We start from the raw sequence: 288,358 nt of genomic DNA on the forward strand, positions 1-288,358 counted from the left end.
CTTCCTGGGAGAATGCATCGAATTTCCTACGCTGTGTTCCTGCAACGAAGAAGCAACTTTGGGATCAGGGAAAGAGAAGGAGGGGGAGGGGAGGGCAGGGGGAGGGGAGGATGGGGTAGGGGTAGGGGTAGGGGAGGGGAGGGGAGGGGAGGGTAAGGTAATCTCCAAAACAGAAAATCTCATTCATTCATTCCCCATTCATTTAACGAAAAAGAAAAGGGTAATTTGAGCTCAATTTGTCTTGAAATGAATGGAAGGTAAGTCTGATACCGGCACTAGCAGCTAGCCCTTGCATACAAAAGTTCCCCATGTGTCAGTCTTGGAACCCTGCACACCCCCAGCGCAGGTATGATTCCGGGAGCCCCTTCAGCGCCTGGCCCAGAACAAGCGCCCGATTTCAGGTGAGCCTAGCCGAAGGGTTCCACAGCGCTCAGCGAGCCGGCTGGGAGGAAGCAAACTCTCTAAGTGCAGAAAAAACAAATCTTGATTCCGCTTTAAGGGTTACTTAGACACCTTAGAGGACCCTCCCTAGCCTCACGCACGTGGATTTTATGAGGAACTCGGCCGCTGCCTTCTCCTGTCCTGCGCAATGCCGCCCCCTGCTGGCTACCTTCCGGCTCCGCCGCTTCCTGGACATGCGAATTCGCCGCCTTTGCCCTACCTGAGTTCTCTTCCTATCTAGAGGAAGGTGGAGATGGAGCGGGGCTGTGGGCAGCTGTGTAGGAAAATGGGTCCTCCCAGGAAGGAAGGCTCCCCGGCCTGGGAAGTGAGCTAGACTGACAACAGTTTCCTTACGCGAGTCCAAAGTGTCCCATTTAATTTCCCTCCGTTCTTCCCTTCATTAATGCAAATCACTGCTAATAATATCACTTGACATTTCTGGAAGCCCTTTGTGTATCGCAAAATTCTTTATCCTCTTTATCACCTGATCTTCACAACAACCCCGGGGGTCTCATAAACACAGCAAAGACTCGCTTCCACAATCTTCCAAACGGAGTCAAGTGCTATCAAGTTTATGCAGGAGGAATGCTGATCAGTTTTCCTCCATCTCCATGAAAGGCCGGGCGGAGACGGATTTCCACCCAGACAAACGGTATTGGGCGCTACGCAAGAAGATTGGTTGGCCTAGCAGGAAACAGAGTGGAGAATGATGGAGAGGGACTGTACGGTCTGTATCCAAGGAAGTCCTTAGGAAGAGACCAGACAAGCTCCTGTTCCAGGCAGAGCGTGGACTCACCCAGGGTCAGGGACCTGAGGCCCAGTCTGGGTGTACACACACCTGGGGGTGGGGCAAGATAATGCACTGGAATACAAAAAGAAAAAAAATAGAAATCCTTTTTGTATTTTTCCTCTTCCTTTAAAAGTTCTATTTTGCGGGGGGGGGGGAGGGGGGAGGGACTGCACTGGGAGTTATACCTGATGTAAATGACGAGTTGATGGGTGCTGACGAGTTGATGGGTGCAGCACACCAACATGGCACAAGTATACATATGTAACAAACCTGCACGTTATGCACATGTACCCTAGAACTTAAAGTATAATAAAAAAATAAATAAATAAAAGTTCTATTTTGGCTGGGTGCAGTGGCTCAGGCCTATAATCCCAACACTGGGGGGCCGAGGCAGGCGGATCACTTGAGCCCAGGCATTCAAGACAAGCCTCGGCAACATGGCGAAACCCCATCTCTACTGAAAATACAAAAATTAGCTGGGCGTGGTGGCATGTGTCTGTAGTCCTAGCTACTTGGGAGGCTAAGGTGGGAGTATCACCTGAGCCTAGGAAGTCAAGGCTGCAGTAAGCTATGATCATGCCACTGCATTCAGGCCTGGAAAATGAGAGTGAGACCCTGTCTTAAAAAAAAAAAAAAAAAAAAACCTCTATTTTGTATACAAAATAGTGTACATAAAATTGTGTACAGTGATATACATGTGTAGGGGAGAAAAAGTGTGATACTTTTCCTCACCACTCATATGGGTCGTGGCTGACACTCTTGTAACAAAAGGCAGACTAACAAAAGGAAAGCATAACCATTTTATTTCATCAAAGTTTACCATGACATGTGAGTCTTCAGAAATGAATACCGAAAGGCTCAGGGAGAACCGTCCATTTTTATGCTTAGATTCAATGAGGAATTGACAGTGGTATAGAAATGTGATTGGACAGAAAGTTCTGATCGACTCTAATGGACCGAGGTGGTAGGATGGGGACCCAGCAGGGCCTGTCTGTGCAGATTCTTCTTGGCCTCTCTGTGCAGCATTCCTTCTTTCTAGGTATGGGGCACGACCCCTCTGGAATGAGGGTCTTAGGACCTACTCTCAAAGTTGGTCAGAGAATTTCTTTACGGCCAGTTCCTGTGCAGAAGGGTGGGGGAAGGTTTGAGTCATATTTTTAGGTTTTATGGGTGGCTTTGGGGGAAGAATTTCTACGACTCACCTTGGGGAAGGGGAACTCTGGTTTCTATGACTCATCTCAGGGGAGAAAGAGGGGCACAAGGGGTACCGGAGGGCAGGAGAAGGTCAGAGAGAACTTGCTTCTGAGGTCATCCAAACTCCATCAGTTCAAAGTACTCAGCCTGCCAAAGTGCTATACTTTGGGGTATTGTTGTCCGAGCCCCAACACATGTCCATGCTGCACATCCCTTGTAAATAACTGTGCATGCATAAGTCAGGAGTCTGCGTGCTCGAACACCTGCAGTGGTGCTCTGTGGCAAGGGAAAACCGGTGTTCAATGGGAAGGGAATTTTCCCAGCTCTGAGGTTCTGCGGGGTCTCTATTCCAAGTGAAGTTCTGGCCGGGCATGGTGCCTTACGCCTGTAATCCCTGCACTTTGGGAGGTTTGGGCGGGCAGTCCACCTAAGGCCAGGAGTTCAAGACCAACCTGGCCAACATGGTTGAAATTGCATCTCTACTAAAAATACAAAAATTAGCCCGGCATGGTGATGCATGTAGTTCCCAGCTACTCGGGAGGCTGAGGCAGGAGAATTGCTTGAACCCTGGAGGCAGAAGTTGCAGTGAACCGAGATTGCGTCACTGCATTCCAGCCTGGGCGACAGAGCAGGACTCCGTCTTAACAACAACAACAAAAAAGTGAGGTTCTGTCTGAAAAAAGAAAAAATTAGAGAGGAGTGGGGAGACAAAGACAGAAAGAGACAGATAAGAGAGTCAGAGCAGAAAGACTTGGCCCAAAGGCCCCAAGAAGTGCTCAGAAATCAGTGTGTGCAGTTACATAGAATCAATAGCTTATAGTGGCTAAGAGTAGAAACTGTGGAATGAGATCTGTCCTCAAAATCTCTAAATTTCAATGTCATCAACTACAAAATGAAAACACTATCCTAAAAGCATTGTAAACTAACCGAGGATTCAAGTGGATCATGCAAGTGAAGCGCTTAAACACAGTGCCTTAAACAGAGTAAACACTCAATAAATGGTAGCTATTGTTTGTGAATAATAATTTTAAAACGAGCAGGATCTCGCTAGAAGTAAGAATTCTACCTCCTGGGTTGCTGTCAGAATCTGTCTAGTAGAAATACACTGAAGTCTCTGCTAAAAGAAGGGGTTTGTGTTTTTCACTTTATTTGCCTAATGAACTAAGGAGAGAGAGATAAAAGGACTATCAAACAAAGCTGATGTCAAGTGATTCTGGAAAGCAATTTGGAATTTGCATGGACTTTTAAAACAGTAAGTGGAAGAAATAAATGTAAGTAAAGCAATAATAGGATTCGTGAGCCAGAAATACATGCATGCAACAGTCAGAGAACAAGCCCTCTAATAAAGAACAAAAATATTTCACAGCCAGAAAATGTGGGTGCTGGCCTCAGCTCCACCACTTACAGCTTAAAGACCTGAGCAAGCCCCTTGGCTCAGAGAGCTAAGCCTAGGAATTAAAACCTGCCCCCAACACGAGAAAGAATTCTCAGAGAATCCATTCTCAGAATCAGGAAAACTATGCTAATTGCAAACAACTAAATTTTCCATTTAAATGGTTGGGTCACAAAAATCTTGTAATAAACCTATTTCTTTCTTTGCATGGGCTGTTAAGGAGCTTAGAGCAAAAACTCAGCCATCTGTAGTAACTGTACACAATCCTATGGCATACATTTATATGCAATTATATGCCAGGAAGTGCTCTGTTAAGTCTAAATCATGAACACACCCCAGATCAGTGAAGGATACTGATGTGTGAGGGGAGAAGGAGGTGGGGAGCATTTCAGTGAATGCCACCGAGAGGAACGGAGACCCTCATATCAGAACAGAAGTTTCCAAATCAGTACGGTTCTCTCTAGAGTACAATGCCAACCATGAAGTATCTGGGAACCAAGGATTGGCAAGGAACACGGTTATCGAGTCAGCAAAGTGTACTCCTCTTTGCTCTGATGAAACGTAGTTTTGCACTAATGCTACTCAAATATGCTGCACTGGATGGCAAGCTCTGCATGAGGGGCCATCAGGCACTAGAAATAGAACTTCTGTGAAGGGGCAGCCTCTCTGTCCCCCTGCTCTAAGCAGGCCATGCTGGCTGGTTTGGGGGTGAGGCCTGTATCCCCAGCCCTTACTACTTGCTTTGTCCTTCTCGTTTTCTTCCCTCTCCTGTTTTATTTTATTATTTTATTTTATTTTTGAGATGGAGTTTTTCTCATTGCCCAGGCTGGAGTGCAATGGCTCAATCTTGGCTCACTGCAACCTCCACCTCCCAGGTTCAAGCAATTCTCCTGCCTCAGCCTCCCTAGTAGCTGTGATTACAGGCACATGCCACCATACCTGGCTGATTTTTGTATTTTTAGTGGGGACGGGGTTTCACCATGTTGGCCAGGCTGGTCTCAAACTCCTGACCTCAGGTGATCCACCCGCCTTGGCCTCCCAAAGTGCTGGGATTACACGCATGAGCCACCAGGCCCAGCCCCATCTCCTGTTTTAGATTCGAGTTCTAAACCAGCCTATTAAAAGCCAGTGGTGTGGTTGTGGGCAAGGTATCTCCTCTGCCTGGGACATGAGTTTCCTCTAGAAAATCAAAGAGCTGAGTTAAATGCAGGTTCTTAAATTGTTTGTGTGCCATGGACCTCTTTGGCATTCTAGTATATTCTCAGAAAAAGTATTTCTATGCATGAGATGAAGTACATAGGATTGCAAAGATAACCAATTATACAGAATGCGCTTACCATAATATGTATAAAACACAGCTGAATATTGTAAGATATATGCTTCTATATTGATGCACTAAGTAATGTGATCTAGCAGAAGGCCTAATGACTATTATAATTTCAAAACATTGATGCATATAAGTGATATTCTGAGACATCTGAAACAATTGAAATGAGATTTGAGAATATCGTTGATTTCTATTGGTAACAAGGTCACAGATATTGCTAATAGTATCTATTTGTTGCCCCATCAAGGAAAATACCAAATTTCAATTTGTACAAATAAAGATGTCATTTTTTTTTCCCATCCAAATTCATAGGTGCCCTGAATCTAGCTAAGAGGTCCATGGACCACAGGCTAAGAGCAGCTGGACTGACGACTTCTAAAATTGCTTTTGACTCTGAAGCGGTTGCATTCCATAGAATTTTCTAAATGATACCAGGGGACAGATTAGGGGACATTTAGGATAATGGGGTGAAATTTTACAATCTTAACAGCTGGCACCAGAGTGAATCAGAGGGTGGGAACCATTTCTGTTTAGCGACTGCCTTGATCTGTCTCTTGGGGCAGTCAGAGACACCCTAATGACTTGCTTGGCAGGAAAGGGCATCAGAAGGAAGAACTAAACTGCTCTGCGTAAAACGTGTTCAAGAATTGGGAGGTGGGGGCAGGGAGAACACAGAGGGTAATCAGAGAACCAGAGAGGAAACCAGAGCCAGAGCAGGCAGAATGGTGAGGGACTCCTTAAGAAAGCAGATGGTTGATATTCAGTTGGAAGTTGTTGACTTGCTGTCAACAACTCTTCTGACCCCGCACTTCATTAAAGTGGTCTACACATACAAAGGAAATAAGGAAAAGTGTTGAATTCTCCTGCTAGGTCAATGCAGTGCAGCAAAGGAGAGGATGGATGGCCTAGTGGGATGCTCAGGAAGGCAGAGTTAAAAGAGGGCATGCAAATCAAAGTGCCCGGATGCACAGAAACTTTGGGAAGCACATTCGCATGGGGGCCTGGACCCTTCCTGTCTAGATCATATGGGACAGGTGCCCTCAGCTAACCTCTGTGTTCTCAGAGTGTGGGCCAGAGACCAGCAATATCAGCAACATCTGAGCCTTGTTAGAAGGGCAAATTCTTTTTTTTTTTTTTTTTTTTTTTTTGAGACGGAGTCTCGCTCTGTCGCCCAGGCTGGAGTGCAGTGGCCGGATCTCAGCTCACTGCAAGCTCCGCCTCCCGGGTTCACGCCATTCTCCTGCCTCAGCCTCCCGGGTAGCTGGGACTACAGGCACCCGCCACTACGCCCGGCTAATTTTTTTTGTATTTTTAGTAGAGACAGGGTTTCACCGTGTTAGCCAGGATGGTCCCGATCTACTGACCTCGTGATCCGCCTGTCTCAGCCTCCCAAAGTGCTGGGATTACAGGCGTGAGCCACCGCGCCCGGCCTAGAAGGGCAAATTCTTAAGCCCAACCCCAGACCTACTGGATGGAACCATATGAGGTTGGGGTCCAGCAATCTGTGTCTTGCCCTCCAGAAAATTTGGATACTCAAGTTCAAGTTTGAGAACTTCTGCTGTCAGGCGTTATTATTTCCATCATTGCATTCCAGTGTTCCAGTCCCCAGAGAGGTGTATGCAGAATTTCTCCCAGCACTCAGCCTGCTCCCAGCCTGGGGATAAGAATACTGCCCCTCACCTTGCACTGGAGGGAGCTTTCAGTGCCAGGAGAAGCTCCCAGCCATGAGGAGCTCCCTACCCCTCCAGGCAGCCACTCCCTCCTGGGACCTTTCCAGCGACCCAAACGTCCACGCCTTCTAGGCTGGGGGTGCCCTCTGGAGTCACTTTTCTGAAAGAAGCCCTTCCGGACCGGAAAGACTGAAGTCTGAGTCTTCCCCTCTTCCTGTTGGTGACTTGCACAGCATAGTGCTCTGGCCACCATGGAAGTTGGTCTCTGAAGACTGCTTATTTACCAGTTTCTCTTAGAAAATCGTCCAGGGCTGCAGACAGAGGGCAGGGCAGGAAGGGCCAGCGTGACTGTGGCCTCCTTTGCTCTGCACATCGGCTGCTGTCACTGTGGACCACACTGTTACAGGAAAGGAGCCCCAATCCAGACCCCAAGAGGGGGCTCTCGGATCTCGCGCAAGAACGAATTCAGGGTGAATCCATAGGGTAAAGTGAAAGGAAGTTTATTAAGCAAGTAAAGGGGCTGGGCACGGTGGCTCACGCCTGTAATCCCAGCACTTTGGGAGGTCGAAGTGGGGGGATCACGAGGTCAGGAGAGCAAGGCCATCCTGGCCAGCACGGTGAAACCGCCTCTCTACTATAATACAAAAAATTAACTGGGCGTGGTGGTGGGCGCCTGTAGTCCCAGCTGCTCGGGAGGCTGGGCAGGGGAATCACTTAAACCCGGGGGGTGGGGAGGAGGGGGTCAGGGGTGGCGCGGAGGTTGCAATGAGCTGAGACCACGCCACTGCACTCCAGCCTGGCAACAGAGCAAGACTCCATCTCAAAACAAAACAAAAAAAACAAGTAAAGAAATAAAAGAATGGCTACTCCATAGATAGAGCAGCTATTCCATAGACAGAAGAGTCCCGAGAGCTGCTGGTTGTTCACTTTTATGGTTATTTCTTGATGATATGCTAAACAAGGGGTGGATTATTCATGCCTCCCCTTTTTAGACCATATAGGATAACTTCCTGACATTGCCATGGCATTTGTAAACTGTCATGGCGCTGGTGGGAGTGGAGCAGTGAAGACAACCGAGGTCACTCTTGTCACCATCTTGGTTTTGGTGGGTTTTGGCCGGCTTCTTTACTGCATCCTGTTTTATCAGCAAGGTCTTTATGACCTGTATCTTGTGCCAACCTCCTATCTCATCCTGTGGCTTAGAATGCCTTACCATCTGGGAATGCAGCCCAGTAGGTCCCAGCCTTATTCTACCCAGCCCCTATTCAAGATGGAGTTGCTCTGGTTCAAATGCCTCTGACAACATCACCCCAACTCATGTACAGATTAAGGCCTCTAGAACCTCTAAGTACTAAAGAAACCATGACCTCCTCTCCACCAGTATGGATTTGAAAATAAAAATAATAAACCATCAAATAAATACAACAAGGCACAATGAAGCCCTGCATTCTCTCATTACAATTATTTTAGTATTATTTTTGAAAGACCAAATACCAATTTTTAAATGTTTATCTTAAAACATTTCTGAAACCTGAAAAGGTGAAAAGAATTATTAAAAACCAAAGCCTCATACACTCACCACTCAGCTTAAGGAATAAAATATTACAATATTGGCTGGGTGCAGTGGCTCACACCTATAATCCCAACACTTTGGGAGACCGAGGCAGGCAGAGCACCTGAGGTTACGAGTTCAAGACCAGCCTGGCCAACTTGGCAAAACCCCATCTCTACTAAAAATACAAAAATTAGCCAGGTGTGGTGGCAGGCACCTGTAATTCCAGCTACTCAGGAGGCTGAGGCAGGAGAATCGCTGGAACCAGCAGGCAGTGAGCAGAGAGCACGCCACTGCACTCCAGCCTTCACAACAAGAGTGAAACTCCGTCTCTCTCTCTCTCTCTCTCTATATATATATATACACACACACACACACACACACACACATCTATGTGTATATGTGCATACATAGATATGCATATATACGTGTGTGTATACATATGTAAAACCAATTTGATTTAAAAAACTAACGGTATTTTTTCAAAAAATTCTGCTTTATTGCTGCTCGGAGCCAATGGTTCTCCCATTTTGCTGCTGGAGGTGGGGAGGGGGGCAGATGGGATGGGGCCCTGCACACTGAGTGGAAATGGGCTCTATTTCCTGTCCTCTGACTCCGGGGGTCAACACTTTTCTGGCTAATTCTATCCGTGGATCCGCCCAGCTCTGAAGCCCAGTGTGGCCTTCACCGCATTTTTGGGACGAGGCTGCCATCTGCTGGCCGCTCAAGGAAAAGGCAGTAGCTGCATGTGGCCTGGGGAGGGACCTTGCCTGGAGTGTGATGGAGACATCCCAGCGTGTAGAGAGTTCCCTCACCTGTGACGTGGGCAGTGTCCCACAGCAGCTCTAGGAAGAGGCAAGCTGGGGAAAGAGAGTCACCCTTAATGGGCAGATGACCAGCTGAGCTATGACGGGATGGTAGCACATGGGGTTTCCAAGGACACTTCAGGACCCAAAAAAAGAAAAAAGCCAGGACTGGGGAGAAGGGAATAACAGACAAAAGGTTTTTTAAGAAAGATAAACCCCCTAGAAGGAGAAGCAGGTGCCACTAGAGAGTCCAGAATGGGGAACAGAAGGTTCAAGCTCCAGGGCACTGGACTTTGTTCCGTCCAGAGATTGCATCAGCCCCTGTAGTAGCTCATTCCCACAGGGATTTGTCGGCTGTTCTCTCTGCCTTGAACATTCTTTCTTGCCCCAGTCCCCTTCCTCGGAGTAAATGTTTTTGTTCAGTGCTCAGGTCTCAGTAAACTATGCCCACACTGCCTCCAGGAAGTCCCCAGGGGCTGCCTTTTCCTCCACACCCTGTTCCTGCCTATAACCTCAGGTAGCCCTGTTCTGGATCAGCCTGCTTACTTGTTTACAGTTTTACTGTTTACTTACCCTCAGGAGATTCCAAATTCCCTGAGGGCAGGGACGACATTTCATCCCCAGCACCAGTGCAAGCAAGACAGTGAGAAACATTGGTTTACTAAATTGATTTTTTATGGCATTTTTGGAAAATCAGACATCATAATCTGGAAGAAAAAGGAAAATACTTTGAAACATATTTTCCCCAACAACAAGGTCTCCCCAGAAGTAAGGTGAAAATGATTGCCTTTTCTATTTATCTATAACCACATGTGGAGGGTGGGGGCGTGAGAACAAGAAAGAGAGAAAACAAATTATTTTATTTTCAGTTGTCATACGTTATAAGTTATGCTGTCCTTCAGTAAACAATCATAGTAGACAGCTGCTATTTGGGGTCTGGCCAGCATCCACAGCCATTCTTCCTTCAGGTAGTAAGAGCATCTCAATTTTACTTTGGCAAAAAAACCTCTTCTATTCTCCATCTATATGATCCAGGGCAGCAAATCCCATCCCCAGGCCCAAGTATGGGCACGTGGCTCAGGCCTGGCAAATCACGGTATGCCAACAGCTTAGCACATGACTGGTCAGGAACAAGTACATGGCCCAAGTTGGCCCAGTGAGATTTCACCCTGGAATCATTGAGGCAAGAAGACCTGGGGGGTGCCGAGTGTGTAGGATGTGAACCTGGAGCTGCAGGCAACCATATTGCCACCATGAGGCAAGAGAAGCTCAGAAAGTGAAGCCAAACAAAGGAACGCAGAGCTAGGAGAAGAGAAACGGAGACCTCAAGATAAGCATCCTTTCATTCTGGCACCCAACCCTGAACTTTTTCTGTAAAGACCAACAAACTCTTTTTTTTTTTCTTTTTCTTTTTTTTTTTGCCAAAGTTAGTTTTAAGGAGTCTCTGTTCCTTGCAACTGAACAAGTACTAGCTAACATAAAAAGCAGAATGAAGATGGGCGGGCACAGTGGTTCATGCCCATAACCTCAGCACTTTGGGAGGCCAAGGCAGGCCGATCACTTGAGGTCAGGAGTTCGAGACTAGCCTGGCCAACATGGTGAAACCCTGCCTCTATTAAAAATACAAAAATTAGCCAGGCATAGTGGCACATGCCTGTAATCCTAGCTATTCAGGAGGCTGAGGCAGGAGAATTGCTTGAACCCAGGAGGCAGAGGCTGCAGTGAGCTGAGATTGTGCCACTGCACTCCAGCCGGGGCAACAGAGCAACACCTTGTCAGAAAATAAAAAAAAAAAAAAAGAAAGAGAAAGAACAAAGAAAGTGACTTTCCCTTAGTTTTATTTTTTACGAAGTCAGTACAGCATTTGCAACACTTCTAACACAGATCAGAAAACGATAAGCTTTTACCTTATTATAAAATTATTCAGCATATAAGTTAAAAGGAGAACCACACGATCACTGAATCCCATGTCTCCAATGGTGCTGGGGTTCTAAGGCTTTGACAGCCATCAAGTAGCCTGTTCCAGCGTTTCCATCCAGCAATCCCCGCCCCTCCTACATTTACCCCTGCTTCCAGGAGAACTTATCATCTCCGAACAAGAAGGTCGCAGACTGTGGGCCCCGAAGCTGCACCTGTGTGAACCTCTGAGCTCAGCCACCAGCCTCCATGAAGTCTCCACATCTCCTTATCTTGGTGAAGAAGTGGCTGTGGCCACGAGGGCTGCGAACAACGACCCAGGCTTCTTCCGCAGGACCTCCGGCCGATCAAACTCTACCACCTGGAGGGTAGAGAAAGGTGAGGGGAGGATCAGGGCACAGCTGAGCTTGTGTCCTTGGAGGACTCAAAGGCATCCGGGGTAGCAGTCTGAGCCCTCATCCTCCCACCAGCTGAGGGACGCAGCCTTCACCTTCCCATTGGCCATAACCAGGATGCGGTCACAGTTGAGCACGGTGGTGACACGGTGGGCAATGATAAGCACGGTGCAGCCCTGGAAGGCTTCACGGATTGTGCGCTGGATCAGGGTGTCCGTCTCCGTGTCAATGGAGGCTGTGGCTTCATCGATAAGGATGATCTGATGAATACAAAACAGGGGTGAGGGCATCTACTTCAGGCCCTAGAGACCTGGGTCTTGTCCTGGTTTACCACTAATTCACCAGGGCCCTTCCTCTCCAGGTCTCCATTTCTTTAGCTGGGAAATGCGAGAATTGTGCTGAGTGCAAAGTCCACTCTGACTGCTGATTATCCATTACCTTATGAAGAGAACATTAGATCTCAACCAGGAGCGAACTGCATTTTGGTGGCCAGAGGATTAAGTTCTTAGAAATGAAAATGGCCCAGTGGCAACTTCTTGTTTTATTAACTGCTTGCCCATTTACCTAAAGTAGAGCAGTGTTCTCCAAGAAGGGGCAGGCACACACCCCAGGAGGCACATGAGATGATTTCTCCAGCATATGGATCAACACTCTTTTTAGTTTAACATTTTTGTATTTATTTCATTAACGATATGCATGAGGAAACTGTAACTCACACTGAAAGTGTGATTTCACAAATGGCACTGCTTGGGATGAGGCTGTTTTTGAAAAGGGAATATCATTAGTAAATCACAGGGTAGGTGGTACCCAGAGATGATAAAAATCATAGAGTAATGACTCAAATTTGGGAAGCAATACAGAGGAAGCCATTGCTGCACCAAATGGTTATGTAATTGAAATAAGGAAGTGTGAAGTGAAGAAAGTACTACACGCACATTGCAAATTTGTTGTTCATCTCTCGGAAGAAGAAGGGGGAAAGTCCTACCTCCTCTGAAATTTTCCCAAGCTTTGGGTCCCACTGAGCTCTTTTCCCACAGCTCTGACAGTTTGCACCAACATTTTTTGCATTTATCATTAATTAACATGTGTGTTTATTTATTTATCATTAATATGTGTGTGTGCGCGTGCATACGTGTGTGAGTATGGAAGAGGTGTGTACATATGCATGCATAAGTATGTGTGTACGTGTGTGTTGCCTCACCTATGTAAGAGAAGGGTCGCCCCAGGCTATCCCACATACTCAAACACCTGAAATTATGGACAAAATATCCAGAAAGCTTCTAGAAGTTCCACCAAATTTTTAAAAATATGCAATTTTGCAGCCACAAAAAAGAATGAGTTCATGTCTTTGCAGGGACATGGATGAAGCTGGAAGTCATCATTCTCAGCAGACTAACACAAGAACAGAAAACCAAACACCGCATGTTCTCACTCACAAGTGGGAGTTGAACAATGAGAACACATGGACACAGGGAGAGGAACATCACACAACAGGGCCTGTCAGGTGGTTGGGGACAAGGAAAGGGAGAGCATTAGGACAAATACCTAATGCATGTGGGTCTTAAAACCTAAATGATGGGTTCATAGGTGCAGCAAACCACCATGGCACATGTATACCTATGTAACAAACCTGAACATTCTCCACGTGTATCCCAGAACTTAAAGTAAATTTTTTAAAAAATGCAATTTTGCCCTGGATCAGCATCTGTCATCCAATTCCCAATTCTAATAAAGATAAAAGGGATGTCCTGCATCCAAGTTTTTAAAGAGGACACAGTAGGCAATTTTAAAATCAACAAGTTCTAATGTGTTGTGTTTTTCTGAGAAAAGAGAATCATCATTCGGTCTAGTTGGAGACCATTTCAGCTCAGATGTAAGGAATCCGGCTATCAGGCAGCCCAGGCTGTGAATCTCATCTACCATGCCTCACCCACACCACAAATATGTGTGGAATGGCACTCAGTGAAATGAATAAGCCCATCTTGAATTAATTTTTGTATAAGGTGTAAGGAAGGGATCCAGTTTCAGCTTTCTACATATGGCTAGCCAGTTTTCCCAGCACCATTTATTAAACAGGGAATCCTTTCCCCATTTCTTGTTTTTGTCAGGTTTGTCAAAGATCAGATGGTTGTAGATGTGTGGAAATAATTAAGAAAATGTGGCACATATACACCATGGAATACTATGCAGCCATAAAAAAGGATGAGTTCATGTCCTTTGTAGGGACACGGATGAAGCTAGAAACCATCATTCTCAGCAAACTATCACAAGGACAGAAAACCAAACACTGCATGTTCTCACTCATAGGTGGGAATTGAACAGTGAGAACACTTGGACACAGGGTGGGGAACACCACACACTGGGGCCTGTCATGAGGTGGGGGGAGGGGGGAGGGATAGCATTAGGAGATATACTTAATGTAAATGACGAGTTAATGGGTGCAGCACACCAACATGGCACATGTATACATAGGTAACAAACCTGTACATTGTGCACATGTACCCTAGAACTTAAAGTATAATTTAAAAAAAAAAAAAGAGGAAAAAAGAAATGAATAAGCCTTTGGATTCCGTTGTTGTTGTTGTTGTTGTTGTTAAGACATAGAGTACAGAGCCCAGTGTCCCATGGCAGTGAAGGGAGAAGGAACCAGTGTGACTTCCCTCATCATGTGTAGTCTGTGGCTTCCCCTGGCCACGCAGCAGTGGTGGCCTCACCTTGGAGTTGCGAAGCACAGCCCGAGCAATGCAGAGCAGCTGCCTCTCCCCCACAGAGAAGTTTCCACCATTGTCCACCACATCCGTATGCAGCTTTTTGGGGAGCTTTGAAATCTGTGATATGGGAAGAAGAGACAACATAACCTGGAAGCCACTGTGGGGTGAGACCCATCCTGACCTCATCAGTCTCCTGCTATTTTGGAAGCCACTGTGGGGTGAGACCCAACCTGACTCTGTCAGTCTCCCACTGTATTGGCAACACTCCCCTCCTCTCTCTATGCTCCAGCCTCTGTCTTCTTGCTCCTTAACTGTGCCTTGCTCGCTCTCATCTCTGGGCCTTTGCATACACTACCTCCTGTGCCCAGAATGTCCTCTCAAAAGATCTTTCACCAGCTGCCCCTCAGTTCTTGGCCTCAGCTCAGCTGTCACCTGTTTAAAGAGACCTTGCCTGCTCACCCAGTTGAAAGGAACTGCTCCTGCACTGAAGTTTCTATGCGTCTCATTACTCCCTATACAGCCCTCACCAGTATCTGAAAGTATCTCCTGCATTTACTTGTTGCCTTTATCTCTCATTGAATGTACGTACCAGGAGGACAAAGACCTCATCTGCCTTGTCTTTGCTGTGCCCCTGAGCCTAGAACAGTGTCTGGCACATGGTTGGTGTCTGAGTGCCATCAGCCTTGACTTAGGAATGCCAAGTCATCTCATCTCCATGAGATGACGCATCCATGACCCGAAGCAGCAGCAGCTGGCACACCACATGAGGGGACCCCACAGGAGCAGGCCCCCATGGGCGATGCAGACTTAGATCAAGACTTGGGTCTTGGAGCTACTTACAGCCTTGGTCAGTAATGTCCTCTCCAAGGCATCCCAGATCTGCTGGTCGGTGTGACGGTCAAAGGGATCTAGGTTGAATCTGCCATATGAGAGAAAGAGAAGTGTTCAACAACATCACCCAGCCTTTGAACACTCATTTATATGCCCAGTGAATGACCAAGAATATTTAGAACTGGATTATGGGGTTTAGGGAAATGCATGGAACCACCACAAATAGAGACTTCCTGTGCCTCCCAGCACCTGTTCCTTCTGCAGGCAGCAGCCCCGGGTTTTGTTTAGGGGCCACCTCCTCCCCAATCCCCCAGCCCATGTGTTCCAAGGCGGGCTCCGCCATCCACTGCAGATGGAGCGAAGGGCTCAAGGATAAGCCAATTGACATACAGCAATCGCTGGCCACAGTGCTTAGCTTGGGGTGGGAAAGTAACCAATCAGAGTGTATCTCAGGACTTTTCAGGCTACCACGGGAGAAGAGACGTGCGGAGAGATTGCAACCATCCTCCCACACGAGTGGGACACGTGGAGCTCCCCAGGGCCCTCATGTGGAGTTGAGAATGAAGCAAACAATGTTAGGGGAAAACCAGGCCCTGGAACTCAGCCTTGGCCTCCCCATTATCATGCATGAGTCATTAGAGGCCACTTTTGCTGAAGCCATTTGGGTTTTGTTTTATTTTGTGATAGAAAGTACATAATATTTATCATTTTAACCACTTATAAGTGTATGATTCAGCAGCATTAAATACATTAATAATGCCATGTAACTATTACCACTATTTATATCAAAACCTTTTTCATCATCATGCTGGGCACGGTGGCTCACAACCATAATCACAGCGCTTTGGGAGGCTGAGGTGGGCGGATCACTTGAGATCAGGAGTTTGAGACCAGCCTGGCCAACATGGTAAAACCCCACTCCACTAAAAATACAAAAATTAGCCAGGCATGGTGATGCGAGCCTGTAGTCCCAGTTACTTAGGAGGCTGAGATAGAAGAATCACTTAAACCCAGGAGGTGGAGGTTGCAGTGAGCTGAGACGGTGTCACTGCACTCTAGCCTGGGTGACAGAATGAGACTCGGTCTCAAAACAAAGCAAAACAAAACTTTTTCATTATCCCCAACAAAAATTCCACACCCATTAAACAATCTCTTCTCTCCCCTCCCCACCAGCCCCTGGTAACTTCTATTCTACTTTCCATCGATATGGATTTGCCTAGTCCAGCTACCTCATGTAAGTGGAATCACGTAGTATGTGTCCTTCTGTCCAGCATCTTTCACTTCGTGTCCATCCATGTTGTAGCATGTATCGTTTCCCTCCTTTTTACAGCTGCATAATATTCCATTGTATGGCTATACCACATTTTGTTTTTCCATTCATCTGTTTATAGATGTATGGCTGGTTTCCACCTTTTGGTTACTGTGAGTAGGGCTGCCCTAAACACTAGTGTATACATATGGGTTGAAGTCTCTGCTTTCAACACTTTGGGATATATAACTGGAAGTAAAATTCCGGGATAACATAGTAATTCTATGTTTAACATTTTTTGTTTCTTTGTTTTTGAGACGGGGTCTCACTCTGTCGATGAGGCTGGAGTGCAGTGGTGAAAACACAGCTCACTACAGCCTTGACCTCTTGGACTCAAGCAAGTCCCCTGCCTCAGTCTCCTGAGTAGCTGGAATCGCAAGCACAGACCACCATGCCCAGCTAATTTTTGTTTACCTTTTTGAGGAACTGCCAAATTGTTTTCCATGGTCTCTGCACAATTTTACATCCCCACTGGCAATGCACGAGAGTTTCCATTTTTCCACATCCTTGTTAACACTTGCTATTTACCTTTTATTACTGTTATAACCATTCTAGTGGGTGTGAAGTGGTAGCTCATTGTGGTGGGGCTGGAGTTTCTGTTTCTTGCAGTGAAAAGAATCCTAACATCCAGGTAACTGACAGGAGAGAGGGAATCTATTTGGACTTTACAGCCAGCAAGCTTTACACTTGCATCTGGAACAGGCGGCGCTATAGACACTTCCCTGCTATTCAGCCGCGCGGCCCTGAGTGAAACCTGTCAACCTCTGCTTTATCCTTCCCCAGTTGTGCCGGCCACACATATCTTGTGGGTAGGGCTAATGTGTACTGAAGAAGTGGCAGGTTTTATTTGCATTTATTTGCATGACATTTGATGTCTCCAAAGCACTTTCATAGATGGGTTATTTGACATTTTCTCCTCCATGAGATGAGTATACCCCTTTCTTATCATTTTTAAATGGCTTGTTCAAGGTCGTGCCACAGCCAGTATGAGAGCCAGGCTGACATCAAAGACACTCAGAGAGACGCGTAAGGGTAGAGCCTTAAGTTCTAAGGTGCGACTTCAAGTCCGCATTTCTTTCTGCAGCCAGAGGTGCGCAGAATATCGCAAGTTATGGGTTTAGAGCACCTAGGGATATCTCATCTTCACCATTTCTCTGTGTGTCCTTAAACAAGTCCCCTTCCTCTCTAAGTTCTGTGCCTTCATCTGTAAAATGGGGATAATGAAAGGGCCTCACAGGGTTGCTGGGAGAGTTAAATTAGACAGTATACTAAAGCATTCGGTTGGCACATATAAATGCTCAATAAATGTTAAGTTCATATTTTTACTACTCTTCATGCCAATGCACAGGAGATTTGGCCACATTCTACTGTAACATAGAAATCCATCACTAAATGTCTTATCATTCCCCTAACACGACCATTTTGTTGTTGTTGTTGTTGCTGCTGCTGTTTTTTAGGGGGGGTGGGTTTGAGACAGAGTTTCCTTCAGTTGCCTAGGCTGGAGTGCAGTAGCGTGATCTTGGCTCACTGTAACCTCCACCTCCAGGGCTCATGCAATTCTCGTGCCTCAGCCTCCCGAGTAGCTGGGATTAGAGACGTGCACCACCACATCTGGCTAAGTTTTGTATTTTTAGTAGAGACGGGGTTTTGCCATGTTGGCCAGGCTGGTCTCAAACTCCAGACCTCAAGTGATCCGCCTGCTTTGGCCTCCCAAAGTTCTGGGATTACAGGTATGAGCTACCATGCCCCGCCTCACGACCCAGTCATTTTGAAACTCTCTGTGCACATATTGTTCCCTCTCCTTGAAAAGAGTTTCTCTCTTATTTCTGCCTGGCAAGCTCCTACTTAGCTTTCAAGACCCTGATCAAATGTCCCCTCCTCTGGGAAGCCTTTCTGGATTCACTCAGGCAGTGACTCATCCCACTTGTAGCTCCCTCAGCATTTCGTACGTATCTCTGACTTAGCAATTACCTCTTCATACTGTGATTTATTGGGTCTTACCCCTGTACAAAACCATCTTCCCCACCCACACTGCGAGCTCCTGCTGCGGCAGCAGGGGAAATGCACATTCACTAAACTGGCTCCAGTCCCTAGCACAGTGTCCGGACCAGGCAGAAGCTCAGAAAAGGCAAGTTAAATGGGTGGAAGGATGAATGAAGGAATGAATGAATGAAGCTCTGGGGTCCAGTTTATCCTTCTGGCTCTAAGAATTCTCCTTAAATATCACAAAACATGGGGGACCTAGCCTGCTTTTTAGTGCATCTGTCTTCCTCAGTCCCCATGCCTTTATGTTTCCTCCCAGATAAAGTGCATTGTCAGTAGGAGCCTAATCTGGATAAAGCTTCATCCCTGAGTTGACTTCTGAGGACACAGAAAGTGTAGTGAAGAGGCTGGAAGATCTGGTTCTGTCTGCTTCACTGACTGGGCTGCCTGGATTTTTCTCACTTCGCCCCTGTCCAGAATGTGTACCATTGAAGAAGCACTTCCTAAAAACGTCCCCAGGGGCTTTGCCCAGTGCACGGAGAGAAAAGCCACATCTGGACAAGAAAGAATATGGTAGCCTGAGTCCAAATGCTTAATGGTGTAGTGAAATCTGACCAATCCCATCAGGGTTTTGTTTCTGTTGTTTGTTTGTTTGTTTGTTATTTGAGTCAGGGTCTTGCTGTGTTGCCCAGGTTGGAGCACAGTGGCTATTCACAGGCATAGTCATAGTGTACTATAGCCCTGAGCTCCTGGGCTCAAGCGATCCTCCTGCCTCAGCCTCCCAAATAGCTGGGACAACAACTGTGCACCACCATGCCCATCCAGTTTCTAAAAAATAAAAATAAGCTTTGTTTTTGTGTAGAACATTATGGTTTACAAAGTGCTCTTATATATATTGAGGCCTCATTTAATCCTCAACAGTTCTTCAGTGAGGTAAGCCAGGTAGGCATGAGTGGCCCAGCAGGCCAAGGAGGCCTGGAAATCAGGGCATTGGTCACCAGCTCACTATAGGCAGCCCAGTGCTGGAATCCTGGTCCTGTGACCTCCCTCCCGCAGGCTGCCTGTTGGCCGAGCACTCACTTGATGGTTCCCGAGAGCAGCACCGGATCTTGAGGGATCACTGAGAGCTTGGATCGCAAGTCCTCCAGGCCGATGCTGCAAATGTCCACGCCGTCAATGAGAATCCGACCTGCCATGGGCTCCACCAGGCGGAAGAGAGCCATGCCCAAGGAGGACTTCCCTGTGGGGCAAGAAATGAGCAGGGCCTCAGTTTCCTGCATCTGCACTAGTGGAAGCACAGGTCACACCTGGCGATCGCACCTGACCCACTGCCCTCCATGGCCCATTCTTCATTGTTGTGAGTCCTGAAAGGGTAGGAGAGGGCTGGTGTCTCTGCTCCAGGCATACCTAATGCCATGAGCAGCTTCTTACAGCCTAGGTCAGAGGGCACGCGTGGGGCCCCTGGATCAAAGCCAGCCCACAGACATATTTTATTTCATACACACAATGTTAGGGTTAGTTTGTAAATCCTTGCCAGCATTTTGAAAAATCCTAGATATAAAAATTCAAATTGCATGTTTCTCTTGAAACTTAGAACTGGCAACACTGGACCCATATACCTCCCCAGGCAACAACTCAGCTGGAGCTGAGCATGGCCGCTTGGTTGAGACACAGTGGCGTTCTCCAGTCACCACCCGCCCTCCCCAGCCCCCGTATGTCACACCGAGACCCATGGCACCCAGCTATGTCACCTGCCAGGCTCCAAAGCATTGGAGATTTCAACCCTGTTCTCAAAGATAAGCTCTGTGAGGGTAGAAGCTGTGTGTGTTCTTTACCTGTAGGTTCCCGGGCACATAGTAGGTGCTCATAAATACCTATTGAATGAATATAGTCAGTAGGGTCAGAATCTACTGAGAGCTTCTCTCTGCCAGACCATGGCCCTCTCAGGGTTTCCACCAATCAGCAGGTGGAAAACAGCAAGAGAAGAACACCCAGAAGAACATATGTGGAAGCTCTTCACCCTGCAGTGCGCGAGTGCTGAGGAGACAGAGACCAGGAAGGCTCTCATCATCCATGGGACTGCCTGGAGGAGGCAGCTCTGGGGTGTCCAGGGGTGGGGGACAGGGGACAAGAACCAAGTCTGAACAGTAGCTTTCAAACAATGCAAAGAGGCAGAGGGAGGGGGACTTGGGCCAGATCTTCCAGAAGTGACAGGAGAGGAAGACAGGGAGAGAAACTGAAGAGGAGAAAGGAAACTGGGAGAGGAAAGAGGAGGAGACAGAGGCTGATGAGAGCAGTCCAGGAAGGGGGTGGGGAGGGAGGAAAAGGGGAGTCTGGATTTAACTCCTGTCCTGCTCTTCATCCTGGCAGTGCCCTGCACTGCCCCTCCAAAAGTGCTCCTGCCCAGACCCTACACACCTCGGCTTAAGCACTGGGCTCAGAGCCCAGGTAATCACAGCCTGGTACCACTGGCCCCATTATTCTGCATTCACCACCCTGTTTATTTTCTCCCTGGCAGCCACCGCAGCCTGCAGCTGTCATGTTTCTGTCTTTATTTGCTGGTCTGTTTAACATCTCTCTCCTCCACTGGACTCCCATGATCACAGGGACCTTGGGTTTTGCTCACCAGTGTTTGTCTAGCACAGGGACCAGCACAGCGTGAGGACCTAATACATATTTGGGGGATAACTGAGCAAACACATGCCCCCAAATAGGTCTAGTGCCGAAAGGGCAAAGGAGGAGCCGGGGATGCTCCCCCAGGAAGCTCAGCTCACCAGAGCCCGTCCTTCCCACGATGCCCACCACTTCGTTGCTGCGGATGGTCAGGTTGATGCCGTGAAGCACAGTGGGTGTGTTGTCTCTGTATTTCATGTGATAATCCTGAAATGTGATTTCCCCATGCTGTGGCCACCCCTGTGGACAACTTGTGCCTTCCATATGTAAAGGAGCTTCAGAGACACACATCTTGTTTTTGAAGAAAGAAAAGGAAATCAATAGTTATCATCCATCTCGGCCCATCCCCTGCAGGCCTGCCAGCCTCCCACTGTAGGGGGTGTGACCCACCCCAGCCTGCCCTGCGCCAAGGTCAAGCCCCTCGCTGTGTAATCAGAGGAACACCCCCCAACCCCCATGCCCTAAAACACACAAAATTTTCCCCAGAAGAGTGAGAAACCTGCATAGCTAATTCCCTTGTTATTAACATACAGCAATGTTCCTGATTGACTGTGTGACTCTAAAGAAATAGAATCCAAGATAAAGACAGTAAAGGCAGCAGAGACTCACGCCTTCGGGGGGTTTCATAGCTCAGAGCCCTTGCAGAGACTTAATGTCTCTCTATCCTCATCCTATGAGACAGGCCTTTTTAGACGCATTTACCAGGTGAGGAGATAGAGGATCCAACAACTTAAGATCAACAACTTACTTAAGATAAGTTCCACAACTTACTTAAGATCACACAGTTTCAGGTTGGAACTCAAACCCAGATCTGCAAGTGCAGTTGTGTGTGTTGAGAGGAAAGAACACTGGAGAAGTTGGGTCTGACCACCTGGCTGCAAGCCACAGCTCTCCACGCTGGTGCCGTGTCACGGCAGCATCCCTGGGCAGGAAATCAGGGCCCTACAATTCTTAAATTCCACTCATGCAAGGGGGCAGGAGACCTGGTTTGCAGAGGGCTCTGCCAGCCCCAGCCTGTGTGATCTTAAGCAAATATTCTGCCTGGGCCAACCTCGGTTTCCTTGTCTGAAAAATGTGGATAATCATTCAATCAACCTGATAAAATTGTTCCATGATCCCATGAGATAATCTAGGTAAAAAGCTTAGTGCCATGCCTGGCCCGTAGAAAGGTCTCAATCACAATAATAAAGAACATGATGGAGCCTCACTACGGGTCAGGCAGTGCGCTACGCGCTTTACGTGTTATATCATTTCAATTTTGTGATAATCTGGCAAAGCGATGCTATTGTCTTTCTCATTTCAGAGATGGGGAAAAGAGTTTGAATAAGTTGCCCAGGTTATTCCAATGATTCAAATGATAAAGCTTAGACTTGAATCCAGGAAATCTGGCTACAGAATCTGTGCTCTTAACCACCATGACATAAATGGAAGCAATAATAGGAACAAAGATTATTGTCATCATTATTATTGCACCAGGCAAACTTCTCATTTCTAAGAGGAGCAGATGATTTCCTCTTCCCCCTAGGAATGCTGTGAGGGATGTGGACAAAGTGAGCAGACAGGTGTGGAAGAGCTTCAGCAAGATGGTCAACAAAAGTCTGGGGAGGATGGGGAGGAAGGGCCAGGAGCCTGGTGTTTCCTGGGACGGTCTCAGGGCTCTGAGGTCACTGGGGCTTGTAGAGGTCACAGAAGTTATGCCCCAACTTGCATAGCTCCCCACACCAGACCCAGACCTGAATCACACCTTCATGTACTGCAGCATCCTCTCTGCAGCCATGAAGTGTGCCTCTGTCTCTGCGCCAGTCCGGGCAGCGGCCTGGAAGGTGGACGCCAGCTGGAAGGAAGGAGAAGTGTTGGGGGTCAAGAGGCTGCTGGGGTGTGCTCAGGCTCTTCAACGCTCCTGACAACCACTGATTGCCATTGCCCCTGAGTGACCTCTGAAACTAAGATAATTTTCCTAGCAAGAATGGAGCAGAGGCCCCTGGTGCCCCCTCAGCCCACTTCTGAGGTTAGCTGCAGCCGCGATGGGCAATTCTCAGGGAGAACCTCCCCAGACACTGTTCCAGTTCAAGTGCCCTCTGTATGTCTTTCTGCTCAAGACCTCTGCCCACATCACAGCAACCACCTAGCCTGTGCATGAGGGCATCCCAGAAACCCAGGAGACTTAAGGCTACTGAGAATGAACTTTGACTGATGGGGAACAAGAGCTAGCAGAGATAAATGCTCCCATCTCCCAGCCTTTGAGGGCATGGTCCTGGGAATATCCCATACGCTCCTCAGAAGATCCCAGGACAGTTGAGCCCTAGTGACATAGAACAGGGACCCCAATGTCACATGTCCATGATGACTTCCTCCTTCCCCGTCTCACTTTTCTGCTCCCTCAATCCTGGTTCCTGGTAGCACCTCCCAAATAAGCTGCCTGCACCCAAGTACCTGTCTCAGGTCCTGCCTTCAGGGAAACCCAGGCTAGAGGAGTGAGGGACTCTTGGGAATTGGGGGTACCAAAGATAAGGAAACTGAGGCTCCAAAAGAAGAAATTACATTCATAGAAACATCTAGAAGCTGGAGGCAGAGCTGGGGTTAGGGCCCCGGTCTATAACCTCCATTACCCTGGCCCAAGAAACGGGCAAACAGGACGTGCAGGGGGTGCTGGGTAACACATTTATCTACATTCATTCAACAAACTGGTGGATGGCTCTGTGCCAGAAGCTGGACCAGACTCCATGTCCCGAAGTGTGGCAGATGTAAGCCTGCCCTCAAGGAGCTCCCAGCCGGATGGAAAGGCAGACAAGGCAACAAAGAATAAAGTGCAGAGGGGTGCACTCCACAACGGAGAAGCCCTGGAGAGCCACTGGGATGCACAGGAGGGGCCCTGGATGAGGGCACAGGGAAGGATTCCAGGAAGAGTCAGTCCTAGAGTAACATTGTTAAGGTGAAGTAAGATGCAGTGGGCTAAAGATGTGTGGAGAAGAGCGTTCCAAACAGAACAGCCTATGTAAGCGCTGAAAGCAGCAAATTCACAGATTACATCCAGGCACCCACAAGCTGTTTGGCTATGGCTGAAACAAAAGGGTGTGGGAAGGAGGGGAAGCGCTCTGTAAGTCAGAGAAGGTGGGCACCATGATGAAATGGTGCTTAGTCTGGAAAGGAGGCCAGGGGTAGGTTGGAAGACCACTTTTCCTCCCATCCCCCAGTGTATCACACCCTGTGGGCTGCCTTGCCAGCATCATGTTCAGGTGTCTGATGGCCTTATGCTTCAGGGAAGCTTGGTTAATCCAAACCAATCACATTAATTCAACTCCTCTTGCCAGAGATTGGTTTATGTGTGGGCTCATGATGCCACTGCGGCCACTGAAGGATGAGAAGGCATCAGATGGGTGTGTTCTTGAAAACTTCTCTTTGCTTTTAAAAAAGGAACACATGGAAAAAGTTATCTCCTCTCCAGCCTTTGACTGTTATTGTGGGAGGATGTGTCACTTGGGGCTGCAGCAGCCATTTTGTGACCATGAATACAGACAGACTTGCAGACAAAGCCAGACTGTGGATGCCAGCACTAAAAGGTAGAATGATCAAGGGTTCTTGCTAGGCCACTAAATGGGCCAACTGAGCATAGCCCTACCCCAGCCTTCTGGTTACATGAGAGAATAAGTTCCCAGACGGACGAGGCCATTTTGGGTTGGTTCTTTGCCTCACAGCCAGATGCATCTCTGGCATTTCCTGAGAAGCCTCTTAGGGCTACAAAGCAATGTGATGTGTGATTCCTGCCTCCCAATGCTCGAATGTAATTTTCTCAAAAGTGCATGCAGAAGTCAGTGAGGTTCTGGCTTGACTGCAGCAGAGGGAGCACATTGAGGTCAGGACCCCATAGCTGAAGTTTGGTAGACAGGAGACAGAGTTTTCGAAGGCTTCTGAACAAAGCAGTGACAATGATGAAAACTATAATTAAAGATTACTCTGGTGAGAGTGTGGAAGGTGACTTGGAAAGTGCTGCAGGGCTGGGGATTAAGAAGTTATGACCAGGATGAAGATAAGATGCTTAAATCATACAGCAGACCTTGAAAAGAAAAAATGACCCTCAAGGGCCCTTTTGAAGCAGTCAGTCCCCCAGGCAGGGTTTCCCATTTGAGTCTCCAGTGGTGCAACCACCTTGGAGCAACCGCCTGCTGTGAATGGGGCACCCTGGGAGAGACGAGCCTCTGCCTCGCTCCTTACAGGGGCTGCGCTTAAGGCAATGCCAGCACTGGGCAAGCTTCGCCCTGAGCGTTGCCCTCCTGATCTATGTCCTGAAGCAGCAGCAGGAGGGATTTCTGGGCCTTAGTGATTCTGAATCCCCTAAGACCCTGGTGTAGTGCCTCTCCCTGAGAGTGCTGGAGGTCTGGGGGTCACTCTGCACTGGTGCATCTGTGTATATCAGAGAGAGAGAGAGAATGTGAGCCTGTGCACACACCTGCGTCTTATTGGCTATGGGAACATGGCCAAGTTACTTAAACTCTCTAAGCCCTAAGTTTTCTATTTGTAAGACCAGAACAATAATAGCTAATATTCATTGAGCATTTATTGCAGGCCAGGCACTACTCTAGGTTTTTACAGCATTAAGTCTCACATTTACACATAATCCCCACAAGGCTATTATTTTTGAAACCTTTATTATCTCCCTTTTACAGATGAAGAATCCCAGGCACAGAGAGGTTAAGCAATTTACCCAAAGCCACACAGCTAATAATGGGCAGAGCCTCTTTGAACCTGGATATTCCAAACCACATGTTTTTTTTTTTTTTTTTTTTTTTTTTTTTTTTTTTTTTTTTTTTTTTAGATGGAGTCTCACTCTGTCACCCAGACTGGAGTGCAGTGGCGTGATCTTGGCTCACCGCAAGCTCCGTCTTCCGGGTTCACGGCATTCTCCTGCCTCAGCCTCCCGAGTAGCTAGGACTACAGTCACCCGCCACCATGCCTGACTAATTTTTTTTTTTAATTTTTTTACTAGAGATGGGGTTTCACCGTGTTAGCCAGGATGGTCTCGATCTCCTGACCTTGTGATCCACCCACCTCAGCCTCCCAAAGTGCTGGGATTATAGGCGTGAGCCACCGTGCCCGGCCCCAAACCACATGTTCTTAACCACTTTGCTCATTTCATGCATTGGGGTAAGCACTGAATGCCTGGAAGAGAGCACGGCCAGTGCCTGGCATTGCACCAGCTCAGTGGAAGTCTGTTTCAAGTCTTAGGCACATTTAAGTTTGAGAAGCCCTGTTCTAGGGGCCGGGCTGCGAAACCCACCTTTTAAACCACCCTTCCAGGTGATTCAGAAAGGTTTGACAGCTCAATCAGGATAGGAACGGTTAGGTACAAAGATAGCAGCCAGGAAGCCAAGAGGTCAGGGTTCTCTTTCCAGCTCTGCTAACATGCATCTGTTTGGACAACTCCTTCCCTTGTCTGGGCCTCAGTTTCCCCAACTGCACAATATGAGCATTGGACTCTGTCGCCTGTGGGCTCCCCTTCATTCCCAGTGTCCTGTGATTCTATTAAATACTTTTGAATACAGACTTCCCAATTCAGAGCTGACCACGAGGAAACAGAGCAAAGTAGCCAATTTCAGAAGGCCAAGCATGTAACTCCTAAGATCACATGTGGCCAGAACTTAAGGTGTCACTGAATACCTGAGGACCCCCTGAGTCTGCCCAGAAGCCGCAGGCAAAGGATGAGCAAAGCTCAGAGAGGGCCCACACAGAGTCACCTCCTCACCTGCAGCACGATGCTGAGAGCCATGGCTTTAAAGGCGTAGGAGGTGGAGGAAATGCCAAAGGCCACGAACAGGGCAACAGCCAAGGTCACAAGGTTGGTCAAGATCTCCAGCCTCAATGCCACCCATCGCGTGGAAGACAGAAACAACAACAGGTAGTTATTCTGCGCATCAGTCAGCCTCTTAAACCTGAAAAGGAAAGTACAGACTAAGAACCACGTGTTTGTCTGACCCAGGGTCTCCCCGGGTCAGGGTAGATACCGGCTGCTTCCTCCAGCATCCAGTTCCCCACTCCCAGCAGCAGGGCCTGATTTTTCTTTGGGGAGTTCCTCCCTACCACTTTCTCAGCCATGAATTTGGGTGCAGTTGACCTGACTCCTAACCCGGATTGAGGAATAGGCTCTGCCAGTAAGGCCCATCCTTAGCACGCCCTCCTCGCCTAACCTCTGCGACTCACTCAGAGATGAGTGAGTTACCCTAAACTGGCCACAGAGAGTGAATAAATGCCAGGACGTGTGAATGAGTGTGGGAGTGGTTCCTTTCAGTGGGATGATGGGAGATCTGAAACTACCATTCTGCTACTAGGAGGGGAGCCTGGAGCCACCAGCGGGTCTCTGGAAGCTTAAAGGTAAAATAACACAGTGGCAGGCAGAGCAGTAAAGCCAAGACACTCCGGGAACATTAGCTGAGTCTCTGGATTAAGCCTCACTTTAAGCAAGTCCTCCTCCCCAGCCTTTTGTTATGAAAATTTTTATAAGTACCAAGAGATTAAAAGCTTGATTTAATGAACATCTGTATACCCACTAATGAAAAATTTTTGAAGTACCAAGAAATTAAAAAGTTGGTTCCAAGAACATCTGTATACCCTGTACCTAATTTAGCAATTGTTACTATTTTGCCATATTTAAGTCATACTTTTAAGCTAGTTTGAATTAGTTTTTTCCGTCACTTCCAACCAATAGAGACCTACCAATTTCCAATTTTCACATACCACCATCACAGTTTTCCGTATCGATCACAACCTATACTGTTAATTGATTAGTAGTCTTATTTTACTTGCTTTATTTGAGAATGTATATTAAAAGAAACTTTACTCACAACCTTAAATTATATAAATAATGGCTTTGATACGTTAGTTGCATTTTTTCTAAAGTACATTCGAATAAAACTTTGATTATTGAAATTAAATATTCATTTACACATCAACTAAAACCATCTTACCATCTGAGTGGGCTGTCACCCCAGCACGGTGGCCCTTCTGACTCACTCTGTCCATACCCTCTGAACTTTTGCATAAGATATTCCAAATTCTGTCCACCTTACCTTTCTATACTGATTGAGTCACCTCCACCTTGAGGCCTTCACAGATTAAACAAAACAGACTCTGGTCACTCTGTGGCCCTTGTGCTCAAGCCACCTTGCTATCCTTCAAACCTACTCCCTCATCTCACGGTCTTTGCGTTTACTGTCCCCTCTGCCTGCAGAGGTCCTGCCCACATAATTCCATAGCTCAACCCACACTTGATTTAGATCTCTGCTCAGGGTCCTTTTCTCTGAGACCTTCCCCAACAACAGCTCCAATCCCTCCAGTCTCTCTTTGTCTGCGTGTCTTGGTATATACCTTGGGGCAGGGTTCTCAGTGTGGGCTGAGCGAATGCATCACTCCAGGATCCCTTCAGTCCTAGAGTCTGCACAGACCTTGAGTGGTCTATAATGCCACTGAGAGAGCAGGTGCACAGTTCATCCGATATTCCAGCTAACTGAACACATACCATCTCCCAAATGTGTGCCCAAGTCTTACCCAGGCTTCAAGGCCAGCTCAGATGCTACCTCCTCCTGAAAGCCTTCTCTGATCCCCCCAGGCCACCTCCTTCCCCTCTGAATTCCCAAGTAGTTTATCTGCCCCTCTTTGATGCCATCTAGCTTCTTCAATCATGTATAATTACAAAAACATGTGCCTGTTTCTCCCTTTTCCACCAGACTATGAACTTCTTGTAGGTGAAGACCGTGCTTGATTATCCTCTACAAACAGATAAGTTCATGTTACACCATTAAACCTCAACAACAATCATAGGACTTGTTTGCTTGTTTGTTTCAACATTTAGGAGGCAAATCTATGGCATGAGTAGTGAAGGAAGTTCTGTTATTTAGAAAGCTATTGTTCCTTATTGTTTTGTTAAAGTTAGATATTTGTTTGGAAGTGAAAGAAATAACATAATGCAAGATGTGTTTGCACAGTAATGCACCCTATCATTAAATGTATGTATATATATGTCCATATATATACACACACAATATATACAAGGCCTTTAAAGTTTACAAATATTTTTCCTATTATTTACATTTTTCATTATTATAAATGAAAGAATGGCTCAGCAGGTTCTGGAGGCTCAGAGAAATAAGTCCATCGAACAATGTGCTCTGGTGCTTTTGAGGATGATGCCATTCCCAGATGCTCCATTCTTTCCCTGATCCCCACCATCCCTGTGGTTCCATCATTCTCAAATGGCAGCAGAAGGACTCACTGGCTGATGAAGTCTTCAGTTTTTCCATAGACATGGATGGAGCTCAGGCCTTGCAGAGAATTGAGGATATGGGAGAATAAAGGGGACCGGCTATAGTTCTCCAGTCTCTTGAACACACCGATGGCCTTCTTGAACATCCTGCATAGACAGTGGAAGTAAGGGACCTGGACCGTCCACCTCTGGGACCATCTAGTCTGGGTTGGTCCCAGCCTTGCTCCCCAAGTCACAAGCAAAAAGAACCTACTCACATATAATAAATGAAGCAAATAACCATGATTGTGGCTCCCATTAACAGGATATATGGAGACAGCATACTGATAACCAACAGGATGGCGATCACCAGCAAGGACAGGACCATGAACTGCTCTGAAAAGATGGGCAAGAGCTGGTCCAGCTCTTCCAAGTCCCCTGCGAAGCAGTTCAACAGCCGGCCTATTGGGATGGTGTCAAAGAAACTCATGGGGCAGCGGAAAACCTGCAGGGACAAAATCAGTGTGAACCCTGAGAGAAGCTGCAGGCCCTCCTCAAGATTGGATGAAGATGTCTATTACCCTTGACTCTAAAGAGCCATGGGATGTGATCCCAGGGGTCTCCAGGGCAGGCAATGTAGAGCAATGGTTTAAAAGCACGGATGGGCTCCATGGCTACCTGACTCCTCCACCTACTGCTGTCTGACCTCGGGCAAGTACTGAGCTCCTCTGAGTCTCAAGGTCCTTATTAGTGAAATGGGGATGAAAACGATGCTTCATAGAGTTGTAGTGAGGATCACACAGCTCCTCAAATATACCAAACACTGAAGTGTATAATTTAAAAGGGTGAATGTATGGTATATGAATTATATCCTATAAAGCTATTAGAGAGAATACATTGAAAATGCTCAAAGCAGTGCCTCCCCCGAGGTAGGAGGTGAGACTTGACTCTGGAGGCAGGGTTTGAACGTCAGACCAAATTGAGGACTAGCTAAAACAGGGGCAGGGTGGAAGCCACTTTCCATAAGACAGGCCTACCAGTGTGTCATGTCAGTTTACCACTGCCATGGCAACATCCAGGAGTTACCGCCCCTTTCTGGGTCATCAATGACTTGATGACTTGGAAGTTGCCACCCTTTTCCTAGAAACTTCTGTATAAACTGTCCCTTAATCTACATGTAATTAAAAGTAGGTATAAATACGACTGCAAACCTGCCCTGAGCTGCAGCTGTCAGCACACTGCCTACGGGGTAGCCCTGCTCTGCAGGGTCAGTCATAGAGCTGCAACACTGCCAGAGCTGCAACACTGACACTTCAGTAAAACTGTTTTCTTCTACCCTACCACTGGCTTGCCCTTGAATTCTTCCCCGGGCAAAGCCAAGAACCCTCATGGACTAAGCCCCATTCTGGGGTTTGCCTGCCCTGAATCACCCTCAGTAGGCATTCTATCCATACCAGCTCTTATTATTTTCTACAGATGGGACCATTTTCACTCAGGACTGCCAAAGATTAGCAGCAGCAATCCCACTGTGGTTGCACACGATTTGGACCCTTGGATCAAATTTAGCCATAACTGCCCCCTTCTTGAAGGTGGCACCTCCAAGTTGATCTCTAACAGCCAGTGGGCATGAGGCCTTTCAGAGATCAAAGGACATTTCAAACCACAAGGTAGGCTCTAACAAATGCATTTCGTTTGGTGTCCTTGTTTTGCAGATGAGGAAACTGAAGATTGCAGAAGAGGAAGTGGCTCTGTAACTTATTCGTTACCCAAGTGGTTAATGGCAAAACCATGATCCAATTAGGCCTTCTGAGGCTTTCCCAAGCCTGGCACAGTCACTCTTCACAGAAGGCAATTTCTTAAAGATTCATGGCACTGACAAAATGACCACCTACATTTCCCCATGTACTTCTCAAGCTATAATGCAAGAAGTAGAAATGAAGAGAAGTCAATGGCATCTATTAAAGTCAAACTCACGGAAAGAGGAGGGAAGGACATTTTGACTACTAAATGTAAGTATTTGAGCCATGAACTGTTCCCTATAGCTGCTCTCATTGCAAATGCATGGATACTGCTGACCAAGTGTAGTTCTCATGTATGTTTGCTTTCTAGCTGGTGGGGTAGTGAGGGTCGGAGGGGCAGATTTAGGGCCACCTTGCTTTTTCTGCCTCTAAAATGCCTTCAGTTTTATTTCCAGAATGTTTTGTTAAATACCTGAGCTAAAGCAACCAGAATTGTCATGATCACTCAGAGGAATCAAAGGGCAAAAGGGTCATCCCTTCAAGGACTCTGAGCATGCCTTGCGGGTGCGAGGCATGGCGGGGTTGTGGAGGAGACACAGGAGCGGACCTCAGTTCCACTGTGGGTGAGGAAGTGCATCTGTGGAAGCCCAGCATTACTCTGGATTAGGGACCAATGGTGGTGACAAAGGGAAAAGGGTTTCGGTTTCTGATTGTCTTCTGAGTATCAAAATGGTCTGGGGTTGTTCTTGTTTGTTCATTTTTGCTTCATTTTTTTCTGTTGTGCCTGCAGTTGAGTGAATTTTTTCAGATTTATCCTTTACTTGTGATTCTTTAAAACTACAAAGACAAATTTAAAGTTTAAAAAGCCACGAAAGGACTGGAAAAATGAAAATATCTTAAATACGAAACATATTTTCATGGAAAGAAACTTGAACATTTCTCAAAATTAAAATACAAAATGTCATGTAGAGGCATGGGCACTGGATATTTCTAGAATCTTGGAATGTGCCATCAAAAGAAACTCAGAGACCACCTGGAGGGCTGAGGGCCACCCCCAGAGGCCGGGTGGGAAAGTGTCAGGCCTCAGGTGGAATGTCCCCCTCCTGCTTTCTGGTTCTGCCAAGCTTTACCTGAGAGGTGGGGAAAAGCTTTGTCTCAACCTGCCAAAGTTGAAACACTTGATGGCAACACAATTTGCATTCAGTCTATAAGCAACGATGGGCCACTCCTCACCTCCCGTGTCTCCAAGTCAAAACCCCCACTCCCACCTCTGAGATCAGCCTTCCAGAACTCCATTCGCCTCCCAGAAGTGCTCTGCTTTTGTTTACCTTCAGTCTCCTGGTCTTGAGCTGGCTAAATCCGATTCCTCCTTCAAGGGGAGAAGCTCCCAAGAAGACTTTCTGGACTCTCCCCACTTTCTTCCCTTGCCCTCAAGCTAAGACAAGGTGCCTCTTACATTCTCATGGCCCTGTGTGCCCCATCCCATTTTCTTGTCCATCTTCCCCATTAGACTATACACCCACGATGGCCCAAACCCTACCTGCACCGTGCGTTCTCTAATGGGGAGAATCACCCCCATGGCCACTGCAGAAACTGGCACATAGTAACACTTAGTAAGTGAGAGAGAGGAATGACATTTCCAAGAAGCAGTGTGATACCACAGACAATTCGGTATATATATATACATATATACACACACACACACACACACACACACACACACACACATATATATATATATTTATGAGATAGGGTTTCACTGTCTCCCAGGCTGGAGTGTAGTGGCATGATCTTGGCTCACTGCAACCTCCACCTCCCTGACTCAAGCGATCCTCCTTGATCCTCAGTCCCCCGAGTACCTGGGACTACAGACACAAGCCCCCATGTCCGGCTAATTTTTATATTTTTGGTAGAGACAAGATTTTGCCATGTTGCCCAGGCTGGTCTTGAATTCCTGAGCTCAAGCAATCCACTCACCTCGGGCCTCCCAAAATGCTGGGATTCCAGGCGTGAGCCACCGTGCCCAGCTGACAATTGAGTATTCTAACCAAACACATATTCCAACTTTAACATATGTGAGATTTCAGTATCCTCATATGTAAAATGAGGATAATATCCACTTCAAAGAGAACTCAGGGCAATCAGAAGCAACTCTGTACGTGACCGTGCTCAGCCAGTGGAGGCCAGCGTTGCTGTGGCCCTCCATCAAGGGACACTAAGCTCTTACAACCAGACTTCCAGCAGCGGGAGAACTCCGCCACACCTTCGTCACTCCCTCCTCATCAAGCAGCCCAGTTCACCCAGCTGCAACGATGACATTTTAGAAAAGGCAAAGCTATGAAGAGAGTAAAAAGGATCAGTGGTTGCCAGGAGTTTGAGGGTAGGGAGGGAGGATGAATAGGTGGGGCACAGGGTTTTGTTTATGGCAGGGGAGCTATTCTGTACTGTGGATACATGTCATTATACATTTATCAAAACCCATAGAATGCACAGCACAAAGAATGCACCATAAGGTGAACCGTGGACATTTGTTAATAATAATAATTAATAATGTATCAATACTGACTCATCAATTGTAACAAACGTCCCATGTTAATGCAAGATGTTAAGAATAGGAGAAGTGGGCCAGGTGCAGTGACTCACAACTGTAATCCCAGCACTTTAGGAGGCTGAGATGGGCGGATGACTTGAGCCCAGGAGTTCAAGACCAGCCTGCGCAACATGGCAAGACCTGTCTCTACAAAAATACAAAAAATACAAAAATTAGCCAGGCGAGGTGGTGTGCGCCTGTGGTTCCAGCTACTCAGAGGTTAAGGTAGGGAGGACTTCTTCAGCCCAAGAGGTTGAGGCTGCAGTAAGCTGTGATCACACCACTGCACTCCAGCCTGGGTGACAGGCAGGTATATGAGAACTCTCTGTACTGTCATCTCAATTTTTCTGTAAATCAAAAGTGCTCAAAAAATAAAGTTGTCTGGGCATGGTGGCTCACACCTTAATCCCAGCTACTTAGAAGGCCAACGTGGGAGGATTGGTTTAGCCCAGGATTTTGAGACCAGCCTGGGCAACATAGCAAGACCCTATCTCTACAGATAAATAAATAATTAAAGTCTACTAATTTTTAAAAAATAGGCCAGGTATGGTCGCTCATGCCTGTAATCCCAGCACTTTGGGGGGCTGAGGTGGATGGATCACTGGAACCCAGGAGTTTGAGACCACCTTGGGCAATGTGGTGAAACCCAGTCTCTACAAAAAATACAAAACTTAGTCAGATCTGGTGGCATGCGCCCATACTCCCAGCTACTTGGGAGGCTGAGGCAGGAGGATTGCGGAGGTTGCCGTGAGTGTAGATTGTGCCACTCACTGCACGCCAGCCTGGGCTATAGAGCTCTAAAAAATAAAAAAATAAAAATGAAGCTGGGCAGGTTCAGAGCTTAGCCTTCAGCCCCGCCCAGCACCCAGGCCCATACCTTGTTGAAGAGCTTGTTGTGCAGAGCCGTGGATGCCTTCCTCGTGACCTTGGTAAAAATCCCTGAGGAGCAGACCCCCACACAGATGAGGAGCAGGGTGTTGAGCGCATACACCAGCTGGTAGAAGGACAGTTGAGGATTGTCTGCCACGTTGCCCGGGTCTGCCGTGGTTCCATTGCTCTCTCGGCTGCTATTGGTCTTCAAGAATGAACAGGGGATCAGACTGCAGGTGTCCAGGGGGAAATTCAGTGGCAGGGAAAGCCTTCTCCCTGGGGCCACGTGAGACTCCGTGGCTGGTAGAAGGTGAAGTTGTTTGCCCAAACCTCCCTGCTCAGCGCTTGGCTACTCTCTTTTGCCCTTCATTCCCACTGCCCTGCCCTGCACTAGGCCCTCAGAGTCTGCCCTGTGGACACTGCAGCAGCCGGGCCCTTGCACACCCTCTGCTGTGATGCAGCGAGAAGCTTGGGGATGTGATTTCCCGAAACCCCTCCTGGCATGGTTTCAGGCTAGATTCTGCCAAGGAGAGGCACCCACAGGGAAACAGAAAGGTGGAAGAGGAGAAGCCAGCACGCTCAGTGGCAACTGTGGGCAGGAGCGTGGGGTGTGGGGTTTTTCCAGAGGCTGGAAGGCATCCTGGGAATCACCCACTTCAGTTCAGCTGAGATCCCTGATGGCTGCTTCCCCTCCAATGGTTGACTGAGCCTCTAATTCCCCATATTAAATCCTCCGAAGCTCTAAATACTTAGAGTGGCTTCTGCTCTCCTGACCCAAACCTCCTGGTACACGATCCAGAAATTAACCACATGGAGCACTGTGGGGAAAGCATGGCTTCGATTAAGGGCACCAAGTTCAAGTCCCAGCCCTGTCCTATCCTAGGGCAGGTTCTTCATCCTCTCTAGGCACAGGGTCCCCTTGGGAAAATGGAGACAGTGGAACCTGCCTCAGAATGTGGGTGGGGAGATTAGTGAAATAACTTGACACAGTGTGGCCAGTCGTGGCTCCCAGCTCACAAGACCAGCAGTATATTTTAAATAAACCATAGTGTGGAGGCCAGCCTGGAGCTAAAGGAGACAGTTACTGCAGTGGAACGGAAAGATTCTTGGGGGACTGTCTGGGGATATAAATCTCTTGGTTTTCCAGTAAGACTGATCAGGTGACCACCCATTCTACAAAGTCAGGAGGCCTGTGAGGGAGAACCCCGGAGTCCTGGCTCCCCATGGTTCTCTCCGGAACACCAGCTCTGGGCTTGTCATGTGGGTCCCAAGCCATGATCTGGCTCTTGTGGTCTCAAGGAGCAAGAAGTCACCACACCTCACTCAAACCCATAGAAACACAGCCCACCCACCTCATGGCACTCACCCCTGAGCCCTGCTCCAACCAGTAGCTCAGCCACCAGAAGCTGAAGATTGTGAAGAAGATGATCAGCACCATGAAGAAGAAAACTATGCAAGAAACCATGTAACCTGGGAGGGAGACAGTGGTGATGTACAAGTGCAACAAACAGGTGCGAGGCAACTGCTGACTCAGCTGCTCGGCCATCCCTGTCTTTGAGTGCTTGGAAACCCTTGAGCCCCACCCACTGCGGACACCTTGGAGGAATGGGAAGAGCTGGGTTCCAAAGTCAGGGAGCCCTGGGTTCAAATCCTGGCTCCACCACTTCCAAACCATGTGACCTTGGACAAGGTACCAAATGTCAGCAACATGCCACTTCTTTACCTATGAAATAGTGATAACCTTACCAGCTTCAGAGCCATGCTGAAGATGATATGAAATAACATGTGTCAAACACTCAGCCCAGTGCCTGGCACAGGGCAGTGTTCTAGAGAAGTTCGTTCACCTTATGCAGGTCCTGCAGGTTCAGTTTTATAAGTAACAATAACAGCTACCTGTTATGTGGTACGCACTATGTACTATCATGTGCTACATGCCAGGAATAGTACTAAATGTATGCAGTATTTCTGAATTAGTAATCCCTATCCCCATTTTCAAGAGTGCTATTGTGTGAATGTATGTGTCTCCAAAATGTTGAAACCAAATTCCCAAGGTGATGGTATTAGAAAGTGAGGCCTCTAGGAGGTGACAACCATGAGGATGGAGCCCTCATGAATGGAATTAATGCCCTTAAGAGGCTTCAGAGAGCTGCCTCCCTGGTTTTTTGTTCCTTTCACCATGTGAGGATACAACATTTATCCCCTCCAGGGATGGAGGACGCAGCATTCAAGGCGCCATCTTGGAAATAGATACTGGGCCCTCACCAGACACCAAACTTGCCAGCACCTTGATCTTGGACTTCCCAGCCTCCAGAACAGTGAGAAATAAATGTCTGTTCTTTATAAACTACCCAGTCTAATATATGTTGTTACAGCAGCACAAATAGGCTAATAAAATGAGAAAACTGAATCTGAGAGGGGAACTACCTTGCCCAAACTCGCAGAGTTGGTGAGTGGCAGAGCTGGGATTTGAAGCAGTTAAGGGTGGCAAAAGGCAGGGTACACTCCTTCTTGGGGCACTGCTTCCTGCTCTAGCACTCCTCTCACCTATTTATGCTCACATGTCCCGTGCCTACAGTCTTTTCCCAAATTCTATCCTTCCTTCAAGGGTTGTCTCTTCTTTGATGAGATTTGAGATTCCCTGGCCACAGAGATCTCTATCACCATCTGATGGAAGCAATGTCTTAATTCTCCAGCTAGATTTCAGCGACGGTTCTTAGATGACTGTATGCCCCCTCCCCTCTAGAGCTTGGCACAGGGCCTGGAACATAGTAGGCACTTTGTAAATACAGATCAATGTATGCTGCTAGATCCATTCATGCATTTCACAAGCATTTGCTGTTCCCTGCTCTGTCTGGGCAGGCCCTGGGTTACTCCTTGCAGGATACCCATGGTGGACAGGGCGGGGACAGTGTCCTGTGTACGCAGCCTACCTCTTCCTCCCCCAGGCATGCAGACAGGAGACATCTTACACAACGGTCAGCTTCCAATGTCAATGATGCGTAAAAAGTTTCATGGAGTAAAAATAACTCTCAAAAATCTCTTAAATTACTTGATAAGTACCGCACCATATATTGAGTTTTGTGTTTACAACATTGTACAGTAAATATACATGATGATATACACCATTTAATAAGGCAGTAGCTTTGAACTTCTAATTGCCTTCTACCTGCCTTAAGAAATAAAAATTAAGAAATTCTAAATCACACCAAAATAAAAGTCCCACCACTGTCACCTTATGCGATGTGGCTGCTATTTTCTATCCAATTCTATTTCATGTCTTTCAGTGCTGCTCATGATAAACTCAGCTGATTGCAAAACCCACTCAGGGAGCAGAGCTCAGAGTTTGAAAAACACTGAAATAATGAGGCAGGATGCGGTGGCTCATGCCTGTAATCCCAGCCCTTTGGGAGGCTGAGATGGGAGGATTACGTGAGGCCAGAAGTTCAAGACCAGCCTGGTCAACATAGCCAGACCCCATCTTTATTCTTTTTTTAAAAAAATTTTTTAAACTAAAAAAATAGAAAAACACTGAAATAATGAGTATACATGAAAATATAACTTCCAACCTTGGCTTTGATGGTAGAGTTGCTATAACTGAGTAGAGTTTCGTTTTGCAAGTTAGGCCAATAAACACCATGGCTCCTCTGGACCTCTCTACTTCACATGACCTCACATGTTCTAATCTGACCCAGTTTCAGGGATAGGGCTGCTCCAAGAGACAGCCCTGGGCTGGCATGGGAACCATACCTCCAGCTGCCTGGATGTAGTGGTGGTAGACCCTCCAACTCAAGGAGCCTTCTTTCATCTCCTCCTCCTGTGTGAGCTGATGCTCCGGCACTGGGTCAGAGTAGAAGAAGAGAAAAATGGTATGCCTGCCAATCACATGATCTCCTTCCTTCTGTCTCTGGCTTCGATCCTGGGCCAGCTTTTCACCTTTGAGCTTCAGTGCCCCACCTGCGTCTAAGGATTTTCATGGAAGACCCTGCTGAAAGAAACCTTTGACCTGGGCTCCAGAGCCTGGAAAGGGATGCATCCCTAACCATTCAATAAACTCTGGAGGGACTGCAGGGTCTCCTGTGTATGATGGGCTGAGAGAAACGCAGGAAAGAATGAAGAAAACCACCTGGGACCAGAAAACCTGGGTTTCAGAACTGTCACTGTGACACTGTGCAACATCAGGCAAATCACTTAACCCTTCTGTTCACTTGTCCAAAAAAATGGAAAGCTGAGAGAATTGCTAAGTTGCCCTGCAGCCATGCACTTCTGAGATAATGCTTCACAAAACAGCCCTGACCAGCCCAGGTGGACTCTCGACCTTGAGCTTGGCCTGAAAACCAGTACCTGGAGATGCCCATAGATGTTTCTGATGATAATCATAGCCATCACGACAGTGACTGTCTGCTGCTGCTGCCTGCTATTCTCCCTTCTAGTAACAACGGCCCAATATTTCCTGGGGAAGAGCGCTCTTTCTCTGGAATTTTAATCCTGAGGGAAATTACACCAGGATGGAAATTTTTGGAGTAGGTTTTCTTCAAAAAGACTCAATTGGTGGCTGGGCACAGTGGCTCATGCCTATAATCCCAGCACTTTGGGAGGCCGAGGCGGGTGGATCACTTGAGGTCAGGAGTTCGAGACCAACCTAGGCAACATGGTGAAACCTGGTCTCTACTAAAAATACAAAAATTAGCCAGTGTGGTGGTGTGTGCCTGTGGTCCCAGCTACTTGGGAGGCTGAGGTACGAGAATTGCTTGAACCTGGGAGACAGAGGTTGAAGTGAGCCAAGATGGTGCCACTATATTCCTGCCTGGGCAACAGAGCAACACTCTGTCTAAAAAAAAAGACTCAGTTGGAGACGGGAGCCTACAATGTAACAGGCCCCGTGTGGGGGGCTTCTCTATATCTGACCTCATCTAATCTCGACTACAACCCTGTGGAGTTAAGTACCATCATCTCCACTTTTGCCGAGAGTTCAGAGAGGTTAAGTTAGATGGCCAAGGTCACACAGCTTTGTAAGCAGCAGAGCTGGGATTCAAATCCAGAACTGTCTTACTCGAAAAATGGAAGTCGCTCCCTTTTGCTACTCTGCCCCAGACAAGAGCAAGGCCATGAGCTTCCAGACATCAGGGGCTAAACCCAATTCATTTCTGATCCCTAATACCTTTGCTCTCAATATTTACTGTCTTCCAGTGTGTAATGAATGAATAGCTAGATGCCTGGCTAAGTCTTAAATCTGTGCCATTCAGAGCCAAAGCTACCTCCTATCCTGCCTCTGCTGTACACCCTCAGCTGTGCCCCCCGCAACACTCACTTCCTGGATCCTTCAGGCCTCCTGCCCACCAGTCTACACCCCATGGCCCCCAACTACTTGGATCTGAACCCTGTGTATGTAAATGCTTAGGGTCTCAGACACTGAGGGTCATGGCCCAATCTGGGGTCCAGGAGGAAACACTGGGACGTCTGGAGGACCCAGGCAGGCATGCAGACATTCTTGTCCTGTCTCCCGCACCATTACCAGCATTTCCGTTGAGAGACTCTTCCAAGGAGGTGGCCAGAGCCTGACTTTCTACCTGTGGCTTCTCTGCTATCTTTGCTGTGTCCTGCAACGTGACCTGGGGAGAGAGCACAGGCCCTGAGTGCACGTGCGTCCACGATGGGGAGTGAGGGCGGCGGGGCAGGACTCACCGATATGGCTTCTTTGTGCATCTTCTGGATAAGTTGGGCATATTTCCCCTTTTTCTGCATTAACTCACTGTGAGTTCCGTTTTCACAGATTTTTCCATTTTCCAACAAAATGATCTGGTCACAAAATTCTAAGTACTGGACAGTCAGAAGAAAGAAAGCCTTCAGTAAGCACAGGGAAAGATGTTTGATTTTACTATTCACCAGGAAAATGTAAATTTAAATCACGATAAAATATTATTTCATACCAACAGATGAGCAAACATTTCAAAGTTGCACAACTCAAGTGTTGGTGGTGATCTGAGGATCACCTTAACTATCTCCTTAACTATCAGGAGGATTGTAGTTAAGTTAAGGAGAGTTCCTTGGAGAACTACTTTGGAGAACAATTTGACCTATTCAGTAACATGGAAGATTTTTGAAGTTTATGAACCAATGATTTGACTCCTAAAACTCTACCCGAAAATACTCTCAAACATGTGTACAAAGATACATGTAGAAGGATGTACACGGAAGTATTTTTTTTTTTTTTTGTAAAAGCGAAAAATAAGAAACAATTGTTCATCCTGGAGAAATAAATTCTGGTATATTCAGATATTGGAATGCTATACCAATGAGAATTAAATAAAGTTATAAAGCTGGGTGGAGTGGCTTACGCCTGTAATTCCAGCACTTTGGGAGGCCAAGGTGGGCAGATCACAAGGTCAGGAGTTCGAGACCAGTCTGGCCAACATGGTGAAACCCTGTCTCTACTACAAATACAAAAATCAACCAGGTATGGTGGCGTGTGCCTGTAGTCCCAGCTACTCCGGAGGCTGAGGCAGGAGAATTGCTCGAACCTGGGAAGTAGAGGCTGCAGTGAGCTGAGACTGTACCGCTGCACTCCAGCCTGGGCAACAGAGTGAGACTCTGTCTCAAAATATATACATATATATCTTTATATAATATATATAAAATATAAATATATATTATATAAAGTTAAAAGTATCAGCATGGAAGATCTCAAAAAACATAATGTTGAGGGGAGAAAAGGAAACTACCAAAGGGCACAGAAAGTAAAAAATAAATTCTATAAAATTCTATAAAGTTAAAAAATATGCAAAAGGAATTTCTTCTTGTCTAGAGATTCATGCATATGCTGTAAAAGTATGAAGACATGCATGGAAACAACAAACAATAAAGTCAGGAGAGCAGAAAGGAGGAACTGCAACAGAATTGGAAAGTGGAATCAATGTTTTATTGTTTAATCTGGGTGGTAGATACATGGGTTTTATTAGTTATTTTCTAAACCTTGTTTAGGTTTTAAATATTTTATACCAAAAAAAATAGTAAAGCAAAAATAAGGAGCGAGAGAAAAAGAAACAGAAGAAGAAGGGGGAAAGAAAATAATAAGGCACTGTGGCCAATGCCATATGTGAAAATACTCAAGGGAAAATGACCCAGGAGAAGCAGCACCAAAAGCAGTCATTGCACTGCGCTCATCGTCGGTAAGAAAACACACTGAGGTAGCTCTCAATCTAAGAATGGGAGACTTGGGGGATTCTTTTCTGAGAGATTGGCTTCTTTTTCTTTTCTTTTTTATTGATTGATTGATTTTCTTTGAGACAGGGTCTTGTTCTGTTGCCCAGGCTGGAGTGCAGTGGCACTATCACAGCTCACTGCAGCCTTGACCTCCAGGGCTCTATCCTCCCGCCTCGGCCTCCGCAGTAGCTGGGACCACAGATGCACCACAACACCCGGCTAATTTTTTAAATTTTTGTAGAGATGGGAGGTCTCTCTAAGTTGCCCAGGCTGGTCTTGAACTCCTGGCCTCAAGCAGTCCTCCTGCCTTGGCCTTCCAAAGTGCTGGGATTACAGGCATGAGCTATCGTGCCGGGCCTGTTTTCATTTTTTATAACTTGAAAAGCAGGGGTCTACTCATAAAATTTTGAAGATAAAGGAGACCATAACATTTGTTCTTAATTTTTACCAGCACAAAAAACTTCTACCAGTCTGTTTGCTCTGTGTGGAAAGCAGAGGAAATCCAAGTTTTTTACAGCCCTCCCCAAATATGGAGTCTAGCCTGAGATGAGGACAGGTGCTGGGAGGCTGTCACTGAATCACACTCTGAAATGGCAGAGGCTTGAGGATCTACGTTATCCATCAATCACAGTCAGAGCCCTGGAGGGGTTCTCACCTGCAGCTGGTGGGTCACCAGGACGACCGTCTTCCCCCTAAGTGTCTTCTTAATGCACTCCTCAAAAATGTGCTTCCCCACGTGGGCGTCCACAGCAGACAGGGGGTCGTCCAGCAGGTAGAGTTGACGGTCGGAGTAGACGGCGCGGGCCAGGCTGATCCTCTGTTTCTGCCCCCCAGAGAGGTTGAGGCCCCGCTCCCCGATCTGCAGACAGGCAGTAAAAGGCACCATGTCCAGAGAGCAAGCACAGCCAGGTGCGCTCAAATGGGTGGGCAGATGTAGCAGACAGAACTCCCTCAGTACAGACCAAGATATGCACACACTCCAGGATACCTGATAATTTGGCATTCCGGACTTAAAAATACATAATGTATCTCACTCATATGTGGGAGCTTAAAAGCTGATCTCGTGGAGGTAGAGAGTAGAATGATGGACACCAGAGGCTGGAAAGGAATTTTGGGGGTAGGGAAAGGGGGTGAGAATGAAGAGAGGTTGGCTGATGGACACAAACATCAAGTTAGATAGAAGGAATAAGTTCTAATGTTTGATAGCAGAATAGGGTGACTATAGCCAACAACAAGGTATTGTATATTTCAGCAGAGCTAGTAGACAGGAGTCGAAAAGTTCTCAGCACAATAGAAGTGATAAATACTCAAGGTGCTGGGTACCCTAAATGCCCTGACCTGATCATTACATATTCTACAGATATAACAAAATAGCACAGGTACCAAAAAAAATGTACAAATATTATGCATCAATAAAAATATTTTTCAAAACGTGGTTAGTAGGAGATGAATAAATTGCTTCTCAATTAATTAAAAATCTTGTAACTCTCCATGTATCCCCTGAATCTAAATTTAAAGATATATAACTTTTAAAAACTTGTAACTCTCACTTAGATATAATTTTTCTAAACCTATCAACTTCTAGGAGGCAAACATTAAACTATTAAAAATTCAGATAATAAAATAAATCACTCATTCCCAAGTAAGAGCACTGTCTCACATATTATTCTTGTTTTATGTATTTGGTTTTTTGAGGCAGGGTCTCCTCTGTTGCCCAGGCTGGAGTGCAGTGGCACCAGCAATCATGGCTTACTGCGACCTCCGCCTCTCAGTCTCAAGCGATCCTCCCATCTCAGCCTCCTGAGTAGCTGGGACTACAGGTGGTGCCACCACACTCAGCTAATGTTTTTAAACTTTTTTTTTTTTTTTTTTTTTTTTTGTAGAGATGAGGTCTCACTATATTGCCTAGGTTGGTCTCAAACTCCTGGGCTCAAGCAAATCTCCCACCTTAGCCTTCCAAGGTGCTGAGGTTACACTGGACCTGGCCTTATTCAGGTTTTTAATCTCCATTGACAGCACCTGTCAACTTGTGGGACCATTGGCCTGGATTAGGGGTGTCATCAAAGACTATTTGCACTGTGTGCACCCACTCAACAGACCAGAGCTGCAATGGCTGCAAGGAGTTTTACTGATGCTGGAAGGACCATCTCACATGGCACCTGCTGTGATAGGAGTTGAGGGTGAAAACCCAAGTTACTGAGCATGTTTTGCAGATTAGCGCTCCAGGCAGCCGCCAGCTGGCCCATCCCTCCTTCAGGCTCTGAGGAAGTGGGAGCTGGAGTGTAAGTCCTATTTCCTGTTCTATCCTGACTACTTGAAGTCTCTGTAGAGAAGAATCAGAGTTGAAATGGTGGCAGAGAAACCTCCTGTCCCTGCCATGCTTCCAGGTCACCACTGTGTGATCTTGGACAACCTGCTTGATCTGGCCAAAGCCCAGTTTCCCCATTCATTCATTTACTTATTCATCAAACACTATTCAATGCCTATTGTGCTCTTACAATAGTAGTTATCACTTACTCTAGGCCGGGCACTAGTCAAAGCACTTTGTATTAACTCATTTGAACCGCAAAGCAATCCGATCAGGTCAGTACTCTTATTTATGCCATTTTACAGATGAGACCTTGTTCTTCCTATTGAAGAAACAACCTTGAATATGATCATTGAGCTCTCTGCCATCAAGGATTTATAGTCCCAGCTTTAAAAGAAGAAGAATAGGCCAAGCGCAGTAGTTCATGCCTATAATCCCAGCACTTTGGGAGGCCGAGTTGGATGGATCACATGAGGCCAGGAGTTTGAGACTAGCTTGGCTAACATGGCGAAACCCTGTCTCCACTAAAAATGCAAAAGTTAGCCGGGCCTGGAGGCACATGCCTGTAATCCCAGCTACTCAGGAGGCTGAGGTAGGAGAATCTCTTGAATCTGGGAGGTGGAGGTTGCAGTGAGTTGAGATCACCCCACTGTACTCCTGTCTGGGTGACAGAGAGAAAACGAGATTCCCCTTCAAAAAAAGAAGAAGAAAGAAGAAGAAGAGGAAGAGGAAGAGGAAGAAGAAGAAGAAGAAGAAGAAGAAGAAGAAGAAGAAGAAGAAGAAGAAGAAGAGGAGGAGGAGGAGGAGGAGGAGGAGGAGGAGGAGGAGGAGGAAGAGGAATTTTAAAACTACCCTCCTGAGGTTATTGAGATTATTGTGACTCTCACCTAAGACACTATATTCAAGTCACTAGAATAGCACCTTGCATGTAGTAAGTGTTCAACAGACTGAGCTATTATTAGACCATGAAAATCAAGAAGGCAATGCCACTTTTATCGTGGGTGAAGGTCGTATGTGTATTAAGGTGATTGCAGATGTGAAAGATTGTGAATTATCAGGGAAATGTTAAAGCCAGAAATTGCCCCTGTGGGTCATGGCTGATGTTGCACTGGCTGGAGTGGGGCAAGGGTGATGGGGGGTAGTTCTCATCTTCACGGGGTCTCCGCTCTTGCTCAGAAGAAGGAGCTTGAGGTCAGCTCTCCACCTCTGTGGGGTAAGGTACCCCCTTTCCTTTCCAGGTGCCTCTATAAGCTGAGCCCTAACCTCCCTCAGTGAGGGAAGCTTTGCTTCTTCTGCACCTGCTGCAGGAAAAACTCCAGCTGCTTTGGGAGGAAGAGCTGGGATCCTTCCCTTCCCTGCCTGGGGAGGCAGCGTGAACATAAGAGCACCAACATTACACAGAGCAAGCAGGCTTGCCTCCCTCTTACCTCTGTCATGTCTCCAAAGGGCAGAAGTTCCAGGTCCCGATTCAAGGAGCAGCAGTGGAGCACCTGGAGGTATCTGCGAAGGACAGGGAGCCGTAAGGCACAGGGGACCAGCCCTCCTGCCCATCTCCCTTCCCAGTGTCAAAAGGAGTGGTCTTGATTTTCATGCTAAGAAATTTAGACTTGATCTTGTGTTTAATGGTATACCACCGAAGGCTTTTTTCATTTCCTTCCCTCTTTCATTTCTTTTAAATTAATACACACTCTTAGTAAATATTTGACCAGAACAAAAAGATGCAATGAAAAGCAGTTCTCCTTCCCATCTTTGGCCTTCATTTGCTTTTCTCAAAAGCAGCCACTATTGGCTGGGTGTGGTGGCTCACACCTGTAATTCCAGCACATTGGGAGGCTGAGGAGGGCGGATCACCTGAAGTCAGGAGTTCGAGACCAACTTGGCCAACATGACAAAATCCCATCTCTACTAAAAATACAAAAATTAGCTGGGCGTGGTGGTGCGTGCCTATAGTCCCAGTTACTCAAAAGGCAGAGGCAGGAGAATCGCTTGAACTGGGGAGGTGGAGGCTGTAGTAAGCCAAGATCATGTCATTGTACTCCAGCCTGAGAGACAAAGTGACACTCCATCTCAAAAAAAAAAAAAAAAAAAAGCATCCACTATTACAGTGTCTTATGTATTTATTCAGAAGTAATCTATTCATATATGGATGTGTACTGCATGGTACTGCAGGTATAGGTTATTATTGCTTTAACGGCACTGTAGTATTCCATTACACGGTTGCACCATAAATTATCTAACCAGAGCCCTAGTGATGGAGATTGGAATTGTTTCTACTCTTGCTCCTGTGAGCAGTGCAGTGTGAACATTATTGTATATGGGTCTTTGCCTTCATGGATGAAAATATCTACACATTAAATACCTAACAGTGGATTTGCTGAGTCAAAGGGTTGGTGCGTTTTTATTTTAACAGATGTTTCAAAACTTCTGTATGAGTTCTATCAGTCTCGCAGAAGACCACAAAGAAGAGCAACCACAGGACGAGAGCTGGGACTTAGGCTGATTGCCCTGGAGACAATCTTACGCGGGGTGGAACAGAGCAGGAGATTAGAGACAGGGACCCAAGGGCAGGGGCAGTGGGAACTGTTCAAACAAGAGATCACAGGCTGAACGAACTAGAAGCAGAGATGGAGAAGACAGAAATACAAGAGATATGTAGGAGACAGGCTTATTCACAATTGGTGACCAATTAGATGTGGAAGCACTCAGAGGAGGAGACATCTGGCTTCCCGGGGTGCAAGGTTTGGGTGATGCCATTAAACTGAGTTGCACAATTTGGGAAAAGAAGCCAGGTGTATGGGGCTGAGCAGGCAGGGTGCTCATGAGTTGGCATTGGACATGATTGTGAGGTGTACACAGGACAACTAGAGAGAGACAGCCAGTTCCTACACCTCCATATCTATGTTGTTACTGGGGGCCAATTGCAAAACCAAGCAAACAGTCACAGGTCAGAGTCCACCATAGTTGGAAGTGTAGCTGTAGCATTCAGAGCAGTTTTCCTGGACCCTTCACTGAACAGGCTTCACTCATGATATCCAATCTCATGTCTCGGGCAGGGGAACCCGATAATTCTAGGGCAGGGAGAGGCCACAGAGGGAAAGGAGGGATATGGACAAGACTTGGGAGATCCACGGGGCCACAGATTCAAACCGGTTTCCTCTATGTCACAGAACCTCATCGTTCCCATTTGTTTTCCTTTTCACTTAGAGGCCAAGATTTAACGAATACAAATGAAGTTCTACTGTAGCAATTTTGGAGGGGGGAGAATGTATTGACTATTTTGAGCCAATACAGCATAATAGTTAAGCATGAAGTTTCTGAAAGCAACTGGGTTCAAATCCTGGCTCTATCACATCCCACCACCTGGGTGACTTTGGGCAAATTATTTAACCTCTTGGGGCCTCAGCTGATTCATCTGGAAAATTGATACGATGGTATTTCTTTCACAATGAGGGGTGAATATGATAATGAGTGTAAGTGGAGCACACAAGTGTTAGCAGTTGTCAGGTTACCATTCAAAGCTGGAAGTGCCCCCAGACCAGCCACATGCCCTGTGCTCTCCCCTTCCCCTCCAGGAGCTTACCGGGCCTTGTCATATGGATCTCCCATGAGGATGTTCTCCCTGATGCTCCCGCTGACGATCCAGGCCTGCTGGGGGACATAGGCCAGGCTTCCCTGCACCCCCACTGAGCCCTCAAGCAAGTTCATCTGCGGCAGAATGAGTCCAGCCTTAGGACCAAGTGGGCAAAGGGACAGAGCCTGCCTGGCTCAGCAGGCACAGTGCCCACGGCCCCATTGCCCTCCAGGATCTTGGGGGCTCTCCTAGGTAAAAGGGACTTTTAACATGGCCCTGCCAGGCCCACCAGCGAGTTGCAGGGACCGGCCATGAGAACATGTGGAAGCAACTGGAGATAAGCCCAGCCAGGTCCTGCTTGGACTGAATCCAAGGTCTGCACTAAAGACACCCCAAACGTTTTTTCCTCTTATTTGTCCCAGCCCCATTCTCTGGCAGCCAGTGCCTCCATGGTCTTCACCGTGCACACCAAAATTTCCAGGCTATCTCTGAGCATGCCTGGGTATTATGGAATTATTATTGTTAGGTAGGATAATGTTATCATGGTTAGGTAGAAAAACGTTCTTACTTTTGGACATCATGATGAAGTATTTAGAAGGGAAAGTGTTATAACCTGTGTAATTTAAAGCATTCTACAAAATATATGTCTGTATAGTAAGGTAAATATGCAAAAACTATCAATGGCTGCATCTAGATGGTGGGTATATGGATTCCTGCTGTAGTGTTCTTCCAGCTTTTCTGCATAAGTTCAAAACAATACGTTAAAAACAAATAGAGGTAGACATTCATCCCCAGCACCCCGACATGGGACCTCATCATTCTTAATCCTTTCTCTTTTATACCCTGACATGTTTACTTCTAGTTTGGAGGCAGACTTTAACAAATAAGAACTTTAAAATGGCATCTCTGTGTCTTCCTTTATTAGAAGGAAAGTGACAGGCTTATTTGCATAGGAAACTGACAAACCACTGGGCGCGTAGGGAGGTGGCCTTTCCTGGAGGCTGCCGGGTGATGCTCCTGTGATGTAGAACACAGCTCCGACCTCAGGTGGACCTGGGACTCAGCCCTGGCTCACCCCTTACCTGCTGCATGACCTTGGATGAGTCACCTCTCAGAATCTCACGTACTCATCTGTAAATGGGTCATCATGAGTGTGCCTTTGTCATGGGAGGTTACCAGCGTTAAAGGGGAAAATGGAAAGCTCTTTGCACAGGACTTGGCATGTAAGTACTGAAGCTAGTTTTACTGTTTTTTTTAATGGAGTCTTTCTTCCTTGCAGTTGCGAAGAAACTGGGGAAAGGCCATCCCATATGCAGCACGTGGCTGATGCGTTAAGAGAGAGCTGGCTTTGGTAACATAACCGCATTCCAAGGAAGGGATGAGTTTGGCAATGTTCATTTGGGAGAAGGAGCTGAGGGAAAAGCCGAAGAAAGGAAGGAAAACTTCTCCCAGTGATAGGGGAACAAGGGACAATGGGCAGAAGAAGAAGGGGGAAGAGATGGCAGCCCAGGAGGAGTGAGGTTGGGGCTCTGTGGGGAAGGGCTGGTGTAAGACTCCTGTGGGGAAGGTGAACAAAAATGCGTAGCAGGTGTCATAGGTGCTTTTAGTGTTCATTATAAGGTGTGCAGTGTGACCCCAAAGGATCTGGGGAATGGGCTTGGGGTTTTTTCAAACTGGAGAAATGGCCGGGCATGGTGGCTCACATCTATAATCCCAGCATTTTGGAAGGCCGAGGCGGGTGGATCACTTGAAGCCAGGAGTTCAAGACCAGCCCGGTCAACGTGGTGAAACCCGTCTCTACCAAAAAATACAAAAATTAGCTCGGTTTGCTGGTGCATGCCTGTAGTCCCAGCTACTCAGGAGGCTGAGGCATGAGAAACTTTTGAACCCTGGAGGCAGAGGTTGCAGTGAGCCGAGATCACGCCATTGCACTCCCAACTGGATGACAAAGCAAGACTCTGTGTGAAAAAAATGAAGAAAGAAAGACAGAAAGAAAGGGAAGGGAAGGGAAAGGAAGGGAAGAGAAAACGGAAAGAAAAGAAAGAAAAAAGAAACTGGAGAAAGGGTGTGTGAACCACAAGTCCACATGGCAGCAGACCTCAAACTTGTCCACAGGGGATGGAATGAGGGGTTCAAATCTCAAGGGCAAGTGCACCTAGCAGGCATATGTACCCCACTGCTGGAGTACGAGTAAGACTGCCCCATCCCATCCAGCAGGCCTCCTCTCCCCAGCCTTCCTTCCTTCTTTCTCCCTGTTTCTCCCCCAACATTTCTCTTCCGATCCCGTCCTAAAAGGCACAAACATCCCACTCTCAATGTTATGAGTTTGGCTTTATAAAATGATTTTATGCTCTTTTCTTAAAGGAACCATTGCAACAGGGTATTGCAGTGTGGAAGAGAGATTGGACTCAATTCCCTGTTAAATAATTTGTATGATCATATTAACTTCGAGTTAATATCCTGTATCCTCACAGAGCACAGCTGAGGACAGATCTCCAGGTGATGTAAGAGGCAGCCCGCACCAGGAGTGCTGCCACAAGGTGAAGAGAAAGGGCCACCTTGATCACACACCTCCCACACAGTGCAAGCACAACCATTTTTGATTTATAAAAACCCCACTTGCTCAAACCCCTGTGAGGAAGAAAGCAGTGGGGGACCCTGCCTGGGGCACTGGAGCTTGGGAGGGCCTGGACTGCCTGCGGACAGGCACGCATGTGGCCACAGATCACTTACCTCCCCAAGGATGGCTGACAACAGGCTGCTCTTACCACTCCCCGTGTTGCCGCAGACCCCTAACATCATCCCCTGCAAGCCAAGGAGGACACACAAGTGTTGGGACAGCACAGCCCTGGCATATCCACCTGCTCAGGGCAGCTCAACTGTTTAGAACCCAAAACAACACACAGAAAACAAAACAACCACACAGAGCCTAAGACTCCTCAGACAAGCAAAGCTCAAGAGGAGCTTTGTGTTCAGTCCCTGGAGGGAGGAGGGGTGGCCCGAGAGGAAGCAAATCACAGGGAAAAGGCAGAGGGGAACTCAGGGGTAGGTGGCAAGAACCCTGAATTCCAGATTGGTGTCTATTCTATGCAGCAATCCTGGGAAAGCCATTTAGCTTCTCTGGGCCTCAGTTTCTCCATCTGTGAAATGGGAATAAAGAAGCCAGTCTCAGAGAATTTCATGCATGCATGCATGCATTTATTCAAACATTCATTCATCCATCAAATAGTGATCTGAGTTTCCTCTATGGACCCAGTAATGAAGAGAAGACCTCACACTGAGCTTAGAACGTAAGCTGAGGGGATGGGAAGGCAGACAGACTACATAAATAAATAAATAACTATCAGATAGAGATAAGTGATATGAGTAAAATGAAGTCAGCTCTTGTGACAGACAGAGATTTGGGGTTGAGGCAATTTTAGATGAGTCAGCCAGGGAAGGCTTCTACAGAGCAGGCGTCATTGCTGCCCCAGAGCTGTGAGAACTCTAGTGGGGAAGAGGTCAGAGGTACAGGTGCCGATTTGGAGGAACCCGGGCTCTAAGGGCAGTGAAAAGTCACTGAAGGGTTTAAGGAGAGTGACTTGAATTGGTTTACGTTTCGGAAAGATCCTTCTGTCATAGTATAATACAGTAGTCCCCAACCTTTTTGGCACCCGGGACCAGTTTCATGGAAGACAATTTTTCCACAAACTGAGGGTTGGTGGAGGATTGATTTCAGGATGAAACTGTTCCACCTCAGATCATCAGGCAAGATTCTCATAAGGAGCAATCTGGATTCCTCGCATGCATACTTCACAATAAGGTTCGCGCTGCTCTGAGAATCTAATGCTGCCACTGATCTGACACAAGGTGGAGCTCAGGCGGTGATGCTCACTGGCCTGCCGCTCACCTCCTGCTGTGCGGCCTGGTTTCTAACAGGCTGTGGACCAGTGCAGGTCTACCACCCAGGTGTCAGGAACCCCTGGTATAATGGATTTTGGAGGCTCAGAGAGACAGAGAGTGGGAGTGGGGTGAGAGACACAAACTACCTATTGGGTACAATGCACACTATCGGGTCACAGGTGCACTAAAATCTCAACTTCACCACTATACAACTCCTCCGTCTAACCAAGACCCACTTGTACCCCAAAAGCTATTGAAAGAAAAAATACATATTAATTATTTAAAAAAGGAAAATCCCTCTGTCTGCTGCATGGTAAAAGGCTCATAAGAAGGCAAAAGTGGGAGCAGAGAGGGGGATAAGGAGGTTCTGGGAGCAGCATGACAGTGGCAGGGATAGGGCAGTGGAGGGGCTATGGTGAGGGCGGCAGGTTCAGGGCAGATGTGGAAGTCAAGCTGATGGCCTTGCTGGTGGATTGGATTCGAGGGAGGGAAGGAAAGGAATCAAGTGTGACTTCCAGGTCCTTGACCACTGGAAGGATGATGGTGCCATCTCCCAGGAGAAGGAAGATTTAGGGAACTCATTAAAGGGGGTGAATATCAAAACCTTATTTCATTTTAAATGCTTGATGGACATTTAAGAGAGCGATTATATATGCAATCGAGTCTGGAGTCCAGAAGAGACTTCAAAATTAGAGATAATAGCACAGAGATAGAATTTAAAACCATAGGGCTAGAGATGATCACCAAGGAAAGAAGCATAAATAGATAATAGACAGTAGATATTAGATATTAACACCTATTACTATTAGGTATTATCTAGTTTTTAGACATTTATCACTATATATGAATATCAATATCTATATCTATTCTATGTCAATTATTATTAGATATCAATATCTACATTAATAGATAACAGAGAAGAAAAGAGGAGGGGCAAAGAGGAGACAGCAGGAAGCTAATCTTTGTAAACATCAGGCAGAGAAAAAGCCAGATAAGGTGAGTTCACAGAATAACAGAATTCAAACACAGGATAGTGCTTGGCACATACAAGGAATGTAATAAATGTTAGCTGAGTCTCCTTTCCCTCTCCTTTCTGTGTCCTTGGTCCTTCCAAGGACCAGCACACAGTACTCTCATATTATTTTGGGTCTTACCTAAGCCAAAAAAATTTTACTTGATAGATTAATTCACACTAAAAAATGAAAGATACTCTGTATTTGCCCTCCATGAAAAATTTGAATTTTAAAGGGAGAGATCTTGGAAAGGGCAGTTTTTAACCAAGGAAATGGTGGGGCACCTGGCCAAGCTCCCAGTCTCAGGTCCTGAGCGCCTGGCAGGCAGCCTGCCTGCATGGCCTGAACAAGGCTACCTTGGACACCACCAGGTTGATCTTGCGCAACTCTGGGCCCAGGCTCTTCCCTTCTTCCTCTGGCTCGAGGGCATCTCCAGGCCTGGTCACCCCCTCAGAAGCGTGTCCATTGCTCTCCAGCTCCAATGCCCCATTGATGATCCCGGGACAGGTCTGTCGCCAAGACAAGGTGGCCTCCTCCAAGACCAGAGCTTTGCTGGGGTCTTGTAATGTCTGGACATAGAAAACAGGGCTCTCCTGGAGGAAAAACTTCTGAAAAGACAAAAGGAAATAGAGGGAGGAGGAATGCAGTTCTTTAGTTCAGCAGGAATGTGTTCCCAGTTTTACAAGCCTGCCAGTTGGTATGGTTTTCTGAATTTCGAATAAACAGTAAAAGTTTGCAGAAGTACCACCAGTTAGGAAAGGCCAGTTTCCACGGGTGACAATTCTAGGTCAGCGTTTTCCAAATTTCAGAGCACAGGGCTGCTCTTCCATATTTGCAAACACTGTGCTATCAACGGCAACTCTGCTCAGGAGGTTGACTAAGGACTAACCTACATTAGCCTCATCCCAAGTGAGGATAGCCATTGACTTATAAGACTGATGTTTTTCTAATTAAATTCTTTTAATATTCGGCTGGACATAATCGCTCATGTCTGTAATCCTAGCACTTTGGGAGGCCAAGTCGGGGGATTGTTTAAGCTCAGGAGTTTAAGACCAACCTGGGGAACATAGTGAGACCTCCATCTCTTTAAAAAAAAATTCTACATGTAGCTATTGAGAATAAAAACTCTGTCTGTGTCCCACACTGGGGAAAGGTCATTTGGGGTCATACATTTCAAAAGGTGACCATCAGCAGGTCACTTCTCTCTGCATCTCCAGCTCCCTGTCTATAAAGCACAAGGGTTGAACTACATAAATTCTAGCAATCAAAAGAATGGGAGGGGAGTATGATCCTACGGAAGTCAGGATTACATTCAAATAGGCCTACCTGGAGATATGCTTAAGAGATCTAGAAGGATGCTTCCTGACATTTTGGACTCTCTTACCCATCCTTCTGAGCTCAGATTGAGGCTTCCTCATCTCTGCCTCCTCCACAGGTGAAAACAGGCACAGAAGGGGAGAATGAATGGACAAACCCAGTGTCCCATGGGAAGGAAGGCAGCGGCAGGAGCCTTCTCACAGCTGCTGAGAAGTCAGGGAAGCGCGCTGGGCTGGTGATAAGCAAAGCACTGTTTGTGTTACTCAGAGCAGCCAAGTTCGTTCCAGCCTCAGGGCTTTCACACTTGCTGTTTCCTCTGGCTGGTCATCATCACTCAGTCACCTTGGCAGCGGCCTTTCCTAACCAGGCTCTTCCCAGGAGCCCCCAGCCCTCCCCAACATACTCCCTAGAACAGGCATGTCCAATCCCCTGGCTTCCCTAGGGCACATTGGAAGAAGAATTGTCTTGGGCCACACACAAAATACACCAACACCAGCGATAGCTAATTAACCAAAAAAAAAAAAAAAAAAAAAAAATCGCAAAAAAAAAATCTCCTAATGTTTTAAGAAAGTTTACAATTTTGTGTTGGGCCACATTCAAAGCCGTCCTGGGCCACATGCGACCCGTGAGCTGCAGGTTGGACACGCTTGCTCTAGGACATCACATTGTTTTATTGGCATCATGGCTCTTCATGTGATCTGATCGAATCCTCTTTGATCATTAATTTACTTATTAATTGTCTTTTTCCAATACCAAATCGGAACTCCCTGACAGCAGGGACCCCTGTTCAATGCAGTATTCTCAGTGCCTAGCTTGTGGTAGGAGCTCAATAAATATATATGTATATTTTTTTGCATTAATGAATGAATGAGTGAATGAGTGATAATAGGTCGTGGACTGCATGTACATAAAAGTCGGGTGACTACAAAATGACTTTTAAAAATTGGTTTAGATTAGGGTTTTCAAACTTAGATGCCAACTATATAAATAAGTGAAGTGGACCATTTCTAAGATGATACATGATAATTAAAATGCAGCTCCAGGCCTGGAGGTGTAATAGGGTATGGTAGAGACTGCAGCAAACTGCAGCTAAATGCCTCCATCTAAACAGGGCAGCTATCACCTCAACTCCAGTAGCTTGTGGCCATGGTAGATTGTGGTCCAGGGTCACTAGATCTTCTAATCATTCAAGAGAATTCAAAAATCTGGGTTTTCACATAAAATGTCCAAGTGTTTCAATGCAAGCAACATCTATGGTGTTTTTCTAAAACAAAACTATCTATTAGGGTAACTCTATGCAAACCTGGATAAAGTCTGCAGAGCATCTGTCTAAGACCTGGTTTAGACACACTATCCTAAGATCTCCTTGGAGACTGAGACCTGACCCAATTCATCTGTCTTCCCAGGCCCCACACCAGCCTTGGCACAGGAGGTCACTGAGTTAGCTAATCCCTCTCTCAACCTAGGCCTTGGCCAGGGGACATGTTCAGGAGGAACATCACGGGGGCTGAAGGCAGAGGAGCGTCCAAGCAGGGGGCCTACAGCCAGTCCCCTGACCACTTACCTTGAACCTCATCACCGCAGACTTGGAATTCGTGAGGCCTTTGACTGCTAAGGGCACAAACAACACTGACAGCCGAAGGAGAGTCAAGGAGCCCAGCATGCTGAAGGCCTGGATAAGAAGGGGAGGAGGCAGTAAGGGTCGTGGCCCTTCCTGCTTCCACCATTCCCTGGCACCCGCATCCCTGAGCCGCATCTTCAGCATCCAACAAGCAGTTGGTTCATCCAACAGAGGCTAAGTTAGTGTTTAGGGGGAGACTGGAAAAAGCTGGGGAAAGAGCACTCGTCTTGGAGTCTTAGAGTTAAAGGTCTAGTCCCTGTTGCAGCTTAGCCACTGACATCTCTAGCTTTAGGCAGGTTGCCCCTACCGCATCCCAGTTTCCCCACTGGCATAGTGAGAAAAATCATGAAGTACATACAGGAATAAAGTTGGGAAACACCAAAAAAATTCATGTGAGTGAGCATTGCTTCCTTTCAATGGAGCTTGGTGATATTCTTGCTGTCAAGGTCCTATTTCTTCTTCTTTGCCTTAGATGTTTGTTTTCTTTCTAACATTCAACATCTCCTTACCCTTCAGGCCTAACCCATGTTGCACTGTGACTATAGCAAAACACCTTAGGCTCTCAGGACCCCAGAAGGTGCCCTCCTGGAGGTGCTGAAAGAACCTTCCAATCCATGCCCATCTCTCCTCCTTTCTTCTCCTGGCTCCATCCAAAAATGAACTCCAATGGAGCAGGAATGCCTTGGTCTAGACCTGCCTTGTGTCATCTCAGTGTCAGCCTCAAGTGCCTCTGAAAGTATTCCTTCTATAGCGCCCCCAACACCCTCAGAGTTCTTGGGGTTGTTTCCCTGGTGCATGCCTGAGCCAAGTAGAGGGGCCAGCCATCTGGGGCACACACAACCCCTTGACTGCAGACTCTCAAATGTTTCCCTTCTTGCTCTGGGTGCTGCCTCCTGGCTTCCCCAGTTGGATTACCACCCCTCCAAGAGCGGCACCCTGTCTTATTCTGCTCAAAGAGCTGGGATTCCTAACCCTGTAAGGCAGCTGCCACTTCTCAGGGCCAGGTTCTGACCATGAAGGGAAAGACCGAAGAAGCTATACCTTTGTATTTGAAGTGCACTTCCAGGGCCCTTATTTAGGGATTAGAGGAACTGCTCAACCTCAATGTGTAATTCAAATTGTCAGAATTTTAACTACAGGGACGACCTCCCCCCAACCCCTGATGGGTCTGCTGTCCAGTCCGCCCACAGGGCTGTCCATGATGTCACTTTTTAAGATGGGTTGAGATGGAAGACAGCGCTGTACTTTTGTCTGGAAAATCAAAATGAACATATAGTGTTCATTTACAAAGCCTTCAGACCTTTGAGGGGTATGGCTAAAAGAGGACACATGAGAAAACTCCCAATCATGATGGGGAGAAAACAAAGCCCCCCAAACCCTTACCGTTGACGTTGTGAGTTTCAACTTCAAGGATGTGTGGACGAGAATCCAGACTGCTGTGGCCACTGTGGGGATGACAAACAAGGCTACAGTGGTCAGGCTCTGGACAAGCCCGCACTTCTCCAATAGTTTCCTTTCCTTCCTTCTTAGGTCTGGGAAATAAAAAAGAAATACACCAAAGATAACCACAAGAACATTCTCCAAAGAGCACAGCACCATCCCCAAAGCATCAAAAAAAAAAAAAAAAAAAAAAAAAAATCCCCAAGAGGTGAGAGGGACTTGGATCACCATGCCATCATCAGGTTTGGAGCAGAAAGCCAGACTTTCCATACCTTCAATGATTTTTGTAAATGGTTTCTCCCATGTGTACATTTTAATCAGCTTAATGCAAGTGAGAACTTCACTGGTCACACGAATGCGCTGGTCGCTGACCTCAGATGTGTCATGCTGAACCTTCACAGCCATTCTTGTCACGAATACCTGGAGTCAGGATACAGCAAGTTTGGAGCTGATCTGCAAGGGCTTCCTTTGACAAAGGCAGGAGGGTTCAGTCTGGCATAAGTAGGGCAACTGGGTGTATTTCCAAAGAGAGGTTTTCCAGTCGAAGCTCTCCAGGCCACCATGCCTTAGGGCATCCCAGGGGCCTTTCTTTCCTGAGTCCCAAGCCAGGCTGTGGCTACTGAGACAGAAACTAAACTGAAACGGTTCCTCTGTCTTCTGGAACCATAAATCCTCTAATAATTAAAATCACCTTTCAATCAGAGTGCCTGCACTCAGGAAAACACTCAATTTCAATAATTCAGAGCATACATAATCCAAGAGTCATTTCTGTTTTCTCAATTTTATTTCACCTGAATCTTTGGCAACAAATGTGCTTCCCTTTCCCCATTATACTGTGCTCAGACAAATGTTAAATGCTGGCTGTGTTATTACATCAGCACATTCTGGGTAGAAGAGATGGAACAAAAATCTTGCACAGAGATTATCTACAAAGGAAAGTTGTCGAAGCAGATAATCTCCCATAGAAAGCTATAAGGTAGACTTTGCACATCACATTCAGCTCTTATTTACTTATTAACCAAATGTTGTGACCAGAGAATAGTCTGAGGTAGGGAGTGGAGCTGAATTTTATCCACAATGGATTGAAAGGTCAACAAGAATCCACGTTCTCATTCAGAGCTATCCCAGATTCCAGAGCCCTGGGACTTCTGGGGCCCAGCATCAAATGGGTGACAAAGAGAGACATTACCTCCAGTGGGAAAACCAGGAGAAAGCATAAAATGGCAACAAATGCAGTGTATCCAATAATGAAGTAGGAAGAAATGCTGCAGATGACCAGTGATGCGCAGCTGACCAGTAATAGGGGTCCATAACACACCCCTTCAAACAGGTAGTTTACGTCACCGGTGAAGAAGCCGATGGCCTGCAAGACAGCAAGTCCACGGGCACAGGTGTCACCTCCCTGGATACCCAGAAGTGGTGGCAGGTGGCCTTCCCATGCCCTCTCCTAGCAGGAAGGCTTGAAAGGCAGGGTGGAAGAGTAGAGGCAGACACCCCAGGTTCACATCTTTCTTCTCTCTGTTTGTGTGACCCTCAACAAGTTACTTTACCACTCTGAGCCTCAGCTTCTCCATCTGTAAAGCTGGAATAATTATACATACTTTATATGGGTTTTGTGAGATTTCAATGACATAGAAAGTGTCTGCACACATAGAATGTGATCAATAAAAGGGATATTTTACTACGATTAATACTACCACTATTACTACTGCTACTGAAACCATGCCCCAAAGAGTTAAAGAAACCAGTAACTAACAGATATTCTTGAGTTTTTAGGACAGCAGTTACAGAAAGAAACAACTTGCTGAAAGTCCCTCTGCTTGTAAGATAACAGATCTGGCTAAAATCGGTAGAACCAGTATGGCTAACTAGAGTCTGTGCAGAACCAGCTTGCTAACGTCACAGCCTAAAAATTTCCACCACATGTTTCATACTAATTCCCCATGAATTTGCAAATGGGACCCAGGAAGAGACATGAAGAGATCACTGCATATATACAAGGGCTTTTCAGACCTCCCCTCTCATTCCACCAATCACTTACTAATCTCAGAATCCACTCCTTAAATCTTTCCTAATAAAATCACTGTCTTAAAGCAAGCACAAGGAGACAGATCTGGGCTGGACTCCTGTCTCCTTGTGAGCCAACTTGCAATAAAGAGCTTTTCTTTTCTCAAAAACCCAGTGTCAAAGTATTGGCTTCTAGCACATTAGGCAGTGAGCCCCTTTGCTTAATAACACCATTAATATCTATATTCCAGAGAATTGCTTCCATTCTTCACGTGATTCTATTCATTCTACTACTAATAATAATATTAATTAAATTTTCTCCTTTTTTTTTCTTTTTTGTTATAGATTCTTCTGCCTACTTCCCTCCTCCCACACGTACTGTGTGGGAGGTACTGTTATGGCTCAACGCTATATAAAAAGTAACATTTGGCCGGGCACAGGGAGGCCAAGGTGAGTGGATCGCTTGGGCCCAGGAGTTTGACACCGGCCTGAGCAACATGGTGAAACCCTGTCTCTACAAAAAGTAGGAAAATTAGCCGGGCATGGAGGCACATGCCTGTAGTCCCAGCTTCTCAGGAGGCTGAGGTGGGAGGATCACTTGAGCCCAGGAGATCAAGGCTGCAATGAGCTGTAATCATGCCACTGCACTTCAGCCTGAGCAAGAGAATGAGACCCAGTCTCAAAACAAAAACAAAAACACAAAAACTTACATTCCAAATCAGGAAATCTTTAAAGAACAATTCACTAATGTTTTCTAGAATTACAAGTCTGAATCCCTTATAAAGTGATTTGCTTTTAACTTTCACCTAAACTCCTTCTAGTTTCTAGGACGTGCCCTAGTGGGAGCCTTTAAAACTTTTAAAAGTACTTTAGGGAGCAAAAATTGGTATAGCCACTCTGAAGGGCAATTTTAAAGTATCTTTTAAAATTAAAAATTGCACAAAACTCTACGATCTGGCAATTTCATTTTTCTGTTGAGAAATATTCACACATGTTAGATGAAGCACATACAAGGATGTTCATTACAGCACTGCTTACACCAGCCAAATGCTGGAAACATCCTACAAGTTGGTGGAAAAGGATTTAAAAAGTCCACCCCAGGCCACAGCCTAAGTGGCTCACATCCATGATCCCAACACTCTGGGAGGCTGAGGCAGGAAGATTGTTTGAGGCCAGGAGTTCAAGATCAGCCTGGCAGCATAGCAAGACCCCATCTCTAAACAAAATTAAAAATTAGCCAAGCATGGTGATGTGTGCCTGTAGTCCTAGCTACTCAGGAGGCTGAGAGAGGATGATTGCTGGAGCCCGGGAGGTCAAGACTGCAGTGAGCTATGATGGCACCACTGCACTCCAGCCTGGGTGATAGAGTGAGAACCTGTCTGAGACAACAACAAAGTCACCCCAGAAGTAGTAGGTAATCTTGGGTCCTAGAGCTAAATTGTCAGAGCTCATGCCCCAGTCCTGTCATTTACTAGCTGTGCAACCATAGACAAGTTACTCCACGTCTCTGTGCCTCTGTCACCTCATCAGTGAAATGGAAATAATACTACAAGCTACTTTCTCATATTGATTTGAGAACGGTGCTAGATAACGCATATATAACACTTTATTTGGGTACATCGAAAGTACTGTAATTATGATTCAGCATCACTGAAAAAAATAATGATATGGTTTCGCTGGGTTCCCACCCAAATCTCATCTTGAATTGCAGCTCCCACAATTACCATATGTTGTGGGAGGAACCCAGTGGGAGGTAAGTCATGGGGGCAGGTCTTTCCCATACTATTCTCATGACATTGATTAAGTCTCACAAGATCTGACGGTTTTATAGGCGGGAGTTTCCCTTCACAAACTCTCTCATTCTCCCTTGTCTGCTGCCATGTAAGACGTGCCTTTCACCTTCTGCCACGATTGTGAGGCCTCCCCAGCCACGTGGAACTGTGAGTTCACTAAGCCTCTTTTTCTTTATAAATAACTCAGTCTTGGCCAGGCACGGTGGCTCACGGCTGTAATCCCAGCACTCTGGGAGGCCAAGACAGGTGGTTCATGAGGTCAGGAGATCGAGACCATCCTGGCTAATATGGTGAAACCCCATCTCTACTAAAAATACAAAAAATTAGTCGGGCGTGTTGGCAAGCGCCTGTAGTCCCAGCTACTCAGGAGGCTGAGGCAGGAGAATGGCGTGAACCTGGGAGGCGGAGCTTGCGGTGAGCCGAGATTGCGCCACTGCACTCCAGCCTGGGCGACAGAGCGAGACTCTGTCTCAAAAAAAAAAAAAAAAAAAAATCCCCCAAAAGCTATGTTCTACATTTTCTATTGGCAAAACCAACAGGAGGACACTATGTAAAACATAGTACCATTTACATAAAAATACACAAACACAAAATCCAATGCTTTTTATGGGTAACTTGCATGTGCACCTAAATGGACTTTTTTTGTTGTTTTTGAGATTGGGTCACACTATGTTGTCCAGGTTGGAGTGCAGTGGTACAATCTCGGCTCACTATGTTGTCCAGGTTGGAGTGCAGTGGTACAATCTCGGCTCACTGCAACCTATGCCTTCTGGGCTCAAGCCATCTTCCTTCCTCAGCCTCCCAAGTAGCTGGGACCACAGGCGCATGCCACCACGCCCAGCTAACATTTTGCATTTTTGGTAGAGATGGGGTTTCACTCTATTGCCAAAGCTGGTCATGAACTACTGAACTGAAGCGATTCATCCAACTTGGCCTCCCAAAGTGCTGAGATTACAGGTGTGAGCCACCGCGTCCAGTTAAATGTGCTTTAAAAGGTCTGAAGGACAAAAACCAAGTTGCCAATGGTGCTAACCTCTGGCATAGGGGAAGAAACTAGGCCTAAGGCAACTTCTATACTATTTTATTTTGTTTCCAAGGAGAATGTATTCAGATCTTTTTAAAAAATTAATTTTAGTGCAAGAGAAAGGACAAAGAAATGTTTTTAAGTAAAAAAAATTTTTTTTAATTAATTTAAAAATAAAACATAGGCTGGGAGCTGTGGCTCATGCCTATAATCCCAGCACTTTGGGAGGCCAAAGTAGGCAGGTCACCTAAGGTCAGGAGTTTGAGACCAGCCTGGCCAACATGGTGAAACCCCATCTCTACTAAAAATACAAAAATTAGCCAGGCATGGTGGCATACACCTGTAGTCCCAGCTACTTGGGAGGCTGAGGCAGGAAACCCAGAAGGCAGAGGTTGCAGTGAGCCAAGATTGCACTATTGCATTCCAGCCTATGCAACAATAGGGAAACTCCAGCTCAAAAATAAATAAATAAATTTAATTTAATTAAAATGTATAAGTAATTGCCTAGAAATCCTTACTTCAGAAATTATTTCCCTCTCCACTCTCAAATAGACCACTTTGTTTTACGCTTCTATGAAGATGTTTGAGGAAACTGGATTTTGCATACAGCAGGTGCTCAGAATACCCAGAAAGGAACCAAGCTAGGCCTTAGCACAGGGTTCCTTAGTGAGGCAGGTGATGGCAAGGGTTGAAGACCTGGACTCTGCAGCCAGGCACCATGTCCAAATTCAGGCCCCAGCACTTAGCAATCACATGACCTTGTACAAGTTACCCACCCTTTCCTTGCCTCAGTTTCCTCCTTTGTGACAATGGGGACAACAACAGAACCTGCCACACAAGAGGGATGTTAGAGAACTGATCAAGCCAATGTAAGTAATGACTTGGAGCAATGTATGGCTAAGAGTGAGTTAGGGGTTGTTACAATGACTTTCCTGAGATAAACAGGGAGATCTTTTAGCTGTCGGTCAAGTGCAGGAGGACAGTGGAGCTCAAGGCCTAATAGAAACTAATACTAATTGTACAGCTTACACGTGTCAACCACTACCCCTTGTCTACATGCTTTATATGTACAAATTCACTGAATCCTATGAGACAACAATCCTATGAGGTTGGTTCTATTATTATTCCACAGCTTCAGAGAGGCCGAACAAGTTACCTAAGGCCACAGAACCAATAAAATGGTGAACAATAATAACCATGATGATTCCAATAAATACGTAATGTTTGTTAGTGCTTGCATTTATGGAGCCCCTCTACTTGATGACAATGAATAATTCAGCAGATGTTTTTGGAACATCTGTTCTGTGTAATTCAGGTGTTGAGCCTTCTGAGAGACAGAGTGGTGAATCTGAAATGGTTTGTGTCTTTGAAGGGGGCTCATATTAGTAGGGCAGCCAGATTTGTGCAAAAAGAACTGCAAATGCTTAGCAGGGAATGCCAGTAGAGGGCTGGGTTTGGAGATCCTGTCATGGAGGAGAGGAAAACTAAACTGGGTCTTGAAGGATGAGTGGGATTTTTAAAGGGCTGGGAGTGGGAGTGACATGAGCAAAGTCACCAGGAGGTGGACGTGTCCAGTGTATTTGAGCACTGAAGGTTAGCCCAGCCTAGATGACAGGAGGAAGTCAAGCTAGGGCTAGAGGAGAGGACATGGAAAGAGATGAGACTGGGAAGGGGCTAATGCCAGATCACAAAGGGGTTTGGCTTAAAGGAAAGGAGCCAAAGCAGTGTTGCCTTTTCCAAAAATTAAGGTATCTGTTTCAATATCAAAGTAACCCACAACCCTCGAGGCAATTGGTAAACCACAGAAAAATAGAGATATCAAAATGAAATAGATGAAATCCCAGTATCCTCCATAACTATAGGTCATAAGTTGGAGTATCTTCCTCCATTTCTGTCAATGCTTGTGCGTGTTATGCTGTAAAAGAAAAGCAAGAGTAACAATGGACAGTAACAATAACCAGGCAGGTGAAAGGATTCCTTTTTTGCAGATAAGGAAATTAAAACTCTGAGATGTTACCAAAAATTGCTTTTCCCAAAAGATTTCCCTAAGCCATCAAGTCTTCCCATACTCTCACCCTCAGGTTGGCTTAGGGGATGCACTTTCCAACATGCTTCTACTTGGGATTTGTGTCATTTTGTTAAGGGGCCTATTCCCAGGGTCTAGAACATAATCTGGCTCAGAAGAGGCCTCAGTAACTATCTGGTGTGTGTGTGTGTGTGTGTGTGTGTGTGTTTGAGACAGGGTCTCGCTCTGTCACCTAGGCTGGAGTACAGCGGTGTGATCATAGCTCACTGCAGCCTTGAACTCTTGGGCTCAAGTGATCCTCCTGCATTAGCCTCTCAAGTAGATGGGACAACAGGTACATACCACCATGCCTGGCTACATTTTGTCTTTTTTTTTTTTTTTTTTTTTTTTTTTTGAGACAGGCTGTCACTCTGTTGCCGAGGCTGGAGTGCAGTGGTGTGATCATGGCTCACTGAAGCCTCAACCTCCCTGGGCTCAGATGATCCTCCCACCTCAGCCTCCTGAGTAGCTGGATCTACAGACATGCACCACTATGCCCAGCTAATTTTTTTATTTTTTTGCAGGGTTGGAAGTAGACATAGGGTCTTGCCATTTTGCTCAGGCTAGTCTCAAACTCCTGGATTCAAGCAATCTTCCCACCTTGGCCTTCCACAACTGGGATTACAAGACATGAGCCACCACAGATGGTTGATTTTTGTTTTTGTTTTGTTTTGTTTTTTGGTAGAGACAGAGTCTTTCCATGTTGCCCAGACTAGTCTTGAACTCCTGACTTAAACAACCCTCCTGCCTTGGCCTCCCAAAGCTCCTACTTGTTGAATGAATGGATAAATCCTCTCTAGTCTCTGAATGTAAGTGGCATTTCCTGCATTATTGTTGACCTGCTTTCATGACACAGAGGCAATTGTTGATGGTTATCCACACTCAACCTAGGAATTCTTTTCTTTCTCTTTCTCCTTCCTCTCCTAACCCCCTTTTCTTCTTCTCTTGGCCTCCAGGGCAGTGATGTCTGGAGGAAGCATAGGGAAGCATGGCCTGGAATAGGCGGTCCCAGCTGCTTACCTCTCCTGAGGTGATGTGTATTAGAGATTTAAACTGGATGAGCTTCTCAAAGGCAAAGGAGGAAACAGCTGCTCGGAACCTGATGGCTGTGCGCTGGTTGATGATCCAACTGCAGGAGAGACTCACAGACTTCAAACATTCGGAGAGAAAAAGGGCAAAGCAGAGTCCCACTCCATGGACAACATTCCCCGACTGCTCTTCTGAATATTCCAGGATTTTTGGTATAATCAATGTCTACAAGGAAATGGGAGTTTGGATCATTCAGACTGCCCCGCCAAACACATTTGATGTTTTGTTGCTGGAAGAAGGGTTGGGAGGTCTGATTCATGCTGGGGATTTGTTGAAGGATCAAAACTGACTAAGTACAATCCTGCCCTCAAGAAGCTTAAGGTCCAGTTGGAGGAGACTTAGGAGTTCAACTGACCCAGTTCTGAAATCTTAGGTGGTTGTCCTCATCCTAACAGGAGACAAGGGGCACACACAAAACAGTGATTTAGGAGTTAACAAAGTGGCTTTACAAAGGTGTGGGCAGAATATAGGAAATCCAACAAGGCCTGGTGGAGCACCATGGAGCTGGTGACAGCAGGGAACAGTGGCCTCCTTTGACCTAAGGGGCAAGAGCAGGAAGAGGTTCCAGGGCCCAAAAGGGGTGAGGCGCGCAGAGAGGGTCTGGACAGGAGCTCTGATCACCAGCCTCCAAGGACAAGGAGGGAGGCCGCCCAGGGAATACGTATCCTGACCTCATCTTCTCCCTCCTTCCAGTCTCCTTTTGGAATCTCCCACTGGTCAACCCTAACCAGAAGCCAAAGGGCAGTGGGGGCTCATTGATGTGATCCACACTAGGGGCACAGGGCAGGATGGAAAATGACGGAGAGTGGATCTAGAAGAGCCGGCACCTGTCACCCGACTCAGTTATCTCCATTCTGTCATCGACTGTTGTTTCTTCCTGACCTACATTCACCCCCCCTGAGCTGGTACCAGTGCCTCAGTTTTCTTCTGGGAAGATTCCCATCTCCCCTGTTGGTGCAGTCTAGGCTGGACTGTAAATCAAAGTGCCCCACTTCTTCTGGCCAACCAGTGATCATGTGACCCCAGTTGGCCAATCAGACTCTTTCTCTCATATGAGACTCTTGGGTTGAGGAACTGGAGAATGATGGGAGATAAAGCCCATTCATCCCAACCATGGTACCTGGAGAAGACCATTATTTCCTGCTACCTACATTCCCAGAGTTGCTCAGCCATTTCTCAGAGGAGCTAACATGTTCTGAGCCAGGCCATATTCTAAGTGCTTTATATACTTATCTCATTTGATGTTACCCTATGAGGCAGTTCTCCATTTTACATGCAAGGGTTTCCATAAGGTCTACACTTGAGGGTGCATGGGATTCCATGAGGAAACCAAGGCACAGAGAGCATGACTATACTGCCCAAAGTCACCCACCAGCTAAGTGGCAGGGACATGGTTTGAACCCAAGCAGTGGCTACAGGGCCACTCCTTGGTAGTTAGCCACTCCTAACCACCATGCTCTACTGTCCTCAAAAGGTCTTCACTTTCTAGACAGCAACTGAAAGACAAATGCATCTCTAACTCACGGCACGGACTTGAACATTTCACCAGTTCCATTTCTAAACCTCTGAAGCCTAGAGTCCCCCAAACCTCACCAACTCTGCCACTTACTGGCCCGAGTACACTGGCAATGCAGAAGCAGACACCCAGAAGTGCATCGAAAATCATCCTTGTTCTCTGGAACCTCAGCATCACCAGAAACACTGAAGCTTTTTCAATCCCTCGCCTTGAGACTTCTTCTTCCCAAAGGCGGTGAAGCCTTGAAAAGAGGATAATGGAACTAGTGGAATCTCTTTGCATGTGACATCCAAACATCCTAGTTCTTGCTAGCCAGTTTTGTTGCAGAAATTTTCAAACATAACAGAATAGAACAATGTAGGAATCTTCTGAGTACTCATCCCCCTTATTCCAGAATTAAAAATATTTGACATTTTTGTTTCATGTCTCCTCCCTTTGACTTTTGTTTCCTGGAGGATTTGAAGCAAATCTCAGTTAGCATATCATTTTATCTGTAAATGCTTCAGTATGTATCTCTTTCAGATAAAGTCCTTTAAAAAACCATAGCAACAGGGCCAGGTACAGTGGCTCATGCCTGTAATCCCAGCACTTTGGGAGGCCAAGGCGTGTGGATCACCTGAGGTCAGGAGTTCGAGACCAGTCTGGTCAACATGGTGAAAACCCCATCTCTGCCAAAAATGCAACAATTAGTTGGGTATGGTGGCATGAGCCTGTAATCCCAGGTACTCGGGAGGCTGAGGCAGGAGAATTGCTTGAACCCAGGAGGCAGAAGTTGCAGTAAGCTGAGATAATGCCTCTGCACTCCAGCCTGGGTGACAGAGTGAGACTCCATCTCAAAAAATACAAAAAACAAACCAACAACAACAACAAAAAAAACATAGTAACAATAAAAATAACACTACAGTCAGGCGCCTATAGTCCCAGCTACTTGGGAGGCTGAGGCAGGAGAATGGCTTGAACCTGGGAGGCGAGTTGAACCAGTGAGCCAAGATGGCGCCACTGCACTCCAGCCTGGGTGACAGAGCGAGACTCCATCTCAAAAAAATAAAATAACATAACAGCAGAGTAACAATAATTACTTAATGGCATTTAATGCCCAGTCTGTATTGCAATTTCTCTAATTATTTAAACATGTCTTTATAAAGTTAGTTTCTCTGAATCAAGATCCAAACAAGGTCCACACATTGCATCTAAAGGAGAAATCTGATAGAACTCTTGAGTTGCATTTTAATCTGTAAGCATTTCCCCTGGTCTGCATTTCTACGCCATTTATTTGTTGAAGAAACTGATTTTTATTCGTTCTGTAGGATCTTACACACTCTGAACTGGACTGATTGCATCTCCATGGTGTTGTCTAACACAATCGTTGTTCCCCTGTGCTTCCTAATAAACTGGTCATTAGACCTAAGGCTTAATGAAATCCAGAATTCAAGTCATTTGGAAAAAAAATTTAAGAGGTGATGTAGTGTACTTCCTGTTGCCTCACATCAGAAACCACATGATGTCTGGTGTCCCACTTTTAGGAATGTCGAGGGGGTCAGTGGGTTAGGGTGTGTCAGCCTGCCTCCCTCATTTTCAAGATCTCCAACACTGATGACCACTGCCTAGCGCCACCTCCACTAGTGCTGGAAAAATGATGAGTTTTCTAATTCTTCCATTCCTTCTGTATTTAGTAGTTTGGGTATATAGTGAGACCTCATCTTTAAACAAAAAACAAAAATGGAGTGATTGCAAAAGTGTTTGTGGACAGACATTGTGAGTAATGAAATTAAAAAGAGAATCAGTGAACTGGAAGAGAATGGAAGGAAGTCAGGAGATCTTGTACTCACAATGGTTAGAGAAGAACAAGCAAACTCACATTGACTTAGCTGGTTACCTATTAAGCATCAAGTGTTTTTCCAGGTACATTATTATTATTATTATTATTATTATTATTATTTGAGATGGAGTCTCACTCTGTCACCCAGGCTGGAGTGCAGTGGCGCAATCTTGGCTCACTGCAACCTCCACCTTCCGGGTTCAAGCAATTCTCTGTGTACTTTAAAAAATGAATTTATCACCTCTTTTGTTTCTTGCAACAATCCTATGAAGGACCATGAAATAAATTTATGATCCATTATTTATTAATTTTTTTTTGAGACGGAGTCTCGCTCTGTTGCCCAGGCTGGAGTGCAGTGACGTGATCTCAGCTCACTGTAAGCTCCGCCTCCTGGGTTCACGCCATTCTCTTGCCTCAGCCTCCTGAGTAGCTGGGACTACAGGTGCCCGCCACCACGCCCGGCTACTTTTTTTGTATTTTTAGTAGAGACGGGGTTTCACTGTGTTAGCCAGGATGGTCTCGATCTCTTGACCTCGTGATCTGCCTGCCTCCGCCTCCCAAAGTGCTGGGATTACAGGCGTGAGCCACTGTGGCTGGCCAATCCACTATTTTATACATAAAGACACAGGGCCCAGAAAGGGAAACTTGTCTGATATCATAGTCAGTAAGAGGTGAGATTCTGACCAATATCTGGCATTATCCAAAAAGTATTTCCTGGAACCATTTCTTTTTTTCTTACCAAATAAGTCTGAGAAGGAATGGGTCAAAGTTTACCCAGTTTCTGTACTCCATGTGAAAACATGTGCCTTCAATATGTTAAGTTGCTTTGTAAATCTCCAACATCTGGCTATAATACAACATTTCACAAACTCCTCTGACTACTGAATGCTCTTTATGGGGAGGCTCTTATGAGACTATAATTTCCAGAACACATTTGGGAACTCATTTTCCACCTGGTATCTCTCATGAAGCAGCTAGAGGTAGGAACATGAATACAGGACCTTTAAAATCACATATTCATGTTCTCCCACTTTTTGTCCTCATATTACCATGTGTGACAGCTGGTACAAGAAATTTAATCATACAACTAGTTAGCGGTGGCTTGAGCATTGGGAGACTGGGCCACTTACCCAAAGTAATACTCAGTGTCACTGTCGAATGCCTGATCCAGAAGAGAAAATCAAAACGAACTAGAAGTGGTCATTTCTAAGTTTCTTGGGACAGGCGTGGTGGCTCACACCTGTAATTCCAGATCTTTGGGAGGCCAAGGCAGGTGGATCACCTGAGGTCAGGAGTTCAAGACCAGCCTGACCAACGTAGTGAAACCCCGTCCCTACTAAAAATACAAAAATTAGCCAGACATGGTAGCAAGTGCCCGTAATTCCAGCTACTTGGGAGGCTGAGGCAGGAGAATCACTTGAACCCAGGAGGCGCAGGTTGCAGTGAGCCAAGATTGCATCACTGCACTCCAGCCTAGGTGACAGAGAAAGACTCCATCTCAAAAATAAAAATAGTGATAAAAATAAAATAAAAAATGATAAATAAATAACTTTCTTGGGTTCACAAACCTTTTGGTAAATCTGATAAGAGATGTGAATTCTTGCTCCAGAGAAAGATCTCCAGCCCGTATGTACAAAATATCCATACCATTATAGGAGATTCATGAACCCCAGGTTAAAAACCCTCACCTAGTATGAGGCCTCTTCCTACAGGAAGAGCCAAGTGGTCTGGGGTGGACCCTCCCTATCACCCTTAGGCATCTCTGGTCATCATCCCACCAAGAGATAGTCTTTAACTATTCCACTGGTTTGCCCAGCCCAGCTTCACCTTTGGACATTTTTGTCTGAGGCATCATGGACTGACAGTGGAGGGATGGTGTTCTCATCTAAGCGATTCCGAAAGCTTTGGATCATGAGCGGGGTGAGCCATGACATGGTGAGGTAGGAGAACAGACCAGCATCATCCAGGGGCTGGGGGGCAGGAAACCTAGTAGAGGGGCCACAGGGATAAGAATGAAGTCAGGATCAAGATTTTGCAAGGATGAATGATAACCATAGAGAAACACAACGAGGTCATCCAGATCTACACACAAACATGTTTTCATGACTCTTATTTGTAAGTGGAAAACCATAAACAACAAAAGTACCCATTAACTGGGGAATTATTTAAACAAAAAGAGAGAAACTATGATCTACCCATACTATAAAATGCAAATGCAAATTCAATGTAGATGTTTGGATTTTTTTTTTTTTCAATAAGGTTGTTTATATGTAGAACACAGGAAGAGTTCCAAGCAAGAGCCAAAAAAAGACCACTTGCAGATTAAAAACTCAGTAGTGGCCGGGCACAGTGGCTCACGCCTGTAATCCCAGGGCGCAGTGGCTCACGCCTGTAATCCCAGCACTTCCGGAGGCTGAGAAGGGTGGATCACCTGAGGTCAGGAGTTTGAGGCCAGCCAGGCCAACATCGTGAAACCCTGTTTCTACTAAAAATACAAAAATTAGCTTGGTGTGGTGGTGTGCATGCCTGTAATCCCAGCTACTTGGGAGGCTGAGTTGCGAGAATCGCTTGAACCCGGGAGGCGGAGGTTGCAGTGAGCCGAGATCACGCCACTGCCACTCTGGCCTGGGAGACCGAGCACGACTCGGTCTCAAAAGGAACAAAACAAAAACAAAAAAAAAGTGTATATATATATATTTTTACTTATATAAAAAAGGAAGAAAGGAGGGAAAGCAGACAAAACAGTGTAAACATTTATATCACATTGCTGATAGTGGTTGACATTGAAAAACGAGTTGGAGGCCGGGCGCGGTGGCTCAAGCCTGTAATCCCAGCACTTTGGGAAGCCGAGACGGGCGGATCACGAGGTCAGGAGATCGAGACCATCCTGGCTAACACGGTGAAACCCCGTCTCTACTAAAAAATACAAAAAACTAGCCGGGCGAGGTGGCGGGCGCCTGTAGTCCCAGCTACTCGGGAGGCTGAGGCAGGAGAATGGCGTAAACCCGGGAGGCGGAGCTTGCAGTGAGCTGAGATCCGGCCACTGCACTCCAGCCTGGGCGACAGAGCGAGACTCCGTCTCAAAAAAAAAAAAAAGAAAAAAGAAAAAAAGAAAAAGAAAAAGGAGTTGGAGTTGGCAAAGAAATAGGAAGAGAGGTTCTCATGGCTTTAATTCTTCTGTGAAACTTTTACAAACAATAAAATTGAATGCATACATAGTTAAAGATGATAAGGTATTATCTTTAAGAATGATTTACAGGCCGGGCGCGGTGGCTCAAGCCTGTAATCCCAGCACTTTGGGAGGCCGAGACGGGTGGATCACGAGGTCAGGAGATCGAGACCATCCTGGCTAACACGATGAAACCCCGTCTCTACTAAAAAATACAAAAAACTAGCCGGGCGATGTGGCGGACGCCTGTAGTCCCAGCTACTCGGGAGGCTGAGGCGGGAGAATGGCGCAAACCCGGGAGGCGGAGCTTGCAGTGAGCTGAGATCCGGCCACTGCACTCCAGTCTGGGCGACAGCGCGAGACTCCCTCTCAAAAAAAAAAAAAAAAAAAAAAAAGAATGATTTACAAATACCAAAAATGATTAAATTAGGGTGTTGGGATTATGTGTCATTTTTCCACTTTTTTTTTTTTTTCAAAATTGCCTCTAAGGTTATGTGTTTCAGTGGGAAGAAAATGCAATTTGAAAAGAGACTTGAGGAGAAAGATGGGAAGATGAACATGCCGAACTTATAAGATTTCTTTTGAGGGTAGGGGAGAGGGGCTATGACATCTTTTCTCCACCCTTTTATATCCTGTGTTCTCCACAAGGCTGGCCACATGCCCTTGCCAGGGATATTGGAGCAAGGAGCGGGTGAGGGGAGGGCAAGAAATTGTACTATTTGTGATCACAAAAGACAGGGCAAGACCTATGAACTAGTGCTAATATCTCAAAGCCCCAACAGAAACAATATATTTATCTAAGATGAGGTTACCCAGGTGAACAAAAGTACCAAGGTTCTTTTTTCTTGGTGGAGATAACATAATTCAGTATGGTAACAATGCAACCAGTATGGACAGAAGCTTAGAGTTTAAAAATGGGAAAACAAATGCAGTTTGTTGATAGATAAAAATCTTAGAAAACATGTTGAAGAGAAGGAGAAATTGTAAACACAAAATGAACTTTTGGTGATTAAACACTGAAGAGTCAGACTAACAGAGCGTTAAGATCTTGTCAATAAATAACAAATAGATGAGCGTGTGCATTCTTACCAGCGTGATTCTGTAGGGGCCCCTGAAAGCAAGGCGGTATTAAGTTAGAAAGCAACTTGGTCCTAAATTATAAAGTATTTCTATGTTGCTTTAGTATTTATTACAATAAAAACGGTTTGAAATATATTCTTTATGCATAAAATACCCTGCTAGAACCATTACTGCTAGGAAAAGAAAAAAACAACTCATATTAAATGGCTGTTTCTGCTATGGATGATATTTTAAATTGAAAAGTTCACTTTAAATTATTTTTACAGGGAAGACTGTTTTCAGCTATTTTTATATTGTACATAGTCTTTATGTAATCTACTAGCATACGTTTTGTTGACTGTTTAATGACTGGATATGTTCCACCAACTTTTGAAATAAAAACCAATGTTTTATACTTGTACATAGTTTTAAAGTCTATTAAAATTGGCCGGGTGCAGCAGCTCACATCTGTAATCCCGGCACTTTGAGAGGCTGAGGCAGGTGAATCACCTGAGGTCAGGGGTTCAAGACCAGCCTGGCCAACATGGTAAAAACTGTCTCTACTAAAAATATAAAAATTAGCCGGGCATGGTGGCAGGCACCTGTAATCTCAGCTACTTGGGAGGCTGAGGCAGAGAATCACTTGAACCTGGGAGATGGAGGTTGTAGTGAGCCCAGATCACACCACTACAATCCAGCCTGGGCAAGAGAGTGAGACTCCATCTCAAAAAAATAAAAATAAAAAATAAAACAAACACAATTTTCTTGTGACTGTTTTCTGTTAAAAAAAGAAAGCAATTTGGCGATGATTACATTAAACTATGATTGATTCAGGGGGTATACATTGAATTTCTTTCATTCTTAAATGTAAGGTTAACAGCCTAGGGTCTTCCTGTGGCTCCTGGTTACTCCTATAACCAAGGCCAGTATCCTTAATGTGACCTTTGAGAACCTGTCTGATCCGCCTTCCTCTGCAGCCTCACCTCATGCCACGCCCACATCACACAAGACTCTCCAGTGACACTGGCCTCCTTCTTTCTCAGTTCCTGGACACATCATGCTGTGTTCCTTGCCCCTCCAGGCAAGGCTGTCCCAGAGGCTGTTCCCTGAACATTCTTCTCCTACTCTTGCTTAGGAAATTCTTGTTCTCCCTTTAGGTGTCACTCAGCTTAAGCCACTCAGAACCTATCAAGCTGTCATGGTTGTCCCTCAACACTCGCATATTTCTTCACAGCACCTTCCTTGAACAGTTTGTAATCACGTCATGCACAAGTCTATTTGCTCATTGTCTTTGTCTCCCATGTGAGGTCCCTGATAGCAAAGATCACGTCTGTTTGCTCACTGTTCTTCCCGTGTGGTGTAGCGCAGTGCCTGGCACATGTAGGTGCTCAATGATCCTTTCTGAATGAATAAATAATGAATGAATGGCTATGACGATGTGCCTTCCTGATGTGCCTCAGGCTGCTCTGAAGGGTTTTGGTTGTGTAGGGACATAGTTATGCAACCTACACCAGAGGTCTATTTGGCAGGGTTAGGGATCATTGACCTGGTGGATACAGCTCTCCCCAACCACCCCCATCAGGACTCACCTTGGCTTGGGGCGGAAGGGAATCATGGTTCTCAAGGCAGCATCATACTTCCCCCACGGTGGGACAGTTGCCCTCCCCGAAGCCTCCGGATTTCTCTCTTGCTGACTCCAGGGGTCATCTTGGAGAGTGTAGGTTTTCTTGGAAAGGAAAAACAAAAGAGCATCAGTTTCAAAACTCATAAATTCTGTCCTGAGGGAATGTTGGACCAGATGCCCATGGAGAGATGGATTTTTCTATATCCTGCTTCCTAAAGAAAGGCTTCCACACTGGGAGTAAGCAGGGGGCCTAGAGTCAGAACAAGTAGGTCCCAGCACTTGCTCTGCCCCACATTTGCTGAGTGAGTCTGGCCAAGTTAAAGAGGTATCTTTGGATTTTTATCTGACAGTAAACAATTTAGACAGGAATAAAGGGTGTCATAGTTAGTTACCCGCAGAATGAGGGACCAAGCCACTCTTTGAGGGTAAATCTACTAAAAAGAAACCAACAAGTAGAAAAGCAAATCCTAAAATATTATATGTTTCCCTTTTGACAACTAAAATAAAAGGACAGGTAATTTTTAGGACTTCATATAGAATACATAATATATTCTATATAAAATAATACTATTTTAAAAGCACAGCAAGGATTGACAGAAAGAGGCTCAGAATAGTGGTTACATCAGGTAGGAAGGGTTGGGGAATGAGATGGGGGAAGACCAATTGCTGCGTCTGATTGTCAAGGTCCAAGTTGATATGTTGGTGATGAGTTTGCAGATGCTTATTATTATTATTATTATTACGAGTAAATGCATAGATAAGTAGGTAATAGGTGACAGATAGATATAGAGATAGATACAATCTAATCTCTATACAATCTTATGCATAGAGATATGCATAAACCATGAAGGTGTGCCATGATGACGGATTATAATTGATCTAATTGTGGAAGCCTGAGGTCCATTTGAAAAAAATCAAGAGTAGCTGGGTGGGGTGGCTCATGCTTGTAATCCCAGTGCTTTGGGAGGCCAAGACAGGAGGATTGAGGCCAGAAATTCAAGACAAGTCTGGGCAACATAGGGAGACCCCCGTTTCTGTGAAAAATTTAAAAATTAGATCAGTGTGGTGGTATGTGCCTATAGTCCCAGCTACTCAGGAGGCTGAGGTGGGAGGATCATTTGAACCCAGAGGCTTCAGTGAGCTATGATTGTGCCACTGTACTCTAGCCTGGGTGACAAAGCAAGACCCTGAGTCAAAAAAAAAAAAAAATAGAGAGAGAGAAAACAAAAAAAGAAAAGAAAAAAATTTACAAATTCAAGGGTAAATAAGTATGGGAAGAAATTGTTCGACGTAATTTATGACTATAGAGAATAATCTGCCAACTCAGTTTCCTGGGGTGCTGATGCTAAGAGATCTACTTACATAACTAAGTCCTGAAACCATGTCATCGCCTATGTCGATGCCAAGATTCACAAGGCCACCAGAAGAGTTGGGCACCCAGTATGTCCTCTTCCTAGTCATTTTCAGTTCCTGCCAATTCTTCGTTTCCCAGAATCAGAGAACATGAAAAGACAGCAGGAGTTAGAGGCAGCTTAGATCCCATCTTGAGCAGGCAGGAAAGGGGGCACTACCCTGCCGGGAGCATTTTGGGGTCATGCAGAGGTTTGGGTGCCTGCTCTTTCCTCTCCTTAGCATGTGCTTGATCCCTCTTTTTAAATATCTTCTCAGACCTCAGGCCCAAATCATTAGCGAAACTTTCTTTAACCACCCTCCCTAACCCACCCCTAACACCATACCCTTGATCCTGGGCAATCTCCTTTGGTCTATCAAAGCCCTGCTCGTAAAATCAGTCTTCTTGCTTTATCCCAGTCTGTAACTGTGTATTTGTTTGAATCATTATTTGTTCAGACTTCGTTTATGCACTACACAGAGAGCCTCATGAGCACAGAGATGTGTCTGCTTTCCTCGCTGTTGAATTTCCGGGGCCTGGAACGTGCTGGGAGGACAGCAGGTGCTCAACAAATGAAGAAGGAATGGACGCATACGTGAATGAAAGAAACATCATTTTGCCCTTCTTTCACTCTTGGTTTTCACAGATCCCAGAGGGAATCTGGGCACAAGTTAGGAAACTTAAATAATCAGGGTTGTTGTTGTTTTTTTTTTTGATGAGCCTTTCATATTTGTTTTCCTGAGTATGTGACTCACTCCCTGCTTGACTCAGAACATTCATGTGCCTGGGGCAGGAGAGAAGGTAAGTAATTAGGAATATTCTGAAAAGATGGAAAGAGAAAGCATGCAGCAGAGCCCGGGCCATGAGGGTATAGCCCGTGTCCCCAAGAGCCCCAGGCTTAGTTTAATGCTTTTCTGTTGCCATCTTGAAATTTTTAATACATTTGAACAAGAAGACCCACATTTTCATTTTCATTTACATTTTGCACTGGGACCCACAAATTATGTAGTTGGTCCTGGTGTTCAGATATAGCTTTTACCATTCAAATACTGAGGCTGGGCATGGTGGCATGCATCTGTAATTCCAGCACTTTGGGAGGCCAAGGCAGGAGGACTGCTTGAGCTCAGGAGTTTGAGACCAGCCTGGGCAACATGGTAAAACCCTGTCTCTACCAGAAATATAAAAAATTAGCTAGGTATGGTGGTGCACACTTGTGGTCTCAGCTACTTGAGAGGCTGAGGCAGAGGAGTAAGTTGATCCTGGAAGGTGGAAGTTGCAATGAAATGACATTGTGCCACTGAACTCCAGCCTGGGCAAAAGAGCAAGACCCCATCTCAAAAAACAAAACAAAACAAAACAAACATTCAAATACAGGATTGTACTTCAAGCACATAGACTGCAAACTAACCCATTACTCAGGAGTTTGAGACCAGCCTGGGCAACATGGTAAAACCCTGTCTCTACCAGAAATATAAAAAATTAGCTAGGTATGGTGGTGCACACTTGTGGTCTCAGCTACTTGAGAGGCTGAGGCAGAGGAGTAAGTTGATCCTGGAAGGTGGAAGTTGCAATGAAATGACATTGTGCCACTGAACTCCAGCCTGGGCAAAAGAGCAAGACCCCATCTCAAAAAACAAAACAAAACAAAACAAACATTCAAATACAGGATTGTACTTCAAGCACATAGACTGCAAACTAACCCATTACTTTGTGAGAAGTTACTCTAGATTTCTTTGTCCCATTCCCTCCCATCCCACTTCCTTTTACCAAATCACAACCAGATCTGGTAGAGTCAGTTGCTGGAATTTTCTTGCAGACCATATAAGATAGACTTCCCAGCCAGGGCACCAGGCCATAGGCTTACTTGCCATGTAGTGGTAGAATGTGGACACTTCAGGGATGATAGAAAAGAGAAGAGAGAGAGAGAAGAAGGTGTATTAGATATGAGAGAGTGACATACACTCTTTACAGCTCTGGGAAGAAGACTGGCTGCAAATGAACCAGCCTAGAATATAGCTGCATTAAAGTAAAACTGGCATGATTCCCTAGAATGAGGCCCTGTGGATGGGGCCATGGTGTATTGCTGTATGATTTATTCACACACAAACATCCCCAGTAAAGGGAATAGAGCAGGGGGTGGAGACAGCAAATTTCAGAGGCCAAGTCTCATATCCTTGCAAAGGGCTTCCTCAGTGCTGTGCTGATAAATGTTTGTATCTGTAACAAACCTGTGGTTGCAATTGGTGATTAAGTATAGTTCCAATGCTACTTGCCATTTTCCTCTATGTTAATGAGAGGAAAGTGCAATACCAGAGATGTATGTTGGTTGAATCTTCACTCATTTGTCAATGACCTGAGTAACTTTGCTGAATAGTTTTCAAATGCTGAAAGAATATTCCCTTATTTTATTTTACTACTCACAATATAATGGCTACAGGTCCCACACACTTGTAAATTTAATCTACAATATTAACATTTCCTACATTTCTTTCTTAAGACTAGACAATCAACAAAACAATAAATCCAGCCCCGATATATAGCCTTTGCCTATTTCTGTGGTGTAAACACACCCACCATGGCTGATTTCATGATGTGATACCAACATAACTCCACCGAATGCAGAGCTGGGAAGAGATGCACAGCACGACATCACCATATACTGTTTCTACCACAGATATATAATAGATGTAAGTAACCTCAGAAGTATAAATAACAGCAAAAGGTAGCAAAATAAGTAGGAAATGATACATTTTGAGTATTATCTTTGTTTTTGATACAATTTATTTAATTGTAAGTTTATATAACTTGATTTTTAATAATGTTTTTGTTTAGCAACTAGGCTCTCAAAGTTCATGAAAATTTGACCGCTGATTCTCATGAAGCAGTAAGAACAGGCTCCAGCAGACCACTGTGGCATTCATCTTGCAAGAGTGCTGCCTTTTCTTAAATCCTCGTCTTGCTGGGCACATCATTTTCCAATTCACTTCTAAGTGCTCTATGGGCTGTGGCTGGCTGTGCTGGTGGTAAGCTTTCTTGGCTTCCCTGTGGTATAGATGGGAAGAAGAAGTTGCTAAAAGTCTGGGTGAAGGACTTTCCAGAAGTGGCATACTGGACAACCCAGGCTGCAAACAGTTGAGAGTCATGGAGAGATCTTGGAGGGGATTATGGTGCCAACGGAAGTGGGACAGGGGAGTCCTAGCAACTCAGAGAACACCCCCAGGTGAGTGAGCCAAAAAAGCTTTACTTGAAGGCCTACCCAAGATCCAGTTGGCTTGCAAAGACAGCAGGACAGGCAGTGACCAAGCAGACAAAAGACCTCCCCTGGGAAAGCCTAGGAGCAGAGGTCACTATGCCCAGGTCCCTGATTCTTTCTCTGCCAGGTGACAACTCTGAGACAGAGCCTTTAGTGAGAATTATTTAATAAAATTATTTAAATTATTGGCTCAAACAAGATCTTAAACTGATAAGCCAGAACATTTATTTTTTCCTCATTAACCAGCAAGTGGGGGATCATGAGGAAGACCAGATTTGTAAAGACCAAGTAAAGAAATTAGATTTTCTCTCACCTCTCAGCTATAGTATGATTTGCCAACCTGGTTTATTCAAATACACCTGCAAAGAGAGGTAATGAAGGTTTCACAACTAGAGATGCAAAGAGATGCAACGAGGGTTACTCATCACATTCTGAAATTGCCATTTCTTTCCTTTATGGCTTATTTGTTTTCTGCATACCTCATTAAAATGTAAGCTCTTTGAAACCAGGGACCTTGTCTGTCTTGTTCACAGATGTGTCTTTGGATCTAGAAGAGTGCCAGCACATAATGTGACTCTTTCCTATTCAAGATTCATCCAGGAAACTAACAACATGGAAAATGAAACCCAATGAAAATTAAGAAAATGCAAACATGTAATAGTTATGCTTGCAGAACATCAGTCGCTCGTCCCAAGCAAACGAGCTTGAGCTTAGCCACATATTAGCTTGGGCCTCCTTCCAGTTCCATGAGGCCCATCTCCACTTCCTGGACTGACCGGGGAATTCCCTCCAGAACTTTCTTTGGCAGTCCCGGAAAAGTTCCCTGGCCTCCCAATTCTCTTTCTGGAAGAAAATGGAGTTGGAGTTTATTCACTCTAATTAGTGTAAGACCATCATTGTAGTAAGGATGGAAACCAGGACATGACTGGGAATAAAATAGAGAGGAAACAACAGATGCTTCCAGCCCTGTGTTTTCCCAATCCCCAGAGGCAAAGGTCAGGATGACAAATTTGATTTGGACGTGGGTTGCTTGCATATGGTGAAACAGACTGTGAACAGGAGGGAAGCCAATGGAGCAGGGCAACCTGTATCAAGGGCTTTCTGGAGGAGCTGATTTATTTCCTTATTCTTACACAGCAGGGTCTAGTGTCCAAGACCAGAAGGCACATCAGTGGCTAAGGAAGTGTCCAGGGCAAGGAGCCAGAAGCACCTGCCAGATGGGCCCTAAAGAAGTTTAAGTGATTAGATCTTACTCCTCCTGTACCTCACCCTGTGCTATTTAACTTTCTCTGCTCTTAGGTTTATATCCTTCTGTTAGTTCCAATAGCTTCAGGAGGGCATCTTGTTAACTGAAGAATCCCCACATCTCAGTACCTGGCCTTCTCCTCAATTTCAGAAGCTAGGATGATCCTCTTACCTTGATCTTTGCACAAGTCCTAATATCTGCCAAGAATATTCTCCTCCCACCTCCTTGCAGAGCTGGTTCATTCTTGACATTCAGGACTCTACTCAAATGCCACCTCCTCAGAGTAACCTTCCCAGATCCCCTCTCTCCACATCACCTTCTGCATATTCTCCTAATCTACTTCCTTTACTCATCACATTCTGAAATTGCCATTTCTTTCCTTGTTGGCTTATTTGTTTTCTGCATACCTCATTAGAATGTAAGCTCTTTGAAACCAGGGACCTTGTCTGTCTTGTTCACAGATGTGTTCTGAGATCTAGAAGAGTGCCCAGCACATAGTACATGCATAGCAAATATTCGATGGATAAATGAATGAAGTACATGCAGAGTCTGTCAAAAAAAGGAGCTAGGAAAGTCGCACAGTCACAAAAGATTTCACATTTAAATTCTTGGTGTTCTCCCAAGTGGGCTGACACATCCCATCACGGAGATATAGTGACAGGATTGAAAGAGGGTTTTCATCAAGCAGGCAGGTTAAACTTGGGCCTGTTTCCGCACACACCACATCTTCTATAGAGCAGCCTGAATTTGTATTTTAAAAACTAAATCCAGCCATTATTATGTGAACAGAACATTTATACAGTTTTGTTTATTGTGGTTGTTGGGGCACATGTATGTGTTAGGCCATTTATGCCTAGTGTTCCATTATGGGAATGCTAAGCATGTGAAAGTTATTTCTATCTGACTACTCAAGGTCATCACCAAGGTCTGATTGCAAAAATCCAAAAAAAATTGCAACCTCCAGCGTAAGTGGGTTAAAAGTATTAAACATTAGTGTTTCAAAAATATACCATAAAGTTTGTAAGCTGGTTTTAGAAGTTCTTTGTTAAAACTCTGGAAGTCTGAATGAATGCAGTCCCTCCCCTCTTACCCTTGGAGAGACCCTTGATGAAAAGGTAAGCACTTGGGAATCTGGGCCACATATGTTTTATCTCTGTATCACCCCCAGAGTCTGTCACAGGGTGGGTACATTGTATATATCCAGAGAAGTGATCGAGACCCTCATTATAGCTAGGATCTTCAGCTACTGGCTCAACCTCTCTCCAGGCCCTGGTGGCTTAGGCCCCAACCTAGGATAATCCTTGGCAACTGTTTTGCCTTAAATCTTCATGTCCAATCCATCAGCATATTCTCTTGAAGCTACAATCAAACATAGCTTGACAGCGCCTGCTCCTATTCTAAGTCATCACTTGTTGCCTGGACAGCTGCATCCACCTCCTGACTGCCCTCCCTGCTTTTGATCTTAAATCCTTATATTCCATTCTCCACATTGCAGCCAAAATGAACTTTTGAAAACATAAGCTAGATAATGTTATTCCTCAACTTAATCTCTCCCATGGTTTCCATCAGGTTTAGATTAAGACCCAAACTCTTTACCAGAGCCTACATAGCCCTCTATAATCGGACTCTGCCCACCTTATTGCAACTGGAACCACTAGGTCCCAAGCTCAGACATTCCAAGAACAGGTTCCTCAAACACCATAAATTCATTCTAGCCACAGGGTCTTTGCAAGTGCTGCTTTTTAACTGTGCCCTTGACCCTTACCCCCTAATCTTTGCATTGATCTATACTTTCTCATAGTGCAGGCCTCAGTTCAAATGTCATCTTTTCAGAGGCTTTCTCTGACCATCTAAAAGGCTTATTACTATCCAGAAATATTTTCCTTATTTCTTTCCTTGCTTATTGTTTGTTTTTCCCACTAGAATGTCAGCTTCATGAAAGCAGAAATCTGGTTTGTCTTATTCCCTGATCTATACCCCATTACCTAGAATAGTGTCCAGCATATTATAGGTGTTCAAAAAACATTTCCAGTGAATGTTTATTGAAATGAATATTAAGCAATGTGAAAATGATATTCAGTGAATGAATGAAAGAAGGTGGGATCCTGTCAGACAAAGAGCTTTAGGCAGGAGCTTCCAAGTTTCTATTTGTGTGTCTCTCCCACAGCACCTAGCAACCTGATTTCTCTTTCCCTTATCTGTTACACACATATAAACACACAGTTCTGTCTGCCCTACCTCATACTCGGATTTCTATGGGTCTGTTCCCCTGGCTGAGTGATCCTTGAAAGTAGGACCTTGTTTTGGGACCTGTCTACCCCTCTGCAGTTAGCTCAGGGCCTGGTACCGAGAAGTCCCTCAACGAATAACTCTTGATATGAATGGACTTTCAATTCCTTCTGGAATTCTGAAAGTACTGCTGGACTTCTTATTTCTTATTGGAGAAAATATTCCATCTGCAACCTAAGGCCAAACCCAAGTCAAATTTCAACATGCAGAAATGGTCAAATCCAAAACAATTCAAGCAAAAAAAAAAAAAAAAAACCCATAATATTATTGGATTAGAATCCATAAAAACTAGGCCAGGCGCCATGGCTCACGCCTGTAATCCTAGCACTTTGGGAGGCCGAGGCGGGTGGATCACAAGTACAGGAGATTGAGACCATCCTGGCTAACGTGGTGAAACCCCATCTCTACTAAAACTACAAAAAATTAGCCAGGCATGGTGGCAGGAGTCTGTAGTCCCAGCTACTCAGGAGGCTGAGGCAGAAGAATGGCACGAACCCGGGAGGCAGAGCTTGCAGTGAGCCAAGATTGCACCACTGCACTCCAGCCTGGGTGACAGAGTGAGACTCCATCTCAAAAAAAAAAAAAAAGGCCGGGCGCGGTGGCTCAACCCTGTAATCCCAGCACTTTGGGAGGCCGAGACGGGCGGATCACGAGGTCAGGAGATCGAGACCATCCTGGCTAACACGGTGAAACCCCGTCTCTACTAAAAAATACAAAAAACTAGCCGGGCGAGGTGGTGGACGCCTGTAGTCCCAGCTACTCGGGAGGCTGAGGCAGGAGAATGGCGCAAACCTGGGAGGCGGAGCTTGCAGTGAGCTGAGATCCGGCCACTGCACTCCAGCCTGGGCGACAGCATGAGACTCCGTCTCAAAAAAAAAAAAAAAAATTCGTAAAAACTAAATATCTATGAGACCATACTAACATTAAAAAGTAATTGAGTAAGTAAATAAATGGGGTAAATGGAACAGCCCTTTCTTACAGGAGAATTCTAAATAATAAATGTAAAATTACACCTACAATCACCTGATCTTCAACAAACTTGATAAAAACAAGCAATGGGGAAAGGATTCCCAATTTAATAAATGGTTCTGGGAGAACTGGCTAGCCATATGCAGAAAATTGAAACTGGACCCCTTCCTTACACCTTATACAAAAATTAACTCAAGATGGATTAAAGACTTAAATGTAAAACCCAAAACTATAAAACTCTAGAAGGTCCAGGCGAGGTGGCTCACGCCTGTAATTTCCAGGACTTTGGGAGGCTGAGGTGGGCGGATCACGAGGTCAGGAGATTGAGACCATCCTGGCTAACACGGTGAAACCCCCATTTCTACCAAAAATACAAAAAATTACCTGGGCGTGGTGGCAGGTGCGTGTAGTCCCAGCTACTCGGGAGGCTGAGGCAGGAGAACAGCATGAACCCAGGAGGCGGAGCTTGCAGTGAGCCGAGATCACGCCACTGCACTCCAGCCTGGGCGACACAGCGAGACTCTGTCTCTCTCTCACACACACACACACACACCCCTCTAGAAGAAAAGCTAGGTAATACCATTCAGGACATAGGCACAGGCAACCATTTCACGATGAAAACCACAAAAGCAATTGCAACAAAAGCAAAAATTGACAAATGGGATCTAGTTAAACTAAAGAGCTTCTGCACAGCAAAAGAAACTACTAGCAGAGTGAACAGACAACCTACAGACAACCTACAGAATGGAAGAAAAATTTTGCAATCTATCCATCTGACAAAGGTCTAATATCCAGAGTCTACAAGGAACTTAAACAAATTTACAAGAAAAAAAAACCAAACAACCCATTGGGCAAAGGACATGAACAGACACTTCTCAAAAGAAGATATTCATGTGGCCAAAAACATGAAAAAAAGCTCAACATCACTGATCATTAGAGAAATGCAAGTCAAAACCACAGTGAGATGCCATCTCACACCAGTCAGAATGGCAATTATTAAAAAGTCAAGAAACAACAGATGCTGGCAAAATTGCAGAGAAAAAGGAATGCTTTTACACTGTTAGTGACAATGTAAATTAGTTCAACCATTGCGGAAGACAGTGTGGCAATTCCTCAAAGATCTAGAAGCAGAAATACCATTTGACCCAGCAATCCCATTACTGGGTATATACCCAAAGGAATATAAATCACTTTATTTTAAAGATACATGCACACGTAAGTTCACTGCAGCACTATTCACAATAGTGAAGACATGGAATCAACCTAAATGCCCATCAACAATAGACTGGATAAAGAAAATATGGTACATACACACCATGGAATACTATGCAGCCATGAAAAGGAATGAGATTATGTCCTTTGCAGGGACATGGATGGAGCTGGAAGCTGTTACCTTCAGCAAACTAACACAGGATCAGAAACCCAAACACTGTATGTTCTCACTTAGAAGTGGAAGCTGAAGGATGAGAACACATGGTCACACGGTGGGGGAACAACATAATGGAGTCTGATTGGGGCAGGGGTAGGGGAAGACAGAGCATTGGGAAGAATAGCTAATGGATGTTGGGCTTAATACCTAGGTTATGGATTGATCTGTGCAGCACACCACCATGGCACATGTTTGCCTATGTAACAAACCTGCACATCTGCACATGTACCCCAGAACTTAAAATATTAGGTTGGTGCAAAAGTAATTGCCAAAATTTCTTGCCATTACTTTTGCACCAGCCTAATAAAAGTTGAAGGAAAAATAAATAAATAAATGTAAAATTATCTCCTTACGCAATACTTACTAATTACAAAGAGAAAAATAGTAACTTACAGTGAACAAATCTGGCAGATACCATCTTCACCAAGTAGTCAAGATTCAAACCATCATTAATAAGACATTTCACCATTGTATATCACATGGCCACAACAACACTTTTTTTTTGTTTTTTGAGACAGAGTTTCGCTCTTGATGCCCAAGCCAGAGTGCAATGGCCTGATCTCGGCTCACTGCAACCTCTGCCTCCTGGGTTCAAGCAATTCTCCTGCATCAGCCTCCCAAGTAGCTGGGATTACAGGCATGCACCACCACGCCTAGCTAATTTTTTGTATTTTTAGTAGAAACGGGATTTCACCATGTTAGCCAGGCTGGTCTCAAACTCCTGACCTCAGATGATCTGCCCACCTTGGCCTCCCAAAGTGCTGGGATTACAGGCTTGAGCCACTGCGCCCGGCCCACAATATCTCTTTCATGGTATTTGGTCCCAAAATGCATACCATTGATCTAATCATGAGAAACAGTGGATAAACTCGAATTGAATGAACTTCTACAAAATAACTGACTGGTATCCCTTAAAAGTATCAAGGTTTTGCCACTGCTCAACGAAATAAAAGAGGACACAAATGGAAGAACATTCCAAGCTCATGGATAGGAAGAATCAATATCGTGAAAATGGCCATACTGCCCAAGGTAATTTATAGATTCAGTGCCATCCCCATCAAGCTACCAATGGCTTTCTTCATAGAATTGGAAAAATCTACTTTAAAGTTCATATGGAACCAAAAAAGAGCCTGCATTGCCAAGACAATCCTAAGCCAAAAGAACAAAGCTGGAGGCATCACACTACCTGACTTCAAACTATACTACAAGGCTACGGTAACCAAAACAGCATGGTATGGGTACCAAAACAGAGACAAAGACCAATGGAACAGAACAGAGCCCTCAGAAATAACACCACACATTTACAGCATCTGATCTCTGACAAACCTGACAGAAACAAGAAATGGGGAAAGGACTCCCTACTTAATAAATGGTGCTGGGAAAACTGGCTAGCCATATGTAGAAAACTAAAACTGGATCCCTCCCTTACACCTTATACAAAAATTAATTCAAGATGGATTAAAGACTGAAATGTTAGACCTAAAACTATAAAAACCCTAGAAGAAAACCTAGGCAATACCAGTCAGTACATAGGCATGGGCAAGGACTTCATGACTAAAACACCAAAAGCAATGGCAACAAAAGCCAAAATTGACAAATGGGATCTAATTAAACTAAAGAGCACAGCAAAAGAAACTACCACCAGAGTGAACAGGCAACCTACAGAATGGGAGAAAATTTTTGCAATCTACCCATCTGACAAAGGGCTAATATCCAGAATCTACGAAGAACTTAAACAAATTTACAAGAAAAAATCAACCCCATCAAAAAGTGGGCAAAAGACATGAAAAGACACTTTTCAAAAGAAGACATTTATATAGCCAATAGACACATGAAAAACTGCTCATTATCACTGGCCATCAGAGAAAAGCAAATCAAAACCACAATGAGATACCATCTCACACCAGTGAGAATGGCAATCATTAAAAAGTCAGGAAACAACAGATGCTGGAGAGGTTGTGGAGAAATAGGAACACTTTTACACTGTTGGTGGGACTGCAAACCAGTTCAACCATTGTGGAAGACAGTGTGGTGATTCTTCAAGTGACTAGAACTAGAAATACCATTTGACCCAGCCATCCCACTACTGGGTATATACCCAAAGGATTATAAATCATGCTGCTATAAAGACACAAGCATATATATGTTTATTGTGGCACTATTCACAACAGCAAAGATTTGGAACCAACGCAAATGTCCATAAATGACAGACTGGATTAAGAAAATGTGGCACATATACACCATGGAATACTATGCAGCCATAAAAAAGGATGAGCTCATGTCCTTTGTAGGGACATGGATGAAGCTGGAAACCATCATTCTCAGCAAACTATCGCAAGGACAAAAAAACCAAACATCGCATGTTCTCACTCATAGGTGGGAAATGAACAATGAGAACACTTGGACACAGGGTTGGGGGAGGGGAGAGGGATAGCATTAGGAGATATACCTAATGTAAATGACCAGTTAATGGGTGCTGCACATGTATACATATGTAACAAACCTGCATGTTGTACACATGTACCCTAGAACTTAAAGTATAATAAAAATAAAGTAAAACAAAAAACAGAAAAAAAATACAATAAAAGTATCGAGGTTTTAAAGAAAAAAAAAAATTGAGGAATTGCCACAGATTAGAGAACACCCAGAAGATTTTACAACAAAATAAAGAGTGGGATCCTGAATATTGGATCCTGGACCAGATCCAATGAAGTACATTAGTGGGAAAACTGGCAAAATTTGGTTAAGATCTACCGGTTAAAAGATAGTAATGTTAATTTTCTGGTTTTGATAATTGAACTATGATTATGTAAGATGATAACAGACGAAACTGGGTGAAAGGTATATAGGAACTCTTTGCTACAGTTTTGTACATCTAAAATCAATTCGGGCCGGGCACGTTGGCTCACGCCTGTAATCCCAGCACTTTGGGAGGCTGAGGTGTACGGATCACTCGAGGTCAGGAATTAGAGACCAGCCTGGCCAACATGGTGAAATCCCCTCCCTACTAAAAACACAACATTAGCTGGGTGTGTTGGCGGGCATCTGTAATCCCAGCTACTCAGGAGGCTGAGGCAGGAGACACGCCTGAACCCGGGAGGCAGAGGCTGCAAGGCGCGGATATCGCGCCATTGCACTCAAGCCTCGGCGACAGAGCGAGAATCTGTCTCAAAATAAATAAATAAATAAATAAATAAATAACTCAAATCAAAAGTTAAAAACTCTTCAAGTATATATAAAAAAATTGAAAAAAGCTAAACACACTTCAAGTATACACAATTCAAATAAGATCATCCTTCTAAATATACTCTGTAAGTGAGGCGAAGGTCGCCGCACGCTTGAGTGCACCTCTTTTCGTAGAGGTCCCACGCACAAGTCTTATCGGCAGGCTCTGCAAGAGAGCAGCGCGAAGCGATGGCTTCTGGGCCCGGGGGCGGACCGTATCGCGTAGCCGGAAGCGGGGACGCGGAGGCGGGTCTGAGGTTTGGTCGCTGCGGAGCAGGTAGCAGGCAGCTGTCTGTCTTGCTCCTTTTGACAGCCCCCAGTGCGAACGGCTGCCACCATGTCATCAGTGAGCCCCATCCAGATCCCCAGCCGCCTCCCGCTGCTGCTCACCCACGAGGGCGTCCTGCTGCCCGGCTCCACCATGCGCACCAGCGTGGACTCGGCCCGCAACCTGCAGCTGGTGCGGAACCGCCTGCTGAAGGGCACGTCGCTGCAGAGCACCATCCTGGGCGTCATCCCCAACACGCCTGACCCCGCCAGCGACGCGCAGGACCTGCCGCCGCTGCACAGGTAGGCCTGGCTGCCCCCGCGGCGGCGGCGGGCGGCGCAGCCTCCTCCGGGGACCCGGGACCAGGCCACAGCCTGTCTTGAGCGCGAGTCTCGGTTCGGGGCGGCCTTCGCGGCTCGGTTCCGCCTCTCCGGTGCTATCAAATGCAAAATGGGGATGACAGATACCTGCCCCATGACCATGAATGAGATCGTTCATGAAGTAGTGCCTGATACCTGGTGAAACTACTGGGTTCCCTGCCGCTCTGAATGATTTAATTTGAATCCTCTTTCCGCCCCGCAATTCTTCGCCCTCGGTCTTCAGCCTCCTAGGCCAGTGCTTTTAACTCTTCAGGCCCTTTCTCCCCGGTGATCTCTGCCTTCACTTTCCTTCGCTTTCCGCCTTTCTCCCCACTGCCGTTTCCTCCTATCCGCCTCCCCTTTTCTGTCACCCATTATTTTTGTCCGCTGAGACATTCTCTGCTCCGTAAGTTTTAACTTTTTCTTGTTTCATTCCTAAACTGCACTATTTGTGGGTACCTTCTATACTCCTTGTCACCCTTTTCCTTCTCCCCCTAATACTTCTGTTTCCTTTTGTAAAGGGCCTTTCGTGCTCACGTTTTCGCTGGTTCCCCCTTTCTGGAACTTTCCTAGCTTCTCACCTCTGCTCCTTCACTCATAACATTTCTTAGGCCCCAGGCTTACTACTGTATTGCCCAGTACCGTCGCCTTGTTGGTGTGACTTTGGGTGAGAGCCTTAACCTCTGTTTCTTTAGTCTGTAGTTTGGAAACTGACAGCATCCATCTTTTAGGCAGGTTATGAAGAATAAATTGAATAATGTGTATATTCCGCTTTGCACCATGCTTGATGGATGACTGTGCTGTCCAGTACTGTGTAGTGCATGTGGCTTGTCAAATTGAGTTGCTACATTTGCCATTTGTACTGGTTTGCTGGGATTGTTTTAGCATTGAAAGTCCTATGTTTCAGCCCCTCCGTCCCAGGGAAACCAAGAGGTTGGTCACCCTAAATGTGCTGTTAGTGTACAGTACACACCAAATTTTGAAAAATCTTTTTGATTAATACATTTTATATAGATTAAATGTTGGAATGGTAATGTTTTGAGTACTTGGGGTTAATAAAATGTTAAGATTTCTGCTGTTTTTCCTTTATAATGTGGCCACTAAAATTTTATATGTGGCCCACATTATATTTTTATCGGACACTGCTGGTATGTAGTATACTGTCAACAAGTATCTTCAAACTCACCTCCCAAACACCCGCCTCCTATTCCTAACTCTAGTGGAGGTGTTGTGTTTTCAGTTTAGAGCTTCTCTTTTCCTGGCAGTTATCACTCATTTTTAAATTAGGGGTTCCTGACTCTGAATGGATTTCCAGAGGGTTAGACATGCCTTATTTTTCCTCAAAATCTTGTGACTATGTACATTTTTTTTTTAGGCAAATCCTTTGCTTTCTTCAGTTCTCAAAGGAGACGGGTACCTCCCCCGCACTCCCATTAAAAGAAAGCAAAACAAAGCAACAAAGACCGACACACCTTCCACAACAGCCCAGTATTCATTTATATTGTAAAAGCCTTGATTTTCTCAAGCATGGAAAATATTTTGGCTCCCATCTGACCTGCTTTGGTTATTGCCTGAGTGGAACTGGTCACATTCCAAGTTTCAGTACTCTTTGATAAATTGTATTGGATTCCAGTTTCCCAACATGTGACCCTGCTCCTTCTGCTTACTTTTCCCGAATTTTTTTGCCTTCTGTGCCCAGGCACTTAGTTCCCTGTCTAGGCAAGCGTGGTCATGATTAGACTTTGCGTTTTCTTTCTACTGTACATATGTATTGCTTAACCACGGGCACACTGTGAACTTGAAAAGTCGATTTAGTCACATTTTAAATTGCACTATTTGTTGGTATTCTTCTGGCAAGACTTTGGAGGATTTTTATTATTTATTCATTTATTTATTTTTTGAGACAGAGTCTCATTCTGTCTCCTCGGCCAAGGTGCAATGGCGTGATCATAGCCCGCTGCAACCTTGAACTCCTGGGCTCAGGTGATCCTCCTGCCTCAGCTTCTGGAGTGGCTGGGACTAAAGGTGTGCACCACTACACCCAGCTAAATTTTAAATTTTTTGTAGCGATGGGGTCTCACTGTGTTGCCTAGGCTGGTCTTGAACTCCTGGACTCAAGCTATCCCCTGCTTTGGCCTCTGGAGTAGCTGGGCACTATAGGCAAGCGCCACCATACCCTTCAGGTTTTTAATTTATTTTATGAAAATCCCTCCAAAACAGCAATCTTCAATTCTCCTGCTTGAAAGTAATCACTAATAATCAGATACTGTGTGATCTGATCCTTGATATTCATATTATTGCCTTTAACTGAGTAGCAATGTTAAAATTTAATCATTTAAATTAGAAAACATACATTGAAAAGGATTCATAGAAGTCCAGCATTGTAAGAACTCATCAGACCATCTAGTTATCCTAGAAGTATTGTTTGCTACTTAAAAAGCCTATGTGGAAAGATTGTACCATATTCCTTGGTAATAATTTCCAATGTCTTTTTTTCTCTAATATGGCCTTTAAACCACTCTACTTAAAAAAAAAAAAAAAAAAGCTTTAGTAATACCAATACTGAGTTATCCATAGCATTAGTCTGTTTCCATGCACAGATCTGTCCTTCCCCAGTTACCTGCTTTTCCGTATGGTAGCCCAGAGGCGAGAAGAGGGGCTCTGTTCCTGTCTCTTGTTTCCTTTACACCATCCAGGTGACACTGGCCACAACCTTCAAGGAACAGCAGAAGTGATTTGCTCCCAGCGTTCTTTGCCACACAGAGTGGCAGGGTTAGATGATTTAAAATTTAATCATTTAAATTAGAAAGCATAAACTGAAAAGTCTTCATAGACTTCCAGCATTATAAGAGCTCATCAGACCATCTAGTTATCCTAGAAGTATTGTTTGCTACTTAAAAAGCCTATGTGGAAAGATTGTACCACATTCCTTGGTAATGGTTTCCAATGTCTTTTTTCTCTTATATGGCCTTTAAACCACTCTACTTAAAAAAAAAAAAAGAAAAAAGAAAAACAAAGGCTTTAATAATACCAATACTGAGTTATCCGTAGCATTAGTCTGTTTCCATGCACAAATCTGTCCTTCCCCAGTTACCTGCTTTTCCGTATGGTAGCCCAGAGGCGAGATGAGGGGCTCTGTTCCTGTCTCTTGTTTCCTTTACACCATCCAGGTGACACTGGCCACAACCTTCAAGGAACAGCAGAAGTGATTTGCTCCCAGCGTTCTTTGCCACACAGAGTGGCAGGGTTAGATGTTGACTCACCTCTGCCGCTTCCTTGGTGGTTTTGAGTAGCACAGTCCCTTTCTGCACATTAGTGTGCAGGCATGTTACCTGTAGGAGTCTTTTTAAAGGAGGAGCTTTGAACTTGTCCTGCAGTATAGAACTTGGCTGGCATGCTGACCTAGGGCACCCTGCGTTTTTCTGCTTAGTTTAACTGCATTTTTAGTGCCTCCTGAGTGACCCATTGTTTTCTTAGTGAAAAGGGTCATAATTTAGCACTGCCTATACAATATCCTTTCAAGCATTTCAAGGTGGTCATCCAGCCTTCTTCCAGATGTACACTCTTCAGGGTACATGGCTTCATTTCCTCATAGTGCCGACTTCTCAGTCCCCCTCTTTGTTGGCTTGCTTCTTATCAGTAAGAACCCAGCTAAGTTTCATTGGCATTTATCTAACAAGCTATTAATGCCTTATTTATAACAGGTGCACAATTTCATAAGTTGGATCAGTTCTTCATCCATACATTATACCTATTTGTATTCTTAGAATTCTTAGACATTCAAGAAATATTACCTGGTAATGGTAAAATTTTAAAATTTAATCTATTATATTAGATTTTCCTAAATCTTCATTGACTCTTCTTAAGGAAGATATATGATACACTAGTGGTATTTCTTGAATTTAGAAATGAAGTTTTAAGAAAGAGTGAGAGGCTGGCTACAGTGGCTCATGCCTGTAATCTCAGCACTTTGGAAGGTCGAGGCAGGAAGATCACTTGAGGCCAGGAGTTCAAGACAGCCCGGCAACATAGGAAGACCCTGTCTCTACCAAAAAAAAAAAAAAAGAAAAAATTAGCCAGGCATGGTGGCACATGCCTGTAATCCTAGCTATTTGGGGATGCTGAGGTGGGAGGATTGCCTGAGCTGGAGAGGTCTAGGCTGCAGTGAGCCGTGATTGTCCCACTACACTCCAGCCTGGGTGACAGAATGAGACCCTGTTTCAAAAAACAAAAAATGAAGTACAGATGCAGTCTCCCTGTGTTGACCAGACTGGTGTCAAACTTGTGGGCTCAAGTGATCCTCCTGCCTCAGTCTCCCAAAGTGTTAGGATTACAGGCATGAGCCACCTTGCCTGGTCTATGTTTATAATTCTTGTAGGTACAAGTGGAACCTATTGTCCATTGTGATGGGAAAAAAGTAAAATTTGTCTTAAAATATAATTAAGGAACTCTTAGTTTATTAAATTTATCTTTTAAATTTTAAATTTAAATTGATTTCTTAAATTTATTTCTATTAAATTTTCTTGTAACCATGTATAACTAAGTTGTTCTACTTTTATTTTTTTGAGACAGGGTCTCATTCTGTTACCCATGCTGGTGTAGTGTGGTGCCATCTCGGCTCACTGCAACCTCTGCCTGCCAGGTTCAAGTGATCCTCCCACCTCAGCCTCCTGAGTGTCTGGGACTACAGGCATGTGCCACCATGTCCAGCTATTTTTTTTTTTGGTAGAAATGGGGTTTTGCCATGTTGCTCAAGCTGGTTTTGAACTCCTGAGCCCAAGCGATCCACTTGCCTTGGCCTCCCAAAGTGCTGGGATTATAGGCATGAGCCACCAGGACATGTTCTACCTTTTTGAATTTCATTTACTCACTTGTAATAAGGAAATAATACTACCTTCTTCATGGGGTGAAAGGAGGTATAAAATGAAGTATACATATGAAAGCCTTTTGAAACTGCAAAGCATTCTAAACCTATATCCCAATGGGTAGTTTTAAATGTAGATTTTCACAAAAGGGGATTAAAGAGAGTAGTGGGGAGGCCCCATATTATTCTAACATGGGCTGAACTGAACTAGCATTGTTGCCGGAAGGTCTTGGAAGATTAAAGATTCCAAGAAAAATGAAGGGCTTTGAGTAAAAAAAATTTTTTAAAGTGGCTGGGCCTGGTGGCATGTGCCTGTAGTCCCACCTACTCATGATGCTGAGGTGGGAGGATTACTTGAGCCCCGGTGATTGAAGCTGCAGTGAGCTATAATCACATCACTGCACTCCAGCTTGGGTGACAGAGCAAGATTCTGTCTATAGGAAAAAAAAAAAAAAGTAAGTGCTGGGCATATAGGCCAGAATTAAATATTTACATAATATCCTCATCTTGGAAAACTGCTTTTTCCAGTAGTGCTGCTTTTAGATTTTCCTACTACTGCAGTTGATGGTTCTTAAATGTTTGGACCTCTTATATTATTTAGGTCAGTTTCCAAATTATACAAATTATTAACCGTTGTGGTCAGACCTCATTTGAATTAAAACAATATTTTACAAACTCTGAGGGTAGATTTGAGTTAGGAGTTTCAAAACTTCTTTGAACAATATCATAGTTAGGATATAGATTTACGGAGCTACTAGCTAAAGGGAAGGACACCAGTCATTGGGATGTGTAAGTTTGGATCTGTTGCAAAATTAAAATGCTGCCTTTTGAGCATACCTAATAATGCACATACAATGGAAGAGCCAGAATTTTTAGAAAAATGACTGACTTGAGGCTGGGCACAGTGGCTCTTGCCTGTAATCCCAGCACTTTGGAAGGCCGAGGCAGGCGGATCACAAGGTCAGGAGATCAAGACCATCCTGGCTAACACGGTGAAACCCCATCTCCACTAAAAAATACAAAAAAAAAAAAAAAAAAAATTAGCCAGGCGTGGCAGGCGCCTGTAGTCCCAGCTACTCGGGAGGCTGAGACAGGAGAATGGCGTGAACCTGGGACGCAGAGCTTGCAGTGAGCTGAGATCGCACCACTGCACTCCAGCCTGGGCGATAGAGCGAGACTCCGTCTCAAAAAAAAAAAAAAAAAAAAAGACTGACTTGATGTACAACCTTTTGTATATCATAGAAGGAAAATATTAGTTGAATATTTTGTTTGTTTACCTGTTTGTATATATAAAACCCGGGGCCCAATATACAATAGATTCTTTTTCACTATGCTTTTCACCCAAAATGTCTCACCAGGTACTCTGTTTCTAGCCATCTATAATTTCACAGATGTTGTTCTGTAAAAGGGATATATTCTAGGCTGGGTGCGGTAGCTCATGTCTGTAATCCTAGCACTTTGGGAGGCCGAGATGGGAGGATTGCTTGAGGCCAGTAGTTCGAGTTCAGCCTGGTCAACATAATGAGACCCCATCTCTGTTTAAAAAAAAAAAAAAAAAGATTTTTTTAAAAAGGGATCATTTCTAGTCAACTATAAGTGATTTTAAGTAAAAAGCAGTTAAGACATGTATACATCTATACCTTTTGTAGACATAGTATAAATTCAGCTTAATCTCTTCAGTTTGGAACATCTTCCTTTCACAGCAAAAATATTGTATTTACTTTATAGGAAAACCCCTTTTGGCCAGGTTGGTGGCTCATGCCTGTAATCCTAGCACTTTGGGAGGCTGAGGTGGGTGGATCACCTGAGGTCAGGAGTTTAAGACCAGTCTGGCCGACATGGTGAAGCCCCGTCTCTACTAAAAATACAAAAATTAGTTGGGTGTGGTGGTATGTGCCTGTGATCCCAGCTACTTGGGAGGCTGAGGCACGAGAATCCCTTGAACACAGGAGGGAGGGTGCAGTTAGCCGAGATCACGCCATTGCGCTTCAGCCTGGGCGACAGGGCAAGACTTCCTCTAAAACAAACAAACAGAAAAACTGCAGTGACTCACACCTGTACTACCAGCACTTTGGGAGGCCGAGGTGGGTGGATCATGAGGTCAAGAGATCGAGACCATCCTGGCCAACATGGTGAAACCTTATCTCTACAAAAAATACAAAAAATTAGCTGCACGTGGTGGCGTGCGCCTATAGTCCCAGCTACTTGGGAGGCTGAGGCAGGAGAATCACTTGAACCTGGGAGACGGAGGTTGCAGTGAGCCAAGATTACGCTACGGCACTCCAGCCTGGTGACAAAGCGAGACTCTCTAAAAAAAAAAAAAAAACAAAAAAAAAACACCAAAAAAAACCTCTTTAGCATCACCTTTTAGCAATGACGTAGCCCAAATAATTAAATTTGTCTCCTGATCTAGAGGTTTGGATTTGTCTCATCTCTCTTTCTGGTTCCTCCTTGGTTTCTACTTTGTAAACCCTTTAGGCTGGGGATCCAGTTTCTTGTCTGTGGATGTTTTATATACAAACAGGACTGTGAGCTCTTTCAGCCTTGTGCAAACATTGATGAATATCATCTGCAATGAATTATGGTTTAAGTTATTCTCTAATCAGTTTAGATGTGGCTCACTTTCTCAGGCAATCTGAGTGGGCTTTCAGGAAGTGGGAAATAAGATCTACTATTGATTGAAGAAAAGCAACCACAACACGAATAAGTCAAAATAATAGCCAATTGCTAAATAATTTCAAGTTTTTATGTACGTGATTTTTTTTCCCTCACCAATTTATCTCCTCAGTTGTTTGGCTTAAGTTATTAGTTAAATCAGTTTTTATTGTAAATATGATAATGACTGAAAAGGTAAGAAAGGATAGACGTAGTTCAGAATAAGCTGAGTGGCAGAAAGAAGCCAAAGGCTATGTGTAATCCATGGAATGAGTAATTTATAAGGAAGTAATCAAGAATTCACTGTGTATAGAAGTAAGCAAGTTCACTCATATTCACATACTGTATTATATGATTTATTATCTTTGAGATGGGCAGGTGTGGTGTTCTCCTATTACCGCTTTCCCAGGGTGTTGAGAGTTCTAGTCCTTCTATTTTCTTTTCTGGAATTACCAGTTTTCCTATGGCTGAAGGGAGAAAATATTATTTATTTTGGGATCTGGAAGTATCTTCTCAATGTTGATTTTTATATTTTATATAATTGGCTTAGTTTGGATGAGGCTTCCTTTCTGTGAATTAAATTTATATGTGACTTGATCAGAGTTGTATTTGCTGGTGAGGAGCTGAGACTTAAAGCCTTTTCACCTATTGTTAGGAAAAGTGATTACCACTTAGAACTAGGTTGAGACCTTTTGAGATGTGGGTCTTTCTTTAGCTCTCCTCAGTCTATGGCAGAGTGTGGACTGTAATATTTAGCCCTCACACTTAGAAATTCAGTGTTAAGGGCATAATATGTAAGTTCCCAGTTCGTGATAAGGTGGGTATATGGAAGTTTCATAGATTATGTAAGAAAACTGACTCGATGTTAGTAGAACAACTGGTGTTGGAACAGAGATTTCTTAGATTGGTTAATGCTATTTATATTTAAATGTATTTAAATTGATATTTATCCTGGTATAAGATTGCCTTATTCTTAGTTGGCAACGTTAATTTAAGATATGTAATTCTGAACTACTTTCCTCTTACATTTTTATGCCTGATAATCCAGGTGTTTACAAATTCCTACCTAATTTTTTAAAAGAGGTGCGGATTATAGTGAGATGGCCCGCTTTGCCGTATAGCTGAGGGTAGTGGCGGAAGAGGCCACATGCTAGATGCTAGGTTAAATAGAGAAATAATTTATTTACACTTCAGTTTTTTTTTTTTGCTTAATGAATTTATTAGAAAAGCCAACACTTTCGGAAGTGAGTTTCTGTTCTACCATGTTGAATGTTTGTAATACCACTGTTTTGTGTGTTTTTCAGGATTGGCACAGCTGCATTGGCCGTTCAGGTTGTGGGCAGTAACTGGCCCAAGCCCCACTATACTCTGTTGATTACAGGCCTGTGCCGTTTCCAGATTGTACAGGTCTTAAAAGAGAAGCCATATCCCATTGCTGAAGTAGAGCAATTGGACCGACTTGAGGAGTTTCCCAGCACCTGTAAAATGAGGGAGGAGCTAGGAGAACTATCGGAGCAGTTTTACAAATATGCAGTACAAGTAAGTTGCTTTTGGTTTTTCTTAAAACCCATTTGTTTTTGGTTCCTTTGCTTTCCTAAGATACGACGAATCTGTTGGATGGTGAAGTTTTAGGACAGTATACATTTAAATGACTTAGTAACATAATATATTAATTCTGATTTACTCTTGTCTGGGGTTCTGCCTAAATCATTCCAGGACATATTGGCCTACCCTTTCTAAAGTTTTTCCAAATGTTATTTCTACAGTTTTCCTTCTAACTTCTACTGTCTCTAAACTAGATAATTATTAAACCTAAATATTTAAAGCTAAAAAATAAAATACTGCACAGAAGCTATTTGTCACTAAAATATCTAGGCACCATTTATATAAGTTATATTACTTCAGAAGTCAGGATCACATTGTCTAGCAGTAACTATGGCAGATCAAGCCTGTGGTAGGCTGGTTTCAAGTATGGTTAAACCTTCATTAACTAGAATGCTGGGAGGGAAGCACATTTTAGATATGCATTAAATATTTGACTCCTTAATTCTAGTTTTTTTGGTTAACTCTAGATAGAACAGAAAGCTCCTCTTCCCACCCCATTTTGTTTCAAACCTTAATGAAACATATAAAATTATATAGTCTACTTTTCTATTAATATAATCCAGTGACTATAACTAGATCTATGAGGATCAGATGTTTAAAAGTTTCAATTATAAATACTACTGATCATTGAAATATGTGTAGGGCAAGTGTTCATAGCCTGTGGTACTTGTATCTGATATGGCATTTGAAGAGCCTTACTTATAGTGTAATGAACAATAATAGAAAAATAGAAAATTTGAGGGCCGGCTGCAGTGGTACACGCCTGTCATCCCAGCACTTTGCGAGGCTGAAGTAGGCGGATTGCTAGAGCCCGGGAGTTTGAGATCAGCTTGGGCAGCATGGTGAGATCCCGTCTCTACAAAATGTACAAAAATTAGCCGGGTGTGATGGTGCGTGCCTGTAGTCCCAGCTACTGGGGAGGCTGAGGTGGGAGAATTACTTGAACCTAGGAGGTGGAGGTTGCAGTGAGCCAAGATTGCATCACTGCACTCCAGCCTGGGCAACAGAGTGAGACCCTGACTCAAAAAAAAAAAAAAAGAAAAATTGAAAATTTGAATCTGTAATTTCTATGAGAGCTGAAAAAAAGGACTTTGAGGAAAGAAACTTCAGTTTGAAAGCTGGAATAGTGAATATACTGCTTCGGAATAAAGGAGATTGAGAGAAATAGAATTTCTTTTTCTTTTCGGCAGTGATGTTCGCTGGGTCTTTGTGCTTCTGTTAGACATAGCCTCTTTCGCATTGCCTTTACTTCTTTGCACTTTGAATGTAGAAAAACCTTTTAAACTTTTAAAGATTTTACAGTGACATTAAAGGAATTTTTAGAGATAAATAGATCACCACACATCTTACTATCATCATGCATCAAATTTAATTTTTGTTAAATTTCATATTCAATTATATGTTTTGTTTTTTTATCCATGTCTAAGGTTCATATTAAGTACTTTTATTAATTTCATTGAGTTAATGTATACTAATTTTGTAATTTCCCTTTTTAGACATTAAGTTTATTTCCAATTAATTATTCTCTTTCATCACCTTCTGCATCTACTTCTACAGCCCTCTTCAATGGACTTCTCCAATAGCCTCTTGTCTCCTAGTTCTTCGTCTTAAACCTTTTCTCTTCACTGAGCCTTTCTAAAAGAAGTTTGGGGCATCCCTTTCCCTTGAATAAAAGACTTTAATGGCTATAGGATGAACACGAAATTTCTTAGTATAACATTAAGACCGTTTGCAACTTGTCTTGGGCCTGTCTTGCCTCAACTCTAGTTATCACCTCATTGACACCCTAGTTCTAGCTCTACTGAATGTAAAACAGCTTCACATTGAGTTATTTCATGTCTCTATGATTCTGCCTTTGGTTCTCTGCTGGGAGTGCTCTTCCATCTCTGATTTTTTTTTTTTTTTTTTTTTTGAAACGGTGTCTCGCCCTGTCGCCCAGGCTGGAGTGCAGTGGTGCAATTTCGGCTCGCTGCAGCCTCCGCCTTCCGGGTTCAAGTGATTTTCCTGCGTCAGCCTCCTGAGTAGCTGGTATTACAGGAACATGCTACCATGCCCGGCTAATTTTTTGTATCTTTAATAGAGACAAGGTTTACCCATGTTGGCCAGGCTGGTCTCGAACTCCTGACTTCATGATCCAACCACCACCACGCCTGGCCTCCATCTCTGAATTTTAAAATTGAATCTATGCTTTTCCAACGGCTCTAGGCTGTTACCACTCCTCTCTCTGTGCCTTCACAGTCTGTCATACATGTAATTTAACATAATGCTTATCACATTGTATTGAAATGTATCTTATAGGTATTTTTTCTCTACCAAATTTGAATTCGTTTTTCTCCTTTAGCCATCCTGTACTGAGCAGTGTATTGGGTCTGGCAGATAGTTTGTACTCAGTAAATGTTTGGAAAATGAGTTTTAACTGTTTTATTTATTTTCATAGGGTGAATTCCTAGTAGTAAGGGTATTCAAATTTTATTATCTACTTCTTCCACCTGAACAGCATCGTAATTATACTTTAATTCCCTTCATTCTAGGCAGGTAATGGATAGGTTCCAAAATTACAATGTTGTTGGAGGGGTTTGATTATTATTAGCACATGAAATCTTATTCGAATTGACTAAATGAGGATTTGGTACATCATTTATGAATTAGTGTGAACTAAGTTTTGCTGTGTTAACTTCTCTGAAATCTCAGTCACATGACATGAATGTCTTTCTGGCTCATGCTTCATGCCTGAGACTAGTGGGGGTTGTGTCTGCCTATTAGAGTCACTTGGACCCAGGTGGATTGGAGATTCATCTCAAGACATGCTTCCCTTATCTCTGAGGCAGGAAAAGGAAATGGGACGTATCTCTCATTGGCTTGTAATGCTTCTGCCCGGAAGGAACTGTCACTTCTACTATGTTTCATGGGTCAATTTAAAACTCTTAGACACACCTATTAATATATTTGAAGGAAGTTAGAAAGAGCAGTGCACGGAAGAAAAGGGGAGTTTGTCAGTAGCCCTAATGACTATCACAGTTACTGAAAGTGTGTCTTGGGCATAATCTGTCTTAACTCCCAGATACACCCTGACAGTTGTTTTTCTAAAAATCATTCACAGTCAGTGCTCAGATTCTAGTTAGTCCAAATTGATATGGTTTGGCTGTGTCCCCACCCAAATCTCACTTTGAGTTGTAATAATTCCCATGTGTCAGGGGCAGTGCCAGGTGTAGATAATTGAATTATGGGGGCGGTTTCCCCCTTACTGTTCTCTTGGTAGTGAATAAGTCTCACAAGATCTGATGGTTATATAAATGATAGCTCCCTTGCACATGCTGTCTTGCCTGCCGCCATGTAAGACTGGCCTTTGCTTTTCCTTTGCCTTCCTCCATGATTGTGAGGCCTCCTCAGCCAGTGGAACTGTAAGTCCATTAAACCTCTGTCTTTTATAAATTACCCAGTCTCTGGTATGTCTTTATTAGCAGTGTGAGAACAGACTAATACATACATGTTATACTAAATATTAATATTTCAGCTTCTGATTGGCCGTGATAATATCATCAACTATGCTAAATTTCTAATAATACACATATTTCTAATAATATGCATCTAATAGGGGTTATATTGTGATTATGTAAGAGAATATTCTTGTTCTTAAGAACAAGGGTCCTTAATCTGTCACAGGATTAGAGATTTAAAGAATAAGGATTTCGATTCTGCAGCTTATCCTCAAATGTTTATTAATTATGTGTGAGTATGGAGAGAGAGAAAGCAAACGTGGCAAAATGCCACTTTTCAGTTGGTGAATTCAATTCGTGAATCTGGAATAAGGATATACAGGAGTTACTGTATGATTCTTGCAACTTTTTTATACGTTTGAATTTTTTTCAATAGAAAGTTAAAAATAATCATGGCACAAGTTTACAAAGCCTTTGTAAACATTAGTATTAACTACTTTTGAGCCATTATTGCTTTTCATTCTGACTGACGTTTTGAAAGTACTTTTCTTTTCCTCTGAGGCCTGTAAAATACGTGGACTATATTAATCAGTGATCTTTCAAAAACAAAGACTGAGGCCCAAACATTAAACCTAGATGGAAATCTGATTTTTAAAAATTCACAAATAATGCCAGATTTCATTTAAAAGACTTTTTTTCCCCCTTCTAGTTGGTTGAAATGTTGGATATGTCTGTCCCTGCAGTTGCTAAATTGAGACGTCTTTTAGATAGTCTTCCAAGGGAAGCTTTACCAGACATCTTGACATCAATTATCCGAACAAGCAACAAAGAGAAACTCCAGGTACAGTGTTCCCTTCTTGAATGCCAGGTTGCTTTGTCACTTTTTATTGAGATCTAGATAGTGAGTAGTTAAGTTTTGACCTTCAAGAAAAAGATATTGGAGACCCAAAGTAGTTGAAATGCTTTTACATTTAAGCTGACTTTCAAATGTGATTGTTTTATATTTTTGTTTACACAAGCATCTCTTTTATTTGTATAATCAGTACTAATAGTCAATTTACAGAAAAAGTTAAAGCAAAGAATCATTAAAAGGTCAGTATTTGGCTGCGTGCTCACGCCTGTAGTCCCAGCACTTTGGGAGGCTGAGATGGGTGGATCAGTTGAGATCAGGAGTTCAAGACCAGCCTGGCCAACATGGCAAAACCCTATCTCTACTAAAAATACAAAATTAGCTGGGCGTGGTGGTGCATGCCTATAATCCTAGCTACTTGGGAGGCTGAGGCAGGAGAATCGCTTGAACCTGGGAGGCGGAGGCTGCAGTGAGCCAAGATTGTGCCACTGCACTCCAGGCTGGGCAACAGAGATTCTGTCTCAAAAAAAAAAAAAAAAAAAAAAAGGGTGAATATTTAATTTAACTTAAATATGTAGATATTCTTTGATTCACTATTTTTAAATGTGGAGCCATGGCCCTTCCCTTATATGTGGACCTGCTTTCTTAGAATCTTCATGATGTTTTTTATATAAATCACACCTATGATACATTACTTATAATTTTAAATTTATATTTATTTAAAGTGAAATGAATTTTAAAGACACTTGAAAAGTAATCCAAGTGTAGAATCCTACATTTACATGACTTAATCCCCAAACTGTAATACTTTAAGTTTTCTTGCACACTTATTTTTAAAGCAATCTTTTTTACTGAATCATCCTAGAACATTTGTTTGTTTTCAGTGAAACAGCTCTTTCATATGTTATCAGTTTATTTAACACTTAAATCCAACTGTTATAATAGCAAATGCAACTAACACAAACAGGTTGGTTATACGCAGGAATTCAATTAAACCGGTGGGAGTAGAAGAGTTACAGGACTGCCAGAGAGCCCCCTGGCTGTGGGCGGCAGCAGTGTGTTTTACTGCAGGAACGGAGAGCGGCCCGTGCTCCGACAAATCACTAGTGAGAGTTGGTTCAGTGCTTCTGTTGTCTTGTGTATGTAAACATTTAATATTTTGAACTTATAATTTGTTTAGATCTAATATGAAAGCACATGCTGGGCTTTAAGAGAATAATTCCCAGAAAGAGTTGACGTCAACTGTGAATCTGGTTTTTTTAATCTTAAAAACACACAGCTTCATTTTAAAGTGAAAAATCAAGATTCTGTTTTTTCTTTCTTTTTTGAGGATTCTGATACTCATCTCAAACAACCTTGCTGATTAATATAGTTCATTTGGGTTGTCTTAGCCGTAGTGTAGCTGTGAATACTGGTAAGAATTTTTTTTTTTAACTTGGCAATTCAAACCATGGCTCTGACTGCCTGTTTTTGGATTATGTGTTTCTGAGAGAGATCCTATTAATTGACTCGCATTTCCTTAGATTTTAGATGCTGTGAGCCTAGAGGAGCGCTTCAAGATGACTATACCACTGCTTGTCAGACAAATTGAAGGCCTAAAATTGCTTCAAAAAACCAGAAAACCCAAGCAAGATGATGATAAGAGGGTAAATATTTATTTTAATCCATTTAAGATTTGAAAAAAAGAGGAGAATAAAGAGAAGAACAAAAAAGAAAAGTTTATTGTCTCCTACCACTCGCATTACTGATAAAATTTAGATGTTTCCTTCTCATCCTTGTCTTTGCCTGGATTTATTTTTTAAAGCATGTAAGCATTTTTCTCACTTTGTTTTGGTTATCGTCCAAAAGGATAATTTACTGAGCCATTTCCCCTTTTGTTTCCAGTGTTTTGCATATTGTGAACACTAACAAATAATCGTGATGGATGTCTTTGAGTGTAACATTTTTTTACTGCATGTAGTATTAAGGAAGTAATACAAAACTGTTTCTTAAAGGGACTGTATGTTGTGTCCGAAATTTGGCTGTTTTCAACTTACAAGAGTTTCCATTTTTATTTAGTCAAACTCTTGATCTTTTTTTGTTTTCTGAGTTTAAGTCCTCTAACCTCCAGTGGCTTGATAAATATTCACTTTCCTTTCAGTTTAACTTTAGTTGATTTTTTTAAAAGTATTTAATTCTTTAGTCCATATATTATTGTGAAGACAGCAGTTGTATTTTTCCTTCAAATAGCTTTTTATTTGACTCAACACCACTAATTAAATAATCCTTCCCATCCCCATTATCATCCATTACATTTATATGTATGATGGGATCTGTTTGAAGTCTACCTTGATCTGTTGATTTTTCAATTTTTATGTCTGGACAGAGTTTAGATTAGGAAAATATATTTGATATGGACAGGATGTGAAAATGGCAGTTCTTTGAAGGCTGTTGGAGATGCAGAACTCTGACTTAAGTGAGGTGTTGAGAATTATGTTAGCAATTTGATGTTCATCAGTACAGAAGTCTTGTCATCAAAGAGAATACATTGTAGAGAAAGCAGAGCAGAAGGGAAGAACTCCTCCCTGGTGGTACTAGAGAAGGGGCAGTAAAGTAGGCCAAGGAGAGAGAGAGGAACAGTGATCATCATGCTGGGGTTTAGTACTCCAGAGCACCATGCTGTTTAAAACATGCAGAAAACTGGATTATTTCTGGCTTGAGATCAGATTAGGGATTCAATTACTCATTTTGTGTAGAAAGACAAATCCACTGGGAGTTGCAGAAAACTTCAACTTACTCTCAATAAAGGTTGCCATCACTTAAAATGAAAGGTTTTCAAAAGTGCTCCAGAAAATGATCAAACAAGAGATAGTTATTTAAAAAGTAGGAATCAGGATAATATTTGGAGTTAGCCTAAAACTCTGTCCTTTTCATTCCCCTAAGAGTTGAAAAGCACTGTTTTAGCAGTCAGGAAGGAAAAATGCATTAAAAAGTGCTTTTGTCTTAACAATGAAATCACTGATATGCTTTTAGAACTCTCACTTTTAAAAATATATATAATATGTTCAGTTTTTTATTTATAATATTTTATCTGCTGACGACATAAGAATAAAAGCGTATATTTAGTACTTATGTTTTTATAAAATTAAATTTTTATTTACTGCTTTATATTTTAAACATTTTTATATTTGAATGTATTAAATAGATAAATTTTCCAGGTTAAAAAATAAGTTCTGGGCTGAATGTGGTGGCTCACACCTGTAATCCCAGCACTTTGGGGGGCTAAGGAAGGAGAATTGCTTGAGGCCAGGAGTTCAGGACCAGGCTGAGCAACATAGTGAGACCTCTACAAAAAAAAAAATTTAAAAATTAGCCAACATGCTGGTGTGTGTCTGTAGTCCCAGCTACTTAGGAAGCTGAGGTGGAAGGATTGCTTGAGCCAGGGAGGTTGAGGCTGCAGTAAGCAGTGTTGATGCCATTGCACTTCAGCCTGGATGACAAAGCTTAACCCTGTCTCAAAAAATGAAATGTTCTGGGGGCTTTTAAATTAAATGCTAGTATATCATTTTGCTCCAGTAATGGTTGTTTATTCATGAATTTCAAGGAGCACATAAGGTAGTTTTAACATATGATAGAGAGATCATAGCGGAGAACACAAAGGCCATTTGACTTTGCACGGAATATGTTTTTTAGATTGGAAAGAACAATTTTGGCAGGATGGGAACAGATGCCAAAGGCTCACTGAAGTGATTGATGAGGTAGGGGATCTGGTGGTTATAGCCACTTGTCACAGAACCTCACAAGAAGGGAAGTAAATAGTGTGGTAGTTAACTAGAAGGAACTAGAGGTAAGAAAAAATATTTTGAAAGCAGGAAAGCTTTGAAGACAAAATAGAGCCAGTGGTGGAAAGGTTGAAGATGCTAGGAAGAAATTTTGTAATGTGAGAAATAAAATGGAATTTTTTTCAGTCACCAAATGGTAAGAAGTAATGTATTTCAAGAAAATAGTGGCTGCAATAGTAGCTGAAAGAAAGATAGTTCCTAGATGGTTTAATCATTTCTGGTATCCAGTTCCTTGAAATTTGTGTTCTCATGCACGTATTATTGTAAGCATATACCAAAGAATCATGTCTACCTTATGCTGGTCTGCTTTTGCAATTCTACTGCCTCTCTGTATACAACTGCCTGAAGTTCAGATTATCATTCTGAGCTTCACTTCCTAAAGCTATAGACTATAGTCATAAAAATGTTTATTCAGCACCAGTCATAATCTTATGTGTACCTGGGTACTGTTTCCAATTTATTTTGACATACGGTTTTACTCTTCTGCTTTCTACATTAGGTTATAGCAATACGCCCTATTAGGAGAATTACACATATCTCAGGTACTTTAGAAGATGAAGATGAAGATGAAGATAATGATGACATTGTCATGCTAGAGAAAAAAATACAAACATCTAGTATGCCAGAGCAGGCCCATAAAGTCTGTGTCAAAGAGATAAAGAGGTAAATTATAAAAGGCATTTGTTCATTATTGTTTTCATTCTCAGTACTCCTGATTAACATTCTTAGTACTCCTGATTAACACCACTTTCTTTTTTTTTTTTTTTTTTAAGTTCCACCAGCTTTTTATTGTCTGAATAGCAGAACACACAAAACCAGGCAGAGAAGTCCCCAAGGAGATGATGATCATATTTTACTGTTTTTTGGCCCTTTGGTCCTTCATCTTTCAAGCACTTATTGTATTTTCCTTTAGCGATTTAAACATTTATTTTGATCACAAATGTAATTCAAGTGTGAATAAATAAATGTATTATCTTTTAGCACCCCTCCCCCCTTGTTCCTTTAAATAGAAAAAAGTGCTAAATGTCTCTTTATAGCCTATTGGCCATAGCTGTCCCACCTATGGTTTTAAAAACAGACGGTACAACTTGATCTTCTGAAATCCTTCTCGAACTACAACTCGTTCTGTTAAAGAAATCCTAGGAAAGAAGTCCTACTGATATTGTCGATAGTCTCCAAAAGGTGAGGAAGGTAACTGAGTTGAAGACAACTGGGAGGGGTCTTCTGCAAATTGAGGACCATTGGGAAACTGTGCAGAGGCAAATCTTGTCAACAAGATACCAGCTCCTTCAATTAAAGCTAGGAGAATGCCACCCATTGCAGCTGACCCAACCATGGCCACTGGTCCATTTCTTGCTGCCAGTATGGCTCCCGTTAAGGCACCACTTGTGATGGAGTTCCAGGGATCTTCCTTTCCTCTGACTTGAACCATGCTACAGTCAATCATGGAAAACAGGCCTCCCCAAACTGCAAAGCTACCTCCTAACTGTGGAGCCCTGGTTTTAATAGCTGTCAAACTCCCTCGTAGTCTGTGGTTTACTCCCACTGGAGAATTGCGAAAACCTTTGATTGCTTGAAAGATACCACCACCAATGGTACCCATCGTAAAGGCCCCACCACAGTCATCCACAATTCGCCATGGGCAAGGCTCTCGCGCGTACTCCTCCATGTTGACTCCAACGCCGCCTAACACCACTTTCACTACTCTTTTCTCAAATACTGAGGATGCATGGTGCAGGTCTTCCACCTGCAGTGTGCTGTCAAGCATTATAACTCTTGCAGCTGCCTTTTTGTTGTCTGAAAGAACAGACCATGCTTCTTTGTTTATACGTAATGTTTGTTCAGTTAGCATCGTATTCTTCACATGTGACTTTTCTTCTCTAGATTATAAACTCTCAAGGGCAAGGACTGTCCATTTCTCTTCGTACAAGACAAAGTACAGGGAAACCTTGATAACAGAATAGGATATGTGGGTTGATTACATTTTCTGGATATCCCCAGTGTTAAACTGAAAGCCATTTTTCCTTTACATACTTTTAACTTTATAACTCTTATTCCATTTTCTTTTATTAGTGAATTGTAATGAGCCTGCTTGAATGCTTAGTGACTTCATATTTGACTTGCTGAGGCTCACAGTTAAGAACATTGGTAATTGCAGTTGATGGGTATTTTATATTGCCTCTGACATTAGTTAATATATATAGAACATTTATTATGTGCAGAACACTTTGCTCAGCACTGCATATATTATGAAAGTAGCATTTGTTATTAAGTATATGATATTAGCTTGCTTTTATGAGCAGACCTCACTCATCTCTGATACAAAAGAATAAAATTATTGTATTACGCATAGTTAGGCACTTACATCTTACTGTGTTAAGTAAACCGATGGATATGTATCACTTGACTATCCCTGTGAGCTTAAAAGGGACACACACTAGTGAGGCCATATTTCCAGGATAAAATTAGATATACTGTTTTCTCCTGCAGTTTGCAGGTATCTGCCTTATTTTGTTTTGTAAGTACATTAAGTACTTAGAAAATATGAGAATACATTGTAGAGAAAGCAGAGCAGAAGGGAAGAACCCCTCCCTGGTGGGACTACAGAAGGGGCAGTAAAGTAGGCTGGGGAGAGAGAGAGGAGTGGTGATCATTACATTACAAAACAAAATAAACGTTTTATTGTCTGGATACTTTCAAACTTTTTCAGATTTGTTTAACTAAACATGCATGATATATCTAACCAAGAAAGAGAGCTGTTTGATTTTTCTGTTACAGAATTTTTCTGTGTTCTTGAACAAGTTTGCTGTGTATTCTTTCTCCACAGACTCAAAAAAATGCCTCAGTCAATGCCAGAATATGCTCTGACTAGGAATTATTTGGAACTTATGGTAGAACTTCCTTGGAACAAAAGCACAACTGGTAAGCCAAAAAATTACACCTTTTTTTGCAGTCTAATTGTCACTCAGAAAGCTCATGCAGTTTTTCATTTCAGATTTACTCCACTGATTGTCTTACTGTTATTTTTGTTTTCAATTTTTTTGAAACTATTTTATTGAAGTGTGATTGGCATACAAAAAGGTGTATATATTTAGTGAATACATCTCAGTGAGTTTCGGAATAAGTATACACCCATGAAACCATCACAATCCTTATAGCCATAAACATATCCATCACCTCCAAAGTTTCCTCCTATGTCTTTTGTGATTATTATTATCATCATTATTATTGGCTTTTTTGTTTTGGTGCTGGTGGTAAGAACGTTGAACATAAGGTCTAATGTTAAATTAACAATATTGTTAGTGATAGGCACTTTTCTTTGTAGTAGATCTCTAGAACTTATTTATCTTGCATAACTGAAACTTTGTTCCCTTTAACCATCACCTCCCATTTTCTTCTCCTCTCATCCCCTGGCAACTACGAGTTTACTCTCCATTTCTATGAGTTTGACTATTTTAGATTCCACATGCATTAAATAGGTGAAATCATACAGTACTTGTCTTTCTGTGTCTGGCTTATTTCACTTAGCATGATGCCTTCTAGTTCCATCCATGTTGTCACAGATGGCAAGATTTCCTTCTGTTTTAAGGTGCATAATGTTCCATTGTATGTCTATACCACATTTTCTTTATTCACTTATGTATCAGTAGACATTTCAGTTGTTTCCGTATCTTGGCTATTGTAAGTAATACTGCAGTGAATACGGAAGTGCAGCTATCTCCTTGAGATCCTGATTTCAGTTCCTTTGGCTATTTACCCAGAGGTGGGATTGCTGGATCATATGGAAGTTGTTTTATTAACTTTTTTAGTAACTTCCATACTGTGTCCATAATGGCTATACCAATTTACATTCCGAACAACAGCGTACAATGGTGCCCTTTTCTCCATATCCTCACCTTCACTGGTTATGGTTGGTTTGTTTTTTTTAATAATGGCCATCCTAACAGGCATAAAGTGCTTTCTCATTGTGGTTTTGATTTGCATTTCCCTGATTATTAGTCATGATAAGCACTTATTTGATTTTTTGGTGTTAAGTTTTATGAGTTCTTTTTATATTTTGGATATTAACCCCTTATCAGATATATGGTTTGCACATATTTTCTCCCGTTACATAGGTTGCCTTCTCATTTTGCTGAACTTTTTTTTCTGTACAGAAGCTTTTTAGTTTGATATAATTTCACTTGTTCGTTTTGCTTTTGTTGACTTGACTTTGGTGTCATATCAAAAATACCATGCCCAGACCAATGTCAAGGAGCTTTTAAAATATATTTTCTTCTAGGACTTTTACAGTTTCAGGCCTTACATTTAAGTCTTTAGTCCATTTTGAATTAATGTTTGTACACAGTGTAATATAAGGGTTCAAGTGCGTTCTTCTGCATGTGGGTATCTGTTTTCCCAACAACATTTTTTTGAAGAGACTGGCCTTTCCCTGTTGTATATTCTTGGTGCCCTTGTTGAAAATTAGTTGACCTTCTAGCTAACCTTATAGGGTTTATTTCTGGGCTCTCCATTCTAGTCCATTGGTCCGTGTGTCTGTTTTTGTGCCAGAATCATGGTCTCTGATTACTGTAGCTTCGTAATATAATTTGAAGTCAGAAAGTCTGGTGTCTCCACGTTTGTTCTTCCTCCAGACTGGTTTGGCTATTCAGGGTCTTTTGTAATTTCTTATTAATTTTAGGATTTTTAAAAATCTATTTTTGTGAAAAATGTCATTGGAATTTTAATAGGGATTACATTGAACTAGTAGATTGCTTTGAGTGGTATAGATATTTTAACAGCATTTTTCTAGTCTGTGAACATGTAATATCTTTCCATTTGTTTGTGTCTAACTTCTTTCATCAGTGTTTTATGATGTTTAGCATACAGACCTTTCACCTCCTTGGTTAAGTTTGTAGTTAAGTATTTCATTCTTTCTGAAACTATTGTAAATGAGATTGTTTCCTTAATTTCTATTTATTTATTAATTTTTTTGACATGGAGTTTCACTCTTGTCGCCCAGGATGGAGTGCGGTGGCGTGATCTTGGCTCACTGCAACCTCCGCCTCCCAAGTTCAAGTGATTCTCCTGCTTCAGCCTCTCAAGTAGCCTTAATTATAGGTGCCCACCTTGATACCTGGCTAATTTTTTGTATTTTTAGCAGAGACGGGGTTTCACCGTTTTGGACAGGCTAGTCTTGAACTCCTGACCTCAAGTGATCCACCTGTCTCGGCCTCCCAAAGTGCTGGGATTACAAATGTGACCCACTGCGCCTGGCCCTTGATTTCTCTTTAGAGAAAGGTTTTTTTTCTTTTTTGAGCTTTACTGAAGTGTAATTGACATAGAGTAAACTTCACAAATGTAATATGTACATTTTGATGAGTTTTGACTTATGTATACATCTGTAATGTTATCACCATAATTAAGATAATGAGTACAACCATCACCTCCAGAAGTTTCTTCATGCTCTTTAATAATCCCTTCCTTCTTCCCTGCCCCTTTCCTCCTTGCCTCCTAATCCCCAAGCAACCACTAAAGATTAATCTGTATTTTCTAAAATTTCATATAAATGGAATCATAGAGTATGAGCCCTTTTTTCTGGCTTCTTCAATTCAGCATGATTATTTTGAGGTTCATCCATGTTGCTGTATATAACAGTAATTTGTTTCTTTTTATTGCTGGAGTTGTATTCTGTTGTATGGATATACCATCATTTGTTTATCACTTCATCTGTTGATAGACATTTGGGTTGTTTTCAGTTTTTTTGGCTATTAAAAATAAAGCTGGCTGGTCACAGTGACTCACACCTGTAATCCTAGCACTTTGAGAGACCAAAATGGACAGATCATTTGAACCCAGGAGTTTGAGACCAGCATGGGTAACATAGGAAGACCTTGACTCTGTTTTAAAAAGTAAAATAAAAATATTTAATAAAAATATCAAAAAATAAAGCTATGGTGAGCTGTGGTAGTAAATTTATTTTTTAATTTATTTAAAGTTTGCATAAATACTGCCTTTTAGTTGAAAGGAAACATTTCTTGGTACTCTGAGATGCCATATGTGTCAGCACTAGAGATGTATAGCAGCCATGTATCCATCATGAAAATAATTCCATTGTTTAGCATTTCAACGAAGAACTGAAGATGAGTAAATTATGGTACAAAAGGAGTTATGTTAAGCTCCTAAACCTTTGCTACATAGGATTATGTCTAGATAATTGTGAGTGTGGTTATAAAACCATGAAAATGCCATTCATATATATATTTTTGAGACGGAGTCTCACTCTGTCGCCCAATCTGGAGTGCAGTGGTGTGATCTTGACTCACTGCAACCTCCGCCTCCTGGGTTCAAGCAATTCTCCTGCCTCAGCCTCCCAAGTAGCTGGGATTATAGATGCTTGCAGCCACACCCGGCTCATTTTTGTATTTTTAGTAGAGACAAGGTTTCACCATGTTGGCCAGGCTGGTCTAGAACTCCTGGCCTCAAGTGATCTGCCCTCAAGTGATCTGCCTGCCTTGTCCTCCAAAAGTGCTGGGATTACAGACCTGAGCCACTGAGCCACTGTGTCCAGCCTAAATATCGTCATTTGTTTGTTTGTTTTTTGAGATGGTGTCTTGCCCTGTCACCCAGGCTGGAATGCAGTGGTGCGATCTCGGCTCACTGCAACCTCTGCTTCCTGGGTTCAAGCGATTCTCCTGCATATCAGGGATTACAGGCGCATGCCACCATGCCCAGCTAATTTTTGTATTTTTAGTAGAGATGGGGTTTCACCACGTTGGCCAGGCTGGTCTTGAACTCCTGACCTCAAGTGATCCTCCCACCTCGGCCTCCCAAAGTGCTGGGATTACAAGTGTGAGCCACCAAGCCCAGCCCCCCATTCGTAATTTCTGAAAGAGAAGTTTACCTACCAAGTGGAGATTTCAGATAGTAACTGAAAGCAGAAAGGAAAGCAGAGAGGAAAGAGCTGTAGGAAATATCTTTGCAGATTTTCCCATTTCCCATGAAATGGAGTCAGTAGATACCACTTCAATCTTCCAATTATAAATAGGGAAATTTATATTGAAATTTGAAAATTTTTTTCATGTAACCACATGTTATTCAAAGCAGGAAGCCTGCTTTCTGAATCGTTAAAGAGAATAACTAGAAAAATATGTCCTGTATGGAAAAGATAGAAAATAATGTATACAGCATGGAAATCACCTTTACTTAAAAGATTGAAAGAACTTTTAAAATTATGGTTACTTGGCATATTTCTTGGAAGAAATTTCTTCACAGTGTTGTGTCTTTTCTAAATTATCTTGACTTTTATTCTTACCTTACTGAATGTGTTAATCATGAATGGATAATGCATTATAACAAGTACCTTTTTAGGTACAAGATGATATTTTGATGGAAACTTACTCTTCTTGGACATGATGATATTGATGACCTAACATTGAACCATCTTTGCATAACTAAAATAAATCCCACTGGGATTTAGTAGATTATTCTTTATAGATTTGATTTACTAGCATTTTAATATTTACAGCTATATAAAAAGGGATGTCTGAGGTTTTCTTTTATGTTTACTGTGGTAGGTTTTAGTGTCAGGGCTAGCATTGTGAAACAATTGAGAAACTTTCTATCTTTCACTTCTTCATATATTCATTGGTTGGGTTCTGGCGCCAGGAAAGGGGGAAGAAATTTTAGTTTTTCTCCTCTTGCATCACTCACCTAGGACTCTGACTAAAATCAATAGTACTATAATTAAATTATATAGTTTACTGCTTAGCTAGGTTTTTGGGGGAACTAGCTTGGGAACCAAATTACCATCTCAGGCCATTTTTTTCCTTTATGAAAAATCCGTAGCAAATTCTAGATAAGTAAAAGAGTGTGTACTAATTAATTAAAAGATTTGTGTGTATTTCTCTCTCCCATCTTCTTCTTTCACTGCCAGCATGATCATGTGGCTGTGTATTATCCTCTGGCAGCCACCCATCTAGTGAATTTATTTTGGCTTCTGTTACCTGGTGTTTAATCTGAGTATTTTAAGTGCTGAAACATATTAGTAAACCTGTTGAAAGCCTGACTCTAGAAACAAAGCCTAACTCACACACTTCTGGTGAGACTTTGATACAACTTTCTGTGTGGCAGTTAGGCAATTCTTTACATCATCTCTTTTTTTTTTGACCCAGCACTTCTGTTCATAGAAGATAATCTGAAAGAAATCATTGCAGATATATGGGATGATTTAGTTACAGTGATGCACAGTTGAAGCATCTTTTATAAATGTAAAGATGTATAAACAACTTGAATGCTCAGCAGTAGGGAAGTAGTTAAATGAATATAGATAATTAAGTAATGGAGTATTAAGTAGCCATAGAATGTTACTGATAAATATATGTGTGACAGTGAAAGTTGTCTGTAATATATTAAGTGAAAAAAACATTTTACAAAACTTAAAGGCCCCATAAAATCCCATTTTGAAAAGTAGGTTTGTAAATGCACGCACATAGCCTGGAATAACACATACTGAAGTAAAGGTAGTGGTGATCTCTTGGAGGCATGAGATTATGGGTAACTGTTTTCTTCTTTTCTATTAGTGTATCAGCTTTTCTGGAACGAACATATATTACTACTGAAATAAGGAAAAAAATCACCCTTTTTTAAAGGGAACAAATGCCAGCACACACAGACTATGTAGAAATTATATCTCCATAAGAAGTAATGCATAACTAGAAAATCATTCCAAATAAAATGATATGAACATTGAGTTTTTAATTGTGTAGTCCCTGCTATCTCTGGAGACACTAAGTCTTAAGCAGAAAAACCAAACCAAGTGCAGATCTCCTAGAAGCCTCATTTAGAAGGATCCAAGTCTGTTCTTATCACATCTGTTTTCAGAAAAAAATATTTTGCTCTCGTTATGCTTGAAAGGAGTTCTTTAACTTAAAAATTTTATGTGTTCTAATTATTTCTGTTGGGTTATTTGACAGACCGCCTGGACATTAGGGCAGCCCGGATTCTTCTGGATAATGACCATTATGCCATGGAAAAGTTGAAGAAAAGAGTGCTGGAATACTTGGCTGTCAGACAGCTGAAAAATAACCTGAAGGGCCCAATCCTATGCTTTGTTGGCCCTCCTGGTGTTGGTAAAACAAGTGTGGGAAGATCAGTGGCCAAGACTCTAGGTCGAGAGTTCCATAGGATTGCACTTGGAGGAGTATGTGATCAGTCTGACATTCGAGGACACAGGTAGAACAGTTCTCTCAGTTTAATCTCTGATTCCTCTTTCTTTTTAATTGACTAGAGCTCCCTAAAAGCTTAGGTATAGCATACGTCTGTTTTCTTTAAAGGGCTATTTGTGGTACCTTCAATGGAAAGGACATTTACAAGACTTACCAGCTAGCCTAGAGCCTCTAAGCACCTAAACTGACCTTGATTTTGTTTGACAGTGGATACCTACTCTGTGCCTCAGCTTTCCTGGAATCTCATTTGAATGTAATTATAAGTTATTTATGATTGGATATTATTATGTCTTTTCACTCTTTTCAACCCAGTAGCGGTCCATAAATAACCTCTAACTCTTAGAGTTAAACAAAGTAACTGCAATAGGGAGGACCAATAGGAGGAGGTAGGAAGTCTTTGATAACAAGCTTGTTCTGATTGCAATCTAAGCTTCCTTTTATGAAGGTCGGTTTGTATTATGAATATGAGTAATAAGGATAAATGTTAGCATAATTATTAAGGCTTATTCTTGCATTTTGGACTCACTTTCTATCAAAAAAACAATAAACTGTAAGAACTGTCTCTAGGCTGGGTGCAGTGGCCCATGCCTGTAATCCTAACACTTTGGGAGGCAGAGATGGGTGGATTGTTTGAGCCCAACAGTTTGAGACCAGCTTGGGCAACATAGGGAAACACTTTTGTCTCTACAAAATTTATATTTAAATTTTAAATTTTGTTTTTTGTCTCTACAAAAATTAAAAAATTAGGCAGGCACAGTGGCATGCACCTGTGGTCTCAGCTACTCAGGAGGCTGAGGTGGGAGAATCATTTAGGCCTGGGAAGGTCCAGGCTGCAGTGAACCATGATTGTCCCACTGCTCGCCAGCCTGGAGACAGAGACATTATCTCAAAAAACAAACAAACAACAACGAGGAAACTGTTTCTGATTCATCTGACATTATTAGAATCAGATTTGCATGTTGCATTCATTGTTCTCCCTGATCTCTCTGTTGATCTGATGGAAGGTGCCTTGGGAAGGCATGAATTTACATTTCATGGTTTAAGGGATTCATAGCAATTTAAGTTGTGAGAAAACGTACCTATACTGTATGTGTTAAAGAACATGTTTAAATGTAGAAACCATAAACTGCTTATAAAAGAATATGATGCTTTTTAAATATCTTGTTCTCTATTTGCCTTATTCAAAGGGATCCCTATCCATAAACAGGGATGGGAAACTGTTTCAGAAACTTTTCTGTGAGAAATGGTTATTTTTATTCTCTTTTATTTGCTCACTTAAAATTCTTATGCATTTAAAAAAAATCATTACTGGCCTTGTGTGGTAGCTCACACCTATAATCCCAGCACTTTAGGAGGCTGAGGCAGGCAGATTACTTGAGCTCAGGAGTTCAAGACCAGCCTGGGCAACATGGTGAGACCCCATCTCTAAAAAAAAATAATAATAATAAATTTTGAAAAAGAATCATCACAAGATTTTAGTAAATAAACAATGAGGGGTGCAGATCAGAGTAGAGAATTGATTTGGGTGATTTCTTCTGGCAATTTCAAAAGATATTTTTGTTGCCTAGACTTCTTATTCTTGCATGTACAACTAGAGGCTGTAGTTTGCTTTTGTAAAGGAATTGGCATTTCTCTTGGACCAAACTTAAAGAAGCTGTGTTTAGGGCCTAAATCTTCTCATTTTAGCTACAGAGTAAGTATTTGATGGCATTTAGACAGTGAGTTTGTGGAATTTTATGAAATTGACATCATAAGCACATGACACGTAGGTAATTTGTTCTGTTTCTTTTCACATTGGTATTGATTATTTGATAAGGCTTGGAAAGCACTTATCCAATGTCTGACACACAGCATTCACTAAAAATTAGCTTTAACCATTTAAATTCTATTAATAAATTCTCAGGAGGACAAATTTAGATTTACAAGCTTCAGTATGAGTTTTTATAAATTTCAATCTGATTTTTAAATTGCCTTCTAAAATATTTATCCTATTCTCAGCATTATTGCTTAATTTATATGGCAGAATTATGGGAAAATGCATTTTTCTATTGCCTATTAATGGACAATGTATAGTGTCATGGTTCTCACCACTTATGAACATCGCTGGATTAAAATAAATCTGTTTTAAATCCTTACTGACATATAAAATTTGTTCTTTTTTTCAAGTGAATATGCTTTTGTGTGTGTGACTGTATTAAGAAAATTGAGCCTCAAGAAAATAAGACTTGACTTTATGAGTCTTGTAACAGGAGGTCATGTTACAATCACCATTGCCTAAAATATTTGTAAATATAACCTTTTTAGAAACATATATGGAGGCTGTGATGGTTGCCGAGTAAAAAGTATCAGGATTTGTTTTGTGAATCATTTTATTCAGCCTGATTTTAGATACACCTTGCTGGTAAGTGTTACTTAGCTATCAGTGTACCAGATGTTTGATTAACTACTATAGCAACCTGCCCTTGTGCTGTTGGGGACGTATTACCCATATACCCCGTAAATTATTAAAGCCTGTTGAAAAATTTTATTTCAAACCCTGTTTGGAAGCACGTGGAGAGTAGTGGGGTTCAGTTGTTGAGGAAAGGGTGAGGGCAGAGCATGCATTTAGGTCAGTTATGAATTGAAGGTGAATAGGAGGAGGAGAGAAAGAACAGTTGACGATTCCAGCACAACTGTGGGTGTGCCTGGGAGAACATGTGGTTCCATGTGACAGTTGAGGCATTTGGGAGACAACCCAGGTCTTGGCATTTGAGTACCGATCATGTGCTCACAGTTAGAGTTCATGAAAAGTTTTGTTTTTCCTTAGCCTCTGAGTAGGCACCACTGTTCCGCAGTCTTAGAATCGCCAAGGAAAAAGAAAGCTGCTTTGTTACTGCACTTGCTTATCCTCTCAATTTTGCCACTCACTCTCCCTGTTTTTCCATGTGTGGAACCCTGGCCTTTTGCTGAAAGTATCTGCGTATGAGAAGGAGGATGCTGATAAGTTGGGGATTTATTTTAAAAACAAGCAAAGATATATTTTTTAGGGTTAAACGATAATGAGGTGGGAGATGGGGAAGAAAAAGAAAGGCTTGCCTTAACATTTAATCCTACACTTGGAAGATAATAGTGATCTGACTAAACATTGGCTCATTTTTGTCTATATTGTTTTGAGTAGCTTAAAGGGAGAATAATGTTTATACTATGTATTAACTCATTCAGTTTTTCAGTCTTTTCGACATTTCTCATTTGGGTTTATCTCCACTGTGATTTTTCTGTCCACTTTATAAGCCACAAAATACCCGTTCTCTTCTATCAGTTTTAACAACTTAAATTTTTATATTTAAATATTACATTTAAGTAATGTAAATCAATTCACACAAATTAAATATAAAGTAACTTATTTTAAGATGAAGTTTTATGAAATCATGTTTGCATAATTGTTTTTCATTTGTTCTTTGGTAAAAAATAATATATTATTGTTATGATATATCTTAAATCACTGTTGATATTCACTCCTAGAAATAATTTACCAGCTGTTTATTTAGATAATAAAATTATATTATTGTGAGAAATCCTTGGCTCAACTTGCAAACAAAATGAGAAGAAAAATGACCTTGTGATTTCCACATTGATACATTTTCATATGTAACCTGAAATGGTAAAGTTATAAATAAACTGTTTCATTATTAGTTTCTACAAGGGAAAAATAACTGAAGCAGCAAGCTTCTAATATATTTTTTAGCATAGTGTACCAGATATATTATGGTTTGCACACTATCCTTTCAACTTGTATTTGCATGCAGCTCTTCTTTGCCTCTCCAAAACTTAGGTTTATTTTAAAGACTCAACCCAAGGCTTCCTCCATTAATGTAAGTGCAGTCAGTTATGATTTTACTCTTCTCTAAACTGACCACCTGTTGTGCTCCTTTATAGAATATGGGCCTCTGGCATTTCTACCATACAACTGTGGAGATGATACATAAATACGTTTATAAAAAGTACAAGCTTTCTCAGGCAGGGGATTTATTATATATCTTCTTTATGTACCCCATGATGCTTATTTAACATGGTGCTAAATGTGGTGAGTGCTCTCTAGGTGTTCGTGAATTCATATAAGATTAAAACATAGTATTTTGGAAGTTATGCAACCCTTTAGATGAGTACACCCATACAAGTTAGTCTATAAAAAGATTTAGTAATGACTACCAGAAGAAGAATTGCATTTGTTTAGACATGCTATTAAACATTAAAATCCCAGTTTCTTAAAGACTATTTTTCTTTTTGAGATCATTAGGATCTTTTTTAAACTGATTACTTTTTCGAGTTTGAGATACACACACACCCCCACACACCCACCCACACCTACACCCACACCCACACCTACACATCCACACACCCTTGGTAGAAAATGTGAAAAAGGAAAAATGAAAAAAAATTCTCGTGTTTTTCTACCATACAAAGATAATCACTGTTAACATTTGTTTTGTACTGCCAAACTTACCATTGGATTTTAAGTAACAGAATTGTAATCCTGTCATTTTCATTTAACATTGTAACACTTAAACTCTTTTATATTCCAAATTCTTTGTAAATTTTATTTTAATGGTTTGCATTATAGCCTGAGGGAGCCCTTTAATTGAATAGGTAGGAAGAGTGGATGGTGAAATGCCTATGTTTTTCTCTCTTGTCTGCTGTAAAAGACATTTGCAAAAGTTGCTTCCATGAGGCAGAAATTGAACTGGGACTCAGGTGTACAGATTTCTGCTCTTGTGCTTTTTCCAGGAAACCAGAAGTAAACTTTAAGTAGCTGTTGCTAGTAACGATGAGCATCTTTGGAAAGCTCACTGTATGCCAGGCACTGTGCTGTGTGCTTTACCTGTGTTCTCTCGTGATCTTTATATTAATATAACCCACCAAGTTGACACTATTATCCCCATCTTATAGGTGAGGAAACTGAGGCTTAGGTCAAGTAATTTGCCCAAAATAGTATTCAGAGGCTTGTACTATGTTACCTTTAGAGTGTTGACGGAAAGATGCTTTGAGTGCTGACATGGTGGATCTGGTGGGGAACAGTCTTACAGCTCTATATCTAGCCACTACTCTGTGGCGAGACCCCGTCTCTGTCATAAAAGTGCTCACTGGCTCTTTAGAGGAGGTTATTATACCCATGAATAAAAACTAGGTCATAAGTAACCATCAGATGAGTTATGGGGGCAGTAAATGCTGTAGACGTTGCATTATTGGAGCAGTCACTTTGTGAGAGGTAGTCAGAAAAAGTTTCTTAGAATTGTTGGGATTTACGTAAGCAGGAAGAGGAGTATTAAGGGCAGGAAGGCACCATATTTTTAACAAAGGTAAAAAGTTTAAGGAGCATAATAAGATCTTGATTGTGGATGAAGCAAGAAAGTAATGGCAGCAAGTTGGGGAAGATGAATGGGAGCTGGATTGTGAAGAACCTCGAACTCCAGACAAAGGAGTTTGAACCTTATTCCGTAGGCTCTGGGAAGCAATGGAAAATGTAAGAGGAATTGCTTATATACAGTGTGAGTAGAATCTAGGATTCCACTTTTTTTAGAAAAGGTACCTACCTAGAATATTATTTTCTCTCCGTAACTTTAGGTGTAGAATTGTCAGTACCTGTTTTTAAGGTTTACTCATCAAAAAAGGAAAGGCAAATAAATAACTGCAGCAAAAAATGACCTGTTAGAGGCTTTGAGATTCTTTTAAAACATTCCCTTCCCTACCACTCTTAAAAATCAGAGTAATGGCAAATCTGTAAGTTCTCTAGAAAAATAATTTGAAAGAGTTTGTTAATTCTGAGTCTTATCTTTCCTGTATCTGATTCTGAAATCTTGAATGTGCTGATTCCTTATATTAACAGGACAATGTTTATTGCATTTGCTTCCCGTGGTCACCTTTCCCAGATGAAAGGCATTCCCACGATGTTTTTAAGGCCTGCTTGTCTTTTCAAAGGTCACTCTGTTTATTCTGTCCTACTTTATACCAGTCATGTGGCAGAATTCAGGGCTGCTCTGTGAATCGGCTTTGTGCAGATCATGAGGTAACTGCGGCTGTTCCACTTCTCGTTGATCATTTTCTTCTCGGCAGTCAGGCTTTTATGCCTCTTCAGAGACAGCATTTGCTTTGCACAACGTAGACAGCAAGGTTATAATTAAAATTAGTAAATTGCTGCTTTCAGTTTTGCTGGCTTTGTAAAAAATGCACCTTTTTTGGTTTGATAAACATATGTGTTTTTATTTTCATGCCACAGTCTACATCTGTCATAATTGTATGGGTGATTCTGGTCCAAATACGATAAAGCACGCTCTCACATTTTAACGTTCAACAAAATACCTGGCTGGCTGAACGTGATTATTGCCAATTAGTGCATATGGGATGAATACAGTTTTGTTCAAAATGATAGAATAAGAATAATGGAATTCTGATATGAATACTGTTGACCCCAAATCCTCGTACTATAGTTAACAGATTATTGCCTCTGAAAATAAAAGAGATTGGAGTTTTTCTTTTTTGTTGGTGTTTTTTTTGTTTGTTTGTTTTGTTGGTGTCTACATTCCGAGTGGCCCTTTGAACCGATTTTAATCTCCTTCATGAACATGATGATGTTTTAGCTGGTCCTGGGGCAGCCATTTCAGTGTATATAAAGGTGGTTGCGTTGGGTAGGGGGATGCTCTGGAAAATCATGGAAAGCATGGGAATTCATAGGGTACTTTGGACATTTTGGAATCTTGAAGAGTAAGAACCGTAACTAGTGACTTAAGTGTCATGTTTCTTCATTTCACCAAATGGCAAATGTGATACAGTTCTTCCAATATCATGGACAACTTGTAACCAGAATTAAGTAGAAGATAAGGTTGGAATTGAATATAATAACTTTTGATTTTATCATAGTGCCTTTTAAATACATAGTACCTCTTTGCTATATTATGGTGATAGCTAAATGATCTTTTCACATTCGTAAGTTTCGATTTCTGTATGGCGTCGCTCCTGCCTCCTGGCATCTCACACTGTGAATGTGCTGCTTGCTTTCTCTAGGCGCACCTATGTTGGCAGCATGCCTGGTCGCATCATCAACGGCTTGAAGACTGTGGGAGTGAACAACCCAGTGTTCCTATTAGATGAGGTTGACAAACTGGGAAAAAGTCTACAGGGTGATCCCGCAGCAGCTCTGCTCGAGGTAAGATTTGGAAAATTCCCTGTCTGTCTTCATACTGGAAGAATATGGAGGAAGGTTGATAATCATACTCAAATGATATACACAGTGGTGTAGCTTTAGTTATGGGAAAAACAGTTTGATACCAGCTGAAGTCTGAGCAATTTGGCACTTCAATTAAAATGTTTTTGAGATATCTTTCACTAAGTCCCCTCTTTTTTTCTTTTCCTTTTCTATTTTAATCAAATAGTTTAACAAAATTTTGTGCACACTTGTTATCTAGAGACCAAGAATTCTACACAGTTATGGCAATAAAAACATCAAGCAAGTCTCCTCCCTGGGGTCCTCCATGCCCTCTTCTGCACCGTGACCTCTAACTTTTAGTTGATTAACCCTGCTTTCAAAATAGCATGGCTATCTTGCACTTCTTGTTTTTTGTTTGTTTGTTTGTTTTTTTAGTTTTTGTCATTTTCTATAGACTCCCCCCAACAGGAGGTGAAGATTTTACCTTTTTTCTTCCCTTGTCCCCGCTGTATCATTTTTATACCCTAGATCTCACAATAAGACGTTTTCCTTGTTTCTGTTACATCCATATTAGTATTTACATTATTCTGATTATGTAAATGCTTTTCACAGCAGGAGCCACGTGGTAAACTATGATCACTTTTCCTGTTCCTGTTTTTGTTTTTCTCTCTGTTTTAAAAATCTTTTCAGAGTTAATTGTCTTGTTTCTTTTGTTTGCTTTTTCATCAGTCGTCTAATTCTGTCAAGACATTCAGACACTTTGGATGTTCTATCCATTTTATCTTCTTAAGCGTCCAGTCTGAACTGGTTGTTTTTGACATCTGGTTTTATGGCTGCCTTCCTAGGTTCTCCCTTCACCTCTCACCATGTTGGATTTCCTGTCTCCCGTATTCCATTTCTTGCTCTTTCTTGGTCCATTCCCTCATTTTTGTGGTGTTAACTCCCTGCTAGTTTCCCGAGAAAGCTTGCATGAGTGGTAAATGTTTTAGACTTTGCGTATCTGAAAATGTCTTTATGTTTACCTCATACTTGATTGGTAATTTGAGTATAGAATTCTGGTTGAAAATAATTTTTCTAGGGCCGGGTGCGGTGGCTCAAGCCTGTAATCCCAGCACTTTGGGAGGCCGAGACGGGCGGATCACGAGGTCAGGAGATCGAGACCATCCTGGCTAACACAGTGAAACCCCGTCTCTACTAAAAAATACAAAAAATTAGCCGGGCGAGGTGGCGGGCGCCTGTAGTCCCAGCTACTCGGGAGGCTGAGGCAGGAGAATGGCATGAACCCGGGAGGCAGAGCTTGCAGTGAGCTGAGATCCGGCCACTGCACTCCAGCCTGGGCAAGAGAGCCAGACTCCGCCTCAAAAAAAAAAAAAAAAAAAAAAAATTTTCTACAGAATTGTACTTTGCCTCCATTTTACTTCACTTTCCCATTTCAGTGTTGCTGTTGGTAAGACTGATTCCATTCAATTTCTATCCTTTCAGACCTGCTTTACCCTGAAAACTTTCAGGTTCTTCCCTTTATCCTGGGATTTTGAAATTTCATAATAATCTGCCTTGGCATGGGTTTCTTTTCATGCATTTTTGCTCATTCTTTCTTTGAATTCTTCCTTTTCTTTGGATCTAAAATGTTTTCTTAAATTCTTTTTTTTTTTTTTTTTTTTTTTGAGACGGAGTCTTGCTCTGTCGCCCAGGCTGGAGTGCAGTGGCCGGATCTCAGCTCACTGCAAGCTCCGCCTCCCGGGTTTACGCCATTCTCCTGCCTCAGCCTCCCGAGTAGCTGGGACTACAGGCGCCCGCCATCTCGCCTGGCTAGTTTTTTTGTATTTTTTAGTAGAGACGGGGTTTCACCGTGTTAGCCAGGATGGTCTCGATCTCCTGACCTCGTGATCCGCCCGTCTCGGCCTCCCAAAGTGCTGGGATTACAGGCTTGAGCCACCGCGCCCGGCAAATTCTTTTATTGATGATTTTTCCCCTTTTTTTTTTGAAACTCCCATGACTTGGATATTATGTTTCTGACTTACCTTTCCTTTCCTGTTAGTCGCCACTGTTATGTTTTGCTCTGCTTTCTGTGCGGACTTTCTCAGATTTATCTTTTAAAACCCCTCTGAGTTTATTATTTTAAAAACTTTTTTTCTCTGCGTGTATCTATCTGTGTGAGAAAGATACTTATAGATATTTTTTGAAATTTTACTTATCTTACAACTCGGTATATTAAAAAGAAAAAGAAAAAAATTACTTCTCTTTAAGCTGCTTTAATCTGTTTATTATGTATTTCTTTTAATCTCTTTTATATTAGAGTCTTTCATTAGACATCTGGACATTTTTGTTTGTGTGTTTATATTTACTAGTAAGGAACAAAAAGGCTGATTGGAGGCTATGAGCATAGGAGTGGGGCTTATCAACAGTGAGTTCCACAATAGAGTGGCCTGGCTGGGCTGTTTGGTTGAGGAATCTTCTACTCAATAACTTTAAGTCTTCCTTCTTAGGATGGTCAGATTCCTCAGAGAAGACTCTTCATGTCTCTTGCCTTGAGAATGAAGGCCTGGCTGCCATCATTCTGGGAACCCAGCAGGGGAAGAATGATTGAGGTCAGGGGTATCACTGCATTCAGCATCTGTATATATGCATTCACCCGAGCTCTTGTTTTCAGCATAGTATATGTTCTTCTCAGCTGTGCCCAGGGTCCACTGTGCAGAGAACCACTGTTTGATGTTCTTAAGAAAATAAACTTCCAGTGTTTTGCTGGGGTCGGGGAGAAGATCTGGGATTGACTGCTTCCTAAATTTATTTCAGCCAGTCCTCCTTATTTTAGCACATCACAGCCCCTCCTCCCTTTTACCGTTGCTTAAAATATTATTAATGCAAATTGATTTGCAACCTTGAGGAAACCTTACTTTGTGAAAGCTTTTATTTTTTTCTTGTTTATTTCTGTGCTTTGAGCTCCCTCATGCTTTCTGGTTTTTTCTATTTTTATGATCTTAGAACAGGATGGCCTGGGACATGTGTCTTATTAAGCAGGAGACCATACATTCTGGTTTGTCTGGCACATTCCCAGTTTATGCCTAATATTAATTGCACTCTTTTTTAGTCTCGGAAGTGGGTTTTGTTTGGATGATAAAAAAGTACAGTTACCTTACTTAAAAGCCCCGGTGTTTGGAGGTAAGGGTTTGATTTGGTTTAGTTTTGCTATTTTTTATTGTAAGATCATTACCTTCTGGCTCCATAACTGGTTTACTCTGGTTCATTTTACTATGAAGAGTAAAATAGTGAACATTGTTTAAGATTTTAGTAGTTTCTTATATAGTATCTTTAGACTTTCAGTTTAATTTATATTGGGACATTTTTTCAGGTTATCTGACAGATTTTCCCATTAGACACTTATAGTTATCCTGTTGAAAAGAATTTTAGAGTACTCCCCTAACACTTAAATTTTTTCAACAACTGTTTTGAAGCAAGTTCACCAAAGACAGCTTTACAAGTAGTAGATGATTAAGTCCCCTGTTTATTTGTTCAGTTGATACACACTGTGTTTTAGGTCTTCACCTATATATACTTTGTAATGATTCAATAATATTTGTTAAATTAATCATTGATAACAAGCAGCTAGCATAATGATATTTTCTTGTCTGACGTAGATCTTGGTACTCACTTTTTTGGCAGTCGATTTATTAGCATTCAAAAAAAAAGGTATGAAAACTTCAAATGGTATCTCAAAGTAAATGCCCCTGGGCCCACGTACTAATCACTGTAGTTTAGTTATGAATAGCATCAATTCCTTACAGACTATAAATGCTATAAAATGAAGCAAGACATACATATGGAGGAACTGAGTATCTTGGTACCTGATATCCTCTTCCTCTCTGCTTGCCCAAGTCCTGGGTAAAAACCTCAGACCTCACAGATTGTTGAAACAGTTAAATAACAATACATGTTAAAGCACTCTATAAGTGGTAAAGTACTCTACAGGTGTTACTTTAATATCCACTGATATGTGTCCATTTTGAAAGCCACTTGCTGTTTCCATTGCTAGTAGGTTCACTTAAATTTAAAAAAAGAACAAATTCAATTACACAACACTTTACATTTAAAGTGAATATTCCTGAGAGTTTGAAGACCCAGGTATAGTTTTATTATCTTTCCACATAGAAAACCTACTTTAAAAAAATGATATCTAGATATTATTTGTAAAATGTATAAGATAATTTTATGTTTAAGCTAATTTATATTATTAAGGTAATATAGGCCAGATGTGAAGAATGTAATAGTAGTGTATATTTACACTAGAGTACTTACTCTGAATAAAGAATAAACTTTTTCTGCTGTATATTCTTCTTTTTATTTATGAAGGATATGCCCATTTCCTTGATCTAGCATGTAATTGTTGCTTATGTAAAACAATGTATTTCAAGTTATTACTTAATATTGTCCAAAAAAGGACTATTCAAAATTTAGATATTCTCTTTTGAAAATTTATTGGAAGAATATGAAAATAGGTCCAACTACTTAATAAATGGTGGTAGACAGTAGAATTTGGGCAAGTCTGTAACTGAGTAGCACTAAAATATTAGCCATAAGGAAAGTAAGGGCTTGTATGTAGTTAACAAACTTGAAAGAAAATTACAGAATTATTTTCTTACCAGATATATGTTATATTTATAACTGGCACATGTCCAGACTTTATTGTTAAATATGAATGCATTTCTCAAATACATTTTTTTGTGAATAGGCAAAAAAAAATGCATGGATACTATAATTAATTGTATAGGCAATAATATTTACAGTTCGTAAAACATATATTCCCCAAAATAGAGAAGTCACTAGTCTAGATATAGTAAACTTGCTTTAAAACTGAAGTTCTTACTTAATTGGAATTAGATCCAGTTAGTAATTAGATCAATAGTATATTTACTACTTAGATACAGTAGACATATGATCTTCTGATTTGTGCTATATAATTATTGTCAAAGAATGTCAGAAGAGAGGGACTTAGACATCATCTAATCCAGCTTCATCTTCTTGAGGATAAAAAGCTTGAGGCCTAAGATACTATTTTAATTTTTTATTTCACTACATGCTGTATTAATGATATAATTTCCAAAAATCAAATGGAGTAAAAAAATGCCTTAAATAAGGCATATCTTGTTTTGTTGTGTTGTGCTTCATTGTATTTCACAGACTGTGTTTTTTAACAAATTAAATGTTTATGGCAGCCCAGGCGCAGTGACTCACGCCTGTAATCCTAACACTTTGGGAGGCCAAGGCGGGTGGATTGCCTGAGCCTAGGAGTTCAAGACCAGCCTTGCTAACATGGTGAAACCCTGTCTCTACTGAAAACACAAAAAAATTAACTCAGTGTGGTGGTACATGCTGTAATCGCGGCCACTCAGGAGGCTGAGGCATGAGAATCACTTGAACCCGGGAGTCAGAGGTTGCAGTGAGCCGAGATCACACCACTGCACTTCAGCCTGAGTGACAAAGCAAGATTCTGTCTCAAAAAAAAAAAAAAAAAAAAAAAAAAACGTTTATGGCAACCCTGTGTCGAGCAAGTCTGTTGGCACCATTTTTCCAACAGCTTACTTTCATGTCTGTATGTCACCTTTTGGTAGTTATTGCAATATTTTAACTTTTTCATTATTATATCTATTATGATGATCTCTTATCAGTGATCTTTGATATTGCAATTGTAATTGTTTTGGGGCACCACACACTGCACCCATATAAGACAGCAAACTTAATCAATAAATGTTGAGTATATACTAACTATTCAACTGGTCAGGCATTCCCCTTTCTGTCTCCCTCTCCTCTGGCTCCTGTTCCCTGAGACACAACAATATTGAAATTAGGCCAAGTAATAGCCCTGCAGTGACTTCTAAGTGTTGAAGTGAAAGGAAAAGTCACACATCTTTCATTGTAAATCGAAAGCTAAAAATAATTAAGCTTAGTGAGGAAGGCATGTTGAAAGCTAGGCCTCTTGTACCAGATAGCCAAGTTGTGAGTTCAGAGGAAAAATTCTCGAAGGAAATTAGATATGCTATTCCAGTGAACACACCGATGGTAAGAAAGTGAAACGGCCTTATTGCTGATATGAAGAAAGTTTTAGGGGTCTGGATAAAAGATCAAGCCAACCACAGCATTCCCTTAAGCCAAAGCCTAGTCCAGAGCAAGGTCCTAAGGCTCTTCAGTTCTGTGAAAGCTCAGAGAGGTGAGAAAGCTGCAGAAGAAAAATTTGAAGCTAACAGAAGTTGGTTCAGGAGATTTAAGGAAAGAAGCCATTTCCACAACATAAAGTGCAAAGGGAAGCAGCAAGTACTGATGTATTGTAGAAGCTGCATCATGTTATCCAGAACATCTAGCTAACATCATTGATAAAGGTGGCTACACTAAACAACAGATTCCCTGTGTAGATGAAACAGCCTTGTCTTGTATTGGAAGAAGTGTCATCTAGGACTTTCATGGCTAGAGAAGTCAGTACCTGGCTTCAAAGCTTCAAAGGGCAGGCTAACTCTCTTGTTAGGGGCTAATGCAACTGTTGACTTTAAGATGAAGCCAGTGCTCATTGACCATTCTGAAAACCCTAAGGCCCTTAAGAATGATCCAGAATCTACTCTGCCTTTGTTCTGTAAATGGAGCAAGAAAGCCTAGGTGACAGCGCATCTGTTTATAGCGTGGTTTTACTGAATACTTAAGCCCACTGTTGAAACCTACTGTTAAAAAAAAAAAAATTGTTTTGAAAATATTACTGCTCATTGTCAATGATTCTGGTCACCCAAGAGCTGTGATGGAGATGTACAAGGAGATGAATATTGTTTTCATGCCTTATAAAACAACATCCATTCTACAGCCCATGGATCAAGGAGTTATTTTAACTTTCAAGTCTTATTATTTAAGAAACACATTTTTTAAGGCCATTGCTCCTATAGATTATCATTCCTCTCATGCATCAGGGCAAAGTACATTGAAAACCACTAGAAAAGATTCACCATTCTAGATGCCATTAAGAACATTCATGATTCATGGGAGGAGGTCAAAATATCAACATGAACAGGAGTTCAGGAAGAGTTGATTCCAGCCCTCATGGATGACTTTGAGGGGTTCAGGACTTCAGCGGAGGAAGTTACTGCAAATGTGGTAGAAATAGCGAGAGAACTAGAATTAGAACCCAAAGATGTGACTGAAATACTGCAATCTCGTGGTAAAACTTGAACAGATGAGGAGTTGCTTCTTATGAGCAAAGAAAGTGGGTTTTTTGTAATGGAATCTACTCCTGGTGAAGATGCTATGAACCTCATTGAAATGACAACCTTGATGCTGTGAACCTTGTTGAAATTCTAAACAATTTAGAATATTATGTAAACATAGTTGATAAAGGCAGCAACAGGGTTTGAGAGGATTGACTTCAATTTTGAAAGAAATTCTACTGTGGGTAAAATGCTATCAAACAGCAATGCAGGCTGTAAGGAATTCTTTCATGAAAGGAAGAGTCAATAGATGAAGCAAATTTTACTCTTGCCTTATTTTAAGAAATCACCCACAGCCACCCTAACTTTCAGCAGCCACTACCCTGATCAGTCATCAGCCATCAATATTGAGACAAGACACTCCACCAGCAAAATGGTAACAACTAACACTGAAGACTCAGGTGATTAGCATTTTATAGCAATAAAGTATTTGTTGATTAAGGCATCTACGTTTTTTTTTTTAGACATAATGCTATTGCACACTTAACAGACTATAGTATATAGTGTAAACATAACTTTTATATGCACTGGGAAACGAAAAAACAATACATATGTCTCACTCTGTTGCAAAATTTGCTTTATTGCAGTAGTCTGGAATTGAACCCACAATGTCTCTTAGGTATGCCTGTATTGATGAGGGGTTGCAAATAACTTTTAGCGAGTAGGCAAATTTGCAAATATGGAATAATAAGGATCAACTATAATTACTGCTTTATGCCATTATCTTTTAAATCAGATAAGAAAAAGTTACGTCCACAATATATTTACACTGTCTTTTATGTTTGCAATGTAATCGCTTCTGCCAGTGCTCTCTATTTCTTTGTGTGGATACCATCTAGTGTCCTTTAACTTCAGCCTTTCGTATTTCTTGTCTCATCTCCTGGTGATATATTCTCAGTTTTTATTTTTCTGGGAATGTCTTAATTTCTCCTTCATTTTTGGGTTGACAGTTGTTTGCTTTCAGCCCTTTCATATGTCCTCTCACCACTTTCTGGTCTTTGTGGTTTCTGCTGTGAAGCCAGCTGTTAACTTGTGGTGGATCTCTTATGCCTAGGCCTAATGAGGGCAGCATTTTTCTCTCATAGTTTTCAGGATTCTCTCTTTGTCTTTCATTTCAGACAGATTGACTGTGTTTATGTGTGATCATCTGAGTTTACTTAGATCTTTTTGAGCTTCTTGGGTGTGTAGGTAAATGTTTTTCATCAAATTTGAGACGTATGTGGCCAGTATTTCTTCAAATGTTCTTTATGCCCCTTTCTTTTTCCTCTCCTTCTGAAACTCATATTATGGTGTATTGGTAATCTTTGCAGAGTCCCTTAGGTCTCTAAAGTGCTATTCACTTTTTTAAAAACCTTTCGTCTTTCGATTCTTCAGACAGGATCATCTCAGTTGACCTGTCTTCCAGTTCATTGATTCTTTCTTCTGCCAGTTGAAATTGTCATTCAGCCCCTCTACTGAATTTTTCATTCAAATTACTGTAGTTTTCAACTCCAAAATTTCTATTTTAAAAATTTTTATTATTTATCTTTGTTTATATTCTCTATTTGTCAAGACATCATTCTCATACTTTCCTGTAATTCTTTAGACATGATTTCCTTTAGTTTTTAAAAATGTTAATAAATATATACAACAGAAAAAGTACCGTTTTTACCACTTTTATGTGCACAGTTCAGTAATGTTAAGCACATTCGCATTGTTGTGCAGCCAAACTCTAGAACTTTTTCATCTTGTTTAAGTGAAGGTGTATACCCATTACACAGCAGTTCCGTTTCTTTCTCCCTCCCTCAGTCCCTCCAGCTACCATTCTCTTTTGTGTTTCTATGAGTGACTGCTCTATATACCTCATATAAGTGGATCGTACAGTACTTATCTTTTTATAATTGACTGACTCCACTTAGCGTCCTCGAAGTTCATCCATGTTGTGGCATTAGTTTTTTAAGCATATTTATAATAGCTGATTTGTAATCTTTTTTTTTTTTTTTTTTTTTGAGACGGAATCTCGCTTTGTTGCCCAGGCTGGAGTGCAGTGGCATGATCTTGGCTCACTGAAAGCTCCGCCTCCTGTGTTCACACCATTCTCCTGCCTCAGCCTCCTGAGTAGCTGGGACTACAGGTGCCTGCTACCACGGCTAATTTTTTGTATTTTTAGTAGAGATGGGGTTTCACCATGTTAGCCAGGATGGTCTCAGTTTCCTGACCTTGTGATCCACCTGCTTCAGCCTTCCAAAATGCTGGGATTACAGGCGTGAACCACCGCGCCCAGCTGCTGATTTGTAATCTTTATCTAATAAATCCAACATGGTCTTCCTTAGGGATGGTTTCCATTGACTTCTCTTTTTCTTTTTTGAGGCAGGGTCTCGCTCTGTCACCCAGGCTGGAGTGCATTGGCTCAGTCTTGGCTCACTGCAACCTCTGCCTCCCGGATTCTAGTGATTCTCCTGCCTCAGTCTCCTGAGTAGCTGGGATTACAGGCGTGTGCCACCACGCCTGGCTAATTTTTTGTATCTTTAGTAGAGATGGACTTTCACCATGTTGGCCAGGCTGGTCTTGAACTCCTGACCTTGTGATCCACCTGCCTCGGCCTCCCAAAGTGCTGGTGTTACAGGTGTGAGCCACCGCGCCTGGTCAGAATGTATTAGAATGTATTTCTTAAGGCTGCGATAACAAAATACCACAGACTGTGTAGCTTTGAGGACCAAACAGAAATTTATTTCCTCATGGTTTTGGAGGCTAGCAGTGCAAGATCAGGGTGTCTATAGGTTTGCTTTCTCCTAAGGCCTCTCTCCTTGGCTTACAGACAACCGACTTGTGGCTGTGTCCTCGGGAGACCTTCTGTGTGCATGCATCTCTGGGTCTCCTCCTTCCTCTCATAAGGGTACCAGTTGTATTAGACTAGGGGCCCACTCTTACCTTCATTTAACCTTAATTACCTTCTTAAATGCCCTGTCTCCAAATGCAGTCTTCACCCTGACTGCCTTTGAGACAAAGCGAAGGGGGTTAAGGATTCTGTCCATTTTGAGGGGGCACAATTCAGTCCATAACAAAGGATCTATATAATAGATACATAATATATATGTACCAGTGTGCTCATATCATGTACTTTATGTAAAACGAAATCAGTTTTAAAAGGTAATTATATTTTTGATGAACGCATTGTGTTCTAATTAGATAATTGTTTTTACTTCATAATATGTCTGTCACAGCTTATTATACAAATAAAGGGTCAACTCTTGTTATTTTCTTGTGGTTCATACTTTTGCCTATACACTTTTTAATGATGTTTTGCAGGAGCCTTTTTAAACCACTCCACTCATTTGTAATATTAGGCTCTGTGAACCCAGAAAATTTGAGACAGGTCTCAGTTAATTTAGGAAGTTTATTTTGCCAGGGTTGAGGATGCATGCCCATGACACAGCCTCAGGAGATCCTGACGACATGTGCCCAAGGTGGTCAGAGCACCGCTTGATTTTATACATTTTAGGGAAACATGAGACGTCAGTCAGCACATGTGAGGTGAACATTGGTTTGGTCTGGAAAGGTGGGACAGCTCTCTGGAGAGGGCATCCAGGTCACAGGTAGATAAGAGACAAACCCTTGTGTTCTTTTGAGTTTCTGATTAGCCTTTCCAAAGGAGGCAATCAGATTTACCTCAGTGAGCAGAGGGGTGACTTGGAATAGAATGGGAGGCAGGTTTGCCCTAAGCAGTTCCCAGCTTGACTTTTCCCTTTAGTCTAGTGATTTGGGGGGCCAAACATATTTTCCTTTCACAGCACACATGGACAGCAATGTGCTGTAATTATAGTTAAGGCAGATAAGTGAGGGCACCACAGGCAGCCTTCGACATTATGGAACTTCTTCCAAGTGAAGACATCAATTCCATTTTGGATGTTAAATATTTACAAGCGAGGGGGGGCGGAGCAAGATGGCCGAATAGGAACAGCTCCAGTCTCCAACTCCCAGCGTGAGCGACACAGAAGACCGGTGATTTCTGCATTTTCAACTGAGGTACTGGGTTCATCTCACTGGGGAGTGCCAGACGATCGGTGCTGGTCAGCTGCTGCAGCCCGACCAGCGAGAGCTGAAGCAGGGCGAGGCATTGCCTCACCTGGAAAGCGCAAGGGGGAAGGGAATCCCTTTTCCTAGCCAGGGGAACTGAGACACACAACACCTGGAAAATCGGGTAACTCCCACCCCAAAACTGCGCTTTAAGCAAACAGGCACACCAGGAGATCATATCCCACACCTGGCCGGGAGGGTCCCACACCCACGGAGCCTCCCTCATTGCTAGCACAGCAGTCTGTGATCTACTGGCAAGGCAGCAGCGAGGCTGGGGGAGGGGCGCCCGCCATTGCTGAGGCTTAAGTAGGTAAACAAAGCTGCTGGGAAGCTCGAACTGGGTGGAGCTCACAGCAGCTCAAGGAAACCTGCCTGTCTCTGTAGACTCCACCTCTGGGGACAGGGCACAGTAAACAATAACAAACGCAGCAGCTCTGCAGACGCAAATGACTCTGTCTGACAGCTTTGAAGAGAGCACTGGATCTCCCAACACGGAGGTTGAGATCTGAGAAGGGACAGACTCCCTGCTCAAGTGGGTCCCTGACCCCTGAGTAGCCTAACTGGGAGACATCCCCCACTAGGGGCAGTCTGACACCCCACACCTCACAGGGTGGAGTACACCCCTGAGAGGAAGCTTCCAAAGCAAGAATCAGACAGGTACACTCGCTGTTCAGAAATATTCTATCTTCTGCAGCCTCTGCTGCTGATACCCAGGCAAACAGGGTCTGGAGTGGACCTCAAGCAATCTCCTACAGCTACAACCTACAGCTGAGGATCCTGACTGTTAGAAGGAAAGCTATCAAACAGGAAGGACACCTACACCAAAACCCCATCAGTACATCACCATCATCAAAGACCAGAGGCAGATAAAACCACAAAGATGGGGAAAAAGCAGGGCAGAAAAGCTGGAAATTCAAAAAATAAGAGCGCATCTCCCCTGGCAAAGGAGCGCAGCTCATCGCCAGCAACGGATCAAAGCTGGACGGAGAATGACTTTGATGACATAAGAGAAGAAGGCTTCAGTCCATCAAACTTCTCAGAGCTAAAGGAGGAATTACGTACCCAGCGCAAAGAAACTAAAAATCTTGAAAAAAAAGTGGAAGAATTGATGGCTAGAGTAATTAATGCAGAGAAGCTCACAAACGAAATGAAAGAGACGAAAACCATGGCACGAGAAATACGTGACAAATGCACAAGCTTCAGTAACCGACTCGATCAACTGGAAGAAAGAATGTCAGCGATGGAGGATCAAATGAATGAAATGAAGCGAGAAGAGAAACCAAAAGAAAAAAGAAGAAAAAGAAATGAACAAAGCCTGCAAGAAGTATGGGATTATGTAAAAAGACCAAATCTACGTCTGATTGGGGTGCCTGAAAGTGAGGGGGAAAATGGAACCAAGTTGGAAAACACTCTTCAGGATATCATCCAGGAGAACTTCCCCAACCTAGTAGGGCAGGCCAACATTCAAATCCAGGAAATACAGGGAACGCCACAAAGATACTCCTCGAGAAGAGCAACTCCAAGACACATAATTGCCAGATTCACCAAAGTTGAAATGAAGGAAAAAATCTTAAGGGCAGCCAGAGAGAAAGGTCGGGTTACCCACAAAGGGAAGCCCATCAGACTAACAGCAGATCTCTCGGCAGAAACTCTTCAAGCCAGAAGAGAGTGGGGGCCAATATTCAACATTCTTAAAGAAAAGAATTTTAAACCCAGAATTTTATATCCAGCCAAACTAAGTTTCATAAGTGAAGGAAAAATAAAATCCTTTACAGATAAGCAAATGCTTAGAGATTTTGTCACCACTAGGCCTGCCTTACAAGAGACCCTGAAGGAAGCACTAAACATGGAAAGGAACAACCGGTACCAGCCATTGCAAAAACATGCCAAAATGTAAAGACCATCAAGGCTAGGAAGAAACTGCATCAACTAACAAGCAAAATAACCAGTTAATATCATAATGGCAGGATCAAGTTCACACATAACAATCTTAACCTTAAATGTAAATGGACTAAATGCTCCAATTAAAAGACACAGACTGGCAAACTGGATAAAGAGTCAAGACCCATCAGTCTGCTGTATTCAGGAGATCCATCTCACACGCAGAGACATACATAGGCTCAAAATAAAGGGATGGAGGAAGATTTACCAAGCAAATGGAGAACAAAAAAAAGCAGGGGTTGCAATACTAGTCTCTGATAAAACAGACTTTAAACCATCAAAGATCAAAAGAGACAAAGAAGGCCATTACATAATGGTAAAGGGATCAATTCAACAGGAAGAGCTAACTATCCTAAATATATATGCACCCAATACAGGAGCACCCAGATTCATAAAGCAAGTCCTTAGAGACTTACAAAGAGACTTAGACTCCCATACAATAATAATGGGAGACTTCAACACTCCACTGTCAACATTAGACAGATCAACGAGACAGAAAGTTAACAAGGATATCCAGGAATTGAACTCATCTCTGCAGCAAGCAGACCTAATAGACATCTATAGAACTGTCCACCCCAAATCAACAGAATATACATTCTTCTCAGCACCACATCGTACTTACTCCAAAATTGACCACATAATTGGAAGTAAAGCACTCCTCAGCAAATGTACAAGAACAGAAATTATAACAAACTGTCTCTCAGACCACAGTGCAATCAAATTAGAACTCAGGACTAAGAAATTCAATCAAAACCGCTCAACTACATGGAAACTGAACAACCTGCTCCTGAATGACTACTGGGTAAATAACGAAATGAAGGCAGAAATAAAGATGTTCTTTGAAACCAATGAGAACAAAGATACAACATACCAGAATCTCTGGGACACATTTAAAGCAGTGTGTAGAGGGAAATTTATAGCACTAAATGCCCACAGGAGAAAGCAGGAAAGATCTAAAATTGACACTCTAACATCGCAATTAAAAGAACTAGAGAAGCAAGAGCAAACACATTCGAAAGCTAGCAGAAGGCAAGAAATAACTAAGATCAGAGCAGAACTGAAGGAGATAGAGACACAAAAAACCCTCCAAAAAATCAATGAATCCAGGAGTTGGTTTTTTGAAAAGATCAACAAAATTGACAGACCACTAGCAAGACTAATAAAAAAGAAAAGAGAGAAGAATCAAATCGACGCAATTAAAAATGATAAAGGGGATATCACCACCGACCCCACAGAAATACAAACTACCATCAGAGAATACTATAAACACCTCTACGCAAATAAACTGGAAAATCTAGAAGAAATGGATAATTTCCTGGACACTTACACTCTTCCAAGACTAAACCAGGAAGAAGTTGAATCCCTGAATAGACCAATAGTAGGCTCTGAAATTGAGGCAATAATTAATAGCCTACCAACCAAAAAAAGTCCAGGACCAGATGGATTCACAGCTGAATTCTACCAGAGGTACAAGGAGGAGCTGGTACCATTCCTTCTGAAACTATTCCAATCAATAGAAAAAGAGGGAATCCTCCCTAACTCATTTTATGAGGCCAACATCATCCTGATACCAAAGCCTGGCAGAGACACAACAAAAAAAGAGAATTTTAGACCAATATCCCTGATGAACATCGATGCAAAAATCCTCAATAAAATACTGGCAAACCGGATTCAGCAGCACATCAAAAAGCTTATCCACCATGATCAAGTGGGCTTCATCCCTGGGATGCAAGGCTGGTTCAACATTTGCAAATCAATAAACATAATCCACCATATAAACAGAACCAAAGACAAGAACCACATCATTATCTCAATAGATGCAGAAAAGGTTTTTGACAAAATTCAACAGCCCTTCATGCTAAAAACGCTCAATAAATTCGGTATTGATGGAACGTACCTCAAAATAATAAGAGCTATTTATGACAAACCCACAGCCAATATCATACTGAATGGGCAAAAACTGGAAAAATTCCCTTTGAAAACTGGCACAAGACAGGGATGCCCTCTCTCACCACTCCTATTCAACATAGTGTTGGAAGTTCTGGCTAGGGCAATCAGGCAAGAGAAAGAAATCAAGGGGATTCAGTTAGGAAAAGAAGAAGTCAAATTGTCCCTGTTTGCAGACGACATGATTGTATATTTAGGAAACCCCATTGTCTCAGCCCAAAATCTCCTTAAGCTGATAAGCAACTTCAGCAAAGTCTCAGGATACAAAATTAATGTGCAAAAATCACAAGCATTCTTATACACCAGTGACAGTCAAACAGAGAGCCAAATCAGGAATGAACTTCCATTCACAATTGCTTCAAAGAGAATAAAATACCTAGGAATCCAACTTCCAAGGGATGTAAAGGACCTCTTCAAGGAGAACTACAAACCACTGCTCAGTGAAATAAAAGAGGACACAAACAAATGGAAGAACATACCATGCTCATGGATAGGAAGAATCAATATCGTGAAAATGGCCATACTGCCCAAGGTAATTTATAGATTCAATGCCATCCCCATCAAGCTACCAATGAGCTTCTTCACAGAATTGGAAAAAACTGCTTTAAAGTTCATATGGAACCAAAAAAGAGCCCGCATCTCCAAGACAATCCTAAGTCAAAAGAACAAAGCTGGAGGCATCACGCTACCTGACTTCAAACTATACTACAAGGCTACAGTAACCAAAACAGCATGGTACTGGTACCAAAACAGAGATATAGACCAATGGAACAGAACAGAGTCCTCAGAAATAATACCACACATCTACAGCCATCTGATCTTTGACAAACCTGAGAGAAACAAGAAATGGGGAAAGGATTCCCTATTTAATAAATGGTGCTGGGAAAATTGGCTAGCCATAAGTAGAAAGCTGAAACTGGATCCTTTCCTTACTCCTTATACGAAAATTAATTCAAGATGGATTAGAGACTTAAATGTTAGACCTAATACCATAAAAATCCTAGAGGAAAACCTAGGTAGTACCATTCAGGACATAGGCATGGGCAAAGACTTCATGTCTAAAACACCAAAAGCAACGGCAGCAAAAGCCAAAATTGACAAATGGGATCTCATTAAACTAAAGAGCTTCTGCACAGCAAAAGAAACTACCATCAGAGTGAACAGGCAACCTACAGAATGGGAGAAAATTTTTGCAATCTACTCATCTGACAAAGGGCTAATATCCAGAACCTACAAAGAACTCAAACAAATTTACAAGAAAAAAACAAACAACCCCATCAAAAAGTGGGCAAAGGATATGAACAGACATTTCTCAAAAGAAGACATTCATACAGCCAACAGACACATGAAAAAATGCTCATCATCACTGGCCATCAGAGAAATGGAAATCAAAACCACAATGAGATACCATCTCAAACCAGTTAGAATGGCGATCATTAAAAAGTCAGGAAACAACAGGTGCTGGAGAGGATGTGGAGAAATAGGAACACTTTTACACTGTTGGTGGGATTGTAAACTAGTTCAACCATTATGGAAAACAGTATGGCGATTCCTCAAGGATCTAGAACTAGATGTACCATATGACCCAGCCATCCCATTACTGGGTATATACCCAAAGGATTATAAATTATGCTGCTATAAAGACACATGCACACGTATGTTTATTGCGGCACTATTCACAATAGCAAAGACTTGGAATCAACCCAAATGTCCATCAGTGACAGATTGGATTAAGAAAATGTGGCACATATACACCATGGAATACTATGCAGCCATAAAAAAGGATGAGTTTGTGTCCTTTGTAGGGACATGGATGCAGCTGGAAACCATCATTCTCAGCAAACTATCACAAGAATAGAAAACCAAACACCGCATGTTCTCACTCATAGGCGGGAACTGAACAATGAGATCACTTGGACTCGGGAAGGGGAACATCACACACTGGGGCCTATCATGGGGAGGGGGGAGGGGGGAGGGATTGCATTGGGAATTATACCTTATGTAAATGACGAGTTGATGGGTGCAGCACACCAACATGGCACAAGTATACATATGTAGCAAACCTGCACGTTGTGCACATGTACCCTACAACTTGAAGTTTAATAATAATAAATAAATTTAAAAAAAATATATATTTACAAGCTATTTTTTCTGGTATTTATAAATAAAAAAGATAAATACAAATACTAATATTTTTTACTTGCACTTTGGTGGGTCATTTTCCACTTTTGTGACCACTGGTCTAAATAGATAAACAAATGTCTTCACAAATGGGTAGTAGGTTCACAGGTGTTCATTTGGTTATTATGCATCATATCTTATATATGTCACATATATTTGATGTATTCAAGATTGTAGAATATTTTAAACTCGTGATAATTTTGCTTGAAAATTCTATAGGTGTTATTCTAATGACATTCTCATTTTTATTGCACAGGAGGAGGAATCTAAATCTTTTCAATCTATAGTGTCAGGGTCTTCTAGAATATTTTTGTTTCTTTAATTATTTCCTATTTTAATTTACTGAGACCTCTTCTTTAGTTATATTAACTAGATATGAATTGCATCTCTTAATTTTTCCTGTATTTATCCCCTACATGTCTCTAAAGCCCTTTTTCTTCTATGTCCTGAACACTTGTCTCAAGTTTGTCTTTCACAGATTTAATTTCCATAGTTGAGGATATAGAGGAAAAGTAAACTCAGTTTCTCCTACTGCGTTCTCACAACACAGAACACCTCTGACCAAATGCATGGGGTTTTTCTTCACATGCCAAGCAAGCAGTTCTTCAGCAGGGGACAACGCTGGGTGTCCTCTAATTCAATTCTGACGCTGTCTATGAGATCCTACGGGTTGAGCACTCAGTCCCACAAGACTGCCTCCCACTTCAGATGTCAGTTGTGACTTGGCTTCCAGAACATGTAACCAACCAGTTATATATTGGAGTTCCCACAAGTCCCTCCTCAGGTTTACTTAATTTGCTAGAGTAGCTTACAAAACTCAGAGAAACAATTTACTTACATTTACTGGTTTATTAAAAGAATATTTTAAAGAGTACAAACAAACAGCACAGGAGCTTCCATCCCAGCGGAGTCAGGGTCCACCAGCCTTCTTGCACCTGGGTGTGCTCATATTCACCTTCCTGGAAGCCTCCTGACCTCAGTCCTTTCGGGTTTTTTATGGAAGCCTCGTCACGTAGGCGCGATGGATTAAATCATTGGCCATTGGTGATCAACTCAACTCTTAGCCCTTCTCCCCTCCCCAGAGATTGGGGTGGGGAACTGACAAGTCCTCAGCCCTCTAATCATGCCTTGGTCTTTCCTGTGACCAGCCCCCATCCTGAAGCTATGGAGGGACTGCCAGCCACCAGTCAATCACTAACGTACAAAATGATACTTATCACTTTGGTGATTCCAAGGATTTTAGGAGTTGCATGTCAGGAAACAAAGGGATGAAGGCCAAATATATATTTCACAGTATCATAATAGTATTAATTGTGTGCAGCTTTCAGAGCTGATTTTAGTTATGTTATTTTATCTTTATTTTCTGTTGTGGAAAATTCCAGCCATAGCTAAAGCAGAGCAGATCGTATAATGAATTCTATGGACTCATCACCCAGCTTTCATATCTTGTTTCATCTATTGTTTCCCATTCGCCCCTACCCAACCTCTGATTATTTTGAAGCAGATTCCAGACATCATCATCTTTTCACAAATGTTTCAGTATCTATCTACAAAAGATATAACTTTTAAAAAGCATAATCATACTATATCACACCTAAAGATGACAGTTACCTAGTCATGTTTAATGAACTCTATGTCATCTATTCCTGGATTGCCTACAGACATCTGTAGTTCTTCTCTTGTCAGAAATTATTATTGAAGAACAATTCTCGGTGTACATTGCTCCCACGGTTCACCCCATTGTGACTTTACATTCCTAGGAATAATGTGTCATATCACAGCTATTTCAAGTACTTTCACAGTCATACATTGTGGGTAGGAATTATAGTCCTAGGATTGATACAGAAAATCTTTTAGTTGGGGAAAATAAATGAGAAACAGCCCTAATTATGTTTGAAAGCGGCCCTGGATATGGACAGTAGAATCCCCGCTCTGAAGTTAGGGTAAGAAGACGAGGTTTGATAGCTACAAAGCTCTTAATTATAATTTTCGTCCTTCCATGGACTCACCAGTTTGCCTTGGAGCTTCATCTGAGTAGTGATTACCAGAAATTATTTTCTGCCAGAATATTGATCGGTATTTCTGATGCTGTTTAAATTCTATATGTCCTTTTATGCTTTTGAAAACCAGAAAGTATCTGAGACAGGTCTCAACCAATTTAGAAGTTTATTTTGCCAACGTTCTCCAAAGATGATTTTGATGGCTTCAATATTTAAGGGGGAATGGGCGGATACTGGGGAAAGAGGAGGAAATTTTAAAAGGTATGGGTAGACAAGAGACAAACGGTTACATTCTTGTGAGTCTTTGATCAGCCATTCGCCTGTGAGAGGGGAGCAGAGGAATAGTCACTTATGCATTCATCTAGCTTAGTGAATCTGCATTTCTACATAAGATAAAATAAACAGTGTACAGGAAGCCATCAGATGTGTAGTTGTCTCAGGGGAGCAGAGGGATGACTTTGAGTTCTGTCCTTTGTCCTGTATGTGTAAAGAGTAAGCTGTCAATTTACATTGTTGGGGTGAAATTCAACCGAACTGTTCCAGGGTAAAGATCTTGGGGCTCATAAGGAATTTCTAAGTGGGGAATTGTGAAGGAGGTATGTAGCTTTTTTTGTCTTTGTAGCTATCTTATTCGGGAGCAAAATGGGAGGCAGGTTTGTGTGACGCAGTTCCCAGCTTGTCTTTTCCCTTTTGCTTAGTGATTTGGGGGTCCTGAGATTTACTTTCCTTCCACACTTTCCTCAGTAAAAGAGGAAGGCAGGCAAATTGGGCACAAATTTAGCCTAAGTCTGCCTCCTTACATATTAATATTTTAAGTTTGGCCTAAAAGTTTCCCCTTACAAGGTAAACTGCAGCCTAACTAGATGTGTAAATACACTATTATTAACACCAATCACAGATTTTCAGCAAGTCACAGGAAGTCAGCTGTTAACAAACTGTGTTTAAATAAAGCAAACATCAAGCTATAAGCAATCCCGCTGTTTCTGTACCTCACTCTGTTTTCTGCATATCACTTTCCTTTTTCTGTCCATAAATATTATCAAACCATATGCCAGAGTTTCTCTGAACCTATTCTGGTTCTGGGAGCTGCCCAATTTGAGACTCGTTATTTGTTCAATTAAACTGTTAAATTTAATTTATCTAGAGTTTTTCTTTTAACAGGCATCACTAATTTTTTTTCTTTATCATCTAGGTATTCTGTCATGCTGTTTTTAAAACCTCCATAATTAGAAACATTGCTTTATTAATTTTCCTACTTTTTAAAAACTCTAGTGTCTTAAAATTTTAAGAGAAAAAAATTACTTGTTCAGGTCTGACAGCCATTTCTAAAACATATCTACCATATATGAATTACATAGGATTAGAGCCATTAAAGAATAGATTTTTTCTGGCCAGGCGCAGTGGCTCACACCTGTAATCCCAGCACTTTGGGAGGCCGAGGCGGGTGGATCACGAGGTCAGGAGATTGAGACCATCCTGGCTAATATGGTGAAACCCCATCCCTACTAAAAATACAAAAAATTAGCCGGGTGTGGTGGCGGGCGCCTGTAGTCCCAGCTACTTGGGAGGCTGAGGCAGGAGAATGGTGTGAACCCAGGAGCAGAGCTTGCAGTGGGCCGAGATCACGCCACTGCACTCCAGCCTGGGCAAAAGAGCGAGACTCCGTCTTTCAAAAAAAAAAAAAAAAAGAATTGCTTTTTTCTTTAGCTAGTGTTAAAAAATTATTCATGATGCTTATTAGAGGTGGTAAGGATTACTTTTTTCAAGGTGGGAGGCTAGGTATAAGAAACACTGCAGTGGGGTTTTGCAGTGGTGGGAGAGTGAATGGGGAATCAGTAGAGGGAAAGATTCTAAGAGGAAACGTTGGGGTTATGAGGGATTCTCACTAGAAGGACACAACAGAACTCTTGCTGAAGGGAGGCCAGGGTGAAAAGACGCTGGGGGTTGGAAGTGAGAACAGATACATATGGGTATGGGCCATTTTCGCTAACCTGACTTAGCAAGATTCTTGCTCAAATTGGATTATACAAAGACAGAGGGAAGGCTGACATTGGCCTAGTTGAGCAGAGGACTCAGAGGAGCCTGACTCAAGTTTGGGTCAAAAGAAGAGCATTTTTGTCACTAGGTAATAGTTTTAACTATTTTCTATATATAAACATTTTCCATACCTAAACAGTTTGTTTGTTTGAGATGGATTTTTGCTTGTCACCCAAGCTGGAGTGCAGTGGCATGACCTGAGCCCACAGCAACTTCCGCCTCCAAGGTTCAAGCAATTCTCATGCCTCAGCCTCCTGAGTAGCTGGAACTACGGGCATGTGTCACCATACCAGGCTAATTTTTGTATTTTTTTAGTAGAGACAGCATTTCACCATGTTGGCTAGGCTGGTCTCAAACGCCTGACCTCAACTGATCTGCCTGCCTTGGCCTCCCAAAAAGCTGGGATTACAGGTGTGAGCCACCGTGCCTGGCCTGTAAACAGTTTTTAGGTAATTAGTAGATAGTAAGACCACTCTTAACCAATTCGATACTGAACATAATTAGTTTTCCTTGATTACTTGAAAGTACTTGTTTTTTAATGATATTAAACATTATTAAGTCTTGTGAAAATGTGAAATTAGAGCTTTCTGGGAACTCTAGATAAAGACTTTCCAGTAATAATTAATGTTTAACAAAATTCAAAATTATGTGTGAGGCCTAGAATTAAGACTAGCTTGGGGCTGGGCGTGGTGGCTCACGCCTGTAATCCCTGCACTTTGGGAGGCCATGGCAGGTGGATCGCTCGAAGTCAGAAGTTTGAGACCAATCTGGCCAACATGGTGAAACCCCATCTCTACTAAAAATACAAAAATTAGCCAGGTGTGGTAGTGCGCATCTGTAATCCCAGCTACTCAGGAGGCAAAGATTGCAGTGAGCTGAGATCGTGCCACTGCACCTCAACCTGGGTGACAAAATGAGACTCTGTCTCAAAAAAAAAAAAACAAAAAAACTAACTTTGGATAGTTTTGAAAATAAGTAAAACTTCAGAAACAATCAGAAGGTAGGAAAACCTGCTTATATAGTTAAATTGTAATTGGTGAATATGTTAGTCATTTTATTGCCTTTTTGAATATGCATGGCAACCCTATTTATAGTAATTGGGTGTCTAAGTGAAAGTGTTAATATGTTTAAGGTTTGGAACATGTAGAAGCTGTTAGTGCCTTATTAAAGTCCTACACCAGCCCCTTAGCAACAAATGCCTGTAACTTGAAGCTTGTTAATGTACAGTTGCACATTTTAAGAATCCAAGTTGACTGATAAATTATCTGATGTATCTAATTCAAATATTTGTGAGAGCTATTGCTGGGTGCAGTGGCTCAAGCTTGTAATCCCAGTACTTTGGGAGGCTGAGGCAGGCGGATCACTTGAGGTCAAGAATTCGAGACCAGCGTGGCCAACATGGTGAAACCCCATCTCTACTAAAAATACAAAAGTTAGCTGGACATGGTGGCACACACCTGTAGTCCCAGCCACTCAGGAGGCTGAGGCAGGAGAATCGCTGGAACCGGGGAGGCGGAGGTTGCAGTGAGCCAAGATTGTGCCACTGCACTCCAGCCTGAGCAACAGAGTGAGACTCTGTCTCAAAAAAAAAAAAAGAGCTATTGATATTTTGCTTATCATAGACAGCAGTGTTTTTGCAGTAAGCCATTTTTAAATAGTGAATTTTTTGCTGTATCAGAATACAGTAGCATAGTAATTTTTACTCTTATTTAACTCATAGTAAAGGTTTCTCTTATTCGGAATTCTCCTTTCCATTAAATAGTTTATACCAGACTTTCTGAAAATGTTCTAGGAGGATTATATGGGTTCTTATTTACCGGTTATTTGAGAATTTCAAAATACTTTACATATTTGCTTTATATTCCCATAGCAGTTTAGATAGGGTATGTTACCAAGATGGAAACTGGTTCTGCAGGACTAGTAACTTACGATGGCCAAACAATGAGTCATCAATAAATAGATGTTTGAACGAATCTTAAAAGTGTAATTTCTGCTGCTTTGTGCTATTACATTTGCAGAAATTTTAACACTGAACATATTTTATTTTTTAAAAAGTATGTAGAGTGTAGAGAATGCAAAGAATAATGCTTAGATGTTAGTTTTATCTGTTTCTTAAACTATTCTGAGCAGAAATACCAACCTTCCCAGTACATTATGTGTTTTTACTTATATACAGCCTTCTGTTGGAACTACTAAAGTTTTTTAAATGTTTTTTGTTCTCCCCTAGGTGTTGGATCCTGAACAAAACCATAACTTCACAGATCATTATCTAAATGTGGCCTTTGACCTTTCTCAAGTTCTTTTTATAGCTACCGCCAACACCACTGCCACCATTCCAGCTGCCTTGTTGGACAGAATGGAGATCATTCAGGTTCCAGGTACCTGACTCTTAAATGAAATCATTGTGATACATCTTGCCTTTCTGACCGTCACTTTAAAATTAGTTATGCTGTGGAGTTGTGACTGAAAGAGGTTCATTTGCCAGCATACAATCTTCAGAAGTTCTGAGGAATGTATATAAATCAGTTTCTATGTAGCTTCAAAGTCTGGAAGAGCAAAACAGCAAATGTTGACAACAACAATTTCAGATTTAATTTAGCATGAGTGATAATTTTGTGAAAAATAAGACATTCTTTCTTTAACATAATTTCTAAAAGTGCAGGCCATGTGTGGTGGCTCACGCCTGTAATCCCAGCACTCTGGGAGGCCGAGGCGGGTGGATCACTTGAGTTCAGGAATTCGAGACCAGCCTGGCCAATGTGGTGAAACCCCGTCTCTACTAAAAATACAAAAATTAGCCTGGCATGGTGGTGGGCGCCTGTAGTCCCACCTACTCAGGAGGCTGAGGCAGGAGAATCCCTTGAACCTGAGAAGGGAAGGTTGCAGTGAGCCTCATGCCACTGCACTCCAGCCTGGGTGACAGAGTGAAACTCCATCTCAAAAAAAAAAAAACAAAAAACTGAACGTTTTCATAAAATCTGGCCTCACTTTTATATTAAAATGCATGCCGCTTTTAAATTCCTCTTGAATCTATCAAATAGTTAAATTTTTTAACTGTCTTCTTCTTCACTGGAGCGTGCAAAATGTATTCCTTCACTTACTAACACTAGATAAATTATAACATTTTCACCTTATTTTGATTGCTCAGAATTGTTTTTCCCTGGAAGAGATCAAATATCAGTGAGGCTTTTTTTTAATGTAGAGTAGAATCTAAATGTCTTTATTTATTTAATTATTTAGAGACAGAGTCTAGCTCTGTTGCCCAGGCGAGTGCAGTGGCACAATCTTGGCTCACTGCAGCCTCTGCCGCCGAAGATCAAGTGAGTCTCGTGTGTCAGCCTCCCATGTAGCTGGGATTACAGGCACTCGCGACCACGCCCAGGTGATTTTTGTATTTTTAGTAGAGACAGGATTTCGCCATGTTGGCCAGTCTGGCCTCGAACTCCTGGCCTCAAGTGATCTGCCTGCCTTGGCCTCCAAAATTGTTGGGATTACAGACGTGAACCACCATGTCCAGCCTAAATGTCTTTTTTTTTTTTTTTTTTTTTTTTGAGACGGAGTCTTACTCTGTCACCCAGGCTGGAATGCAGGGGCACAATCCTGGCTCACTGCAACCTCTGCTTCCTGGTTCAGGCAATTCTCGTGCCTCAGCCTCCCAAGTTGTTGGGACTACGGGTGTGCACCATCATACCTGGCTAATTTTTGCATTTTTAGTAGGGATGGGGTTTCTCCATATTGGCCAGGCTGGTCTTGAACTCCTGACCTTAGGTGATTCACGTGCCTCAGCTTCCCAAAGTGCTGGGATTACAGGCATGAACTGCCACACCCGGCCCTAAATGTCTTTAGATTCTGAATGTAATCTAAATGTATTTTTCTAATTAATCTGAAATATATTTTTACTACCAAGTGAGTTATAATTGGATTTCTGTTTTTTTTTTTTTTTTTTTTTGAGATGGAGTCTCGCTCTGTTGCCAGGCTGGAGTGCAGTGGCGCGATCTCGGCTCACTGCAACCTCTACATCCCAGGTTCAAACAATTCTCTTGCCTCAGCCTCCTGAGTAGCTGACACTACAGGCGTGCACTACCATGCCCAGCTAATTTTTGTATTTTTAGTAGAGACAGGGTTTCACCATGTTGGCCAGGATGGTCTCGATGTCTTGACCTCGTGATCCACCCGCCTTGGCCTCCCAATATAATTGGATTTCTTAATTATCTGTGAGCATTGCAGGTTCCTATATTTAATTTTAAAATATGGTAGAGTAAAAACTTAATTGTGTATTTAAAGTCTAAAGTAAATAAGTAATGAGACTCAATTCCCTGGAAACTCCAAGTTATGGCAGAAAACCCATTAGATACACTAAATTAAAGTGAAAGAATCAGGACAGCTGCTGCAGAGGGGAACATATGATGCCACCTTATTCCTTTGGCAGATTTAGCTGTCCGATCTTCTAGCTTTCCTGGTGTTTACTAACCTCTTTCCATTCAAAAGGTGCCTTATCAATTCATATTTTTAATTTTTGCTTGTTAAATGGAAAGGGACGTTAGATGGAATTTTGTCTTACAGGATTTAGAGACAAAGAAAATCTGTATTTATTCAGGCTATTAAATAAGAACATAAAGTCTTTTAAATATACTGTATATATAAAATACATATATACATATATAAATACATATGCACACATATATAATTACATATACACACACGTTTATATGTACGATCATGTGGAGGAAAAAACCTTTTGTAGGGACATCTTAGGTTTCCTTTTGCTGCTACAATTTATTTTATAGTCATAGTTCTGGAAACAGTATCTTTAGAGCCCTTTTGGAACCCATTGCTTAGTTAATTGAGAGGTGTGTGTGTGTTTCAAGTATAGATCAAATTATGCTAAAAAGAAGCATTTATTTTTCTATTTGAAATTTCAAAGGATTTGAGGATAAAGAGATAATTGTCTCTAAGATTTGAGGTTTTTTCCTCTTTGGGAGATACATCATTTAATCAGAAGACTTTCAAACACTGTGCTTAGTAAATGCTTGTTTTGTTTGTGAAAACGTTGGAAATTTTAACAATTACTGATTTAGATCAAATTTCTTTTTTCTTTTTCCTTTTCTTTTTGGAGACAGAGTCTCGAGTCTCTGCTGACCTGGCTAGAGTGCAGTGGCGCAATCTCAGCTCATTGCAACCTCCCCCTCCCCAGCTGAAGCAATTCTCGTGCCTCAGCCTCCAGAGTAACTGGTACTACAGACACGTGCAACCACGCCCAGCTAATTTTTTGTATTTTTAGTAGAGACAGGGTTTCGCCATGTTGCCCAGGCTGGTCTCAAACTCCTAAGCTCAAGTGATCCACCTGCCTCAGCCTCCCAAAGTGCTAGGATTACAGATGTGAGCCAACGTGCCTGGCCAAAATAAATTTCTTTATTGTAATTATAGTCTCATTTGAAATAATACTTAAATGTGTTCTAAGTCTAAGATCCATTTAATCTAAATGGATTCATTAAAAAAGCATAGCACTGGCTGGGAGCAGTGGCTCATGCCTGTAATCACTTTGGGAGGCTGAGGCTGGTGGATCACTTGAGGCCAGGAGTTTGAGACCAGCCTGGCCAACATGGCAAAGCCCCGTCTCTACTGAAAATACAGAAATCAGCCAGGCATGGTTGCACATGCCTATAATCCCAACTACTTGGGAGACTGAGGCTGGAGAATCGCTTGAGCCTGAGAGGTGGAGGTTGTAGTGAGCTGAGATCATGCCACTGCACTCCAGCCTGGGCGACAGAGCGAGACTCTGTCTCTAAAAAGAAAAAAACGCATGGCATCATGGGAGCCATGTAAATAATTACGAAACAAGATCCCTTCTTTTCCAGGGTATACACAGGAGGAGAAGATAGAGATTGCCCATAGGCACTTGATCCCCAAACAACTGGAACAACATGGGCTGACTCCTCAGCAGATTCAGATCCCCCAGGTCACCACTCTTGACATCATCACCAGGTTAGTTAGCCATCCTGAGGCTTCATTAATGAACTCCAGGCACGTTTTGGGTATTTACCGAGTTACGAAACTTAGGACATAGAGTATCAATATTTGAGTTTTTCATCTTTTGAGATAAGCCACAGTCTCCTGAAAAGGAGATTATTTTATTGGCATCCCATAGCATCCATTTCTCTTTCTTCAACAACTTCCAGCAAGTGTTATCATAACTATTGATTTACACCATTCTCTGTACGAGGCAGAAGTTTACAGAGAAACCATTTGCAATATTGTTATAGCTAAAGCTGAAATTTATGCTTTGCCACAATAGCAATATAAGGGGTTAATCTGATCATTTAAAAACCAAATACGTGGCAAATATAGAGACACTTTTTATGCCCAGGATCTTGAAAGTTTTTGAATTCTAAGAGGTGATATGCTATTTTCAGATAATCTGATTTAAGTTACTCAGTTTTCTTTTCTTCTCTTTGGCTGAGAGATTTTTTAAATCCTTGGAATTTTGATCTTCAGAATTAACACTGGAACAATAGAGAAGGTGCCTTCCCCAGTTTACTACCAAATGCTTAAGCCTGTAGCAAGCAGTGTGTAAATTATCTGAATAGAGTATTGCTTAGTCTAATGTACAGATTCCCTGTTTGAATGGAAAATATACTCAGTTGAGAATTTATATCCACCACAGCCTCTTACAGTTTTCCTGGCTCAGTATTACAGATCCATTGCATCATCCAGCAAGTCATGTCAGGCTGCCAAGCTCTAGTCATGCGGCCCTTTTCTAGTAACTACTGTTTTTAAGAGATGTAAAGTATTTCTCTATTTTGAACTTTGACTTAGAGTTTGGCCAGACTGTCTTTTGATCTATGCGTTCTTATGGGTCTATTTAGATTTATATACAAAACAGTAAGACTGAATCTTACCTGGGGATTCCTTTTCTTAATTTGTTTTGTGATTTATGGTGTGGATAATGCCAGGAGAAATAAATTAAGTGACTTATATGCCTGAGTCTTCCAACAATATCATTATTCCAGATAACACTCATGATGCCTTTGGGTAACTTTCAATAAGTCATTAAGCTTTTTGATAGCTTCCCCATCTGTAAAATATGAGGGATGGAGAAAAACCCAGAGTTTATCTGAATAATAATGATTCTGAAGAGTGATCATTATTTATATTTCCCAATTGGTGCCTGGAGAACTATTTCTTTTTTTAAATATACTTGTTAACTCAAAATGTCAGATCTTAAAAGCTATGGACATAAGGAAATACTGAGCAGTTTTGTTAGTTTTATATTGTTTTTAAAAACAGCACAAGTATGTACTACTCCAGGCACATTTTGGGTATTTAGTGAGTTACCAAACTTAGGACATAGAGTATCAATATTTGAGTTTTTCATCTTTTGAGGTATGTCATAGTCATAGACCCTAATGTTCTAGTCTTTCTTGTCTCCAAGTATAACTCACCTACTTGAATACTTCCAGTCCCAGTATGCTTAATGCTAGCTAATCACTACCTCTTCATGGGTAATTCTAATTGTAACAAAGATAATTATTTTTATTATTTTTTTAAGACAGGTTCTCATGCTGTTACTCACGCTGGAGTGCAGTGGCGTGATCTTGGCTCACTGCAGCCTCTGCCTCCCAGGCTCAAGCCATCTTCCCGCCTAATCCCCCAAGTAGCTGGGACCACAGGCACATGCCGGGCATGATGGTGTGCACCTGTAATCCCAGCTACTCAGGAGGCTGAGGCAGGGGAATTGCTTGAACCAGGGAGGTGGAGGTTGCAGTGAGTCGAGATCGTGCCACTGCACTTCAGCCCGGGCAACAGAGTGAGACTCCGTCTCAAAAAAAAAAAAAAAATTAGAGATGGGGTCTCACCATCTTGGCGAGGCTGGCCTGGAACTCCTGAGCTCAAGTGATAATTGTTACAAAGATATTCTTTCTGTTCACTTTTCTATAATTTTCTTCTTCTGCCTTATATGAGCACCTGGAATCTAAGTGTAATTCCTCCTTGTACAGCCCTTCTGACATTAAAATAAAATACTATCAGGTGTGCAGGCTAAGCGTTCTCTTCTTCAAGCTAACCATTCCTCTCCTCTGTACTGTTCCTCTTGAGGTAGTTTCAAGACTTCCTAATTAGTCTTCTTCTGAAAGAATCCTGTATATCAATGTGTCTTAAAATTAAACACCCAGAGTTGAACACAGTGTTTCAGATAGAGTGGAAACAGTTCATGGTATAGGAAGATAATGCTTTTCTTATTCTGACTATATTGTTTTATGACTGTATCTCTAGATTCTTAGCTTTTTAAAGATTATTCTCTTCCCTTTTTCAGTGAATTTCACTAAGCTTGGCATATCCTATTTTGTATTTATAGAGCTGAATTTTTTAAAGCTCAAATGTAGAAGTTGTTAAGATGCCTCCCTGTTTTCTCCCTTATTGAAATTACGTGTAGTTGCATAATATAGACTTTATGTCCTTCTGTACCTTTGACTGAAATGAGTTTTAGAGTGTTTAGCTAAGAGCTTTTTATCTGTCTTTTCTCAGAACTTTTAAAATCTGCTTTCGTAAAGTCTACAGTGTATGTCTGACTTAATCAAATGTATGGCTTAGTCAAATCCAATTCTTCAGATAAAACTGCATTCTCCACCTGATCCTGTCCGTTCAGGTCCATCCAAAACTGAGTGGCCAAAAGTGGTTTCACTGTATAATGGTCTGTGGAATGTCTTAATGGAGTTTGATTCTAATGTACATGTGTTTAAAGCAGCTCTGCTTAACCACACGTAGAGTCTTTTTCACCGTGTCACAGTGCTTTCATCACTTAGCATACCTTCTTCCTTTAGAAATCTTCACAATTAAAATACACTGAAGAAAGGTGGTTAGCAAAGTGCCTAGTGAAAACCAGATTTCTGTCTCAGATTTGTTTTTGTTTTAGTTCCACAAAGAGCACAATTTGTCTTATTCTTTCAGCAATATTTCAAATACAATAAATTTATCTAGAATTTTCCTAAATTGACAAATTTTGTTTAAGAAAACTCTTCAACAAATTACCGAGGAGTAAATGGTTTTTTTATATGGTGCCAAGTTTACTTTGGCAATGTAAATTGAACTAGAACTAGGGTTCATTTTTAAGTGTAGGATTATAATTCAAAATAATCTGTATAACGGACATTGTTGTAGCTGAAAATACATCAGAGTACTGAAGAAATAACAATAATGAGGAGTTTTAAGTGTGGAAAAGCTAGTATTCAAGAAAGGGTAATGAACTTTTAAATGTACACCGTTTCTTTACTAAAAATGTTAATCACATTACTTCTATTTTTTTAGGTGGTGTATAGTCAAAAATAATATATTTTTCTTTGATGACAGGTATACCAGAGAGGCAGGGGTTCGTTCTCTGGATAGAAAACTTGGGGCCATTTGCCGAGCTGTGGCCGTGAAGGTGGCAGAAGGACAGCATAAGGAAGCCAAGTTGGATCGTTCTGATGTGACTGAGAGAGAAGGTTGGTGACCTTGTTCTGGCATTCTCAGGCCTGGTGGCTAGGAGTGAGTGACAGAAGAAGGTTGGGTATGGAGGGGAAGGTGTTGGGTAGTCCTTGGAGCAGTGACACACATGACTCCACAGTTAAATGCATCCAGTAAGTAATACCTTAATGTTTCAACATGTTTCATCAAGAGGATTGTCTTTTACAAATAGCACAGTTTTAACTGGAGTAATACTCAATATGAATGCTTTAAGGATACAGGAACTGTATTAGGGTTCGCTAGAGGGATAAGACTAATAGGATAGATGTGTATATGAAGAAGAGTTTAAGCAGTATTGACTCACACAATCACATGGTGAAGTCCCACAGTAGGCCATCTGCAGACTGAGGAGCAAGGAAGTCATTCCGAGTTCCAAAACCTCAAAAGTAGGGAAGCTGACAGTGCAGCCTTCAGTCTGTGGCTGAAGCCCCAAGAGCCCCTGGCAAACCACTGGTACATTCTAGAGTCCAAAAGTTGAAGAACTTCGAGTCCGATATTCGAGGGCAAGAAGCATCCAGCACGGGAGGAAGCTGAAGGCCAGAAGAATCAGCAAGTCTGATCCTTCCAACTTCTTTTGTCTGCTTTATTGTAGCCATGCTGGAAGCTGATTAGATGATGCCTACTCAGATTGAGGGTGGGTCTGCCTCTCTCAGTCCACTGACTCAAATGTTAATCTCCTTTGACAGTATCCTCACAGACACACTGGAACAATACTTTGCATCCTTCAGTCCAAACAAGTTGACACTCAATATTAACCATCACAGTAACTTTCTCCAGATGTATAATGATGGTGTATATTATGTATGGGTTCTGGTGTTATCTTATTTCTTTCTGACCCAGATAGTTAAGTCTTTGAATAAGTCATAACATAAAAAGTTTTTACAACGTTAGAAAATCCATGCTGTTCAAGTACTGCAAGGGCAGACCTTTGTACTCTGGAATAGCTCCATGTGTAATAATTTTTCACACATTTTCTTTTACAGATAAACAAATAAATGTAATTATTATTTTAAAAATTATTGTGGAGGTGTTCTATTACTGTAATCAATCAAATGTGGACGTTCCTTTGGTACCCACTTAAAATATTTTAACTGGCCGGGCACAGTGGCTCATGCCTTTGATCCCAGCACTTTGGAAGGTTGAAGTGGGCAGATCACTTGAGGTCAGGAGTTTGAAACCAGCCTAGCCAACATGGTGAAACCCCATCTCTACTAAAAATACAGAAATTAGCCGGTCGTAGTGGCAGGCATCTGTAGTCCCAGCTACTCCGGAGGTTGAGGCAGGAGAATCGCTTGAGCCCAAAAGTCAAGAGGTTGCAGTGAGCAAAGATCATGCAACTGCACTCCATCTAGGCAATAGAGTGAGACTCCATCTCAAAAAAATAAATAGGTAAATAAAATAAAATGTTTTAAATGCTGTTATGCAGTTTGCCAAAATTTGCTTTAACAAACAGGAGTTGGCCGGGCATGGTGGCTCAAGCCTGTAATCCCAGCACTTTGGGAGGCCGAGGCGGGTGGATCACGAGGTCAAGAGATCAAGACCATCCTGGCTAACATGGTGAAACCCCGTCAATACTAAAAATACAAAAAAATAGCCAGGCGTGGTGGCGGATGCCTGTAGTCCCAGCTACTCGGAGGCTGAGGCAGGAGAATGGCGTGAACCCGGGAGGCAGAGCTTGCAGCGAGCCGAGATCGCGCCACTGCACTCCAGCCTGGGTGACACAGCGAGACCCCGTCTCAAAAAAAAAAAAAAGTTGTAGGGAATTGACAGTTCCTTTCATAGTAAAGAGATTTATTAGATTTTTCTACCATTTTCATAGCTCTTTCAAGAAAGAAGTTGGATGACTATGATTAAAGAACCCTAATTTAGGGTGGGCCCAGTTGAACAGACACAGCCAAACGTCTTTCTTATTTTTCTATCAGTTGCTGAACACAGTGCATTTTACAGCAGTAGCATGAGTCAGCTTTCACAGAATCCTCCTGTGGTCAGTCCAGTGCTTCACCCCTGCACCCCCGTGCCTGGAACCTCACTGGTTCATTTTCTCCAGAGAGTAAAGCTCCTATCTTCTGTTGGATTGGAGGGAGGCAGTACCTTCATTATGTGGAGTAGGAATAGAGGTAGTGAGTTCTAATTGTTTTTTATCCAGACTTTAAAACTTTTGCTTTATTTTTATTATTTTTATTTTATTTTATTTTTCGAGATCGAGTCTCTGTCGTCCAGCCTGGAGTGCAGTGGCACAATCTTGGCTCACTGCAACCTCCACCTCCCAGGTTCAAGCGATTCTCCTGCCTCAGCCTCCCTGGTAGCTGGGACTATAGACGTACGCCACCATGCCCGGCTAATTTTTGTATTTTTAGTAGAGACAGGGTTTCACCATGTTGGCCAGGCTGGTCTTGAACTGCTGACCTCAGGTGATCTGCCCACCTCAGCCTCCCAAAGTGCTGGGATTACAGGTGTGAGCCACTGTACCTAGGTTTATTTTTATTTTTTATTTTGACTCTGCCTTGGGAGAATTTAGAAAACTTTTGCCTTTTGTCCCACTCTTCACCCATGCTTTCAGGGCTACCTTGAATTTCTTAGCTTTTGGAGACTTTTAAGACCCACATCAACTTGTTGTTCTCTACCTCTAGCCCCACAGACATTGAAGTTTCTGCTTTGTCTAGCCTGTTAAGTGTTTGTTACTTTTTGTCCATGTACTTTTTGTTTTCCAAAATTTTGTCAGTATCTCTTGTCAGCTGTTATCTTCTTTCTCATTTTTTTGTTCTTGTGAGTTTATATATTTTTTATTTCTTAATTGTCATTTTAATACGATTTGGACAGGAAGTATAAATGCATGCCCAGACTACCATTTATAGAAATTTGAATTAAAAAAAAAATGTCCTAGATGGAGGGAGTACCTATCAAGGGTGGAAATCACTGGTATAGATGACAGTGACAGTGGAGAACTGAGGTCTGTAAAAGTTAAGACCTAGATCTAGATGCTCCTGAATTTCCCCTTTTTATTCTTAACAACACTTCCTTTGTGCTGTGATCTCAAGCAGCTGAGCCTATGTCTTTTGGTTTTTGTCTGATATAACAGAAGGTAGAGGATGAAATAAATGAGTTTATTAGGTAACACATTTTGAAAATTGTGTTTAAGATTTAGACGATGTATTTTAGAATTAATACATTCAGAGGAATTCATTGTCAAGGGAAACTTTTGTATAGTTATACATTGCTTGATGTTTATACAGACATCCATTAGCATATTTCTAATAATATCTTTAATTATACTAGCTATTTTAAAATAACCCACAAATACTCAAGGAATTGTTCAGTTTGTGAACTGTGTGAGAACTGTAGTTTTTCATGGTAACATTTATTTGTGTGGTCTTTAAAATAGGCGATCACAGAACATCTTCTAAATGATAAGACAGTTAAGTAGATTTGCTTAGTTAAGATATCACCAAGAGCATCCAGATGAACAGAATAAATACTTGTCTCTTGGAGATGATTTTAGGTGTAGTCTTTACTAGAGGCACAGGTATGAACTCCAAGTTGGCTCTAATATTATGAGATACCCTTGAGTAAATAACAGCCATTCTCTAGACCTTAGTAGAATGATTATTAGGTGTCCTGAATTGGTGTTTATGACCTCAACCAAACCAAAAGAATAATTTCTACAAAAGAGTCTGTGTTAGGTTTTCATAGCACCAAGTTCAAATGGAGCTTAGTAATGAAAAGATTCTCATTAAGAAATGAATTATTTAAAATTAGAGTATAAAACAAGACAGTTGTTTTAGAAACTTCAAGTAATACAGTGTGGGAATTATTTTTAATGTTAAAAATAAAGCTTTCCTAATTCAAGCACGAGAGACTGAAAAAAAAAAAATAATAAGGCGAACTTGGAGTTACTGCCAGGAAGAAAAGTAATTTTAGGCCACAAGCTTCAAAACAGGCAGAAACCTCCAGTGTATCAAACTTTCTGGAATAGGCCCAGAAGCACTGATCTGTGAACAGTTGACTTTGTATTTGTGGGGTCTTAACTGGCAGTTAAAGAGACTAAATAATAGCAGGGAGTTTAAAAAGCAGGTGAGATTTAGAGTTGATCGATCTGTGTTAGAGAAGGAACATTTTTGGTTTCAGTCAGTTACCTATAAAGTATGAGAATTATTTCTTTGAAAGAATGCTGCCTCTGTTTTTCTGCATGTTGTTAGTATTTTCTGAATTGCCCTTTTCCTTTCTAGGGTATTTGTTGGATTACATGACTACAGTTTTATTCTGCTTTTTGCCTGCCTTTTGCCAAGAAAGACGCAAACCTTCCATGTACATAATTTTGCACACTTGGGTGTTTCTAAACACGGTAAATGTTCATTTAAGTACCCATGTATCATATATATTCACTTTATATCTAGCAAGATTTTTCCTCAAAAACTATCCTAAGCAAAGAAGGATTTATATTATAATCAGTCCTTATAAAGTTTCTCATAATACACTGCATTCTCAATTACTTAATTTTTGAAGAACATAGTATTTGAGGAAGTTACATTAAACAGAAAGAACCTTGGTAGATACCAGTTTCTGCTTATTCTCATAGAAGTCACCTGAAAACTTGGTTAGAAAAAAAAAGACAAAATGAATACAAATTTAACAGTTATTCATGAAATGTGTAAATGTTGTGTTATTCCATTTTGCTGTGCTATACACGAATACTTAAGGCTGGGTAATTTATAAAGAAAAGAGGTTTGTTTGAGTCAGAGTTCTGCAGCCTGTATAAGAGGCACAGTGCCAGCTTATAAGGTGAGGACTTAGGTAGCTTATGATGGAAGACAAAGGGAGAGCAGGCATGTCACATGGTGAGAGAGGGAGCAAGAGAAAAAGGTGAAAGAGCCAGGGACCTTTTAACAACCAGCTGTCATGTGAACTCATTACTATGGGGAAGGCACCAAGCCGTTTATCAAGGATGTGCCCCTGTGACCCAAACACCTCTCAGTAGTCCCCCCTCCAACAATGGGAAACAAAGCTATGGTAATCAAAACAGCATGGTACTGGTATAAAAATAGACACATAGATCCATGGAACAGAATGCAGAAACTAGAAATAAAGCCACAAATCTACAGCTGACTGATCTTTGGCAAAGTAGACAAAAACGTACACTGGGAAAGGACAACCTATTCAGTAAATGGTGCTGAGAAAATTGGATAGCCATATGCAGAAAGAATGAAACTGAACCACTCTCTCTCTTCTTTTATATAAAAATCAACTCAAGAGGCTGGGTGCAGTGGCTCACCTGTAATTCCAGAACTTTGGGAGGCTTAGGTGGGCAGATCACTTGAGGTCAGGAGTTCAAGACCAGCCTGGCCAAAATGGTGAAACCCCATCTCTACTGAAAATACAAAAATTAGCCGGACATGGTGGCACACGCCTATAGTCCCAGCTACTCAGGAGGCTGAGACAGGAGAATCACTTGAACCCAGGAGGTGGAAGTTGCAGTGAGCCAAGATTGCACCATTGCACTCCAGCCTGGGCATCGCAGCAAGACTCTGTCTCAAAAAAAAAAAAAAAAAAAAATCAACTCAAGACAGATTAAAGACTTAAATGTAAAATCCAAAACTAAAACATACTAGAAGAAAATCTAGAAAAAATTCTTCTGGACATTGCCCTAGACAAAGAATTCATGACTAAGACCTCAGAAGCAAAAGCAACAAAACCAAAAGTAGACAAATGAGACTTAATTAAACTAAAAAGCTTTTTGTACAGCAAAAGAAATAATCAACAGAGTAAACAGACAACTTGCAGAATAAGCAAAAATGTTTGCAAACTGCATATCCAAAAGACCAATACCCAGAATCTACAAGCAACTCAGGCAACTCAACAGCAGCAACAACCACCACCACCACCCAAATAACCCCATTTAAAAGTAGGCAAAGGACATGAAAGACATTTTTCAAAAGAAGACATACAAGTGGCCAAGAAGCATTTGAAAAAATGCTCAATATCACTAATCAGAAAAACGAAAACTCTACAAGATATCATCTTATACCAGTCAAAACAGCTATTTTTAGAAAGTCAAAAAATATGATGTTGGTGAGGATGTGGAGAAAAGGGAGTGCTTATATAGTGTTGGGAGAAATGTAAATTAGTACCACCTCTATGGAAAACATATGGAGAGTTCTCAAAGAACAAAAAATAGAACCGTCATTTGATCCAGCAATCCCACTACTAGGCATATACCCAGAGGAAAAGAATTCATTATGTCAAAAAGATAACCTGCGCACATATGTTTGTTTTATCCGATATAAAAAGTCTGTTTTATCTGGTATAAAAAGAATGGAATCATGCCTTTTGCAGCAATATGGATGAAATTGAAAGTCATGACAATAACTCAGAAATTCAAATACTGAATATTCTCATTTATAAGTGGAAGCCAAATAATGTGGACATGTGAACATAGAGTGTGGAATAATAGATACAAGCATGAGCTACCGTGCCCAGCCTCAGAAAATTTAATTTCCCTCTTACTTTTGTCATTGGCCCAAAGGTTGTCCAGGAGCATGTTGTTTAATTTACATGTGTTTGTATATTTTTGAGAGTTTCTCTTCAGATTGATTTTTAGTTTTATTCTGTTGTGTGAAGATACTTGATATGATTTTGATTTTTTTTAATTTGTTGAGACTTGTTTGTGGCCTGACGTTTGGCCTGTCTTGGAGAGTGTCCCATGTGCTAATGAGAAAAATGTATCTTTTGTGGTTGTTGGGTAGGATGTTCTGTAAATGTCTGTTAGGTCCATTTGGTTTTAAGTTCAGTGTTTCTTTGTTGACTTTCTGTCTGTCTCAGTGTTCTATTACTGCTCTCAGTGGGGTGTTGGAAGTCCCGCATTATTATTATTATTGCTATCTGTCTCTTTTCTTAGGCCTAGTAGTATTTGTTTTATTAATCTGGTACTCCAGTTTTGGCAGTATATACTTAGGATTATTATATCTTCTTGTTGAATTGATCCCTATGTCATTTTATATATATATATATATATATATATATATATATTTTTTTTTTTTTAACTATTGTTTATTTAAAGTCTGTTTTATCTAATGTAAGTATTGTTACTCCTGCTTGCTTTTGGCTTCCTTTTGCATGGAACATTTTTCCACCCCTTTACCTTCAGTCTATGTGTCTTAACAGTAAGGCAAATTTCTTGTAAGCAGCATATAGTTGTTGTTGTTGTTGTTGTTGTTTTTAATGACAATGAAAAATTTTATTACACTTTTTCTGGGAAATAACACAACTAGGCCAAAACCACAAAATTAATGATTTAAAATATTTGAAAAACATCGTTAAAAATATTGATCTTATTAATAATTAAAAAACAAGAAAATAACAATTATGTACTACCCATTTTTTAACTACATGTGGAACACCTACCAAAACTGACATTACTGTGGGGCATATTTCCTGATCTGTATTGAGGGAACAGGATGTATTCATTTTGCAATAATTTTTGAGCTATACACTTATAAGATGGACACTTAGTTGATGGGGGCAGCACGCCAACATGGCACAGGTATACATATGTAACAAACCTGCACGTTATCCACATGTACCCTAGAACTTAAAGTATAATAAAAAAAAAAAAAATAAAAATAAAAAGGCTAAATTAAAAAAATATGTAAAGCAGGTAAACTGAACACATGTATTTATGTAAGTATTAATATTAATACAACTGTTAACTCATGGTGAATAGTATAATGTGTGAGAAAGCAAAAGCGGGTGAGAAATTTTCAAAAAATGAAAATAGGAAGCACATGGATGTGTATGACAACTGATTTTGCAAAGCAAAGAGATATAGAACCCAACTGATTACAGAGGAAGAAGTGAACAAAAAACCATGCAATTCTGCTAAGTCAGAAAGTTTCATGTATTTAAGGCAGCTGAAACTCAGGAAGAGGGGATGATACCGTGTGGAACTCAAAACAGGAGATTTCTTGAAAGTCAATGTGCAGAGATTCACTCCTCATCACCACAAAGGCAGGTGATTATTATTATATACTTTGTTGTTGTTTTTTAATCCATTGCACCAATTTATATCTTTGAAGTGGTGCATTCAAGGTTAATACTGATGCATGAGGTTTTGTTCCAGTTATAATGTTAATTACTATCTAGTTGCTTTGTAGATTTTTTTTTTTTTTAAGGAGGAGTCTTGAGTCTTGCTCTGTCACCCAGGCTAGGGTGCAATGGCACGATCTTGGCTCACTACAACCTCCACCTCCCGAGTTCAAGTGATTCCCGTGCCTCAGCCTCCCAAGTAGCTGGAATTACAGGTGCATGCCACCATGCCTGGCTAATTTTTGTATTTTTAGTACAGGTGGGATTTTGCCATGTTGGCCAGGCTGGTCTCGAACTCCTGACCTCAGGTGATCCTCCCGCCTCGGCCCTGAAGTGCTGGGATTACAGGCATGAGCCAGCATGACCAGCCAGCTTTGTAGATTCTTTGTTTTTTATTCTTGCTTTGTGGTCTTCTGGAGTTCTGTCATGTTGCCCTTTGATTTCTTTCTTTTCCTTATTTGTATAATTGTTTCATAAAACTTGTGAGTTTCATGTGTTTTTATGATAGAGTATCAACCTTTTGTTCCCATGTTTAGAACTTCTTTAAGCATTTCTTATAGGACCAATCTAGTGGTGATGCATTCCCTAATTTGCTTGTCTGGGAAACACTTTATTTCTCCTTCATTTGTGAAGGTTACACTAGCAGGATACAAAATTTGAGTTTGACCATTTTCTTTAAGCACTTTGAAAATGGAATCCCGGTCTTTTCTAGCTTCTAAAGTTTCTGCTGAGAAGTCCACTGTTAGTTTGATGAAGTTTCCTGTATAAGTGACTAAACACTTTTATTGTATTTAGGGATTTTTCCTTCACATTGAACTTAGCCTGATGACTAGCTGCCATGGTGGGATCCTTCTCGCAATGTATTTGGCTGGAGTTCATTGAGCCTCTTGTGTCTGGATTTCTAGATCCTTTGCTAGACCAGGGAAGGTTTTCTCAATTTTGTTCTCAAATAGGTTTTCTGAAATTTTTGCTTTTTCTTCTCCCCTAGGAATACCTATGATTCATAGGTTCCAATGTCTTATGTAATTCCTTACTTCTCAGAGGTTCTACTCATTTTTTAAAATTCTTTTCTCTTTTTTTTTTTTTTTTTTTTTGTCTGACTGGATTAATTAAAAAAACCTACCTTAAAGTTCTGAGGTTCTTTCTTCTGCTTGGTCTAGTCTGTTGTTGAAGCTTTCAAATGTATTTTATAATTCCTTCAATGAATTTTTTATTTCTAGAAGTTCTGTTTGGTTTCCTTTTTAAAATATCTATCTCTTTGGTAAATTTCTCATTCATATCCTGAATTGATTTTCTGACTTCTTTGTATTAGTTTTCAGATTTCTCTTGTATCTCGTTGAGCCACTTTTTTTCTTTTAATTTAATTTTATTTTGAAACAGTGCCTCCCTCTGTTGCCTTGTCTGGAGTGCAGTGATGCAGTCATAGCTCACTGTAAACTCAAGCAGTCCTCTTGCCTCACTGTCCCAAGTAGCTACAAATTCAGGCACATACCACCACACCTAGCTTATTTTTTTATTTTTTGTAGAGATGGAGGGTCTTACTATGTTGCCCAGGCTAGTCTTGAGTTCCTGGTCTTAAGTGATCCTCCTTCCTCTTGCCTTGGCCTCCTAAAGTATTGAGATTGCAGGCATGAGTCACTGTACCCTGCCCCTGACTGCTGCTGCTGCTGCTGCTTCTGCTGCTGCTGCTGCTGCTTCTGCTGCTGCTGCTGCTGCTGCTGCTTCTCCTTCTCCTTCTTTCTTCTCCTTTCTTCTTCTTCTTCTTCTTCTTCTTCTTCTTCTTCTTCTTCTTCTTCTTCTTCTTCTTCTCCTTCTCCTTCTCCTTCTCCTTCTTCTCCCTCCTCCCTCCTCCCTCCTCCCTTCTTCTTCTTCTTTCTTCTTCTTCTTCTTCTTTTTTTTTTTTTTTTTCCTGAGACAGAGTTTTACCCTGTCACCCAGCCTAGAGTGCTGTGGCACAATCTCGGCTCACTGCAACCTCCACCTCCTGGGTTCAAGTGATTCTTGTGCCTCGGCCTCCTGAGTAGCTGGAATTACAAGGGTGCGTTGCCATGCCTGGCTAATTTTTGTATTTTTTTTAGTAGAGATAGGGTTTCACCCTGTTGGCCAGGCGGGTCTTGAACTCCTGGCCTCAAATGATCTGCCCACTTTGGCTTCCTAAAGTGCTAGGATTACATGTGTGAGCCACTGTATCCAGCCCCTGACAGCTTCTTTAAATCAGTGTTTTGAACTCTTTATCTGGCATTTTGAAGATTTGTTTTTTAGTTAGGATCCATTGCTAGAGAATTACTGTGTGTTTCTCTGGGGGTGTCATAGCACCTTTTTTTTTTCGTATTTCCAATATTACTGTGCTGATTCACTTGCATCTGGGATAACAGTTGCTGCTTATTATTTTTTAGTTTGCTTTTGTTGGGGCAGGACTTTTTTTCCCTTGAGGATGTATCTATGATGTATGTTGAGTAGGGTCATTTGGCTTTGCTTCAGGGTGCATTCAGTGACATAGACATTGTATCATAGTGTTGGTTATAAAGTAGTCTTAGTATGGTGACTTTCTCAAATGCCAGTGATAGTAGTAATGTACTGGGTGGGTGATTGGGCTCAAGGCCTCCTGCCTAGCTGGGGTGGGCAATGGTGGCAGCAGAGGTCATACAAAGCTTGTTTTCTTCCGAGGCACTATGCAGTTGTATTAATAGATATTGTGATGGGTGGTGCAGATTGACTTACTAGGAGGTGGTACTTGCAGATGAGCATCAGCTGCAATAGTGGCAGTAGGGTGATTAACCTTTGTAATTCAAGAATTATTCAGGTATCTCAGGTACCGAGCTGGGCCGTGAAACTTTCAGGGGTTCTGGTCTTGTGCTCTGCTTCCAGGGTAGATTGTGGGGTAAAACCAGGCAGGCTGGACTAGCCAAGCTCATGTTTGAGTCCCCGGAATGGGTACTTTGGGTCTGGGATAAAATTTCCAGTGGCTGCCTCATACATTGTTTCAAAAATTACTTTATCTTAGATAATCTTGGTATCTGGTAGTGTAAGTCTTCCAGCTTTGTTCTTCTTCAGAATTGGGTTGGCTATTGTAGGTCCTTCAGATATTGGTGTAAATTTTAAAGTCAGTTTGTCATTTTCTGCCAACAAGTAAGTAAATACATAAAACCTCCTGGGGTATTTTTATTATGATTCCATTGAATCTGTAAATCAAGTTGGGGAGAGTTGACAATTTGATATTATCAAGTCTTCTAACTCATGACTAGCTTCATTTATTTAAGTCTTCTTAAATAAGTTTTTTTCTTCAACTTTTATTTTAAGTTCCAGGATACACGTGCAGGATGTACAAGTTTATTACATAGGTAAACATGTGCCATGGTGGTTTGCTGCACAGATAATCCATCACCCAGGTATTAAGCCCAGCATCCATTGGCTATTCTTCCTGATGCTGTCACTCCCCTGACTCCCACCCACGACAGGCCCCAGTGTGTATTGTGCCCCGCCGTGTGTCCATGTGTTGTCATCGTTCAACTCCCACTTATAAGTAAGAACATGCAGTATTTAGTTTTCTGATCCTACATTAGTTTGCTGAGGATGATGGCTTCTAGTTTCATCCATGTCCCTGCAGAGGACATGTTCTCATTCCTTTTTATGGCTGCATAGTATTCCATGGTGTACGTGTACCACATTTTCTTTATCCAGTCTGTCATTGATGGGCATTTGGGTTGATTCCATGTTTTTGCTATTGTGAATAGTGCTGCAATGAATATATATAAGTCATTCTGTTCCTTTGGATATAAACCCAGTAATGGGATTGCTGGATCAAATGGTATTTCTGCTTCTAGATCTTTGAGGAATCACCACATTGTCTTCCACAATGGTTGAACTAATTAAACTCCCACCAACAGTGTAAAAACATTCCTTATTCTCCACAACCTCGCCAGCATCTGTTGTTTCTTGGCTTTTTAGTAATTGTCATTCTGACTGGCGTGAGATGGTATCTCATTGTGATTTTGATTTGCATTTCTCTAATGATCAGTGATCTTGAGCTCTTTGTCAATTGTTTGTTGGCGACATAATGTCTTCTTTTGAGAAGTGTCTGTTCATATCCCTTGCCCACTTTTTAATGGGTTTTTTTTTCCTTGTGAATTTATGTTCCTTGTAAACTCTAGATATTAGACCTTTGTCAGGTGGATAGATTGCAAAATTCTTTTCCCATTCGTTGTCTGTTCACTCTGATGATAGTTTCTTTTGCTGTGCAGAAGCTGTTTAGTTTAATTAGATCCCATTTGTCAATTTTTGCTTTTGTTGCTGTTGCTTTTGCCGTTTTCTTCATGAAATCTTTGCCCATGCCTATGTCCTGAATGGTATTGCCTAGATTTTCTTCTAAGGTTTTTATAGTTTTAGGTTTTACATTTAAGTCTTTAATTCATCTTGAGCTATTAAATAATTTTTGTATAAGGTGTAAGGAAGGGGTCTAGTTTCTGTTTTCTGCATATGGCTGACCAGTTTTCCCAGTGCCATTTATTAAATAGAGAATCCTTTCCTCATTGGTTACTAGTACAAAAACAGACACATAGACCAATGGAACAGAATGGAGAACTCAGAAATAGGATCACACATCTACAACCATCTGATCTTCTTAAATATGTTTTTTAAGAGTTCTGATCATTTTCAGTGGCACAATTTTATGTACTTTTTCTTTAGATATGTTCCTAGGTATTTGATCTTTATGTGTATATTATTGTAAATAATGTTTTTAAAATTTTGTTTTCTAATTTTTTGTTGCTAGTGTATGACAATGCAATATTGGCCTCCTGTTCAACAGACTTGCCACATTCACTTATTAATTATAATTGTTTGTGGAATCTTTTGGATTTTCTGCATCCACCATCCTCTAATCACAAATGCAGATGTCAGTTTTTACTTCTTCCTCTCCAGTCATTGTGACTTTTATTTCATTTCTTCCCTAATATGCTGTCTAAGACCTCCTGGAAAATGCTGAATAAAAATAATGATAATAGACAAAGTAAGCAGGATAAAAGCCTATGAAGAAATTACCAACTGACATAGTCTTTGCTTTGTAGTTTTAGGTCACCCCTCATCACCCAATATTATAAAATTGCAATTCAGTAGGATTCTCAGAAACTGTCCAGTTTGACCCTGATTTAATTCTCAACATTCTCCAGTAAACACTATGCCTTGCCTGTTTGACTTTGTTAACAGACGTGTCAGACAATCATGTGGTGAAGTGTAATTTTACTTGTTTATTCAGCCTGAGATTTACAGACAGTGTTAGTTCGTTTTGTGTTGCTGTAACAGAATACCACAGACTGGGTTATTTTAAATGAGCAGAAATGTATTGGTTCACAATTCTGGAGGCTGAAGAGTCCAGTGTCAAGGTGCCAGCTTCTGACAAGAACCTGTACATACATACATACATACATATATATATAGACTCCAATAGGTTCTCCATTTAAATTTTCTATCTTTTTATCTATTTAATCCCTCCTTTTCTCTATTTTCTTGGACATACTAGTCATTATTTTGAAAATCTCCACTTCAACACTCCATTATGTGATTCAGTTGTGTTTGTTTTGTTTCTATTGGCTTTTTTCCCCCCTTGATTTCTAGTTATTTGTTTTGTTTTTTAGCATTTCTTGTATTTTTTTACTGGATGCCAGACATTGTGGATGAAAAGTATAAGGCCTGTAACTGTTATCCTCTGAAAAGAGTTACATTTTCTTCTAATTGGTAGTCGCAGTACCAACAGGTCACTCTGTCCTGTCAAGGCTGAGTTTTAGGCTTTGTCAGGACTGGTCGATTTCAGTTTAGGTCTTATTACTGGGATACAGTCTTTATTTTTATTATGTGGTACTCCCAGGATGTGGTTCTTATTTCTTGGTGGGTGACCCTTACTTCTAGGGCATGATCTTTCTGACTTCTCACTTGAAAATCCAATCAGCTCTTTAGCATCACGGCTTCTCCTTTCTCCTGGGTTTCTAAAAGACTCACCCTGAATATACTCAACTTAGGAGTTAGTCAACAGCTTAAGGGGGATTTAAGTGCAGATTTTTGAGATCCTTCTTTTTGGTTTCTTCCTTTATTGGGATTGTGCCAATGAAGTCCCAGTTGCTTTGACAACCTCTAATTTTCAGAATTACTTTTGACTAAATATTTTATGATTCTAAAAATAGCATCTACTCTGTCAATTCTGAATTATGGTGATACTCAGTTCTACCCCAAATCCCACAGAAAAGACGGGGGAAAACAAACAAACAAAAAAAAACACTAAGAAGAAACATTGCTTTTGTTTTATAGCTTTAGGCTTCTACCTATATAATTGACTATTATAAAATCTCATTTGAGTAGGTTCTTTAGTAGCCACCTACTTTGACTCTGATTTAATTTATAAATCCCTTCACAACATTCCTCAGTAAACACTATGCTTTGCCTGTTTGACTTGGTTAACAGACATGTCTTTATAAACTTGGCTATACATTTTCCAGTCAGTAGGAAAAGAGAAGCTGTAAGTTGGAAAAAGGGCTGGTGGTTGGGTGGTGAGTCATAAGCAATAAGATTTGATGTCAGTGATGACAGGCCTGTCCTCTTATGATAGATCCTTGAGCCCCCTGCTGACCACAAAGCATTGGCTGGGTAGACCACAAATCTGTCTCCCTCAATGACAATTTTTGTAGCTCAATATGGATCCTATTTTGTGTGAGTTGCATTTGGAGATGTGTTGTTTATCTGCTATATTTGCCTTACGTGGGAAAGTGAAATCAACCTAATGTAGTGGAAGAAAGTAGATATCATATCCTTAATTCCTTGATATACATCCTTTTATTATGTGGTACTCACGGGATGTGGTTTTTCAGATTTGGAGAAGAATAGTTTAAAAAAAAAAAAAAAAGCTGAAAGGATCAAAAGCACTTGATTATCTTGCAGGGACAGCTTCCTGTTTTGGTTGAGGAAGGAGCTGCACTTAAAATAACTAGCATAAAGCATGCTTAGGGCTTACTTTCCAGGCAACCTCAATTTAAAATGCATCAAAAGCCAGGTGTGGTGGCTCACATCGATAATCTCAACACTTTGGGAGGCTGAAGTGGGCGGATCACTTGAGGTCAGGAGTTTAAGACCAGCCTGGCCAACATGGTGAAACCCCATCTCTTCTAAAAATACAAAAATTAGCTGGGTGTGGTGGTACACACCTGTAGTCCCAGCTATTTGGGAGGCTGAGATGGGAGGATCATTTGAACCTGGGAGGTGGAGATTACAGTGAGCCGAGATCACACCACTGCACTCTATCCTGGGCAACAGAGCAAGACTCTGCCTCAAAAAAAAGAAAGAAAATAAATAAAATGCTTCAAAATAAAATATTTGAATTTTACAGCACTAGTTCTGTTCATTCACTGACTTTCATTCTCCCACTTTACCACACCTTTAACTATTGGCAGGAATGTGGTGAGTGGGAGAAAGGCATCCCACCATGTAAGCAAGTATACCTAGAGCCAGGGGGTCAGAGTGTCACAGAGGAGAGCCACGTGCTGACGGGCTTGCGTTTGTTCCCACTCAATCACTGTGCAAGCGCCTCTTCCCTTAGCCTTTCTCAGGATCCAGTTCTCCAGGAGGAATCAGTCTTCTGTTGGGCTCCTTTCAGAGCTCTTTGTTGGGGCTTCCTGCCATTGACTTTGCAAACCCTAAGCATGCTTTATGCTAGTTATTTTAAGTGCAGCTCCTTCCTCAACCAAACAGGAAGCTGTCCCTGCAAGAGAATCAAGTGCTTTTGATCCTTTCAGCTTTTTTTTTTTTTTTTAACTATTCTTCTCCAAATCTGAAGCATATCCATTCTCTTGTCTACTGTCATGAGTGCATTTATGTTAACAGAAAATGCTAAATTTAATGTTCCTAGAAAGTAACCTCTGTGGCCAGACATGGTGGCTAATGGCTGTAATCCTGGCGCTTTGGGAGGCGGAGGCAGGTGGATCACTTGAGGCCAGCAGTTCGAGACCAGCCTGGCCAACACAGTGAAACACCATCTCTACTAAAAATAGAAAAAGTTAGTTGGGCATGGTGGTGGGCGCCTGTAATCTCAGCTACTTAGGAGGGTGAGGCAGGAGAGTCGCTTGAGCCCAAGAGGTGGAGGTCGCAGTGAGCCAAAATCAAGACACTGCACTCTATCCTGGGTAACAGAGCGAGACTCTCTCAAAAAAAATGAAAAGCAACCTCTGTGCTTTGTGTAACTTTTTGCTAAATTCCTGTCTTTGTCTTGAACAGTCTTCTACTTGTTACAGGATCTCCCTATCTTTTGGGTTTTGTATTAGTTTTAATATAAAACTAACATAGTTTTATATTATATGGCCTATTGATATGGCTGTTAGCTGACCTCAGTTCCTTGCTGACTTGGCCAGAGCCTTCAGTTTCTTACCTCTAGTAAGAGGTAATGTGCCTCTCCCTAGACTGAGGCTGTGGCAGCTGGCTTCTCCCAGAGGGAATGATGTGTGAGAGACGCAGGGAGAGTAAGAGTCAGACAAAACTGCAGTCTTATATACCCATCACTATTGCCGTATTCTGTTGGTCACACAGCCCAACCCTGGTATGATATGGGAGGCACTGACTCCATGGGGATGGGATATCTGGGCGCCATCTTTTTTCTTTTTTTTTGAGACAGAGTCTCGCTCTGTCGCCCAGGCTGGAGTGCAGTGGCTGGATCTCAGCTCACTGCAAGCTCCGCCTCCCGGGTTTACGCCATTTTCCTGCCTCAGCCTCCCGAGTAGTTGGGACTACAGGCACCCGCCACCTCGCGCAGCTAGTTTTTTGTTTGTTTGTTTGTTTGTTTGTTTTTAGTAGAGACGGGGTTTCACCGTGTTAGCCAGGATGGTCTCGATCTCCTGACCTCGTGATCCACCCGTCTCGGCCTCCCGAAGTGCTGGCATTACAGGCTTGAGCCACCGCGCCAGGCCCTGGGCGCCATCTTGAAGGCTAGCTGGGAGAGAGTATTTTTTGTGCGTGTGCCTACAAGAATTTTTTGGCTGGTCGCAGTGGCTCACGCCTGTAATCCCAACACTGGGAGGCCGAGGCAGGTGGATCACAAGGTCAAGAGTCTAAGACCAGCCTGGCCAAGATGGTGAAACCCCGTCTCTACTAAAATACAAAAATTAGCCAGGCACGGTGGCCGGTGCCTGTAATCCCAACTACTCCGGAGGCTGAGACAGGAGAATTGCTTGAACTTGAGGGGCAGAGGTTGCAGTGAGCCGAGATCAGGCCACTCACTGCACTCCAGCCTGGGCAGCAGAGTAAGACTCTGTCTTAAAAAAAAAAAAAAAAAAAAAGAATTTTTCTAAGCCAGCATTGAAGTTTATGCTGTAGAATATCCATCAAACCTTTTTTTTTTTTTGAGTTGATTTTTTTTGTTTGTTTGTTTTTATACTTTAAGTTCTAGGATACATGTGCACAACGTGCAGGTTTGTTACCTATGTATACATGTGCCATGTTGGTGTGCTGTACCCATTAACTCGTCATTTACATTATGTATGTCTCCTAATGCTATCCCTCCCCCACTTCCCCCACCCCACAACAGGCCCCGGTGTGTGATACTCCCCTTTCTGGGTCCAAGTGATCTCGTTGTTCAATTCCCACCTATGGGTGAGAACATGCAGTGTTTGGTTTTCTGTTCTTGCCGTAGTTTGCTGAGAATGATGGTTTTCAGCTACATCCATGTCCCTACAGAGGACTTGAACTCATCCTTTTTTATGTCTGCATAGTATTCCATGGTGTATATGTGCCACATTTTCTTTATCCAGTCTGTCATTTATGGACATTTGGGTTGGTTCCAAATCTTAGCTGTTGTGAATAGTGCCGCAGTAAACATACGTGTGCAAGTGTCTTTATAGTAGCGTGATTTATAATCCTTTGGGTATATACCCAGTAATGGGATGGCTGGGTCAAATGGTATTTCTAGTTCTAGATCCTTGAGGAATCGCCACACTGTCTTCCACAATGGTTGAACTAGTTTACAATCCCACCAACAGTGTAGAAGTGTTCCTATTTCTCCACATCCTCTCCAGCACCTGTTGTTTCCTGACTTTTGAATGATCGCCATTCTAACTGGTGTGAGATGGTATCTCATTGTGGTTTTGATCTGCATTTCTCTGATAACCAGTGAGGATGAGCATTTTTTCATGTGTCTGCATTTTTTTATTGGCTGCATAAATGTCTTCTTTTGAGAAGTATCCGTTCATATCCTTTGCCCACTTTTTGATGGGGTTGTTTTTTTCTTGTAAATTTGCTTCAGTTCTTTGTAGATTCTGGATATTAGCCCTTTGTCAGATGGGTAGATTGCAAAATTTTTCTCCCATTCTGTAGGTTGCCTGTTCATTCTGATGGTAGTTTCTTTTGCTGTGCAGAAGCTCTTTCGTTTAATTAGATCCCATTTGTCAATTTTGGCTTTTGCTGCCATTGCTTTTGGTGTTTTAGACATGAAGTCCTTGCCCATGCCTGTGTCCTGACTGGTATTGCCTAGGTTTTCTTTTAGGGTTTTTATGGTTTTAGGTCTAACATTTAAGTCTCTAATCCATCTTGAATTAATTTTTGTATAAGGTGTAAGGAAGGGATCCAGTTTCAGTTTTCTATGTATGGCTAGCCAGTTTTCCCAGCACCATTTATTAAACAGGGAATCCTTTCCCCATTTCTTGTTTTTGTCAGGTTTGTCAAAGATCAGATGGTTGTAGATGTGTGGTATTATTGCTGAGGGCTCTGTTCTGTTCCATTGGTCTATTTCTCTCTTTTGGTACCAGTACCATGCTGTTTTGGTTACTGTAGCCTTGTAGTGTAGTTTGAAGTCAGGTAGCATGATGCCTCCAGCTTTGTTCTTTTGACTTAAGACTGTCTTGGCAATGCGGGCTCTTTTTTGGTTCCATATGAACTTTAAAGTAGTTTTTTCCAATTCTGTGAAGAAAGTCATTGGTAGCTTAATGGGGATGGCATTAAATCTATAATTGGGCAGTATGGCCATTTTCACGATACTGATTCTTCCTATCCATGAGCATGGAATGTTCTTCCATTTGTTTGTGTCCTCTTTCATTTCATTGAGCAGTGGTTTGTAGTTTTCCTTGAAGAGGTCCTTCATCCCTTGTAAGTTGGATTCCTAGGTATTTTATTCTCTTTGAAACAATTGTGAATGGGAGTTCACTTGTGATTTGGCTCTCTGTTGGTCTGTTACTGGTGTATAAGAATGCTAGTGACTTTTGCACATTGATTTTGTATCCTGAGACTTTGCCGAAGTTGCTTATCAGCTTAAGGAGATTTTGGGCTGAGACGGTGGGGTTTTCTAAATATACAATCATGTCATCTGCAAACAGGGACAATTTGACTTCTTGTTTTCCTAACTGAATACCCTTGATTTCTTTCTCTTGCCTGATTGCCCTAGCCAGAACTTCCAACACTATGTTGAATAGGAGTGGTGAGAGAGGGCATCCGTCTTGTGCCAGCTTTCAAGGGGCATGCTTCCAGTTTTTGCCCATTCAGTATGATATTGGCTGTGTGTTTGTCATAAATAGCTCTTATTATTTTGAGATATGTTCCATCAATACCAAATTTATTGAGAGTTTTTATCATGAAGGGCTGTTGAATTTTGTCAAAGGCCTTTTCTGCATCTATTGAGATAATCATGTGGTTTTTGTCTTTGATTCTGTTTATATTCTGGATTACGTTTATTGATTTGTGTATGTTGAACCAGCCTTGCATCCCAGGGATGAAGCCCATTTGTTCGTGGTGGATAAGCTTTTTGATGTGCTGCTGGATTTGGTTTGCCAGTATTTTATTGAGAATTTTTGCATCGATGTTCATCAGGGATATTGGTCTAAAATTCTCTTTTTTTGTTGTGTTTCTGCCAGGCTTTGGTATCAGGATGATGCTGGCCTCATAAAATGAGTTAGGGAGGATTCCCTCTTTTTCTATTGATTGGAATAATTTCAGAAGGAATGGTACCAGCTCCTTCTTGTACCTCTGGTAGAATTCGTCTGGTCCTGGACTTTTTTTGGTTGGTAGGCTATTAATTATTGCCTCAATTTCAGAGCCTGTTACTGATCTATTCAGGGATTCAACTTCTTCCTGGTTTAGTCTTGGGAGAGTGCTGATTTCTTATTAAAGACCCAGACAGGGGTTAGAAGTTTGGATTCGGTTTTACATTTTCATTATTTAAAGTCTTTTTCATCCTGTTCATTCTTATATTTCCTTTGATTGTATTAGCAGCTCAGGACAAATGAGAATTTATAATTGTCCAGGGAACTAAGGTTACTGTTGAGGAATATGGGTTTCAGAGACAGGAGTTTAGTCCTGAAGGCACTGGCTTATTGGTACTAAACTTCAGGGGTTTGTTGTATTGTTAGAGCTAATTGGATTTTACAAATAAGCCAAGATTATTTAAAAAAAAAAAAATAGATCTAGAGAGTAACACTTTCTGTGCTAAATCCTTTGCATTTGGTAGGGATACGAGGCGGTATGCTATGTCCAAACTTCTAAAATCAGATGGTGGTCTAACATTGAGGTGAAAATATCATATTGGTATATACTGCCAATATCATGAAGAGATACGAAGTATTATTTTCTAAGTCTGACATTTACACTGATTTGCTGATTTATCCCTCATCAATATTGGCCTAGTTTAAGAGACACTTGTTTGCCTGTACAGACCGGAAGGAAGCTTCAGTGAAGGCAAAAATCTGTAATAGGAGCCAAACATTTGTTATTTAAATTCCATTTGGGGACAGGAAAATAAAGTATTATCAAATAATTATAAAGTCATCATTCTGTTAAATGAATCATATAGGAAAATGCAGTGACCTTTGAATATATATGTATATATTTTGAAACGGAGTCTGGCTCTGTCACCTGGACTGGAGTGGCCTGATTTCAGCTCGCTGCAGCCTCCACCTCACGGGCTTAAGCTATCCTCCCACCTCAGTCCCTAGAGTAGCTGGGACCACAGGTTTTGCCATGTTGCCCAGGCTGTTCTCAAACTCCTGAGCTCAAGCAATCCACGTGTCTCAGCCTCTTGAAGTGCTGGGATTACAGGCGCGAGCCACCATGCCCAGCCTGCAGTGACCTTTGGTTGTCATTGTTATACATTATCAAAACAAGCCCGAGTTACAAGACTATTAAAGCAATACTTACGGTTTTTTAAAAAATATTACAAATGATCTCTGCATTTTAACTACTCATCTAAATCATTGTCCAGGAATATTTTCTGAATCTCTAATACAGTAAATGAGATTTATTAATACATAAAACCCACTGAAAACGGGTGCAAACTTTCTTGTCTGGTACTAAAGATGGAATCTTATGTTTTGGGCCCTTGTTTATACCCAGTTTATTCAATCAGTGAGTCAGCTAGCATTTACTGAATACAGTCATATGCATTGTTTAATGATGGGGATATGTTCTGAGAAATGCATCTCTGGGAAATTTTGTCATTGTGGAAACATCATAGAGTGTACTTACACAAACCTAGATGGTATAGCTTTCTATACACCTAGGCTATGTGGTATAGCCTGTTACTCCTAGGCTATAAACTTCTACAGCATGTTACTATACTGGACACTGTAGGCAATTGTAACAGAGTGGTATTTGTGTATCTGAACAACAGATAAACAACAAATAAAAGCTGGTACTTCTGTATAAGGCACCTACCATGAATGGAGCTTGCAGGACTGGAAGTAGCTCTGGGTGAGTCAGCAAGTGAATGGTGAGTGAATGTGAAAGCCCAGGACATTACTGTATATATACTAGCATAGACTTACTAACTTATTAACACTGTACACTTAGCTATATTTTTTTAATTTTTCTCTTTTTTTTTTTTTTTTACTTTTTTTTTCTTTTTTTGAGACAGGCTGTGTTGCTCAGGCTGGTCTTGAACTCCTGGGCTCAAGTGATCCTTCAACCTCAACCTCCTAAGTAGCTGGGATTACAGGTGTGTGCCACCACATCCAGCTTTTTAAAACTTTTCAAATCTTTTATAACACTCAGCTTAAAACACAAACACACTGTATAGCTATACAAAAATACTTTTTTTTTTTTTTTTTTTGAGACAGTGTCTTGCTCTGTGGCCCAGGCTGGAGTGCAGTGGCCAGATCTCAGCTCACTGCAAGCTCCGCCTCCTGGGTTCACGCCATTCTCCTGCCTCAGCCTCCCAAGTAGCTGGGACTACAGGCACCCGCCACCTCGCCCGGCTAGTTTTTTTGTATTTTTTAGTAGAGACGGGGTTTCACCATGTCAGCCAGGATGGTCTCGATCTCCTGACCTCGTGATCCGCCCGTCTCGGCTTCCCAAAGTGCTGGGATTACAGGCTTGAGCCACCGCGCCCGGCCACAAAAATACATTTTTAACCCATTTATGCCTAGTGCTTTATTATTGGAATGCTAAGTTTGTGGGAGTTATTTATATCCTACTGCTCAAGGTCATTGCCAAGGTCTGATTTTTCACAAAAAAATTCACAACTTCTGGCATAAATGGGTTAATATCGTTACTGTATATAAGCTTTTTAAAAAATTGTTTTACTTTTTAAACTTCTTTATGAAAAGCGAAGACACAGACACACATTAGCCCAGTCCTGAACTGGATCAGGATCTTCAGTGTCACTGTCTTCCACCTCCACATCTTGGCCCACTGGAAGGGCTTCAGGGGCAGTAACATGCATGGATAACAATGCCTTCTTCTACCTACTGAAGCATCTGCTTGAGGCTGTTTTACAGTTAACTTCTTTTTTACAGAAGGGAGTGCACTCTAAAATAATAAGAAAAAGCATAGTATAGTCTAGGCATGATAGTGTGTGCCTGTAGTCCCAACTACTCGGGAGGCTGAGGCAGGAGGATTGCTTGAACTCACGAGTTCAAGACCAGTCTGGGCAACATAGCAAGACCCCCACCTCTAAAAATATATATAAGAATAAAATAATTTTTAAATGAAGCATAGTAAATTCATAAACCAATAACATAGTCACTCACTATCACTATGAAGTATTATGTACTGTATGTAATTGTACATGCTGTGCATTTGTACAGCTGGCAGCACAGTAGGTTTGTGTACACCAGCATCACCACAAACATTTGGGTAATGCATTCCATTGCCCTAAGGGGGCATCACTAGGCATTAGGACTCTTGCAACTCTATTGTTGTCTTCCGGTACTTCTGTCATATATGTGGTCTGCCTTTGACCAAAATGTTGTTATGCAGTGCATGACTGTACCTACTATATGCCAAGTTCTAAATTGGATTCTGGAAAGCTGATTAAAGAGAACTAAATGTGTAGTCTATTGGAAGAGGCAGAGAAACAATTTTTTAAGTGAAATAAATGCTGATTTTTAACCTCTGTGGAGGCACTGAATTGATCATTGAAAGCTCTATTTTACTTATTGAAGGTATGGTAGCTTATAAAAATTACTTATAGTAAATGGACATGAAAAGGTCATTTGCTTATGTCTCTAAATTCATTTCAATGGAAAAACAGTGGAAAAAATGTTTGCAGATACCCTTTTGTTTGTTTGTTTCATAATAATTGCCACTAAAATTGAAAAATGGCCAGGTCCGTTGGCTCACACCTGTAATCCCAGCACTTCGGGAGGCCAAGTCGGGTGGATTACTTGAGCTCAGGAATTCAAGATTAGCCTGGCCAACATGGCAAAACCCCATCTTAACTAAAAATACAAAAAATTAGCCAGATGTGGTGGTGCATACGCCTGTTGTCCCAGCTACTCTGGTGACTGAGGCATGAGAATCATAGGAGCCCGGGAGGTGGAGGTTGTAGTGAGCTGAGATTGTGCCACTGCACTCCAGCCTGGGCAACAGATGAGACTCTGTCTCCAAAAAAAAAAAAAAAACCTAAATTTTTTTTTTTTTTTTTTTTTAAATGATGGAAGTCATAGTCATAACTTCCATGTGTATCTCAGTGGTTACTATGTAGAAATGTTCCGTAGGTAAACTTGAAAGAAAATGTATTTGGTAATGGTAAGGTTGTATTGCCACCCCCAAAATAATGAAGAAAATACCAACAGAAAGAAAAAGGATTTATTGCAGGTCTGAAGGTTCTTCTGGGCATTTGATCTACAGATTTCTCCATTATAGCTAGTTCCTTTAAAAGAATAAAAAAGTTTGAAAATATGTAGACCCAAATGCCTTGGCAGCCCTGGCCAGTAACTTGAATCTCAGTTGTACTTAGCACACTTCCTCTGGCTGGGAAGATGTTGTTTTGGAAAAGATTAACCTGAAATGACAGCACAAATTATACAGTTGGAAATACTCAGGTTTTTCTGATTTTTTCAAAAGACACTTTGTTTTCCCTTTTCTGCCTTACCATTGGTAGGTCCTTAGATGCATTATATCCTTGTCAGTTTAGCCTTGTGACACATATTTCTGCTATTTTGTGCAATAAGAAAGCCACTCGAAATCTCAGCATTTCATGTCACTTTTTAAAGTAGGCTTGGTTAAAACAAAACAACTTGGTTGTTTGTGTAACCGCAACCATATGTGTCTTTCTGTCCATGCTTAAACATGGTCTGAAATCATGTGTGCCAGAGAGTTGAGATGTAAACATCTCCTCCTCACACATAACCCCTCTGCCATCTTGTTTTTATATCCCCAGTAACGCGTTTCTTGCCCCTGACACAAGTACAACCGTCTCCACTTTCCATTTTGCTCCTACTCCACAACTCAGGAAGCCAGTGTGATGGAATTCAACTTGCAAGAAAAAATTTTAATCATTCAGAAATAATTGTTACATAATTAATTTTCGCTGATAAAAATATTTGTTTACTTGACAAAATTAGCATTAAAAACAGTAATTCTTTGGCAAATTAAAGTAATAAGTATTTTGATGATATATCATTTTTCACAGATGTTGATAAAATTTAAGAATTACATAGCCGAAATTTGGTCTAATTCGACAAACCACAATTGACTATCTATTTTGATAAGGCTCTGTGACGAATGGTATGGGAGAGTAGAGTTCATCCAATCTGACTTTCATTTTATTGATAAGGAAACTGGAGCCCCATTTGTTCTTTTTTAAATTGCTACATAATATACATATTTATGGGGTATAGTGTGATGTTTCAGTACATGTATACATTGTGTAAAAATCAAATCAGGCTGTTTAGCATATCTGTCACCTCATATATTTATCATTTCTTTGTGGTAAGTATATTTAAAATTATTCTAGCTATTTTGAAATATACAATATTGTTAACCATAGTCACTGTGCAGTAGAACAGTGGTCCCCAACCTTTTTGGCACCAGGGACCAATTTCATGGGAGACAGTTTTTCCATGGACCTGTGGGGGAATGGTTTCGGGATAAAACTCTTCTACCTCAAATCATCAGCATTAGATTCTCATAAGGAGCATCCACCCTACATCCCTCACATGCACAGTTCATAATTCACAATAGAGTTCGAGCTCCTAGGACAATCTAATGCCGCCGCTGATCTGACAGGAGGCGGTGCTCAGGCCCTAATGCTCACCCACCCACTGCTCACCTCCTGCTGTGTGGCCCGATTCCTGACAGGCCATGGACTGGTACTGACTGGTCCACAGCCTAGGGTTTGGGGACCCCTGCAGTAGAACACCAGAACTTATTCCTCCTATTTATCTGCAATTTTGTACCCATTGACCAATCTCTCCCCATCCCCACTGTCTCTCCCCTTGCCAGCCTCTTGTAACCACTCTTCTACTCTCTGCTTCTATAAGATTCCACTTAACTCTAACTTCTTTAGATTCCACATATAAATGAGATCATACAGTATTTGTCTTTTGGTGCCTGGCTAATTTCACTTAATGTAATGTCCTCCAGGTTCAACCATGTTGCCACATGTGACAGGATCTCATTCTTTTTGTGGCTGAATAATATTCCATTGTTTATATATGTCACATTTTCTTTATCCATTCATCCATTGATGGACACTTAGGTTGATTCCATATATTAGCTATTGTGAATAGTGCTGCAGCAAACATGGAAGTGCAGATACCCCTTTGACATATTCATTTCCTTTGGATAAATGCCCATTTGTGGGGTTGCTGGATCATATGATAGTTCTACTTTTAAAATTTGAGAAATCACCATACTGTTTTCCATAATGGCTGTACTAATTTACATTCCAGCCACCAGTGTGTAAGAGTTCTCCTTTCTCCACATCCACACCAACTACAGGTGGCTTTTCTAGACTGGACTTTCGGTTGGGACAAAAAGTGTCTTTGAGAGTCAGTAGTCCTAATACTGTCTGTAAACGCTGTGGACTTAGGCAGTTTGTTTAAGCTTGTTTAAACTGGGTCTGTGTCTCCTTAGATATAAAATGGAGGGTTAGACTGGATCTTTAAGCTTCTGCCCAGCATTTAAAGTTCTGTTTATTGTGGTTGTATCCTGTGCTTCATGAATTCCTGATTCTTCCTGAATTCTGCTAAGCATCAGAATGCAGCTTACACATTCCCAACAGTCTCCCAAAGACATGATATTAGTATGACAGAAACAGTAGTAGTGCTTTCTTGGAAAATTATCCCCATTTCTGGAGCTTGTTTTATTGCTGGCTGCAATTAACAGGCTCTGGTATGTCCCATCCTTCCCTCCTCCATTCCCACCCCACAGGCATTAAAAACCTGCTGTTTGTGAAAATGAACACTTCTCTGATCATTTAGAAGAAGGGGTTCCTGTTACCACAAAATTTAGCTTTTGAACTCATGGGACTGGAGTTGAAAGCTTGGTACTATATATGCTTCAGATTAAGCAGGGTATAGAGAATAAGGAGTGATCACTAAAATTCTGCCTTGAATAAAGATGGTGATAGATATCCTAGGGCCCTCTGTGGTTAGATAGTCTCCATTTCTACCACATGCTGAGGAATTGTGGGTGTTGCGCTTTTTGTGTTTCTGGCCTCCCTGCTACTTGCCATTGGTTGGATCACTAGCCAAGAGCTACCGAGACCTCCCATTTTGCGTCAAGATTTTTTCAAACCGCAAGGAACTTTTTTATTTTTTAACAGAGAGCTACTATCCTGAGGTATTATAACCCCCCTTATCCTTCCTCCTTACTTCCCCTTTCAATAATTCCCTTTCCTCCCTCTTCCCACAGCAATTCTTTGGCTGTGGGTCCTGTTTTCATTGAAATCATGTTCCTGTGGCAGAGGGAAAATGAGTGGAAAACAGTTGACTGTGTCCAAGTGATAGCTGCTTAGGAAAAGCCCAGTCCTTCCCCAGAGGAGGCTGTCCCTGTAGGACTTCCCTCCGTAATAGCTGTGCTTCCATCAGCTCTAGAAGATGGCTTAGCCCCCTTTGGGGGTACACTGCATTTCACTCTCACTTTGTTCACTGCCATCACCACAGTCCATGCCATGAGTACATTGCTGGTTCTGTCCCTGTGCTGTGTGTATCTCTGCTGCTTTAATGCTGGGAAACTCCATGGTTATGCCCCGACTATCTTGGCAATGTTCTGAATCAGACATAGATAATGGTATTAATAGGTATTAATAGGCTGATAATACCCAGTAAAGAAGAGCTGAGGGATACCCCTGAGTAGATTAAATCAACTAAAAAACACTAGCCCCCTCCGATTTTCAGACTGATTTTATTTAAGTGGAAAAATAGTTGAAGTGGGATGAAGTAGAGCTAGCTTATTCTACTCATTTTATATTTCCATGTCCTTTATTTTCAACCTCTGTTTAACAGGGTTTTTATGTATTTTTAATTTATGTGATTCCCAACAGTTGTGTGATTGTGGTCAGAGTCCTGTCTGTGGGATGCTGGGTAGAATGAGATTGTAGAGAGCACTTTGTTTTCTTGTAATAGAAGGGTTTGGGGTAAGAATATGTGAGTCATAGAAATCTGTATAGTAAGTATTACTCTAAAAAGGGAGCCATCAGGATCTGGGAGAATTTGCTAAAGGAAAACTAAGAAAGAAAAAAAGGCCAGGTACAGTGGCTCATGCCTATAATGCCAACACTTTGAGAGGCCAAGGCAGGAGGACCTGAGGCCAGGAGTTCGAGACCAACCTGGCCAACATGGTGAAACCCCGTCTCTACTAAAAATACAAAAATTGGGCTGGGCGCGGTGGCTCACGCCTGTAATCCCAGCACTTTGGGAGGCCTTGGCAGGTGGATCACGATGTCAGGAGTTCGAGACTAGCCTGACCAACATGGTGAAACCCCGTGTCTACTAAAAATACAAAAATTAGCTGGGTGTGGTGGCGAGCGCCTGTAATTTCAGCTTCTCAGGAGGCTAAGGCAGGAGAATCGCTTGAACCCGGGAGGCGGAGGTTGTAGTGAGCCGAGATTGCACCATTGCACTTCAGCCTGGGTGACACAGGGAGACTCCGTCTCAAAAAAAAAAAAAAAAATTGGCCAGGTGTGGTGGTACACACCTGTAATCCCAGCTACTCAGGAGGCTGAGGCATGAGAATCGCATGAACACAGGAGGCAGAGGTTGCAGAGAGCTGAGATCTCACCACTACAGCCTCTGTCTCAAAAAAAAAAGGGGGGGATGGGGAGAGTGGAAGCTAGTATATAATTGAGTATCTCTCATCTATACATATTAAGGCTTTTGACCATTACTAAATTCTCCCAGCAACTCTCTGAGAATACTGTAATTCTGGTTTTGCTGATTAGAAAACCAGATACAAAGACGTAAAGTCACCTTGTTCTAGGCCACATAGGTGGGAATTCAGAGTCAGAACTGGAGGCAATGATTTATTTTTAATATCTCATGTAATGTTAATCTCATAACTCAGGGCATAACTCTTTTTTTTTTGGAATTAAATACATAGGTATTCTGGATTTATTTTTACACCAACTAGATGTTTTTAAAGGACATTTTTTTTCTTTTTTTTTTATTATTATACTTTAAGTTCTAGGGTACATGTGCATAACGTGCAGGTTTGTTACATATGTATACATGTGCCATGTTGGTGTGCTGCACCCATCAACTCGTCAGCACCCATCAACTCGTCATTTACATCAGGTATAACTCCCAAGGCAATCCCTCCCCTTTCCCCCCTCCCCATGATAGGCCCCGGTGTGTGATGTTCCCCTTCCCGAGTCCAAGTGATCTCATTGTTCAGTTCCCACCTGTGAGTGAGAACATGCGGTGTTTGGTTTTCTGTTCTTGTGATAGTTTGCTAAGAATGATGGTTTCCAGCTGCATCCATGTCCCTACAAAGGACACAAACTCATCCTTTTTTATGGCTGCGTAGTATTCCATAGTGTATATGTGCCACATTTTCTTAATCCAGTCTGTCACTGATGGACATTTGGGTTGATTCCAAGTCTTTGCTATTGTGAATAGTGCCGCAATAAACTTACGTGTGCATGTGTCTTTATAGCAGCATGATTTATAATCCTTTGGGTATATACCCAGTAATGGGATGGCTGGGTCATATGGTACATCTAGTTCTAGATCCTTGAGGAATCGCCATACTGTTTTCCATAATGGTTGAACTAGTTTACAATCCCACCAACAGTGTAAAAGTGTTCCTATTTCTCCACATCCTCTCCAGCACCTGTTGTTTCCTGACTTTTTAATGATTGCTCAGGGCATAACTCTTTTACCATTTTGGACTGTATCATTTCATTCATATGATAATGACACTGTAGCTCCCCCCTCACCTGCAGCTTCACTTTCTGCAGTTTTAGTTACCTGCGGTCAACCATCATCCAAAAATATTAAATGGAAAATTCTAGAAATAATCCACTCATAAGTTTTAAATTGTGCACTATTCTGGGCAGTGTGCTGAAATGTCGAGCCGTCCTGCTCTGTGTGACCCCGGACGGGAAGCCTCCCTTTGTCCAGCACATCCACGCAGTATGACTCCCGCCCGTTTAGCCGCGCAGCAGCCATCTCACTTACCAGATCAACTGTCTTGGTATCAGGGTGTTTGTGTTCAGGTAACCCTTCCCTTGCTTAATAATGGACCCAAAGCCAAGAGCAGTGATGCTGGCATTCTGGGTTTATTTTATTAGTATTGTAAGTCTCTTACTTTGCTTAATTTATAAATTAAACATGATCATAAGTACGTATCTATAGGGAAAAGATGGTATATATAGGGTTCTGAACTATCCTGTGTTTCAGGTATCCACCGTGGGTCTGGAAATGTATCCCCTGTGGAGAAGGGATGACTACTGTGTATGTAAAAATCACACTGTGTGAAATGTTATATCCTCCCCATTCCTCAGTTTAACGTTGTTTTGAAAGAATTCTCTCACATTACTTGAAAACTTAGGAAACCATTTTTAGTGACTGTAGTGTTTTACCAGATAGATACGCTATGGTTTACTTAACTATGTTCCTAATGATGGGTGCTTATATTGGATCTAAGTTTTGCTGTTATTTGTAGTGCTCCAATGGGTGACTCTGTGCACAAACACTTGCCTGTACTTTTGTGTATTTCTCTGAGGATAGATTGCTGCAAAAAAAGAACCACTGAGTGTGAGACTCTAAATATTTGGAAGGCTTTCAGTCTGTTTCCATATTGCTTTCCTGAAAGTTTGAACCAGTTTATACTTCCGTAAGCAACAGTGTTTGAGAAGATCTCTTTACTTTCCTTAACATTGGCCTTTGTCATTTCTTAAACTTTACTGGTTATTTTGGTAACCAGCTTGTTTTTATAATTTGAATTTCTTTGCTTCTCAGTGAAATAATAGTTTCTTTTATATGAGTATTAACCATTTGTTAAGAACCACTATTTGAGTCCGAAAGAAAGGTGTATAAGAAGAAAACTGCACAATTCCAGTAGGAAGGACTTGGGGTCAGGGTCCCTGATGTGTTGGAAGGTTGAACTTTTTGTTGGTGGTGTTTCCCCTTGCCTTAAAAAGTCCATATTGCTTGAATGTTGCAATCTCGGGCAAGGCCAGCAATTAATCTCAGGGATGATGCCACTTTCTTCTCCTGGTGCTGGTCCTTTCTGACAAGAGAGAACATGGTGTTAGGGCTGAGTGCTTGAATGCTTGCACATACGACCCAGAAGGTGCAGATATAACCGGGGGTTCATTCCTTGAGTGATATCTTTGTGAGATGACATTTTGCTTGTTGTTTGTGTGTTTTATAATGAGGAATCAAAGTGGGTATTCTAGGAAGATCCAGTGTTTCCCTACTCTCACTTTGCATTACACACAGTCCGGGGGGTGACTCAGAATCCAGTGCTGTCCTGCCTCTCCCAGTTAGCTGACACCATTTTCTTGACGAGAGCCTTAGTTTTCTAGGCATATATTCTAATGATGGAACATTTTGAAATGCAGTTTATTTTTGAGTTTATTGAATTTTTTTAATAACACATCTGCTGCCCCTAAATTGTCATCTTTTATATTATAAGGTCTAGTTGCATTAGAAATAGCTCTCCCAACCCCACTCCCCCAGTGCTCAGAACACTGAACCCCATACTACACTTGGAAAAGGATTGGATGTCCTAAAGCATTGGTTATGTAATTGTGGGTTGGCTTTCACCCACGGAGCTTTACTTCCTCCTGTGATAGTGAAATACAAGCTGGCAACAGTAATTAGATCTCAGAAAAGCTTGTCACAAAGCACCACAGACTGGAGAAACTTGTAAGCTCTTTTTGCACTGGCTGAAGTTTTTGAGTACCACTACCTTCCATCTGTAGAGTGTAGTAACCTTAGACAGGTAGTGCTTTTCTTCTGTGCATTAATTTTAATTAAGCAATGACACCTACTTTCTTTTCCACTCTGAGATCTGCATGTAGCTAAACTGATCAGGTGAGTGCTTTCCCACCTTTGATCATTGATACTGCTTGGAATATACTGGAAAAAGAGCAGCAAGCAGAAAATCTCCCATTTCCATAAGCTGCTGACTAACCCAGAATTGCTAGATTTTGTGAAGCAAATGAATGCTATAAAAGAAGTCAAAAAAGTCGGGGAAGATGTCCCTAGGACATGGTCAGGCCAAACCTTGAAAGATCAAGTGATGTTACAGAGGTACAATTATAAGAATATATATAACTCAAGACTTACATATGTGATAAACAGTGCATTGCTCTTTGCAGTCTACAAAGGATTTTCTTTTTAATTCTCACAACAATTCTGCAGAGAGAGGTAGTGAGAGGTTTAATGCTTTGTTTGACATAATTTGCTGTTAAATAACCATCCATTGGCAGAAAATTTGAACTGTTGTGTTTTCTTTCCTGTGTCATTCATGGTTTCAGTCCTGAAGAGAAGCCCACTGGAGCCCAGCAGGAGAGGAGAGTGGGAGAATCCCTCACCCAAAAGTTCTCATTGGCATCATTTAGTGACATTCAGGATGTCTCCAGTTATTGTTAGAATTTAAAGTTAGGTTCATCCCTGTGAGGTTCAAGAAAACATAAAAATAAAATAAGGGTCTACCAGTATTAAACATACTCAGTAATCATTTTTGAAAGGAAAAGAGTTAGTGGAAAAAATGGAAGAACCACAGCAAAACTAAAATAAGTATATAGGGATATATTGCCAGACACGGTGGCTCACACCTGTAATCCCAACACTTTGGGAAGCTGAGGCAGCCGGATCACTTGAGGTCAGGAGTTCAAGACCAGCCTGGCCAACATGGTAAAACCCCATCTCTACTAAAAATACAAACATTAGGCCGGGTGCCATGGCTCACACCTATAATCCCAGCAGTTTGGGAGGCCGAGGTGGGCAGATCACCTGAGGTCAGGAGTTTGAGACCAGCCTGGCCAACATAGTGAAACCCCATCTCTACTAAAACTACCAACATTAGGCTGGGTGCAGTGGCTCATGCCTGTAATGCCAGCAGTTTGGGAGGCCGAGGTGGGCAGATGACCTGAGATCAGGAGTTTGAGAACAACAGCCTGGCCAACATGGTGAAACCCCATCTCTACTAAAAATACAAAATTTAGCCGGGCATGGTGGCCCATGCCTGTAGTCCCAGCTACAGGGAGGTTGAGGCAGGAGAATCGCTTGAACCCAGAAGACGGAGGTTGCAGTGATCCATGGTTGTGCCACTACACGCCAGCCTGGGTGACACAGCAAGACTCCGTCTCAAAAAAAATATATATATATATAAAAAATATACATATACACACAAACATTAACCGGGCATGGTGTCGTGTGCCAGTAATCCCAGCTACTTGGGAGGCTGAGGCAGGAGAATCGCTTGAACCCAGGAGGCGGAGGTACTGCACTGCAGCCTGGGTGACGGAGCAAGATTCCATCTCAAACAATATAGATAGACAGACAATGTTAGATAACTGCATAATTATTATATGTGTGTATTAATATATAAAGCGATCACTTTCAGAAGGAATAGTATGTTAAGAAAAGGTAATGAAAGATTTTAAAACAAAACACTTCATAAGACAAGAAGTTAGAACAATTACGACAGACTAAAAGAAAAAGCTGGGAGTGAGATCGAATACAGCCAAGTATTTCCTGCAGTTTTAAAACCTCTACTCCCCATTTTTGGTTTCTGGCCACAGATTATGTAATATTTTTCATTACTTGAACTGGAATTACAAAGATTGATACAGAAGGTGGTCTGATAAGTCGACTGGGTCCTGCTCCTTGTATGTCTTAGGTCCAAACCAAAATGAGTCAATATTTGGACAAGATATCAGCCATGCAGGGCTTATAGGCAGGTAAAGGAGATGGCCCATTATTACAGGGATTTCAAACCAGGCTTAGTATTCTCTTACCCTGGCACTGCCAATTATATTTATTTATTGGAAAATGATAACCTTAGAGTTAAGCTATATGCTTACAAAACAGGCAGTGCTTATATGAGTTCTATCATGTCCAGGTTTACATTGCCCATTAGAAAACAACACCTGACCTGGTGCAGCAACTCATGTCTGTAATCCCAGCACTTTGGGAGGCCAAGGAGGGAGGATCGCTTGAGCCCAGGAGGTCGAGGCAGCATGAGCTGTGTTAACACCACTGCACTAGACTCTGTCTCAAAAAAAAAAAAAAAAAAAAAAAAATGTGGGGCGGGTATGGAGAGAGAGAGGAGGGGAGGGGAGAGGACACCTGATCAGACTCCTCTGAAGAGGGACTTGAAAAGTTTGTCACAAGCCCTGAGTTATTCTGATGGAATAGAGAATTGTTAGATCACAGAATGCAAAGTAACCTACTGCATTTAGCCCTTCAGTCTTTGGCCTAGCTGTAGGCCATTAAGTTGAATAGTGCTGGGAATCGTTAAGAATATAATGGTCAAAAAGGACAGGCAAAGTTGTTTCCCTTCTGGAACTTACACTTTAATGGGAGAGATAGACAATAAGCAAGTAAAAATAATTGAACAAGGCAATTGCAAATGCCACCTTCAGTGAGCTCTTGAAAGACAAATTATTTCACCTGCATGCCACAAATACACAGGTGAATGTCTGTGCCTTGAGAAATGCATAAAAGTGACTGAACTTTTGAGGTCCACTGACTGGGCTTTTGTTTGATATTCACTGCTAGTGAATTTTCCAGCCTGCAAATGTCTTAGAACTTCTAAATACATTTTTTTTTTCGTTTAGGTTGCAGAGAACACATCTTAGAAGATGAAAAACCTGAATCTATCAGTGACACTACTGACTTGGCTCTCCCACCTGAAATGCCGATTTTGATTGATTTCCATGCTCTGAAAGACATCCTTGGGCCCCCGATGTATGAAATGGAGGTGATCAATTTCTTTTTTTTTTCTTTGCTTTTTGCTCCAGTCAATGAAAGGAACACTTTATTGAGGCCCCAGGGCCATAGGGCCTGGGCAGAAGGCTGCCCTTTGGGGAGGGAAGAGCCTTATTTGACCTTTTTGGGACGTAGGTTGTTGGTGTGGCCACACTTCTTGCAATAGTTGACAGCATGGGGGCGCAGGCAAGCACAGCTCTTGTGGCAGATCATCTTGTCACAGTTGTATTTCTGGGCAAGGTGGCAGAGGGAACGCTCCGTAATGCCACCGCGCAGGCGCAGCATCAGGTGCAAGGTGGACTCTTTCTGGATGTTGTAGTCTGAGAGAGTGCGGCCATCCTCCAGCTATTTGCCTCAAATTATCAGACACTGCTGGTCAGGTAGGATGCCCTACTTGTCTTGAATTTTGGCTTTGGCATTCTCAGTGGCGTCACTCGGCTCGACCTCAAGGGCGATAGTCTTGCCTGTGAGGGTCTTCACAAAGATCCACATCTCAGCGTCTGCGGCTCGGCGAGTCTTGCTCCATTCTCCTTTTTTTCGTTGGTACTCACTGATTCTCTCAGGTGGTTGCTTAACAGAGAAGTAGAATTGGGTGTTTCCAGAGGCTGAATTTTGCCTTAAGATAGAAACTTTATTTCTGTATGGTATTGCGTTTTAGTGCTTAATGTGATAATATGACTGTTGCCAGGAGCCAGAGATCCCAGCCATATCCTCTTTTAGAACCCCAGTCTCATTTTATTCTCTACCATTCAGTTCCTTTTTAAGAACAATGCCTCTGACTCTTCTCCTTAGAAAAATTCCATATTCTTATGTGTACTTTAATGAGGGATTTCTTTGTGCTATCAAGGGCTTGGGGGAAGAGGCAGAGAATCAACCTGATACAGGTGTGGAAAGATGAGCATAGCTTAGCTTCAGACTGTGCTAGTGCAGACCCAGATGACATCTTTCAGGAACCTATTGTCCCATTGTTAGTAGTTCCTTTAGGGTTAAACCCACATGCAGGTCTAGCCCTGTTTTCATCTTTCTGTCCTAACTGTACCTCACAGCAGAAGGCCTGAGCGCCAAGACTGAGTTGAGGCAACTGATGGAAATAGATGTTAGATATAACTGCTAAGGGTGTTGTGAAATAATTTATAGGGTGCTTAGATGAGCCTTCATAGGTTGTTTACTATAAAAATGTTTGTATTATACTACTGAATTTAGCTTTATCATCACCTCCTTATCAGTTTAAGGAAAAAATATTTTCAGAAAATAAATAAATTATGCAGAAGATAATCTCTCCATCTAACATTTGTAATCATTACCAGTAGATAGGTTTTCCTCAAGTTCTTAAACTGAGTTGATGAGAAATAGCCCCCAAGCCTGTCTTGTTTATCCATTTAAACTTTAAGCTGGTCATTAAAGCTCATGAGCCTCTCTCAGAGCTCTCAGTTACAAGAATAGAACTTGTTTACTCTTGACAGTAAATCTGGACTCGAACAATAGAATCAGAAGCATTGTTTTGATTATTTGAATTCTTAAGATATCATGGATTTGAATTTTGAAGTGTTGAAAGAACTTGAGCAAAACATTGTTGATTGAGAAAGTGAACAAAACCAGCTTTCTCGTTCTGGGAGGATCCAGTGACTTTGAGAGTGAAGACACAAACAGGTTTTGAGTCCTGCATGGCCGATGGCCTTTTTCTCTAGGCTTCCAGAAAACTACATTCCAACAGTTCTTTGAGGATTTAAACTAGAGCAGCAAATAAAGACAAAAGATTAACGCATGTCTCTGTTGCATATACCCTTCTCGCCCAGCCATTTCTGCTGATGTTAAGTTTGGGAGCATTGCTGACATTCCTGGAGCATTAGCAAAGAAAGAGCCAAGAGAACAGAAATGAGAAACTTTATAAACATTGCTTACCAGCTCTCATTGTTAGCATCAGAGAACCTTATTTTCCTTGTAGCATGTGAGCTTTACGTAGTAGCACTTTTACCAACGAGAGTCTGCAGAAAGACTCCAGTAGCCATTTTGTCTTTTATTAATAGCATCTTAGAATGGAAGATGTGTGTCACATGCATCCATGTGAAGAGCCCACCAACCAGGCTTTGTGTGAGCAACAAGGCTGTTTATTTCACCTGGGTGCAGGCGGGCTGAGTCCGAAAAGAGGCAGCGAAGGAAGATAGGGGTGGGGTTGTTTTATAGGATTTGGGTGGGTAGTGGAAAATTACGTTCAAAGGGGGTTGTTCTCTTGCTGGCAAGGGCAGGGGTCACAATGTACTCAGTTGGGGAGCTTCTGAGCCAGGAGAAGGAATTTCACAAGGTTAATCGCTCAGTTAAGGTGGGGCAGGAACAGATCACAATGGTGGAATGTCATCAGTTAAGGCAGGAACCAACCATTTTCACACTTGCTCCAGGCCATCTGGATGTATACGTACAGATCACAGGGGATATGATGGCTTAACTTGGGCTCAGAGGCCTGACATGGTGTTTGAGTGTTGGGAACATTGTGTTCACTTTTTTCATGCTTGAAAGCGAGAACTCACCCTGTAGCCTGGGGTCTGTCTCTACCTGGGGTCTCATGACCACCAGCCCCAAATTACTTAACCACACAGTCTACCTCTGCTTTTGTGTCTATAAAATTAAGACTCATAGAACATTTCTTTCTTGCCCATGAGGGCTGTCACTGTGCTAGGAGTATAATTCCATTTTACATACAAGGGAAAAGTTTAAAGAGATTAAATGAGTTGTACAAATTCACATAAAGTGCAGTTGGTAGAGTTGGAATTCAGACTCAGATCAGCTTATTCCAAGTCCATTATTCTTTCTCCCCTTCTACAGCACCCTGTCAGGTCAAGATAATTCCTGCCCTTGACTGCTAGAAGAGAGTGGCAGTGATATATTAGAGTTTTTTAAAAAGGCATCTGCTCTACATCAGATTCTCATTCATATTCTTACCAACCCTAGTGCTCTGCTTTGGAATGGGAGAGGCTGGGCTCAACTTGTTGACCACTACCATTTTGGTATCTCTTGGCTGTCAGGCACTGTGCAAGGCCCTCCACAAGTGATCATTTAATCCTCGGTCATGGTTGTCTTTCCAGTAACAGTTGAGGAAACAGGCTTAGAGTATTTAAATAACTCGAGAGAAGACACAACTTATGCCAGAAATGAGACTTGGTTCTAGGCCTGACCAACTCCAAACCTAGTGCTCTATTACTCTAGAAAAACGTCACAGGCAACCTGAGCAGGGCCTCTGTTCTTTGCAGAGAGCTCACAGGTGGACCTGAGCAGGGCCTCTGTTCTTTGCAGAGAGCTCACAGGTGGATCTGAGCAGGGCCTCTGTTCTTTGCACTTCACAAGTGGCCAGTCTTATTTCTCTATTTCTTTGTGCTTTCCTAGGCAAAGAATCTGAAGAGAGAGGTTATACTAGGAATATTGGAATACATGTTGAGGTGTTCGCAAGATGTTACAAGATACCTTTCGTTTGTTTGTTTTTACTTTTTATTTTTTGAGATGAGGTCTCACTCTGTCACCTAGGCTGGAGTGCAGTGGCATGATCATAGCTCACTGCAACCTCCAACTCCTGGGCTGAAGCTATTCTCCCACCTCAGCCTCCTGAGTAGCTGGGACCACAGGCGTGTGCTACCATACCCAGCTAATTTTGTCTGTATTTTTTTGTAGAGATGGGGTTTCACCATGTTGTCCTATACTGGTGTCAAACTCCTGAGCTCAAGCCATCCACCTGCCTCAGCCTCCCAAAGTGCTGGAATTACAGGCATGAGCCACTAAACCCAGCCGATACCTTTTTTTGTCTAAATGCCTACATTCTCCCTTAGGGTAAATTACAGTCTAGGGTCTGTGGTTTCTTCTAGAAAGAGTTTCATTCATTTAACAAATACCTATTAAGGACCTAACATGTGCTTCTGGCAATACAGTAGTAAATAAGCAAAGTATGATGTCTGACTTCATGGATCCCACTTTAGTGCAGGGAAAAAAGTCGACAGGTAAACAAATAATCACAAATTGAAGTTGATGCTATAGAGAAAACAAACGGTGGTACTGAGATAGACAGTAACTACTCTATCTGAGGTCTGTTTTAGAGGTAGAAGTAGACATGCTGATGGGAAACAATTGGGGAATGAAGGAAAGTTATCAAAAGGGACTTACGGGTTTCTGGCCAGAGTGACAGGGTATGTGTGTAGTAGTGCCGTTTACTGAGATGGGGAAGACTGGGGGAGGGAGATGGGGAGGGAGTGTTGCAAAGAAAACTGGGGGCTCTTTTGAACACATTAAGGTTGAAATATCCCAGCACTTTGGGAGGCTGAGGCAGGTGGATTGCCTGAGTCCTGGAGTTCAAGACCAGCCTGGGCGACATGGCAAAATCCCTTCTCTACAAAAAATACAAAAATTAGCTGGGTGTGGTGGCTCACGCCTGTAGTCACAACTACTTGGGAGGCTGAGATGGGAGGATCACTTGAGCCTGGGAGACAGAGGATGCAGTGAGCCAAGATCACGCCACTGTACTCCAGCCTGAGCGACAGAACAAGACGCTGTCTCAAAAAAATAAAATAAAAGTTTGAAATATTGGCGAGGCATAGAAGTAGAGATATTTGGACATTCAGATCTATGGCTCCGAGGAAAAACCCAAGATGGAGATATAGATTATAGAGTTATCAGAAAGTAGAGGATATTTAGAGCCCCAGAAATTGAGGCTTTGACATCACCTAAGAAAAAAGGAGACATAAAAAAGCAGGTAGCCTAGAAGCAAGCCCTGAAGTACAGCATTATTTAGGGATCATATGGAGAGAAGAGGAGCCAACAAAGAAGTCAGGAAAAACAGAAAGGGACTGGGAAGGAACAAGCCTTCAGGGAAGAGGAAAACCAGGATGTTGTGCTGCCATAGAGACAGAAGAGAATATTTCAAGAAAGAAGGGACATCAGAATGTGTTTACTATTTGAGAGATCAAAGAAGATCAAGGTCAGAACTAATGTGTATTGGATTTGATGGCATGCAGGTTGTTGGTGACCTTGAAAGAGATTTCACAAGGAAGGAGCGGTGGGGATGGTAGAAATTGGAGTATGTTGAAGAATGGGAGGCGAGGAAGTAGAATTAGTGTGTAGGCAGCTCTTTAGAAGTTTGGCTGTAAACAATTGCAGAGAAATGAGGCAGCTAGAAGAGAATATGGATGTCAAAGGGAGAATGTTTTCGATATAGTAGCTGCTGCTAAGAGTGATCCAGGAGAGAGCAGTGGTACGATGGAAACAGTCTCCAGGAGTGAGAGGGGTGGGATCCAAAGCACCAGTGAGGAAATGGCTTTGGATGGGAGAAGGGATACTTTTTGCAAGGTATTATGTAGAAAGGGACAAAACTATTGAGTTATCTATAAGGAAAAGATTACAATGATGGGGCTAACGTGTGTGGGCTGCACAAGAGAGGAGTGAAGCTAGGGCAGAGCTGCTGTTTGATGGGAATGTGCTGGAGTTCATGGCTTGAGTACAGGCGAGCTAGAAGGATAAGAAATGATGGTCAGGGGGTTCAGAGGTCGTATGGTTTCTGTTGGTGATAAGTACCTGGAAGAGGGTGGCTGAGTTCAGGAGGCATTTAAAGAACTGAGAAGCCAGGTTTTGGGTGAGCATCATGCCTTCACTGAAGACACCCAGGGTGATAGCAGGGGCTGGGGTAGAAAGGAAGAAGCAGTGTTTAGACTCTTCCTGAATGTCAGAGACAGTGAGGAGAAAGTCAGGATGGTAAAGCCAACTGCCATAAGCAGGGGCTCAGAAGGGTAGAAGAATAAGGCCTGAAAGTAGCAAGGCGGCCTCTTACTCACTAAATCATAAACTCAGTCTCCTTGAGCTTGATGTCTTCCTCTGATAAATGGTGGTAAGCACGTGCACATTATCACAGAGTTCGAATTTGGGGAGTCAGTGTACCCACCATATTGCCCAGTAATACTAAAAAAGAATAAACAAATACTAATTTCTGCAACTACCATACTCCATAAAAAGAGACCTATCCCCAATCACCAAAAAATCCCCACTCTTTTTCTACTCCAAATTTTGTACATAGTTAATAACCTTATACCACCACTTACTATTTGTTTTACTTTCATCGAAGATGAATCTACAAAAATATATTAATGTCAAAAAATGTTACTGACCTAGCAAACTGACAGTTGGGAAGTAAGGTAAGAAGGCACACTTTTATTAATTAATAATATCCTTTAGTATTCCCTAAACAGATTGAAAAATGGTGGATTAGTTCATTCTTGCATTCCTATAAAAAAAAATACCTGAGACCAGGCACAGTGGCTCATGCCTGTAAATCCCAGCACTTTGGGAGGCCAAGGCGGGCGGATTGCTTGAGTTCAAGACCAACCTGGGCAGCAAAGTAAGACCCAGTCTCTACAAAAAACACAAAATATTACCCGGGAGGCTGAGGTGGGAGGATCACCTGAGCCCAGAAGGTTGAGGCTGCAGTGAGCTGTGATCACAGCATTGCACTGCAGCCTGGGTGACAGAATGAAAACTGTCTCAAAAAAAAAAAAAAAAAAAAAAAAAAAAAAAGAACTACCTGAGATTGGGTAATTTATAAAGAAAAGAGATTTAATTGGCTAACGGTTCTGAAGGCTCTGAAGGCTCTGAAGGCTTCTGTGGCTCTGATTCCTGTAGAGCTCCAGCATCAGGCCAGGTGCAGTGGCTCACGCCTGTAATCCCAGCACTTCAGGAGGCCGAGGCAGGCGGATCACGAGGTCAGGAGTTCGAGACCAGCCTCGCCAATACGGTGAAACCCTATCTCTACTAAAAATACAAAAATTAGCCAGGCGTGGTGGCGCACACCTGTAGTCTCAGTACTTGGGAGGCCAAGGCAGAAGAATCACTGGAACCCAAGAGGCGGAGGTTGCAACGAGCCAAGATCATGCCACTGCACTCCAGCTTGAGGCACAGAGTGAGACTCCATCTCAAAAATAAATAAATAAATAAATAGCTCCAGCATCAGCTTCTGGGGAGACCTCGGGAAACTTACAGTTCTTGGCGGAAAGTGAAGGGGGAGCAGGCATATCATGTGGCCAGAGCAGGAGCAAGAGTACAGGAGGAGAGGTGGCCACACACTTTTAAACAACCGCCTCCCGTGAGAACTCACTCACTATTGCGAGGACAGTACCAAGAGGATGAGGCTAAACCATTCATGAGAAATTTGCCTCCGTGATCCAGTCACCTCCCACCAGGCCCCACCTCCAACACTGAGGGTTATAGTTCAACATGAGATTTGGTGGAGACACAGATCCAAACCATATCAAATGGGTTCCAGGAACTTAGCCTAGATTTCAAATTTAGGAACAGTGTCATAGGTCACCTTTTCAAAATACATGAAGTTTCCTACAGAAACAAGATCAATTAAGTGCATGTTTTAAAAATAAAATAAAAATAAACGTTACTACAAAAAAAAGTGGGGAGGAGCAGGAGTGGGTGCAGGTGTCCCCAGGAAGCCTAGGCATCGCTCACACTGCATGTGCTATCACGGCAAGACTCAGAACTGCCCCGAATCCGAGGAGGGGCCACGCGAGTAGGTGGGCCTGGGCACCTCCTCAGTCCCTGGCTATGCCCTTTCACTCTCTCACTGGGAGACAGAATCCTGAGTTTTCTGCCTCAGGGAGCCTGTGTGGAAAGAGTAGGTCACTGCAGGAAATCAGGCTGGTTTTAGGAAAAGGAATGGACATTAGGCACCTCCAGAGGGACAAAGGATCAGTATACCTGGTTGGGGACAGGATTCTGTCATTTCATTATTCCTGACTCTCACGTTTTCAGGTGTCCCGCACCTCATATAAAAGCCTCAGTGTTGGCTTCTGACCATGGTGTATGAAAAGCCCTTGTCTAAAGGTTACTTGCTCTGAGAAAATAATGAAGAAGAGGATAGACACGAAGGCACTTTAAAGCCTCCTGAATAGAATGCATCCAGAAGCGAATTCCAGGAGATTCTATCATCATGCTTGCCTTTCAAGCAAACAAACTCAGCTGCTACAACTGAGAAAGAGTGTGAACACCAACTAAATGCCCCAAAGAATCATGGTAGTAAATTACTTCTCCGTGCTGCTCCATATAAACCTGCTGTGCCACCTGTTGAGGGCAGCACTGATGCTGCATGTTCAGTCTGGTCCCAGGCCCCGGCGGGAATCCGCCATTGTGCCAGCCTTACTGGAAGGATAGGAGAGCAGCTGGTTCTCAGCAATGCAAGTGTCAGGCCAGCCTGGGGCTGCATAATGCTGCTTAAGAGATGACAGTGGTGGACCCCAGCACCTCTCCGAGGGATGTAGAATCTGCTCTTCCCATTTCTGAATGCTACTGAAACAAATCTACAACTAGAAAAATCAAATATTCATGAATTCAAGACTTGGGATCTCAGTACTAAGACTTTAAAGAGGTTGCCAGATGGATCGCTTCTGTGGTGACAGCCCTGGCAGGAGCATTCAAAGTGCTCTGTGAGCTACAAAAGAAACCAGTTGATGGTGTGAACACCACTACAGGGCAACCTGCACAGCACAGCAATTTGACAGCTCAGGTTCTGTGTCTCACGTGACGCCAGGCTTGTCCTTGGAAAGAAGGCCTACAAAATTCTTCATATCTCCATTCCTTGGCATCTGCAGGCAAACTCCTACTCGTATTTTAAGACTCAGCCTCTCCTGTGACACCTGTGTCTTCTCTCCAGACAGGGAGGGACCCTTGCCTCTTCAGGGCTCCCCACACTGGAGTATAACTGCTCCTGTGTCTGATGCCTTTAGTCTGTCAGTGCCGGGAGGTATTCATGCTTCTGTCCCCATGGCCTGTAACAGAGCCTGCATCAGGATGCTTGGAAAGGACTGTTGAATGAATGTCAAATATGGGTCCCTCTGATGGGTCTATACATGTTGGTCTAGGCTTGAAAGGGAGGGTCACAAAGAGTTGTGCATACTTACGATTTCAATCAAATATCACTATTTTTAGTTAAGAGGGAAGAGTAGTGTGAAATTGTCAATGATTAGATACTCCAAATGTTCTTTAAAAACTAATAGCATTGATGTATTAAGAATGCAATCATACATTAGAAGACACATTCTATTTTTAGATTTTTACTTAGTTTAAATTCTTCCTTAATCTGCATATTTACCTTATTGATAGAATTATTTCAGAAGAAATTGATCATTTCATGGAACAAGATTTATTAGACACAAAAGGAAACTGAATCATAACAATTGTACAGGTGGGAAAATGAACAACAAAAATGGCCCTGAGATACCCACATTCTACTTTGGCATATAGTGGGAAAAACATTCTAGACTTCAAGTCTAGGCCTGTCTTGGCTAATGTAACTGATGACTTCACAAACCTGTCATGGGACTAGAAGCTGAAAGGAAAGTACTGGTGGATAAACACCATATTGAAATTATGTTGAGTCGCTTATTTGCTATAAAACACAAATTGTTTTGTGTAAAGGGGTTAAGATGGCTGGAAAACTGTCTCCATTCAAGAGCAAAAAAGCAGCATGGGTCTTATCCTATACCTCCATATTTACTTGTACTTCATCATTTCTGAGGGAGAAATACATGGAAACCAGATGCTTGATTGTTACAGTTTCAGAACAGGTCGTTAAAGAATATGACTCCAAGTCTAAGAATTGTAGGTCCTTTGCTTCTTAGATAACTACTGTTAGCCTTGATCATAGAGATTCCAGGTTTGATAATAACTTCAGTTCTCCCCCCTGTGTATGTAGATGTTAAGTTACACAAATTTGGCATTATTCTCATTTTCAGGTTAATATCAGAACACTTGTTATCAAGTCAGGATAGTAATTGTAAGCCTAGATGCCCTAGGTTTGGCTATACGTAGTTCTCTACACCACCTACCCTTCCAATTAACAATTTACCAGTTGCTTCTACCCAAAGTACCAAGACTCTCCAGCAAATGGGGAATACTGGAAACTGGCTTGGCTTCTTGAAGCAACATGGTAATCAGTAAGATCTTGGCCGGGCATGGTGGCTCATGCCTGCAATCCCAGCAATTTAGGAGGCCAAGATGGGAAGATTGCTCAAGCCCAGGAGTTCAAGACCAGCCTGGGCAACATTGTGAAACCCCATCTCTACAAAGAAATACAAAAATTAGCTGGGCATGGTTGTGGGTGCCTGTAGTCCCATCTACTCGGGACCTGAGGTGGGAGATCACCTGAGCCCGGGAGGCAGTTGCAGTGAGCCAAGATTGCACCACTGCACTCCAGCCTGGGTGACAGAGTGAGACTCTGTCTCAAAACAAAACAACAATGTGGCTGGGCGTGGTCACTAATGCTTGTAATCCCAACACTTTGGGAGGCCAAGGAGGCAGATCACTTGAGGTCAGGAGTTCGAGACCAGCCTGGCCAACATGGTGAAACCCGTCTTACTAAAAATACAAAAATTAGCCGGGCATGGTGGCACACGCCTGTAATCCCAGCTACTTGGGAGGCTGAGGCAACAGAATTGCTTGAACTGGGAGGCAGAGGTTGCAGTGAGCTGAGATCATGCCTCTGCACTTCCAGCCTGGGCTACAGAGCAAGACTCTGTCTCAAAAAAAAAAAAAAAAAAAAAAAAAAAATCTTACTACTGCTTCTTCGGAGATACTTTTGGTATTATTTTGACATGTGAATTTTGAGGATTCAAATATAAGAAAGGGATTATTCTTGGTAGAGGTAACAAAATTGTACCAAATGACCTTTTGTGTTAAACACGATTCAGTCACCCAACCCCAGAAAGGAGCCTGAATGAAGTCTAATTTGGGTGACAAATTCCCACCCAAATTAGATGTATGTCGTTCAGGTATAGAGAATTGATTTTATATTAGAAAAAACAAATCTTGTGAACAGTTTTATAAATAACTGTTTCATGATTTTCCGTAAGTAGTACTGATCTCTTACATACAGATCTTTTGTGTCTTTCTCCTCAAGTTAGTATACAACAGGGCAAGTGGCAAAGCTCGAGGAAAGTGTGACCTGAGGTGCATGCTGTCAGCTCAATGATGCTGGAGTTTGGCCTGTCAAATCTCTAACCTGTCAAATGAAGTTAATTAGGACTAATTTTTTTTAATGTATGTTTACTACTGAAAATAAGTGCTCAGCCAGGCACGGTGGCTCACGCCTGTAATCCCAGCACTTTGGGAGGCTGAGGCTGGCAGATCACCTGAAGTCAGGAGTTTGAGACCAGACTGGCCAACATGGCAAAACCCTATCTCTACTAAAAATACAAAAATTAGTTGGGTGTGGTGGCACATGCCTGTAATCCCAGCTACTCGGAGCCTGAGGCAGGAGAATCGCTTGAACCCAGGAGGCGGAGGTTTCGTTGAGCCGAGATTGCGCCATTGCACTCCAGCCCGGATGACAGACACTCATGTCTCAAAAAAAAAAAAAAAAAAAAAAAGGGAAAAGAAGTGCCCAGTAGCTTCAGTGGATGCCACACAATTCTGGAGTAATTTTTACAATCAGGATTTTCATTGTCCAAGCCCCTTAGAAAAAGAAGCAACCCAGCCCCGTACCCAGAAAGTCAGGCTGTATACTGCTGTTCCTTAGTGAGGTCAGCTCTCAGTAGAAACATCTCCTGTTTGGATTAGTGCTTAGTTGACCTATTGTGTTCAGTTCCTCTAACATGAGTAACTTCTAATGGGTAGGAAATTTTAAAGCTCAAAGGGTGCATTGAGAATTAACATTACTGATTTTCCACTGTTACTTTTTAGTGTTTTCATAACTTGGATGTGTTAACCTATGGCCCATCACCTATGCTCCTAATCTCAGGTGACAACATGTTCAATTTAAGATGGCAGGCAGTACAGTGGACCTCTCATCCCATGGGAAAGAACCCAGGATGTTTATTATGTAGCATTGTGTAGTCTCTGCAGCAATAACAGAGAAAGTTAAAGGTAAGCGGTGGAGAAGTAAAATCTAGAGTTTCTAATATAATCCTTCTCACTTTTCTTTCTAAAAAAAAAATAATAATAAGAGACAGGGTCTCACCATGTTGCCCAGGCTGGTCTCTATCGAACTCCTGGGACCAAGTGGTCCTCGCCTCAGCCTCCCAGAGTACTGGGATTATAGGCATGAGCCACTGTGCCTGGCCAAGCTCACTCTTCTTAAAGGTCTGCTAATAAGAGGGTTTCCACTTTTTGAAACAAATTCATGATTACCTAAAATGAAGCTAGGTTATGAAGTATATATAAATATGCAGCCCAATAGGCTGGGTGCGGTGGCTCACACCTGTAATCTCAGCACTTTGGGAGGTTGAGGCGGGCAGATCACTTGAGGTCAGGAGTTTCAGACCAGCCTGGCCAACACGGTGACACCACATCTCTACAAAAAATACAAAAATTAGCTGGGTGTGGTGGCCTGTATGCACCCATAGTACCAGCTACTTGGGAGGCAGAGGCAGGAGAATCACTTGAAGCCAGGAGGCAGAGGTTTCAGCGAGCTGAAATTATGTCACTGCACTTCAGCCTGGGCAGTGGAGTGAGACTGTCTCAAGATATATATACATATTTGCAGCCCAATAAAGACACTTAGATAAAACTATTGGGTTTATTCCTTGAAAACTAGGGCATGTTTACATATGTTTTAAGGTAAAATTGCTTCTGATAAATGTCAGAGAGGAAGTTTAGGTCTTTCTCCTGGCAGAAAGCCAGAGAGTAAGTGCTGAATGTGACTCAGAATGATGTTAGGTAACAAGGACTTTGAGGTAAGTGGCTGAAGTCCTCTGTGAAATCAGCCGACTCTTGCAGGATTGTGTGGTATCAATCATCTGCGAACACTTCGGCATTTGCCAGCCCAACTCTGATCATTCTTCTTCTTTCAAGGTATCTCAGCGTTTGAGTCAGCCAGGAGTAGCAATAGGTTTGGCTTGGACTCCCTTAGGTGGAGAAATCATGTTCGTGGAGGCGAGTCGAATGGATGGCGAGGGCCAGTTAACTCTGACCGGCCAGCTCGGGGACGTGATGAAGGAGTCCGCCCACCTCGCTATCAGCTGGCTGCGCAGCAACGCAAAGAAGTACCAGCTGACTAACGGTAGGAGCCTGCACCCGGCCAGGCAGGCATGACCCAGGAGGCGACACCATTCCATGGTGGAGACTGGCATGAGCTCGAGACTGCTAGTTACGCCTCTAGCGAAGTACACACTGTTGCTTTTGAACCCCTGTGGAAATTCTAGTTCCCATTTCAGGACTATTTGACTAGTGCCTGAACTAGAAACTAATTCAAAAGGTTTACTTTGTTTTAATCTGACTTAGAGTGGAACTGTTCTTCTAGACCCTCACTCAAATTGTACTCTCGACTAATATTTTGAAGAATTCATTTACCCTAAACATTCATTTTTGTTTGTGACTTTTTTTTTTTTAGGAGAAAAAGAAAACAGGTTTAATTTTTCTACATTAAAGTCCTTTTTTCCTTTTTAAAGCTTTTGGAAGTTTTGATCTTCTTGACAACACAGACATCCATCTGCACTTCCCAGCTGGAGCTGTCACAAAAGATGGACCATCTGCTGGAGTTACCATAGTAACCTGTCTCGCCTCACTTTTTAGTGGGCGGCTGGTACGTTCAGATGTAGCCATGACTGGGGAAATTACACTGAGAGGTCTTGTTCTTCCAGTAAGTATGAAAAAACCAATTTATATGGTTTTTATTTTTTATTTAATTTTTTTAATATTATTTTTAAATAGGGGTTTTGCCTTCTATGAAAACCTTGGTTTTAAGTATATATTAAATTTTTATACGTGTAACTAATTCATATTTTAAATTTCTGATCAAATAAAAACTGACAATTTTTCACATTTTCCCTTCTTTTTTTTTTGAAATAGGTTTCATTCTGTTGCTCAGGCTGGAGTGCAGTGGTGTGATTGTAGCTCACTGTAGCCTCCAACTCCTGGGCTCAAGCGATCCTCCTGTCTGTCTCCCAAATAGTTGGGACTATAGGAGCACGCCACCATGCTCAGCTAATTTATTTTATTTTGTGTAGAGACAGGGTCTCTCTGTGTTGTCCAGGCTTGTCTCAAACTCCAGGCCTCATGCAGTTCTCTCATCTCCACCTCCCAAAGTGCTGGGATTACAGGTGTGAGCCCCCGCATTCAGCCCATGTTTTCCATTCTAAGAAGATTTGCTAAGGGAGAAAATATTAGTGTGGTCATCAGAAATACCAGCAGTTCACATGAAAATTTGAGGCCTTGTTCTACTTGACAAATTGTTAAAGATACAGCACGTGTGCAAAATAGGATAGTAGCTTTTTTTAAATTTTAAGCCCATTTCTTAAATTTGAAGTTTCTTTGAGACCTCCTCTCCCCCTGCAGAAAACTTTGCTAGTATAGAATAGAAACCCTAATAAACATTAACCATATCTAATGACTGCATTTTGAAAAGGTTCTATACATGTGGGATCTTGAGGCTCCAGATCCTAAACTGCTTATAAAAATATTGTGATAAAATGTACAGAACTTAAGAGTATTTAGATTTTAAGTTATTAGTTGCCAGTATTAGTCTACAACAGACTAGACAACAATTTAGTCTACAACAAGATTTTGGCAGGTTCATAGCAAGATGAGGAAAAAAAAGGAAATAGTCTTTTTTTTTCCTGTTGAGATGGAGTCTGGCTCTGTTGCCCAGGCTGGAGTACAGTGGCACAATCTTGGCTCACTGCAACCTCTGCCTCCCAAGTTGAAGTGATTCTTCTGCCTCAGTCTCTCAACTAGCTGGGATTACAAGCGTACGCCACCACGCCCGGATACTTTTTTCTATTTTTAGAACCTCTGTAGAACAAATGGGTTTTCTATTTGGTCCCCTCTCAGAGCAAATCGTAGCCCAAGTAAAGGCTTCCACAGCCTCAGGAGAGGACAGCCACAGCGGCCTGGAGTACACCTTCAGCTCCAGACTATTACAAGAGGCAGGACGGAAAGCAGCAGCACTTGAAGGAAAGGCCTGCAAAGGCTGGAGAAAACCTCTTTCGAGAACAGAGGACAAGACGGGGCTTTGAGATTTAAAAGTGGTCAGAGAATTATTCAGGAAAAAACTATAGTGAAAAACAATTTGTTCTAACAATTGTTAGAACTCCAGCATCTAAAAGGAGTTCTAACAGGAAGATGAAATGGAACAAATTATCCAAGAAATAATTGAACATCTCCTAAAAGTTAGGCATCTTCAGATCGAAAGGACCATTACTAACCAGGAAAAACATTTCATCCTCTTGACTTTTCAGATCACTGAGGGTAAAGTGGCCTCAGCACTGACACTGGATGTGCAGTACCTTCAAAACTATGAGGGAAAATGGGCCGGGCGCGGCAAATGATGTCTGTAATCCCAGCACTTTGGGAGGCTAAACAGGAGGATAGCTTAAGTCCAGGAGTTAAGACCGGCCTGGGAAATATAGTGAGACTTCATCTCTACAAAAAATTGTTTTAAAAATAGTAATGAGGCTGGGTGTGGTGGCTCACGCCTGTAACTCCAACACTTTGGGAGGCCAGGGTGGGCGGATCACTTGAGGTCAGGAGTTTGAGACTAGTCTGGCCAACATAGTGAAACCCTGTCTCTACTAAAAATACAAAAATTTATCCAGATGTGGTGGCGCATGCCTGTAATCCCAACTACTTGGGAGGCTGAGGCAGGAGAATCGCTTGAACCTGGGAGGCGGAAGTTGCAGTGAGCCAAGATCGTGCCACTGCACTCTAGCTTGGGTGACAGAGTGAGACTGTCTCAAAAAAAAAAAAAAAAAAAAAAAAGTAACGAAAGCTGTGAGGGAAAATGTTTTAAATCTAGTCTTATATACATGGCCTTACTATCAATCAAGTGTGAAAGTAAAATATTTTCAAATATGCAAGGCATCAGTTCATCTTACACTCTTTTGAAGAGGGTATTTTGAAGGAGTACTTCAGCAGCATGAAGAAAACCTTGAAAGAAGATGCCGGTGGGGCAGGAAGGCCTGGAGCAACCAGTCTTAATTGGAACAGATGCTCAGAGGGCTCCCAGAGGGCTGTCTCCAGGGCTTGCATGTGCTGGGTGCTGTGACTGAGAGCAGTATTTGTGAGCAATTGCTGCGCAACACATTACCCCAAAGCAAGAATACTTCATACTTTCCATGTTTCTGTGGGCTAGGAATTAAGGAGAGGCTGAGCTGGGTTCCTGTGGCCCAGGGTCTCTGGGCTTACAGTTTAGGTTCCAGCCAGGCCACAGTCACGTGAGGGCTGACAGGCTGGAGAAGTTGCTTCCATGGTGGTTGACTCATGTAACTGGCAAATTGGTCTTGTTTGGTGGCAGGAGGCCCCAGTTCCTCACCTGATGGTCCTGCCCATAGGCTGCTTGAGTGACCTCAGACATGATGACTGGCCACCTCCAGGGCAGGTGATCAAGAGAGATCCAGGCAGCAGCTCTCATTTTGTGCGACTCAGCTGTGGCGCTCATACAGCATCACTCCCACCACACTCTGTTTCTTACCAAGTCACAAAGCCTGGCCCACATTCAAGCCGGGGGACCATTGTAGACATGTTTGAAAGCCACCATAGGAGCCTAGTTTGGGGATATGTTTTACCAGCACGGAAGTCCTGGCTTTAAACCTGTAGAGAGGGAAGTAACTCCAGCACACAGCTAAGCTCTGCAGGAGCGGCGCTCATGCATGGTCAGAATCACTTGCTGCTTTTTCAGATCAACCTAAAGACAAGACAGTTGTGATTACACCTGGAATGCCAATGTTTACTTTGACAGCATTTATAAAAAGAATCATTGACCGAAGGGGAACTCATATCTATGAACAATTTAAAATCCGCCCCCCCATCAGAGTCTTTAATACAACACCAATTGAAACATTTTAAAAAGGTTACTACTTGCCAACCTTTTTCCTGGCTTTCCTAGCTCGTACGGTAACAAAACAGAAGATGATTTGGATGTTTTAAAATAGTAGTAAATTCAGTGAAAGCAAGCTGGGTCAGGATTTCTTTCAGCTTGAGGGTGATCATTAACCCTAAAAACGTTTTTCTCTCCTTACAGGTGGGTGGAATTAAAGACAAAGTGCTGGCGGCACACAGAGCGGGACTGAAGCAAGTCATTATTCCTCGGAGAAATGAAAAAGACCTTGAGGGAATCCCAGGCAATGTACGACAGGATTTAAGTTTTGTCACAGCAAGCTGCCTGGATGAGGTTCTTAATGCAGCTTTTGATGGTGGCTTTACTGTCAAGACCAGACCTGGTCTGTTAAATAGCAAACTGTAGGCCCAAATCTCAACTTTTTAGAATTTTAAGTTATGAAGTGCTCAAAGGTACTGACACGGTTGATTTTATTCACACCATTAGGGGTATGCAAGATGTCCCTGTTTCGTAAACATAATCACAACAGTAATAAACCAAGTAGTGGCTAGTGTTTAGTATAGAAACATAAGATGTTGATTTAGTAAACTGATAAAAATCGAATTCTTGTCTTGTTTTTAGTGGGATCCTTACTGTCCCTGGAAAGATACAGCATAGTGGTTCTCAGCACAGTCTCCAGAACAGAAGCATCTGTAGTACCTGATAACTTGTTAGAAATGTACATTCTCAGGCTCCACAGCAGGCCGCCTGAATCAAATCCTGGGAGGTGGGGGCAGAAATCTGTTTTAAGAAGCCTTCCAGGTAATTCTGCACAGTCAAGGAACCACTGGTATAGACCATTACTTAATGGATTTACCTGTAGAGTTTATTGGATCCTGAAACCAATCACTTAGAACTGGGAAAAGATGAAAGTATAGCCAACTATTCTTGACTAATATATATATTCAAGTGGACTGGGTGTGATGGCTAACACCTGTAATTCCAGCAATGTGGGAGGTCGAGGCAGGCAGATCACTGAGCCCAAGAGTTCAAGACCATCCTGGCCAACGGCGAAAACTCTGTCTCTACAAAAAATAAATTATACAGGCGTGGTGGCATGTGCCTGTAATCCCAGCTACTCGGGAAGCTGAGGCGCAAGAATTGCCTGAACCCAGGAGGTGGAGATTGCATTAAGCTGGGATCACGCCACTGCACTTCAGCCTGGCTGACGGAGCGAGACTCTGCCTCTAAAAAAGAAAAAACTCAAGTGGACCCTACGAAGAAGCCTACACATCCCAACAGAAGCCCCTTCTTATGCTGAGGGAAGCGGCCCTCAGAACATGATAGCTTGTATCCAGCAGAGTGGCACATGCTGGCACACCTCACAGAAGCACCCTGGCCCTGGATGCCTGCAACCTCAGAAGAGTGCAGCTCCCAGAGGGAGGCAGCCATCCATCTGGGATGGTCCTAAGCATGGAATCATAACTCCTGATTCCGTCTCCTATTTCTTGCTTGGCTACACCAGTTTCCAAATCTGATAGATGTCCATGCCCATGTGCTCCTGCTGGGACTCAATCCAGGCTGTGTATGACTATGAAGTCAGGATCACCTGCTTACTGGCTGTGTGAACTTTTTGTATCTTGGTTTTCCTCATCCATGAATTCCAAGTAATGCTACCTAATTGTTACTGTGAAGATTAAGTTCAAATGCAATGTGAAATAATATTAAGCAATTTCTAGTTATTCTAGCCAGTAATGGACTTCAGAATCTTTTATTACACAATATAAGAATATATATGTAAAGACATTTTGGAATTTCCTGGATGAGAAGGAAGTCTGGGCTGGGCATGGTGGCCCACGCCTGTAACCCCAGCACTTTGGGAAATCGAGGCGAGTGGATCACTTAAGCTCAGGAGTTCCAGACCAGCCTGGGCAACATGGCAAAACCCCATTTCTACAAAAAATACAAAAATTAGCTGGGCATGGTGGCACCCGCCTGTAGTCTAGCTACTTGAGGCTGAGGTGGGAGGATCAGGGAGGTCGTGGCTAGAGTGAGCCAAGATCACGCCGCTGTACTCCAGCAGCCTGGGCGACAGAATGAGACCCTGTCTCAAAAAAAAAAAAAAAAAAAAAAAAAAAAAAGATTTGGCCAAAATACTGTGATAAAATAGCAGACCTGCTGATAAAGTTTATCTGAATGCATTCTGAGAGGAAAAGTCCAGACCTAGGACTAGTTACGGCAGTTGAAGAGAAAGAACATCAGGATGTTTGAAAATATGCCATTGACTCTTATCAACTACTGTAATTTTATCATTTCTAATGTCATCTAAAAGAGGACTAGAACAAACTGTGAATTCACTTTCAGCAACCAGAGGGAGCTAATCCACACTCACATCGCTCTGCCCTGTTCCACCCAGCAGGGACAACAAAGGACGTTTTTAGTATCACTTGGGGTTCTCAGTATTCTTCCTTTAGTCCTGACACAGGCAGCCTTGCACTTGTCTCTAGCAGCAGGAGGGCACTTGCTTTAAGCATGTCTTTTGAAAGGCGCCCATTGAGAGAATAATGCATTTTCCCCTTGCTGTATATGACATGGAACATGCTAGCTTTTTTTTTTTTTTCTTCCGGGGTGGGAGGTTAGTTGTTTGACGTCTAAGCTCTTCCTTTTTCACCTGTTTTATTTGGGGGGGGGGGATAGCCAAAATATAAAATCTACTATTTTAACCATTTTTAAGCATATAATTCAGGGGTATCAGTTACTGGGTGTGTCCACTGTCTACATGATTTTTTTTTTTTTTTTTTTGAGACGGAGTCTCATTTTGTCACCCAAGCTGGAGTGCAGTGGCATGATCTCGGCTCGCTACAACCTCTGCCTCTCCAGTTCAAGCGATTCTCGTGCCTTAGCCTTCCAAGTAGCTGGGACTACAGGTGTGTGCCACCATGCCCGGCTAATTTTTGTATTTTTTAGTAGAGACAGGGTTTCACCATGTTGGCCAGGCTGGTCTCAAACTCCGGACCTCAAGTGATCCGCCCACCTCGGCCTCCCAAAGTGCTGGGATTACAGGTGCGAGCCACCGCACCCGGCTTACATGCATTTTTTATCACCACAAATTGAAACTCTGTACCTAAAAAGAGTTCCAAATTCCACCCTCACCCCAGACCCTGGTAACCACTACTTCACTTTCTCTCTGAATTTGCCTTCATATGAATGAGATCAAACAAGAGTTGCCCTTTTGTGACTGGCATTCTTACTTAGCAAGCCATCAGCCGCTCAAATAGTCACTGGGGCAACTACTTTTCGCCCAGTGTCCTCCAGAAAAGAAAGATGTGGAGGGTCAGGCTACTGTTTTTCTTCAAAATAATGAGGAGGGGGCAGATGGGTAGGGATGAACCTCTTCCTCCTCTGCCACTTTAGCTCAAAGGAACTCCCATCTTTTTATTATTTGCAAGTTAGCTTTCTGTTTCACATCTCTGCCTTGTAGAACCATGACCTATCAAGGTGTTTTGTCAAAAAATAATACTTTCCCTGGGAAAAAGCCATGTGGTAGCAAATACCAAAACTTTTTATGGCCAAATAATATGCCATTATATCCATAGACCGCATTTGGTTTACCACTCATCTGCTGATTGTTTCCTCCTCTTGGCTGTTACGAATAATGCTGTGAACATGGGTGTACACCTCTCTCTCGAAGTCCCTTAGGTCCTTTAGGGATATATATCCAGGAGCGGAATTGCTAGATCACATATGCTAAGGTCTGAATGTCTCTCCACCAAATTCATATGTTGAAGCAACCACCAATGTGTTACTAAGAGGTGAGGCTTTAGGGGGTGATTATGTCATGAGAGCTCCACCCTCATTAATGGATTTAGTGCCTTTATAAAGGGGCTCAAGAGAACCAATTACCTCCTTTTTGCCCATCGATTCCCTTCCACCATACGATGACACAGCAACAGGCCCCATCCTAGAAGCTGAGACTGGGTCCTCAACAGATACCAGTCTGCCAGCACGTTGATCGTGGACTTCTCAGTCTTCAGAACTATGAGAAATAAATTTGTTCTTTTAAATTACCCAGTCTCAGGTATTCTGTTATGGTTAACACAGATGACTAAGACAACAGGATAATTGTTTAACTTTTTGAGAACTGCCAAACTTTTCCACTGCAGCTGCACCATTTGACATTCCCGCCAGCAATGCACAAATGTTCCAGTTTCTCCACATCCTTGCCAGCACTAATTTTCTGGGTTTTTTATAATAGCCCTCCAAATGGCTGTGACGTATTTTGATTCTATGTCCCTAATGACTAGTGATGTTGAGCATCTTTTTCTAGCATTCATTTTTAAGATGTTACCCAAAGACCCCTTGTATCACAATAATTATGCTGGATTTTTTATTGAAAATTATTAACTCTAGGAATTTTAGTTCACTAGACCTAGGGATATGTGTATTTTACCAGTATTCCACGTTTTATGCATGGGTTTTTAAAACTTTTCAAGTATTAAAACTAAAGCTTTAGGTGCTTTATCAAGAAATTCTACACTGTCCACTGGAGGCATCCATGTTTTTACTTAGCTCTGCCCCTTTAGTGGTCCCTCTCTGAACCTTACCTCAAACCATGCGTCAGGGGTAGATCCCTACTTGCTTGGTGGTTACAAATGCAAACACAGTGAAGAATATCATCTTTGTGATTGTTCCTAAAATAGTTCACGTCAGTTGAGAAATCCGTGACCGTAGTTAAAGTAATGTGATAGTGAAGTCTACCACCGTGAGCTTCCAGTACTAGGTGATTTGTCTGGATTTACAGTGACCAAAATCAACTATGTGGTCTGGTAATTCACTGCTGAGGGCTTTAGATTTTCCTTTATGAACTACTGAAATGAGGTCAACTTGACTATTATTACTAAGGGACATTTTGCTACAAAGAATGTTAGTTTTGCCAATTCCCTTTCCAAATCTAGAATTTATTTTAACCAGGATTTTAGATGTTAAACATCAAGTAGTTTTGGTTGTTTCAAAGAAGTAACACGTTTAAGCTCACATTATTTGAAGTACTTCAGTTCCTATCCCCATGAAAATTGTATCTAGCAGCTTAAAACAGACTAGTTAGTCATTATCCAATTTGATGATTTATAGTGCAACATTAATGCTCATTTTTTGTTTTACTAACATTTGGTGGATCCCACAATGAAAATTGCACTTTAAAAAAAAAAAAAAAAACGCTGAAAGAGGAAGGAAATATCAAAAGAGTGAATAGACAACAGGCAAATCTGGTGAGTGGTCATTGAGATGTTTTAAATGTTACCAACAAAAGGACTTCTAAAACAATTTTAGGAAAAGCTTTATTTGCCATAAAAATTCATTTCTTTGGAACATACTATAGTTTGTACTTAATGAACTAAAGAATATTCAATGTGTTTAACATTTTGGGATCTAATAAAATCTTTTGTATTAAGTTCAACTGTAACGTCAGCACATTTCTAGGCAATACAAACTCTTGAGGCTAAATTCTCATCCTGACATGACAGTGCAAGGCTGTCAAAATGTGACCCCAAAACCAGGTGTCCTTTCACTACATTATACCTGTAAACCTGTTATACTTTTCAGAATTTAGAAAGGCCTAAGAAAAGTACTTCTATGATAATAAAGTATATTTTCTTTGTCAAATTTCTAGAGCTTTGTAAGAATAGCGAAAATATTTGGTTCAGCAAGACATTGGGGTATCGTGCCAGGCATAATAAGCACTTTATAGCACATCTAGCCTTCCTCATTCCCTTACGCAGTGGACACCATACCCGTTTATGGAGGAGGGACCAGGCAGAGATGGTATGTAAATAAAAACCGGTAGATACAGGGTCAGAAGTCAACCCAGGCAGTTAGAATCTACAGCCTATACTGTTTGCCACCAAATCTTAGTAGATGCTTGATAAGGAATTTTGTTTGGATGGTGCCATTTTTAGATAAATGTACATTTCTTTTGGTAAATTCAGGTTAGGATCATAAGCAGTAAAATACCAAATAATCCTTTGTGTTTTGCACACTGGATGAGTGGGGAAGGGAATGACCAAGCTTCAAAATCCGAATCTCTGTAACACTCTATCTGTACCTTTCATGTTTAATCTATACAAATGACCACAGTCCTGCATGGTAGTTCATACGCACTATTCACCCTGTCGAATTCCGACATTACTTTTATGTCCATTCTAATGCAGCAGTCACAGACTGACACCCCAGGTATGCTGAATTTGATCCACTGTTTTCTTAATTTGGATTACTTACCAATTCTTCCAATCAGGAGTGTGAAATAGAATTCTACCATTAGTAGAATCACTGCAGATGTTCCTGAATATGAAGAGCTTTTGGGGGTTGGAGGCGGCACTATTATTTTCGTGAGCTAAGCTATCTACAGCCACTTATGTTTGAAGTTTGCAGAAATGTGGGTCTTAAAATCATACATATTATAATAAAAAATTGCTCACAAAGGAAAAACTGTTCCCCAACAATGAACATACCAAACTGGCCCATGATTAAATAGGACAATTTCAAGTTTAAGGGTGTAAAAGCAACAGAACAAAGTTAATGAGTATCTCCCATACCTACCCCATATACAGCCTCCTGAGAGAAGACATCAAAAGAAATGGAAGAAGTTTTCATTATAACAAGCAATTTCAGGACAAGAGTTATGCCTCATAAATCAAATGTGTAATGGACCACGAAATATGGCTATAGATTTTACCTCTATAGACTAAGAATATGAAGACCTAAATGAAAATTGTTAATACTAAAATGTCAAGCTTATTAACTGTCAAACAAAATGTACTACCTTAATTTGCTTAAATTAGCAAACCATGAGGTGAAAATGAAAATGGAAAACTTCACACTGCTACTGGTGTCCTCTGGAACCTCTCCAGAAAGCAATGATGAAGTATGTAAAAAATAATCCCAAGACTATACACAGAAAACATACAGATATGTTCATGTTTATAAATAACCAAAAATAAATTACCAAGTAAATATCCAACAAGAACCTAAAATTACAGTGAATCCTCATAAACAAAAATTGTTCTTCCAAGATTATTAAAGTGGTGAAACACTCAGATGAGCATGTTGTGTGATGAAAGGGCTACACAATAGTACATAAAAGGGCTCCCAATACCTTTGAAAATAAACATGTGGCTGGAGTCAGGGGCTCATGCCTGTAATTCCAGCACTCTAAGAGGCCAAGGCAGGAGAATCACTTGAGCCCAAGGGGTTTGAGACCAGCCTGGGCAACATAGCGAGACCCCATCTCTACAAAAAAATTTAATTAGCCAAGCATGATGCTATACACCTGTACTCTCAGCTCTCAAGAGGCTGAGGTGGGAAGATCACTTGAGCCCAGGAGTTTGAGGCTGCAGTGAGCTGATTGCACCATTATACTCCAGCCTGGGTGACAGAGGATGAGCACATGCACATACACATAAAAAACTGAAAAAATAACCTCTGAGTGGATAGCAAGACTATAGATCTCAATTGTATGTGCAGTTTTATAATTTCCAAAGTCTACATGATGGACACATACTTTATAATCAACACACTTTAAAATACTAAAACTACAAAATGATATACCTCCATGAATATACCCAATATGTTTTGTTTTGTTTTTTGAGCCAAGAGTCTCAGTCTGTCACCCAGGTTGGAGTGTAGTGATACAATCTTGGCTCACTGCAGCCTCTGCTTCCTGGATTCAAGGGGTTCTGCCTCGGCCTCCCTAATAGGGTGTGCCATCATGCTTGGCTTTTTCGTACTTTTAGTAGAGACAGGGTTTCACCATGTTGGCCAGGCTGGTCTCCAACTCCTGACCTTAAGTGATCTGCCCACCGTGGCCTCCCAAAGAGCTGGGATTACAGGTATGAGCCACAGTGCCCAGCCAATTTTATTTTGAAAGATATTGGGAGCCCTTTTACATATTGTTAAGTAATCCTTTTACCATACAACATTAAATATGGAATAAAAGTCGCTTTTTCCAAGCACATATGCTAATGAACAGACCTAAATATAAATCTGTGGTTGAACTGTTATTCTCTTTCACCATAAAAATGGCTACGCAAGGCCGGGCGCAGTGGCTAATGCCTATAATCCCAGCACTTGGGAGGCAGGCAGATCACAAGGTCAGGAGATCAAGAACATCTTGGCCAACATGGTGAAACCGTCTCTACTAAAAATACAAAAATTGGCCGGGCATGGTGGCACGCACCTATAGTCCCAGCTACTCTGGAGGCTGAGGAAGGAGAACCGCTTAAACCCGGGAGGCCGAGGTTGCAGTGAGCCGAGATCACACCACTGCACTCCAGCCTCCGTCTCAAAACAAAAAACAAAAGAACAAAGGCTCCACAAGCACATTATAACCAGTTCAAAAGATAATATTGACGTAAAGATGAGACTACACAATCATCTTTTCTGAAAATGAATAATAGAAATAAACTCTTATCCAAAATTATCCAGAATCAGTGGTGGGATAAGGGTGAAGTCCAAATTTTCATTAACTTTCTAGGCTTACAGTACCAATACAAACCACACAAAATTATCTTTCACCATTCAGAAGGCAATTTCAGAATCTTGCCATGTGCCTCAAAGTAATTAGCAACAGTTAACTACATGGTACTAAAGGCATAATGGTAGCTAACATTCACGGGATGCTGATATGAACAAAGCACTGTTTCAGGTAACATACCTGTACCCCTTTAAAACTTTTTAAGTATCTACCATAATTTAATCCCACTTTACACATTAGGAAACTGGGGCCCAAGGTCACACAGCTGGTTAGTGGGGTAGAAATGAGACTGGCACTTAGGTGCCTGAAGTCTGGCTGCAAAACCAAGGCTCTTAACCACTAGGCTATGAAATAGTAAATTTATTATTTCATTGTGCTTTTTTAAAGAGGTGAAAAGTGGTCAGCATTTTAGTCATTCTCCTGACAGTTGTAAGAATCAAAATGTGGGCAAGGGGGCAGGGCATGGGAAAGACTGTAATCCAGAAGCCATATACCCAGTTATTTGCTGTGATTTAGAGTATAACTCTACCACACTTAAAAATGACAACACACAGCTTTCTGCTATATAATTAAAGTATGGAATGAAACAGGAAAATAACTTTGGATTTTATCAAACTTAGAGCTAAAGCAGACACAGTAAGATTTTTTTAATTTGCCAGAAATTCTTTTAATGAGAATTATAAAAGACCAAAAACATTTTTTTGCAAACTGCCTTTTTAAACAAATGATTTGCTTTTAATTACAAATACTGTGCATGACGATGCCTTCTTTTGCAAAACCAATAAATACAAGAACAAATTTTAAACATGTGATTTATCCAAGATATTTGAAAAAGGAAACAAAAGCCTGATTTGCAGTACTTATAAAAATCAATTTATTCTCTAACCTTTCAAAGATTAAGCTCAAAGGTGTGACTCATCCATAGAAGAGAGAAAGAGAGAGACCATCTTACAGATGCTTTAAATAGCTTTTGATCATTTTTCCGATGTCACCTTTACTTTCTGGAACTCATAGCTTCACAAAGTAGCTGATTTTAAAATATTTCTAATGAACTGATTAATGGGGGAAAAGAAAATATTGAACACATGTTATAAACTTTTACCATAAACAAGTATGCATATCAAAAGACACTAACTTTAAAATGGTACAAAAAAAAGTGAAGAAAAACCTGAATTACAGAAAAGAAAGTCAAATTTATTTAATGAAAAACTAAAATTAATAAAAATTAGCAAATACACACACAAAAAAGCACACAGCAGCACTATGTATTGACTCACAAAGGGGAAAAGCAGTGGCCCATGACCACTCAAGATGGCTTGTCAGTTAAAGGGAAAAAACCCAAACACGCACACACCCACGCACGCACACACTCCCACGCAAAAAAACAAAACAAAAAAAAACTATTTTTCAACAATACAATCAATCTACAACAAACACAAAACTCAGAATTATTTTACAATGCTTCCTTTCTTAATACAAAAGATGCCCATCTTGGGTGTATATACATATATTTTTTCAGTGGTTTACTGTTGACTTATTTTTAAATATATTAGTGTTACTACATGCAACTGTTTCCTGTATTTAACAGCCTTTCCTTTCATTTACCTTCATGTGTCTAGCTTCCACCTACCAAAAGAATTTTAGGTTGGCAGGCAGATGGGTGCCTTATTTTCTGTGAAACTGAAGTTTTAAACACTGGCCAGAAAATGTTTGATTGCCATTTCAACACATGGAAATAGTTACATTGATGCCTAAATTGCCATTTTCTGCAAAAAGCTGTGCAATGCTGGTGTCAAAGACTAGGCAGTCGCTATTCATAATGGCTGTTGCAATTCCTTCATGAATAGATCGAGGAGTCGCTTCCCAAGTCAATCGTCGCCTGTGACCATTTAGCTCAAGTCGGTAAGCAAAATTTTCAGCTTGCTTGCGTGTTCCTATCAGCTGTACGATTGCAAAGAACTGCTGGTGACCATCGTATTTTTCCTGTTTCTCCAAGACTAACATGAAGTGAAAGCCAAAACAGGACTGCATCATCACCCAGTCAACAGCACCAGGAAGATTAATGTCTGTAGCAAGGAAAACTATATCCTCTCCCTGTAGGGTTGTAATGGACTTATGCTGATGCATCAGATGGGGCATTACAGCATCCAGAGAGCCTTGCCATTTACAGGAAGCACCAGGGCACGGACAGGAATAAGGCCTAAACTCACAGAGCTCTTCGTGGTCTGCTTTTTCTGTGTGTGGCAGAGTTATTTCACATCCAGAAGAGGCATATTTACAGGGGAAAAGTACTGAATTAGCCACTTTCTCCATAGCCAAGTTGCGAATGGATCCCAAAGGGCCCCGGCAAGTTGGACAACATGTGAGCTTTGGGCGACAGTTGCTACAAACAAGATGGCCACTCTGACATTGAAGAATGGGTGGTAACACATAGTCAAAGCAGACCGGACACTCAAAAAGACTCGCCAAGTCATTGTTGGATGCAGTTGTGCCAGTCAGAGCAGGCACCCTCTGGGATGGTGGACACTTCGAGGTACCGGTAGGTAATGCTGTAGCAGTCTGACGGCTCATTTCTGAAATAAATACATAAGGAGGCAGGAGAAAAATAATTATAACCATGACTTATTTTATAAATAATGTTTACATGCCAGAAGTACTTTTAAAGTTTCATGCAAAATTTACTGAGCAAAAGAGAAAGAAAAATAAATAGAATTTAAAAAGTAACATACTAAAAAATAAAATTACACTGAATGTGCACTTTATTAGGATCTGTACATTGGATAAGCTCTCTTTTCAAAATATTCCGTAAAACATTTGGAACTCCCTTAATCGTCTTCGGATAGACTACATGGAATAATAAATGCTAAAACAGAAGATGGACCATAAACAACTAGAGAAACTATACAAGGAACTGAAGTTTAATCGAATCTCTTTTGCTAGGACTCTCTCCCTGAGACTCCCTTACTCTATTTCTTTCTAATTTGGAGTCAGCTATTGATAGGTACAGGGAGTTACAGGTGAAGTCCTGGATAAAATCGGCACTCTGTATCCACACGGTCTGCATCTGAGGACTTCGCCACACCCATGGATTGAAAATATTCAGAAAAATTTACAAATAATACAAAATTTTTAAAATACAGTCTATAACAACTATTTACGTATTACTTACATTGTATTAAGTAATCCAGAGATAATTTAAATTATACAGGAGAATATGCACATACATATACGACACCATTTTCTATCAGGGACTTGAGCATCCTCAGGTTTTGGTATGGGGAAGGGGGTCCTAGAACTAATCTTCCGAGGATACCGCAGGATGAGTGTAGTTCCAATGCCAAAGAATCAGAGAACCTTCCATTAATTCTTCCTAATGGTAAGCCATTATCTACTCTAGAGGTGTACTTTGGGAATGAGGGGAGGGGTCACAAGGGGAAAGGTCTGCTGCCATCCCATTATCCATCTTTACCTAATTAAGTCTTTCCCCAAATTATCATCAGCCAGGTATTAATCTTATTTCTTACTGATTAGTGCCCACCTCAAGAGTGAGGGGATGTACTCGCTAGTGAAGGTAGCAGAAATATAAAAATAAACACACAACAAAGGTGAAGGGAGACATGGGAGAAATGGAGGGCCATCTCAAAACTTTTTAGTCTGGTAGAGAAAGTACATCTTTCTGTTCTACTTTCAATCCACAATATGTATCAGACATAATGAACAAAGGAGGAGAGTCAGGAAGAGACAGTGAAAAAGGAAAGAATAAAGATGATAGCACGGCAGAGATAATATACCATACTGGGGGTGGGGGATGAAGTCAACAAGTGAAGAACCCCTTGCAGCCTAGGGTTCTCCAGGGTTGCTGAAACATTCATCAGCAGAGTAATCAACATTATTTAACAGGTAAATGTCATCTGGAAGAAATAATCAACAATGTAACTACTCAAGCTGAGTCAAACATAAAACAACCAACTTTTCCCAGGAAGCTACCTGGGCTGGGATATTGCAGGCCACTATTTGTCTTGGGGGTGAAAAAAAGATCAGTCGATGTCCTAAGAGTGCACTCCTAGTACCTCTACTAAGCCATATTCTTTTTTTTTTTTTTGAGATGAGTTTTGCTCTTGTTGCCCAGGCTGGAGTACAATGGCGCCTGCTCACTGCAACCTCTGCCTCCCAGGTTCAAGCAATTCTCCTGCCTCAGCCTCAAAAGCAGCTGGGATTACAAGCGCCCACCACCATGCCCGACTAATTTTTGTATTTTTAGTAGAGACGGGGTTTCACCATGGATGGTCTCAAACTCCTGACCTCGTGATTCCCCGGCTTCGGCGTCCCAAAGTGCTGGGATTACAGGCATTAGCCACTGCGCCTGGCCACTAAGCCATATTACAAAATTAAAGCTTCAAAATTAATGTTTTAACTCAATTATAGCCATTATTCTGTTGCAGGGAACTTTTAAGAAACAATGTTGGTTACCAATGTGACCAAGTAAATCCAACTTGGTTTCTAGATTACCCAAGTGGTTACCAACTGATAGCTTAAATGAGGGCTTAGGGTGAAGGAAAAATAAAGATTAATTCCACATCACTAAAAGGATATTTTAAAGTTCAAGAGGCAACAAAAGTGACAGAATTCCATCATAATGTGTCTCATCATACGGACTCAGAACATGAATCAACTCTCATCTGAAGCCCAGTGTGACCCAGGTGTTCTGTCCCCTGACAAAGGACTATAAAGGAGCTCTCCTGTAATCCAGTTTCCCTCTGAGTAGATTCTTTGTACATATGACATCCATTTTATGTCACTTGTAAAACAGTGGGCTCAGTATTGCCAAAACACCCTGGCTGTATGCTGTATGCCTACTGCATGGTCCCAGTTTACTTCAGTAAGCAGCATAACAATTACAAAGTGGTTCCTTGGGCACAAAACAGTCTAGTCAACCAATGCCTTTCAGATTACTAAACCAAACCAAGGAATCACATCCAAGGGCAGTAAACTCAGTTTATATTTAACACAATGTAGCTACAGACCAAGAAAAACACTGTTGTTCACAATTTCTTGACCTAGCAATAGTTATACATTTATCATCAACAGTTCAGGCTCACAATACATCTTTACCATTTTCCAAACACTATAGAAAACACATTTTAACTCCTATTCAAAGTGTGAAAAAGAACTGAAATGTGAACGGTATTTCTTGTGAATGGAGGTATTACAGGACAGCAACTGCTAAAGTCTCTCAAAGCTCCAAGGGTGGAACCCAGCTCCATCTTGAAACAGAAAAGGAATCCCAACCACACAGCCGCCCTGCAGTAGGAACTAAGGACAGCCCTGCAGAAGTCATGACGTAACCTGAAGTTTGATTTAAACATAAAAAAGCACAGCAACCCAAATGAAACATGACTGAGAACCTCGGAAACGGCTGGATTCTGCTGCAGCCATTCCCTAAGCCAGACAGGTTCCACTGACTAATAGCGTTCAAGCTTCATAGCCTCAGCAACCTATCCTCTTAATGTCAATACCTTTTCTCTTCCTTGTCCTGGCCGCTGGTAAACATGTGAACAAGACTCCCCTCCAGGAGTACAGAGAAGGTGGAGTAGCCTTTCCCGTCATGAGAAGTCAGGCCGCGCATTGCGTTTCCCCCAAGAAGTAAAGGAACAGGCCCCTCCTGGGCACTTTCTGCTCCTAAGCACAGAAGACCCAAATTCGCGTCTGAGGTCAGGATCCAAATATCCATTTACTTCTCAGAAGCACGAGTTACAGAGGTGGAGAAAGGAAGCCTTCCCATCCCCAGGAGGCAACCACACCTCCCTGTGAGCTCAAATTCGGCTGCATCTCCAAAAATGGGAGCCACAGCTGCGCTGTCCTCCAGTGTGCCCTAAGCTTTCGTCTGTCTCCCAAGTTTGTCTTCTCCAGATTCACTCCGTAGGCTACTGCCCAGCTGCGGTGGAGGCCGGGGATGCAGGGGGCGATGCGCTCGCTGCGAAGGAAGTGCGCTCCCTGAGCCAGCTCAAGGGCTACTGCAGAAGCCTGCCTGCTGGAGAGCCACTTGGAGCCTCGGCCGGGGCTGGGCCTGCGTTGGGAACGCCCACTCCAACCCGGGGCGCCAGGGCCAGCTCAGGGCGCGCAGCGCGCAGGGCGGTGCCCGTCTTGCTCGCGCAGGGGTGGGGCTGTGCCCGCAAGCCCCGCCCCGCAGCCCAGGGCGGGGCCCCGCCACCCCGCTGTTGACCCCATCCCACCCCAGCGACATCGAGCCTTCCTCAGCATTTCCACCAGTTTAAAATTAGGTAGAACCATGCTGTTTTCGGTAGGTCACAACAGTCGAATATCGGCAGTTTCTCACGGTTTCGATCTAAGAGCTACAGCGTATCTGGGAAATGCGTGCCCACACCGGCGCTACATTCCCTGTTGGTTCATCGTGCAAACTCTAAATTTTTAGAGTGAAAACATTCTCCCTAATTCATTCAACAGCTATTTACCGGGCATCAACTACCATATTTACTCAATTCTAGCTCACTTCATTTCTACTCCTATGGGCACTATATTTTAAACTCTCCTTCCCCGCTGTGAAAAGACTTCGCAGGAAAAGTTGTAAGCACACTTCTGCCACATTAAACTCCTACTTAAACCTCCTAAGAGATTATACTCTTCCCACTCTGGGAAAGCCATCTTAAATGGCCTCATTAAACACAGAGTAGCTTGTTTTGTTTTTAAACAAGCATCACCCTTGCCCCAATAAAGTCCTGGGCCTCAGATTTGCATTGCATCAGCTAGTGCGTGCAGAGGTTTAACCTGTCATTACATCATGCTTAGGGCAGCCTCCAAATGCAGCAAGAGCTGGCAGGGAGGAGTGAACCCAATGCAAGGAACTGCAGATTACCCACTTTCAGCAAGAAATTTTAACTCTACCCACTTCCTCACTCTATTAACAGTGTGTCCAATCACCTCAACCTCATTTTACAATACAGGCTACACAAAACATTAGGAAAAGAAATATAATTGAAAATAGACACAGTCGTGCCAGAACTATTTTTTTTTCTTTTTTCTTGAGACAGGGTCTCACTGTTGCCCAGGTCTGAGTGCAGTGGCACAATCTACACTCACTGCAGCCTGGGTCTTCTGGGCTCCAGCAATCCTCCCACCTCAATCTCCCCAGTAGCTAAGACCACAGGCTGGCACCACCACTCTCGCTAATTTTCTTTGTATTTTTTGTAGAGACAGGGAGTCCCCATGTTGCCCAGGTTGGTCTCGAACTCCTGGACTGAAGCAATCTGCCTGCTTGGCCTCCCGAAGTGCTGAGCCACTGTGCCCGGTCTGTATTTTTATTTTCTAATATTTATTCATTCAACAGGTCTTAAATTTCCCTAGAGAAGAAAATTTCATATATTTTAGAGAAACTTCCACAGAACTATGAGAGAACCAAAATGTATACAACAAAAAGATGACTGATTATTTCTCAAGCAAAAGATATTTCACTGTTTACCAGACTCCAAAAGATCTGTACAGAGCCTTACAGCACACTCTGAAAACCACTCATCTATAGACAGGCCCCTCTACTTAATTATGTATGAGGATACCGGTGATTTTTAGCTATCTTTTCTCCAAAGGGGACAATAAACTGCTTTATAAAGTCTGATTAACAACTATGAAAACAGTCAAAATGAGCAAAAAATAAAACATGTTTATTCTTAATTTAGTATAAAACAACAAAAAAGAGCCGGGCATGGTGGCTCATGCCTGTAATCCCAGCACTTTGGGAGGCTGAGGTGGGTGGATCACCTGAGGTCAGCAGTTCAAGACCATCCTGGCCAACATGGTGATACTTTGTCTCTACAAAGTAAATACAAAAATTAGCTGGGCATGGTGGCGTGTACCTGTAATCCCAGCTAAGGGAGGCTGAGGCGGAAGAATCACTTGAACCTGGGAAGTGGAGGCTGCAGTGAGCCAAGATCGTGCCACTGTACTCCAGCCTGGGCGACAGAGCAAGACTCCGTCTCAAAAAAAATAAATAAATAAGGATAGGATGCGATTATCACTACCCCACCTCTAGTAACAAAAAAATTATTCTTAGAAACAATAAAATATAAAGTACAGGTATCAGATTACAAATTTGCTCTTTCCATTAGAAATCTTAATTAAATAAAACTCCTCCATTCAAAACACTAAGGTTTTTCTTGTTCCCAGAATGCCTTTTGGTTAAAAGGGTGCTTTCCAAACTCATCTGACATTGTGGCAGGTATTATGTAGAAAATGTTTTACGTTAAATTTACGTTAATTAAACACTGCTTCTATTTTAAGATTTATTTGCTTCTCACACAATGACAATATTAAGGCAAGTCTCTTAAAAATTCAACGAGTTAAAAATGCCAAAAGTTAAAAACTCAAGCACTGTTATAAGATAATGAGGACAATAAACAATCTATAGTTTCCAGAACTGTAGCAAAGCAATAAAATGATTTAAAAACTGTATGTTTTTCCTAAAACCTCCATTTTTCCTGAAGATAATTCTGAAAACTTTGCAGCTACAGAAGAAGTTACTAATAGGTCTAGACAGATTGATTACTGGAGATGAGGGAAACCCAGGAAAACTGCTGTCAACAGAAGACAAAGGAAAGGCAAATCCCGACTTAAATGCGTTAAAGCAAAATACAACCCCTTGCTAAATCATTTTATTTTGAGGCTTCCAACCAAGCTAAACATTAGCATATACATGGGGTTTGGTGGCTCATACCTGTAATCCCAGCACTTTGGGAGGATCACTTGAGCCCAGGAATTTGAGACCAGCCTAGGCAATATACTGAGACCTCATCTCTACAAAAAAAAATACAAAAAAATTAGCTGGGTGTGGTGGCATCCGCTGTAGAGCCAGCTACTTGGGAGGCTGAGGTGGGAGGCTCATCTGAGTCTGGGACGTAAAGGCTGCAATGAGCTATGTCTGTGCAACAGAGTGAGACTCTGTCTGGGAAAGAATAAAATAAAGTGTAACATCCCCCCCCCCCCCAAAACAATGCAAGCCCTTCAGCATGCCAATAGGAAAACTTTCCCTTTCCCACCAGGCACAATAAAGATTGTACTAAACTCCTAACTTTGTCAAAGCAATTAATCAAACCTAACTACCCTTGAATCCTTAATTTTGTGGTGTAATCACAATACTTCAAAGAAAGTTTCTGAAAGGATTACGAAAGTGATTAACTCTCCATCTTAGTCTAAGTCTGAAGCTCTTGCATAAATTCTGCAGCTTTGAATCCTGGTCACAACCCCTCTTCCCTAAGAACTAAGTAAACTATGCCCACTGTCTTCTGCTATTCAGTGATGTAGGTGAAAAGCCTAATGCCATTTTCATTCTCAACCCTTTGCAGATAACTTTCTGATATGCTAAAGCATTTTCCAAAATATACAGGTATCCTCAACCTCCAGCAAGTGAACAGAGACTGATGGCAAGAATGGCCACTCCCTTCCCTTTCCCTTAAGTAGGAAGAGCCACATAAATTTTGATTACATTACTCTTGTAACTTCTTAACTCCCTCTATATAAGTTTTCATGCTTAATTTTCACATCTTTCCTTGGACCTTGATTGTTGGTTGTCTAAACACAGAGGCAAAGTGGAGGCTTCCCTTTATTCTCATTAATGAAGAATTGCCCCAAACATGTATTAAGCACCTACTAAGTGCCAGGTATACTCCTCAGTGGTTTACATATGTTCTCATTTAACCTTTCCAAAGACCAAAGTTAGACATTTATCCCCACCTTACTTAATAGATTTCAAGGCCAGGTGTGGTGGCTCCCACCTGTAATCCCAACAACTTTGGAAGGTCAAGGCTGGCGGGATCACTTGAGGTCAGGAGTTTGAGATCGGCCTGGCCAACGTGGTGAAAACTTGCCTCTACTAAAAATACCAAAATCAGCCAGGTGTGGTGGCAGGTGCCTGTAATCCCAGCTACTCAGGAGGCTGAGGCACAAGAATCGCTTAAACCCGGGAGGGGGAGGTTGCAGTGAGCAAGATTGCACCATTGCACTCCAGTCTGGGCAACATGAGTGAAACTCCATCTCAAAAAAACAAAAAACAAAAAACAAAAAACGAGTAAGAGCAAGCTGGCACATGCCTGTAGTCTCAGCTACTCAAGAGGCTGAAGAGGGAGGATCATGTGAGCCCATGATTGTGTCTGTGAACAGCTACTGCACTCCAGCCTGGGCAATACAGTGCCTTGAAATAAATACGAGCACAGCCAGATGTTTTGCTGTCTCGAATCTCATCTTCTTTTGAATAACCCTAAAAGACAGTATGTATGTTCTCCTTACTCACCCTGGTATGAAATATTTAATTTAGCATTCAAAACATCTTTTCCATATTTACAAAAAGTTGTCAAGAAAATAAACTTCCTAGTCTTTAAATTAAACCTTTACTTTCCATCAAAGTGACAGAATCACATATTCTAAGTCTGCCATTAAATTATTAGATATGAAATCAAAGCAAAGTGAGTACCATGGAGACGAAAGAGCAAAGAGCAATAGAACCAGGCAGAGGGTCAAACAGGCTTTTTCAACTTTTTATTTCATACCACACATTACTAAAAAAAATTTAAATAACCTTAAAACTTCTTAGCAACACACCTGAAATTAAAATTATTGAAACTATGTCAGTCTTGATTACGAACTAATCTGCAATATAACCAAGTCTCAGTGTCTAGATAAAAGCATTCAAATACTACTTACTTAGTTATCTGAATACAACCATTTACTACCTTATGTTTTATATTCTCTCAGGATACAAAATTCTCAAACATTCCAGTGCACACTTGCTCTTATACTCCATCTTGGCATTTAAGCTGTGCTTTTTAAAACCTTACTTATAAAATTCATGGTACCTAGTTCTACACTCTACCATACAACACATTCAACTTCACATTCCATCTGACAAATCTGGCAGGTAAGCATGTACACACACACACACAGAAAAAAATTTTTACAGCAGATCAAAATTAGCAGTAATCTATAGAGTTTGTGATACTACACTAAGCATAAAAGAGCATATTGCTAGGAAGACTAAAGAAATTAAAGAAACAGGGCAAAAAGTCACATTAGCAAGTCCAATACATTTTGACTGATGACTCTTTACCAGTAAAATAGAAGTAACAGAATTTACAGGAAAGAAATGCCATCTTTTAAAAAATCATGGAGCCTTATTAAAATTCAATTATATTCAGTTGAAATAGTTACAATCTGTGTTGACAACAGCAGTACCACCTGAAACTCTAGCCAAACCATTTTAGTTACTTCAACTAAGGATGTAACACAAGAATTAACAACCTATACTAATTTCCCTCAAACTAAGGAGTTTCACAAGGAGTTCACATTTCTCTAAAAATTTAATATTTTACTTTTGTATTTTTAATAGTCTAAAAAACATATCAGCACATTCTGAATCATCTGAATACACCTGCTAGCCATGTAATTAAATGCCTCTATTCATATTTATGGCCACACGGGCTCTAAGTTGGTCCTATAGTACTCTAATTACACAAGCTAAAGAGAAAAACTGAGGTAGATCTAACACATAAATAATTCATTTGTGTGACGCAAAATGCCACCATGGTTTCCACTAAAGCACTTATATGTCAGTGAAAAAATTAAGATTTCATACGACCACATGATACAGGGCAATTAAGGTATGCTTAACTCAAAAAGAACCTGCCTGGTAACAGTCAATTTTGTAACCGTAAGTCAACCCCATAAGTGCAGTTTCAAGACTAAAATTCAGCCAACAGTATCCAATATTTTACTGAATCAGTAATTTGAATTTCAATGGTTCTGTGGTTTTGTTTGTATTTAAATTGCAAGTTTTGAACTGTCAGCAACACCTGACAGAGTTGACGGATCACTGGACTCCTGCTAATACTCTGTTTGCCGACTTCACATACTCTTGGTTTTCCTATCTCACCAGTCACTCCTCAGCTTCCTTTTATTCCTGCTCTTCTCCCCAAGTTATTGAAATTGTAGCTGCCTATAGATTACTGCAATCTCTTCCAAACCAGTCTCTCCCTGTTTCCATCCTTGTCTCCCACCCTTACACCCTAAGATGTTCTTTTATGTGCACTGGTACTTTAATGATCTCATTCAGTCTCCTAGTTTTAAATTCCATCAACATGCTAAGGATTTCAAAATTTTTATCTCCAGCCCAGATTTTAAAAATAAACACAACCCTCCAGATTTGCCTGAAACCCCAGATTTGTACATCCAACTGCCCCTTCAGGGGGATGGCCAAAGAGAAACTCCTTATCACCTCCCAAAGTCTCTCCACTCAGAGTCTTCCTTATTTCAACTGACAGAGACTCCATCCTTCCAGTTACTCAGGTCAAAAGCCTTCAAGTCAGCCTTGATTCTTCTCTTTCACAACATACATCTAAAACAGTCAGGAAATCTTATTGTACCTCCCTTCAAAATATATTCAGAATCCAACCATTCCTCCCTACCTCTACCACTACCATCTAGTCCAAGCCACCAGTATCTCTCATCTGGATTACTGCAATATCCTCCCAACCAGTCTCAGTTTCCAGCTATGCCTCTCACCCTCACCACCTAATATGTTCTAAGAACAGCAATTAATTAATCCAGCTCCATTTTATATCAGATGACATAAATCTCTGCTCTATACCCTCCACTGGCCACCCATGTTAGAGTAAAAGCTGAAATCCTAAAAATAGCCCATAAGGGGCCAATATGTATACGGATACAATATGGTGCTGTGTTCCCATTACTCTCTGACTTCATCTCCTACTTTGTTCCCCTTTACTCATTGCACTGACTTCCTTGTTCAATGGCAATGCTAGGTTGTTCCTTTGGGTCTGTGCCTTAAAATACTTTTCTCCTGAATATCCACGTGGCTAACTCCCTAACTTTCAAATCTTTACTTGTTACATTCAATGACACTCTCTCAGACCCTCTATTTAAAATAGCAAGCAGCACCCTGTCCACTGCCCCTCTGTGTACTCCTAAATCTTTGCCCATCTCACGCCTCCTATTCTTTTCCCCCCGCAAAGAATGTATCATCTTCTAACAGACTACATAATTAACTTACTATTTTTTATTTGTTGTTATAGGCGCCCCCTGTCCTCAACTGGAAGGTAGGACTTTTGTCTGGCTCAATTATGTATCCCAAAAACTTAATACAGTGCCTGGCACATAGTACAGGCTCTAATAAATATTTTTTGGGTGAATAAATAAATCAGAAAACAAGAACTTTGGACTTTTGGTCAGCAACATCCAGTGTCAGAAAGCAACAGAACAATGCTTTTACAATTCTCAAAGAAAATTATATCCTAGAATTCTATACCCAATTATCCTGAAAGTGTTGAGGGCAGAATGATGATGCAAGGTTTCAAAATACTACCTACCCTGGATACGTTCTTAGGAAGCTCCTGGAAGATAAGCTCTTCAAATACAAGGGAAGCAACCAAGAAAGAGAACAGGGTTACAATAAACAGAAGACTGCATCTAGGAGAAAGGTAAAGAAACTACTGAAGATAATGACACCTTTATGCTAGAAGAGGGCAACTGAAGGCATCCAAACAACCTGATGGAACATTTAGACAAGCGGCAAGGAATGTGAGGTAGCATTAACAGTAAGCACAAAAGAAAACAAAGCCAAAATAGGAAGGAAAAAAAAAGGTATTACCAATAAAAAATACAAACTAAAGAATGCAGAGAAAGAAGTATCAGTTTATTACATGGCTCAAACTGTGAATAACTTTGACAGGATAATGCAAATAAAAAACTGCAGTGTTACTAACTAAATTAGGAATGTAGGAATGAGAAAGGTATGCATATGTGATGGGGGCAAGAAGAGTTAAAGTCACAAAAGGAAATCAACAAAGAAAGCCAAAAACTGAAATCTAAAAACAATAGAGGCATGTTATTTAAAGACAGATAAATGCAAAAACAATAAGCTAAAAGAGGTCAAAGTGATGACTGAGGCAGGAGAATCACTTGAACCAGGGCATGGAGGTTGCAGTGAGCCAAGATGGCGCCACTGAACTCCAGCTAGGGTGACACAGTGAGACCCTAAATAAGAAGTCTATCCTCTAATCCACACATGTTGGCAAAGGAGTGGGTATGTATGGATGCCTGTTTGTAACAGTAAACTGAAAATAGCCCTATCCTAAGAAAGCAGTTAAATTACAGTCCACAAAACAGAATACTGTGCTGCCTTTTTTAAATAAAATGGACTCATATATATCAGACCTACTAACATGTAAGAATCAACTGTTTAAACTGGGGGGAAAGGCCGGGCGCAGTGGCTCACGCCTGTAATCCCAACAACTTTGGGAGGCTGAGGCAGGCAGATCACTTGAGGTCAGGAGTTGGGAGACCAGTCTGGCCAACATGGTGAAATTCCATTTCTACTAAAAACACAAAAATTATCCAGGCATGGTGGCAGGCACCTGTAATCCCAGATACTAGAGAGGCTGAGGCAGGAGAATTGCTTGAACGCAGGAGGAGGTGGAGGGTGCCATGAGCTGAGATCAGGCCACTGCAATCCAGCCTGGGCGACAGAGCGAGACTGTCTCAAAAAAAATAAACAAACAAATGGGGGGGCAGAAAAAAAGCCACAGAATATACAAATTACAATTTCATTTAGGTTTAAAGAAAAAAAAGGTAAGTATAATAGATATGCACATTGATGTATCTATTTTCATGTATGTATGCAGGTATGTAGCATGTAATGAAACAGAAAAGAAACTGGAAGGACATCCAAACTGCAGAATGTAGTTTAATGGTTTAAGATGCAGGATCAAAGGGAGAGCAAGTCTGGAATTAGACACCAGAGAGATGGGACCACTGAACTAGAGTCACACGAAGCATCAAGAACTGTAAGAAACAGAGACTGTAAGCACAAATTTCATCGTTTGAAATTACAGTACACAGTTCAAACATTATAATTCTTACAGGTGATAATCATGAGAAATACTACAAGAATTTAGGTCAGATCAAAGAAACTAAAATATCTTTGGCTGAGTAGAACAAAAAAAATGTGAAGCACACACAGACTACACTAAAATGTCTACAATGGTTACTTTTTAGTAATCAGATTATAAATAATCATTTGGGGGTGAGGGGGGATTTCTGTATTTCTCAAATGTTTCATAAAATTATTGGCAATAAAAAATACTACACTTAAAACTTTTAGTGCACATTTTATGTTTCCACATTTTCTGTTAATGAATTACTAGTACTTCTACAAAATATAAAATACAGAATTCAAGAGCCGATTTTCTCCTTGCTTTCACTTTTTTTCTTAAAATTCCTCAAACAGATGGATACTTACAGGAAACTTAAAACCAGCCTATTCACAAAAAGCTACGTATTTTGTAGACGTTTTATTTTATACTATTAAAAAAATCTTAATTTTTTTTTTTTTCTTGAGACAGAGTCTCGCTCTGTTGCCCAGGCTGGAGTGCAGTGGTGCAATCTCAGTGCACTGAAACCTCCACCTCCCAGGTTCAAGCAATTCTCCCGTCTCAGCCTCCTGAGTAGCTGGGATTACAAGCGCCCGGCACTACACCTGGCTAAAAATATCTTAAATTTAACATTTTAAAAGTTAACAAAATTTATGATAGCCCCCCTTTCCTCACAAACTCAAAAGAATACAGTCTGCAAAAATTAACTAACATCTATATAGACAAGTTATCCGAAGTTGTTCTAAAAAAGCTAAATCAGGGCCCTCGATAAATTTTTAAAAGTAAAGCTACCTTACCCAACAAGCCTGAGCACTGGTCAAATTCAAAAGAGCAAAATTCAATGCGAAATACAAAGGAAGGAAACCAGCAAGAAGATTTTAACAAGGAGAGGATTATTTCATTTTGTTAAACAAATTATTGAAGCAGTCTTTCCAAGGTAGAGTCTTCGCGAGACGCTAGTATACACTTACATTTACTGTACCAACCATCACTAGACCAAGGTGGTCGATGTGACACTAATAACTATACCAAGTATAGTGAAATATTTTCTACAAAATTCAAGACTGGCACTGAATTCCTTAAGAAAATATTTCTCACTGCAAGATCTGTTTTATAAATATAATTTAGTTCTCCAAAGGTTTTTCTCTTTCTAGTTCATTCCATATGTGCCCAGACTCCCTGTTCAAAACAAAAATGAATAAGCAAAAAAAAACAAGTAAGTTCAAACATGACTGGGCAACCACAAACCTAATGAAAGGTTTCTGCCAGCATTATTCTGGTCATACCTTGTCTATAACATTAAACCTAAAGTTCTGAAAGGTTTTTTTTGTTTGTTTGTTTTTTTGAGATGGAGTGTTGCTCTGTTGCCCAGGCTGGAGTGCAGTGGCATCATCTCAGTTCACTGCAACCTAAGCCTCCTGGGCTCAAGTGATTCTCCTGCCTCAGCCTCTGAGTAGCTGGAATTACAGGGGAATGCCACCACGCCCAGCTAATGTTTGTATTTTTAGTAGAGACAAGGACAGGGCTTCACCATGTTGCCCAGACTAGTCTTTAACTCCTGACCTCAAGTGATCTGCCAGCTTTGGCCTCCCAAAGTGCTGGGATTACAGGCGTGAGCCACCATGCTGAGCCTCCTGAAGATTTAAGGAAAAAAAAATCATTCTAGAAATACTGGTCAGAAAGTATTTGAGATTGTCAGCAAAAAGAATACGACTTAAAAAACAAAAGAAAGGCCAGGCATGGTGGCTCACGCCTGTAATCCCAACATTTTGGGAGGCCGAGGCAAGAGGACTGCTAAAGCCTTTGAGTTTGAGACTAGCCTGGGCAATATAGTGAGACCTTGTCTCTAATAAAAATAAAAACAATAATAAAATAAGAAGTACTGGGACACAAGGCTATTCAGCTGCTAACTTTGTCATGGACAAGCAAGTAATACTCCTTAATCACACAAAAAACAAAACGTTGAGTGAAAGAAGCCAAACAGAAATGAAAGAGTACAGGCCAGGCGCAGTGGCTCATGCCTGTAATCCTAGCACTTTGGGAGGCCAAGGCAGGCGGATCACCTGAGGTCAGGAGTTCGAGACCAGCCTGACCAACATGGAGAAACCCCATCTCTACTAAAACCACAAAAAATTAGCTGGGTGTGGTGGTGCATGCCTATAATCCTAGCTGCTCGGGAGGATGAGGCAGGAGAATCACTTGAACCTGGGAGGTGGAGGTTGTGGTGAGCCAAGATTGTGCCACTGCATTCTGGCCTGGGCAACAAGAGTGAAACTTTGTCTCAAAAAAATAAAAACAACAACAACAGAAATGAAAGAATACAAACTGTACGTACTGCTCCATTCATATAGGGCACAAAATTAGGCAAAGTCAATCTATGGTGTAAAAAGTCAAGAGGTGGTTTCCTGTGAAGGTGGCGGCTCCTTGTTTCTTCGATCTGGGAGGTGGTTACAATAGCGTTCCCTTTGTGAAAATTTGTCAAACTGTACACATGATTTGAGCACTTTTCCATATGTATTTAGGCTAAATGTCAACAAAATAGTTTACATTTAGAAAATAAAAGTCCTAATATTGCTCTAGGTATTCTCCTAGAATCTCCTTGAACAGCCAGATGCTAACATAAGCTAACACTTTACAGCCTCTCTCCTCTCTTTCCCTCTGCACAGTTCTTCAACCTGTCTCTCTCTACTACCCATTTGCTCCAGCAACACTCCTCAGGTCCTAGAGCAGTCCAAATTCATCTCTACTTCATGGGGCTTTTATCTGGCTGCACCTTCCATGTAAGATGTACTCCTTCCTGCTTCAAAGGGCTAGCTCCTTATCCTTGGACACCAGGTCTCCCTTCCACCCCACTGGTCACTTCAACACTTTGACTCCTTTATAGTACACTTCACAATTTGTAATTCTGTTTCTTTCTTTCTTCACTAGAAGGTAAGTGGTAATATTTAGAGAAGTAACTTACTCAATTTTTTTTTTTTTTTACAATAAACACTTGCTGTGTTAGGCAATGTGCTTTTGGATGCAAAGTAGGCAGTGTCCCTGCTCTCACGGAACTTAAAGTCACAAACACAACCAATAAGTGACAGAGCCAAGAGACACATCCAGGTCTGACTCTTAAGGGCTTGTCCTCTTAGCCACTTAATCATACTGACACTCTAGCATTACGACATGGGGGCTGGGGGCTAGGGGCCGGGGGCAAGGAACAGCAATATACTTAATAAATGTTCATGTACTAATAGAACTACGGGTTAGAGAGGTTCGGTAATCTACCCAAAGTAGCACAAATAGACATTTCAGAGGCTAAATACAATTATGAACAAAGGCACATAGATGCTAAAGCAGTGTTCAAGGAACAGAAGAACCCAGTTGGCATAGGTAGGGCAAAGAGGAAACACAGGTAATAGGGCTGGCAAAGTTTATAAGAAACAGTATGCCTTGGTAAAAACAAAACTAAAAGGCTGGAAGAGTGTAAGGACAGTGTAAAGTCAGTCACTCAATAACTGTTTACTGAGCACCACCACCTATGTTCCAGAAAGAGAGTCCTAAACTCTTGAGACACAAGGATGATCAAGTCCTCATAGAGATTACAGTCTATTTGGGGAGGCATACAACTAAAGAAAAATTATAATTCAGGAGGATATGTTACAGTGGGGCCGAGCAGAGTGCTATGGGAACACAGAGATGACACCCAATTCAATGTGCAGAGTTCACAAAGAGCTTCTCAGCTAGTGATGTCCAGGCTGAAATAATAGAGCTTAATAGGATCAGAGGGGCTTGCAAGTAAAGTCCAAAATGGCAAGGGAGTAACAAGAGAGGCCAGCTCAGGAGAGGCTATGTACTTACGAACCATATCAAGAACTTAGAGGACTTTACACTAAAGCCTTTTAAGTCAGGTTCACCTATTAGAAAGCTCACTTAAACTATAGTAGGAAAACTGACTGTAAGGCTAGAGACCAAAAGGAGATCTCTTAAAGGTAGAAGGAATGAATGCAAATGTGAAGAAGAGAGGCAATGCCAGCTTTGAGATAGACAACAGAAAAAATATCTGCAAAAGATATCTGTATCTGAAAAAGAACTGTTATCCAAAATATGCAAACGTGTCTGAGCGCAGTGGCTCAGGCCTGTATTCCCAGCACTTTGGGAGGCTGAGGCAGGCAGATCACTTGAGGCCAGGAGTTCGCCAGGCTGGCCAACATGGCAAAACCCTGTCTACTAAAAATATAAAAATTAGCTGGGCATGGTGGCTCATTCCTCTAATCTCAGCTACTCAGGAGCTACTCAGGAGGCTGAGCATGAGAACAACTGCTTGAGCCTGGGAGGTGGAGGTTGTAGTTAGCTGAGATGGCACCACTGCACTCCAGTCTGGGCAAGAAGAGTAAGACTCTGTCTCCAAAAAAAATAAAACAACAAAAAACAAACAAAAACTCACCAATGAAAAAACAACCCAACTTAAAAAAAGACAGTCAAAAAGACCTTAACTAACTCCCCACCAAAAAACAGATATACAGATAACAAGCATATGAAATGATGCTCCACATCACATGTCATCACAGAAATGCAAATTTAAAACAGTAAGATACCACCAGAGGCCAGGCGCGGTGGCTCATGCCTGTCATTCCCCACTTTGGGAGGCCGAGGTGGGCGAATCGTGAATCACTTGAGGTCAGGAGTGCGAGACTGACCTGGCCAGCATGGCAAAACCCCTTCTCTGCTTAAAAAAAAAAAAAAAAAAGGTTAGCCAGGCATGGCGTACACCTGTAATCCCAGCTACTCAGGAGGCTAAGGCAGGAGAATCACTTGAACCTGGGATGTGGAGGTTGCAATGAGCCGAGATCACACCATTGCACTCCAGCCTGGGCGACAGAGTGAGACTCTGTCCCAAAAAAAAAAAAAAAAAAAGAAAAGAAAAAGAAAATACCACTACACACCTATGAGAAAAGAACTGCTGAAATCCAGAACAGTGGTACCTCCAAATCCGGCCAAGGATACAAAGCAACAGGAACTCTCATTCATAGCTTGTAGGAATGCAAAATGGTACAGCCAATCTGGAAGACAGTTTGTCAATTTCTTACAAAACTAAAGATACTCTTCACTTTGGAAGGCTAAGACAGATCACTTGAGGTCAGGAGATCGAGGCCAGCCTCGCTGACATGTTGAAACCCTGTCTCTACTAAAAATCCAAAAATTAGCTGGGCATGATGGCATGTGCCTGTAATCCCAGCTACTTGGGAGGCTGAGGCATGAGAATCACTTCAACCCAGGAGGCAGAAGTTGTAGTGAGCTGAGACTGTGCCACTGTACTCCAGCCTGGGGGACAGACTGAGACTCCGTCTCAAAAAAACAACAACAAAACAACTAAACATACTCTTACTATCCGATCCAGCAATCACATTCCTTGGCATTTACCCAAAGGAGTTAAAAACTCATGGCCACACAAAAACCTGCAAATGGACGTTTATAACAGCTTTATTCAGAATTGCCAAAACTTGGAAGCCAACCAAGACATCCTTCAGTAGGTGAATGGATAAACCAACTGTGGTACATCTAGAAAACAGAATATTATGCAGCCCTAAAGAAATGAGTTACCAAGCCATAAAGACGTGGAGGAAACCTAAATGCATATTACTAAGTGAAAGAAACCACTGTGAAAAGGCTACATATTGTAACAGCCCAGCTACACGTATGACAGTCTGGAAAAGGCAAACCTATGGAGACAGTAAAAGTAAAAAGATAAGTGGTTGGGGGTGTGGGGATAAATAGGTGGAGCACAGAGGATTTCTAGGGTGGTGAAAGCATTCATGTATGTCATTATATACTTGTCTAAACCCATAAAATGTACGTCACTATAATCTTTGGGTAATAATGGTGTGTCAATGTAGGTTCCTCAATTGTAACAAATGTACCACTTTGTTGATAATGGAGGCGGTTACATGCGTGGGGACAGGTGCTACATGCGAAATCTCTTGTCTCTTCCCCTCAATTTGCTATTAACTTAATGCTGCTCTAAAAAATAAAGTCAATTTTAAAAATCTGCATAAGGGGATATATGGGTCTACATCTCAGTAGGCAAAAAGACTGGAGGCCAGGCACAGCAGTTCACACCTGTAATTCCAGCACTTTGGGAGGCCGAGGTGGGCGGATTACTTGAGCCCAGGAGTTTGTGAGCAGCATGGGCAAGATGGCGAGACCTGACCTGGTCTCTACAAATAATTTTTTAAAAAATTAGCCCAGTGTGGTGGCACATGCCCCTAGTCCCAGCCACTTGTGAGGCTAAGGTGGGAGGATCCTTTGAGCCCAAGAGTTGGAGGCCGCAATAAGCTATGACATCACCACTGCACTCCAGCCTGGGCAACAAAGTGAGACTCTTATCTCAAAAAAAATTAAAATAAAAGACCTGAGTGTCGTTAGACTATGGACAGTAGTAGGTGAGTAAACAAATATGTACTGAGCACTAGGTACTGAGGATATATATTAAAAACACAATTCTTGCCTTTATGCAGCAGATGTTCTAGTAACTATAGCTATGGGAACTAAATCATTTAAAGTGCATTAGAAATACTGCTATTTTGAAGAATACTATTAAGGATACTTATTGTAAAAAGGAAAATTTCATCTCCATTTTTTTGGGGGTGATGGAAGACTCTGCGGATTTCATAGAGATTTTGTTGAAAGAGAGGGCTGTACCAAAAATATCCAGATTTTAACATTTTACAAGGTGAATATGGGACTTCCACAAAATTCTGTAATAAATCTCTTTAAACAAAGAACCTCCAATCTTTAAAAACTGTGTAAATCAACTGCTTAAAAATACAATTTCAGCAGTCTCCTAAAACTTTGCAAATTACTAAACTTTGTTACCCCAGTTATGTAAGATCTGTTTTCAAAACACGATACCCACTGAAAATCCTACTTGTTATGCTATGTCATTACTGACATAGCTAGATAATTTATTTATAACTCCAATTTAACCTAATTATGCTTTTTAATTACAGATATTAAGAAAGAATATTTCTCTACAGCAATTTTTTAAGAACTTCCCAAAGCTTAGAGGAAACAGATTAATATTTAACAGATGTAAAGTACAGTAAAATTGTTTCTGAATTTGTACTCTGTGGAATACTTACCCTGAAAAGTCATCCGTTTCATATCTATTATACGTATTTCATTTTAAAATATTAAATGTTACTAAATTATGTTGGAAAGATGCCAATAACAAAAAAAACTGTTTGGCATAGTAAACTTTGGGGAACAAATTCTGGATATAATTGCAACTACCCATCCAAGATTACAGAACTCTGTATCTTCATTTAAATTTTCAGAATGAAACACTACACAACCAATTTGTGTAATCCACTTTGAGTCTCACGATCTACCAGTCTGAAGTCCTAACAGCTAACTAAAATCCTCTCCACAATAATTTGAGCCAACATTTCCCAGATAAAATTACCAGACCATTATATTTGCCACCACACTACATTCTGCTCTTCAGTAACTTCTAAAAGTGATGGTAACACCATACATACCACCATAGATACATCCAAGTATTCACTGTCCCATTTTTCCAAGTTGGTTAACTCAAGTCCTTGAAAGTGAACTGATCAATAAATCTAAACTAGCTAAAAGGAGGCCTCATTTTAATCAATTTGATTTTTTTTAATCACAAAGATATAGCCATTCAAATCCCTGGCCATAGCAATTTCCAAAATGCCACCATCTCAGCAAGTCTGTTAATTTATCATACAAATATTGTCCTTTTTAACAACAAAATGCATTGAAAGAAAAAACCCAGCACTAAAGATCTGTGACCTGATTTCACAAATTCTGGCCTATGCACTTTCATCATACCAACACATCATGCCAAGATAACCTCGTAAGCTTAGCTCTTTAACAACAGTCTTAACAGTAAACATTTGTTGAGAACTTAGCATGGGCCTGCCACTGCTTTCAGTCCACCTATTGTCATCTCATCAATTCTCAACAGGGTTGAGGTAGACACTGTCTTTACAAACCCATTTTGCAGATAAAGAAAGCAAAGCACAGAGATGTTATGTATCTGCCCAAGGTCACAAACCAGTGGAACAGGATTTGACCCAAAGCAGACAGTCGGACTTCACAGCCCGTGCTCTCAACATCCAAGTGCTAAAGAGTTAACAATTTACCCTTGACACCCGCTATAAGCAAAGCTAAATGCTCAACTGCTAGGAAGGGGCAGTCAGAGCACTGTCCTATATCCAGTATCCACGGTCTCTCTGTTTGTTCATGGCCTCTATGACTTTGGCAAAGGAGCTACACAAATCTGATTTTCCGAACACCCAAGCTGGACTTTTCTGAATGTCCGAGCGAACAAATTATGTATCTTTCCAGGAAAGGGCCGACGGCGAAAAAATACCTACGCATCGGTGAGGCCCAGCTTATTCACTTTCTTAAGTTATAAAATTGGGAGAGTTAAGAAAGGACCCCAAACTACCCGGCAAATGAAGCCTAGGAAATGCCAGGTTTATAATAAGCCAGAGCTTCCCCGGCACGCCGTTCACGCGCTCTCTTCTCTAACGACATAAACAAGGGAGGAGGCTGCATTCTTCCCACTGCACAATGAAGCCTCCGGCCGAAGCGGCAGGAAGAGCGCAGCCCCGTCCGGGACGGCTCCAGCCGGGTGTCGGGGGCAGAGAAACGAGACCGAGGCCGGCCGAGCGGCGCGGTGCGGCCCGGGCCTCCGGGCGCCGTGGGGAGGGAGGGCAGGGCCCCGGCAGCTGCCCGCACTCAGCTGACCTCCGCCATGTTGGCCGCACACCCCGGGACCCTCCACAACAAAGGCCGGCACGAGGGCGCGGGGCGCGCCGGGCGCCACCCCCGGCCGGGCCCGCCTCCCGGGCGCGCGGGGGCCGGGCCGCCGCCGAGGCCCTTCCCCCGCCCTCGGCCCGGCCGCGCGGGGCCGACCCTCACCGCCACCCCGCCGGGCCCGGGGCTCCGGGGGCGGGGGCGAGCCGGCTCGCGGAGGCTGCGGGCAGGGGAGGGGCGGGGGGCGGCGCTCGACCGGGCGGCCCGGCTCCGGCCGAGACAAAGGCGCCGCCGTGCCGACTATTGCCCGCGCCCTGGCCGGGCCGCCCTTCCCGCCCTCCGCCATTACCGGGCCTGGGCGCCCGCCTCCCGGAGAGCCCCTCGCCGCCGGCTCCTCCCTCAGGCCGGGCCCCACTTACCTGTGGGCGGAGAGCGCGCCTCGGACCCCGGTCCTGGCACCAACGCGCTCCGTCGCCAACCCCCGCCACCGCGGGCAGCGCCACCGCCTCTTCCCGGCGCCGAGACCGACGGGACACTCTGGGCCGCCGCCGCCTCTCGAGAGCGCGCCCCGCAACGGCCGCCCCGGCTCCCCCCTGGCCGCCGCCGCCGCCGCCGTTTCGCGCGTCCTCGAGCCCGCCGCGCGTCCCCGCTAAATACCACACACTGCGGCGGCGGCCATGAGGAGGCGCGGCCCCGCGCGTTGGGAGCCTGGGGGCGGGGCTTCCGCGGACGCGCGGGCGCGCAGGCGCACAGGCGTTGGCGCGGCCGGCGGCGGTCTCCGCGGGTGTAGCTGTGTGGGTCTGCAAGGGCAGCAGTAGGTGTGGGGGCTACTCGGCTACCGTTGCTGCGCCCGTGCACCGCGCGTTCAACAGATCCTGGCCCGTGGCACTCTGGCCCGCGAGAAGCTAGCGCTTGCCCGCCGGATCAGGGCCGCTTCTCCCGCTGCGCTTTGTTCCGGGGCCGCGTGACCCCTGGCTCCGGCCGGAGGGGTCGCCCAGAGGGATGAGAGCCCCAGGCTGGCCGCCGCCGCGGCCTCGTGCACCCCCGCCCTGTTTTGTCTGCTGATTTCGCCCGCGCCTGCACGGATCCTTCCCAGCTCCACTCAGTCCCAAAGAGAAAGCGGCTGCCCTGGCCACCAACCGGGACCCCACCCCTAGGGAAATTCCCAGCCTCTCCCGTGGTTGAGCCGCTCTTCAGCAACAGCGGGACGAGCTTCAAAAGCTTGTTTCAGCTAAAAAGTGGGTAATGGGAGAAGCACGCCTTTTCCTCTGTGTCCATCCTCATCTAGAAAGTCCCTGATTAGGGACTCTGCGTTCCTCTTCTTGAAATAATAAATAAAAGGAAAACGTCACTTGCAATTCTTTGATGGGTGCTATGAGCAGAAGCAAGCATCTGAGACATTTACAAGCCCTGATTGGACTTCCATGTAAGATCCATTAAAATGGTATTCTGGCCGGGCGCGGTGGCTCACGCCTGTAATCCCAGCACTTAGGAGGCCGAGGTTGGTGGATTACCTGAGGTCAGGAGTTCGAGACCAGCCTGGCCAACATGGTGAACTCTTAGCGGGGTGTGGTGGTACGCGCCTGTAGTCCCAGCTACTCGGGAGGCAGAGTCAGGAGAATCGCTTGAACCCGGGAGGCAGAGGTTGCAGTGAGCCAAGATCGCACCACTGCACTCCAGCCTAGCTACAGAGCAAGACTCCGTCTCAAAGATAATAATAATATGGTGTTCTGTGTGAAAACTAAAAAACAGTTACTCTTTATATGGGATTTTAGAAACGAGGGACTCGTCTCCTCCTCATCACCTCCAAGCTCCCCACCATCAGCAAATCTCTTTCGGTAGGAAGTTTTTAAGCAAGTGCTCCACTGAGAACATAAGTTTCAGCAGAAAAAAATTATCCTAGGTACTAACACAAGCTGTTAATTTCCGGCTCCCCTCAGCAAATTGGTAGTCTGCGACTGTTGATGCTTCTGACTCTCTTCTCAGTCTAATAATACTTTGCTTATTGTGGCTGCTCTTTTCCTGTGGGACCATTAGCAGATCCAAACAATGTTTCTTGAAGTTGGGAAAGTAAAGAAACGCTCTTAGCCGCAAGCGTCATATACTATTAATATGCTGATCCCCAAAGCCCAAAAGTCAGTTAAAGAACTTGGGTGAGTTATATAGGTCCATATAGTTTTTGATCGCACTATCATTCATTTTTGCAACAATCAATATTTTCAGAGGGAGCCTAAGACGTTCTGTATACACTGTGCCCATCATGGAGCTTACCAAAAGTGAGGAGGACATTTATGTATTCGTTCGTTTATTCAGGCAGACACAATGCTAGGTTCTGGAAATACGGAGCTGCTAGTTCTGAACTCAAAACATATACAGTACAACTCAGTGGTGGACACAAACAATCTCTTAAGTAAATGTACCACTACAGTGTGAAAAAATTGCCAAAAAAAAAGGTGTCTGGTACTAAGAGGGTGTATAATAGGACAAGTATATAATAGGATAAGTGACTGAGTAAGGACGTGAAGGATTAGGGATTATAAGGAATGAACTGGTTCAGGCAAGGCATGGTGGTTCATGCCCATAATCCCAGCACTTTGGGAGGCCAAGGAGTCAATTGACACCAAGAGTTTGAGAACAACCGGCCGGGCGCAGTGGCTCAAGCCTGTAATCCCAGCACTTTGGGAGGCCGAGACGGGCGGATCACGAGGTCAGGAGATCGAGACCATCCTGGCTAACCCGGTGAAACCCCGTCTCTACTAAAAAAAAATACAAAAAACTAGCCGGGCGAGGTGGCAGGCGCCTGTAGTCCCAGCTACTCGGGAGGCTGAGGCAGGAGAATGGCGTGAACCCGGGAGGCGGAGCTTGCAGTGAGCCGACATCCGGCCACTGCGCTCCAGCCTGGGCGACAGAGCGAGACTCCGTCTCAAAAAAAAAAAAAAAAAAAAAAAAGAGAACAACCTGGGCAACACAGCAAGACCCAATTTCTACAAAAAATAAAAATATCAGGGAACTGGGCATGGTGACTCATGCCTGTAATCCCAGCACTTTGGAGGCCAAGGTGGGCAAATCACCTGAGTTCAGGAGTTCAAGGCCAGCCTGACCAACATGGCGAATCCCCATCTGTACTAAAAATACAAAATATTAGCTGGGTGTGGTGGCAGGTGCCTGTAATCCCAGCTGCTTGGGAGGCTGAGGCAGGAGAATCACCTGAACCTCCCAGCTACTTGGTTGCAGTGAGCCGAGATTGCACCATTGCACTCCAGCCTGGGCAACAAGAACAAAACTCCATCTCAAAAAAAAAAAAAAATTATATATATATACACACACACACCAAGCACGGTGGTACACAGCTGTAGTCCCAGCACTCAGGAGGCTGAAGTGGGAGGGTCACTTGAGCCTAGGAGTTGGAGGCTGCTATGAACTGTGATTACATCACTGTACTCCAGCCTGGGCAACAGAGCCAGATTCTATCTCTAAAAAAGAAAGGAAGGAAAATAACTTTCCTTTTGAGGGGTTAGTACAAAGTGGAGTACCTGAATAAGGCAAAAAACATTTCAGAAGAAAACTTGGTGTGGTAAGAAGACTACTCAATTCTAGAAACAAAAAAATCACCCTCTTGCAGAGTTTTTTCTTGGGGAGAAGGGTTGGGGAAGGGATTGAGAGGGCTAAGGCACTGGGATGTGGTGTAGGCCATAGTGCTAAAGAAGCCAGTGGGGTGCAGAGTGCTAGGCTCTGTGGGCCAAGTTACAGAAGGGAGCATCTTTATCTGGCTGGTAAAGCCAAGAAAGGATTTGTTGAAGCAATGAAGTTTGAACTGGGTCTTGGCTAAGGAGTAGGAGTTTTCCAGATGAAGATGGAAAGGCTTTCCAAGCAGAAGGGATAGTCACTAAAGAGAATGGTGTGTCCAAGACTGAATGGACATGGGAGGGAGGAAAGACTGGCCACAGCTGGAGCAGGATCCCCCAACTCAGGAAGGAGGTTACAGGTCACTGCCCTTCGGGAGCTGGCTATGTGCTCCATGCAGGCAGGTTTTGTGGAGTCATATGGAGCATAGAGTGCCTAATGTAAATAAATGCCTTGAGAAAAAACTAGAAGTTATTTTATTTTTGTCTTAGAGACAGGATTTTGCTCTGTTACCCAAGCTGGAGTGCCGTGACACAATCAAAGCTCACTACAAGGCTGGGAGCAGTGGCTCACACCCACAATCCCAGCACTTTGGGAGACCAAGGTGGGCGGATTACTTGAGGTCAGGAGTTCAGGACCAGCCTGGCCAACATGGCCAAACCCCATCTCTCCTAAAAATACAAAAATTAGCCGGGCATGGTGGTGCATGCCTGTAATCACAGCTACTCGGGAGGCTGAGGCACGAGAATTGCTTGAGCCCAGGAGGCAGAGGTTGCAGTGAGCCGAAACTGTGCCACTGCACTCCAGCCTGGGCGACAGAGCAAAATCTGTCTCAACAAAAAAAAAAAAAAAAAAAAGTTTTTTAAAAGCTTACTGCAGCCTTGAACTCCTGGATTGAAGCGATTCTCCCACCTCAGCCTTCCAAGTAGCTGGGACTGCAGGCATGTGCCATGATACCAGGATAACTTTCAACTTTTTATAGAGATGGGGGTTCTTGCTGTATTGCCCAGGCTGGTCTCAAATTCCTGGCTTCAAGTGATCCTCCTGCCTCGGCCTCCCAAAGTCAAAGTGATGGGATTATAGGTGTGAGCCAACATGCCTGGTCCCCAGGGTTCATTTTAGAGCTGGCATTTTGAGCTTTGTCAATTTCAATTAAGGCATAACTAGACTTTACAAGATGGAATTATGTGATATACTTTTTAAGCAATAAGATAGACTCTGATCTGAACAAACTGCTAAGCAAAATTTAGAAATTTAGCCATGTGTGGTGGTGCGTGCCTGTTGTCCTAGCCACCCTGGAGGCTGCAGCAAGAGGATCACTTGAGCCCAGGAGTTTGAGGCTGCAGTGAACTATGATCACATCACTACACTCCAGCCTAGGCAACAGAATGAGACCTTGTCTCTTAAATAAATAGGCTGAGTGAGGTGGCTCATGCCTGTAATCCCAGCACTTTGGGAGGCCAAGGCAGGCAGATCACTTGAGGCCAGGAGTTTGAGACCAGTCTGACCATCATAGGGAAACACCATCTCTACTAAAAATACAAAAAATTAGCCGGGTGTGGTGGTGCACCCTTGTAATCCTTGGGAGACTACTTGGGAGACTGAAGCAAGAGAATCACCTGAACCCAGGAGGCAGAGGTTGCAGAGAGCCAAGATCGAGCTATTGGACTCCAGCCTAGGCAACAGAGCGAGACTCTGTCTCCAAATAAATAAATAAATAGGCATGAAGCAAACATGTGACACATACAAAAGTGTAGATAAACTTAACATTTAGTGGCATCTCCTCTTACCAGTTAAGTTCTAAACTTTACCCAAAGAATGAAAAAATAGGCTGGGCCCGGTGGCTCACGCCTGTAATCCCAGCACTGTGGGAGGCCAAGGCGGGTGGATCACCTGAGGTCAGGAGTTCAAGACTAGCCTGACCAACATAGTGAAACCCTGTCTCTTCTGAAAATACAAAAAGTAGCCGGGCATGTTGGCAGGCGCCTGTAATCCCAGCTACTCAGAAAGCTGAGGCAGGAGAATCACTTGAACTTGGGAGGCAGGGGTTACAGTGAGCCGAGATGGTGCCATTGTACTCCAGTCTGGGCAACAAGAGTGAAACTCCATCTCAAAAAAAGAAAAAAAAAATCCCCTTTGAAAATCTTTTCAATTGCCCATAAATTATAGTATACCTAATTTTGTTTATAAAATCCCATACTGGACTGGGTACGGTGGCTCAAGCCTGTAATCCCAGCGCTTTGGAAGGCCAAGAGGGTGGATCACCTGAGTTCAGGAGTTCGAGAGCAGCCTGGCCAACGTGGTGAAACCCCGTCTCTACTAAGAATACAAAAATTAGCCGAGCACAGTGGCACACACCTGTAATCCCAGCTACCTCGGAGGCTGAGGCAGGAGAATCACTTGAACCCGGGAGGTGGAGGTTGCAGTGAGGCAGAGATCATGCCATTGCACTCCAGCCTGGGCAACAGAGCGAGACTCTGTCTCAAACAAATAAAAATAAAAATAGAAAAATCCCATACTGGGCACATATGTACAAATTCCCAGTGTATGATAAAGTTTATATGTGCAAAACACTAGTTTACAGTATTCCTAATTACATGATTTAAACTGCAATTTTACTTTCATGTTTTTGGAGAGAAGTTATAGCTCCTCAATACATGGGAAGGTCAACAGAGTTTGGTTCACTTCAGTTTGGAGGTAAATTTTACATTTTCACAGGCTATGTGCTGGACATAGCCATGTGGCCTTGACCTGGTTGCAAAGGGCAGAGGAGTTCTGTCCTGGCCCTAAAAGGCTCCTGGGGAGGAGCAGCTCTGGGGTGAGATGTGTTTCTCGCCCCCAGAACCCCTGGGCCTCTCTGCAAGCAGTGAAATGGACATGGACTAAGAGAGAACTTGCCAACATGGCTATTAAAGTTCTAAATACCCGGCTTCGCCAAAGTCAGATTTTGTCCTCCTTATCCCCCATCCCTTCCTCTACCCAACAGTATTTGTCCATCTGAAAATAACAGTCTCTCTCTGGCCCACTGCTGATGGTCGAGGAGTTACCTTATAATCTAGTGGATTCTCTTAAACTGCAGGGATGCCCAGGACACAGTGTCCCCTGAGGATGCCGCACACCGGTCTTAAAGTGCTGGATTGTTGACGTCAGGCACCCAGAAGCAACTTCTGCCTCTGGAATTCTCAAACTTGCTTTTCTTGGCTTAGTTTGTGCCTGCTCTCCTCTAGAAGAGTCCCAATTACTTCTTCCTTTCCCCACTTCCCTTTTATACAAAACAAATCTAATCGGGTTAATTTCATCTCTGAGAATTCCTACCTAGATTTGGGTGGGGCTCGATCTGATTTCGTTAATTCTGGGTGGTAGCTATGGGTGGGACATGAACATCACCATTATAAATTTGATTTACCCCCCCTCTCAAAAAAAATGTACCTACCATTTGAAAGAAAATAGCCCCACTATGGGGGTAACTAAACACCTTTTCTGAACAGGGAGGTGACTCTGCTTCCTTGACAGTTTATCTATAGAAAAGCGTTTTGTAAACTGTAAAGCCAATCCAAATAATCCTCTAATTGATGGGATTTCAGGAACAGTGACAAATATTTTCAGGCCACATCTGGATAGGGAGCCTTCCTGGTCCCCTCAAATCACATCAAATGGCAATTCCATGTACTCCAATGGAACATAGCACTCTGGTCCTGTGTCTGGCCCGTAGTTAAGGTACCAGTGATGTAAATTACTTTCCTCTTATGAATAAAACAGGCACTGGCCAGGCACGGTGGCTCACACCTGTAATCCCAGCACTTTGGGAGGCCAAGGCAAGAGGATTGCTTGAGGCCCAGAAGTTCCAGACCAACCTAAGAACATAGCAAGACCCCGTCCCTATAAAAAGTTTAAAAATTAGCCTGGCATGGTGGTGTGCACCTGTAATCCTAGCTAATCAGGAGGCCAAGATGAGAAGATTGCTTGAGCCTGGGAATTTGAGGCTATGGTGAGCCGTGATTGTGCCCCTGCACTCCCAACTGGGTGACAGAGGGAGACGCCATCTCTAAAAACATAAAAATAAATGAAACAGGCACTGATAAGAGTACCTTTATTTGGGGGTTTTGGTATGAATTTATATTAAATTGATATTTATTTCTTTATTTTGCAATCTCAGCTCACTGCAACCTCCACCTCCTGGGTTTGAGTGATTCTTATACCTCAGCCTCTCAGATAACGCTGTCAAAGTTGGCTGAACTAGTTAAGACTGTACAGATGATTTCCAAGTATCTTCATGTCAATACAGTTATTTTACAATAGACCAATTCACAAGACCAAACCTATCTATTGAATCACTGATGGGCTGTGTTTGTTTCCAGGCAATCATAGATGTCTCTTGCCCAGGAAACTACAGCTATCTCCTCTTACATTAAACCACTGATACCCATTTGTCATTCAGCTTAGGTGGATAGGTCTGGAAACACATTAGCATTCCCTTCCAAGCCTTGCTCTGCTGGTAGCCAAACAGAGAACCTTTTTCAGCCTGGAAACTAGAAGGCGGTTCCTGCCTCCCACATAGATTCCTATAAGCTTTGCAAAGGAAAGCAGGTCCCCAACTTGTCCAATATGCCTAAAGCAGAGCAGAAGCAATGTTTTCTTTATCAGACACACCTGTTGCCAGTCACTGTCTGAGGTTGGTGAATGTGTTAAACAGCATCCCAAACAAATTCTCCTGGACATGGTGGAGAAGGTAGAGATACAACATGAGCATCAAAGAATGAAACTGGAAGTAGCTGAAGCAAGTTCCCAGAAGTCCAAGTGGTTGGGAAATGCATTCGCCCATACTGTAGTTTTCCTTCAATATCATCAAGTTTCTTCAGGAAAAAGGTTATGTGCTAGGCATCACATTTTTCAAGAAGTTAGAGCTGGGCACGGTGGCTCATGTCTGTAATCCCAGCACTTTAGGAGGCCAATGTCTTCAGATCACCTGAGGTAAGGAGTTCAAGACCAGTCTGGCCAATATGGTGGAACTCCATCTCTATTAAAACTACAAAAATTAGCCAGGTGTGGTGGTGAGTGCCTGTAATCTCAGCTATTCGGGAGGCTGAGGCAGGAGAATCACTTGAACCCTGGAGGTGGAGGTTGCAGTGAGCAGAGATCACACCACTGCACTCCAGCCTGGGTGACAGAGCAAAACCCTTGTCTCAAAAAAAAAAAAAAAAAAAAAAAATTAGAAAACCATTCAGGTTTTTATGTAGCTGGTGGAAGTAGGTGATACTGACAATTACTTTACAGTAATTGTTGTTCTTGAGTTCATTGGAATGCAGTAATAACTGTACAGTGCATTAAGTACAACCCCTGCCTCATGCACAAATCACAGATGCTCATTTCCATGGATCCAAATATTTTCTTTACACTTGTCAGAATTTAGCCTTTTTTTTTTTTTTTTTTTTTTTCCTGAGACAGAGTCTTACTCTGTCACCCAGGTTGGAGTGCATTGGTGCGATCTTGGCTCAATGCGACCTCTGCCTCCCAGGCTCAAGCAATCCTCCCACCTCAGCCTCCTGAGTAGCTGGAAACACAGGTGCATGCCACTGTGCCCAGCTAATTTTTTTGTATTTTTGGTGGAGACAGGGTTTCACTATGTTGCCCAGGCTGGTCTCAAACTCCTGAGCTCAAGTCATCTGCCCACCTCGGCCTCCCCAAGTGCCGGGATTATAGCCATGAACTACTGTGCCCGGCCTTAGCCAGTTTTAAAAATTAAGTATTTGTTGAACTCCTATGACATAGCAATAAGTAGAATAAGCCCCTGGAGGGCAGGGTGCATGTCTGTATTTCCATCTATGCCTAGTACAGTGACTGACACATAAAGAGCCCTCAACATTTTTGTTGAGCAAATGAAGAAATATTAAACAAGGACCACGCCCTTAACTATCACCGTCTATGGAATCTGTTTCCAGTTTCTCTTTTACATCCTTTCATTCATTGTTAGTAGATGCTTGACTTTCTTTCCAAATTATCTTGGAGAAACTAGCATTTAGAAACATTTAGCATTCAAGAAATGCTTAACACATGCACAAGTTTATGGATTACTTAATTTAATACTAATAAATATATGAAGTGAGCACTGGTATCCCATTTTACAGATGAGGAAATGGAAACTCAAAGGATAAAGAACTTTCCCATGGCACGTACTAATAAGTGGAGGTGTGGAAGTTAACATCCAGGTCCGTCTGACTCCAGAGCCTTTGCTCCTTGCTCATTCATTGTGTCTTACAGCTAAGGAGAAACGTGATCTGTGATTCGTATTTATCCAGGTGGGCTTACACATGAATCTGCAGGGTCCTTGAGTCCTTTATGAGAATTTGTCAATTCAGGGTTTTCATTTTAATGAATTTTAGAAGTATGAATTAAAGTATATTTTAAGTTATCTAAACAACTACCTACAACGCACTGTTAATGAAAAAATGGCCAGGTGCGGTGGCTCATGCCTGTAATCCCAGCACTTTGGGAGGCTGAGGCAGGTGGATCACCTGAGGTCAGGAGTTTGAGACCAACCTGGCCAACATGGCGAAACCCCGTCTCTACTAAAAATACAAAAATTAGCCAGGTGTGGTGGTGGCAGGCACCTGTAAACCCAGCTACTTGGGAGGCTAAGGCAGGAGAATCGCTTGAATCCAGGGGGCAGAGGTTGCAGTGACCCGAGATCGTGCCACTTTACTCCAGCCTGGGTGAAAGAGCAAAACTCTGTCTCAAAAAAAAAAGAACACACGCACACACACACAAAAAGTTATAACACTTAGAGTACAGTGGTGACCACTAGAAGCATTAAAGCTGTAATGGTTAAAGGGATTACTTCTGGCAAAAAAAAAAAAAAAAAAAAAAGTACTAGGAAAGGGAAACTAAGGGGAGTTGGGGTAGAGAAAAGGGAGAAAGTTTTTTGTTTTTTGTTTTTTTTTTGAGATAGGGTCTTGCCCCATCACCCAGGCTAGAGTGCGGTGGTGCGATCAGAGCTTACTGCAGCATCAACCTCCTGGGCTCAAGCGATCCTCCTGCCTCAGCTTTCAAAATAGCCACCACACCCAGGTAATTTTTGCATTTTTTGTAGAGATGGGGTTTCACCATGTTGCCCAGGCTGGTCTCGAACTCCTAGGCTCAAGCAATCCACCCACCTACGCCTCCCTAAAGTCTAAAGTATGTGTGATATTTGAATAAGAAAGCAGGCTCGAGGCTGGGCGAGGTGGCTCACGCCTGTAATCCCAGGACTTTGGGAGGCCTAGGTGGGCGGATCACTTGAGGTCAGGAGAAATCCTGTCTCTACTAAAAATACAACAACAAAAAAATTAGCTGGGCGTGATGGCACACTTCTGTAGTCCCAGTTACTCAGAAGGCTGAGGCAGGAGAATCACTTGAACCTGGGAGGTAGAGAGGTTGCTGACCTGAGATCGCACCACTGCACTCCAGACTGGTTGACAAAGCAAGACTTGGTCTTAAAAAGAAAAAAAAAAATGTCTGTCTGGGCACGGTGACTCATGCCTATAATCCCAGCACTTTGGGAGACTGAGGCGGGCGGATCACCTAAGGTCGAGAGTTCGAGACCAGCCTGACCAACATGGGGAAACCCCGTCTCTACTAAAAATACAGAATTAGCTGGGCGTGGTGGCGCATGCCTGTAATCCCAGCTACTTGGGAGGCTGAGGCAGGAGAATCACTTGAACCTGGGAGGCAGAGGTTGCAGTGAGCCGAGATCTTGCCACTGCACTCCAGCCTGGGCAACATGGGTGAGACTTGGTCTCAAAAAAAAAAAAAAAAAAAAAGTCTACAACCTAACCCCCAGAACCTGTGAATAAGTTACTTTACGTGGCAAAAAGGACTTAGCATATGTGATTGAGTTAAGGATTTTGAGATGAAGACATTATCCTGGACTATCCCATGGGCCAAGAGATAGAAGATGTGATAACAAGAGGTCTGAGCCAGGCTCAGTGGCTCACACCTATAATCCCTTTGGAAGCCAAGGCAAGAGAAGCACTTGAGCCCAGGAGTTTGACACCAGCCTGGGCAACATAGCAAGACTCTATCGCAACAAACAACAACAACAAAAGCAGAGGTCAGAGAGACCCAGAAAGGGGCCATGAGCCATGGAATGCAGGAGGCCACTAGAAAACTGAAAAGGCAAGGAAACAGATTCTTTCCCTGGAGCATCCAGATGGGGTCAGCCCAGCCAACACCTTGATGTTAGCCCCATAAGACTAATTTTAGACTTCTGACCTCTGGAACTGTAATATAATACATCTGTGTTGTGTTAACCCACTAAGTTTGTGGTAATTTGTTACAGCAGCGATAGGAAACTAGTACAAACACAAAACAAAGTGTAAATCCTCAGTCAATGTAGAGTGAAAGAGAGGTGAGGGGCGGCTGTGGACAGCACCCTTCCAAATACCACTGAATATCTGCAAACAAAGCCAAAATATCCCTGGGTAAATCAACAAAGTGGAGGCAGAAATCTGTCTGGATTGTTTGTTAAGTTGTATTAAGACAGAAGAGGCCATGGAAACTCACTGAACTTGGTATTTACATGTATACAATCTCAGTCTTCATCCCTTGATCCTATTGAAAGAAAGCAAATACCTGTCTGCTAGTTATGGTGAAACTCCCTACACAGTTAAGCAACTTATTCTTAATAACTGTCTCCACTGACTGTGGTAATCAGTGAGAAACAGCTTCTCCCAGTTCATTCATTCCTTTTTTTTTTTTTTTTTTTTGAGATGGAGTCTCACTCTGTCACCCAGGCTGGAGTGCAGTGACCCAATCTCGGCTCACTGCAACCTTGGCCTCCCAGGTTCTAGTGATTCTCCTGCCTCAGCTTCCTGAGTAGCTGGGACTATAGGGGCCCATCGCCACACCCAGTTAATTTTTGTATTTTTAGTAGGGACAGGGTTTTGCCATGTTGGCCAGGCCAGTCTCCAACTCCTGACCTCAGGTGATTCACCTGCCTTGGCCTCCCAAAGTGTTGGAATTACAGGGGTGAGCCACTGCACCCAGCATTTTTTTTTATTTAGAGACAAAGTCTCACTCTATTGCTCAGGATGGACTCAAACTCAGTGGTTCAAGTGATACTCCTGTCTCAGCCTCCCTAAATGCTGGGATTATAGGCATGAGCCACCGCACCCAGCCCCCAGTTCATTTCTTAATCAAGAGAAATATTGATTAACCCAATTGACTTTCCAGCATGTATACTGTGTATCTGTATTCATAGACATATTTCTCTTTTCTTCCTCTTAATAAAAATGTAGCTCTCAAAGATATCCTGAAAATAGTGCTCAGGCTTACAACATTACAGCTTTAATGAGCCAAGAACTCTATTTTTTCCCTATTACACAGAACAATAATTCTCAACAGCTTAAATTTTCAAAGTACTTCACAGGCATTTAATTAATCCTCTCCATTGCCAGAGAGAAGGAAACTGATATTCATAGCATCTCATCCTGACATCCTTTAATTTGGCAAGACTTCTGCTGGCTTTGAAAACAGCGTCTGAACCACTGAGGTTATTTGGGCCACCATTGCTTAATCAGGCCTTCTTACCTAACGAAACCTGGTCATCAAAGCAGTTTAAATTGCCATCCCATCAGCACTTTACATGGGGCAAGGGGAGCTACTTTGAGCCTGGAAGAGAAATGACAGTGATTCCCTCAGAGAAATGACAAAGCTCGTCTGTGCGGAGCCTGTGAGATGAAGCTTGTGATTAAGGCCTATTGCCAATTGCATCAGAGCCTGATTCACTCGGTGTAACTGGGGCATGATGTGTATCGCGAGGCCCTTCTCAGAACCCTGCTCTCCTGAGGACCAGAGAGAATCAGCAGTTGAATTTCACTGTGTTCTTTGCTGAGCCTCTCCTGTGTGTGGGAAGCTCTAGGAAGCCCTACTTTTCTCTCTTTTCAGACCTGCTTCCTGCGGAAGGCATAACTAAGACTAGTCATGCCACCTCGATCACCAAACAGGATTCTCCTCCAGCTGTGCCCCAGAGGCACAGCATTTCCCTTCACAGCCTCCTGACACCCCCATCCAGACCTACTCCATTTATTTTTTATTTTGATAGGGGGTGGGGGGCAATACTTCATTCCGTTAACTAGAACGAGTAACACACCAGACCCACTCCATTTACTGCAATTCAACTAGCCAATCTCTTCCCACTCCATTGTGTCCGTTACACAGTGGCTGGATGACATCATACCCTGTGTTCAATTCCAAGAAACAACCTCGAGAGATGCTTCCTGAGTGCTTGCTATATGCCAGGCACTGAGGGATCCTGAGTGAAGGTGCCACACCTCAAGAAGCTTGGTTTTAAGTAAGATAAATAGCAAAAAATAACTAGAATACAAGTAAAATGATGGAGGCACAAACAAGCTATTACTGAGAGAACAGGGCACAAGGAGAAGGGAGAGAGAAGGGAAAATACCATTTATGAGGGGTAGGGAAGATCATTGAATAATTTTTTTTTTTTTTTTTTTTTTTTTTTTAATGAGACAAGGTCTTGCTCTGTCGCCCAGGCTGGAGTATAATGGCATAATCTTGGCCCACTGCAACCTCCGCCTTCCGGGTTCAATTGCTTCTCGGGCCTCAGCTTCCCAAGTAGCTGGAATTACAGGCATGCGCTGTGACGCCCGGCTGATTTTTGTATTTTTTATAGAGATGGGGTTTCGCTATGTTAGCCAGGCTGGTCTCGAACTCAGACCTCAAGTGTTCTGCCTGCATTGGTCTCCCAAAGTGCTGGGATTACAGGCACGAGCCACTGTGCCCGGCCTTATAATTTTTAAGAGGTGGCATTTGATATGGTCCTTCAAGGATGTGCTTTTGTGTCTTTTTATTATTTTTCAAATTTTAAATTCTTTTTTTGAAACAGGGTCTCACTCTGACATCTAGGCTAGAGTGCAGTGGCACTGTCTCAGCCCATTGTAACCTCTGCCTCCCGGGCACAAGAGATTCTCTCACCTCAGCCTCCGAGTAGCTGAGATTACAGGCATGTGCCACCACAGGTGGCTAATTTTTTTGTTTTTGGTGGAGACAGGGTTTTGCCATGTTACTCAGGCTGGTCTAGAACTCCTGACCTCAAGCGATCCTCGTGCCTCAGCCTCCCAAAGGAATGAGCCACTGTGCCCAGCCAGGATATGCTTTTAATGAGCACAATGGGAGGGTATATTCTAGATAGAGGAACTAGAGAATGTGTGGGGTCTGTATTTGGGGAAGTGGAAGCCCGCTTTGACTGGGGCCTGGAGGAGACACAGCTGGACAACTAGGTTGAACCAGATTGTAGAGTTTTATGCACAGTAAACATTTATGACTGCATTGCCCAACTTGGTTATTCTTGAGCCACTGTTAGACTATTATATTGACCCACAAATCATTTGTATTCTTCCTTTACTTCATATTATTCTTTTTTTTTTTTTTGAGACAGAGTCTCGCTCTGTTGCCCAGGCTGGAGTGCAGTGGTGCAATCTCGGCTCACTGCAAGCTCTGCTTCCCGGGTTCGTGCCATTCTCCTGCCTCAGCCTCCCGAGTAGCTGGGACTACAGGCGCCCGCCACCACGCCCAGCTATTTTTTGTATTTCTAGTAGAGACGGGGTTTCACTGAGTTAGCCAGGATGGTCTTGATCTCCTGACCTTGTGATCTGCCTGCCTCGGCCTCCCAAAGTTCTGAGATTACAGGCATGAGCTGCTGCGCCCGGCCTACTTCCTATTATTCTTAACTACTGTTCTGTTTAAACTAAGAGAACACTCTATAGCGCCCAGCCTTACACATTTAAGTGGTTGGAAAAAAATCAAAAGAAGAATATTTCATGACACATGAAAATTATGGAGGTCGGCACAGTGGCTCAGGCCTGTAATCCCAGTACTTTGGGAGGCTGAGGCAGACGGATCACCTGAACTCAGGAGTTCAAAGCCAGCCTGGCCAACATGGTGAAACCCCGTCTCTACTAAAAATACAAAAAATTAGCTGGGCATGGTGGTGAGCACCTGTAGTCCCAGCTACTTCAGAGGCTGAGGCAGGAGAATCGCTTGAATCTGGGAGGTGGAGGTTGCAGTGAGTTGAGTTCGGGCCACTGCATTCCAGCTGGGTGACAGAGTGACATTCCATCTCAAAAAATAAAAAAATCAATACAAAACTAAAAAATGATCTGGCCGTGGTGGCGTGCTACTTGGGAATCTGAGGCCGGAAGATTGCTTGAGCCCAGGAGGTCAAGGCTGCAGTGAGCCATGACTGTGCCACTGCACTCCAGCCTGGGCGACAGAGTGAGATACTGTCTTGAAAGAAAGAAGAGGAAGGGGAAGGGGAAGCGGAAGGGGATGGGGAAGAGAGAAAAAAATAAAAGAAAGAGGAGAGAGAATGAAAGAAAATGATATGAAATTCAAATTTTAGCATCCATTAATAAAGTTTTTTTCACTCTCATTCCCTGAATTATCTAGTAACATTAATAAAGTTTTATTGAGACACAGCCATATCCCTTCAGTTACATTTTGTCTATGGCTGCTAACAGCAGAGTTGAAAAGTTACATCAGAGTATGGCCTGCCTTAGCCGAAATACTTATTATCTTGGCCCTTTACAGAAAAAGTTTGCCAACCTCTGATATAGAGTAAATATATTAGCATATGCCTTTGGATGTCATGTCATCTTTCATAAATGAAAAGTAATGGCCGGGAGTGGTGGTTTAAGCCTGTAATCCCATCATTTTGGGAGGCCAAAGTGGGTGAATCACTTGAGGTCAGGAGTGTGAGACCAGCCTGGCCAACATGGAGAAACCCTGTCTCTACTGAAAATACAAAAATTAGCTGAGCGTGGTGGTGAATGTCTGTAATCCCAGCTACTCAGGAAGCTGAGGCAGGAGGATTGCTTGAACCTGGGAGGTGTAGATTGCAGTGAGCCAAGATCACCTCACTGCACTCCAGCCTGGGTGACAGAACAAGACTCTGTCTCAAAAAATAAATAAAATTTAACTGGAAAAAACAGTTTTGAAATACAAGTAACACCAGAGGTACAGACTCAAATAACATCTTGGGAAAGCACCAATTGCTTGAATGCCTTCGTGACAGGCACTTTTTGCTAAGCACCTTTATATGAGCTAATAATGACAGCAGCTACAATATAGTCATGGCTTAATGTGAACAAGGATAAGTATTTTGTATGCATTATCCAATTCCATCCTCAAGACACTTGATTGGAGAATTCTCCCTGACAGAGGTTCACAGAGTTGGCACAACTTGCCCAGAGTCACACCAGACAGGAGGATCACCTGAGGCCCGGAGTTTGAAACCAACCCGGGCACATCCAGGATTTTGTCTCAGCTCTTGGGATTTCAACCCTCTTGCAGGTTAAATATTAAACTACCGTAATCTCACATACTGTGAGATCTGGAGTGCCAAGATGGAAAAGTTCATTCCTCTGTTCCCAGGAAGAGTCATTGAAAGTTTTTGAGCAGGAAGGGTAACATACTCAGAGCCCCGGCTGTACTGGATTAATCAGGTATGCAAAGCAGGAAGAACTGGACTGGGAACTCTGAGAGGCTCTTTTTTTTTTTTTTTTTTTTTTTTTTTTTTTGAGACAGAGTTCTCTCTCCATCACCCAGGCTGGAGTACAGTGGTGTGATTATGGCTCACTGCAGCCTCAACCTCTTGGGATCAAGTGGTCCTCCCACCTAGCCTCCCAAGTGACTGAGACTACAGACATGTGCCACCATGCCCGGCTAATTTTTAAAATTGTTTCGTAGATACAGGGAGGGTCTCGCTATATTTTCCAGGCTGGTCTCAAACTCCTGAGCCCAAGTGATCCTTGTGCTTCAGCCTCCTAAAGTGCTGGAATTATAGGGATGAGCCACTATGCCCGGCCCCTAGGACACACTTGGATTAGTGAAGCTGTGGTGGTAGTGAAATCCAGAGGGCTTGTTGGTGGAATGGTTATGTGAGGTGAGGAAGAGGGAAGGATCAGAGTGCCCATGGTTCTGAATCTTAGAAATGGTAGGAAATGGTGGGTGGATTGGGGAGGGGGTTTAGTTTAGGGATGGAATGCTGAGTGGTCTCTGGGATATCTAGATGGAGAAGTGCAGCAGACAAGAGAAAATTGGGAAATGGAATTTGAGAAAATACTATGCTTTGGGGTATCATGTTCCTGTAGGGGATGGTTAAAATCACAGGGGCCAATGAGATTTTCAAGGACAAGGCTGTGTAGTGAAAGGAAAGGGAAGGGCAGGAGTGGGCGCAGTGGTTCACTCCTGTAATCCCAGCACTTTGGGATGCTGGGATGGGAGGATTGCTTGAGGCCAGAAGTTCGAGACTAGCCTGAGCAACGTAGCAAGACCCCATCTCTATAAAAAAAATATGAAAATTGACTTGGTGTGATGGCTCACACCTGTAGTCCCAGATACTTGGGAGGCTGAGGTGGGAGAATCACGAGCCTGAGAGGTCAACGCTGCAATGAGCTGAGATCATGCCACTGCACTCCAGCCTGGACAACAGAGCTAGATCCTGTCTCTAAAAAAAGAGAGAAAAATATATTTTATTCTCCTTCATATAACCTCACAAACACCTGGGAGATCTGGCTTGAATTTAAAATCCACAGACAGGCCCGATGAGGTGGCTCACACCTGTGATCCCAGCGCTTTGGGAGGCCGAGGCAGGAGGATCAGATGAGCCTGGAAGTTCTAGACCAACATGGGCAACATAGTGAGACCCCATCTCTATTTTAAAAATAAATTATAAATTAAATTTGTAAAAAATAAAATCCACAGCCTTCCCAGAGTTCCACCTGGCAGCACAAAGAGGGTCAGAGGCCGACCCTGAGCCCCTCTCCTGAGCTGCTTTTCTTCCCAGCCCTCCTCTACCCTGCCATGTCCCATATATCAAAGGGACTTGCATGTGCCCATGTGGACACTGAAGCCCAGTGTCCCAGCTCAGGCCTCACTTGCTCCCACACAGACACCCATTGATGTGTTTCCCCTCAGGCCTGGGGGTGCTCATCTGAGGCCTGTTCACCCTCTGGAGGACCGAACAAGAGAGGAGGCACATGTGGGCCATGAGTGCAGGGCCAGGGCCATTGAGCTCACTGATGTTAGAAGGGGGGCACCTCTCCTTGGGACCTTAGACCCCTCACTCCTTAGGGGCCTCACCAAGGCAGGCCCAGAGCCAGTCTAGGGTGGAGTATTAGTTTCCCATTGCTGCTGAAACAAATGACCACAAATTTTTATTTATTTAGAGATAAGGTCTCACTCCGCCACCCAGGCTGGAGCCCAGTGGCGTGATCTCAGCTCACTGCAGCCTCGACCTCCTAGGCTCAAATGATCCTCCCACCTCAGCCTCCCAAGTGGTTGGGACTATAGGCGTGACAACCAGACCCAGCTAAGTTTTGTATTTTTGCTTTTGTTTTTGTTTTTGTTTTGAGATGGAGTTTCACTCTTGTTGCCCAGGCTGCAGTTCAATGGCATGATCTCAGCTCACTGCAACCTCCATCTCCTGGGTTCAAGTGATTCTCCTGTCTCAGCCTCCTAAGTAGCTGGAATTATAGGCTCACACCACCACACCTGGCTAATTTATTTTTTTTTTGAGACGGAGTTTCACTCTTGTTGCCTAGGCTGGAGTTCAATGGCATGATCTTGGCTCACTGCAACCTCCGCCTCCTGGGTTTACGCGATTCTCCTGCCTCAGCCTCCTGAGTAGCCGGGATTACAGGCATGCGCCACCACGCCCAGCTAAGTCTTTATTTTTAATAGAGATGGGGTTTCTCCATGTCGGTCAGGCTAGTCTCGAACTCCTGACCTCAGGTGATCCGCCCACCTTGACCTCCCAAAGTGCTGGGATTACAGGCATGAGCCACCACTCCTGGCCCTATTTTTTGTATTTGTTTGTAGAGATGGGGTCCTGCTGTGTTGCTCAGGCTGGTCTTGAACTCCTAGCCTCAAGCTATTCTCCCACCTCAGCCTCCCAAAGCACTGGGATTACAGACGTGAGCCGCCACACCCGGCCCAAATGATCACAGATTTAGTGGCTTTAAACAACACAAATGTATTGTCTTACAGCTGTGTAAGTCAGAAGTCTGGTGTGGGTCTCATGGGACTAAGATCAAGGTGTTGGCAGACCATACTCCTTTCTGGAGGTTCTCGGGGAAATCTGTTTCTGTACTCATTCAAGTTTTTGGCAAAATTCAGGTTTTCGCAGTTGTAGGACTGAGGCCCAATTTGCCTGCTTGCTGTCCATGGAGGGCCTGTTCTGAGCTCCTAGAGGCCACTGCACTTCGTTGCCCGGAGCCTGCCTGTCTCCATCTTCCAAACCAACCATGGAGGGTGATTCCGCCTCATACTTCTTGCTTTTTTTTTGAGACAGAGTTCCACTCTGTCACCCGGGCTAGAGTGCAGTGGTACAATCTGCTCACTGCAACCTCCGCCTCCTGGGTTCAAGTGACCAAGTGATTCTCTTGCCTCAGCCTCCTGAGTAGCTGGGACTACAGGCACTCACCATCACGCCTGGCTAATTTTTGTATTTTTAGTAGAGACGGGGTTTCACCATGTTGGCCAAGCTGGTCTCGAACTCCTGACCTCAGGTGACCTGCCCACCTAGGCCTTCCAAAATGTTGGGATTACAGGCGTGAGCTACCATGCCTGGCCCCCCACACACTTCTAATCTTTCTTCTTTTTCATCTCTCTCGTCTCTACAGCTCATCTGCTTCTCTACCTACTTCTTTTTCCCTTTTAAGGACTCATAAGATTAGATAGGCTCATCCAGAAAATTCAGGAGAACTCTCCCATTTCAGGGTCAGCTCAGCAGCAACTTGATGTCATCTGCAACCTTAATTCCCCTTTGGCAGGTAAGGTAACAGGTTCCAGGGATTTATATGTGGATGTTTTTGGTGGGGGTTGGGGGGCATTCTGCCTTCCACAGGTGGCAATCCTGAGGAACAGCCTCTCCAAGAAGAAGATTGATAGCTGAATGTTGCAAAGGAGCAAACCATAAGCTGTGCCGCCCAATATGGGTGCCGCTAACCCCTATGACTATTTAAATAAATTAGACTTGGCAGGGCACGGTGGCTCACGCCTGTAATCCCAGCACTTTGGGAGGCCGAGGCAGGCGGATCACCTGAGGTCGGGAGTTCGAGGCCAGCCTGTCCAACATGGAGAAACCCTGTCTCTACTAAAAATACAAAATTAGCTGGGCATGGTGGTGCATGCCTGTAATCCCAGCTACTCGGGAGGCTAAGGCAGGAGAATCACTTGAACCTGGGAGGCAGAGGTTACGGTGAGCCGAGATCTCGCCATTGCACTCCAGCTTGGGCAACAAGAGTGAAACTCCATCTCAAAAATAAATAAATAAATAAGACTTAAATGCAGTGGGCCTCAGTGGCTTGTGCCCATAATCCCAGCACTTTGGAAGGTTGAGGCAGGAAGATTGCTTGAGCCCAGGAGTTCTAGACCAGCCTGGGCAATATAACAAGACTCTGTCTCAAAACAACAAGAACAACAACAAAAAACTCAAAAGCAAAAATGAATAAGCAAATACAATTAAAAGTTCATTCCATTCCTCAGTCACACTAGCCACATTTCAAAGGTTCAATCCCCACATTTAACTAGTGGTTACTGTACTGGACAATGCAGGTTAATAGAACAGTTCCATCATCCCAGAAGGTTCTACTGGAATGTGTTTGATTTAGAGGAGATGAGTTCCAGGCAGAGGAGGGGGCACACACAAAGGTTTGATCCCATTGACACTGTCCTGCTAGGGTGTGGAAGGACATAACACACACCAGGAGCACAGGCCTGGCAGATCTGTATTCCAAACCCATCACAGAATCATAAGTTCACCATCGACTATTAGCATCAGAAAATGACCTCGCAGACCCTGGCCCACCCCACACCCTAAATGCAGACCCCAATTCGAGATAGCTTGGATGCACCCCAAGCTCTCCTAACTCTCGGTTCATTATTCCCTCCTTTATACCCTGCTGCTTTCCCTACTAGGAAGGCGGTCTTTCCCCCAGTCTACCTCCTCGTTGCTTTCTTCTTCTTCTTCTTCTTTTTTTTTTTTAGACAGAGTTTCACTCTTGTTGCCCAGGTTGGAATGCAACGGCATGATCTTGGCTCACTGCAACCTCTGGCTCTGGGTTCAAGTGATTCTCACTGCCTCAGCCTCCCAAGTAGCTGGGATTACAGACGCGTGCCACCAAACCCAGCTAATTTTGTGTTTTCATTAGAGACGTGGTTTTTCCCTGTTAGTCAGGCTGATCTCGAACTCCTGACCTCAGGTGATCCACCCGCCTTGGCCTCCCAAAGTGCTGGTATTACAGGTGTGAGCCACCAGCGCCCGGCCGCTTTCTTTTTTGTTTATTTTTGAGATGGAGCCTCGCTCTGTCACTCAGGCTGCAGTGCAGTGGCTCAATCTCGGCTCACTGCAGCCCCTGCCTCCCAGGTTCAGGCGATTCTCCTGTGTTAGCCTCCTGCGTAGTTGGGACTACTGCCACCAAGCTCAGCTAATTTTTTTGTATTTTTTTTTAGTAGAGACGGGGTTTCGTCATGTTGGCCAGGCTAGTCTCGAACTCCTGACCTCAAGGGATCTGCCTATCTTGGCTTCCCAAAGTGCTGGGATTACAGGTGTGAGCCACAATGGCCAGTCCTCATTTCTTTCAAGAGCCAATCTAGAGTACACTTTCAGAAAATCTCAGGTTTGTTTGTTTGTTTTTTTGCAAGAGCCCTTATGCTAATTTCCCCTTTACTTTTATTTTCTTACTTTCTTTTTGTTTTAATCCACTCATCTGCATACTGATCCCCTTTATTTTTAGATATGCACAAGGGATACAGTTGGGCCAGCATCCCCTCATTTTTATTCTTTGTTAAAGTTCTCCCTGTCTTGTCTCCATAACTAAATTGCACAGCAACTGTGACTTCTCTGTGTTTGGTTTCCCCACAGCAGATGGCAAATGTTATTGAGAAGTTTTTACTGAAGAAAGGTACAAAGTAGGCATGGTGGAGAATAGAAGGAGATAGGACAATTTCAAAGTCATAAAGGTCATTCCAGACTGATTGGTGATGTGCAAAATGTCTGTTTTGTTTGTGATGTGGCTGGGATGAAAGAGGTTTGTTTGGGGGCCATTATGGGACCAGGGCTGGGCAGGGACAACTTCCTGTCTAGCACCTTCACACAAATCTTCAGAGACCATTTCCTCCATCTTCTTTTTGTCTTAAGGAGCTCCCTTAGAATATGTGTTCACTTCTTGTTACTTTGAGTTGATGTTTTATAGACCCCTTGAAGGAAAATTATAGGATGAAAACAGATTAGAAATAGAGCACCAGGGATCATTGTGTTGGGGATATCTTTAAGAGATTCTAGAGTTTTAAAAGGTTCTAATTTTGTAGATACTTCCTTGATCCTCTTTTTTTTTTTTTTTTTTTTCAACGGAGTCTCTCTCTGTCACCAGGCTGGGGTGCAGTGGCACAATCTTGGCTCACAGCAACCTCCGCCTCCCGGGTTCAAGCAATTCTCCTGCCTCAGCCTCCCGAGTAGCTGGGACTACAGGCACGGGCTAATTTTTGCATTTTGAGTAGAGACGGGGTTTCACCATGTTGGCCAGGATGGTCTTGGTCTCTTGACCTCATGATCTGTCCTCCTCGGCCTCCCAAAGTGCTGGGATTACAGGCGTGAGCCACCACGCCTGGTGATCCTCTCTTTCTTGCTGGCTGAATATGCCAACCAAGGTGATTTTCTAAACGCAAAGAGAAAAAATCTGGGTTCCCCTGCCCAAGTCACCTGTTTCTTTCTATAGTTATTAATGGTGCAAGCTTCTGTTCATCCTCATCTGATAGAATACAATGTAGTGGAAAAACACAGGATATTACATGAAAATAGATTTGGGGTGTTCAGTCCCCTGGAAGATGCTTGGTCCAAGACAATGAGATATTCACGTAGTAAATAACTGAGCAGGCTGGGCACAGTGGCTCACACCTGTAATCCCAGCACTTTGGGAGGCCAAGGCAGGTGGATCACCTGAGGTCAGGAGTTCGAGACTAGCCTGGCCAACGTAGGGAAACCCCATCTCTACTAAAAATACAAAAATTAGACTAAAATGACAAAAATTAGCCGGGCGTGGTGGTACACGCCTGTAATCCAAGCTACTCATGAGGCTGAGGCAGGAGAATTGCTTGAGCCTGGGAGGCGGAGGTTGCAGTGAGCCAAGATGGCGCCACTGCACTCTAGCCTGGGCAATAGAGTGAGACTCCATCTCAAAAAAAAAAAAAAAAAAAAAAAAGAACTAAGCCCTTGCCACTAATCCTGAACACTGGGCACTGAGGGGAGTTGGGATGCGAGGAAGATCTGACAGATTTCTAGAATTCCTTTGGGAGCTTGAGCTTGACAAGTGTTGCAAGACCCAAAGGCCATGACTGAGAGTGCTCAGGGCTGAGACATGAAGCAAAACCCAGGGTAGGTAGGCATCTCATTAGGCAAGTCTAATTTAGCATCTTTCACATCATTTTTTTGTGTGATTTGAAAAAAAAAAACTTTGTTAGAGAATTACAGTGCTGCTGCTGATGCTGATGCTGTTGTTGTTTTTCTTGGAGAGAGTATAAAATCTTGCCTTGGTTGAATTTGGAGGAAAAGGAAGAAAAAAATATGCGTGCAAGATCTGAGTGGCACATTTTTTTTTCCCCCCCTCTGGTATTAATAAACAAGGCAGGCCAGGTACGGTGGTTCATGCCTATAATCCCAGCACTTTAGGAGGCCAAGATAGGCGGATCCCTTGAGCCCAGGGATCAACGAACTTGATCAGGGATCAACCAACTTGAGCCCAGCCTGAGCAACATGGCAAGACCCCATCTCTACAGAAAAATACAAAAATTAGGCAGGTGTGGAGGTACATGCCTGCAGTCCCAGCTACTCAGGAGGCTGAGGTGGGAGGATCATTTGAACCCAGCAGCTGGAGACTGCAGTGAGTCATGATTGCACCCTTGCCCTTTAGCCTGGGTGACAGAGTGAGATTCCGCCTAAAAAAGAGAGAGAGAGAACAAGAGAGAGAGAGAGAGAAAGACACAAAGCAGGACGTTATGCACCTGGCATCCTTCAAAACCTTGTTGTTATGGCAACAGTGGTGGGCAAGCATAGATGTCCTGATACTGAGGGCCTCAAAGTCAACGTAACAGTGCACATTTGGGAAGCCCAGGTAGTGAAAGGAAAAGGCAAATAAATCCTGTCCCCTCCTGCTCCCTGGCCAGGTCCACACAAAAGAGTCCATTGAACTAATTGGTGACAAAACTCCCAGCAGGGTTAGGTTTCTCCAACTTTCCCTAGAGGAGGATTTCAGATGGCCTCCTTCTGGCTCAGGGGAGCCGGGTCACAGTGGCCCCTGGGGATGGGGGCCAAACCACGGCCTGGGAGCTGGAAAACAGCTCGGGCAAGTCAGGAACCTTCTTTCTGAGTTTCCCCATCTGGAAACTCTAGGTCTTGGCCTAGAAACTCCTTTCCAGCTGTAATTCTGTGTGTTTACACAAAGTTTACAAAACAAAGCAAAAAACCAAAAACTAGCTGTAGGAAAACTGTTAGCATTTATTAGGTATCTACCATGTGCCAGCCGCTTTACACTAACTCATTGAATCCTCACAACCTAGGTATACTGGTATACAGGTATACTGTTTGCCCATTTTATAAATGAGGAAATAAGGTTCAGGAAATGCAACCAATGTCATTATGAATAGGCAGTCATGTAGTTGGCCTTCACACTGAGGTCTGTCTGGGTCCAAAGTTCATTTCTTTCCACCACTCAGCCTCCCTATCTCCTTTATTTCTTTACCACTTTCAATTACAAGTCACTGACTCTGTCAAACATGCTAGGAAGGACAGTTGAAGCCATGCTGCACTCGCTGAGCCTTCAGTCTCTGCTCTCCAATCTCTTTTTTTTTTTTTTTTTTTTTTTCCTTGCTATCTCGCCCAGGCTGGAGTGCAGTGGTGTGATCTCGGCTCTCTGTGACCTCTGCCTCCTGGGTTCAAGTGATTCTCCTGCCTCAGCCTCCAGAGTTGCTGTAACTATAGGCATGAGCCACCACACCTGGCTAATTTTTGTATTTTTAGTAGAGATGGAGTTTCACCGTGTTGGCCAGGCTGGTCTTGAACTACTGACCTCAGGTGATCCACCTGCCCCGGCTTCCCAAAGTGCTGGGATTACAGGTGTCCAAACAACCTTGTTCTCTGGGCCATGCTGTATTTTGACTGCCAACATGGATTGAACCTTTGCTTTGGGCCAGATGCTGTGCTGAGCAACTCCCATGCTCCTGTAGCGTCATTACCACGCTATGAGATAGTCACCATGGTCACCCCCACTGCACAGAGAATAGAACAGATCCAGCGAGGTCAGAAGCTGCACAAGTCAGATGGATTCCTTAGGCTCGGGGAACTTCCAGCTGGGAAGTGAAGGTCTTGCCACATGCACTCACAGTGGGTGGCACATTTCGTACGTTCATGTAGACTGCCGTCCCCCCTACTCCACGGGTCTGGGCAGCATCATGGAGTTTCTCTTTCATAATCCTGAAAGAGCAACCTGGGGTGGAGGAATTTTGCTCCCACACAACATGCTTGTGTATTGTTATAATTTATTAAATAATTTGTTGTATGACTTTATAATAAGTTATTTATTTACTTGAGACAGGGTCTCACTCTGTTGCTAAGGCTGCAGTGCAGTGCTGTGATCTTAGCTCACTGTAGCCTCAAACTCCTGGACTCGAGCAATCTTCCCTCCTCAGCATCCCAAGTATCTAGGACTATAGGCATGCACCACCATACCCAGCTAATTTTTAAATTTTTTGTACAGATGGGGGTCTCACTGTGTTGCCCAGGCTGGTCTAGAACTCCTGGGCTCAAGCCATCCACCCACCTCAGTCTCCCAAAGTGCTGGGATTACAGGTGTCAGCACCACACACAGCCTATAATGAGAAGGTTTTATTTTTATTTTTATTTTTGAGACAGAGTCTCACTGTGTCACCAAGGGTGGAATGAAATGGCATGATCTCAGCTCACTGCAACCTCTGCCTCCCGGAGTTCAAGTGGTTCTCCCGCCTCAGCCTTCCAAATAGCTGGGATTACAGGTATCCGCCCTCATGCCCGGCTAATTTTTGTATTTTTGTAGAGACGAGGTTTTACCACGTTGGCCAGGTTGGTCTTAAACTCCTGACTTCAGGTGATCCGCCCGGCTCAGCCTCCCAAAGTGCTGGGATTACAGGCATGAGCCACAGAGCCCAGCCAAGAAGATTTTTAAATACTGAAAATAAGATGTAGTTCATTATAAAGACAAAGATAAGTTCTCATATCAAATAAAAGGAAAGAAAATTTCAGGGCCAGGTAAACATTTCAGATATTAGTCCTTCCTCTTCCTCCTGTGTTATAAAAAAATAGTTTGTTTTGTGAGAGAGGGAAAACCAGTAATTGGACCAAAGAAAAAGTTTTTTACAAATTCATCTACCCATTAAAAAAATATTGTTTTCCTTCCTGTACTAAGTTCAGTGGAGAATAGAAAACTGCATGAGCTTTCATCCCTACCCTCAAGGAATCTACCATCTCACCAGAGAGGTGACTAGAGCACCATCATTTGAATAAATGCAGAAGTAAGGCTAGGCACAGTGGCTCACACCTGTAATCCTAGCAGTTTGGGAGGCTGAGGCTGGAGAATGGTTTGAGTTTAAGAGTTCAAGACCAGCCCGAGCAAAAACAGTGAGACCACTATCTCTCCAAAAAAAAAAAAAAAAATTAGCGGACTTGGTGGTGCCTGCCTAGAGTCCCAGCTACTTGGGAGGTTGAGGTGGGAGGATAATCTGAGCCCAGGAGGTTGAGGCTGCAGTGAGCTGTGATAACACCACTGTGAGATCCTGTCCCCCTCACCAAAAAAAAAAAGCATACATGGAAAAAGTGAGACTTGGTGTAGGGGCACATCAGAAAGAGAAGGCAGTGCTTCAATTGGATGCAGGAGATGGAGGAGAAGGGGAGTGTGGAGAGGGGAGGAGAGGGGGCATGCATGCTGGAGGGGCACAGGGAAATGGAGGCTGGACAAGGGAATTGTGTTGGGAAGGTAAATCTGGACACATAAACTGGAGTCAGATTGGGTCTTTCTTTTTGAGACAGAGTCTCGCTCTGTCACCCAGGCTAGAGTGCAATGGCACCATCTTGGCTCACTGCAACCTTGGCTTCCCTGGTTCAAACAATTCACCTGCCTCAGCCTCCTGAGTAGTTGGGATTACAGGCATGCGCCACTACGCCTGGATAATTTTTTCATTTTTAGTAGAGATGGGGTTTCACCATATTGGCCAGTCTGGTCTCAAACTCCTAGCCTAAGGTGATCCGCCCACCTCGGCCTTCCAAAGTGCTGGGATTACAGGCATGAGCCACCATACCCAGCCCAGACTGGTTCTTGAATGCCTAAGAAATGTGGACTAAACTGATAGTTGCTGGGTGTTTGTGGGTGTGTGGGTGTGTGGGTGTGTGCTAAGCAGCTAAGAAAGGCCACACAAGGAAGACAGCTGAAAGAATGCGGAAGTGTTAGATGGCTGCCAGTCCCACTGCAGGGAAAGGCAACTGTAGAGGAAGAAACAGAACAGGTTGAGGGGAGGCGGGGTGCCTGTGAAATGACTCTCCCTCACTCCTCGGGAAGCCTGCTCTCCTTTCCCTGGTCGAGGAGAGGAAGCTGCAAGATGTGGGTATTTATTGCAGAGATGAACAGAAATGCTTTACCTGTCCTGTAAAGCTATTTCAGGACATGGATTCAGCAAAGATACAGCTTCCATCTTTTCATTTTAGTGAATTTCAAAGTCATATTTCATTCTACTTTACTGGATATATTGGAGTGACACAAATCTGAGATTCAAAGAATTTTAAAATGTTAGAGCTGGAGAAACTTTTATGTTTAGAGGATATTTCTACAAACCCTTATTTATTTTTTATTTTATTTTTTTGAGACAGAGCCTTACTCTGCCGCCCAGGCTGGAATGCAGTGGTGTGATCTCTGCTCACTGCAACCTCCACCTCCCGGGTTCAAGTGATTCTCTTGCCTCAGCCTCCTGAGTAGCTGAGACTTCAGGTGTGTGCCACTATGTCTGACTAATTTTTGTGTTTTTAGTAGTAATAGGGTTTCACCATGTTGGCCAGGCTGGTCTCGAACTCCTGACCTCAGGTGATCTGCCCACCTTGGTCTCCCAAATGCTGAGATTATAGGCTTGAGCCACCAAGCCCAGCCTACAAACCCTTATTTAATATCTGACTTTCAACATTTGAATTTGAAGTCCTTTAAAATTGGGTAATGTTTCTTATAATCCTAGGAGGGAAAAGTAAGAGCTTTCTTTCCTCTTTGTTTTCTTTCTCCTTTTAATAAAAACAAATAGGCAAAACTGTTTGTTAGATGGAACTTAGGAGAACTTTGTCAAGAGAGGACTTCAAGATGACCTGGAATATCCTTTTTTTTTTCCCCGAGACAGGATCTCCTTCTGTTGCCCAGGCTGGAGTGCAGTGGCTTGATCTTAGCTCACTGTAACCTCCTCCTCCTGGGCTCAAGCGATCCTCCCACCTCAGCCTCCCAAATAACTGGGTCTACAGACAGGAGCCACCACACCAAGCTATTTTTTTTGTAAAGAAGGGGTTTCGCCATGTTGCCTCGGCTGGTTTTGAACTTCTGAGCTCAAGCCATCCACCAGCCTCGGCCTCCCTACATGCTGGGATTATAGGCATGGGCCAACCATGCCTGGCCAGCCTGGAATATTCTACGTTGACCTCACACACCTCCCTTCCCAAAGTGGACTCAAATGCTAGAATCTGCCCTTACTGCAAAGAGAGAGGGCTTATCAGTCATTTTCATGAGTCACCCAGGCTGCTGCACATACTAACTATCCAATGTGCAGCAACAAGTCAGAAGTAGGCCGAGGTTCATGGCATACACACTTGAGCAATCCTCAGAGAGAGGCTGCCAGAAGCCACACGCATTCTACTCCCTCCGCGTTCCTCTCATCCGCCCTTCCTCGTCAGCGAGGTGGCTTCCTTGGGGTCTTTCAGAGCTCAAGTGTGGGTGACATCCAGGAAGTGGACTCTGCCCTTGAGCTCCCAGTGCAGGCCAGGAGCCTCCCCTCTCTAGTCCTACCCCTTCCTCGGCACTCACACAAGGATTTTGTGACCTCCCTCTGCACCTCCTGAACACTAATTACAGGTGTGTGTCTACACACATGACTACCGCAGAAGCTGCAGGACAGCCTCTGTGCACGAAATTCCTTAGGTAAGGGCGAGGGCACAATTGCACAAGCCTTGCCTCAGCCAAGTTTTCCACTAAAAACAAATTGTTACTTGGCAGCCAAAGCAATCAGGCCCAGCTCAGGAAATTATCTACCCCCGAATAGAGCACCAAAACAGTCTGGGACCACCAGCCTTCCCCACCGTCTTCACATGTGGTTCAACAGAACCCCTGAGCAATGCATGAATTTGTTGACAACAATTTATGCAAGAGTTGGATTCGGGAATAAGCAGCTCAAAAATGTATTTACGGCTAACAAAATCAGATGGTCAGAGAAAGATGGGTGGTAGATGTGACGTTCTCAGAGTTAGTTAATTAGCATTACTAGTTTTCTAGCCCTACACTCTTCTTTTTTTTTTGGAGACGGAAGTCTCCCTCTGCCACCCAGGCTGGAGTGCAGTGGCACAATCTTGGCTCACTGCAACCTCTGCCTCCTGGGTTGAAGCGATTCTTATGCCTCAGCCTCCCAAGTAGCTGGGACTGCAGGCATGCACCACTACGCCTGGCTAATTTTTGTATTTTTGGTAGAGATGGGGTTTCACCATGTTAGCCAGGCTGGTCTTGAACTCCTGACTTCAAAGTGACCCACCAGCCTCAGCCTTCCAAAGTGGATGGATTACACGCATGCACCACCATGCCCCGCCTTCTTCTTATTATTATTTATAAGAAACCCCACCTCTACTAAGAATACAAAAATTAGCTGGGCATGGTGGTGCACACCTGTAATCCCAGCTACAGGGAGGTTGAACTCGGGAGGCAGAGGCTGCAGTGAGCGAAGATTGCGGCACTGTACTCCAGTCTGGGCAACAGAGTGAAACTCCGTGTAAAAACAACAACAACAATAAAAATTCTGAGAGAAGGTGAGGGGACAAAAAGGGAGATGAAATTCAGATCCCAGAAGTACAAGCACGTGCAGATGTGAAAGCGTGACAGTGCCAATAGGAATCCCTGTGGAGAGTGCCCATGGATGTATATGGGGAATAATAAGAGGTGAGTTCAGGGACAGTCCTGCAGACCATGCTACAGAGCTCCTGTTTTATCTTATGGGTGGGGAGCCATCCAAGAGTGTAAGCAGACAAGCAGGTTTGTGTCTGGACAAGAGCATTCTGGATACTAAATCCACAAGGGGTTGGAGATAGGCACCATCAGCGTCAGGGAGACAAGACAGGCTGTCGCAGTGACCAGGTGAGGGATGATCTGGGCTTTGGTTGTGGCTTGGGTGTAGACAGAAGAAGGTAACCTAGAGATACATTCTGGGGATAAAATCCATAGGACTAGCTATGGATTGGGTATAGGAGGTGAGCGAAAAGGAATAATTAAAATACTTAAGTGGGCCAGGTGCAGTGGCTTACACCTGTAATCCTAGCACATTGGGAGGCCGAGTTGGGTGGATTGCTTGAGGTCAGGAGTTCGAGACCAGCCTGGCCAACATGGTGAAACTCCATCTCTATTAAAAATACAAAAATTAGCTGGGCTCGGTGGCGCATGCCTGTAATCCCACCTTTTCGGGAGACTGAGGCAGGAGGACTGCTTGAACCCAGAAGGCAGAAGTTGCAGTGAGCTGAGATCATGCCACTACACTTCAGCCTGGGTGACAGAGCAAGACTCCGCCTCAAAAACAGACCAAAAAACCAAAAACCAAAAAAAAAAAAAAAACAAAAAAAAACACTGAAGTGTCTTGCTTGGGCACTAGGTAGATGCCATTTATGGACATGGTGCAATGGACTGCATGTTTGCATCCACCCCCCCAAAATTCCCAATATGATGGCATTAGCAGGTGGGGCCTTTGAGAGGTAATTAGGTCATGAGGGTGGAGCCCCCAAGAATGAGATTAGTGTCATAAAAGAGACTCCAGAGAGCTCCCTTCAGCCCTCTTCCCACCTTGTGAGGACACGAGGAGAAGTCAGCAGTCTGCAACCTGGATGAAGGCCCTCACCAGAACCCTACATGCTTGGACCCTGATCTCAGACTTCTAGCCTGCAAAACTGTGAGAAATACATTGCTGCTGTTTATAAGCCACCCAGTCTATGGTTCTTAGTCATAGTAGCCCAAACTAAGACAGGTATAAAGACTGGGGAGAAGGGTGGAGGGTGTGTTCAGGATGAATTAGGAAAAAATCCACCGTTAAACCTGGAATGCTTACAGGAAACTTAAAATATGCCTGGGGGCGAGTCTAGAGAACAATTCAAAAACACTCCTGCTTGCCTGGGACCAGACACTGTATTCTCCACCTCAAAACTCTGTGTCCTGTGTTTTCCTTTCAGATAGAAAACAAAACCAAAACCCCCCAAAATCCTTTGTCGTTCCCTTTTGCCTAAGCATGGGTTTTAACCTGGATGTGCCCCTGAATCACATTTGACCTCTCTGGATACACATCACTTCTTATCTTTTTTTTTTTTTTTTGATACAAGGTCTTGCTCTGTCACCCAGGCTGGAGTGCCGAGGCGCTATCATGGCCAGGCTAGAGTGCAGTGGCGCAATCTTGGCTCACTGCAACCTCTGCCTCCTGGGTTCAAGGGGTTCTTCTGCCTCAGCTACCCGAGTAACTGGAATTATAGCTGTGCACCAGTATGCCCAGCTAATTTTTGTATTTTTAGTAGAGGCAGGGTTTTACCATGTTGGCCAGGCTGGTCTCGAACTCCTGCCTTCAAGTGGTCTGCCTGCTTTGGTCTCCGAAAGTTCTGGGATTACAGGAGTGAGCCACTGTACCCGGCCAATTAAAAAATTTTTTTGTTTCCTAGAGATGGGGTCCCTCTGTTGCCACGCTGGTCTTTTAACACCTGGGCTCAAGTAGTCCTCCTGCCTCGGCCTCCAAAGCACTGGGATTATAGATATGGGCCACTGTGTCTGGCCACACCTCTTATCTAAAGGGCTGGGCCCTCTTCTACAGGACACAGAATCGGCCCTGGGTAGGTTGGTTGTACCTGGCAGTTTTTCAAGTACTATTTATATATTTAAAATTTTCTGTTTGCAAAAGCAATGTATACACATTATAAAAATTCAAATCATGTAGAAATGTAAACACACACACACACTCCAAAAAACCAAGAACAACAAAACAGAAACTAGGAGTCCCTCCTAAACCTCACTCGCCTGCCCCCACACCTCCCATCAAGATTTGTTCTGTCTCCCAGGCTGAAGTGCAATGGCGGCTCACTGCAACTTCTGCTTCCCAGGTTCAAGCAGTTCTCCTGACACAGACTCCCCAGTAGCTGGAATTATAGGCATGTACCCCCACACCCAGCTAATTTTTGTATTTTTAGTAGAGACGGGGTTTTGTCATGTTGGCCAGGCTAGTCTCAAACCCCTGACCTCAGATCAGCCTGCCTCAGCCTCCCAAATTGCTGGGATTACAGGCATGAGCCACCGCACCAGCCTAAGATTTGTTCTTAACATGATGGTGTAATTGGCCAGATTTGGGATCTGAAAGTGATGCATCCTCCCTGAATAATGCTTGTGGATTGCCAGCAAACAGCCTTGCATCGGAAACTCCCCTTCCTGAGTCACTTGGGGGAAAGCTGAGATGGCCTGAAATTCTAAGAAGGTGTAGGAACTGCAGTGTCAGGAGGGGAAGACTGCAAGCCTGCCAACTCGCTGAAATGTGCACAGGGCCAGCTGCCAGGACAACCCCCTCAGTACCCCTGAGCTAGTTAGGATGTCTGCAACTATTGTACTTACTTTCATTTTTTTTTTTTTTTTTTTGAGACAGAGTTTCGTTCTTGTTGCCCAGGCTGGAGTGCAATGGCGCGATCTCTGCTCAGTGCAACCTCTGCCTCCCAGGTTCAAGTGATTCTCCTGCCTCAGCCTCCCCAGTAGCTGAGAATACAGGCATGTGCCACCACACCCAACTAATTTTGTATTTTTTAGTAGAGACGGGGTTTCTCCATGTTCGCTAGCCTTGGCCTCCCAAAATGCTGGGATTACAGGCATGAGCCACTGCGCCTGGCTACTTACTTTCATTTTTAAAAGTCAACACTTCAATTATTTTTAGATATGTTATTTTTTTTTTAGACACAGAATCTTGCTCTGTTGTCCAGGCGAATGCAGTGGTGTGATCATAGTTTACTGCAGCCTCAAACTCTTGGGCTCAAGCAAGCCTCCTACCTGAGCCTCCTGAGTAGCTGGAATTACATTCACATGCCACCATGCCCAGCTAATTTTTTAAACTTTTAAATTTTTTAGTAGAGATGGAGTCTGGCTATGTTGCCCAGGCTGGTCTCAAACTCCTGGGCTCAAGTGATCCTCCTGCCTTGGCCTTCCAAAGCTCTCGGATGACAGACATGAGTCAGCGTGTCCAGTTGTCAATTATTTTAAAATATACAATGGCTGGGTGCTGTGGCTCACACCTGTAATCCCAGCACTCTGGGAGGCCGAGGTGGGTGGATCACCTGAGGTCGGGAGTTCAAGACCAACCTGGCCAACATGGAGAGACCCTATCTCTACTAAAAGTACCAAAAAAAAAAAAAAAAAAAAACCACCTAGCCAGGCATGGTGGTGCATGCCTGTAATCCCAGCTACTTGGGAGGCTGAAGCGGGAGAATCGCTTGAACCGGGGAGGTGGAGGTTGCAATGAGCCAAGATCGTACCACTGTACTCCAGCCTGGTCAACAAGAGTGAAACTCCATCTAATATATATATATACACACACACACACACACACACACACACACACAAATACATGCTCATAGTGTATTGTATATTTTGGGTTCTGTCACCCAGGCTGGAGTGCATTGTCATGATCTTGGCTCACTGCAACCTCTGCCTCCCGGGTTCAAGCGATTCTCCTGCCTCAGCCTCCTGAGTAGCTGGGATTACAGGCACCCGCATCATGCCCAGCGAATCTTCATATTTTTGTAGAGACAGGGTTTCACTATGTTGGCCAGGCTAGTCTTGAACTCCTGACCTCAGGTGATCTGCCCACCTTGGTCTCCCAAAGTGTTGGGATTACAGGCATAAGCCACCGTGCCCAGCTAAGAGGTGCTATCTTAGCTGAAATCTGAACAACGAGTAGGGTTAATCAGGCAAGACGGAGAGTGTATTAGGAACAGGAAACTACAAAGTGCAAAGACTGGAAGGCAGATAGAGGATGGCCCACTGAAAAAATGGAAAGAAATAGTATTTGCAAGAGTTGAAGGACATATCAGCTAAGCCTTTTTATACTTTCTCAGGTCAGACTGCCTGGGTGCAAATTCTAACTCTGCTACTCACTGACTATATGACCTCAGGCAAATTTCATAACTTCTCTGGGCTCAGCTCCCTCATCTATAAAATGGGCTGGGTTATTTAACCTCTTTCACAGAATACACACACACACACACACACACACACACACATTTTATATATATTATATATAATATATATATTTTTTGAGACAGAGTCTCGCTCTGTCACCTAGCCTGGAGTGCAGTGGCACAATCTTGGCTTATCGAAGCCTCCACCTCCTGGGTTCATGTGATCCTTCTGCTTCAGCGTCTCAAGTAGCTGAGATTACAGGTGTGCGCTGCCATGCCCAGCTAATTTTTGTATTTTTAGTAGAGACAGAGTTTCACCATATTGACCAGGCTGGTGTGGAACTCCTGACCTCAGGTGACCCGCCCACCTCGGCCTCCCAAAGTGTTGGGATTATAGGAGTGAGCCACTGCACTCGACCATTTTCATAGAATTGTAAATGTATAGGTGAAACTGCTTAGAACAGTGCCTGGCGCATTAAGTACAAAATAAGTCTTTGTTGGTTTTTCTTCAAGTTTTATTAAACTTGAACTGACGTGAAAGTCTAGGGTTGGGGGCATGCGGGGAAATTGGAAGGCAAAGCTGAAGAGGGAAGCACAGGGCGGTTCTTGAAGGGCCTTCTAATTCATGGTAAGAGGTTGGTACTTTTCTCCTGCAAGGGAATAAATCAATTTCAGGGAACCAAAGAGAAACTAGGAGTGAGGAAAGGCCTATGACAGTCTTTGTTGAAAGAGCAAACTCTTGGTGGTTAGTGTTCACCACGTGCCTATGGTAGACAGACAGGTACAAGCTGGGAGACCTGAGCTTGAATAACTGCTCTGCCAAGGCAGGTGGGGACAAGTGGTGTCAATTCTCTGGGCCTGTGCTCTCAACTGAAATGGATTTTTTCAGGGACTGAATGAGAGGACGAAAGCCAGATGCCTCCTTTCTGCGGTAACCAGCAGAAAGCATGGGTTCCATGTTGGCTGGTGTCTGTGCCCTCAGTCCACAGATACATCTTGAGTTTAACAGCTTCAGAATTCTTATTCTACTGCCTTCTCAGCCCTCTTTTTTACTGAGATCTTGTGATTATGCAGGATGAACTTCTCCACATTCACCTACCCTAGTCAGAACCATGTTCTGGAGGCTGGACTCTGGCTGCAACTCTGTGCAGCCTGAGCTGTGTCCAGTCGGTGAGTGGTCTGTGCATCTCCAGCATCTTTACCCCAACCATAGTGATTCTAACTTGATTCAATGAAATATGACAATTAGCACTTGTCTGGGAGAAAAGAGATTCAAATCAAACAAGTTATGCTGGAGTGTGAGACCAGTCTGGGCAATGCTGCAAGACCCCGTCTCTACAAAATAGTAGAAAAACTTAGCAAGGTGTGGTGTTGCACAGCTGTACTCCCAGCTATTTGGGAGGCTTAGTTGAAAGGATCACTTGTGCTGCAGGAGTTAGAGGCTACAGTGAGCTGAAAAAGAATCTAGTTTGAGTCAGTTCAAGTGAGATCCCTGTCTCAAAAATAAATAAATAAAATAAAATAGGCCGGATGCGGGGGCTCACGCCTGTAATCCCCACAGTTTGGGAGGCCGAGGTGGGTGGATCACCTTAGGTCAGGATTTTGAGACCAGCCTGGCCAATATGCTGAAACCCTGTCTCCACTAAAAATACAAAAATTAGCCAGGAGTGGTGGCGGGTGCCTATAATCTCAGCTACTTGGGAGGCTGAGGCAGGACAATCGCTTGAACCCGGGAGGCAAAGGTTGCAGTGAGCCGAGATCGTGCCACTTCACTCCAGCATGGGCAAAAGAGCAAAACTCTGTCTCATAAAATGAATAAATAGATAAAAATAAAATAAAGTCAGAAACAATAGATCTATGATTTTTGCTAGTCATAGTACTGCCATTTTTACTTATGAGTTAAGTAATTCTGAAATAGTAATCATGTTTCATTAGTTCATCTTCAGTGTCCGGGAAATAGTTAATTGAGTAGAGTAACACAGACATTTATTGAGGTCCTTCTCTGTGCCAGATCCTGGTCTATCCACTGAGGATACAAAGATAAGCAGGACTCAGAGAGTCAGTCTCAGTTATTGGAGTATAAGGTCTGTAGGCGAAGACGACAAATTATTATATTATATACTAAATTGTAGAGGAGAGGTTATGAACAGTTCCAGGAGAGCCTGCAGGCAAAGCTGCTGGCGTACATCTGTATAGGCTGCACACTGCACAACTCCAGGGCACCATTAACATAGACCAGGGTTTGGCAAACTTGTTGTATAAATGGTCAGAATATATATATATATTATTTTATTTTATTTTTTTTCCAGACAGAGTCTTGCTCTCTTGCCCAGGCTGGAGTGCAGTGGTGCCATCTTGGCTCACTGCAACCACTGCCTCCTGGGTTCAAGCAATTCTCCTGCCTCAGCCTCTGGAGTAGCTGGGATTACAAGCATGTGCCATCATGTTTGGCTAATTTTTGTATTTTCAGTAGATACAGGGTTTCACCACGTTGCCCAGGCTGGTCTTGAACTTCTGACCTCGCAATCCTCCTGCCTTGGCCTCCCAAAATGCTGGGATTATAGGCATGAGCCACTGTGCCCAGACAATAGTAAATATTTTATGCTTTGTGGGCCACACCATCTCTGCTCTTGTAGCCCGAAAGTAGCGATAGACAATATGTAAACAAATAAGCATGGCTGTATTCCACTTTTCATTTTACTTTTTAATTATTTACATCCATTCAAACATGAAAATCATTTAGTTCATGCAACACACAAAAACAGGTCGTGGGCTGGATTTCTGGATTTGGCCTATGGGCCGGACTTTGCTGATCCTGACATAGATGACCATGAGAATCACCTCCACTGGAGTCGTACAGCAGGAGGGCCCTCTCTGGAGGTGATCTTAGACAGGCTTCACTTGAAGTTTCTGTTTAAGCTAGGTTTTTTTTTTTTTTTTTTTTTTTTTTTTTTTTTTTTTTTTTGAGATAGAGTCTCACTCTGCTGCCCAGTCTAAAATGCAATGGTACAATCACAGCTCACTGCAGCCTCAGCCTCCTGGGCTCAAGTGATCCTTGGGCAACCTGTCCTGTGGGCAACAGGGAGCCATTCAAGGTTTTAAACAGAAAGTGGCATGGTCCAGGATTGCATCTTAGGGAGTGAAATGGAAAATGCAAAGCCCAGTTAGGAGGCATGCAAATCAGTCAGAGAGGAGATGGCGAATGCCAGGTGCAGTGAGGGCCAGGTGCAGTGGCTGGAGCCTATAATTGTAACTACTCAGGAGGTTGAGGTGGGAGGATGGCTTGAGCCCAGGAGTTTGAGACCAGCCTGGCCAACATAGCAAGACCCTCTCTTCACAAAAAATAGTGCCATCGTGCCAGCTACTCAGGAGGCTGAAAGAGGAGGATGGCTTCAGTACAGGAGTCTGAGGCTGCAGTGAGCTGTGATTGTGCCACTGCACTCCAGCCTGGGCCACAGAGCAAGACTTTGTCTCTTGAAAAAAAAAAAAAAAAAAGAAAGGAGATGGCTAGGACCTAACCAAGCAGGCACAGGGGAGTTAGAGAGAATTCAAAAGTAAACTGGAAAAAAAGGTCAACATCCTTAGCCATTAGGAATTATAACCACATAAGATAACACTTGACATCCACTGCAATGGCTATAATGAAAAAGACAGATAATAAAAAGTGTCGGCAAGGATGTGGAGAAATTGGAACCCTCACCACTGCTGGTGAGAATGTGAAATGGTGTAACCGCTTTGGGAAACAGTCTGACAGTTCCTCAAAGAAAGCTACCATATGACCCAGCAATTCCACTCCTGAGCATATATTAAGAAAATTGAAAACATATGTTCACGTGAAAACTTGAGCACAAATATTCATAGAAACATTCATATGGCTATTCATAATAGCCATGAAGTAGAAATGACCTAAATGTCCACCAGCTGATGCATGGAGAAATAAAATGTGGTCTATTTATACAGTGGAATATTACTCATCAACAAAAAAGGATAGCTGGGTATGGTGGCTCATGCCTGTAATCCCAGCACTTTGGGAGGCTAAGGCTGGTTGATCACTTAAGGTCAGGAGTTTGTGACCAGCCTGGCCGACATAGCGAAACCCCGTCTCTACTAAATATACAAAAATTAGCAGGGCCTGGTGGTGTGCGTCTGCAGTCCCAGCTACTAGGGAGCACCTGAACCCTTACAGGCAGAGGTTGCAGTGAGCCGTGATCACGCCACTGCACTCAAGACTGGGTTACAGATCGAGATTCCATCTCAAAAAAGAAAAACAAAAAACAAAAAAACAAGAATATATCCTGCAACATAAATGAACCTTGAAAACATGATAGGCCAGGTACAGTGGCTCACAGCTGTAATCTCAGCACTTTGGGGGGCCTAGGTAGGAGGACGGAGACCAGCCTGGGCAACACAGGGGGACCCTGTCTCTATAAAAAACAAAACAAAACAAACAAACAAAACCCCTTTATGCTAACGAAAGAAGCCAGTCACAAAAGACCAAAGATATGATTCCATTTATGGGAAATGTCCAGAATAAACAAATCTATATAAAGATAAGTGGTTTCCCAGGGCTGGGGAAATGGGTGGGGTAATAAAGGATGATTGCCAAAGGTTATACAGTTTCTTTTGGGGTTACAAAAAATGTCCTAAAATTGGTTGTGGTGATGGTTGCACACTTGTGGAAGAAACGAAAAATGATTAAATTATACATTTTAAATGTGTGAAATGTATAATATGTAAATTATATCTCAATAAAGCTATTTTAAAAGATTACATGAGGCCGGGTGTGGTGGCTCACGCCTGTAATCCCATCACTTTGGGAGGCCGAGGCGGGTGGATAACGAGGTCAGGAGTTCGAGACCAGCCTGACCAACATGGTGAAACCCCTTCTCTACTAAAATTACAAAAATTAGCCTGGCGTGGTGGCGGGCACCTGTAATTCCAGCTACTCAGGAGGCTGAGGCAGGAGAATCACTTGAACCCCGGAGGGGGAGGTTACAGTGAGCTGAGATCATGCCACTGCACTCCAGCCTGGATGACAGAGCAAGACTCCGTCTCAAAAAAAAAAAAAAAAAAAAATTACATGAATGTAACTCAAGAAGCATAATTATCTCTCTGCCTCTCTAAATAAATGATCTGTCAAATGCAATTTAAACCACTCATCGTTGGTTTTAAAATACATACAGCTTTTGTAATTTAGATTTCTGCATTTTGTTTAATTTAATGCAATGCATATGTGTTCATCTTAGGAATGATATTCCAAAAATTACTCATAAAAAAACTAGAACATTGTAGCCCATAGGGAATTACACACATGGCAGATCAGATTCAGACTGTGTGGACCTTGCTCTAACTTAGTCCTCACATCTAGTCAGCCAGCCATGCAGACCTTTTCATTTTATTCTGTGTGTGGAGGTTTTGGTTGGGGGGGGGGGGCGGGAATGGGGGTGGGCATTATACAATAACAGCTTTATTGATACATAATACACATACCATACAATTCACTCTTTTTAAGTGTAAAATTCAGGCTGGACACGGATGCTCATGGGTAATCCCAGCACTTTGGGAGGCCAAGGCGGGCAGCTTGCCTGAGCCCAGGAGTTCGAGACCAGCCTGGCAACATGGTGAAACCCTACATCTACAAATAATACAAAAATTAGCCAGGCATACTGGCACGTGCTTATAGTCACAGCTATTCGGGAGGCTGAGAGGTGGGACCATCGCTTGAGACTGGGGGGTTGCGGCTGCAGTGAGCCGTGATCGTGCCACTGCTCTCCAGCCTGAGTGACAGAGTGTGATCCTTGCCTCTAACAACAATAAAGTGTACAATTCAATTTCTTTTAGTATATTCATAGAATTGTGCAATGGTCATCACAAATTATTTTTAAAACATTTCATCATGCTAAAAAGAAACCCCATATCCATTAGCTATCACCCTTCATTCCCTCATCCCCAGCCCCCCACCCCTAGGCAACCACTAATCTACTTTCTGTCTATATAGATTTGCCCATTCTGGACATTTCAAATAACTGGAGTCAATATAATACATAGCCTTTCGTGACTGGCTTCTTTTACTTAACATGTTTTCTTTTTTCTTTTTCTTTTTTTTGAGATAGAGTCTTGCACTGTTGCCCAGGCTGGAGTGCAATAGCACAATCTCGGCTCACTGCAACCTCTGCCTCCTGAGTTCAAGTGATTCTCCTGCCTCAGCCTCCCGAGTAGCTGGGATTATAGGCATGTACCACCACGCCTGGCTAATTCTATATTTTTAGTAGAGATGGGGTCTCTCCATGTTGGTCAGTCTGGTCTCAAACTCACGAACTCAGGTGATCTGCCCACCTCAGCTTCCCAAAGTGCTAGGATTACAGGTGTGAGCCACCATGCCCAGCCTAATTTTTGTATTTTTAGTAGAGATAGGGTTTCACCATGTTGGCTACGCTGGTCTTGAACTCCTGACCTCAGGTGATCTGCCCACCTTGGCCTCCCAAAGTGCTGGAATGACAGGCGTGGGCCACGGCACCCGGCCCTAAGATGTTTTCAAAGTTTATAAATGTAGCATGTATTAGTTCTTCATTCCTTTTTATTGGTGAATAATAATCCATTGTATGGTTATCTTGCATGTTATTTATTCATTTATTAGTTGATGGACATTTGGTTGTTTCTACTTTTTGGTTATTAAGAATAAAGCTTCTATGAACCTGTAAAAATTTTTCTATGGATGTACATTTTCATTTTGGGAGGTACATAACCAGGATTGAAATTGCTGGATCAAACATAATTGTTTTATAACAGCATAGTAATTACTTTAGATATTTGACAGAAATAGATTTCAGACTCTGTTGACTCCAGTTGTCATATGGTGAATTTCTTTCAGGCCAGGGTACTCAGCCACGCAAATAACCACACCTTTAGATATGGATACACACATGGCAAAAGACTGCTTAACTACACAATGCACGAATGCAGCTCTCATTTTTAACCAGAGATAAACACCTAATAGCATTATGATGTCTTAAAGGGGAACCTTGCCATGCAGTCACCTCCCTGTACCTTTTAATTACAACTCATGACAATTACAATGTGGTATTCCCCCTTCCAAATCAAGATGAGAGAGGGTACAGATAACCATGTCCCTTTTTTCTTTCTTCTTACATGCTTGTTTTTGACAAAGGAAACGAACACAACTAATGATGTAGTAATTTCAACAGGCCTGGCTCCCATGTTTGGGGAATTTGGTGCAACCCTGCACCAGTAGTACTGAGAATTTTCACTCAGCATTCTCATTGATTTTTTTTCTCTTAATTATGGTAAAATATATACAATATAAAATATGTGATTTTGACTCTTTTTAAGTGTACCATTTAGTGGCATTAATGACATTCACAATATTGCAGAGCCATCACCACTATGTCTAAAATTTTTCTATTACCAAGAACAGAAACTCTGCACCTCTTAAGAAGAACCTCGGCTCAAGTGATCCTCCTGCCTTGGCCTTCTGAGTAGCTGGGATTACAGGCACACACCACCATGCCTAGCTACCCCACATCTTTTTAACAAAAAGTTCTTACTTTCAAGTGTACCTGGGTTCATTTCGTACCAGTTTGAGACAGGGTCTCACCCTGTCACCCGAGCTGGAGTGACACAATCACAGTGGCTCACACCTGTAATCCCAGCACTTTGGGAAGCCAAGGTGGGTGGATCACTTGAGGTCAGGAGTTCGAGATCAGCCTGGCCAACATGACGAAACCTGGTCTCTACAAAAATACAAAAATTAGCTAGGTGTGGTAGCGCCTATAATCCCAGCTACTACGGAGGCTGAGGCAGGAGAATTGCTTGAATCTAGGAGGCAGAGGTTTCAGTGAGCCGAGATTGCACCACTGCATGGGTGACAGAGTGAAAGCTTGTCTCAAAAAAAAAAAAAAAAAAAAAAAAAAAAAAAAATTAAAATTAAAGAATAAAAGTAATTTTTAAAAAGTTTTACATTTTCATGAAGTCCAGTGTTTTTGTTGCTTTTACTTTTGGTGTCAGATCTTAGAGTCCGTGGTCACCTCATCACTCTTTTTTTCCTTTAACACCTACAAAGCTTCTGGACCTCATGACTCCTATGCAGGAGAGGCAGGACGTGTAAATGTCCTACAAAATAATTAACAGTGGTGGAAGTGGCAAGTCAGCTATCTAATACAGAAAACATTTAGAAAGCCACATATTTACACTGAATGTGGTCTAAAACAACATTTGTATTTTCTTTGACAAAGCTCATATTTAATGAAGTGTGTTTATGTTGCTCTGAGAACCTAAGTTCATTTTCATCAACTATTTGTCTGGGTCTCTATCAAAGTGGACAATATGAAAGGTGTCTGCCTAGCCCGGAAACCATTGCTCCTCCTAAGGGAACTGCCCCCACAATGTCCTCTCCCACCTTGGTGGCTCCCTGGAAGCTACACTTGTACCTCATGATCCCACCCCCTGGTCAGGACCCAGCCTGGCCAACCTGATTCAGTCCTGAGAATCTGTCTTTGAGATTGAGAAATGATGTGTTTGTTACTGCAGGGGACTGTGGGACTGCCTCATCCTGCCATTTGATTTGAATTAAGTAGACTTCATTCCCTGCCTTGAGATCCACGTGAGAGATCCCTGTATTTATCTATTTTTTTTGAAACGGGGTCTTGCTCTGTCACCCAAGCTGGAGCACAGTGGTGCAATCTCGGCTCACTGCAACTTCTGCCTTCTGGGAACAAGTGATCCTCCTGCCTTGCCCTTCTGAGTAGCTGGGATTACCAGCATGCACCACCATGCCTGGCTACCCTTTTTAGTAAAAAGTTCTTATTTTCAAGTGTATCTGGGTTCATTTTGTACCAGTATGATTTCTTTTTCTTTTTTTTTTTAAGACATGGTATCACTCTGTCACCCAGGCTGGAGTGCAGGTCTGTCACTGTAGCCTTGACCTCCCAGACTCAAGCCATCCTCCCACCCCACCTCAGCCTCCTGAGCAGCTGGGACTACAGCCGTGTGCCACCACACCCGGCTAATTTTTGTATTATTTATAGAGATGGGGTTTTATCATGTTGCCCAGGCTGATTTCAATCTCCTGAGCTCAAGTGCTCCTCCTTCCTTGGCCTCCCTAAGTGCTCGGATTACCAGTGTGAGCCACTGTGCCCAGCCTGATATTTTGAAATAATGTTTATGTTCCCATACTAGTGGGCTGGCTTCTCTCCCTGCAGGTACCCCATCTGCAACCAGAGTGGAGCTGTGAAACTGGAGTCAGAGAGAAGGGTATGGATTAGTGGAAATGTGGAAGTCTCAGTCATACAAAGGAAAACATGAAAAGCCTGTTCTTTCTTCCTCACAGGATTGTGAGAAGCAGGGATCTTGAGGTAGGTGAGATGGTTGGGCCCTTCCTGTTCATTGCTCTTTGGGGCTCTGCCTAGGTGAGAAGGGGCTTCAGGCTCACCCAGCTGGGAGCAGTGGAGCCTGAAGACACAAAGGCTCATGATCAGCTTCCCTGGACACTGTCTGGGGGAGGCTGCCAGCCCTGGGAGGACTATCCTGTGGTATGGCAACATTTTTAACAAGAGACTGAAGAGATGGCGAGAATGTGGTGTCAAACGCAGCTACAAAAATGAGTCTAGGGCAGAACCCCTTGACCTTCAAGGTGTGGCGTTCGGGGACCTGGAGGTTTCACCAAGTCCCAGCAAGGAGACGCAGAGAGCCAGAGAGAGCCTGCGGACCCTCAGAGGCCTAGCTGGGTGCTGAGGCCTCTGTGGCCCAGAGCACGGATGGTGCCAGATGTACACTCACACTTCAGCATCGCCAGTCCCAGGGGCAGGGCAGAGGAGATGCTCAGCTTCAGAGACCAATGCACATCCATAGGACCCTACCTAGATGGGAGTGACCCTCCTGTCATCTCCAGGACTCAGTGACCCTCTGTACCAAGGAACCATCCTGGGGAGGAGAAGGGGTGGGCCTTAAAGGAGCTGAGAAATCATTGCCCTGGGCTCCTGTTTGCCAGACACACACACAGCTGGAGCAGACACAGCTCTCCTTTCTCACCCTCGTCTCTCTACAATGTAAAGAGCTCATTGGACACTGAAAAACTAAAGAAGTCATGTTCGCTTTGCATTCTGGGTGTTCTGTGAATTCCTATTTAGACCAGACTATACTAAAAGCTCCGGAATCCAAAATCAACAGACATTGTTCTCAGGGTCCAGAAAAGTTAATCCAAAAGATACCAATGACTCCCTTGTTTCTCCTGCCTATCCTGCCCCCCTCCACCTCTCCCTCTCTCCCGTCTTTCCCTCATTCCTCAGTAGGTCTCAAATGCCCTATTGGAGGTCAAGCTCTGGAGATTCCAAGATGACCACACAATCCCTCCTGTGTGGAGTTCACAGTCCTGAGAGAAGATAGAGACCAAGTAGCTCCAAGCCGGGTAATTAACACCAACACTGAGGTGTCTACGGGGGCTCTGGGAGCAGAGAGGAGAACCTCTTCTCTCTGCTTGGGCAGATGTGAGGGCAAGCGTATGAGTTTCACAGGAATGTGTGTACCTCTGGTATAGATGCGGGTGTCTGTGGTAGATGCAAACAGTTACCTACCCCTAAACGATTCTCTCCCTTCTTTTTTCCTAATGGAACCAGATTTTGTTTGAGGCTGCCTGTGTGTCATCCTAAGGGCTGATGCATGAATGATTCTGTTTCCATTGCACACTCTGTTTCTAGGCCCCCTTCCCTTGTAGCCATGCCTCATGATTCAGATTTTTTTTTTTTTTTTTTTTTTTTTTGAGATGGAGTCTCACTCTCTTGCCCAGGCTGGAGTGCAGTGGCACCATCTCAGCTCACTGCAACCTCTGCCCCCTGGGTTCCAACAATTCTCCTGCCTCAGCCTCCTGAGTAGCTGGTATTACAGGGGCCTGTCACCATGTCCAACTAATTTTTTGTATTTTTAGTAGAGACAGGGTTTTACCATGTTGACAAGGCTGGTCTCAAACTCCTGACCTCAGGTGATCCACCTGCCTCAGCCTCTCAAAGTGCTGGGATTACAGGTGTGAACCACTGCGCCTGGCCAATTTTTGTATTTTTAGTAGAGTGGGGTTTCACCATGTTAGCCAGGCTGGTCTTGAACTCCTGGCCTCAAGTGAACTGCCTGCCTCGGCCTCCCAAAGTGCTGGGATTACAGGCGTGAGCCACCATGCTCAGCCTATTAAAAAGTTTTAGAGCAAGAACGAAAGGAAGTAAAGTACACTTGGAAGAGGGCCACGTGGGTGACTTGCAAGATCAAAGGCACGGTTTTGACCTTTGACTTGGGGTTTTATATGTTGGCATGTTTCTGGGGGTGTTGGGTCCCTTCTCCCTAATCCTTCCCTTGGGGTGGGCTGTCCGCAGGTGCAGTGGCCTGCCAGCACTTGGGAGGGGAGCTTGCACAGTGTGTTTCCTGGAGTTGTGTGCATGCTCACTTGAGGCTTCTTCCCTTACCAGTTGAGTGTTCCTTTAAGGAACGAGTTAAACTTTTTGCCTCTTCGTGTGCCTGTGTGAGCCCACTTACCCAGCTTCTGAGATCTTATTAGGAAGCTAATCACCAGCTTCAGGGTTTTTCTATCCACTGGGAGACTACCTTTGCCTGGTGCTGGCTGTGACCAATAATGATCTCTGAGAGACAGTGTAACAATTGCCTAACCGTCACCTGACAGATGCCTGCCAGTTATGGTGGGAGATGGCCTCCCCTGCCCGCTCATGCCTAGCTACCTATTGCAACAGTTCTATTTATGAAACCAGTTCCATTTATGAAAATTCATCAAGCTGGACTCATGATATGTGCACTTTTCTTTATGTTGTACTATAAGAAAAGTGGTTTTTTTCTTTCTTTTTAAGTGTAGCTGAGAAAAGAAGTATGGGAAGTGGAGGAAAAAGTGTGGAGAAAATGCTAATGGGTTCTGTCTTACAAAGTGAGGAGTGAAGAGAGTATGTCAGGTTGATGGAGAAGATATAAAGTCCTGAATATGTAAATGAACAATAGTAACCAATAGGTGAAGTAAAAGTAATACTAGTGGAAGTGGAGGAAACTAGTGGAAGGGAGGTAAAGTGAGAGTTAAATTCTCATGTTATACTGTATGAGTCAATAGATGTCTTCCAAGGTGGAATTAGCCACCTAAATAATTCAAATCCAGGCCAGGCACAGTGGCTCACACCTGTAATCCCAGCACTTTGGGAGGCTGAGGCAGGAGGATCACCTGAGGTTAGGAGTTCAAGACCAGCCTGGCCAACATGGCAAAACCCTGTCTCTACTAAAAATACAAAAATTAGCTGGGCATGGTGGCACATGCCTGTAATCCCAGCTACTTGGGAGGCTCAGGCAGAAGAATCGCTTGAACCTGGGAGGCGGAGGTTGCAGTGAGCCGAGATGGTGCCACTGCACTTCAGCCTGGGCAACAGAGTGAGACTCCATCTCAAAAAAAAAAAAAAAAAAAAAAAGAATTCAGATCCTAGGCTGGATGCAGTGGCTCACGCCTGCAATCTCAGCACTTTGGGAGGCTGAGGCGGGAAGATCACTTGAGCCCAGGAGTTCAAGACCAGCCTGGCCAACACAGAGAGACCTCATCTCAAAAAAAAAAAAAAAAAAAAAAAGACTCAGATTCTCAGATTTCTAGTGGTGAAAGAGATGACTTCTGAGGCTGGGAGGCATGGGATGGAAGACTGTGTCATCAGTAATGCTGAACTATTTAATTTAGTACCATGTAGTAAATCTACATGGTACTAAATTTAGAGCCATGCAGTGGCTCACATCTGTAATCCTAGCACTTTGGGAGGCCAAGGTGGGCTGATTGCCTGAGCTCAGGAGTTTGAGACCAGCCTGGGCAACATGGCAAAACCTCATCTCTACTAAAAATATAAAAGTGTAGCTGGACATGGTGGCGAGCACCTGTAGTTGGGTGGCTGAGGCAGAAGAATTGCTTGAACCCAGGAGGCAGAGGTTGCAGTGAGCCAAGATCGCACCACTGCACTCCATCCAGCCTGGGCAACAGAGCAAGACTCTGTCTCAAGATAATAATAATAATAATTTGTTACCTTGTGCCTCCACTATTTTAATAATACAGACCTTAAAAACAATACAATTGACCAGGATGGAAGGAAGCTAAAAAAAATAAAAATAAAAATAATACAAGACAATAAACCAGCACTACATTGTATGATATAGTCAAGCAGTGCTAATAAAGGCCTTCTGATGTTTTGAGGCCAGAGCACCTCTTTGCCCTGGCTACCAAAACATGTCATCAAGACCTACAGAAAGTCTAAAAGACCTTCTGGCTTTGAAATGTTTCTAGGACACAGGCTATAACCCGCATTTTCCTTTAAACTATATTTCCTAAAGTAGGCAATGGTATTTCTAAATCTCGGTTTTTCAGTACCGTGGTGGAAGTACCAATAACTTTCAATGGTGCTAGGAGAGTCTTAAAGATGGCCCGACAAAATTATTTTTAATATATTTTATGCTTTAAGCAGTTTATATTCATCAGCATTTGTAGGCACTATGAGGCAAGGGGAATATGGAAGAGTATAGGAACCTGCATAAAATTGGTAAACAGTAGGGTGTCGGAATCTAAAACTTACTGGGGTATGAAATAAGATTTTTAGGAGGCCATTGGTTTGGACCGAGCTCCTGCACCAGGCTCAACAGACCAAACCAGAATGGAGTCACTCATGTGAAGTTCCACACCACCAAACTGAAAGTAAGTTGTTTATCTGACCTTCCAAGAAATCAGGACAGAGAGAGTGATAATAGCCAAATCCCCAAACACACTGGTTTTAGCTGGCATGATGAAAAAAAGTCCCCTCTGCTTTAACCTTTACAAGAAAAGTAGCTTTGAAATGACCTATTCATTTTCTGTTTTCTCTTTCTGCTTCCCTCAACCCCTCTGTTTATAAAACCAAGTTCCAGGCTTGGCGCCGTGTCTCAGGCCTGTAATCCCAGCACTTTGGGAGGCCAAGGCGGCTGGATTACCTGAGGTCAGATGTTCAAGATCATCCTGGGCAACGTGGTGAAACCCCGTCTCTACTAAAAATACAAAAATTAGCCGGGCGTGGTGGTGCATGCCTCTAATTCCAGCTGCTTGGGAGTCTGAGGCAGGAGAATCGCTTGAACCCGGGAGGTGGAGGTTACAGAGAGCTAAGATGGCGCCATTGCACTCCAGCCTAAGCGACAGAGCAAGACTCCATCTCAAAAAAAAAAAAATTGAAAAAATAAATTAAATAAAATCAAGCTCCTCTGCTCAGCTTATCAGAGCACGCATCTGTCTTATGAAATAAGTGTTGCCTGATTCTGGAATAGCAAATAAAAGCCAATTAAGATCTTTAAACCAAATTTGTTGTAATTTTGTCTGTTGAAAAAAGTTTGCCATGGAATTAACAGAAGTCATCTTAAATTCAGGTCTTTTTCACACTTTGGACAAAACACGTAGCTGAAGCAGGATGTCAGCACACAAATGTTCATTTATTTCACTCCACAAAAATATACACTGGGCTGAGTCCTGGAGATTCAGCACATACCTTCAAGGACCCTTTAGGATGTAGACAGATTTTGTGAATTAAAATGGCAATTAATAGGGCCTTCTCCCCATTAAATGTACTCATAACATTTTGCACTCAATTTAGGAGGCTCCTGGGCCACCCGTAAGGCCTATCCATGGAAGGATTCATGAACTTTTTGCTCTGAGAGTCTAAGAACTTAGGACCACCATGTTTCTACCACTTCCATGGATCCCAGGGCAAGGGTGCTTCTTGGGAAGCCAGCAGCCAGGAGACTGCTCTTGCAAGAAGATCTTGGAACATCTCTTCTGGTCACAGAGATGTTCCAAGTGGAACCAAAGACAAGTCAAGCACCTTTGTTTACAGCTGAAGAAACTGGAAACCCAGAAAGGGGAAGTCTTACCCAAGGTCTACTTCCTCATCCACTTAGAGATCACAATAACAATAGTCACAATTGCTGCCTCAGTGAAGTGCAGGGGAGTGGGAGTCTCTCAAAGATCCTTCCAACACTCTGGCCTGGGCTTGATCATCGCCGTTCTCCAGAGTCAGGACAAGTGGCTTGTCAGGTCACATAGCAGGAAGTAGCCCAGCTTGGCAGACAACTCAGTTCTATGGAACTTCAAAGCAAGAGGCCAACAGTTAAGAGGGCTATAAAGGTGGCAGAGACACTGTCTTTGCCCTCACAAAGCAGGTAATCTTATTGGCTCTGGGGATGGGGCATTAATATGTAAAGAAGTTAACATTTTGGCACAGGGGCAGTGGCTGATCCCTATAATCCCAGAGCTTTGAGAGGCCGAAACAGGAGGATCACTTGAGCCAGGAGTTCAAGACCAGTCTGGGCAACATAGCGAGGCCCTGTTCCCTACAAAAATAAACAAACAAATAAATAAATAAAATAAAGAATAAAAAGTTAACATATTTATTGAATGCTTACACCTGGCCTGGAGACATGCACCCTGGGATAGAGCCCTGAGTCCTGAATCCATGCTGCCTGATTTTGCATTCTCTGGCTCAGATGACAGTTGTTTTTGTTTTTTTGAGACAGAGTCTCACTCTGTTGCCCAGGCTGGAGTGCAGTGGTACCATCTCGGTTCACTGCAACCTCCACCTCCCAGGTTCAAGTGCTTGTCTGCCTCAGACTCCCGAGTAGCTGGGATTACAGGCGTGTGCCACCACGCCCGGCTAATTTTTGCATTTTTAGTAGAGACAGGGTTTTGCCATGTTGCCCAGGCTGGTCTCGAACTCCTGGCCTCAAGTGATCCACGCACTCGGCCTCCCAAAGTGCTGGGATTACAGGCATGTGCCACCGTGCCCGGCCTGAAATCACAGTTTTAATGCTGTGCACACTCAGGCTGCAGTTTGTAGAACTGTCAGGCAGAGAGCAGGTGTCCTAGTTTCCTCAATTTTGCATCAACCAAGGGCCTCTGTGACTCCCACCTGGAGCCCTGCTCGCCTCCTCCAGCCTGCACGTAAGAGGCAGCTGTGCTGATTCTTTCTGCCTTGGTGGGGAGGTGAGAACTGCGCAGGGGGACAGGGAGCCTCTTCGGGGGTGGGAGGTCCTCTAATCAGCCTGCCATCAGTCATTGATCAGACCCCTGGGTCAGAACTTCTCCCTGGCCCCAAGACCTGGTTGATCTCTCCAGACCGATCTGTTTCTCCAGGGTCCTCCTCACCCCACTACCAATCCACATTTGCACCTGCCTGAACACACATGCAGTTGCCTCCTTCCTTGCATTGTCCACACAGCTCCCCTGCCTGGAAGGCCCTGGCCGTCCTGATTGCTGGGCAATGAGTTCCTGTCCTTCCTTCACAGGCTGCTCAGGCTCCAGTTCTGTGAGGCCCTCCCTGACCTCCAGCCTAACTTTGAGCCCTGCTATTTTCAACGCCTCTGTTTCTGTCATTTCACTTGTCTTTCTCCTTCTTAGGGAGCCGTATTCTTTCCTCTGTCCCTGTCCTTTGCATGAGGCATAGTGTCCAGGACACACTCAAAAATACCAAAAAATGAAGGCACGCTCCTTCCCTTCTCTCCCTCTATGCCCAGGCCCCATTTCACTGCTCACAGACTCTGGGAGTTGGCAAGTACTCAGTTCAATTCCTCACTTTACAGA

At 42.9% G+C, this 288,358-nt stretch overlaps 4 protein-coding genes and 1 pseudogene across 8 annotated transcripts; 1 reads left to right on the forward strand and 4 right to left on the reverse strand.

Annotated features, from left to right (window-relative positions):
- Positions 1–11,007: 11,007 nt before the first annotated feature.
- Positions 11,008–75,707, reverse strand: ABCC11 (ATP binding cassette subfamily C member 11). Its single transcript, XM_007992369.3, has 29 exons — positions 75,304–75,707; positions 73,907–74,043; positions 69,917–70,075; positions 66,364–66,511; positions 64,686–64,919; positions 57,966–58,139; positions 57,049–57,196; positions 56,720–56,868; positions 55,280–55,387; positions 52,755–53,006; positions 50,237–50,308; positions 47,513–47,637; positions 45,360–45,432; positions 42,280–42,483; positions 40,107–40,241; positions 39,931–40,033; positions 38,172–38,261; positions 35,791–35,894; positions 34,432–34,629; positions 29,504–29,730; positions 29,256–29,393; positions 26,733–26,919; positions 22,737–22,826; positions 21,094–21,283; positions 19,400–19,559; positions 15,037–15,115; positions 14,200–14,313; positions 11,581–11,745; positions 11,008–11,451 (listed from the first exon to the last, which is right to left on the reverse strand). Exons 1-29 carry the CDS (start codon positions 75,400–75,402, stop codon positions 11,359–11,361), a joined length of 4,155 nt encoding a protein of 1,384 aa, XP_007990560.3. The 5' UTR covers positions 75,403–75,707; the 3' UTR covers positions 11,008–11,358.
- Positions 75,708–87,980: 12,273 nt separating this feature from the next.
- Positions 87,981–204,992, forward strand: LONP2 (lon peptidase 2, peroxisomal). 3 transcript variants are annotated; one of them, XM_007992441.3, is made up of 15 exons: positions 87,983–88,312; positions 97,193–97,427; positions 101,640–101,771; positions 103,304–103,426; positions 106,101–106,264; positions 108,429–108,523; positions 114,553–114,811; positions 121,843–121,984; positions 145,612–145,762; positions 149,243–149,369; positions 152,730–152,863; positions 187,438–187,580; positions 200,408–200,615; positions 201,004–201,194; positions 204,573–204,992. In XM_007992441.3, the coding sequence occupies exons 1-15, from the start codon at positions 88,080–88,082 to the stop codon at positions 204,792–204,794; spliced, it is 2,559 nt and encodes an 852-aa protein (XP_007990632.3). In that variant the 5' UTR covers positions 87,983–88,079; the 3' UTR covers positions 204,795–204,992. The 3 variants fall into 3 exon arrangements, with proteins under 3 accessions (XP_072871454.1, XP_007990632.3, XP_007990639.3); XM_007992448.3 differs by lacking the exon at positions 101,640–101,771; XM_073015353.1 differs by lacking the exons at positions 187,438–187,580; positions 200,408–200,615; positions 201,004–201,194; positions 204,573–204,992 and adding an exon at positions 157,112–157,401 and having other exon boundaries at positions 87,981–88,312.
- LOC103232421 (mitochondrial import inner membrane translocase subunit Tim17-A) lies at positions 106,350–107,468 on the reverse strand. Its single transcript, XM_038008521.2, has one exon. It carries the CDS (start codon positions 107,451–107,453, stop codon positions 106,755–106,757), a length of 699 nt encoding a protein of 232 aa, XP_037864449.2. The 5' UTR covers positions 107,454–107,468; the 3' UTR covers positions 106,350–106,754.
- LOC119627703 (ubiquitin-ribosomal protein eL40 fusion protein-like) lies at positions 187,601–188,183 on the reverse strand (annotated as a pseudogene).
- Positions 204,993–213,537: 8,545 nt separating the features above from the next.
- On the reverse strand, positions 213,538–237,144 carry SIAH1 (siah E3 ubiquitin protein ligase 1). 3 transcript variants are annotated; one of them, XM_007992487.3, is made up of 2 exons: positions 237,041–237,144; positions 213,538–215,468 (listed from the first exon to the last, which is right to left on the reverse strand). In XM_007992487.3, exon 2 carries the CDS (start codon positions 215,464–215,466, stop codon positions 214,618–214,620), a length of 849 nt encoding a protein of 282 aa, XP_007990678.1. In that variant the 5' UTR covers positions 215,467–215,468; positions 237,041–237,144; the 3' UTR covers positions 213,538–214,617. The 3 variants fall into 3 exon arrangements, with proteins under 3 accessions (XP_007990678.1, XP_007990659.1, XP_007990695.1); XM_007992468.3 differs by lacking the exon at positions 237,041–237,144 and adding an exon at positions 218,412–218,913; XM_007992504.3 differs by lacking the exon at positions 237,041–237,144 and adding an exon at positions 221,621–221,812 and having other exon boundaries at positions 213,651–215,468.
- Positions 237,145–288,358: the final 51,214 nt, after the last annotated feature.

This window comes from Chlorocebus sabaeus, chromosome 5 (genome assembly GCF_047675955.1).
Source record: "Chlorocebus sabaeus isolate Y175 chromosome 5, mChlSab1.0.hap1, whole genome shotgun sequence".
Taxonomy (NCBI): Eukaryota; Metazoa; Chordata; class Mammalia; order Primates; family Cercopithecidae; genus Chlorocebus; species Chlorocebus sabaeus.

Excerpts from the sequence above, each read along its gene's own strand:
- ABCC11 (XM_007992369.3), bottom strand. The coding sequence starts at position 75,402 with ATGACTAGGAAGAGGACATACTGGGTGCCCAACTCTTCTGGTGGCCTT. Across the intron at positions 40,034-40,106 it reads TGCACAAAGAAGCCATATCG|GTCACGTTGCAGGACACAGC; the intron begins GTGAGTCCTGCC and ends CTCTCTCCCCAG. Across the intron at positions 11,746-14,199 it reads CTGTGCTTCGCAACTCCAAG|ATCATCCTTATCGATGAAGC; the intron begins GTGAGGCCACCA and ends TGTATTCATCAG.
- SIAH1 (XM_007992468.3), bottom strand. The coding sequence starts at position 218,502 with ATGACGGGAAAGGCTACTCCACCTTCTCTGTACTCCTGGAGGGGAGTC. Across the intron at positions 215,469-218,411 it reads CAGGACAAGGAAGAGAAAAG|AAATGAGCCGTCAGACTGCT; the intron begins GTATTGACATTA and ends TATTTATTTCAG.
- LONP2 (XM_007992441.3), top strand. The coding sequence starts at position 88,080 with ATGTCATCAGTGAGCCCCATCCAGATCCCCAGCCGCCTCCCGCTGCTG. Across the intron at positions 114,812-121,842 it reads TCTGACATTCGAGGACACAG|GCGCACCTATGTTGGCAGCA; the intron begins GTAGAACAGTTC and ends TGCTTTCTCTAG. Across the intron at positions 121,985-145,611 it reads CCGCAGCAGCTCTGCTCGAG|GTGTTGGATCCTGAACAAAA; the intron begins GTAAGATTTGGA and ends GTTCTCCCCTAG.
- LOC103232421 (XM_038008521.2), bottom strand. The coding sequence starts at position 107,453 with ATGCTAACTGAACAAACATTACGTATAAACAAAGAAGCATGGTCTGTT.